The 254,894-nt window shown below is 35.7% G+C and overlaps 9 protein-coding genes across 19 annotated transcripts; 6 read left to right on the top strand and 3 right to left on the bottom strand.

The window, feature by feature from the left end:
• Window positions 1-6,806: 6,806 nt before the first annotated feature.
• Window positions 6,807-9,570, top strand: LOC124639590. The gene has a single exon (XM_047177029.1). It carries the CDS (start codon window positions 6,868-6,870, stop codon window positions 7,399-7,401), a length of 534 nt encoding a protein of 177 aa, XP_047032985.1. The 5' UTR covers window positions 6,807-6,867; the 3' UTR covers window positions 7,402-9,570.
• Window positions 9,571-15,721: 6,151 nt separating this feature from the next.
• On the bottom strand, window positions 15,722-140,484 carry LOC124639818 (rho GTPase-activating protein 15-like). Of its 4 annotated transcripts, none has more exons than XM_047177300.1 (13): window positions 139,238-140,484; window positions 38,171-38,296; window positions 30,393-30,546; window positions 29,867-30,078; window positions 29,359-29,499; window positions 28,711-28,823; window positions 28,197-28,311; window positions 27,676-27,799; window positions 21,006-21,140; window positions 19,646-19,821; window positions 19,131-19,269; window positions 18,092-18,197; window positions 15,722-17,841 (listed from the first exon to the last, which is right to left on the bottom strand). In XM_047177300.1, exons 1-13 carry the CDS (start codon window positions 140,459-140,461, stop codon window positions 17,637-17,639), a joined length of 2,970 nt encoding a protein of 989 aa, XP_047033256.1. In that variant the 5' UTR covers window positions 140,462-140,484; the 3' UTR covers window positions 15,722-17,636. The 4 variants fall into 4 exon arrangements, with proteins under 4 accessions (XP_047033256.1, XP_047033259.1, XP_047033257.1 ...); XM_047177303.1 differs by lacking the exon at window positions 139,238-140,484 and adding an exon at window positions 110,199-110,477; XM_047177301.1 differs by lacking the exon at window positions 139,238-140,484 and adding an exon at window positions 65,827-67,410.
• A 1,131-nt stretch (window positions 140,485-141,615) lies between these two features.
• Window positions 141,616-148,621, top strand: LOC124639821 (troponin I-like). 3 transcript variants are annotated; one of them, XM_047177307.1, is made up of 6 exons: window positions 141,616-141,771; window positions 142,641-142,917; window positions 143,464-143,657; window positions 145,008-145,199; window positions 147,023-147,202; window positions 147,675-148,621. In XM_047177307.1, exons 2-6 carry the CDS (start codon window positions 142,833-142,835, stop codon window positions 147,900-147,902), a joined length of 879 nt encoding a protein of 292 aa, XP_047033263.1. In that variant the 5' UTR covers window positions 141,616-141,771; window positions 142,641-142,832; the 3' UTR covers window positions 147,903-148,621. The 3 variants fall into 3 exon arrangements, with proteins under 3 accessions (XP_047033263.1, XP_047033262.1, XP_047033261.1); XM_047177306.1 differs by having other exon boundaries at window positions 141,616-141,789; window positions 142,649-142,917; XM_047177305.1 differs by having other exon boundaries at window positions 141,616-142,917.
• On the bottom strand, window positions 148,570-154,691 carry LOC124639819 (Meckel syndrome type 1 protein-like). Its single transcript, XM_047177304.1, has 7 exons — window positions 154,551-154,691; window positions 153,977-154,447; window positions 153,425-153,632; window positions 151,993-152,148; window positions 150,248-150,383; window positions 149,601-149,836; window positions 148,570-149,188 (listed from the first exon to the last, which is right to left on the bottom strand). The coding sequence occupies exons 1-7, from the start codon at window positions 154,625-154,627 to the stop codon at window positions 148,955-148,957; spliced, it is 1,518 nt and encodes a 505-aa protein (XP_047033260.1). The 5' UTR covers window positions 154,628-154,691; the 3' UTR covers window positions 148,570-148,954.
• Window positions 154,692-156,103: 1,412 nt separating this feature from the next.
• Window positions 156,104-180,729, top strand: LOC124639364 (rhomboid-related protein 2-like). Of its 3 annotated transcripts, none has more exons than XM_047176695.1 (7): window positions 156,104-156,438; window positions 166,195-166,453; window positions 168,302-168,343; window positions 174,663-174,867; window positions 176,670-176,883; window positions 177,005-177,155; window positions 177,522-180,729. In XM_047176695.1, the coding sequence occupies exons 1-7, from the start codon at window positions 156,355-156,357 to the stop codon at window positions 177,668-177,670; spliced, it is 1,104 nt and encodes a 367-aa protein (XP_047032651.1). In that variant the 5' UTR covers window positions 156,104-156,354; the 3' UTR covers window positions 177,671-180,729. The 3 variants fall into 3 exon arrangements, with proteins under 3 accessions (XP_047032651.1, XP_047032650.1, XP_047032652.1); XM_047176694.1 differs by having other exon boundaries at window positions 174,633-174,867; XM_047176696.1 differs by lacking the exon at window positions 168,302-168,343.
• Window positions 180,730-181,576: 847 nt separating this feature from the next.
• LOC124639344 (carboxypeptidase D-like) lies at window positions 181,577-208,378 on the top strand. Of its 3 annotated transcripts, none has more exons than XM_047176656.1 (22): window positions 181,577-182,209; window positions 185,347-185,588; window positions 186,543-186,712; window positions 187,446-187,642; window positions 188,103-188,215; window positions 188,533-188,636; window positions 192,922-193,083; window positions 193,549-193,743; window positions 194,112-194,197; window positions 196,421-196,621; window positions 197,343-197,428; window positions 197,697-197,853; window positions 198,274-198,440; window positions 198,766-198,876; window positions 200,679-200,835; window positions 201,206-201,869; window positions 202,192-202,364; window positions 203,571-203,709; window positions 204,073-204,275; window positions 204,539-204,638; window positions 205,468-205,611; window positions 206,060-208,378. In XM_047176656.1, exons 1-22 carry the CDS (start codon window positions 181,763-181,765, stop codon window positions 206,176-206,178), a joined length of 4,137 nt encoding a protein of 1,378 aa, XP_047032612.1. In that variant the 5' UTR covers window positions 181,577-181,762; the 3' UTR covers window positions 206,179-208,378. The 3 variants fall into 3 exon arrangements, with proteins under 3 accessions (XP_047032612.1, XP_047032611.1, XP_047032613.1); XM_047176655.1 differs by having other exon boundaries at window positions 192,877-193,083; XM_047176657.1 differs by lacking the exons at window positions 181,577-182,209; window positions 185,347-185,588; window positions 186,543-186,712 and adding an exon at window positions 186,948-187,047 and having other exon boundaries at window positions 192,877-193,083.
• Window positions 208,379-215,947: 7,569 nt separating this feature from the next.
• On the top strand, window positions 215,948-219,218 carry LOC124639846 (uncharacterized protein KIAA2013 homolog). Its single transcript, XM_047177347.1, has one exon. It carries the CDS (start codon window positions 216,130-216,132, stop codon window positions 218,005-218,007), a length of 1,878 nt encoding a protein of 625 aa, XP_047033303.1. The 5' UTR covers window positions 215,948-216,129; the 3' UTR covers window positions 218,008-219,218.
• Window positions 219,219-221,916: 2,698 nt separating this feature from the next.
• LOC124639844 (moesin/ezrin/radixin homolog 2) lies at window positions 221,917-233,123 on the bottom strand. Of its 2 annotated transcripts, none has more exons than XM_047177345.1 (13): window positions 232,801-233,123; window positions 231,345-231,474; window positions 230,141-230,355; window positions 229,468-229,592; window positions 228,961-229,063; window positions 228,548-228,754; window positions 228,072-228,176; window positions 227,580-227,711; window positions 227,054-227,200; window positions 226,266-226,577; window positions 225,680-225,861; window positions 224,327-224,539; window positions 221,917-223,571 (listed from the first exon to the last, which is right to left on the bottom strand). In XM_047177345.1, the coding sequence occupies exons 1-12, from the start codon at window positions 232,885-232,887 to the stop codon at window positions 224,329-224,331; spliced, it is 1,956 nt and encodes a 651-aa protein (XP_047033301.1). In that variant the 5' UTR covers window positions 232,888-233,123; the 3' UTR covers window positions 221,917-223,571; window positions 224,327-224,328. The 2 variants fall into 2 exon arrangements, with proteins under 2 accessions (XP_047033301.1, XP_047033302.1); XM_047177346.1 differs by having other exon boundaries at window positions 230,150-230,355.
• A 353-nt stretch (window positions 233,124-233,476) lies between these two features.
• LOC124639456 (RRP12-like protein) lies at window positions 233,477-250,930 on the top strand. The gene is made up of 19 exons (XM_047176824.1): window positions 233,477-233,698; window positions 233,937-234,189; window positions 234,515-234,641; window positions 235,299-235,598; window positions 235,830-235,913; window positions 236,002-236,154; window positions 236,542-236,777; window positions 237,229-237,343; window positions 238,513-238,677; window positions 239,216-239,866; window positions 240,184-240,653; window positions 241,078-241,250; window positions 241,691-241,902; window positions 242,213-242,469; window positions 242,854-243,083; window positions 244,433-244,609; window positions 245,006-245,171; window positions 245,897-246,037; window positions 250,270-250,930. Exons 1-19 carry the CDS (start codon window positions 233,563-233,565, stop codon window positions 250,346-250,348), a joined length of 4,125 nt encoding a protein of 1,374 aa, XP_047032780.1. The 5' UTR covers window positions 233,477-233,562; the 3' UTR covers window positions 250,349-250,930.
• Window positions 250,931-254,894: the final 3,964 nt, after the last annotated feature.

The raw sequence follows: 254,894 nt of genomic DNA, 5'->3' as shown, positions 1-254,894 counted from the left end.
AAATTAACGAAAAAAATGCCATTATAGTTGCCGTCAACATACTCGCATACCTAGGCATACACACGTACCTAGGTACACTTGTTAGACCGCGCGCAAAAATCGCCACTATAATAAACTTAAGAGAGGCTAATTTTGCATACATTAGGACGAAAATAGTAAGTTTCTCCGAAATTGTTAATTGGATGGTGTCGGCCTCACGTACTTGACTATTTTTGGAGTAACCTCATAAATTATGTATTGCAGTGTACCTCTATAGTTTGGCTGACGTAATTCCTTGTGAACGCATAAAAACGTTCAAACTATTAGGAATTTCATTGAGGTGTTGCGTTTAAAAATAAGAATAGTAAAATGTCTGTGTTGTGAGGCGGTAAAAGATTGTATTGAAGAGATTTGATAATATTCGTCTGTATAGTTTTTGGCTGGTGTAACATCACAAATATTCGCGCGCAACATTACCGTTTGTTACAGCGTGCTACACGCCGGTGGAATCCCGCCTTTACACACAACAAGAGACGACTTTTCTAACAGAATGTATTATAAAATATTTCAGTAACATAACAGAATAACGTCAAGTAAATACTTTAATACTATCCAGGATATTGCGAACGTTCCCGCTTGCTGGCAACTAAGCGATGACTGTTGACCTTTACTGAAGCCTTGTAACGGAAGGCTGCACCTGGGCATATTGTACCTACAGCAAGGTATGGATATAACTAGGTAGAGTGTTATGTAATAACGGGTACTCAGCTATATAGCAGCTATAGGAAACAGATTTTCTCCCGTTGAAAATATGTTAAATTAAAAATTTGTATTAACTGAAAGTAACATCAATATAAGTACATTATGCTTATGTTGTTAACCCACAAACTAAGTACAGCTTGTAGCTTGAGGCTTTTTTTTTTTTTTTTTCCGACGTTAAAAATCATCAAATGACCCCTCCCGCTGTGGGTTAGCAGCCAGCGGTGAGATCCGTTTATTTGTGCTTAGGACGATTCAGTACCTATATAGAGCTTTTGGCGGTGTAACGATAATAGAGCCAGGTGATATTTAATGTTACATGAACTATTGTAAGAATATGTATTGAGTACATTGTTTTAACGTCACTACCTAAGTCTTTTCACTCGGTCATATGATTACTTACTTACCCGACAAATATTTGTAGCAGTAACAGTTGAGTGACATTTGAACAAACAGACATAAACTGAGCAAATATTAAATTGCTCTATTTGACCGCGGTTAAGATATCAAGTATAATCAAACATACTCGTAGCAATGACATTGAAATAATATGTAGGTATGTAACGTGTTCCTTGTTTTCAATGCAAGAGTATTTGACCTAAATATGCATTCTAAAAAAAGTTTTATTATAAATGTATATTGGTTATAAAACTATGCTTGGCTGGATGTGAAAATTGAAAGCGATTTCTGTACGTTGGCTTGGCAACACAATGCTTGAGATAGATGATATCCTCCTAGCCGATTATCGACTACGGCGGCTGTTCTCATGTAAGGAGATTAGCCAACTACGCAGGACATTTTATAGTGCACGAGCATTTGCGCAGACACAGGTGCACTCCCTATTCCTTCACTCTCATAGCCCGATGGGACGGCAATCCGACACGACCGGAAAGAGATCAGGCGCAGGACCGACATTTACGTGCTCTCCGATGCACGGGTGTATCAATCACCACCTTCCAGGCTCCGAGCTGCTATGTGAAAGTCTTCTAAAACCCACAAAGCGATTTCGGCCCGACTCGGGAATCGAACCCGAGACCTCGTGCTCAGCAGCCGCACTTGCGACAGCTAGACCAACGAGGCAGTTAAGAGCTTGAGATAGATATTGGCACCAAAGGTCTATTTTGTAAGTTTGTACAGCTGTGCCCTAGGATTACTTAAGATAAACTGCTTAATTTAAACATGTGCCTAGCCATTTTCCCAATTATGTTAAGGTCGGTTTCCAATCTAACTGGAAGCAGTTGAGACTGCCTATCTGACCTCCTCAACCCTGTTACCCGGGCAACCAAATACCGCTAGGTAAGACTTACCTTAATTTAAACGTAGTAGGTAAGCAAATGAATCCAAAATGCTGTCATTACGATGATATATCCCCTATATTATCGTAATGAAATAAATTAAAACGTTACAGACTTTACGAGAACTTTCCTCCACACTCACAAAGAAAAATAAATGGCGACATCCGAGACTGATCACCTCATTTCAGCCGCGTATGGTTACTTTCATTCATTCGTTCGTTCATTTCATTTCCTTCATTCCTTTGGCAGAATTTTCCCGTAAATTCTGTGTTTCTTTTAATTCCGTGTTCAGTCGTATATAAAATATAAACAACATATTTGCGGTTTCCTGTAGCGATCTTAATTTATCCGCCATGTTTGTCTGTTTATTGAAGCCCGCTATATATTATGTTTACAAAAGATGTCTGTATCCGCACGGATTTCAATTAAGAATATCATGATATTTACTTTACGATTCGGCTGTATATCATAATTAATGGGGCCTTGTAAAAGGAAATTTATGAAAGGTGGAGTATCAACCTTTCTGGAAATAACTCGTACGGTTCAATTATCTTGTTAATTATTTATGAAAGCGACTGATTATGTCAGGTAAAATATCAATGTCGATCCATACGTAAATTATAAGTATATCTTAGTATATATAAGTTAGTCCCTTCCTAAATCTTCTAGAACGGAAAATTCCACTATATGTTAATTCTAAAATGTACCTACGTTATCGAAAACTGTCGCGTCATTTAACAAATCAAGTTTTCCATCAATCCTTTGTGAATCTCGGAAGTTTTCCGAAACAATGTCGACTTATCAATCGGAACAAAAAGAGCCAATTAAGCGAAGTAGGGTAATGGATGCTGGGCGATAAGCCAGCGATCTGTCACTACTAATGTTTTATTAAAAACTAATATGTTTTTGGAACTGCTTAGTCGGTAAAGTCGCAAATACCTATATTGCTGAGTAATATAGCTCTTGTAACTTCTAACTTGGTTGTCGGGCAATATCTTTGCAGCTTTTATGTTAAAGATTAGCGTGGTATTTGTGGCAATTGTTACCAACACAAAGAATAATTAGCTTCAATTCTTTTTAACACTTCACAGAAGCGAACATTTTAGGCAAGAAGCTACAAAGTGATTTACCAGTTCTGTATTGTATCATGTATATTTAAATATTTTCTTTTAAAATGTGGTTTTCATTATACGCTTTCGCATTTTGAGCTATAACAACCAGGTCTTTCGCATAAAGACTTATTTTCAGCAGCAGATTCAGAGGATATTTTGATGCGCAAAAACTCGCGGCTCCAGCGCGCCCGGCCTTGAAAACAATAATAAATAAAAATACCTCGATATGCAGAGGTCAACCGATTCAGTGTCTGCAGCCGTTCAAGATATTACGATGTTAAAACATATACAGTGCCGATAGTAAACATCAGCTTTTTATATCCGACCTGCGTAGTAAAATGATTCATAATTCCTGGATAAACTTTGATATGTTTTCATTTCTTTGTTAGCTAGAGTTACGGCGCTGAAACATTCTTGCGTAGTTTGTCTTCAAGCAGGAAATGCAATAATAACGTCTTAGAAAAATGTTATTTACTAGGAAAAATTCTTTGCTATTTTTTCTTTTTATTATTTCAAAGATATGAAAGAGGATTTCAGGGGTTATTCTGAGTATAATTCTTAGTCTAAAAAGGCTGGGACCGTTTCAACTTACAAATAATCTTGTCTGATTGTTCGGACTTATTACAGACGTCAGCTCATCAGCCTACCTCAATCTGTCAAAATTTTTAATACATTTTCAACCTTATCACAATAGTGGAAGGTTAATGTTCTATTGGTAACATTTGTCAGATTCTAGTAGGTTGACCTGCTAACTTCTGTACATGAATTCGTCTATCTTAGTCACTTCTATAGTGTCTTTGACTCCACGAACTTGTTAGAGGCAGTCGATAGCGAAACTGGAACAGTAAACGTGTCTAGCTTACATCAAATAAACTTGAAGAGGTTGCTTGCCAAGTCTTACGAATCGAACACAGCCCTATACTGATGTGAAACAAATCTTTTTATTGTTATATCTGTACTAAATATTATAAAGTTTATAAGAGTTTGTCCGTTTCTTTGCTTGAACGCGTTAACCTCTTAAATTAGCGGACGGTTTTGAGTTTTCGGTGTTAGATAGACCATTTATAGAAAAAGGCTGTGGGCTACTTATTATCTGGGCGTGGGAAGCTATTAATACAATATTAAAAATAGGATTAACGGTTAATTATAATTTATTTATAGTCCTCAGAGTAAACTAGTCGGTTGATAGATTATATGGGCTCATAAATCGGTATGGAGATGAATGGAAGTTACAGCGCAAATTACAACGATCAGATATTTAGCCGGCATGAGACATACCAAAAACACTGATTGGATTCACGCATTTCTTAAAAAAATACTTTACCAAATATCGAACGACTGTTTAGTCTGCACTGTTCATGTTAAGACAGATAGGTATACTATGTGTAAATGAAAACATATTTTTTGTGTTAGGAAAAACCCCAAATCGTATTCGATACGATAAGGATTAAAATAAAACATGAGTCCTTTATTTTACCAATTTAAAGCGACTAAGATTAAACTTTTTGATGTTATCTTGTAACGGTTTTAAGCGGCATGAAAGGAAAAGTTTTATATCTCGAAAAACTTCATTCAGCATCATACAGTATGTAGGTACCTATTTAAAACTATTGTAAGTTGATATTTCTTTCAAGAAAATTAGTGAAATTACATGACATTATGACATTACCTACAAATTGGTTCGATTTACGCCACCCTACAACACTACAATCTATAATATAAAAATGAATCGCAAAATGTGTTGGTAAGCGCATAACTCAACAACGCCTGGACCAATTTGGCTAATTCTTTTTTTGTTTTGTTTGTTATTGTCAGGAGAAGGTTCTTATGAAAAAAAAATAGGGTAAAGTAGAGAAGTCAGCTAGTTTCTAATATATGCAAAACAAAGCGTCGACAACCCTTTGCGTTACGAACAATTGTTTACCAATATTTAAAATTCAATTCAACAGTTAAATCGCATTCCTACAACAATTTGCATTCAACATCTCTCAATACATAAATGCATGCACATCATAGCACGCGATAGGAACTAGCACGCATGCAAGTACGTGCTCACGCGAACGGAGCCGGGTGGATTCGCAGTCGGAAAGTCACGTCAACTCGGTCGGGACACGAAACAGTCGTAATAAATACGAATCACGTAAGACTCACGAAAGTATTATAAAAACGTCGCTCAGAGGTAATCGTGCATCGTACATTCGCCAAATTTTATGCGCATCTTTATTTAACCGGATTCGGAACAATTGGATCGATTGGTCGGGCACGCCACCGCGATAAATTACTTTTCGCTCGAGTTTTCGAAGAAAGCGGTGCATGGTTTGCAAGCAGTCACTCGTGTGGGCACGCGGCCGCCGCTCGTCTCGCGCCCCTCCGATACCTACTCAATCGAATTACTGATACGACATCGCGCTCGTAAAACTGGCAGGTGTCCCCAGGGAGGCTCGCGATATCCCTCTGCGGGCCAAGAGCGTATGTCTGGCGGAGAGGCCGCGCTCCAAATATGCTCGCGCCGTACGCAGCGCGGACCTCAACCGCGCACGCCTCGCCGATAAACAGTTTGTCCAGCGGCCGGCGTCCACTACCAATGTCAAACGTAGACAAAACAATGTTGTTGTCAAACAACAAAATAGAAAAGTTGTTGAAAAAGTTCCCTTCGCGGTTTCTGTACAAAATTTATCTATACCTATGAAATACGCAGACGAACCGAAAGCTAGGCATTCAACCTCCAAACCTCCTCAGAACGTATACAATCGAGGGATCGATGTTAACAAGACTAAGCGTTGTAATCCTCCTAAACAGGTCGGCGACAACAAGAGGCTGTGTGACACTGCCGGCTGCGGGAAAGGGACGGAGAACAAGCTATTGGTGCAGATCAGTGAAGCCGAACAAGTGACAGACTTTGAAAGGATTCTTAATTCTAATGCAATACTGTGTGAGCGAGTGCGCGGCCACGTGTGGCATGGATGTGTCACACCGCAGAAGCGATCAGCGTCTGTGTTGCCGAGGCCAAAGTCTGCTTACTCCCTCTACACCGTGAGTCAGACCTACCACTATCTGTTCCGTCAGCACGAGGAGTCCCTGGAACCTCTTATCGAACAGTATCGACAATCGGTCACAGAAGATAAAAAACCTACAACCAGCATACTAGAGAGGAACTGGTTCGAAAACCTTCAGGACTTGTCCGAATACTACGAGGACGACCAGGAACTACAAGAAGAAGTTGAAAATATTACTGACCGCATTGTTGCTGAAGAAGTTCGAGTTGTAGAAGAGCATCATCAGAAAAGCAAAAGAAACAAGAACTTCAACGTCAATTTGGCAGATTTGATTAGTTTGAATATAAACGGGGAACGTTTGTCTCCCAGTCGTGAGGACCACGGGCCGTCGCCCGACGTAGAAAAGACAGAAGCAGAAAACGAGGAGGAATGGCTCGCACCGAGCATGAGCGCAAACTCCGATGACCGCGACCCTCAGAACGACACTAACGTGGACTGCCTGGCACAAAACTTGGATTCTGTGAAAATAGACAGTGATGCAAAAGTACCAACGATAACATTCAGCAACTGTTGTGACGGGTACGCGAGGAGCGACCTTCCGAACAATAAGGACGTCGACATTCATCTGGCCGTGCCCGCTATTGACAGCATTGATGAGGCACGCCCGCCGATGATGTGATTAGGTTTTGTACATTCAATAATCACACAAACAAGTAATCAGCCAACATGATTGCTTTGGAAACTGAACAATCCCTCCCGAGCGAGGAGCGGATGCCGAAACCGGAGCCTACGACATCACACCCACAAAGAACATTAACACGGTCGAGTGCTGTTAGCCAAAAATCCGTTGAAATAATGGTACATCCGGAAGGGTCAAACAATCCTCTCCATAGATCCAAACTAGCTCCAACTAGATCTTCCTCAGAGACGCAATCTTCTGGGAAGAAGATGTTAAACTTGAGAAAAACGAAAAACTCATCAATAGAATCGACGATGAGCCTGCCCAACCAGAAGTCATTGGAGAAGAAGCACGGAGGGCTGAGGCATCAGAAGGCGGTGGTGGTGCAGGCGCACTCCGACATAACGTTAAGCACTCAGCCGTCGATGTCGGACGACAGGAAGGCGCTGAGGGAAGCATTGTACCAGGGTATCTTTCACAGGCACAGGAGGACGATCTTCGCGGTAGGCTCCTTCCTCAGGATGCTGAGGAGCAAAACGTCCAACTATGATTCTATAAGGTCGGACTCCGACGAGATATAGCACCCGTCGATCGTCTAAGTGTATTTTTAGTAAAAAATGGTGCCACAGACTGATTGTGCTTTGTAAGGAGAGAAAATATGTTATTAGTGTATAAGGACAATTTGTTTGTATTAAAATGTTCCTAATTAGTTGTGACTGAGTTTTTGTTGACCCCGCTTTGAGAAGCAGTAGTATACGTTACATGGTTGTTATAGCGTGCTCGGGCGCGGTTGATCGACGGAATGACATTGGTCTCATTACAAAACACGTACAGCTTATTATATGAGTCTATCCTCATTGTCGACGCGATTATATTGATTTTATATATCGGCCACATTTCAAACTGTTGCTGTTTATTCACCTGTTATACAAATTAGCCGGAGTGTAGATATAAATGCTATGTATGGTGTTAATTGCACGTTTCATGTTGATATCGATTTTACATCAAACAGTTTAGATTATTATCGCGTAGGTACTTAAGCTGATGACTTTAACCTTTTTAACAATGTTAAAATTTCGAAACAACATTGCAAGTTAATCTGATAAAAGCAAATGTAGAAACGATTATTTCGAACTGCAAAAATTTACATAAACAACCAAATTCGGCAGTTTCATAAAAAAGAAGAAAAACTAATAATAATAAATAGTTGACAAGCTATGGCATCGCGTGTTGCTGATCAAGGGCACTCTCCATGGGATCACCTTGACTTTTTTCAGACGCATAAATAACAACAAAATCATTTTTCGTGTAAAACTTGCCCTGAATAGGCAGTAATGGCTTTTATGACACCATTAAGTTCGTGAAAATACAAAAGTAAGCTGAACTCGAATTAGTGAAAATGTGGATGAAGAATGTTCATTTCCCATTGAAAGTTTTTTTTTTTTTACAAAAAGTATTTAAGTTTCGAAGTTTTGTTTTTTTTTTACGTCAATAAAGCAGAGTATTTTACATTATTTTTATCAATATCTATAATCAAATACAGAGCCAAGACAGAGCGATAAAATACATTAATTTTACGATTCACATGAGGAACAATAAAAACATTTTTAGGCGATTTAACATCAACGACTTTCAATACCAATGTCATTTCACGGCCAACATGTTATAAAATAAGTGTTTTATACTTATTTTAAAGAAATATTTTATGATACCACATATTAGTTTTCGAAGCTCGATTTTAAGTTTATTTTCTTTAAAAACACGTTTAAAAAAGAAAGTATATTTTAATGTTATTATCAATTCATGAATTAAAGATAAAAAAGTTTGAAAAATGGGCTTAATCATCGTGCTAATGGAAGTTTAATTACTAGTCTGCTTTGATTGTCAGACAGATATGGCCTCAGTTCATACCGGCATGATTGCCTTGTCAACGTGTGAAATGTCGGGGCTAATTATGTAGGTTCCAATGGAACTGTTCATCTATTTTTGATTTGAATAGTAATTTTAGTATGGTATTCTCCATATTTCATGTTTTTGAGTAGTTATCTTATAGTGTACATTCAAAACATGAAGTTCTTTCTTGTTCTATGCAAATTGAATTTTAATTTACTATATATTTGTAAGGCCTATATGTTGTTTTCCTTTGTATAATTTAGAATTCATCTGAAATATTTCTTTAAAATAAGTGTTGCTTCAAAATCGAATAGAGAGCTTAGTAGAAAATTCCATACTTATATAAATATGTATTTATATAAGTAGGTTATTAGATTTGTATTTATTTTGCAATGGTTGTTAGTGATATTAATAATAATATATAAAATATATATTATGTAGAAAAAATAGTGGCGAGACAAACGATTGTTGAGACACATTTTTGGAACATTTTATGCACTTTTTTATATATTTGTACATCCGAAATTTTGTACAACTTGTTGTGAAAGTAGGGAATTTATTAAAAGAATACGTGTTTATCGATGGTGAGAAAGTTTAAACATTTAGTACATTAAAGAGCGGCTAACCTAATAACCTAGATCCTTCTTTAGATATTTCTTTAGATAACCTCAGGTGCAACTTCAAATCACACTCCAATATACATTTTTTTATCTTATATTTATTTTTAAATCAGTTTCTTTTGTAAATATTTGAACTTTCGAACTAAACAGTGCCGTTTTGTTTTTCTTTTTCATGGAAACGACTGCAGCAGCATTGTATTTTTCTTTTATACTCGGAAATAAAATGTGTAGATGTTATCCTGAGTTAAATTATTTACCTTTTTGAAACATGTATTGAAAGCGCTATACAAACTTCCTAATGCTACTGCTCCACCTGCGTCTTAACGCGTAAAATTTTGGCCTTACGCAGATGTGGCCAACGTTTTAATGGCATTTAATACAAATGGCATTATTAATAGCATTAAACGTTAAGCGATAACTCGGGTGTCGGTTTTTTGGACACATCAAAGGGTTTTAGTGCGTAGCTTAGCGCGCTTAGTGATGTTGGCTACATTTATGCCATCTCATTGCACGCATGCAAGGACGAGTGTAGATACTTTGTTTAAGTTGTAACTGCATTTTACGAGCACGATAATGGAATGGACAAATGAGAAAGCTTTAGTTTTTAGAATTATTTTGTGTGTCTGAGTTTAACCTCTTTGATGTGTGTTAACGCGTTACTTCATGAGGGATTAACTCTTTGCGGAATTGTACCTAAGTGTAGCCAACACGCATTTTTAATGCAATAAGTAACGTGTAGTTGGCCATTGACATTAACGTTAACGCTAACGCAGGTGGAGCAGGAGCATAAAGGCAACAAAAGGTCTCCATTTCAACCTTTTCAAAAGTTTTGTAAGAACAACTTATTATTGTCTTCCATCATTTATGAACTTACTACTAAGAAAAAAACGTTTTCCGGCCTGAAAAACTTAGAGAAGAAAAACAGTTTTCAGGTCTTTACGAAACGTGTGGGCAATTTTTTCTCCAGTACTTATATTATATATTATTAGTATATGCGGTATATAAACCTTAATAGGCAGAGCTTGAAGCTTTTAATAACAATAATTTCAGGATGTCCCATTCACCCCTAGACACGAACAAATACCTACATTTCCTAAAATCTGTAATAAAGCTTCGGTCTATGCTCAGTCGTTATAATAAAACTATATAAAGTCATTTACTACCATTAATATTAGGCTCAATTGAAAAGACCTAATACATTACAGCAGAGGGCGTTTCCGCGTATAAAAAATCATGGGTGCGGGACTTATTGACGCAGTAATGTTTTTTTACTATTCTACTTTATATACTTACTATATTTATGTACACATAGGTACACATACAACTTTTTTGTACACACAACTGCCTACGCTTTATCTTTCAAAGATACGTCTTCAAAGATTTTGTTTCCCAAAATATCGGGAATGTGGAATATTTCAGTAACATTGTTGTATGACGGTATTTCATAATCCTCCTGAGAATGCCTCTGTGTTCGAACTTCCTCCACCTGAGGGGATTTATCCTTCTATGTCCTCTTTGTCCCTCCTGATCCTATGTGTTCCATTTTATCCGACATTGCCGGCTTAAATCGGCCATCCAGATATTCGGGACGATAGGTTGATCCTATGTCCGCGAACTGATGAAAGCTCCGGGGAAAAGTAGATGTGATTATTCAGAAAATGAAATGGTAATTATTCTAGAGTTTAAATGTTAATTTACAAGGGTTTAAGTTATATATAACCTGTCACGTCATCCAAGATTATTTGAAATATAATTTTTGACTTTATATTCGAGCCATCGATAAAACGTATTCAAAACATGAAAACATGAGCTTTGTAAATTTTATTACGATATAAATAGCTTTTTTACACTAGAGAATTAGTTTTAATTTTAATAAATATATCGTTTTATGTTTGCGCTAATTGTAAATAGGCAGTTATATCGGACTGTGATAGGAGTGGAATGCTATATTATACTATTCTGTTATTTTAGTAATAAATAACAGAAAAATAATCACAGTGGATGTCCGTTAAATAGTAATATACGTGTCATTAATTATATTTTTGTTAAATCCAGCATTTCATTTCTGCATTTTTGTTTTCACTGTCTGTTAATTTTTAAATGTTTGTTGTAGTTTTTACTTTAACTGTTACTTTATGCCTTGTCTATAATTGTAGAGTGTAATATAATGATAGGTGTTCTTGTCTATTAGCATATGACGCATGTGCTAAACGAAATTGGATTACTCCAGCACGTGTTATTTCAATGAAATTCCTCGTGTCAATTTCTATGCACGTGATGTCGAAGCCTTTCATTATAATTACACTTTTCTTCACCACTAAAATAATTTACTAAATAACTGTATTTTTCTGTTAAACACCTACAATATTTGTTAATATATAGATAAGTTAGGTAGGATTAAATAATAATGTTTATAATTTTACTTTATTGTAAATTGTAATAGAAATATATAATTTTAAAATTGAAGAAAAAAATGATTTCGATTTTAATTTTGTAATTATTATTGTAGAGTTACATTCCGTAATGCAATTTTTGTGTAGAGAAGAAAAAAAAACGTAAAATATTCTGTCCGATACGATTACAGTAAATAAATAAGACTGCGTAAAAATTATGTAAAAAAAAAAGAAGAATTGTTAGCCAATAAACGTTTCTGTTGTCTTCTGTAAACATTTTTCATTGCGTGATTACATACTGGTATTATAGTTATTGTTGTTTTTAATATCCCTCACTGCTTCTTGGAGGAAAGGTAAGGTGTATAAAGGTAAGTACCTAACTATACTGAGGGTAAGTTTTACTTATACTTAATCGACTGTTACAAGAAAAATCGGCTAAGAAGGACATGACATTTTGACAGTTACATAAAAGTATTCTCACTGTAAATAAAAGAGTTAGAATTTGAATAACAACCAGGTCGGTTAAACGACGCATAGATGTACGATTAACAGCCAGTTTCTTCATCAAAAGTTAAAGCCAAAGTAAAAGTCAAAGTAATGTCTAAAGTAAAAGTAACGGTCAAATTCAATTTTTTCTATTAGTTTTGCTGTCACTTTAGCCTTGAAAAAACGAATTTGACCGTAACTTTTACTTTAGACATTAATTTAACTTTAACTTTTGATGAAGAAACTGGCCGTTAATGGCCTAAAACAAGGGTCTACTTTACAAAACGTCTATTTCTAGTTGGCTGGAACATACACATTTCTGGCTTCAGCGTCGACCTCAGCAATCTTAGTTATTAGTAAGTCAACTTTATCTTTAAGATTCTTCTACCTGAAGGGCTTCATAGATTGTTTGGCGGTTTTTACAGGCTTCAACAAGTAGGTAAGTATTTAATCTACGTATGAAGGAAAGGTTGCTTTAGGTGACCTATGACCTATTGGTAGAATAGACAGGTCTTTGTCAAAGCGCTCGTCGATGAAAATACCTATGTATAGGTACATATTTCTGCCCGAAAGCGCTGAAGTGTTCACAGATGGAAGACTACGGCTGCCAGGTATTGCAAAGTATCGGTAAAGCTAGGTAAGTATGTGAGTGTAGGTATCATAAAATTGTTAAGAACGATATTTCATGAAATTGTAAGCCGAAATATGAAATTTTAAGCACTTGATACACAATGATACATTTTTCGTAGACTATAAGGTGACTGACTTTTGATTGGCCGAAAAAACTAAAGGGAAACTGCCAGATCACACACATTTATTTATAATAACTTTTCCTACACTGCTTTGTAGAATATTCCAAAAGAAATTGTATAAACATTTTCACATCAAATCAACATAGCAATTGCTCCAACATTTGAATGAAATCAAAACGCGCAGTTACATCACAGGCTTAGCACGTAAACGTATCGTTAATCATTTTCTCGTTAACGTAGACGTAATAGGCAATTATACGTAACATTCTCGTCAGGAATTTCATGACATTTTCCAAGTCAAATCCGATTTAACTCCAATTTATTATTAAGGCTCGAGTAGGAATGCTTGCACGCATACATTTTTTAATTATTGGATGTTTTAATATTTGTGTAGAAACGACATACCTTATTATGTTCTACGTCCAAGCGAAAGTTCTTTTCGTATCCTGACTCCATGTAGCATTATGCTACACGGGGTTAGTTTAGTTTCGCAACAGAGAATGAATTTTTCAAATCGTTTCAGTAGATTTGGAATGGTTTGGGTACAAACAAACACAAATGTTTCCTGTTAATATTTACGTGGCAAAAAGATCAGTAGTTATAAAATAGTATAGAAAATCTCGAATCTGATTTTTTTTTAGTCATTTGTACAACGCGTTCAATAATTGCCTTACGGCCAGTTTCTTCATCAAAAGTTAAAGTTAAAGTAATGTCTAAAGTTAAAGTAACGGTCAAATTCGTTTTTTCAAGGCTAAAGTGACAGCAAAACTAATAGAAAAATTGAATTTGACTGTTACTTTAACTTTAGACATTACTTTGACTTTTACTTTGGCTTTAACTTTTGATGAAGAAACTGGCTGTCATATATTCAACCAATAGGTACTACTTATATGCAGCAACAAGCAAAACATCATCAACAAAAAAAAATATAGCTTTTCTATCAGTGCTATTCTTTTAGTAAACGACCCAGCATTTGTCCTACAAACAAAGAAATCTATAAAGTTATTATAGACCACCTAAATACCTATATAGGTCAACACAAATACTAAGAGTACAAATAAAGGCGCACCCAGACAATGGGTCATGTGCTCGTATTCCGTTTAATATCGGATGGGAATGCCATTATTTCCATTAGGACTGTGGACACAGCCGTGATGAACAGTAAGTGGACGGAAAACGCCTGTATGTAATGTAATTACAAAGCGAGCTATGCTTTCATGTAGGTACGGACTTTGTGTAGGTATATAGGTAGCACTAGGTATAGATGTTCCTATAGAATTGGTACCTATTGTTACATTGAGATTGGCAGGTGATGCCGAATTGCCGACGCTTAAGGTATGAGATCAAGTAATATAATATGTATAAAGCTGGATTGGATGAATTTTGGTTTGTTTGCTTCAACGCGGTAATCTTATGCGTGTTTTTATTCTATCGACAATGTGATCGGGCTCATAAATCGGTATACATATGAATGGTAGTACGCCTTCCCATACGACTGTGGTCAGACCAATGAAAGTACGATTGGTTTCACGATTACTTTCTAAATAAACAGACAAATGTCAGACAACCGAGAGGTCTGTTAGGGTGTGGAGTGAGAGGGCTCTAAAAAACAGTTTTCTACCGGTCACAGTCCAAAATGCAAGTGAATCCACGGACAACGATTAATCCAGAAATAGACTTGAATACTAAACGGTAGTTCCTGATTAGGTTCGACTGCAGACAGTCGACCTCTACAGTATAAATACAGTACATATTAAAACAACATAACGTGAGGAATATGTAAGCATTCGGACTGTAAAAGCACCGTGCGTTTATTTTGGTGAAATGATCCTAAATATAGATTTGGCTTTGAGATTCTTTGTACATAATAATTTCCTGAGTATTCGAGTTTAATTCCAGTAGCGATTGCGGCGTTTGCAGCAGGATAGCTGAAAATATACGGAGTCATAATATTACGCCCACGCACCCGCTATCTTTGAATTTTGTGAGGAGTTTTTAAAAGCTTACATAATTTTATGCAATTTGCCTGTCTTATGAATATGTATGTACTAAATAAAATTGCAAAAGTAACGACGGAAAATGTGTCAATACATATAATCTTCTATGATGGGGTTCCGATCAGATTACAAACTATAAGTACCTACTTCATTCTTTAAGTTGTTTTTGAAATGTCTTGAGACACGACAATGAAGAGGTCAAACATTTTTAGAAATCCTAAATTGGTTGGAATGAGAGTCAATTACTTCTAATGAGATTTCATTTGACCTGTTTCTCGGTCACTAAATAACCTGTCTCGGCTGCTATTTTGATCATCTTTCATAGATGTTCGACGAATGGCCCTAGGGTTGCAATAGGGAGTACCATTATTTTTAGTGACTTACTTATAAAGTACCTGTCCCTAGGTGTTTGTGTTCAGGTTCAACTTGCTTCCAGCCAATATCGCTTTCTAGGATTTTAAGGATCTTGACGAAGTAACTTGGATTGAAGTCGTAATAATACAAACTTGCATCGGTGGCTCGTAAATGTCCTGCTCCAGATCTCTTTCATATCGTGTCGGACTGTCATCCCATCGGGCTTATGATTAAAGGTATAAAGAATGCACCTGTGTTTGTGCAAATGCCTGTGCCTGTCTCCTGTGCAGCTGGCTGATCTTCTTAGGCTCGAGAGTAAGTGTTTTACTAATATGATAACTAAACTAACTCATCGATAACCAGGTGTCGTAGCAAATAAGTGGGTAAGTTAAAATAAAAGATGAAGTTTAAAATAATCTGATTTTATTTCATGTAACTTCATTAACTATGTCCAAGCATTATTGGCGTAACATACATAAGTAATAACTACACAACAATATAATTATTTTCTTTTACTCTATCCGCCGAATACAAAACCTTTGGTTACTAGCTTATTAGAAAATTTACTTTAATATTGGTGTTCTACCTTGAGTATTTATTCTAGCTTTTGTCTGTGTAATCAATTCTAATTAATTTACATAAATATGCAAGCTGAATTTTGATTAAAATAATAGTATAATAATTAATAAAAGAATTGTATCTGAACATACAACGATCATATTTACAGTGCGAAGAAAAACAAATTCGTTTATAAACATCAAATCTTTTACAAATATAGACAAAACTATTGAATCGATCAACATTGATATTAATACACAAATGGATGACTTTAAACATAAGAACAGGTATGTAGACGAAAGCAAAGCTTTTACTGAATAAGTCCAAATAAACTGTATAGGACTAGACTGTCACGTTTGCAAGCATTGTTTACACTTAAAAAGTTAATACAACGAAATTAAACTAAGATACAACAACGTAATGATTATCACATTATAAAGAAAATCATCTATGATGAATATTTACATAGCTTAAGGCACAAATTATAAAATGGCTTTAAGCCGCTATAATGTTCGGAGTAATAGAGTGAGCGACGACAATTTTGAACTAGATAAAGCAAAATCAGCAGATTTTATTAAAAAAAATGTAACAGAAAATAATCAGTTGTTTTTACAGAAAAACTTGTAAATTGATGAGAAATTATTAATCAATAATTGGTTAGTGTAAATTGTCACCGTCACTCCATTCACCTTAGGACTCGTAATATATACAAAATTGGCCCCAAGATAATGCTGTTGATAAAAATTTAAACCTACAATTTCTACATCACACATAATCGTTTCTCTATCATCTACTGTAACGATAGCTTCTATTCCAACATTTAGCTTTCCATCTTAATATCTTAGATCTACCAGAAATACTAGAATAGAATACAAAAATGTCAGAGCTAGAATTCGAAAATAGAAAAATTTGGAGACCAGATCTTAAGTGATCCAGCATTTCCGTGCGATGCGCCACAAATATATACAAATAGAAGAATTTACTCTATACATAATTAATATATGAATATATTATTTATCTCTAGCCTCGGACAGTCTTTCCGTACTATATTGCTTCACAATCACAACTCTCATTCAGTATTGAATTTTGGTTAATTTTAATTTATTATTAAATGTAAATAAGATTTAGTCTGACCACCAATTTTAAAAATGATTCCTGCATTTGGATTAAAATACCAATTAATATGGAAAGAAATTATACACAAACTATGAAAACATATTCAAATTTTATCAGCTTTATAAATAGATCGATCAACTAGTAGTCAGACTTACAATTCACGTTAAATTAAATAAGTTTTGTAAGCAACAGAGATCATTCCGATTATCTCTAGGCTTCTAGTATCCGTAATCACACCAGCACATCATCTATATATACAAAATAGAATGTTTCTACATTACGTAGTATAGCACACTTTTCGTACACGTTACCATCTAGAGCACTTCTATTCACAAAATTCAACCCTTTGGAATGATTGATAAACTCCCATTTATTAGAGTAATTTAGTTTTTGTATTGTCATCTCTACTTGACTAAAGCCCATCAACAAGTCCAGTGACATACAAAAGCGATCGAATATTTTCTCGTTAAAATAAATTAGTTTGCAATGTAACTAAGTATTTACTTTCACTGAAGAAATGTAGATACTAGCTTGTTAGCACTTTTGTACTCACCATGACTTGTGGTTTGGACGCTATTGAATATTTTGGCATCTTGAAACAATCCAATACTGGGGTTCATAATACTACCCGTAGCTACGGTTTAGAGTCACGCTTTTTTCTTGCCTTTGCTTCCATTTTCTATGAATATTTCTTTGAAGTCTGTGAGGAGGATATCGACGACGTTGTTCTGTTGGATGCAGTCGACGGCGATGTTGTGTGCTTGTTCGGGTGGTGCCCACAGGAGAGTGGGACCGAACACTATCGCTAGGTTTGCCGTGTGCATTCTGTTTTGCTCTTTGTGTTCTGTCACTCTGTAAATAGTAATATACAATTTAGGAATTTACTTGTTTTAATCTACCTATATTATTTATCTTGAATCTTTTGAATCTATATGTGTTTGTTGTTGTCTTATACAATTGTAGTTCATAAAACAGTGTTTGTAATAAAGTGGCATATTATAAAATACTGATTCTCATCTGCATGGAATTATCAACATTTACATCTGTTTATTGTTTACTTATCAGTTGAAGTGGTTATGTTTTAGTTAATGCTTGAACTTACTTAAGCAGATGCTCTAATAGGAACTTGAGCGTGTCTCTGTTGCACTGCGGTAAAGCCTTTACGATCTCTTGGAACTCCTTGATTCTTGCTTCTTTAGGTTTTATTGCTGTAATCAAACATGAACCATTAAATATATACTATAAGCTGAATAAATTCCATAAGCTGTAGAGTTTGTTCGTTTGAACGAGCTTATTTCAGTATCTAATAGTTTGGTAGATATATGAAAAAGTCTTTTAATATTAGAAAACCTATTTATCGAGGAAGGCTACTTTTTCTCTGGCCGTCATAAGTATTTTTCAGTAAATGGAACCGGAGATCACTTAGTATAAAATAAATGAACATCTACATCAAGCCTATATTCTTCCCTCAAGGGCTTAGGTAATCAAAGTATTTAATAACGGTTGATTGATTTTAACTAACATTTTGATATTCGTAAAAGCAAGGCTACTAATTGCTTCGGCTCAGTACCAGTTTCAATTTCCGGATACTCGCTTTGACCGGATAAGTCGTTCCCTTCAACCCTTGTCGGTTGCAATATTAAATATTGAAGTGGCTCTGAGAGGAACATTGAAGCGGAAACATGTACGATTCGAAATTCCAATACCTAGGATATGATTTATTCAAGTTTTACTGTAAATAACTTCGTTATTGATATGAGGATTATTTATATTGAGTACAGATTTAAATTGCTTTCTCATTAAGCTACAAAATTTAATTAAAAATGGATTAATCTTCAGTAACCCTAAACGTCCTTAAGAATGCTTAAATATTTAAAAACTACAATTTGAATTAATCATAGTGATTACGGTGACAGAGATAGAAGAAAGTTTGAGTGGAAACTAAAATAAAGTGGTGTTTTAGTGTTTTGCTATTGTATGCAAAAACTACCGAACTATTCTGATGCAACCAAAACAGAATAATGTATAGACTACCCTTTATCTAAGTGAGACAAAGTAGGACTCAGGTTTCCAAGGGACGGTAAGACCGAGCCACGTCCAGTCTCCTAACCATGAAAGCTATAGGTACTTTAGGTACTTACAGCAAGCAGCGAGCACCCGGTCGAACATGGAGCAAGGTATGAGCGGCTCCTTCAGCTCTCTGAAGAACAGCTTCAGCGATCCCGTCAGCACGTGGATATCTGTGTTGTTTTTTATTACTGACATCTTGTTTTGGTCCACCTGAATGAGAAATTGTTAAGTATTCAGATATCAATAAAATGGTAATTATTACTGGTGGGCTCTTTTGAAGGATCTGGAGGTGTGGAGGCAAGATAGGATTAGCTTTGCCTAACAGTGGGACAGTATGGGCTAGTTAAAAAGAAGGTGTTGTTGGTTCTAACCGTGTGCAACTTAGCACCGCTGGAAAAGTAAGTAAATGGGACCTAAGAAACACCAATGCTGAAATTGAAATTAAGGTGCATATGTAGTTCTGAAATATGCAAGAATTCCGTACTTTTTAATGAAAAATGCTGACAAACATATTTTCTTTGTTCTAAAAAAAAACTCTGACTTTAAAGTAATTAGGAAAGGGGCCATTTAATATCAAGACACTTACCTCTAATCGAATTTTCTGGACTTGGCTAAGATTCCCGCTGGCTCGGTACAGGCCGTCTGTGCACATATTCTCTAGACTTCTTTCTATTTCGTTGACGCATGCCACCACAAACTCTGGCACTCTTGGGCTGGTGGTGGGACATACCTCCTCCAGGTTCCGCCCGAATACTGGCTCGTCTGTAGAAAAAAATCGTATTTTATTATAAAACGCCGGTTCTGATTTACAGAGTTGAGTATGTTATGAGGGTGTTTTTGCCTTGATCATTAGTAAAATATACATGTTCTTGTTAGGTAGATCTACCGATGACACGAAGTGAACGATCACCTAATAAGGTTGTAATACCTAAAAGTAAATATCTTTTTCGGCAACTTATAGAAGGACGTTCTTTTAAAGCTCAATTTGACCACAAAAATCATATAGCCAAAAATTTCTATTGGGTCCTACAAGACCGTGGCACCATCTAACGGCTCAGTTTAAGAACCTAGTTTAGCCAGTGGGCGGTGTTTAGTTGCATCGCAAACATAAGCATAAAAGCATTGTACTTCTGATACAGGGATCCTACAAAATAAAATGTGCACGGTAGGTAGGAAATTAAAAACGGTAGGTATATCATTTGGGGTTCATAAAATTTTGCCTTTTTTGCCAATCTACCAAAGAACGCCTATTATATCTACAAGGTGGTTAAAGACCTAATGGATACTTTTTCACCCTTGCTGGGTAAATATGAATTGATCTTACGGTGGATTTTCTGAGGAGCGGGAGCTGCTGGGTGAAAACTGCTCAATTTCATGCCTATATTAAATCCTTAATAAAAACTGGAACACAGTAGACAAACATCATACGCTCTGGGGTTATTAACGCGGTTTCATAAAATAGTTACTTATGTGCAGAATACGTTATTCTTCACCTTTTCGGTGACATTTCCGATGATAATGCGAATACAGGTAAAATAAATAAAACACCAATTAATTTTATACAACTAATTGTTACATAAAACAGATTTACAAACAATATATACATATTAATAATAAAAAAACAAGCACTTACCTTAGATTACAATTTAGGCACAATGATTATATCTATAGATATCTAAAAAGCAGAAAAACTGTGCAAGCAAAATTTTCTACTGGAACTAAACCCAAACATTATTATTATACAAACTTATAAAACACTCCAATTCAATCTCCGTGACACACTTTCCGAAATCTCCAAAAAAATATATCACACTTCAGGATGGATTAATCTCTAAAATATTAAAAATTATTTCACTCCAAAAACTGTTAGGTTGTTCACACCAAACTAAATCTACTGCAAACTATTCTACTGTGCCACACACACCATCAAAGATCAAATTCCGAACCTTTGTAAATCCCCTTCTTGACAAGTTGCTCCATGGCTGGCCTTTTTGCGAAGAATTTTCTTAACCTACTCCTCACATGTGATTTCTGAATAGAGTCTGGTGAGTCGCTCAGATCTTCATTGCTGCTGCCCCCAGCTGGAATGCAGAACATCGGAGATAGTATTGTATTGTTAGTCATTACAGCAAGAAGTTGAAATGGACAGCAGGAGATAGAAAAGTAAACTTGGGTGGTATTCTTTTAAATGATCAAACCAATGACAAACATGTAAACGAAACGATGACTGTTTAAATTACAACAATCGATAGCAAAACTATAAATAAAACATACAAATAAATATGATTGTCGTAATTTACAAAAGAATACCACACAATGCATTTGCGTCAAATCTGGTACGTCAGTGAATAGTTGGTAAATAGTGAATAAACAATATTTTCATAGAGTTATTTATTCGTAGCATAAAACTAGATTTCACACAAGCAGGAGGGTTATGCTGCCATATAATTTAATCTGGCTGCTTGATAAGTTAAAGCATTGGTACCAAAAATAGGCAAAAGATAGATAATTTTATATAGACGATTTTGTAATAACTTTCCTTGGCTCATATTAAGCACCAATGCCTTAATAAATGGAGAGGACATACTTATAGGTACCCCATACCACAGCAAAAGAGTTTGGGTTGAAAGCCATAACCAGGTAGGCGAAATTAATGTAGTATGGATTAATATTTACGCATTTAGGTTATAACACAGAGATTGAGTTAAAAATAAGTTTATAGTAATATACCTACCTACTTAACGACTCACATGAGAAGTGTTTAAAATTCATACGTAGGTATAATAGTTAAGGTATTTTAAGGTGTTAAAGAAGCAGGAATTCTTTTACAATAGTCTGTACATAAACAACGTATCAGAGCTACAACATGAGAAGCTCCGAAATAACAGCTAGTGTAAAAGAACCATGATATAACTCGATATCAAATAAATAAAAATTTACATAATCGTCATCATATCAACGACAGACGACATACTTCAGTAACCAAAAACATGAATTTTGAATCAGAAGTTAATAAAATGACAACGGACGATACAAGTTAGGAACAGGCAACTGAGACAAACACAATTGATATCGAAACATTCGAAAGTATTAATTTTGATTCCAACTATTTACCTTTTGCACCTGTATCCTGAATTCACACCATTGAAAATAAAATTGAAATAGCAACTGGTAACAAAAATTTTGATGTTCAATCTAAAATCACCAACGACGCAAAATTTTTACGTAATTTTGAAACAGTTTAATGTATTAGACGAATCTTTTTGGAGGTAAAATACCAGGTGTATACTGTGGTATCAATTGAAGAAACAGTAAAATTCGTCATGGCAGCTACAGATAAATTGATAGGAGCGTGTTATCGAGCGTGTGTGGACACGATAAGATCATATCTACACATAGTTAATTCACTGTCGATTAAACCGTTTTTACGTCTATACTATTCTATACGTCTTTTTTACTTTGTAATATCCTTCATACCATGTCCTTGAATAATCAACAGATCTAAGATTTAATTATGGGTGTTCATGATTATCTTACTATCTACATCTGTTTGATAAAAGTTATTTCCCCCGATGAGTCATGTTTTACGCTTCAGTATTTTCAACTGTTGATGTCGCTTTATATTATTACTTTAAATACAGCATAAGAAAGTTTAATTCTAGATTCCTAATAATCTTTCGAAACATAATCTTGGGCAATTAGTTTTAGTTTTGTCTTACAACTTTGTAGAAAGCTATTGAAAGCAAAAAAATACGACTTTCTGGCCCTGGAGATTAGACCCCTCTTAATATTGATAAATGATAAACATATTACACACGGCCAGAGATTAGTTGAAAAATGCTAGTATCCAGCAGTCAACAAAACATCAGGAATTGGGTGATGGCCCTTTTTAGAGAACGCAAAACTTCAGCTAAGAGATAAAGGCATTGTAATCAGACAATACGAGTAGTAGTACCTACAAAAGGCACCTACTAATTCTAAACATTATACAGTGTTAATAACAATCAAAAATAGCATGAATTTTTTGCGTTACTTATTAAATAATTTTCCTACTATATCGTGCAGATTTTGATAGGTCCCTAAAAGTATTTGCTGTAGGCTTAAACGAATACATTACGTTTGTTCTGTGATCCAAATATCCTCAAGTCATGATGCGATCCGAACATTTCCTTAAACTTATTAGTTTTCTCCGTTGGGCTTTTCTTAGACTTCGCATTATCGTTAGGCATTGTTCCTTTAACTTTTTTAAGCACTGCGACTATTATTTTATGTTCCATTTCACTGATAACATTAAAAACGTTTAACACTTGAAGATTTTGTAGTTCTTTCACACATTCTTACTGAGCACTGACACTTTTGAGCACTTGAATGACTTTGGGACAATGTCCAAAGGAAGGGAGATTTTATTCGGTCTATTGACACAATAGTATATTTATTATAACCTAGCATTGAAGATGACAATGCCTCATTATAGATTGTTGAAGACTAAGCGATTGGCGCAATTAGTGATTGTACTTATCAATGTGAAGTATTATCTGATAGTGGCGAAGTCAGTGAGAAATTGCGGATGTTTGTTGATTATAAGTTCCATGATAATGTGGGACATTGGAATCAATAAATCATGTAGGTTACCCTAAATATAATTTTGATAATCACTCAAATACATGTGCGTCTAGTGCATCGTGGTGGACGTTGATTAAGGCTTTATCTCCTAATTATGAAACGACTAGCCACAACACGACTCCTATCAATCATAAATCCCCATTAGCATTACTTAATACTTAAACAAATATGGGTTCAATTCCACATTCATAATCTAAAACCGAATTATTTCGTAAAGGCAGAAACTTGATCAAAAGTTGCAATGCAATAGGTACAACGTCTAAGATGACTTTACATAAATGTGGGATTCTATTAATAGTATTTAATCCAGCACAAATAATAGAATCTTCTTGGTAATTTCAGCGTGAGTGTTTTGAACTATATTTAGAATTTTCGTTTACTACTTAGAAATAAGCATGACATCATGAGTTAGAACACTTTGGTTTGAACTCTGACTGATTTATCTTACTGGGCAAAATATTTGAATGGTAAACTAGTCTATGTATATTTGCATATTATTATGACTCATATTTACTGCAAGATTATGATGTCGAATCTTATCAGTATCCACGGTAAGAATTTAAAGATCTTAGTAGTTATCGAAAACGCGAACTTCGATTGGCAAATTTTAACCGGATCAATATATTAACAATTCAAAGTTCAACAGGAAATTGTTAGCTCAAAAAGTAGATAGAAACTATAAATTATGTAGGCAAAATCAAAATCCAATAGATTACAACGATTACGAAACAATTGAATGTGCATGGTAACAACAGGGATGGTGTAACAAATAAAGTGTCAATAGACAATTTTTGCCCCGTATAAACTAGGGGAAGCCTACGTTCAACAGAGAACAGCAATTGGTTGTTATGATGATGATGGGACACAACTAAAGAGACACTCAAGGTCAAAGGAAAAGACACGAAAATGCTCCGGTATGAGGGATACATCTCTCAAGATTTATTTATTGACTCTGATCTATTTTTTTCGGTAGCACCCCATATTTATTTTATCAAAAGATTAATTTAGATACATAATTAATCAAAGAACCTAACAACACACATTATCGATACCTTTATAAAGTTCAAAACTTACTTCTTATTGTAAGAACACTTTCAGTAGAAATTGAACACACACACTAGCACCAATAATCCAAAAGCTTTTAAAATCGTTGAGGACCGAATCAAAAGAGTTTTACTCACAACTGAAGCAATACATATATTTTTTCTGCAATAAAGACTATTTTTATTATTTCGTCATGGCCGTTTTTATTTTCGATAAAGGGACAATTGCAACGGTTTACGTATGTCAACAGATACAGTTGTTTACTAGTTTTAATTAAGCTCATGTTGGTTTTCACGGTGCAATGACATCATTTGTTTTATTGTGCTATTTTATCTAGGCTCTGTCATTTGCACTAGAGGCCTTCGCGAGAAAAAGTATGGTTTTACTGGTAGTGTAGATTTTTTGGAGTTCTGTAAGATGAACGACTTCAAAATTATTTATTTATTTTCGTCTAATATGTAGTTTTTAACTTATTTAGGATCTATATTTATCGGGCGCGTAGGTAAGTGATATAATGTACAAAAAGAAGACAAAATTGCACTAAAATGTATGTAAATTGGTGCCTAAACAAGCCTAAACCCACGCAACCTGGCCTCAATGCTCAAACACGAGCTTAAAAACTTCTATCACTTTTGGTATATATTTACATACTAGGTAGATAGGCAGGTATGCCTACTAAGAATTGAAGTTTTTCATGTAGTTCTCAAAAATAAATAAAACAAATGCTTACACAAACTCATCTGGCTATAACCGTTGCTCAAACACCCACATAATATAGTCATTCTACACAAAACACGTCAAAATACTATTTATAAACACAAAATTATTTAAAACTTTGCTTCAAAATAAAATAATCCACTTCGTTAACACAAAAAAACTAATCCACAGATTAACAAAATTCAATATTTAGAACACCACGTTCTAAATATGAAATATTTTAGAACAGGCAAGTATTGTCTATGAACACCACAACACAACTGAATGTTGCAAACTTTTCCGTTTGTCATGAAAAGAGTTTGTATATATTTTATTTTATATTAATTACACTGGTCAACAAATTAAAATATTTTTTTTTGGTGCAAAGGTGAAATATACAATTTCTTGTAGAATATTTGACACGTAATCAAAGTCCAGAACATAAAGTTGCACTAGCACGTAGGGATTTAGAGATATACCCCTCCTAAAATACCAAAAACGCGTTTTTTTATGAAATTTGATGTAATTTTTTGGGGACAGAAGAATTATATAGGAATTTCTAACTAAAGCATCATACAGTACTACTTTCCCCGCATTAACCCCATTTTAATTTATATTTTTGCGAGTTTTATTTCCTAATATATACCATTTTATAACTAAAGTGGAGTTTTTTCATACTAACAGGCCAAATAAAATGTAGGGAAGATCGAACTATCGTAGCTGTATACATATTTCATGAAAATTTAAACTCTTAGCGTTCGAAATAAAAATGAATTTCAATCGGGAAGAGTAGTACTATATAATGCTATAGATAGAAACTAAAAAACAATTTTGCTGTCCTTCAAAAAAATCGTCAAATATCGTTAAAAAACGCGTTTTTGGTACTTTAGGAGGGTAATATCTCTAAATCCCTACGTGCTAGTGCAACTTTATGTTCTGGACTTCGATTACGTATCAAATAATCTATAAGAAATAATATATTTCACCTTTGCACCAAAAATGCTGTTGACCAGTGTTATTATAGGTATTGTCAAGGAGGGTTCCAAACTGAATGCTTGCTATACAGTAAATGAGGAAAATTGTTGCAGCAGCCACGAGCCGCGATTTACAGGGAAACGATTCGTCATTCTCCTAGAAGTGGGAAAACTAAATAATTCACCATAAATGTGTGGTTGGTTTCCATAATCAATGTTTAATAGTTTATTGTTCTTGGGTTTGGTTTTGTGACGTAGAAAAGTTCAATGTCTGCATCATGACTTTTTGGCACACTCCCGACTTCAACGACTTTCGTTGGTCTTTTTTACGATATCATATTTGTTCTAGATACAATAACGTTTACAGTAATGGGTCCTGTATACATTTTTGTTAACACGGTACGTCCTATTAATTATCATATTCACATAATTTAATATTATGTTTCCCAGAATTGACCACAGTAGGTAAAAGGCGATTGTAATATTTTAGCAGAAAATAAATGAACTACGTTGATTTTATTAGTACAGAAGCTTTTTCTTTTATTTTGTCGTAATATTTAAAATAACTAAATATTAACCATCTGTTTGTAGGTACCTTATTGGATGCAATTTGAAAACTGATGACTAAGATTCTGATTCTGCTCTGGATTTCTAATTTAACATTATGTCCACATGCTTAATTGGATCTCCAGTGGTTAGTCTAAATCAGGTTTTAGCGATGATTATGGATTAACTACTTCACTAGTTGTATATTATAGGTAGGGGTAAGCATAAAATAATACATTATGTAGTTTATTTTGTGGTCCTTTTATCCGCAATGAGTTATTTAAATAAATACAGTTATTTTCTTCTCGTGATGTTATCAGCCACCATAAAAGGGAAGGAAATTTCAGGTTTAATTTCTATTAATAATAATCTGATGTAAACCAGTGCAAAATAATAGATATTATGCTTTTAATGCATCATCATATACGTATATAACTTTGTATAATTAAAATTGTGTTTAAAAATGAATTTGTCAAAATTTCAATTTGACCCCTAGTCATAGACGTAAATCTTTGTAGCTTAACAGTAAAAGCCAAATAAAATTGTCTAGAAACGATGCCACATGGCATGATTCTCTGAAAAGGCATTTAAATGTCTTTTGGTCCATTTACGGAATACAAAATAAGGGTAGGTACTTTTGTGTGACTGTTCGTTTTTTCGATGTTTCTCATCTGAGAAGCATTTTGAGAAGACCTCGTATTTTTATTCCCATGTTTTATATAGTAATGTTTACCTTTCTGTTTGTTCCTGTTAGCGTGTCGGGTGGCTGGAGGTGTTCTGCCCAAGCTCTCCTGGTCAGTGTTGCTGCTTTGTGAAAACGCCGGGGGCGGGGAATCTCCGGGCAGGTTGCATTGATACTGCGGGGAGAATATCATGATGCTTTATAAAAATCGAATTGCTGAATGGCGATGTCTATTTGGCCTATAAAGTAATGGATTAGATACTAGCTAGTCCCTGCGTTTACCAGCGTCCCGAGAGAATTATTTAGTGTACCCGGATAAAAAGTCCTGCGTCCTCCAGGCTCACTCTAGATTGTAAGTGTATCAAATTATACCATTTATTTGCTTTAGACTTAGTTTTGGACCTCCGGTTACATCTAGGTAGTTATTTTCGTATTTACTTGTCCAATTTCGTACAGTATCAGTAAGAATGAGATGATGAAAATGTCCTTCTTGCAGCTAAAATCAATGTAGGAACTATGTGTCTGTTACTTTGAAGAATAGAACTTGTATAAGTAACATTTAAGACACTTACCAAATTATATATAACGCCGCGGATGTGTCCGAGCCACTTCCTGGCTCCCTCCTCAGTTTCATCCTGAATGAGGTACTGGTCGTAGCCCACTATCAACAGGAGTGATCTCGTGTACCTACAACATAAACATTTTATTGTTCAGTTTTAGTTGATTAGTCCAAAAATTGTTTCATTGAATATGGAAACTAGTCTCCAACCCCCGTTTTACCCACGTCCTATTGATCTACTTTCTGCAGTCTTTTTCAGTCTTTTTTGCGTGAAATAGTAACCACTGAGAATGTCATAGAGGTACGTAAAACTTAAACAATTCGAGGTACGTAGTTCTAACCTAGTAACTTTAGCAATATCTTATTATTCTTTATTGTACACATAAATACATTTTGACAGACTGAAAACAGAGGAGTTATGCACAACAGCGAGCTTAACCCAGTGTTGGGTTCTCTTACAGTGAACCTTAGAGTGAAAGAGTGATTTGATGGGACAATATGTCCAAATCTTATGTTAGTAAAGTTACCGTTTAGTATGTTTCTGTATGCACTGCGTGGCGTGCGCGTTCCGCAGCGGCAGCACCAGCTCCGCCAGCGTCGCCGACGGGCTCGGCGGCGTGCCCGGCGGACGGGACACCTTCTGTAAACAGAACACACGTTATAGTCGTGATTTTGTAAATTACTTTTTATTTTGTGTGTTCTTAGGTGGAGGAAAAACTACCAACGATAGCATTCTCAAGGAGGGTTGACGTCAGGCAGGCGGCCGGTCGTAAAAACTAAGCCAAATAATAATAATAAAAAAGAGTACAAGTACTAAAAGTAGTCTCTAAGTATATCTTAGACACCGATGGCAGGAAAACATCTCGAGGAAACAAGTTTGAAATCACCATCCCGCATTGAGCAAGCGTGGTGATTAACTCTCAAGCCTTCTCCGTGTGAGAGGAGGCATGTGCCCAGCAGTGGGACGATAAAAAGGCTGTGACATTTTATGCAACCCAAATGCTGAATATGGTTATAAAATTGAAACAAAAATGTGAACCCTTGGAATGGAATTCCCAAATGATTTAGTCTGTTTATTTCCGAAATCCGCAGTTTTGTTGTGTCTAAGACCGAATCTTTTTGGAAATAGATTTGTATCTGATTTTGAAGGTAGGTAAGGTAAGGTTGATACTTACAGGAGCATAATAGGTCCTTTGGTCCTTGTAAAAGACTAGAGCAGTAGGTGTGAGGACCATGTAGCAGTCTATCCAGTTCTTTTTAGTCTTCTTCGTGCCCTCCAGGAACTTTGTGCGTTTGATTGGACTCTCTAGAATCACCTGTAAAATAGAAATGTGTTATATTACTACTCCTTCTGCATTTACAAATTAAGACTGGAGGTAGGTCATAAAACTACTCAACGATTTTTTTTGTTATAATTAAACCTTTGAGTTAAACTAGCTTCTGTGGTTTCACCAACTTCCTGAGGAACTGTTTACCGCAATCGGATAGTAAATTGTCTATAAGGTAGTCTGAATTCTAGATTAGCTATGTTACTGCCAAGATTTTATCAAAATCAATTCTTTACAAACTTTATCTTATAATATTAGTGGGTTTAGTACGATAGCGTGGACTGCATTCATAAGCACATTAGGCACTACGTGTTTGAATGTATGAAATAGAGTACTTAGACTTTAAAAAACTAACCTCAGAAGGTTGCTGCATAGTAAACCTAGTCGGTGGTATGGGCGACTGCATCCGATTCTTGGGAGCCACCATCGACCTGGACTTCCTATTCCTGACATAAGCTGGTTCCCGTTCCCTGATCTCCACGTCCAGACTGTCCCCGGACGAGGACGCTGGCAGCTGGAGATGGTTCGGTCTTCTGGGATTTATGAGAAGGTTCTCCGTTGAGCCACCTGGAATTTTAAGGGGTCTGATTTAGTACAGATGTTTGAGAAGACATTTCAATGTGTAGTTTCTTGTTACCATTTGCATGTTGTTGTTTAAATATTGTAGTAGTTATGGCATTCTAAGCTACTTTAGTTGGAGCTATCCTGATACATGTTACAGGCTTGAAAACCTCTCGATTTTGATATTTTCTAAGATCTTCAACCTAATCATCATCTACTTCTCCTATTGCATCTAAAGAACCAATCAATTCTTCAATAGGGTCGACGTAAATGAATCTGTTCTATATAAAACTGAATGTAACAGCAGCGGAACCACTTACCCAATCTTTTGTTAATCCTGACAAAAGGGGGGCTATCGGAAGAAGCCTTGTAGCCCATGTCGAGGTCCGGCCGGCACCTCTCCGACGTGGGGCTCCAGTTGTTCAGCTGCTCATATCCTCGCACTCGCAGCGAACCCTGCTCTGGGATATCCTCCTGGAATTGTGGAAAAACCTCATTAGATGACTGACAATTATAAAATGGGGAATTACGAGAGCTCCGAGTTTGGGGCAAGCCTTTCTCCAGTGGTGGACGTTTTTAGGCTATGATGATAAATTACTAGAGGACTAGCTGTTTTCTGTTTTTCTTGCGACCCTTGGAGACTACCTCTCGTATCATGATAAAGTATGTCTACGTCACCCGAGGATAGTGTAGCATGTCAACAGTGAGATGATTTTTCTCATCGGTTAGTAAATTCGGAACCCGAAGTATATCTGTGTTACCCGAGGATGGTGTAGCTTGTCAACAGTGAGAGAATGTTCACTTCGGTTTGGGAGTCCGTAGGGTACAAAAACAATATTTTCCTCTTTATAATATAATTGTAGGGAGAGTAAAGAAAAATAAAGTTTTGAGCTGCTTTACCTATACAAGGTATATTAACCTCAAAAAGGTTTTGTGGCCAGTTTTACGTAGATATAAGTCAAGAGGACATTTAATCCAAAATGCGCATTTAAAATTCGAATATGGTTACTTGTGCTTATTTAGTTACCAATCATACATAATCATAATTAAACTCTATCATTAAGGATACGATAAATAATTTATATTATTCTAACTGAGACTGAAAATAGATTACCCGTTAACACCTCATAATCCAGCGTCAACATAGTTAATTTTAACCGCGTCTATTAATTTTTACCTAATATCAACGACTGGCTACATTTTACAAGCAAATAAGGAAAAATAGGCGATGGCAGTGTCCGCTCGGCAGTCGATTTAGCATTTTATCGCCGGCCGACGAATTAATATCTGACTAATTAGCGACATGACATGGGCACAAACATGAGTTTGTATACTTTTCAATTAAATATCAAACTTTAGGGCTAATGACTTTGGATTTCATTAATCTATCTGTGGATTTGTTCAGAGATAGGAATTCGTCATTACTCTTATGGGGTTCATGTCAAAATTCGATGTCGTGTAAGCAAGTTCTGATTAGATTGTTGATATCCGCAGCAGACCAACTTGATTTATAAAGGTTATAGTTTTCTAACACCATCAAGAAAACATCTACTACTACCCATATTTATATGAGTACCTATATCGTGTTAACTTTGATCGTCAGATTTCAGGATTCCTTTTCAAAAGTTACTCTATTCGATCCTTCGATACGCAATGACCAGATTTTCAAGTTCAATGAAATGAGGCAGAATAAATGTTACTACTATTGAATAGTACAGAAAGCGTCTGATATACGTTTATATAATAATCAGTACTTCCGAGTTGAGTTCAGGAGTCGGAAATACTAACTGATTACGTGGGAATTGAACAAGCAGCTGTTACAAGCGTGATTAGATGCCCTTATACATATAAAAATGAGAACCTTTTTGGTATTTAAAAGATGCAAAAAAAAATTACTGTTAAACAATAGTGGTTCATGACACACGAGATGGATGGACAGTCATCATCATCTCCCGAGCCTTTTCCCAACTATGTTGGGTAATATTATCTTAGTAATAGGGTCCCATCTTTACAGAGTATGGAATTCTAAAAATTGATTTTGGAGCTCATTTTGAAGTCCCTCAATATATCATTAATGCATTTCAAATTACGATTATTATTGGGAATAGAAGCCAGCAGACTTAAACGAGCAGTCGTGCTGTAAAATATAGGTATCAAGGTTCCATTACACGAAGCTGTCAAATCTGAATGTCCAAATTAAACTCATTAGCGATTGAACTTGCTTTTTTACATTATTTCCTTATACATTGTATAATTAATTTTGACGCCCATTTCTGGAATTTGATAATCCTTATAAAACATGCTTATAAACCGAATTCTTCAAACTATTGACGTAAAAAGGAAAGTGTCGGTGTCGATATTAGGTTTGTGCCTCCATCATGAGTTTTATCGACAGAGCAATGACGTCTTATAACGCAATTATTTGAAATATTTTGTTGTTAGTGACACATTATAATAGGATGAATCATGGTCCCATCAATTCCTGACCTCTTTATATGGTGTTGGTATGGCTATTGAACTTACAACATAGGTATATAGATATTGCATCGGAAGGTGGGTAGGTACCAACGTATATTGTTATCACTTTATTACTGAGAATTCTGGTGTAAGCTTCTATTACTGTCGGTCTATATGTTTTCAAGAGGGATTTTGACATACATACCTACTTAATAAGTACCCCTTTTAATTTAACCGAGAAGGAGTACGTGACAGGTGGCAAAGTTTGTCATGATTGCTTATCAGGTAATGAAAGCAGCATAAAGGCTTCTTAGCTTGAATTTTAGACTAAAAACGGCAACCTATGCTACTTTAAACCAAGGCTTCATAACCTAGCCCAGTAAATAACAATTCTGAACAGTAGCCACTCCTATTAAAACTATAAATAACAATCAAATAATATTAAAACATTTACCTCTCTGAACCATGTCTTTCCTCTTTTCAGTTTGAAATTCATAATAGCACTTTAAAACTTCGTTTCTACTAAATATTTCTCAGCACCACTGGCCTACATTATTGTTATATTCATAGTATTAAACTAAATATGTATAAATTTGTTAAATAAGTTAATATTTAAAGGAAAACGAACAATAAATTCGTCTTGTTCGCATAGCGAGTGACACACTGACTGCAGTTGTGTCATTGTAACGATATTATTTTAGTGTTGTGTAGTGGTCGATAGTTTTTGTCGATATTTTACCGCGAGTATGTTGACGACTGCCTGACGCTTATGTGTTTATTGATAAGTGCGGTATTGTTAGAAAGTTAGTAACGTATGTATGTTCAACAGGCTCGTGTAATTAATTAGGTCACTCAGCAGGAAATAAACTTTTGATGTGGTTATATAAACCTAAAAATAAGAGGATATCTAATACATAATTCGTTTTATCAAAAAATCTAGGTAGTTAAGGTCAGGTGAATCTTTACATGAAAGTTTTTAAGCAGCCCTTTAACCTAATATTGTCTCAACCCTTTCCAATCAATTTCTAACAAAAACAAGGAAACCACAAGAATTATTCAATCGTCAGTTTTACGTATAACTATGAGTGTGTAAGTGACAAACACCATTAGTAAATAAACACAAAATCTCCCTCTTTAAGAGAGTCGAGTCACCGTCTAAATATTGAACAACATATTTGGAGCCATTAAGAAGTACTGGTTGTCAGTGAGTCAAGTGCTTTTATAGTAATTAAAGTTAATTACATGATACGGACCTTTAATTCACAAAATAATGCAACAGCCATGATAACAAAGTCAAATCATTCTATTTAATTTAGGCCTTTTCAAGCACTTACGTACGTCAAAAATATAAGTTTGATTCTCGTTGCCCATTCCAAAAGTAGTTTTATATGGAGAAGCACGGCCAAGAAACTCCATGGTTACTCTTTTAAAAAAATGAGGTACCTATTTCAAATTCATAGTATGTATTGATACATACAATAATAGCATGCGAAGATCATGTAGAATAAAGAAACATTGATTCGATATCAGTCTGCGTTAGTGAATAAAGTTCCGGTGGACGGAACAACGCGTGTCCCATCACTAGTGCCCTCTTATCATCGGCCGGTCGTCAATTCGATGTTAGGAAGTGTATTGTTATCTTGCTTTATTACTCTGCACTGATTATAATTATGTTGTCTGTGGAACAAGTGAGTACTATAGTGGGAACACAGACTAGGAGTGCGTAGATAGCCAAGAGTATTCAAATACAAATTCTATACAAGTAAGGAAGAATTCTAGCATAGTTTTGAACGTGAAGTGGACGTTATAAAATAGGCAATTATAGGCGGTAACAAAAAAGCAAACTCAATTTGATAATTTTGTCAACTGGTCGCATTTAATTTGATTCAAATGCGATTATCATTTGTTTAAAATATTACTCGCATCGTGCGATGAGCGTGCCTGACTACACAAACTGATCTACAAAAGTCGATGTTCTACTGTTTACATTACTCTGTGGCAAAACTAGGGAAACCTGAGACTTCAATCATCCCACAGTACCAACGTGTACGTATAAGGAAATAGCCCAGTTAAATCTGTAATTGTATGCTCGGCTTCAACCATATTTACACGTTTTACTGACCGGTGTTGGTAATGGAGTTCTGTTAAATAATGAAGCCCACCCAGGGATGTAATATGACTTCATATGTTGCAGATTTCAAGGATGGGAAGAGTATACCTTATACTTCCCAGTTTTGTGTATTTTTGACTCTCTCTGGATCAATTTCAAAGTGTGATCATGTCCTATTTTGATTTTCTTAAATAGTACCAGCTACATAACGAGGTTTACTTAAACAACTTCATTCATGATGAATGGTTTCAACCTAGCACTAAAGCCGGTAAGAATGTAAGACCACGTTTTAGAATTAGGTGGTTAATGTTTCACATTCTGGCTGCAAAGTCTTGTAGATTGCCCCACTATCTACGTTTGTGTTTTTGTTTTTTATCCAAAAGTGAAAACATTTCGCCTTCATTCGGTATATGTATGTAGTACTAGCTTCCGCCAGCGGCTTCGCCCGCGTGGTGTGTTGATAAAAAGTTGCCTATGTGTTAATCCAGGGTATCACCTATCTACATACCAAATTTCAACCAAATTGGTCCCGCCGTTTTTGCGTGATTGAATAACAAACATACATCCATACATTCTCACAAACTTTCACATTTATAATATAAGTAGGATGTAGTGTAGGTACACAAATTACGTTTTTACAACGTAATGTTTACAAACATCGAAGACTGCGAGTAAACTTGAGTGATGCAGAACACGTGTGTCTCGTATATCATGTTCTAGTTAAAATTTAGGAATAATTAATAAATTAATGAATAAGGAATAAATTTAGGCAAGTATGAGTAATTCATGGTAGAACTGAGAGGGCCAGCCCATGTTACTTTCGATATCATTAACTATTTTATGTCACGGCTTCATAATTTCTCATGACATAATTTAAGGATGAATTTTCTTCGAGTCAAGGATCTAGGCTTTTTCCAACTACGCATCATATTTTACATGGAGTCTGATTATCTTATGTCTGACCTCCAGATAGTTGCTTTATCTTATGATCGACAAATTCCTCACCGTATCAAAGGACCAAAAAATTAAACCATCTTCTATTACCTACGAACAATAGATTGCAGTATTAAGTAATGAATACCCACGCCAGCAATCAGGTGAAGGTTCTAATAGCATTGATTTAATATATCTGCGACTGTTATGTATGCAATATGAAACGTCTTCTCTCGTTAATATGCGAGCTGTGACTGCAAGTGGGTACCGTTCATGAATATTATGCTCTAGGGACTATTAACTTGCAGTTATTATTTTGTTTTCAGTTTGACAGCTTTGTATAACTTTGTTTCTAATTTTTGCTGAAAAATCTGCTGATGTATTAAGTACTGTATTTTTTTGCTTCGGTTCTTGGTTGTATCTGGAGACTTATCTCAGTAACTGCCGGACTGGTTTAAAAGTGGATTTCAGTGTTAGATAGCCCATCCATTTAAGGACAAAAGCTATAACTTAGATCATTTTTTTATTCAGGTAAGCTAAATAGTTCTCAAGGGATACAAGCGAAGCTGCTGACAGTAGCTGGTCATAAAACTGTGCTAATGTTTTAGTATATTGGAGTTTACGTCATATTTGCATTGTGCATTTATTTGCTTTCCATTGAATGCCAGAGCAAATTTTTACCATATGAACTTCAGTTACCCAAAAAACAAACTCCCAGCTTTACAATCAACATAATACCCAGTGTAAATAAATCAGCATTGACGTCTGTTCTCATTGAAAGCTGAATACATTTGGTTTTCGCGAATGAATCGCTTGCATTGAATCGATACTGACGTGAAGGGCGCGCCGGATGCACGCTATTGGACAAGAATATGACGCCATTTTGTATTTGTGTAGTGTATAGATTAATTAAAGAAGGTGAGGTTTGTTTAAGAAAGAAATAATTGATGCAAATTGTCGTCATTTCAGCCGAAAGACATCCACTGATGGACAAAGGCCTCCCCCAAGGTGCGCCAATTTTTTCTATTACCAATTCGCATCCACCGTTTCCTGGCAACCTTAGCCAGATCATCCTTTCGTCTAGTAAGGGGCCTGCTCACGCTTGATCCTCAAGTCGCAAGGCGAGAAGTTAGGACGAGGGAGGAAAAGCCTAAATCGAGCTACCTAGCCCTGTAATGCAATTTTTGGCAAATTCAGGCAGGGTAAATGTCTGAAATGCCAAATTCCGGCTGACTCCAAGTCTGAAATGTCCAGTCCAGTTTAATTCTGTTGGCATATCTTTCTCGGCTTACAAAATTTTTCACTGTTTCACTGTCGTCCTTGCACATAGTGACAAAACTTCCCTGCTATCTTTAGGTTTCCAAAATATATGGAGATGATTACATAACTCATTATAAGTTCATAACAAAATTTGCGTCAAAAATATTGTTTTTGCTCGGTTGAACTTTTGAACACCTTTCTAAAAACTTCAACATATCAAATATGGCCAGTCCTTCAAAGTAAGCCCTGTCCTACTGTTATTCCCCGACACGCAGCCAAGCCGCCATATTAGAACGGGTGAACAACACATTGTGCGCCTGAGCATAAATTAACAGCGACAAGCAGTAATCGGACAAATTAACACAGACCTATGGTCCTGTGGTCTGCGCTGACTCACGATTGGCATTTATTTATTTCATGCGTATATTTATTTGCCTGAGTTTTGTACGAGGAAAATTATGAATTAAACTACCTTGTTGGTACGTTTAGTTGGAAGTTGTTATACCTATTCCAGTGATGATAATGTAACGCCCTCTAGTTTGCATAACAGGAGGTTATAGGTTCAGATAATATAATAATGTGTGTGTAACTTAGCTATGTTATAAGGAGGATGATACATACTACAACTTATACTTTGTAATTGATGACAAAACTGGGCGTTGACGTACAATAACTGTTAAAGAATCCTCTTGCCTTAACGCACTTTTTGTATCTTTGTGTCTATGACATACTCACCCAAACTGGCTCACGTTATATAATTGTTAAAGTGCCCATATTTTAAGCTATTTCATGGTTGGTCCACATTAGTCTAGCTAGGTAGTTGTTTAAGTGCGTTTACTTTACACAATTTCACGGTTATTCAGCTGCGCTTGCACAAGTTACTAAGGAATGCAACGTGCTCGCTTATCAGTGCCCTTATCTCTTCGGTTATTAGCTAAATATACGGGCGTACGCTGGCGTTGTTCATGCAAGTTACAAGTTACGAGAAACTTAAGTACACACATACGACATACATGTAAGACGTATAGGAATACTAGTCTTGCTTTTGATGAAAACGTAACATTCTGTGGTCTACGGCTCGTGTCAAATAATTCTGCTTCTCAGAACTAAGCAAATTGATCTGTGAAGCCACTAAATAACCAATTTCTGAGTAACAAATTATTATTTAAAGCGTGTTGGAGTTACATTAACTTGGGAGCAATGCAATGATTTTAAAGTTGCCTGCAACTCAAGTCCAAATTGCTAGTTTGGTCCTACCAGATATCATTTGTCATAAAATGGATCTGGTCCTGGGGTAGACGGACCTAGAAATTGAATACCTACGGTTGTGGTTCTTACCTCATGGTATCCATGTCCAATGGGCTGTGCTCTTGGCCGAGGGTTCCTGTACTGCGTGATGCGAGGGATGACTAGTGGCGGTCGCTGGTCCGTGCTGTACTCCGCGCATTCTTCTGGCGTTATCCACTGTGGGACAAAGAAAAGTATATTGTTAGAAAGCTAAATAGTAGAGCATTACTAAGGCCTTACATAAAATTCTGGGCATCCAAAGTGCAACTCGATGCTTCTCTACAGTACTTCGTAGATTTAATTCTTAATTTCAAGACTATGCACGTGAACTTTATCAAGGAAACACCGAACCATGGCAGATAACGATCTATGCTTATGGTTTCTATTTCATTTGGACGTCAGGGCGTTAGATGCATCTTGAGGTGACACATTTGTTAAGTTTAACCGATGATGGGTTTAACTTAAACTTCTTTTGATTAATCCTATACATGTAGAAGAGATCGTCAACCAATAAGGAGAACAGGTATAGAGACCAACATTTAATACTTGTAAAGGGCTTAATTAATCCCTAAGGTTAACAGCATCTCCACCATGAACCCTGCTACATTCCCCGCTAATACTGCCAGCTAATTGATGGTGAAACACAATGATTTCCTTTCAGCTCATGTTACACTTCGCACAGTGTTCCTTGTTGCATATCCTGTGTGCGTGGCGCCACGCTGCGTCTGCGCATATGCTGAGTATGTTGCTGCCAGTCTTTAGAAGTACTTATTGGCTTTACAGTGGCGTTAATACTGGGTGGAGAGATGATCTTAGTATATACCTAAGACACCTAAGAAAATGACATAATAGAGATGGTAAAAATCTCATCATCTGAACAGGCTTTTCTCATATATGTTGAGAGTCGGCTTCCAGTCTAACCAAATGCAGTTAAGAACCAAATTTTTCATGGAACAACTGCCGATCTGATGTCCTTAGCCCAGTTACCTGGGCGATTCAGTACCCCTTTTATTTTTATTTTTTTAACGACGTCAAAAATCATCAAATGACCCCTCCCGCTGTGGGTTAGCAGCGGTGAGGGAGTGTCAGACTCTTACTGACTAAAAACCGTCGTGTTCCGTCGTAGGCCTTTTATGTACCAGGGCCGCGGTATCTCTTTCGAACAATCCGCAGCCCCGGGACAACCCGCAGCCCCGGGATTCAGTACCCCTTAGTAAGACAGTTTGTTATACGATCCTGCACTAATCTCTTAAATTGATAGCTGTAATTATGAACAAGTCACTAAAAAGTCGTCTAATTATTACACAGATTTCTTCTTAACAGATTTTTAATTAATACGGTCTCATCTCTAAGATTTCACACACGTATACAGTTGCAAGTCACACTCTGTCGACCATCTATCATTTAAACAATTCTGTCAACGTTTCTTGACACCTCGGCTCGTTAGTTGAGGTTATGCTCGATAGATGGCGTTGCTTTTTCAGTTGATGGGTTTGAATGTAAATAATAATGGATTAAATTATTATCCTTATATTCCTTATGGTGATACAAGACTGGAAAACACCATGTAAAATAAAATAACACTAGATGGATTCATCTTATTCCGCCTACAATTAAAAAGGGTCTTTGGCCTTTTTACAAATTTTAGAGATCTGATTTGATTGACTAGATTTGTAGAAGTGTACCAGTTTGTCTAAAATATTGTAAAAAAAAAATAACAGTAGAAATTACACGAAGTCCAACTTGATAGTTCGGACACTTCATATTTCGAAGGCTCTGTGATTATGAGTAGAAATTTTTTCTTAAGTGCTACTAATGGCTACAAATTACCTCCTAACTTCTTACCTTCTGGCAACTTGACCTCATAAGCGCACAATAACCAGCCTATACGTAATACTTCAAAACTTTCTAAGAGTATTTCACACGCGTACACAATTAGACAATAATCACCATCTTTTAAAACCCAACAATAACTCAGGAACTTTAAAATACATCAGGAAATACCATATAAATATATTGCATAACGAAATAGTTCAACAAACTAACGATATTATAATGCATTTAAATACAATTAAGTTGTAATGTCAGTATCGTTAGCAAATACAAAATCATGTTTCATAAGCCAATGATATTTTAATGACCAACTTAACTTGACCTGCGGCAAAAAACGGAACTAAATTTTGCGTTCTAAGCTTCATTCTTCGTTGCTCGTAACTGGTACAAACGAGTGTCTAGTTACACTGGTCTTAAAATTATCGTAAGTCAGTTTCATTGGTATAGAAATTAGTAGAAAAGTGCTTAGTAATTGCAGCTGTATTATGTAAAAAATTTGATGTTTAAGCTTGACCTATAGTGACTGTACTGGTTTCGACACTCAATACTTTTTTGGACATGATACAGGAAATAGGTGAATCATTATAAGTTACACAAGAGAAGAATGTATTAGTAAGTTCCACAACAGGTTGAGACAAGTTAAAGAAAAAAGGATCAAGAATAAATTTTCCTCAAGAACTGATTTCAACCTTATTCGTCCTCTTATGTTTTGACGGTTCATAGCCGTTGGATACCAAACCACATCACAGGTAGACAGACTACCTTATAAAGGTCGCCGGAAAACGCTGGATGCAGGTCGCCTCCAATAGGTATCTGTAGAGATCAAAGGGGGAGGCCTATGTTCAGCTGTGGACGTCCTATGGCCGAGATGATGATGATGAAACCATATCTAATCTAGGATCTTGAAAACTCAACAATTTGAAAGTAAATTAAGTTATTATAACCAACGAAGTAACAATACAGCAATAGCTATATCTCATTAAATATCTACTAAATCATAATCTAGATTACCACTAATAAAACTCTAGTCTCCAATCGCAACGACCTTGGTACTGCCAATTGCAGCACCCGGATATTAACATTCAGAAGTGACCCATTGATTCAAGTAACTAAATGAGTCACCAAAGCTGAATGGGACAACTTGCCACTTCTAGCCATGACGTCAAGAGAAACCGATCTTTGGTCACTGGCAGTCTCTCAGGCGATGAGTAAGGAATACCAAATGATGCTTTATCGGATGATTATTTACGACTAGCAACTTACTCGGAAATGGGAGGATAAAGTCACAAGGACGGGTTTGATTTTTGATGAAGAAAGAGAAATAGCAAAAATGAATATATGCAGTAATGCAACATATGCATCCAAACTCTTAACATTATAAAAAACAAAACAAAACCAGCAGTACCTATAATTATGAAAAAGTTTAAACAATAAAAATCTGATCAGAGACAGAACAGATGAAAACGGTGGTACCTAGGTACTTTTTGAATTGTTTTATCTTTAGGACCACTCATGCTTAGACTTGACGGACATAGTATTATGTTAAAAAATTTTAGACCACAAAATAAACATTTACTTAAAGATAACTTAATCTTCGATGAAGAATACTTGATCAAAGATTCATTAATCTTTCAACACAGTCATAAGCATCCGACCTTTATGACGTAGCTGCAAGGTTTTTCCATCTTTCAATAAATCCTTACGAGTGAAGCTACACCTACAACCATGAATCACTCTCTTAGATATGAATGAGATGATGCGATTTGGAAACCGGTTTTGTCTCCTTGACCCCAAACTTGCGAATGGAGGCGTTTGTTGACTATCTCATCTGCATTTTCATCTATAGAGGTTATTTGCTTGAATGCACTAACCTCACGAAGTACTTGATTGATTGGTAAGATATTTCAAGGGTAGCAGGAAGGCTATTTTTTCCGGGTGCACGGACTAGATTTAACGGGACGCAGGTGGTGAGGAAACTAGACAAGGATATGAATAAAGTACTAAAGATTTCTATGATGTATAACAAAAATAAAACAACGTATAAAGGAGCGGAGTTCCTCTCTATTGAGATTGCGAGCGTGTAACGGAATTAGTTCCGGAAAATGAGACACTAAATCGAGAACTAAGGATGTCATAAAACTGAGACGCATTTCACATAGAGACATTACACACGTTTCACAAAGACAATCTATATTTAATAAGGTTGCAATGAACTGCAACTAACCTAAGTCACAAGAGATAATCCAGCAAATAGGTAGGCAAAAGCAAGCGTATAGGTTAATTGTCTAATCTATTACTCCCACAAACCAAGATGAGGAACAATTAACCCATTCATCAATTGTACACCAAAGCCACTTTAGCTGCTTAGAACTAAGAAAAGTGCTTCCTGTGTAACGCTGTCACTTGTAAATAAATATACATACAAGTAAGAAAACATACAACAAGTAAATAACGTTAGTACATAAAGCATACTTCCGTCCACGAACAGACCGTGACTCCAATAGATAATAGCATTAAACAAATACATACAAAGTATTGTATCACAGGAGCACAATGTCAGACGGGAAATATTTAACATATCAAGGAAAACATTAATTACAATCGCGACAATAAATCATCTTTATCATAAGTCGTATCGTTAGTAATAAACTCCAAAGATACAAACGTCTTGACGAGATCTTAGGAACTACTAAACTGGTTTGAATTCTATTTAAGATCGGAGACACATTTTAAGTTTAATTGTTTGTTTTGGTTAGGATTACAGCTATTTTGGAGCAGACGGCATTGAAGTCTGAATCTTGATAAATAAACCATTACACGTGTTGTATGTTGTGTTAATCCACTTCAAATTCATTCATGTTGAAGCCAAAATCTTAATTACAAACTGAAACATAAAGAAACCGGACAATAATGTTTTGTGTAAAAGTCTGCAAGAATTTTTAAGACAAGAAGATACAATAGAATAAAGTTAAAGTAATCGTTGTCTAATTAGACCAATTTGTTTTTGAAACACAGTATCAAGTCTTCCACAGCATTGACCTGACAGCTATTCCCATACATAAAGAACCCATTAACAGTACCACAGACTAAGGACGACGGAGTACAGCATTTGAATTCCGCCTCAAAGTCTGATCCGTTGCTTATGCAAAACAGGCCACGTTGCAGAATAAATCTGACTAATATACTACACGTCCTGATTCTGTTGAATTCAAGCAGTCTAGCGTTATTACTAGGAAACCGTACATTATTTGCTATCTCAGTATCATAAAGTAAATCATTATAAGGTTGTTATCGGTGCTCATAATTGACATTTGTTGTCTTTGTCGCACTAAATTAGAGTATGAATGAATTGATGATGCGGGCGTCAAATTAGGTGTTAAGGAGAAGATTGGTAATATTTAATAACTTCTTTTAATCATCAAGAAATAAGCAGCATATTTATCTCCTATTTTTCTCGAAGTATCTACTTGGTTATGCGAAATCACACAAATATAAACGACTCATCACTTAAAACACTGTTAAGGAGTTCAATCTAGGACGAATGCGGAAGTTACAGTTGCCATATTTTTTAAATTAACTGCTGTATTTTTTCAGGAATCAGTGACTGGTCAAAGTTCTATTTTTATTTTTTTTCACAACACAAAGAAATCTCGAAAATCAGCATTATTATATCTGTTATGTACAAAAACTTTCAGACGAGAGAACAGACGCTTTCATTCTTTTAATACCCCTTAATAACATGCTATCAAGAGTTGAACCACCTTATTGACCTTACAAGTCAACGCGAATGGAGCTCCCATTCATGAGTTCGATCCTCTGTCCCTTTCTAACACGGGGTACAACAGCTTGCAAAACGAGACAGGAAATAGAGTCAATGAGAGTCAATTAACCATGATACTTAATTGGAATCGCTGTAGGACACCATTTTGGTCCACTGTAAATGGCGATTCAAGGAATTAATGAATTGGATATGAGTGACGTGACTACCGTTGACAAAGCTGATGTGTTTACCGTAGTGAGAGCCTGTCTGGATCTCGATTCAATTGTGGCAAAAAACGTACCGTTTATAACTCGTTTTGTGGGATAAGATCAAGGTTTGCTCTCGCATCTGTTGATCGAAATGTGTGTGATGTTGCAATTTCAGCACAGTTGAATTGCAACGGTAAAATTTCCAAATCAAATCTAAATTAAGAATCTGATATCCTTAACAAAAACCATAATTTAGTTAGTGTATAAGGTAATGATCGAATATGTGTATAAATAAGACAAAAAGCCCGATTGTCATAAGACCCAGAGAGCCATCAGGCGAAGCTGCAGTTTTCCTTCAAAACAATGGCTATAAAAATACAATTTAATAGAATTTGAGTAATGCCACAAGAGAGCACTTGGCTCCGATCAAACAAACAATAGCGTGTCAAAATATTGTTACAAACGGACGGATATTGGAGGCATGTAATGTACGACTGATGACAACCTTGTGAGTGGTGTTAGTACCGAAGCTGGTTTTGAAAATCTAATTTTATGAGATGTTTTTGCTCTTCATGTGCAGATGAAACTTTTTTTAGAAACTGCGTGGTAAGGACAAGCTTAGAGGAAGATACTTGACGAAATTAGATACCTGGGTCTGTAGTTGAATGCTCTTTTATTTTTAAGTTACAATATCCAGGACTTTACTGTGACGCTGCTCGCAGATAAATTGATACCTATTGTACTATTAATTAATGAATTTGTATTTACTGAAAGAGCAATTCTAAATTTATATTTACCTAATTAATTCTAGCCCATAACAGAAGACATTTGTCAATTATTTGATTTATCCTTGTATTGTTTGTAAAACTGAATAAATTCTCCCGTACATATGGGTTATTCCCTGTGAGATAAACTACTGTAAAGAGCTTCATTAATTGTTTCTGGCCAATTAGCAGGAGTTAGAAGCGGATAATGTATCGAAATTATTTGATTTTTGATTCCTTTTAGACCTTCATGCCTATATTTCATCAAACCATTAATTGTGCCTAAAAGGCACAGAATTAATTAAATAAAGGTACACCATACATCAATTTTCTACATAAAATCTGCACGCAGTCAAAAATAATATAAATAAGGTAATTTAAAAGTTGCCACAACAGACAAGTTAAACTTAATACAGATGACTTCGTGCAAGTAGCTAAAGATGAAGATAATTTAGATAAACAGGAAAGAAAATTGAAAACAAATAAAACAGACTTTGATTCAGAGAAACCACAACAAAAGCTTTAAGTTTCAATACAATGCAATATATAAACAACATCAAAACATAGAATTTATTGGAATGGGTGATAGAATTCTAAGAACTTAAATCACTACTCGTAAATCAATATTAGTTTCGTAATTTTATCTCATACAAGCTTCTGCCAGCGGTTTCAGCCGAATCCCATAGGACCTTTGCACGAATCCGTATAAAAAGTAGCCTATAGCCCTCCTCGAATTGGGCTATCTAACACCGAAAGAATTTTTCAAATCGGGTATGTATTCGGATAGTTCCTGAGATTGTTGTTGTTCGTTCAAACAAACTCTTCAGCTGTGTAATATTAGTATAGATTCAGGTTTAGTTAGACACGAAATAATTGCCTTTGTTCAGTGGTGAGGCAATCATTATCATCATCATCCTACCCTTATTCCAATTTTATTTGGGGTCGTCGCAGCCTTCCATTCTCTTCTATTTGCCGTCATCTCACAAGTAACATTCTCTCTAGCCATATTGACTTTCATTCATCATTACAGTACTAGTTAGACAATAGGTACAAGCTAGAAATAATAATTCGTAGGATCATGTAATTTTTATTATTGTCCAATCAATTGAAGCATCACATGACTCAAAGAGAGTATTTATGTATTTCTTAAGAACGTGAATTATCTATTTTAATGCTTATAATGATGTCACCTACAATTAGATCATTTTGCGGCGCCCGCCGTCTGTATTAATTCCGGTGAGATTACGATTATTTTTATATTAGCCTTCCTTATATCATCCTTCGTAACTGTATGTTGATCCGTTTATGTATGCCTGTCTTAATCGGTTATTTCTGCAAGGCTTGCACCTTTGAGGTTTGTCGTAGTTTTCTAATTTGGCGAAAACTTCTACAGTATTACTTATTACGTTTTTAACCGACTTCTTTTTAAATATTGTAATGGTATGATGGATTCAATATAAATGAGGACTGAATGATGATGATAAACCAACTGAAAGTCTAGGTCTCACAAAACTTTTTGTCGCAACGCAAAATAAAAAAGCAAATTTAGCCATCAGCGAGCGGTTGGAGAAGGTGGTTATGCGAGAACTGTATCAAATGGACTCTATTGTGTATAATGAGGTGTTGTAATAGAAAAAGCAGCACGAACATAAGAAAAGATACCTACAAAGGCACCTGTTAATGTCCACACACAGCTTACTTTTATCAAGATAAATTATTTTCCAAATCTGGAAGCCGTCTCTCACACTCTGAGTAATACATACCAGTTTATAGTTCATTATAATAATATTCTTATAAAGTGTTGACAGATATTAACATTACAATAGATCTAATATAAACAAGGGCTTTCCTGATATTTTACGGATATTCCCTTTCTGATTATGTTATACGAAATTCTCCGGTGGGTATTTTGTGGTCTCATTAGGATCGTTCCTAATGAAATACCAACATTTAAATTGAGAGACGCTACCTACTTTAATAGAAGCATTATTTGAAATTCCTAATTCTGTATTAACCCTTAACAACCCACAAGTGTCTTGCGGACACATTTTTGCGTTTATGTTTTCATAAAAACGAAAATATTTCTTTTTATGAATCGGCCTTTTATCTAATTTATCACCAATGTTTTACGAATCTAAATGTGCAATGAAAATATTTGTAATATGAATAGTTTATTATTTTTGGTTAATAAACGAAAATAGCACTTCATCAACCCATAAGTGTCCAACAGACACAGTAACATTTTGTTTGATTCGAGTGTGAAGGTAGATTGTTTTTTTATTTACATTTACTTATGTAATCTTATGGTGTCGGGCGCCATGCAAAATGTGGCGGGGTCAAATCGGGAAACTACTCAATCATCTGAACCTGCAGCGCAAAGGAAGAAGTGTTGTTATATTTGCCCTACGAAATTATCAAGGGCTTCTAAACAGTGTTGTGATAAATGCAATCGCAATGTCAGCTCTGAAAATTCTGAAAAAAATAATTATTTGTAATATCTGTAAATGAAAAGTGTAAAAAAATATTACTGAAATACATTATACTGTCTTTTTGATTCAAAATAACTTTTTTTGCTTTGTCATACCTTACCTACATTTAGAATGTGTCTGTTGGACACTACTGGTCAGTTACGTCACAAAAGCATTCTGGATAGTTAAGGGTTAAAAGGTACTTTGGATGAGTTTTAGTTTTCTTTCAAATGTTCATCTAAAATATCAATAACGTTTACTTGGACTCTATGTTCATCTGTTAAAACTTCATCGTACTTCAATTTATCAATACCCACATTACAAATATGAAATTCTAAATAACACACAACATTACTATCATAATTTACCTAGAATTCTTCAGTGCTGTTATCAGCACATAACTGTACTGTTTAACATGGCGCTAACTGCGCGTTTGATTCAGTGCCTGCGCACGAGTTGAATGTAGTTGTTTACTTTGCTTTGCTTCCCAAAAGAGCAATAACCTACATATGTGTATAACTGACCTTTGCCACTACTATGGGTAAGACATCGTCAGGTAGATAAGTATTTCTGAGGACATGCGGCATCTTGCAAATGTTTTTGATGATGGTACCTATAGAAGTATGTTAATTGTTACTATTTTCTTTAACTATATTTAATTAAATCACCATAATACTATATTAGTCCGACAATGCACATAAAGTATAAATAAATAATACAGAAAATACTATGTTTTCTGCTTCGTGAAAATAGTAGTGTGGCATAGTGTTGTTTATTATATTTCTTTCTTCTTTTTATTCTATCTAATAAGAATTATTGATTGCTAGAGATAATTAAAATACGCAAGATTTTGTTATCTACATTCAGATCAATCATTGGACCACAACGGTGCTCCCATACAGACTAAAATTATTTACCTGATAACAAAAAACAATCTTCCTAAAACGGAATGTTATCGAGTTCCACAAGTAAACCAGTAACTCCCAAGTTTGTTTGTTCGCCCAACACAGGAAGTTACGGGCATTACGCGCGGAAGGAGTCACCATGCGCGCGCGCACCTCTGTTGTGACTTGTTACCGTGTACTTTATAATACTAACTTATTGATGTATATGTTCATAGAATATGACGTCTTTACGAGTAAATCAATTGCTGTATTGTTGTCTGGGCGTTTGCTGTAGTAAATAATTCTAGTGGTAAGGTTGTGTCTTTGTAGTTGACTTTTAAACTCGGAAATTCTCAGCTGTCTGTATGTATTTGTATGTATGTTTGTCCGCGGTCAAACCAAATTTTAATATGTTGGGTATGCTACACAATATGATTTATAGTCTATTATGCTCGTGATTTCATCTATCATCAAGTTATCTAATAATTAATTGGTAAGATATATAAAAGAAGTCAATTAAAAATAATTTCATTACTCCAATGTAAATGTGTAGAATGAAATGCTTTTTAATTGATCGTAAAACCAATATTATTAAAATAAATGATTGCTACACGAAAACGTAAAGTATCCATAGCCAACGACTTATAAAAAGATAGGCTGTCAACAATACCAATTAATTTCAAGAAAAACTTCAGAAATAGAAATTCATTTGTTTTTTCTCAATACTTAAGATTCTTCAGTCATTGTTCTGCAGTTAAATACAGACGTATATCTGGCATATGGCTATTATTATGATAATCGTGGGAATATATAGAGGTTATATACCAACCAAGGAGTATATTGTTGTTACGTTATACGAAAGTGGGGCTATGGTATCTGTTAAAACACGTAATTCGTTGTTTGGTAAATTCTAGGTTAATTGGAGGATGTAAATGTGAAATGCGTAATTATATTATGTTTCTATTATGGTGTTTGACTGCTGAAGTTCTAAAATTACTCTCACTATTTAAAATAAAACTTATGCCATTCAGAGTATATATTAAGCTTGTACCAACAAAAAACTACAACATGTCAATTTCTACATAATTCAATTATGCAAATCGAATCAACAAACCAATCCATTAATTATTGATCAATTCTAATTTCAAAACGAAACTGCCAGTAACAGCACTTACAAAAAGAAAAAAAAAAGAACAACAAGCAAGCAGGTTGCATACATATTCATTTCCATACTTTACACATTAGCATTAAGTGTGGACGCACGAAGCTACTAATATATCTCATTAAAGAAACGCGAAAATCCATATCAGACAAGGAAGTGACATTAACACTGTAATATTATAATACACAAAGGACACATTTGCATATCACTTAAGACCTGGACTTAGTATTCAAATGCTATTGTGGGGTCTAGGCGTGGCCCTACCTATGTTGAAGACAGGTGCCTTAGTTAGCGGATAGCGAAAGTTTAAGTACTAAAGGGTTTGTACTCACATACTTATCAATTATTATTTACAAGTTTCATGAGGTTCCTTTAGTTTGAAGTTTAGATTACTTTACGTACATGTCTAGAAAAACTTTTCTCAATCACTGCTATGAAAATTACACCATCGGTTATCCACAACAATGAGCCAACGTACACACTAGCTTCATTAATTCACATAGAGTACTTTTGTACACTTTTCCTTTCAGCACTTTCCTAATATCTTTGACAGAACCACAGAACACTTTTATACACTTTTTTACCAGGTACTAATTACATTGAAGAACTGTCAGCTTTCACACCTCAGTTTCACGCCATGCTTTTATCATCCAACCATTCTCGCTGACACTCGCACCAAACCCTTACTTATACAAATTCAACCCATGAATCGCACTTCAGTGTCCATATTAGAAACATATATGTAACCTCCTTGCTGGGCGTCCGTATGTCTGTGTGTCAGGCTACGTGACTGTCGGCATGCTTTTACGTCGGACATTGTGATTTAAACAACTTTTGATTTGATTTATTATTATTTTTGTAATGCAGAATTGGTTGGTTGTACAGTGCAGGAATATATGCATGTGAGAGTGCATTAAAGTCTACACAAATGGAGGTTGATATGTAGAGGCTTTCAATTCTGGATTGGAAATCACGTTATTATTTTTTCGGGTACTTTTTGTTTTTGTAACAGCTTCGGCAATATTGTACAAGAATATCTTTACATGAGTAAATACATAACGTAAAGGTTCAACGTCTGAGTACTCCGAATCTTTGTCAAAACACTTCAAAGTAAACACAAAACATTAAATTCAGTATCTATGAGTAAAAAGTTTAACCCCATTTGTTTTTTTTTTTAATCCGGCATCACCAAACATTTAAATCTCATTGAATTCTACCGACCACTTGAATACAATTTCACAATCACAGCCTTCTCAGCAATAACTAAACACAAACAGCTATAAGTATTCAGGTTAAAACAAACAATAAACAAAAACAAATCGTATTCTCAGAAAGGAAGACCCTTAACGTTGACGAAACTAAAGCAAAAGAATTGATTTCTAGAAATCGGTAATCAGTTGGAGCGATCTCAATGCATGTGCTTTGCAAATGTCAAGATGTGCAAGACAACGATTAATTATTGCTGTCATTAACAGTAACTACTGAGTAATATTAAAAGCGGATTTTTTCGTTATTTTTCTGTCCGTAAACCAATTTTATATTATAAGTGCATATATTTTCTCTTCATCCACACTAAGCAGTTTTTTTAACGATTCTTTTCAGCAGTAAAAACTGCATCTCGAATATACTTACTCCCTATGCCCCAGCCAGTTCCTTACTTTTTAAGTATATATGTTATGGACCATGTGATTAATTCGGGCATTATAAATAATGCCCGAGCATTATGAATAATGTCTAGCTTTATCGGGCCAAATGATTAATAACTATCTTAACTTCATTATTTATGACATTGCACGGGCATTATTATATTGCTACATGACAGTTGGGCAATTTGATAAAAAAGCTATATTTTACGCGGTGATATTTTCATTTGACTTTTATTAAGAGAAGATGTTAATTATGCCAAATAATAAGTCTAACCTCCCCACTCAGAGACATTTAATGATTACTTTACAAATCCTTCACTAAAGAATGGCTTAAGTAACCATTAAATGTCTCTGAGTGGGGAGGTAATTGCTTAAACTTTAGTTTATTTTGTTTTGTAATAATAAGTAATTTATATATATTTTATTTCTATAACAAATAAAATGTCTTGACTTAGCGCACGAGGTTGTCGCCATGTGGGATGTCGACACGGCTGTTATTGTGCCGATTGTCATTACGACCAATGGTCTAAAAGCCAAGAGCCTCGACCAACACCTCAGGAGGCTTTCGTTGGGCGGCTGGATCAAGGGATTGATTCAGAAGGCAGTACTCCTTGATACGGCGCGTATTGTGAGGAGGTTTCTGTCTCTGGGACCCTAACCACCGGTACCTTGGACCCTGTGCCCGATATCGGTGGCCATCATATAAGATTTGTTGTAAATTTTTTGTTTTTTTAATAATATTTTTTGTTATATTTTTAATGACTTTCCTTAACTTTAAAATGCAAAAACTAGTAATTTTTTAAGGCCGAAGTCCTTTATAATTAATCCAAATCATGAGGCTGATTATTTAAGTGGTTTGATATTTCATCATCTCAGGCATAGGACGTCCACTGTTGAACATAGGCCTCCCCCTTAGATCTCCACAGATACCTGTTGGAGGCGACCTGCATCCAGCGTCTTCCGGCGACCTTTATAAGGTCGTCTGTCCACCTTGTTAGTGGACGTCCTATGCTGCGCTTGCTAGTCCGTGGTCTCCACTCCAGCACTTTACGACCCCAACGGCCATCCGCTCTGCGAGCAATATGGCCAGCCCATTGCCACTTCAACTTGCTAATCCGGTGGGCTATATCGGTGACTTTAGTTCGTCTACGGATCTCCTCATTTCGGATTCGATCACGTAGAGAAACACCGAGCATAGCCCTCTCCATAGCTCGTTGAGCGACTTTGAGCTTTGAGATGAGACCGATAGTGAGAGACCACGTTTCGGTGCCGTAAGTCATCACTGGTAGCACACATTGGTTGAAGACTTTCGTCTTGAGGCACATACCTCATGTCGGACGAAAAGACATTGCGTAGTTTCCCGAACTCTGTCCAGCCGAGTTGGATTCGGCGGTTGACCTCTTTCTCGAAGTTGGACCTGCCTAATTGGGCTCTTGTCCTAGCATAGCGCTTGATACTTAGTTTATTTTAAATTAAATGGCAATAACCATAAAAAAAAATTGAAATTAAATATGTTTGTATTACTTTGCCCAAAAGGTCACGGGCAATATGTATAGTGCCCGGTCAATTTGATTATTTAAATAATTATTATCAAATAGCACTCTCATATTGGGCATTTTTCATAATGACCGGGCATTATGTATACTGCCCAATTTATCACTTGGTCCATAACATATACAATAGATAGAATGAAGAATGACTTCTAAAAATGTTACGCATAATAAAAATCCCTATATAATCACACATCTATTGTTTTCAAATTATTCATATCTGAGCGAAAAATTCATGAAACATTCATTCTAGAACTAAATTCAACGGAGTTTAAAATTCCATGATTTGGACCAAAGAAAAACATTAAATCGTAGAAAAATAACAAACATGTTTGCTTACTTAGAAAGTATAACGCAAAACATAAACGTCCAATGTTCTATCGTAAATTACTACGATTATCATCTACATTTCTGTGATTTATTATGGTTTAAAATATATGCGAATTCATAGAAAAAATATTGAACAACTACGAGTATTTAAGTGTGTTGAAATATTCTTGAAACCAAACCAATACACTATAATAGTTTCTGAGGATAATAATAATTTATAAGAATCCCGGATTTACCAAAATAGATAACAGATTTAATATTTTTCAGCAATATCAGTTTACTTTACCTAAGTTTAGTAAGACAAGAGAACAGCCTCATGCATGTGTTTTATGAATGAGACTTAAAATACATATCTTGTTGTATACTTGATAAATTGGACTTGATACGCCAAGATAAACTGGCAAGTTATAATTAAGCAAACGTACTTTATTTAAATCATAAGAATATAAACCACAAACTTTATAAATACGTTTATTAATTACCTGCATATTCGATAACTCTATGACCCAATTAATGCATACGCCCTCCTTTAAAAGGTCATTGACTTATACGGGATAATAAAGTCAAACCTACTTTACAACTAATGACATGAAAACAATAGGAACTGTATCCATGAGTCAGCTGTGACGGAGTTCCTCATAACCAGACCTTCAACGCTATCAGGCTCTCATTTGTAAGTACAAGTCATAACCACAAAACCTCACAAATAGGCACTGGACCAAGCTGAGTAATCATTGTTACTTTTAATTAAAATGTCAGGCTATATCGTCTCCTCAGTTACTTATGGAGGAACCATACCCAGCAAGAAAGGAACAAACTTGTATCTCATTCTTATATTATACTAGCCGTTTTCCCGTGGTTTCACCCGCGTCCCGTGGGATCTACTACCCGCACCGGGATAAAATATAGCATATGTTACTCGCAGATAATATAGCTTTGTAATGGTGAAATAATATTTAAAATCGGTCCAGTAGTTTTTGAGTTTATCCATTACAACCAAACAAACAAACAAACAAAGTTTTCCTCTTTATAATATTTGTATAGATAAGTTTCATCAAAATCTAACCAGTGGTTTTATCGGGAAATAGGAACATACAAAGTTTTAAGTTCATAACATTACTAAAAAGTAGGATTGATTAATTCATCTTCATGCAACAATAATCATTTTCAGTACAAAATACTTATTTTGCTGATTGCAACCGCGTATTGCATTACCTAAGTAGATGAACATATAGATTTACCGTCTTACCACAAAAAACTTTTTAACGTCAGTTTAAGACTTGTCTAAAAAAATGTCAAATTATGACGTTGACATATGGTTCATTTTGGAGCCACATTTTTTTTAGACAAGTGTAAAATAGTGGTTAAAGTTTTTGTAGTAAGGCCATTAAAGTCTTTGTATTGTGTATGTATTGCCACTTAATCATTCAGCATGTACACTAGAAGCAGGATTGATTCATAATAGAAATAATAATTGAACAAAATAAATGAACTATGACAATAAACTGTTTGCCTGTGTCATCGAATGACGTGTACCATTGGATAAGTGGACAAACAACTCTTGATATTGATAACTGTATAAAAATTAGAATAACTTTTATTATATTTACGTCAAAGCAAAAATTAACCTTTGATTCTTATATTGTTACTTATTAAACAGCAAAAATTTTATCATCTTTTACTTAATCAAGCAAAATTGCTTAGAGGATTTTGATGATATGATAACTACTACTACTACTAGCATGTGGCTAGATGTAACTACGTTCTGGATTAAAACATAGGATTTGCCAATTAGCAACTGTTTTAGGATTAGTGTAATTCATCATCCTGTGTTGAGGAAGTCAGATCAGTCAGTCCGTTGCTAAAAACACAGGTACTCAGCTGCATCCGCTAAGACTGGAAGCGGACCCCAAAATACTTAGTTGGGGAAAACTAGGCAGATGATGAAGACGTACGTAAGGCAGCAATTCAAAAAGGGGAAATTGCATAAGAAAAGCCAAACCTAACACATTTCGTTTTAAAATATCAAAACTATCACTGTTCAAAGGGACTCCTGTTTACATTCACGTTAGGAAGCGAATATACAGATGTTATGAGTTTCTGCGTCTCAAAACTTGACGAATTTTAAATTTATCATCGCGTCTCAAAAACGTTAAAGAGTTGTCTTGAAATTCAGACGAAGAGCGCATAATTTACACGAAAACTTTTCGTGAGAGAATAAGTAATTAGGCTTATTATATTTAATTAATGAACCTCGTTCTTAGAGCTTCTAGAAATTAATGGTATTTTAGAATTTTGGGTCGTAATTGCGACACTTTTGGTTTCACTTCGAGACTTTGTGTTCTTATTAATTAATTACTTTTTAGTTATGTCTTAAAGTAATTTATATATCAAAATTAAACTGTATTGTACACTTCAGTACGTAAAAACACCAAATATGTAAAAGATGACCTTATTTACAACCAAAAAATCCGAATTCATTCAAATTTTGACCCATCGTGTTGATAAAAGTAATATTTTAGATTCTAAAACAAATAAATTAAAGTACCTAACACTCGCTATCAATGACAGAATCCCTTCATTGGCCAGCTCATCGGATTGGCACTCAAAACAAATGCCCGCTAGATATGAAACGAATAAACAGTCACGCATCAGAGCTCGCCAGATGCCATGCCGACCTCATTGTAAGATAACTGCTGAGTTCACTATTAGCTAGCGAAGGGCCTGGTAACTGAAGTGGACTGTTTTAGTGAGAATAGTTATTAAATAAGTCAGTAATAATATAACTGAGGGGTAAATATATTAGGACTTCAACGAGTCTTGAACGTCGGTGTCAAAAATGTGCTAAAAATACATCAGAAAATTTTACTTCTGTGGCCTTCAAACTCAAATTATTTTTTTCAATTTTAAATAGGCATTTAAAAGCCCTTTCTAAACGTCAACGTAGGCTTCCTTATGTAAGTTTAAGTAATATAAATAAATAATCAAGGGCTCGTTAACATATCAATACATTACCTACTAGGAATTAATAAAATGTAATGAACAAAATAATCTACTGATCTGCTCTCATATTTCTCAGATTTCTAAGGATATGAGGGATGAGCTTTAAAGCTCAGAATAATCAGAGAAGCGTAAACTGTAAACTAAACGTTTGACCTTTAGATACGCACCGTCTCTCCGTTGCTTAGCAACGATGCCCTAGTTACACGCTTGATTTAACTACTGCATAATAAAGGTAAGATATCTTAAGAACCAGGTTTAAAAACATATATGTATATTCTTCTTATTAGACACGGATCAAAGTTACACCAGGGGAAGGAATAACTCTACATTTTCATTGGTTTATAATATCATTGTCTGTCACTCGTACTTATCACTAGCACGGTAAAGATATATTTAAACTGTGACACTAGTTAGGTTTTTCAAACCTAAATTCAAAGTACCATAATGTTTTGTAGGTACACGAACTTTTAACTCTATAGTGTTTACGATGCAATAGGAAAACACATTATTGACAAGTATTGCCTATTGTCTCCTCTAAGGCCTGTAATTCCACAGAAATGTTTGTCCATTGATTTTCAAACGACTACCAAAACGGCAGACTTTAATTACCCATCCTTATTCAAGAATAGAAAACGGCGATTAACTTAGCAAAGACTTAAACTCACCAATAAATAAACTGTCGTTTGCTTAATCATATGCTAAGTGTACTGACGTGTTCTTAGACGTCATACATACTAATATTTTGCAATAATTAAACCATGCATGTAGGTGGTAGTTAGTAGTCTATGGCCGTACAAAATGAGCTTCCTGTCCTTCAACACACATGACCAATCAGACGGAACTGGTTGCCGTAACTCGGAATATGGCCACCAATTACTACTTGATAGATTTATGATACTGCAAGCAAACTGTTGCAGTATATATTGTTTCATTTCGATATGTAAATGAATAGACAATTGCACGTGATTTAAATTGATATATGATTTTTATTGCTCAACATAGCCGATAAAAAATGCTGTTCTTTTTTGTGTCACACCATAGACTTTTTCAACTGACAGTATGTGTTTTTTTGTTGGCATCATTCTTTCAGGGTTGCCACTCTATAAATCAACAATTAAACCATAAAGCAAATACCACATCGATACTAAGTAATAATTTATGTTAATACTTGTATACAAGGAATTGCAACAAAGTGCTCATTTATCGAACAACGACTCGTGTATATGTTTTTTTTTATTTTGTTTTTTTTTCTTGCTTTCTTGCAAACAGTTGTTCATTGGGTTGTGAACGGTTTCTAGCTAATCAGCAATGTAAATGAGTTCAAATCGCCGAGGCCAGTTAAGTTATGTGTTGAGTCGTAATGACAGGGATGGTAACTTACTCTTTGTTTTTTTACTAGAATGATAACATACAGAAACTTTGTAAGTATTGAGCCACAATACATGGTCATATGAATTATACAAAACAGACTCTATTTTTTCGGGCTTCCACGATTTTTGATAACTTTAAATTACACGTACCACTCTTCATTGTAAAGCAACATTGTTCATAGAATCAATTTTTACTGCGCTTTTGACATAGATATATACGAGTATCATAACATATCTACATATTACGAAAGAACATAAAGAAAACAAAAGAAAACATTTTATTAAAAAAAACTGTAGAACATACAAGTCGAAATAGCCGCTTTATATTTAGTGTTTGACTTTTAAACCGGCTGACATAAATTCCTAGCCGTCTGGATGTGTGATTGACATTTAGTGACCTCTCTAATTAGTCTATTACGGACTTTGAGCTTTGTAACATGCGTAGGGAATTTCACTTTTGGAAAACCATTATGGTCGCACTAGTTTTACAGAACTAAAAAAAATTCGATAGGGACGTAACGCAAAAGAATTGGAGATTATGCCAATAAGTTTACGTATAATAATTTGCATAATTTACGCTCAGAAATAGACAGTCGAATTGAGAACCTACAATTTTTGGGAAGTCGGTTTAAAAGACGGACATGTCTACCTACTAAGTATATACAATCTTTTTCAGATTCGTACGTGTCTTGCCTTGCTCTGACACTTTTTAACACACCAGTTTATAATTTATTTTTCGATCTAATCAACATAGCACCAAAAAAGTCTAACCGCAAGTTTTTCAGTCCAATCTAGGTTGCCTAATTTAAAAATTAACATAGCGTTATCGCTTTTATTGGTAACTTTGAATGTACTTAAGTTTTTGTCGACTTAGGCAAGTTCGCGTGTAACATCGCGTACATGGTCTAGTAGTCAATTAGGCTCTATGATAATTGAATTATAGATATGTATTTGTTACGAAATTAGTACAAAATAGGATACTTGTTTTGTTTATTTATTCCTAAGCTTTGACAATGTTGTTACACTATATAGAATCAAGATAATGATTACAGGGAATATTGATGGGTCATTAGTTAGAGCTAATTATGACTAAATAATAAGATAATGAATGGTCATTTAATTTACTATGACAATATGGGAATGTCACATGACTAATAGAAAAGCATGAATTTTTACAGATTTAAAAAATATATATTTTACTAAAATATCAGCAGCTATTGTACTTTCTAATACTTCAATAGCTCTGAAAATATTTGAGCAATTTTGACAAAAGAAAGTATCAATGTCAGCTTGACACTTGATTTGACGTTTTACGCTTCAATAAATCAAATATCCGACAAAGATTTAAGAAGACTTTAACAAGATGATTAGGAATTTCTATCATTTAAAACAAAAATGAGTTATAATCCAGTTGACAGCAATCATAACAGACATCTTGATTGCTTTGTCAAAATTAACACAATCGCACTTTTTTTACTCTATTCAATGATTATTAAATTTATTCGATTCCGAATCAGAAAACTGACACATAAGTAGATCCAACCGTCAATTGTTAACAGTCTATACATTCATAAGTCTGTATCATTCGGGTAAATAAAATGTCACTTTATCCACTTTCAAATAAATTAACCGTAAAAATGGCACGGAACCTTTAGTCTACTATTTCAACTGTAACTTACCCTAATTTTTTATATAAGAGATTACGCTTAATCTCGTAATTACAACAACCAATAACAGATTAGCGATACACAGAGCCATTTAACCGTGACTACCTGAACTAACTACTTATAGGAAATCACCTAACGTCGAATCTTACGTCTACATAGACGTAAGATTCTAGGAATCTGCAGGTAATACCGCTCCTATTATTAAGGATAATCCCTTTTTTTTTAAGGTAAGTGATGATTTTATGGCTTCTTAGAATTTTCTAGAAGAAGCGTGAAATAAGACAGATTAGTGTTAGTTAAATATTTTGTTGCTGGGTTGTAATTGGATCAGCAATTTTTGAGAAACAGGAAATATGTACTTAGTTTTTGAGAATGCAAACAAACAAGTGCAATTGAAAATCATTGTCTATAATAAACTGGGTGTATTAAGTAAAATAGTTTGAGTCTATAACGAGATCTTCGAAAGGATTATGAAATTCACAGAAACGCATCTGCGAAACTATAGTTCTATGAAAAAAATCTTCAAAAATGCACTTTACCACCATTGAACATCACTAAAAAAACACTTAAACAAAATCCAGCGTGTAATAAATCAACGTGACATTTCTTCGAAAAAATAAGTTAGTAGGTACCTACTTAAAACATTTCAGGTAACCCAGTAAAACCAGTTAAATGCACTCTAAATTAGCCTTGAGATTTTAGATAGGTGCGTTACCCTAACGACGGAACCCTAATTAACATAATTAAGTGTTCAAAAGAGCTTTTAAGTGGTTCACTTTGTGCCACTTTCGGGTTTTAGCATAATCATATTCAATAGTCGTACCTTTAAGGCCGTTCTAAATAATCTATCTTTTGTCTTTCTGGCTTATCCGAGATAGGAGTTTGACAGTACCTACTTGTATGGGGCTGTATGTCAAAAATCGATCTCGAGTTAGCAAGACAATAGATAGATAGAATATTGGGAACGGCCATTAGTTTACTTATATCAAAGGAAAAAATATCTCCTACTCCCAAATTGTCATTTCGCCTACTACTTACAAACAATGACCAAAACGACCCATTCATTGGTCCACAATCTGAAACATCCCACCAGTTCATTATCAACACAAACGAACCTACCTATACCTACATAACATATGTGAGAGGTAAACAAACTCGGAGCCGATATTAACGCCACGTGCAACAGACTTGCTTCAGATAGTATAACTACCATGGAGAACAAAATGACTAGCGGAGATGCCATATCGCAAAATCCCGAAAGAAAGTCGTACGCAAATATCCGGGTATAAATCCCTTTTACGCCTTCTTTGGACCCTACCAAAAATCGTTGACAGATGTCTCAAAGTACTAAAGCCTCGTTCGTTCTATCATAAATGATCGTTTTGGTCATGCCCACCATAAGTATTTGACCTAGAAGAAAGCGCGTGACCCACCTGCATTATGTCCTCTCCGCTCATGTTTCCTTACTCTGTAGGGACCTACTATGGACTTAACAGATATTTGTTGCATACACCATATGCTTTGTAACCCATTTTGCTCATAAAAGCGGAAGAGAACAGCTGGCTTTGGTGCTGACTGTGCAGCTGGTATTGGCATATTGAATTGCGAAGAAAAAGTTTCACTTTTAGTAAGTACTTTTTGTTGAATAGGATTAAAATTCGAATATCAAGATCAAAAGAAACGTTTAACAGTATGTAATGGGACAATAATATAAAAATACTGAGAATAGAATAAGAAATGTTGAAGGCAACATAACAACATCCAATTTACTCTAGCCTCAAAATCATTAATGAATACGCACTTTGTCATTCTTATCAACAAAAGAAAACAAGATAAGAATCCTAGTGCTAAGTATCATTTAGCACCTTACAAACAAAACCTAATGAATGAACAAAAAACAAACGATGACGAAGAAACAAAACACAGATAAATAGAACAAAATATTACTTTAGATTCAAATGAAGAAACGAATAACAATGAAGATACAACATAACAAATTAATATAAAGAGTACACCTTGGTACGAGCTTGGTTAACAATAGCTCCGTAAAAGCCAACAATGACTGTCTCCTGACACGCCCAAGGATATGACATCATGATGCTCATGTTGGTTTAATTATAACAGCAGACAAACATGACAAAACTCCACAGGAACTTCGAGTAAATAAAATTGAGGACGACAAACTAATTGTTGAAGAAGAATCTTAAGTAAGAATTTGAATTGACGCTGCTTTAAATGGCAATATTACAGATGAAAACGATGATCAAACATAATTGCGTCTAAATAAAACTGAGTAATGATGTCATTAAAAGAATATTACTGTAACAATCAAATATATTATTTCCAGTAATTTTAAAAACGAAGTGTTTCGTGTTAAGTCTTTTATTGATCGTAATTACCCAGGTTAACTGTCCGTTTAATTACAAATGACTGCAAAATTGCTAGGAACTTAAATTGGATTTGTTTAATCACCATAAAGTTACCAACATTATGTGTTTAAATAAAATTACCTTATCGGTCTCAATGCTAAATTCGAAGAGTTCAAAATGGCAATGTTATCTGAAAGTAAATAAACTATTTTGCAAAATATTTAAAGACGTTGTTTTCAATTACCTCCCAGCCTTATCGTTATTTTCAGAAGTCTTAATTTATTTAACAAAATAAACATGATATGTAGTTCTTTACATGAAGTTTACATGAAGTCCTTCTGTATCAAAGGCTTCTGTTAAATCATCAACAAAGTTTTATAAAAACAATACCTCACAGAACACTTAGCTCCAATCTTTAGCTGTAAGAGTCACATCCTCTAGTTTGTAGTGAACCGACCTTGCTACACGTTCACGTTCATTAATCTATTCAAGAGCACTTGGATCAAGATGAATGGGGTCCACGCCATTCGTCATACTGCAACTGAGCATAGGCGTCTCGCATTAGCATGGAGGTGCTTACGTCAGTATTACGATCCTTACGCTTAGTTTCAATGATAATCTATCTATTATGTGTCTCGTGACTATTATGTCATCAATATAGAAAAATTGACGTGTAATATTCAAGGGATCACTATAATTTTGTTCTTTTCCAAAATCGATGTTTTCCATTACTGATGTCCAATCGACGTTAACATGTGCAATATGTGCATGTCTTAATCTTAAATACTTTTCTGTTGCTAAGAATGTTACTTTAAACCTTATAAAACTACATATTTCTAGTTCTTGACAGTAAATTGCTTAGATGTCGACTAGATACTTTTCTCCATGAATGTAAATGCCCAAATATGCAGAGTTAATTCATTGCATAGCATCTTATGACAAACTTGGTTGAGTTTCCATCTTTGCAGTTTAAGTAAACGCGTTTAAATATTTGAAATACTTGTATAGACCATGTAAGGAGACTTAAGTTAGAATAAAATTATATACGTATTTATACCTATCTAAACCTGATGGATGGATTAATACAGTTGGAAATACGGTTATGGGTTCGATAATGCTGACCTTTAAATGAATAGTGAAGAAAATTTTGTCCTGTCCAAGAAATTGAATTATTATTTTTACATAATTATGACCAAAATGTCTCCTGTTTCCTTATTTACGACCAATATTTCCGCAATTTCCATAATTTGTGTTACAGTTCTTGTAGTAATTATCGCAATTAATTATTATTAAACAACGCTGTGTCTTAGTCATTATAATTAAATAGAAATTTCGAAGCAATTAGTGTAGGTGACACATTGTTTACATAATTTTATCCTACTTGTGGTATCAACTTAATTATGACTGTCGTTATTTTGTTACGCTGGCGTATATTTTTTATTGCACTGAGTCAAGCTTCTGTATTTTATTATTTATCAAAATTGTTATTGCTTGAATTACTCACTTTATTATAGAATATATAAGTCTCAAAATCATTAACTTCATTGTATGTAGCATTTATTATACTTAGTTTAATGGTTCTCACAATAGGTCCTTCCTTAATTTGATAGCACCTTCCTCGAATTTTGGTTCCTCATTAATAAATTAGCCCGTTATCCGAAGGTTTCCCAACACTCAGGGACTTCCCATGATCTTTCTTCCATATCCTGTCTTAAATCGGTTGTTTAAGACAGTTACATAAATAAACCGTTTTTCTTCGATGCGGAAGCACATCGATAGCGAACATAAAAACTGACAAACAAATAAAAAGAGTTCATTGGCGTTTTTACGGATCATTTCGACTTTATCGTTACGACTTGCGGGTTTACATTGTCGACCTCTTAATGAAGATCGATACCATTTCGTACATCGAAATAATCATTAACTTTCATAGTATTAAGCACTTCGCTAATGTTCCCAATTAGATTATCAGCTTTTATTGTTGCTTCTCAAATATCCTTTGTATTTTTTATGAGTCGCTTCGCTTTTCTGTCCGTCTTATTCTTTGAAGTGATTTAGTAAAAATCTTAACAGGCTTTCAAGTTTATGTATCGGTTAGTATCTGATTTCAGGAAACGTCAAAACTATGTTAACTGCAATTTTATATGTATTTTATGTTTATTCTAAGACGTTCAACTATTTCTGTTTATTTTTTCTTTTCTAAAGCAAACGAGTTCGTTCGGGAGAAATGCGTTTTTATGTATATATTTTGCTGTCAGTTTGCATCATAATATCTACTCGTAACGTGATATGATATGATTTACGATTCAATAGAAAGAGTTGTTGTTTTAGTTAAACCGTGCGTTAGATAGGCTTGAGACAATGATGCGTAAACTATGATATCATTACATTCCACGCATAGCTTAATATTCTAAATGCAGATAACGGAATCTGTATTATTGTTAGATATTATCGCTCTATTTATTCCAAGTCATGTTTATATTGTTATGATAATATTCTGCGCTAAAAATAGTCTACCCTACCCCTAGAGATGTAGCGTAAACAGAGAAAAAGGGATTATTTCCGGCAGGATGACTACCATATACATTAAGGTTAAACTAGTCGCGGGCTCGAACTCACTCAGGGGCGTGGCCAAAAAGCGCGCTGTCTCATCTGACATCGTGTGCGACAGAGATAGCCCCAGTGATGAGCAGTTAGACGCTAGTCTATTTGCACAATGCGTTTCGTGCAAACAAGCACGCATACAAACACCGTTACGAATCAAAACGACATTAGACACACATACGTACATGCTGCTGTGTACTGCTCGCTACCGAAAAGTCAGCAAGCGCTTACTAACTCGTACTAAAATAATAGATACTGTTATCATTTTATACTAGCCGTTTTCCCGCAGTTTCACCCGCGTCCCGTGGGAGCTACTGCCCGCACCGGGATAAAATATAGCCTATGTTACTCGCAGATAATATAGCTTTCTAATGGTGAAAGAATATTTAAAATTGTTCCAGTAGTTTTTGAGTTTATCCATTACAACCAAACAAACAAAGTTTTCCTCTTTATAATATTAGTATAGATTTCATAGAAGTTGCTTATTTTATGAGGTACCGACTAGTGATGCTCGCATGGATTTCAGTAATTGTCCCAAGGCGTAGGTACCTAATAACATTTTTTATGATAACACAATGTAAAATCAGTTTGACTGGCCTGTTGGTCTAGTACTTAGTGATCTTGACTGCTATGCCGTAGGTCGTGGGTTCGATTCCCACCCAGGACAAATGTTGTATGGGTGTTATTTATCTATAACATGTATTTAGAAATCAATTCTATTGATTTTATTGAACATTTTGATTTTTTAAAGCAGTAACACAGTTATTTTCGTGTCGAAAAGCGTTTCTCATTTTTTTTTAGTTGACATTATACATACGAAGAACGAAGAGAGCAGTAGAGACGTGTAACTCGATCACAATTTTTGTAACGAATATGAAAGATAAAACAATAAAATAGGCAAAGCGGCTTTTACCAAAGAACGGAACAGAAACATATAAAAATAATACTTTATTCCTTTAGAAATAAGGTTGCTTTCTTCTGTTTGTTTACATTCTCAAAAACGCCGACCGCGGTGTTTGCGGCAAATGCGACAAAGGCGGCTTAGATCAAAGTGATATCAAATACTAAGTCCAAAGTTCAGTGCCAAGTCAAACAGATAAAGAAGGTAGTATCGAAATCCAGAGTTTTAGCCGGGGGTCAGTGTAATGTTTACGTACGATAAGCGCTAGGAGAATAGTCTACACACATACGATACGAAAGACGTGGGCCGCAGCAGCAGACTGAGCCCAAAACAATACAAACAAATAGTTGCACTAAAATTTGCACAGTTGCACGACAAAATATCGTGCAAAACGTAAAAATTGTGGAAATAAGCATGTGTGTATAAGCGTCTTTCTCCGCTCCGCCCCGCGCTTCTGCCGGGGGGAATGCTATTGAGTGAAATGCACGACAATTCATCGCAAAACGAGTACGTAAAAAAAGACGAAGAGTGCTTCAGAAAAAAGCGTTTTCTGAAAAAACTACTGTATAAATCAATTTGAAATAAATTTTATAGAACTCTTTAGTAATTGAGCTATGTCGGAGCGGACTTCGTTTTGGAGATTTTACATTTTTTATGGGACTTTTTAACACTCAAAGTTGCGTTAAAATTGTCTAGAAAAACGGAACTTTGTTGGCTCATAACTTTTTACTGGGATTTTTTTATTTTTTTTTAAATCCGTACAGACAAACTTAATAACAATATAAAACGATATCAAGTTTAATTTTGAATGTATTATGTCACAATGTAGAGTAAAAGCACCCCGAACTTTGTATGGGAAAAATATCGACTAGTGTAGATAAAATCACAGAACGCTAACTTGATTTTCCCAAGAGTTGAAATAGTAACACGCACTATGTGCCTATTAAAATAGAACTGGTCTTGCAATTTATTAACTGCACAGACAATTCCTTTATCGAAATTCGATCTAAAACTTATTTATCAGACCCAAACACGGAATGAAAACAACACAGGCTTTAATTTACATTCCAATTTAAGTTTAAACGGAACATTCGTGCGAGTCCTATTCATTCATGCTCAAGGATAGCCTTTCTACACCTAACAATCTTATTCTAACGTTCATTAACATACTATGAATAAACACTTACTTCGTCCTCCTCGTCGTCGTTAAAATACGGATCCAGTAGCAAGTTCTTCCAATAAATAACATCCGGAGGTATCGCGTATGCATCGTGGTCCCTCAAATTAGCGTACAAGGGACTGTCTCTCCCGACACCCTCGGAACTGGCACTGATCGAACAACTTTCCACTTCAACACTACCACCGCAGGAACAGCCCTCATCGGTATAACTGTATCCGTACTCGATCTCCTCGTATATATTCTCGTCGGTGATCGCGTCCCGTACCGGCTCGTAGCCGTCGTCCGTCGGCTTGTCCGGCGTCATTGCTACTGAGCTACTGTCAACACACCTGTCCTTACATTCTCCCACCTCGTGCAGCGAGTACACTGAATACCGAGCAGGTATAAAATCGCTCGCCGTGTCGAACGAAAGACGCGATACTGTAGCGTGGTGCTGCGATAAAACGCGACGTAATATTTCGTCGGAATTGTGAAAGCCCGACGAGTGCGACCATACGGCGGCGTACGGGTTCACTTCGTTGTCGTCAGTACTGCACTCTTTGTAGCTCCAGCATGTGCTCTCTGAATCACTCGAAGAGTCACTCTCGTTGTTATTCGATTCCATGTCTGAAATCGAATTGTCGCACATTGATTTTAAACGAGCCCGCCTCGGCGGTATCGGTGTGCCGTTGCCCTTGTCAAATATTGTGTTTATGTTATTATGCACTTTGACACTAGACGGAGTACTTGTTACGAATGAGACATCCGATAGGGTCGATTCACATTCACTCTCACTGTTTTTTGTTTGTTTTTCCTCGGCCATGCGTTCCAAACATTCGTCGAATATGTTTAGAATGCTGAGGGACACTTCTTTCTCGGAGGGCGCGAGGTGGCGCTGGTACTCATCCAGCTTGTAGATCTCCTTGCCGAGCTGCGAGAGTATCTCGTCGAACTTGCTGTCAGGAGTATCGGGCTCGGGTTCGGGCGGGATGACAGTGATCAGGGGGTCGTACTCCTCGATCGCCAAGCGTATTGTCGTGAGCCATTCGATAATCGGTTGCGCCGTGTCGGAGCGCAGTGTGGCCGCGACTGCGTTCGGAATCCAACTTGCTATTTCACACATTCTGCCCGCCGCTGCACGATAACCGGTGTATGAATCAACACGCGGGATTCCGCGAAACTAAGCTTTGACGTCTCCATAGCAGTACGGAGCGCGCGTATGATATCGACGACATTTGCACTCGACCGCGATCGCTTATCATTATTTTCCTAATTATACACGAACGCATATTTGACCTTTGTTTGATAGCTGCTTATTTTCGCTCCTCATATTTTTGTGAGACGTTAGACATCACTGTATTTTACAAAATTAATTTTCTATCACAGCACCATGAATTTCTTAATTTAAAAAATATACTTTAGGCGGTAATTTTGACACTGACAGTTGTGGAAGTTCGCGCGCTTTTTATTTATTTTTTAATGTGTAGTGTGGTAGCGGAAGCGTCCGCGCGCGGCACGTCCACCACGATAGTGGTGCGCCGTCCGGCAATTAATTGGATGCGTTCATTCTGCGCCCGAGTCTGTGTGACCGATATTCTACGTTATTTCTGTGGCAGCCGGAGCATGCGTGGCGCAACCACACTAAAACTAAATGCAATGTGCATTAGATAAGACAGATCAGGCGCCGAGACATATACATCTTTATTGCTATATTTAATTGTATCGATACGGGCTGTGAACTAGTGTGCATCTCGCAATAAAACTTAGAACTAAGATTGTATGACGGTTGGAGGGCATCACAATTTAAATTCATTACCATGAACGTTCGAGCAATATTTGTTTAAATTTATGTTATATGTAACTGTTTTGCTCGATATTTTCCTGTTCTTGAGAACGCCAAATGCGTTAAATTGTTTGCTAAGGCATTGTCGATATTCCTGCTATTGGTATAAGGGTAACAATTGGATATTGTTGTCGTATTAACAGGATAATCGTGAAGTGCGATTGAACAAGAATTCCATGTAAACTGAAAAACATGTGCTCTATATTTTGTTAGCGTTTCTCAATTCGTCTAATTGGACCGGAACTCGTTGATTTTCTCCAGTACGTAGTGATGTGTGTTTGTGCTGATGCAATTCTTCATAACGCAGCATTGTTTTGCCGACATCAAAAAAATGGAGTGATTAGGTACCATTGCTACCTGCGAACTGCGAAGAGCTCTATATTTTTGAGACGTACTTAATTATCACTGATTCTTTTGTTTTGTATTATTTTTTTGTTGAAAAGTGGAGGCACATAGGTATTGCTGGAGTAGAGAATGTATATGAATAAAACCAAAGGAGTATGTCTAATTTTCACAGCTACGTACTATCCTACTTGCCTATATTATGTAGGTTTTGAGTCAAAATCGATTTTCAAAAATGTATTCGTTGAGGTATAGGAAGGTAGAGAGAATAATAATTCGCAATAATAAACTGCATCAAACGTCTTCAACTGTAGGCAGTAGTTTTCAGAAGGTAGTGTGACAATATTTCGGCGAAAACAAAGGACTTCTGAAGTGGCACAAATACTGTGGAAGACCACAAAATATTTTCAAGAATTAAAAAGTGGTTTAACTTGCGTTCTTTAAAGTCTTCGTAAATATATTGAAGCCAAATGAAACGTCGTATACTTTTAGAATATAGAAACCGTATTAATATGAAGATGTGAAAAGGTTTAGAATCATTACAGTTTTTCTTTTTCTACGCCACTTGTTAGTTCATTTATGTGTGTATTAGTAAGTATATTAAATATGTATATTAGTTGTAGTTTATCCTCTGTTTATTTTTTGTTCTAACATATTTTTTAAGATAATAGAACAAAGAGCTTTAATCATTGTACCTACATACCTGCAATTATATTATATAAAAATATTTATTTCTGTTTTACCTGCTATCCAGACCCTATGACGAAGGTATTATTTTTATTTTATGTTAACAGGTAAAATATAAAAGAATATGATGTTTTTGAGTTTTCCTTCAGCTAATTATGTTTTTGTTTTTCTTATAAGTAATGTTTACTCCTTGTCAAAAAGCAATAACAACATGATAGTGTAGTGTATATTCTGACAGTTTGTATATAGTTCCCTTTATATTGTTTCAGAGTTCCTGTATTTTCTTTGTGCACAAAAAGTAAATAAAACTTTCACTCTTACGAGAGTAGACAAAGAACAAAAAACTTAAGTATATCACAAAATTGCGTGTCACAATACATAAACGACATTTTCGTCCAAAATAACAATAAAAACGTTTTATCTTCACTCTCTACACTCCGAAAAAAGTCTTTAATGCACAAATAAAAAACATTTTCGCACAAATTGTCTATGATGCACGCGATCTCGGTGCCATATTGGGACGCGGACCGCCTAATGTGGCTAGATTTTAAGAAATACTAAACCGAATAAGCCACATCTGGTTAGACTGGAAGCTTAACCCTGACACACTTGGTAAAGGTTAGGCTAATGTTCCTCCTTGACTCGAGCCGTGGGATAACGAACGCGAAACTTTATGGTTTTTAAGTCCGCCATTTGTTGTTTTGGCGAAAATTAAACTTGTGAATAGTTCTGCATTCTTGGGTTTCATCATCTTTGATTGCATTTATCATAATGCCCCCATTCTAACTTAGGGTACATAGCACTAAATAGTTACTACGCAAAATGGTCTAGTCCAGTACTTCCTTTCGCTATGCGTTGTCTTGAAGATGTATTTTGAAATAAGTAATTGACGTAATGATTTATTGAATTTTAAATGAATAACTTTACAAATGGATAAACTGAAACATTGACTACAAACCCAAAATTGGTAATAGAAATGAAAGCTACATACATTTTTTAATGCTTATACTTTTAAAACTAAAACCTTCACTAATGTGTCGATAGAGATTTATAGCTGTGAATATTATTACAGGCTGAAAACACGCGGAAGTGTGGCATTTTGAAATTCGAATAACGCCATTCTAAATTGGAAAACAATTCAGCTATTGGTTATATCATCACATGCCAATAGACCATATAAAGTAAAAATTGTAACTAGCTTTCTATTAAAATGATGCGTTTCAATGAAAGTTTCTTGGTTGAATTGGCTTAAACATAACGTACACCTACCTGATTTTGTATGCACCTATGTATTTTGCACCTAAATAAGTAAATATAGTATTTTAGAGAAAAGGTATGTTTTGATATGAATAGGGCTTTTGTCATGCATAATTTAATCTCGTAATTTCAATTTCAAAAGGATAAGATGGAAAATAAATAAGAATTTGTTAAAACTATAATTTAACATCGAAATCGTGATACCTAACTTTACAGAAATACTTATTTGTTATTTTTTCAGGACTAAATCCCTTCAACGTCCGGCCCCATCCGCCCCGGGGGGTGATCAGCGGGCGACAGGCGCGGGGTTGCCACCGCCTGCATTACAAGGATCGCCCCTTGTGCTCCGGCCATCATAGGGACCCCTCCCCACTGGGGGGAGGCATGAGGGGCCTGCCGTGAGGCGGGCAATCGCCGGTGGGGGACTGAATGCACTTGACTCCCAGACCCCCTCCACTCAGGCGAGGTCGGAGTGCCGCTGGGCCTTTTTAGTGGTTATACCGGGAACGCCGTTACCGGGGAGTCCCACATACCCCTCTCCCGTCCCCCGACGGGAAGGGCATGCGTAATAGCATTTTTTACCCAGCGACAACAAAAAAAAAAAAGGACTAAATCCCTTAAGAACTTATTCTAAATTATCCGAAATCTTATCCTGAAACTTTCATCGAGATGGTTATTCTAAATCTGAATGAAACAAAGTTATAACATCACAAGGCCCATTCATGCGGAATACCAATCACATATCTGCTATTGGATTTTCAACTTTAGTGCCATAAGTTTAACGTAGCTTATCATTCAGCAAGACTTATGGGATTAAATTTCTCTCTAGGCAATATTAATCTCAAAATGTTAGATGTTAAGGTGTAAAGTGGATTGGCAAATGTTTTAGATAGGATTATGTGAATGCTCTCTGTTTAAAATTCGCAGATGCATGTCGAGAAAATAATTATGTATAAGGCATCGTTCAGACCAAACGTATTGTAGGCCGCTGACTGTGAGCGCGCGTTACGCAGTTTATTGCTTTTCCATATATGTATATTGAAATTGTCGTTCACACCGAACCGACTATACGCTATTACGTCGTCTGTTGTCGCTGACTCTCAGTGGCCGATTATTTTACTACGCGACTATGCACGGCGGACGCGGATTGGCTACGCGGAGTTGCCGAATAGCGCCGCTCCGCCGCGCCCGCACCGCCGCGCGCCTCGGCCGCAATACACTCGAGAAACAAACTTCAATGAGGACAGACGTGACACGTGACACCTCGCGATGTTCGACACCGAAAAGTTTATTGCAGAAGTACATTCTAGAGAATGTATTTGGAATGCGAATTCAGAAGAATTTAGTGATAGAAACTTACGAAGATGCGCTTGGGAAGACATAGCATCTGTTATGTATGAAGATTGGGGGGTTCAAATACTGAGCTCTTTTATGTGTAGAATAGTCAGCCGCTCAGCGTACGCATCTAGTGTGAACCTACACGAGCCTATTCTTTTGTTCACACATGTAGCGCATCGTACGCTATAGCTTATTGTCGGCTTGGTGAGTACGCGTACTGCAGATTGAGTCGACGTTCACACTGGGGCAGACAGTGAGTATACTCACAGTCAGCGGCGGACAATACGTTTGGTGTGAACAATCCCTAAGTATCATTTATTTTATTTCCTTGAACATTTAAGTTAGTAAATGTAAGTGCTTGAACTCTAGACATGGTTTATATTCTTTCCCCATAATATTTTTGCCGACGAATACAAATCTAATGAAATTGTCATTAGACTGTCAAATTATTTAAAGATCTCACTAGCCGAGTTCAGACATTTAAACGTTTGTTTGCCGAAATAAGGCTTTAAGTGGTAACTATGCTCGTGTCTATAGTCAACACTTGAATTTTCGAGCAATGAACCTTTTTAATGAAGTTTCTTCAAAAACAATAACTTGTATTGTTACAATTAACTAATTTTAAAATCTTTGGTTCATTTAGCATAACACGAAACAGCCTAATTTAAAGCCATTTAAAAAACTGTATGCTCATTAACAGTGTTAGTTCCATCGCACCTTTCTTCTTAACTACAATGTTTTTTTGTTTCATTTAAACCAATTGCTATCTTCAGATCGTAATTCTGCTGTATTTTGAGGTACCCATTAGTAGGTAACTCTTTTTTTTTAATTTACGAAAAATAATATAATTTCTGCCTGACCATCGTTATCTAGGTAATTTGGTTCTTCTAATAAATAACAGCACTCGCTACAAAATTATCACCTTATGATAGTAAAAATATTTCAGGAATTTTCTTTCAGCAGAACTGCAAGAATTTTCTTTTAAGATCCGTAAAAAAAATTGTTTTAACACACTAAACTATTTTAAAACAAATGAAACATCGTAAAACTCTATCTGCTGATACGTCCAAAAATAAATTGTCTAATTGAGCTATATTGGCTACAATTAGGATCAGGCGATTCTAAATTGTCTGAATTAAAACCTCTGCCGCGGGTGACTGGACCAACAGCTGTTTGTCAAGAGCACACATACAAACGTAACAATATGTATGTATGCAGTTACCATGCTATAACCAAATACATGGAAGAACGAGCCATGTTCTTTTTTTTTATGGGAAGTCATCAAATGACCCCTCCCGCTGTGGGTGCAGCATGGGGGCGATGGGGGATGTCAGATTCTTACACAGAACATGGTGTATTAAAACCCACTAATTTCCTTCTTAAGCCCTTTATGTACCAGGGCTGCGATAACTCTTTCGAACCTACACTACGTTTTCACGGAGACATCAATCAAATCAATTTCGAAGCCAGATTGGATTTTTCGACACGTTTCAGGATGCATTTTAAACTAAAAACTAGAAATTGTACAAGAGCATTATTTCTCAATTTACAATGTGAAAAGACATACAGAACATAGTTTAGTTAAAGAGGCTTATTATAACGACGTTTTCCGGTAGAACTTCAGACAAATATTCTATCCAATAGACCAAAATGTTAAGACCCTTACCGATTTCTAACAAGCACAGAAAAAATAATATCGTCTCAGTACCTAAAAGATATTTATGAGACAGTCGAAACTAACTATGTACTGGTTTTCCCCGATCCGATATTTCAATTGGGTCAACGGATATGACAACACACGGACTGTTCCAGTTTTTAAAAACATGTCTTGTAAGAATAGACAGCATCCATGAGCTAACAATGATAACTAAAAAACTATTTATGGTAAGTCATAGAAGCTCACGTCTATTTTTTCGGATCAAAGGTTTGAGATAAAGTCGCTGGCAGTGGCTACGGGTAGTCAGAAGCTAGTAAACCTGACAACCAGTCTTACTAAGGGGTACCGGTTTGCTCGAGAGAGGTCAGAGAGGCAGTCGCTCCTTAAAAAAACACTGGTACTCAGCTGCATCCGATAAGACTGTAAAGTCGACCCCTACATAGTTGGGAGAAGGCTAGGCAGATGATGATAAAGTTTCAAGCAAAGATTGATGAAGTAGGATGAAATAACCAAAGTGACCGATACAGGCGATAGTTTTTACGGGCACCTCTACGTATCTATCAATTCGATGGCTCGTAAACATTTTTATTACTTATAGGATACTCAGATACACAGAGGCTTCATAAAACGTTCGAACTACTAATTATCATAAAATTCTGAGTGTTTTTTTATTGGTATGGATGCTGGGCGATGATTTTTCGAAGTCAGGGAGAAAGAGATTGCAGGGAAATGAAAGTACCAGTAAGCGCATTCTGGCCCATTCCCTTAGTGCATCTCTCTACGCTACTCGCTGAAACCGAAAATTGGTTTTTGCGCATTAAGTAAACGCCATAAAACTCGGCGAGAACTACATCTGTATGTAGGTTCTAGATTGACAAAGCGTGATCCTAAATGTGTTCCCTATTGCTGGTGAATCTTATTGACTATGGGTAGGTATATTTCCCCAAGTACAATCTTTTACAATATTTAACCACGCTCCTTTGAGCAAGAATGTTAGGAAAATTATCAGATTAAGAAAAATTCCCTCCTAGTTTCTAGACCACAATAATTTTCTTCGCATACTTTAAAAAAAAAATATCTTTGCTTTCCATACCAAGCAGGCTCAATTGCATATAAAAAAGCTAATTACCGATATGCAAGTGCAGAAAGCAATATATAATTTGCTTTTTGCAAAACAGCGTACATCTGCGATGCGTATCACGTAATGACGGTGCGGGTTCGATTCCCGGGTGCATAAATATTGATTCCGTACGCGTGGCTTGCTGTCGTGTTCTGTTTCACAGACATGCATCATCTGAATTTCATATTATTTCTATGTTCGATGCTTAAGTAATTGTTTTTATGGTAGACATTTTTGTTCTTCTCTATATCAATATTTTTATTCCATGTGAGAAGGAACTGTCCTATAAACTTCCCATTTGTATGTCATCCTTTTCGGTCTAGGGAAACAAAAATGAAATAAACAAGTAGGTACATATATAATTATATTGTATTTGTCTGACGCGTTAGCTAAGTAACTAATACAAGTAAGCCTAAGTCTACACACGTATAGGACTAAGCCTAAGTCTATTTATAGGATTTGTAGAGTCTGATCTATATTTAATACCAAGATTAAGCTAAGCTTCCTTTAAGTAAATGATACTTCCAAAATTAACGTAAACCAACAATTTTTTCATTACATTTGCCAACCTATTTAAACTTTAGGATATATTTTTTTTCTCTTTGAAATGGATGGGATGCGGCAGACAAATGCAGTTTTTTAAAATTTAATAAACGGTATCAAACATTTAATAAAGGGTTACCTACATAGGGGATAGCCCATTAGTTTTTTTAATTGGTCCAAAATGATGTCGATTCGCCCGCATAATAAGTGATAAAACATGATAAAGTTATTATTCCTGTTTATATTATACGGGTGTGAATAAAAAATATTTTATTAGGGGCTTATTTAGAGTGGAAACTATTTGATAGCTTATGTTATAAAAAGTACCTAAATTGATTTTAAACCGACTTAAAAGAAGAAGGTTGTCCGCAAAGGACGGTTTTATACGACTTAACTCAATCTAAAGGCCATATAAATATTTTCAGCATTAAAAAACTGGCAAAAGTTTGTCGGAATTAATTAGTAGATATACGACTCGCTTCTCCGACCTGCTCTCCAACCCTCTTCACACGAGTGCAATTCACTCTTTTTATACATATTTTCATGCAAAAACTACTAAGTACTAATAAAGTGTTCTCTGAAAATAACTTTGCCACTCCAAAATCGTCTCCTAATTAGAAGACTTGTAAGTATAGTTAAAATGTACGAAAACAAGGCGAAATAATATCGAAGTAGAGTTTATTGACAGCTGTTTCCTGAGATTTCACTTGTGACTAACTACTACTTTTACCCGGATAAAGTATAACCTACGTCACCTAGGAAGAGTGCAGCTTCTCAACAGAGAACGAATTTTCCAAATCGATTCGGTATGGTTAATGCCTTTAGGGTACCATTTTTTTTTTTACTTTAGTCAATCTCTTACCCATTCAGTGCGATGCATAGATGCTTCTACGGCAAACATAGGACTGTTGACTTACCTGAAAAAAACAAAAGAACAACTTATTAGAATCGAATATTATGGAACAGACTTTGGTAAGTAGGTATTACACATATGAAACCACATCTTATGAATATTTGCATTAATATTGCGACGTACAGATAAACTAAAGACCTGTTGAAATCTTTGAACAGAAATAAAAGATATGTCCTGAATGATATTCCAAGGACTTTTTTTGCTAAATATCAACTGCAGTGAATTAATTAGTCTGCGAACCTACATTTTATTATGTTTGTATGGCGATATTAATTTGATGCTGTCTTGTTTTATTTTTTAAGATAATATTTTTTTTAATAAGAATTTGCATATCCACTGGCTGTACACGGGTACATTGCCGTTTACATTGCAATTTATACCTATAACAAAAGACAGAAGCTTACCTATATCGTTAAATCGCAAAATTTTGCGAACTAAGAAATTAATCGCTTATTATTTATAAGATATAAGCAGCACCATTTTATTACAAAAATAAATTCATTTTAAAATCAGACAAACTGTTTCCTAATTTTGACAACAGATTCCAAAAAGGTCCAATGCGACAATTTCAAATTTCGAATCCCCCAAATTGTCTATTGACTCTGTGAGACGCTCGGTCTCCGATAAGACGCCAGCGGCCATATGTTAGAAAACATGAATAAACATTAAACATTCAACCAAGTTACCATAACAGCAATGAATGGAACAGATGAATCTATCAGAAGCTCTATTTGTGTTTAAAAATATATCTATTATTAGGCCACGTCCGCTGTGGGCACGTGTTAATATAATTTATGAGTTTTATCCCCCATTGAATATGGGAATCGATAGGTGAGCTGTAAGGATGTGGCTTGTGCTACTCAACTACTGGGTGGCCGAGGAAATTATTTGAAATGAGTTATGTTTCCTTGTAACATTATAATTATTAGTTATAATTATTAATTATATGTGGTTATTGCCATTTCTGCATGAGTGTAACCATTGTAACCCTGCCTTGATATTTTTTTCAGGGAAACTGCTTCATACAAATACACCGTAAAACATTATTTCTCTCAATTTTATATTCTTTCAATAGGAATACATATTTTGTTAACTGTTTTTAATAAAATCAAAAACAATTTTAAATACAAAAGCTTCGAGACTTCCATTCAATATAAATAAAATAAGTACAACTACTGCCATCTAGTAGCCGCACGACGAACTACTTGGTGGCGCAAGCATGGAACGTCTCACTATTATGTAAATGGCTCTTTCAGTTGACATTACGTTGTACAGCGCTAGATGGCGTTAGTAGTTCTCTTCTTGGATATAAATAAAATTGCAGTGATTTGTGTTTCGTGAAGTGAAGAAACTTTTATGAGAAATCTTGTTTAACTGGCTCTATGCATAAATTCATGGTTTTTTTGTGTCCACAACTTAAAATTACTTAATTAGGTACTTATATGAATTAATACAATCGGATAGTGAGTTTAGTAATTGAAACTAACTACTTAATCGACCTTCACCACTACATTTCCTGCAAAACAACGTCAATACTAATTTTGACAACACACACACAACTCACACCATACAGACGCCATTGATATCTAGATCTCACTCCTGATAAATGACATCCCATTCATCACCTTTTAGACTCATTTAGTAGGTACTTTCTCTGGCCTCAAATCGTATCCTTTCTAAGAAATAAATCATCGACCTTGCTAGGTCAAAGCCTGTACAATAAACGATCTACAGCGTTCCGGTGCGCAGGCGCAAACTAACCGTGATTTATGAAATGATGGTTGCGCAAGAGTCGATTGTAATTGGATCTTTACGATGATTAGTTTGCTTGATGATAGTGTGGAGTAAATAAACATGTGTGCTTGCTTTCTGTGTAGATTTTTATGATAAATTGGCAAATTGATACGCAATATTTTTAGTAAATGAATACTAACAGAATTTTAAGTTTAATTAAGTTGCAAGCAATAGCTTAATTAGTGGTTTATATTGTGCCTCGATTAGTCTGGTTGAACATGTAGGTATCACTTTTTCCCAATAATCAAAGATTTAGCTAAGTTTAGCTACTTAATTATTCTCAAAAAGTTCAGTTCACCTTAAGCCTTACACACTTCACCATTATGTAAGTACCTAATTAAACCGATCACGTGCTTTCTCCATTACATTACAATTAATAAAAATACAAAACAAAGACATTAAACATTATTCCTCTTTGGTACAAAAACATTCAATACTTTCAATATCAGTCATGGAAACATACTACAAATCCGTCAGCTGGTCTATGATACCTACTAATTAAATAAATTAATGATGTTTTTATCGTTCCTAGATTAGTAGGATTTGCGTAGGTCGCTTGTGGGCAGACAGTCAGACTGGTAGCTGATATCTACTCTACATACCATATTAGAAGACTATAAAAAAACAGTTAAACCCACTTACAAAATAACGCCGAAAATAGAAGAAAAAAAAAAACTTGAATAAAAAAATATTGAACTAGGAACTAAGGCCATGGCCTGAGCATCGATTTATCTAGTTTACCTAACTCAGGCAAATCATAATTCAGAATTATTTCGAATTTAAAAAATAAAAATAAAAATTATGTACAAAATGTATTAATAAACTTTTTTTTTTAAGACAAGGTAGTCTTGGCCATAAGAAAATAAGATATGACTTAATTACTTGCCTATGTAGTATAGAATTTAAACAAAAATCGTCTAAAACACTCTCAAGATTTGAGTACCGGCCTACGGTGAATGGTAAACTAACAAAGTGTCGTGTTTCAAGAATATTTCAAACCAAGTCTATCGATACATCGCTAAGCAACTTCAGGCCAATTCTTCATCCAACTCTAATTACAAGAACTCTTCACAGCGACCTCCAAAGTCATCAGATTAAGAAGCTCGTTCCACCGGCCTTGAGCATCGGCCTTGACAGCTACTTTCCACTTTACAAGGATGTCAGAGGGTCACAGACACGACAAGCAAAACCGGTAGTTTAACATGTTTGAATTGATTAGTCACTGTTGTTTTGGTTATTTTGTAAACTACATAGGTATACAGTCAAAAACTATCTCCTTTCAAAATGCTTTTATCAGGACGATCTATACGTAACTACGGGCCGTTTTCCCCCGTTGGAACTACTGCCTTTACCGGGATAGGTAAAATATATGCCTATTTTCAGTTCCTTTAGGGTACAAACAAACAAACAAAAAAATGTTTCATCTTATGTATTATTTATTATGTTAGTTTAGATCAGTACATATGTAATGAAATCTAACCGGTAACTACTTTAACTACCTTCGCAACGATATGAAAATTGATAGCTGTGTGTAGGTCCGATGAACTGATCTGAACTGATGATATCGAACCGATCTGATGATGGAGCCGGTAGATACGAACTGAAACTTCACGATGGATTTTGCTTGTAACGTGTATTTTTAAAAGCATCATTTTCTAGCGTTTTTAAACTAGGTATCTCCTTTTTGTATGATTATTAATGATGAGGCTATCGATACTTTCTCCGAGTGACAAGTGGATGTCTATGACAGATGCATTGACCCTGAACTTTCTACTGGTAACTCTAGTGACTGCATTGATCTTTCATCCTGAATTAACTATTCGGTTTTTGACAACTAATGCTACTGCCTAAAAAGAAAAGGGAGAAAACAGACTAAAGATTGTATAGGAAGAAAACGACGGATATTGACTGCCACACAAAAAATAGATTTTTTCGCACTAAGTTGTAAGGTCTATATTTCATGTAGGTAGGTACAGTAATACTAAAGTACCTAGAGGTAGTATCACAGATTACCTAATAGTTACTTCGGTAGTATTAACTTTGTTGCCACTAGTGATACGCTACCATTGGCATTTAATAGGCGTATTACCTAATCACATAGCTATCTTTTAGATATACCTAACTATTACCAATTGTTCATACTCAATGGGTCTACCTTTACTAGGTATTCTAGGAAATAAGGATATGAGTTACGAAACCATCATTTCAATCAGTGCCGATAAAATCTCAGCTGCAATCGAATAGTATAAAGTTTAAGCCCGCATTAAACTTAATGGTGATTGTTTAATTATGGCTTCATAAAAAATGGCGTAAATGAAACCTTTATTAAAAGAACTAGCTTCAGAAGCGGGTTCACCCGTATTCTTTGGGAACTCCCAGATCCAGACAAAATAAGTTCACTGCCTTCTTCGATAAATTGGGGTGATAAATTTCTAACACTGACAAATCAAATCGGTCCAGTGGCTTCAGAGCATTAGCGCGTTCAAGCAAACTATCAAACTGTTCAGCTTCTACTTAGTATTATACTTATTAGTACCAAACCTGCCACTATGAAGTATAAACTTTATTAATACAAAACTATACCTCATCAAGCTTTCTTAAAGAAACTATTTAAGGGAAAAAATCTAAAGAAACAGATGCCCTAATAAAAGCTTTCTCAAATTAACCTGAACAGACAGATTACCTAACAATTGTCGCAAAAAGCTTTACCTACTTAAATTACAGACTTACTACTACCAGGAATACCTAATAGAATTCCTAGAAATAAAATTTCGTGAAAGCCGCCATTGATTTCGTTTCTAATTCGGCTACCAGTGGCTGTGTATTTGGTAAGGCGCCAAACAGTCTGTCCCAAATACTTGCCGGGTTATTTCTACCCTAACAGCTTTATCCAACACAAAACTAACCTAAACCACAAAACAATAGAGTCCAAAATAGCATAGCAGTACAACAATCAGCATAACCTTATTGAAACAAAGGAATAAATGCTTTACAGGCTACACAAAAGGATCAAAATCGTTTCACATACGATTTCAACAAGTTAAACTTATGTGACATGGAAAAATGGACTCTATGCGACATTAAATATGGCTTTATATTGACGGCACGTAGAAACTCAGAAATAGTTCTGACATTTCAAAATTAGTGTTGTAACGGTTACCTACCGAGATATTTCGGGAAATGCCAAAAGTTTATGATTATTTCGATAAACCGCTAAATTGTACGTTTATTTTATAAGCTTCCGCAGAGATGATCTAATGGAAACATTTGAAAACCACACTAGTAGAGAACATAAAATATTATTACATTTCAGAATTAGCTTTGATGCAACTCACAAAATTATATGATCGAGCGATCGGTAAGTATTTTAGCTTCAGTTGTAATTTTTGCTTCTCGTCGTGGTGGTCTAGTGGGCAAAGAACCAACCTCTCGAGTATGAGGGCGCGGGTTCGATTCCAGGTCAGGCAAGTACCAATGCAACTTTTCTAAGTTTGTATGTACTTTCTAAGTATATCTTAGACACCAATGACTGTGTTTCGGATGGCACGTTAAACTGTAGGTCCCGGCTGTCATTGAACATCCTTGGCAGTCGTTACGATAGTCAGAAGCCAGTAAGTCTGCCACCAGTCTAACCAAGGGGTATCGGGTTGCCCGGGTAACTGGGTTGAGGAGGTCAGATAGGCAGTCGCTTCTTGTAAAGCACTGGTACTCAGCTGAATCCGATTAGACTGGAAGCCGACCCCAACATAGTTTGGGAAAAGGCTCGGAGGATGATGTAATTTTTGCTTCTCTTTTGATTATTTATACTTTATATATTATGAATCCAGTCACAACATTATTATTTAGCCAAGTTTGAAAACTCTTTGAACATTTTTTATTCGAGAGTTTGTATCCTATAATGGAATATCGATACTTTTTTTTAAATTAGGGACCTGTCTCAGACCTTATTGTGGTGTCGAATATAATCAATATCTTTAACATCTCATGACATTTTATTTCCTCATACGTATGTATGTATCCAGCAGTGGACTGCGATAGGCTGATGATGATGATGATTATGATGATGTATGTATCCAAATACATAAAATGGATTAGCAATAAATAAACAAATAACAAAGCATTGTTTATCAAAGCGCCGTTATATTCGTGTATGCGCCCACGCATACAGACACCAGACAACCAGACTTTGGGAAGTGGGACAGAGATAACTTTGCATTGATTTGTGCCGCCATCAATCAATTGAGGATTTAGAAAAATCGTCATACATAATTGTATTATTCTTATAATATTTTAAACGCGAATTATAGATATTTTTTGGGTTATTTGGTAGGTATTTGTAACTCTCTCGCGCAGAAATTATGGAACCATATTATATTCTACCATTGTATATACCATGTTCTAGATTATGTAACTCTTTTACCAAATAAAGTCTTCCTGGGTATACTAAGTAATTACAAGGTCCTGTGTTTTTGGAAAGTAGTAGTAGTAGTAAGTCCAAGCCGTATTTCTCCCTGTAGGGTCTTTACACACAAGGTAAGATGGTGATCAGTGGTTCCATTTCAAGATAGGTTAAGGTGTCCAATTTACAGTTTCAGTAAAAAGTCAAGAAAGGAAGACAAAAAAAGTTAAAAAAACTGACGGAAAACGTAATAATAGTGTAATTACAATCACGTCGGCTGAAGCACGCGATGCAATCATTTGCCGACTGCATTTAATATTTTATCATGCAGGTGAACTGCAAAATGGCAAAGTATTGATTCTTCTTAATCAGTTTCAATTTGCAAAAAGTTCAAATTCAAATTAATTTATTTTGCGAATATGGGTATAGTACGGTAGACTGCACATCAGTAGTAACTGTCATGCACCTTAACTCAATAGTAATAAGTACGATTTTCCTATAAAACTGTTACCACTGACTTGAAGTTGACTGTACATACATGTAGATCTTGTTTTATTTTACTAAAGGAGTGTTGACCATATCCTACCAATATAAGGCTTGCAAAATTAAACTATTAAGTCCTAAGGTTATTCTGATTTGTTTCAGAACGATGCTCGAAATGATTTAATACATCTATCACTCATTTAGCTGCTAACACCGGAATAATATCATCATTAATAGGTGTCTTGTCATTCTCTTTGTTGTTCTGTCATAACCTGAAAGAAGAAAATGTACCACCTACGTCCTTCTCCAATTCACTTAATAAACCGACGATTCTAGGAATGTACGGATCTAGTTGGAATTGCCGACATTTTTGGGATGGCACCCAACGAGCCAAACGCCCTACTGACCTTTACTATCAATTGTATTGTACATTTCTATTTCAGTGCTATTTCCTCCTTTATACGTTTCTCTTGTAGCTCGAAATTCGGTTAGGTTAGGTTGGGTTAAAAAGGCTGGCTGGCTGGCTTTCTGGCTTAAAAAGGAATGCTTATTGAATTTAACAGTGAATATACGTAGGATCACTGAGGCATTAACATAGATTCCACTATAAATGAAATAAGCTGCGAAGGAAAATACATGTGGATTTGATATCACAAGGAAATAGGAAAATCAGAGAAAGATAGGCCAAAGAAAAGAAAAAAGCATAGCAAAATATCAAGACGCGTAGTTGTGGAAAAGGTTCATGAACAAAACTGATAAACCAATGCAATGTCATAGCAAATACTACTTGATTACAATCCTGCAAACAAACCAAAATACCAAACTAAAATCAATCAAACAGAACCCAATACAAGAGACCTAATCAAAGGCACACAAGCAAAGAGAAAGCAGACCACGTGGCCACGATAGAGGCTATCAATTATAACCAGTATTATTCACTATACAACACGATACATATAGAACCTACATGTATTTTGTTACTTGGCTAACGGGATGCATACGACCAACCTGTTTGGAGCAAGGTGCAGTGTTAGAATGTGGCTGGGATGAAGGTTTTATAGGCCTTGGGCCTTGGCTAATGAAATTCTTGGTTAGAGTATTTTCCTTCTTCTACGGGATGTAATTGATTGAAATTTTAGGTTGTTAAAAGTAGGTATATAATGGGATAATCCTATATTTCGACAAATATTGTTTGTCTGTTGTATGTTGGTATAGAAAACTTCGCACCTATGGCTACCTACCTATTTTCCTTTATTGCCTTCATTTATAGATCATTATGTCATAGTTGAGTGAGTATTATTTTAGTAAGAGTCTCACGCGTTACTTTTACTCTCACGCTGTAAGACTAAAATCATTCACCAAAATTGAGTAAAACAAATTGATAACAACGGATCATCTTCTACTAATTGCACTAATCCAGCATTACCTACGTTTCATTTACCTACATTATCATGCAAACGCATCGCTAAACAGTTTAAAAGCATCACTTGAACGTCTAATTGATCTTCCATGACCCAATTATATAATTACGCCGGCGACGTACAATTGAAGTTAACAAACAATAGTTTAGCAACAAGACTCGTTGCTAAGAAGCCTTTCATGTCAACCGGCAGTTAGAGTAATAGTTGTCGTGACGTTTAGTGAACATTATGCAGTTCTAGCTGCAGTTATCTAAGAAAGAATATCATGATATCGAAATGCAAGCAGAAAGTGCAAGAAGTGATGATAATGATGAAATGGGTCATGAGGAAGAGAATGTTGATAAAGAAGGTAAATGAAAAGTAGGTGATACATCTACATAGTAAATTAATTTTGATTTTGATGTAGATAAATAGATTACGAGTTCTAGATACCAAATTAACAAAGATTTTAATGTAGATAATAGATTATGAGTGCTAAATACCAAATTAACCAACAATAATTGCCAATTTAGCCAATTTATTTATTAACCAATCTTCAAAAAAGTAGATGTATATTAGGTACATCAGTTATATTATTATATTACAATTATGTAATCGCAATATTGCATTTTAGTTGCACCACTAACTTTAGATCTCGTAAATTTAGTCCGAAAATGATCTTTTTGTGATCAAATACTATCCAAATTTTGATAACGCATTCAAAATGCACTTGTTGTAAAAAAACATTGCAGTTATTTCGATTACTTTTGTTTATTTTCACTTATAATACCACAAGAGCTTCAAAATTATCGGGTATTTTCCGATAGGTTCGTTGCAAACAAATGAAGGAGTCAAGTTTTTCAGGTTAAAAAATAACGAGCGCGAAGCGCGAGTGATTTTTCCTGAAAAACTTGACGACTTTATTTGTTTGCAGGGAACCTTGAGGGAAATGCCAGATAATTATGAAGCTCGTGTGGTATTCGGGAGATTATTTTTCCGTCCCAAATGTCGGCCACAACCTGTCAGTTTGACGTAGCAACGACCAGAGAAAATATTCAAAAAATTTTCAGTATAATACCATGTAGGTTGTACCACGTGACGTCGAATGGTGCAATTCTATTGGTCGATATTTGGGTCGGAAAAATAATCCCAGTTATTTTAGCAACACCACCTAAGAAGAGTTTCTTAATGAGTTCACTTCAATCTTCAGTGTTTGACCGAAACACACAAGACTTGATAACTTCGTCATTTTTATATGAATGTGGTTCATTACACACAAAAACCATCTCACGTTCTCTTTCAAGAATTTCTTTCTATTCTATTTTTTGCAGACTTTCTGTAATCACGTCTTCTTTGAAACTTTATAAGTCTTAGATATTATTATATTCTATATCTGTCTGGACTAGAGTTGCTATTGCTTAAGCAGTACATATTTAGATTTGTAATATTACATGCAACAGTTTCATTATGAAACATTAATTTTACACCTGATATTTCAGTTCTTTATTTTAGAAAGTGTTAATGTATAAATATTGATAAGATCTTTCAATTTTATTTTGTTCAATTAAATCTGAAAGTTTTTTGACTGTTCAAACATTGGTATTAGAATCCCACTGCGGGTGCAGCGTGAGAGAGTGTCACTCTTACTCACTAAAACCCACCATGTTCCTTCTGGAGTCTGGAGTACTTACTAAAAATAAAATACTATATACAAAACATAAAAACGTATATAAAATAAATAAAATAAAACCTACAAATAGTATAATAAGATACGAAACCTCATTTTTTTCAATAACTAGAGCTTTGACTTCTAATACCAAATCTTAATACAGAGCTACTATTATTAGTACTAAAACGTATCCGTTCACTAATGATTCTCCATTTATTCACCAGCTTCATAAAAACAAGGTCGATCAGCGATCACCGTTATTATTGCTTTCGCGCCAATGCAATGTAATTGTGGAACAAAGGTCGTTCGTAACTGGCTACTGGAGAAAATAGACACGCAGTAATCTGGTACCCAGATTTTAAATACTTATAGAGGTAGACACAAGAGAACAAGAAGTTATATTTAAAGACTTGGTAAACGAAAATTGCTAATCAACAATAGTAGGTAATAGGCATTGATACACAATAATTAATATCAATGGTAATAGGACGTCCATTTATCCACATGGTTTAGAAAGAAAGTCTGTTAAGTCTACACTTAATTTTCGCTAGGTATTAGTTTCTTCCCCATTACATCCCTTTGACATTCAATCCGTATACCGGGATCACGTTTCCAAAACCTAAGTATTCAGCCACAAATAGATCTAACTCCAACTAAGATTTTCCATTAAGAATAAAGTAAATACTACACTACAAGATAGGAAACCTAAAACCACAAAGCGAAGCTAGTATCTGTACTGATCCCACAAAATAAAATATCAAGTCCAGTCAATTCGTCAAAGCTGATATACCTTTATGAAGAAGAAATTGAAAAGATATTTCGCAAGCTAAGACCCACAATAACTGAATCTGCAAATAGCAAATACTCAGAAGTATGAATAGATAATACGAAAAGAGAATATAATATGGACCCAAGGACATTGACATAAGAGCTTAGGAGGTCGACGACCGCTATCAAATATGTAAGCATTTCTACAATTTGTGTAGGAGACTAGTGTAGTCTGCGACTTTACTCCCGAGCTTCTGCTGAAAGTATATACCTGCTGAAAATATATATTGAGACTAATATTCAGGGAAATAAAGAAGAGATCCTATGTAATTTTGAGCTGTATTTAAGTACCTAAAGTATACGAATATCAGATTTTCAGGAAAATAATAAATGATTTTAAGCACTTAATATCGACTCCATCCAGAAAAATGGGTATAATGGGTTTTTAAAAAGTAATCAACAAATAATAGTCCAAATTGGTTGGTACGCAACGGATTTACGCGCAAACAAACAAAAAATATAAACATCTGAATTGAGAACCTCCTCCTTTTTGGAAAGTCGGTTTAAAATAGGTTGATTATTCAACAGCAAAAACTACGAAGTCATCTAAAACGCAAAAACAAACAAAATAATAACAATTATGACTACGTCTATGAAGTCCATAGAGGTCCCGAAATAGCGGTCGGAAGCTAGAGTAGGGGTGGCATCCATCATGCCCCCACCACTTACAAAGGGGGACAATGTTGCCAACTGCAGATATAGAGTGTAACGAAGCGTAAGCATGTGTGTTGCTATACTAACAGAATTTTTGTAAGGTTTTATTATTAGTAGTATTACTTGTAAGTATATGTATAAAGGGAGAATGGAATGGTACGGAGTTCCAACTGGTTTGGATAACAATATAGTTTTCATTGGAACTTGAAGCTTGTCCCTCAGATAAAATACAACCCAAAATATGTGCGTCTTACGTATGGAGAATATAAAACCACAAGTAAATATTTAAGTGAAAAATGATACCTAGATTACCAATTAGGTCAAGGTCTCTTTTACCCAGACAGTATGTATAAAACTATCCTTTGTTAGAACAAGATACCTTTTTGGTAGCCAAAATTATTCACACAATGGTCCTTTCTCCTCAAGTCAGCCAATGATTAATGTCTTCAATTTTCCAAGTGCCAAGGACCATGGTACCTATTATTTCATTAACGAAAAGAATGGGACTTTACATTTTGTTACTGCTATCTAGCTCATAGTAAAACTTTTGTTACACATCATATTACTGGCCACTACTGTTATACAATTATCTCGATACAGTCACCATTGCTATATCAATAATCTTAGAATAGTTTAAGTGAACCGGTAATAGATATCATCTCCACAAGAATGGAAGCAAATCTAATAAGACTCGATATTATAGTGCTTTATTGAACATCTGTCTGTATGAAACGCTTTTACAAAACTATATCCCTGGAAATAATGTCTCTTGTGAGACCGCGTCCAACAAAGAAGTATGGAAGAAGACATGATTAGAGACCCTAAATAAAACTGGTATGATGGCAGTTGAATGAGGATGATGAAAATCTAATTATGAATGAACCCAGTGGATAAATCGTTATAATCAATGAAGTTGATTCTATCAAAGTCGTCTTTTAAGTAAAAAAAATCATTCTTTGTGACATCAACATCCGCGCATTGACCTTACAATCACATTTTCCTTAATACTCTTTATATTTTTGACGACAAACATCTGCAATTCGTCGTGTTTCGTCAATGAACTTCCTCGGTTCGGAGTGGGTTACTAATTTAATTAAACTTTGGCACTAGAATGAGGAAGTCGAATTAGTACAAATTAATTGTTCTCTAAGAAGTAATTTGCTGTTTGTTTTGACTTTTAGGTATTATAGATTTCCTGATTAATGAAGTCAAGATTGTAGTTTTATTTACTTAGTACAATTCTTCACACACAAAAACACTTATATTTATATTCAAATGAATTCCTTCTTTAATCCAACGTCTTCTAAATTCTAAGTCTGTTTAGCGTTATGTAATCTTATAATCATTGAAAAGAACAAATTGCAAATAGCCATTCCCATAATAAATGAATCTACTTTTAATTAAGCAACTGTCCAACAGAATAACTAGACAAGTTCACTTCTTGAAGAAAGTTCCTAACATTTAACAACATCTTCAACTTTCCGTTCATTAAAACTCAATGCTGACACGGCTCCAATTTTGGCAACACTGGGCTGGTCTGTGGGTGAAAGGGGGTGGGGGTGGGTGGATGCTGCAGCGCGCCAAGGTCACCCTGACCTTGACATTTAGCGGGTCGCCGAGGAAATCCCTCTACACATTGTGTATGAACACAAACATGTCTGTATAGGTTGTATGTGTGATGTAACAAGGGTTAAAAATGTTTAAAGGGTTTTTGGGAACCAGAAAAGGATGTTGTAATATGTAGCAATTTGCTTTCGTCAGGGGTTTTACCCGTTTCCCGAAGAAAAAGAAGTAGTACAGGCTATATGTAGGTATTACTGCCGAGTACCATCAAAATCTAATCGGTAGTTTTTTCATGAAAGAAGAACAAACATCCATAAACATTTCTGTTATTTCTTGAAAGAGTCTAATTTGAAGATTGAGTAACAGCTACAATATATTCAATGTATTCTGAAAATCTGCACTTTCTAAACTACAGAATAAGCTAGCTTTCAAAACGCTCGCATATTCAGTTATTCGTGCCGGTTAGCACTGTAAGAATTTTGTTTTTGGCTTCTAAGAGTACGAAGTGCACAAGTCTGAGAAATGCCAAAAGATATAGAAACATTTATGTACCTCTAGACATGTACTAAAACCTGCGTAACCTCCGTAAATACTGTTTAAAAATAAATCTCAAATTCTTAACTTATACAACTTATCTATCAATTGTTTTGCGAGAGATTTAAATACAATGCATATGGCGGAACTGTCAATTATTAATTGCAAAGCCACGGAGAGATAGGTTATATGAATCAACAGTAAGACGGGAATTATGTAAGTATTATTTCTACAGATCTAAGGTGCCGTAAAACTTGGTTCTACCACAATGTATTATTGATTTATTGTTCAACAGTGCACTGAAAAACAATTTGTGCAACATAAACTTTTACTCGCTTTTACAATCCCCGAAGAAATCTGCAAACTTCAAAGATTTTAGATAGAATAGAATTTCGTATTTTATTCCTAAGAGACTGGAAGTAAAAAGTTTTACTGGAAGTAAAGTTTTACTGCCTAGCAACCGTTAGATATCTTATACATAATGCAAGCTTTGGATGCAGTTTCTAATAAATTCTGAAACGATTATCGTATGTTGGAAGATGGAAGTGAATTTATGTTTGTTAAAATGTTCAGTGCTGAAGTAGAAAATGGTTGAAACTAATAATTGGAAGGGAAACTTATTCCTTCATTTGTATAGATTATTTGGTAAGATTTTTACTTGAGACTGGCATGTTTGTGTACACTAAAAGACAACATCTTCTAAACTCAAATAACGTACCCCAGCTATTAATTCCTTAGTAGCATCCTAGCAATCAAACTCAATAAAAACTGCTTATTATGCAATCACTATCAGATACTTTGTAACTCACAAAAAATCAACCATAATTCACAATTCATCTTTGCAATTATCCAAAAAAATCTCTCATGCACGTATGCCATTTGTAGCAGAAGGCCAGCGATTCAAAATCGCAAACTTTTTCTACCATCGCTCATGCGCGTTAGGAAGCGCCCGCGCATAAGGTCATCACACTCATTTAGTCGGTAATCGACACGTTAGTCATTGTAACAATACAGTGGAATTTATTAACTGGGATGCCCCTGATGTAAGCCTGTTTTTGGTAACAATCAATATTAGAATTTGAATATAATAACCGTGTCTGTCTTTGATTGGGTCTATCGTAGTCGAGTGGAAAATTGGTTTGTTGTTCTATTGAGGTTAGACAGGAAAATCCTCGTCAAATAAGTCAACTGAAAAAATTGTGACATGCTCCCGAGTAAAGATCTGTAAGGGACTTACCTCCCCACTCAGAGACATTTAATGATTACTTAAGTCACTCCTTAGAGCCTTATTGAAAAGTGATGATAAAGGGCCCTGCCAAGTTTCTATTCAACTATATCAGGTAAAGTTTCCTTGAAGCAATGGCTATCTAGTGCTTCAAATAGCGGCTGTCTATCTGTCTTCCATAATCCGATTACCAGGGTGGCTCTACCCTCTAGCCAAAACTACTTTGCCAATTTATATTTCTTCTTACTACCTGTAAAAGGCGAATCAAAGCTACAAATCCTAAAAAAATATAGCTACCTACTCGAATCTGTGAAATTACACGAACAAAGATAGACTTAGCGAAAGGTCACCGGGTTAATCGTTATTTTTAGCTTACTGTGCTAACTTACATGGTTACTGAACTGCATCCAATCGGAAAATAGTCAATAGATTATCCCAGTTGAGCTGGTCTGTTTATAGCTTTAGATCTGGTTCAAAAGGGGTTAGAATTCATATTCATGAAAGGGAGATTATAAAACAAAGTCCTCCGATATGTCTATTCCTTTCTCTGGTCGCGATAAACTCAAGAAGTTCCAAACAAACGATGCGGTTTTTACCAAAAGATTCCATGGTAAGATAGAATACATTTATCCATGTGAAGCCGAGTTGGGTTGCTAGTATTATTAAATACAGGCATAAAACACTGCACATTTATAAATGCATAAAAAGATAAGTCTGCATAAAATAAAGACAAAAGATTTCAAGAACTTAACAAAAAGCCATAAAAATCTAATCGCTTCAGATGGCGTAAAAGTGAAATTAAAACAAAGCAATAATTAAGAAAATTCCCATGGAAAGTTTAAACAAAGGCCTTGTGCATTTAAATATATTAATACCTAACTGTTGTTAAAACCATCAAGATCAAGTTGAACGGGTTATATAACCAACCGGTTGGTTCAACTCTAGTTATCGCGAGGGTTTCAATATTCAATAACCTGCCTTTAACTGTAGTTAGCTTTAAGTGGTTGGTGACAGTTATCATCGTGTAATCGTGTCTCCTTTTTATGGGGAATTTACTTTTTACGTACATATTTGGATTTCAAAGGATCGACCGATCTGGCCAGCCGCAGTTAGAGCAGAACATTGCAAAGTTTTAGTCGGCCGATAGTTTGTTTTGGCTCATAAATCAGTATGAAGATGAATGGTAGAAGGTACACACGTGACAAAGATTAGATATTTAGTATTTAGCCGGTATCAGATCGACTGAAAACTTTGATTGGAATCAAGATTTACATAGGTAGACGTATATATACGAGATTCCTGGCTTCAGAAAGCCCAATACAGAAAAAAAAACCATCTGTCAATTTCAAAAGCAACATCTTGCGAGAATGACACGAAAATTTTGGTGAAATTCAAGACCGCAAATCGCTGGCCATTGTCGTAACTACACAATAGATCTTTTTGGAACAAAATAACTACCATAAAAACGGGTAAACTACTGTTTTATTTCAACCTTAACTAACATTCGAATATAGCCCTTATACTGATTGGGAGAAAACTTAAAATCGCGTGTGATTCGGTGTAAAAAAAATAGCACGTCTCATACATATTTGTGGCATAAAACAATTTAATGAGAAATAGCTGTTTTGTAATGATGTAAACTGTAATTAATGGGTCGATTACGAAAATTCTTGTACATTACGCGTGGAAAGCAATAGTTTCGTTGTTACGCACATTTATTATATGTTCTCAGCTGTGTTTACTAAGAATTTGTATCGTGTTTTTAAAATTAGCTGTATAGTTAAGTTAGCCTGGACAAATACCTTTCAATAATGTCTGAAAACATAAAAAAATATGATCTTAAATGTCGATCTACAATAGTTTTTATAACCTGTCTAATGTCAACTGCATAAAATTATGTTAATTCATTCTTAAATGCAGTCTTTAGGATAAAAGAAAATCTGCGCTTATATGTCATTCAAAATAAGATTCCGACGTATTGAGAACCTCCTCCCTTTTTGGAAGTCAATTAAAATTATGTATGTGTCTATTCAAAGTCAAAGGGATAGGCAGTAGATGATGTGCTCAAATTAACCACCATATTAAAAAAGGCAATCCCATTTCACTGGAATGTGCACAAAAAGTTTTCATGTTCAGCTGTAATTTGTACTTAAACAGCGCTTCCATGTTGGAAATTATCCTACCAATGTCATGACCTTAGATAATGTTATGGTCAAGGTTAACATTAGTTATAACCCTTTAGATTCTAATATTAGTCATGTTTCTTTATAAGTTAATAATGATAAACATATTAATCTAGACATTCTAGACAATGACAGAAGAACTAGTGATTTCTTTGTTAAAACAAAAGAAAAGGAAGCTACTTTACATAAAGATAATAATAGTAATGTATTCAGTTCTTCAATACTAATAAAGTCGATTGCTTTAGATGATGTTACTTACGTGAATACATCGTATTTTACTTTTACTATTGCTTAGATTGGAAGAACAAGATTGGCCAACGAAGCGTCCTTATCTCATTACGTTTGCTCTCAAACACGTGCTGGAGAAATGATTTATAAGATATTGTTTTCTTTGGAAATAAATATTGTATCTTACGTATTCTTTCTGCCTTCCTTTTACGTGTTTCTTTCTTTTTGTGAGCAAGAATCTGAAATTGATGTTTCTCAAATACCCTTTCAGTTGAAGCTGCGCATGATTGCCGATTTACAATGTTAACGATTGTATGTTCATCTTCATGATTTCAATGTCCATCATCATTTTAATATTCCTTTTCAATGTCTTTAAGAACAATTATGTTTTTAACCAGGCGTTATTTATCTTCGCAACTTTGATTGGCCAATAATACATTAATTGGCCAATATTTTTTAAATTGCAATATAATAAAAATAATACCTGTATTATGCATATTGTTAGCTGCAGTGGTGCAATATGGAGCGCGGGATTCAAAGAGCGAGTGAACGGACGGCCTCGAGTAGAGCGTATTGAAACTACACACATTTTGCTTTATATATCGTTCATTTTTAAACTGGCTTCAGAAAGGAGTTTCTTAATTGATATGTTTAATAATTAAATACACTGTCGGATCATGGATGGTGTGTCTTTATTATGTGGTAATTATAATAGCGCAGTACTGTAAGGCTTTGCAACAATCTTGAATTTAGAAAATACTACAGTCAAGATTGTGTAAATATTAGTGCAGAGAAGAATAGAATTAACATTCTAAGAAAAAATAAAACAGAAATTTATTAAATAAGACATCAATTTTCAGCTATTCTGTACAATAAAATCATTAAAGAATACAATGTTGAAATAATAACTGAACGAAACGAATAATATGAGAACAATACAACATCTACTTAACATTGTGATCATTGTACACGTAACTTACTTTTCTTGATATACCTAATGATTAAATTGAAACATATAACAGTCATAGAAAGACTTAATAAACTGTTGTATGTACATATGTAAGTGTATGCAAACATTATAAAGCTGAAGAGATTATTTGTGTAATAATCTGATTTAAAATATCTTTTTTTATGAATTAGCTCTTTAATCGAAAATACAAGGTACTACATATTTATCTGGGAAATGGGAATACGTAGTAGTTCCTACGGGACGTGGGCATCACCGCGGGCGTAAGCTAGATGATTCAAATGCCTTGCTTGTGAATCCTACCGTTTAGTCGTTACGAAATTCCTCATCGACAGTGCTCAGTAGGGCACCAACATTGTGTTCAGATAAAATCTCGCAGCTATTACCAATCCGTCCGCCATTCTGTGACTAGGAACCTTATCTCCAGTCATTAGCTTCTTCGTGATCTACATCTGAGGATCTACCTTTATTACGAAATCTGGTACTTATACCTGTATTTGTTCCACGGTCAAACCTTCTTGTAATATGGTCTGACACATGTTATGTTATGCAGCAGTTTTTGAATTACTTGTGAAAATATCGTAATTGTCAGTGTATAAAAATAACAAAAACTGGATATACTTGCAATGAGTCCAATTGACCTGGAGATTTCTATGCGTTTATTTCTAAACTTGCATTTTCATCAAACAGAGAAAGAGCAGATGAAAGTTGTTGAAACGTAGAATAAGTCAAGTTTGTTTTCTATTCTATCAATTAAATAAAGTCTCCGTCGAAAGCCTCCTTTCAAATAGCATTGATAGGAAATTGTCTATTTTCATTTTAGTCATGAAAGTCCAGTCCAAGTTTGCAATAGGCTTAGGCGTTTTATAGACATTTGGTTTTATTAGTATTCCATTTTATCATCATTTGCTTTGTCGTTCCCACGATTATCTGAATCGAAATTGCCTTCGTAATTCTGAAAATATTTTGCAGCATTTTCTGCGTAGGAACGTGTAGCTAAATAACAAATTCTACGTGTAGGTATCATGTCCGTCGAAGGAAGTTGTTAAAACAGTTTTTAAGTAGAGGTGGCCATTTATCAATACACCTAATTAAATACTTTGAACGTGATGTATTTGTACTCATATAAAGTTAACATAAATTAATTCTAATTTTACTTCCTCATGTGGAAAAATGTTGATCTCCATCTATTCAGTTTTAATATTAATTTAAAGAAACAGTTAATCAGATTAAACAACTAACAACTAAAAATTAGAAACAAAGAGTAAGTAAAGCACCTAACAATATTTCAAGATTTCAGTCTTTTGTTCTTCACTGTAGCAACCAAAATATTTTCACACAACCATACATTTCTGTTTACGGAAATGCAGAAGAAGACATTCCTTTTTTATTTTAAACTGTCATAAAATACTCTATCCGTCCCTTTCGTTCTCTTTAAAGAGGAATAGTTGGAGAGAGATAGATATACATTTGTGGCAGCTGAACAAACTGTGGAAGTCGTTTGCGCTCGCGACGTGAAAGTAAACAGTCGGTTAGTTTTTATACCTGCGCCGGCGCAGTCTGGGTTTATTGTTTTGACGCAAATTAGCTCCACGTCACTAAATATATATTTACGTTAAAACAGCACATGTTTTCGAGAGACTGTTTGTTATTATTTTTTATGTTTATTATTTTTTACTACCAAACTGATGTTATATCATAGACCTGTTTATCGTCTTTCAACAAAGAAAAACGTAGTTACTAAGACAAGGCACCGGTAGGTCTGACGGTACAATCTTCTTCCTCATTCTTAAGGTCCATTTAACGGGTAGTTTTACTAACCAATCGTAATCAGACATTCCTAACTGGTCTTTTATTGCCGAGGTCTGATTTCTGAGTAGATAAATACACTCTTTGCTAAGAAATACATTATTATCAAGGATTGACAAAGGAAGGTGCTTGCAATTGATTGGGTATCTAATTTACATATGGTGTACCTACAATGTTTAATTTTGGCACGGTGCCAAAACAGTAGTCTGGTTTTGGTGCTTCCTAACCACATCCTTGAATGTACTAAAATTGTAATCAATGATACATTTGAATTAGAATGACACAAATTGGTATCCGGGTACGGAGGTTTATTTTCTAATTTTCCTTCCACCTTTTCTTCCCTGTATTATATACCTTTCACCAAACCGTGATTTATTGTAGATTTATATTTGGTGTTATAAACCACAATTTCCTACTACTCACCAAATAACTTTAGCACAGTTCCGAGCAATGTTTGTTCACACATTCAAACTATCGAGAAGACACTACGATAACTGCGGAACTGCAAAGCTATCCAAAGAGAAATGTCGTACATTCTTCTTCCTCCTGCCCTGTTCCCAATTTTAATTGGAGTCGGCGCAATATGTCATCCTCTTCCATTTTCCCCTGTCACTCGTCATACTGACACTCACTCCCTTCCTATTCATGTTATCTTTCAGGTAATTCATCCATTTTTTTTTAAGTCTTCCTCTTCCTCTCCATCCATCTTTTTACATTCATACTTAGCACACACAAATGTCGTACATAATATTCTTCTTAATCTTATTTCTTTGACTTCCCATAAGTAGTTACATTGGCTTCTACATACTCATGTATGCAGGTACATAGAACATGCATTGTCCATTGTTCAGCGTTGATCACCCTTCGATTTATTCCGTCCTGATCGACATGCGATATTACTAATTCATTACACTCAAAGCTATTGTTACTTAGTGGTTATTTGGCATCGATTCTACGATTCTTTTGTTCGGTTTTGCATTATTTTTTATGCGATCATTTACTGTGTGTGGTCTTGAGGAAGTCACCTCTTCTTTCAACAATATTGGGTACTAAAGTTTCAAGTCGATAAGGCAATCTATCCTGTCTGTGTTTAGGTGTCTTATGGTCAGTTTTTGACTACATTAATTAGTAATTTATCTATTTGTTTTAAGGGCCAATTAGGTCCTCAGAAACCGGTAATTAAAGGTCATGTTATAGTGTTATTTGCACACCGTCAATTGTCTAATTAGTTACGTTCCACTTTTAGATGTCTTTGTTGTATTTTTGGTACTCATCGCTTGTTAAAACAATAAGGAAATATTACGGAAGATTCTCATCATCATCATCATCAGCCTATCGCAGTCCACTGCTGGACATAGGCCTCTCCAAGTGCACGCCATTGAGATCTATTTTCGGCTTCTCGCATCCAGCTCCTGCCAGCCGTCTTGCGCAAGTCATCACTCCACCTTGCCTGAGGACGTCCTACACTACGTTTGCCGAGGCGTGGTCTCCACTCTAGAACTCGTTTACCCCAACGGTTATCGGTTCTTCGGCTAATATGGCCAACCCACTGCCACTTCAGCTTGCTGATTCGGTAGGCTATGTCGATGACCTTGGTTCTCTGACGGATTACCTCATTTCTGATGCGATCCCTCAGAGAAACGCCGAGCATAGCTCTTTCCATAGCCCGCTGAGCGACTTTGAACTTGTGGACCAGCCGTACCGTCAGTGTCCACGTTTCGGCTCCGTAAGTCATGACAGGTAGGACGCACTGATTGAAGACTTTTGTCTTTAGGCACTGTGGGATCGACGATGTTAGGACTCGACGTAGCTTCCCAAATGCAGCCCAACCCCACTGAATTGCGTATTTACAGTATATACATGGCTAGTACGCAAGTGTGTGAAACTAGTCGCGAATAGATTGGAATTCACTTTTTATACAAAGTCTTCCGATGTATACAGCAGCAGTACGCAAATACTCGCATATATTTTGTAGTGGCCAAAGTATCTTGCTTTGTTCCATAATATACAGTGCTAGTCCGCATGCAAACTAATCGTGTATACATTGGAATAGGCGCGAAAAACTTTACGATTCCAATCTATTCGCGAGCAGTTGCATGCTCGCCATTTTGATTAAAACACGACCTAGCATTTAATGTTAATTTAAATATTAATAATGCTCGTTTAATTAAAAAACATTGTATTAAAAATTGAAGTTAGTGACGAAAACGAATCGCTGCAAAACCGACTCCACGTAGTCTTGTCTGCCCTACCCCTAGAGTGCAATTCAAAACCGCGTAGGCGCGGAGGGGCGAGGCGGCCTGCGAGCTGAAGCGCAGGTAGTTTTAGCCGGCTCTGCCGGCCAGCCTCAGCCGCAAGCCGAAGCTGCGGTGGTGAGCGTGAAAACCATCTGCGACGATAAGCTCGCATGGGACCGCCGGAGCCCCGCAGCACCGGAGCCGTGACAGAAGCTATGCTTGCTGCATGTTGCTTGCTTACATTTTAAACGTACTGAGTTAAAAAATTAGAAGCTAATGTGTGTGTGCTAATTATTAATGACAATAATTATACAAATTCAATACATGATAATGATTTACAAAATGATCTTATTATAGGGAAACTAAGTATCAAAATATTCATCCGCATCGCTGTCAGCTGGGATCGTGCCCAAAAGGCTGGCTGCATTGCCACGCTGGATGGCAATGCATATCCTTGCTAATTAAATATATTTTATGATGTCATTTAGTAGTATTTTAGAAGTTTACTGTTGGAATGCCTGCTACAAAAGATGCTAAAAAATAACCATCATGCTGAGTTGTATTTAGAGTGGTTTACTTAGAAGATAACTATAGTGGCTAAGATAGTATTATTTAGATGCTCGTTAATTGTGGCTGACTTAATAATTTAGAAGGCAACATACATTTTTGTTTAATTAGCATTTTTTAATAAACAAACTCAGATTCAAAGCCATTTTTATTTAATGCTTTACCTAATATAAATTTTGTATAGTTAAATTTGACCGTGTATAAATTGGAATGATGCATGTGCACGTCTAAGCTACGAATTATACGCGAGCAGTACGCAAAATTCGTGTATACTTTGAAATCACAAATTAAAAAACAGCATTACAAAATATCAGCGAGCAGTTTCCTATGGATGCGTTTTGGCTATGTACACTCTGTAAATACGCCACTGAATTCTCCTATTCACCTCGTCCTCAAAGTTGTTTCTACCTAACTGCAATGTCTGCCCGAGGTATACATATTTCCGAACAACTTCGAGAACGGCGCCGTGTATCGCAATCGGTTCCGGTAGAACATGTTCATTGAACATGACCTTGGTTTTGTCCAAGTTCATCCGTAGGCCGATGCGTAGAGAAGATTCAGCCAGGTCGTTCAGCATCTGTTGTAGGTCCTGCAGCGTTTCCGCCATGATGACGATATCGTCAGCAAATCTCAAGTGAGAGATGTGTTCGCCATTGATGTTGATGCCGCGTCCTTTCCAGTTCAGCGTCTTGAACATATCCTCCATTGCATTAGTGAACAGTTTCGGGGAAATAACATCCCCTTGTCTCACTCCTCGATGCAACGGTATGGGCCTTGTTTGCTGATTCTGTACTTGGACGGACATTGTAGCGGCTTCGTAAAGACATCTCATCACTTGGATGTATCGCCAATCTACTTGACAACGCTGCAGGGACTCCAGAACAGACCAGATTTCAACCGAGTCAAAGGCCTTCTCATAGTCCACAAATGCTAGACACAGGGGCTGATTATACTCTTCGGTCTTCTCTATAATCTGCCGCACTGTGTGGATGTGGTCTATGGTCCGTATCCGCTCCGAAACCCAGCCTGCTCCGGTGGTTGGAATTCGTCGAGTCTTCGCGCAAGTCGGTTCGTTCGGAAGATTCTATCTTAATATTATCCTGTCTTATTGCCAGATGTACCTCTCGGTCCTCAATTACTTGATAATGGAATTCCCGTGTAAGAGGTCCATTCACTTCAGCCTGCCGTAATCTTATTTATTACCGTTAATATGGGCATTTAACGAAGTTCTGCGTTTTAAGGTGGATAGGCCAATTGCGGATTGAGCGACCCAGTAAATATTTTCGCTTTCTTCTTAAGGCAAGACAATATTTTTCTCAAAATGTACGTATTTTTACCATCGTTGCTTTTGGCTGATAATTTTCCAATTTTAAAGAAAACTATGATTGATGAAACTACATAATATATGATCTTCAAACATAGCCAACAATTTTAAATTGAACGTGCTGTCTTTACAAATTCAGTTCATAACCTTGCAAAGTGTCATTCAGGACACCTTGGCATTATAATTCACGTAACTGTAACAGTCCGTAATTCAATTCCCGTTTTGCGCAGTGTACAAAAATAACAATAGTCGGCGCGAAACATGGAGCAGTGAATCAATGGAATGCCATAAGTTTTCATACTTATTCAAGCCATTGGCAATGGCCGATCAAAGCAGGGTACGACACGTTGAGTTGAGTATGGAAGTTAAACAGAAATAATCGACACGGTGAACCAATTAGACACGTAAGACATGGTAATATGACTTTGACAGTTATAAATAGTCTGGTCGATAAATCATAACCTTGTTGTGTCTTCAATACTGTAATTATTTCTAAATCATAGGCTCCGCTTTTCCATTCCTTTAAATAGCTAAAACATACCTAAATATACCACCGAAATGTTATCAGGCTGTCATTGTAACCTTTCAGAAAGGCTCAAACTCTTGGTTCGTTCATTGTTACTCCATTCGCTGCTTCTCTGTGATTGTTGAGCAAACAAGTCATGCATTATCTTACCGTTTGCGGCGAGTTGCATTGTGTCAGGTTCTCAGCTAACTGTGATACCAGACGTATCATTTTGTAATTAGTTAGCCGTGCCGGGAGAAAGGTCTTCGTTTTAGTCGGTTTAAATGACAGTACTTAACAATTTACAGCTGTTTGTGGAGGATATGGTAAATTAAGAGTGTATTATGAGACAAACGATGTTTTTGTAAGTTCTCTTTAAAATCAGATTTGAATTGCAGTACATTTTTTTTATAAAAACAGTGTTTCCAGCTTTAAGCACATAATCTACCAAATTGTAAATTAAAATGAAAATTGTTAGTTAAAAATATACTGATTAGAATCAAACTACTGCTATGTAAATAAAACTGAATAGTTATTATATTAATAGTTGCTGAATAAATTCAGATTAGCCAACATCGCTGATAGAACGTAAGACGTTGCATCTAATAATATCTACATGCAAGGACGTATACACTGAAACTTGTAATTGAGAAACATATAAAAACAAATAGAAATAAAAAACTTTAAGAAACATGATCATAAAACTTCTCAACTACACATTCGTAAGGTCGCTTTAGAAGATCAAGCTACTAGACGAATTTTAGTAGTCATTAATTCGTTTATGACAGTCGGCGTTTCTATGTAAATAAATCTGAATTTATGATGACCATAACCCAAGATTATGTGGAGCAAATATAAGATTACGATGCTGACGAATATAAAGTCCGCATTGAAGATGAAGGTCACACTAATGCTAAATCAGTTGTATATCAATCTGATGGACAGCATATGGCAAAATTGATCGGGCAAACAAAGAGTAATAAAGTTGTGGATTGTATTGACTGTAATAGAACTGAAATATAAGGCATCGTTAGTGGAATACCAAGGGTATAATATTAGCAAGAGACATCTTCATCATAATTTTACAGCACAATTTACTCCGGTATGACTGACCTCCATAATTAGCAATTGCTTTAAAGAAAAAATCATTACTGTAACTTCAAGAAAGAAAGGTCTTTTGAGCAAATGATTGTGTTTCTCACATCAAGTCAATTTATTATTTAAATATTAAGAAAGATTCACCGTTGGCCCCAGAATAGGCGTTGGACAGCAATTTACACACAACTGGGCACATGACAAACCATTATTTTTTCTAATTTTTGCAAATAATATTCTAAGCATTCAAAAAATGGGGACGAATTTTTTGACGCTTTTCAGTTGTTTGTTTTACTAGGATAGTTTTTGATTTTTATTGTAAATATGTATTGTAAATATCTATGTAAATAAACCCTCATAAGAAAGCTTCAAAAAAAAAGAAATCAAAAAATAAATTGTAAATATTTTACAATAGTTTGCGTGTCTAAGCAAGAGCTGCAAAATAAACTCAATGCATTTAACTTTTGCATTGCAAATACGAGCTGACCTAATTACGAAGTTCAATGATAGAACTATGACACTACAGAATGCTAATACTATTGAAGACAAGAGAATTACACTTGAGTGCTAGTTTACAAAGTCGGAGGGAACGTAAGTAAGGTAAGCTAATCGACTGGAAATTCTGACGTCAGAACGTCGATAGATGCTTGTACAGTTGTAGGCGTGTTGTTTTGGTATTGATTGAAAATAATATTTATTTTTTTCAGTCATGATTTCTGTAGCGTTTAGGGTAAAGGCTCCGAAACTACTGATCCAATTTTAAAAATTATTTCACCGTCGGAAAGCTCGACTATCTCTGAGTAACATAGGCTATATTTTGTGCTGGGAAGGAAAAAGATTTCCCCGGGACGCGGGTGAAACTTTGACAGCTAGTTCTTCAAAAAATCAATGGACCTATTTCTTCATAAGTTCATGTTAAAGAAATTACATATAAGACCTGTTTGGTATAGAATTGCATTCAGAACTTTAATTCAAACATAGCTTCCATTATGCGCAGGATTTATTTGAATGACGGATAAATTAGTTATCTAACGCAACACTCGTGGTTTGAACTAATGGACTTTGATAGCGTTAATGATATTTAATTATGTGGTCTACAAACATGCATACAAATTAGTGAGAGTTTTAACAGGAAATGTGAATGAGCACTGGTTTTGTCACTATAAACAAGGCCTAATTAACTTTCCAGGCTTTTAAAGCAATTTTAAAAAATGGGGTTCTCTGTTTGACCTGTCTATCTATAGTGTGCATGTTTGTGACGGATTATCTCACGTTTGGCTAAACCGAATTTTAATCAGGTCTGCAGCATAGTATTTAGGAGACTTAGGAAAGTTTTTAGGTGTACTTATTATTGAAGTCGGTTTTATTTATAAGTAACAAGCTTTCAAAAATATGTACCCACATAATTACTTATTTTTTTAGACAGTAAAACATAGTTTCCGTTTCTATGGTTTTAGTCTATCAACAAATACGACAGCAAAAAACATTTCTACGTATCACACGACCAATAATAAAGAAAACAAACGACTAACGCAAGACTTCCATCGCAACAAGCGTTTTGAAAGTGCTCATAATTGTATTTATGCAGATATTCTGCCACTGTCCACAAGTGAAATGTAAAGAGAATTGGATTCTTTCACGTCCATTAATTACGGATAATATTCTCTCTCTCATTTTTTAATTGGTGTAAAACAAAACCAGAAATCAATCAAGCAATGGATAAAAAATATAATGATAAAATAAATTGGAATTTCAATCCAAACGCACATAAAATTATTGATTCCTTTCAGAAATCCATTTTGGAATTGTTGCACTTATATAATTTTCTTCCTTTTTTAAATGTTATCGTGTCACAATGAAGTAAAAAGGATTTCAATTTTAACAGACTTGATTACTAATCTGGCTTGTACTAATAAATTAAATTATAACAGTCGACTAAAAAATAGACACCGTCGATACTATTGCATAACTCCTGTTTCAAGAGACAAGGTCGGCTAAATATGATATCAATGATACAAACACATATAATATGTCGCTGCTTGTGAATATTCGTCTATAACGTTAATATTACCTACATATGGTTCTTATGTTACAAAAACATATAAATGTTATAGCTGCTCATAGTATCTACAGTATCTACATATAGATTTACTTTCTTAGTTGAGAAGAGACCGTCAAGATTTTGTGACAAGCCAGCAACACCTATGTTGCCGAAATAGTACAAAAATTGTGTTTTGCTGAAGAGTTTGTTGCGCCACTTCTTCCCAGTAATACACATAGGAAATGGTAAAGGGTGGGCGTATTGGGGACTGTTTCATGTAAATCGAACAGTGTTTATTTTCAGCCTACTTTGAATAAACGCTTTCTGATTTTGATTTTGAATTATCACTTTCCAACATTATTGTAGCTTCTATATTCTAGAAGAAGACGGAAGACATTCAAGACTGTTTGAAAACAGAGCAAAACTCTTACCTACAAGTTTCATAAAACTGTAAACCACAGATAACATATTCATAGTTTTTACCGCAAAAAGTCGAGGTCTACTGCCCAATAGCCCAATGTTGCGTGAAGCATACGAACTAAGATTTCTTCTACAGATGAACAGAATTTATTACATAACTGGACATAACGGTGGTAACATGCGCAGATGCCATTAAGTCATACAAAAATCTGCTTTTGCATGCGAAAAGACTGTGGTTCACAACTTCCTTATTTACCGTACGTAATTAAAAAATGAAATTGATTGAAATTGGCTAGAAATGTATTTTAATTGAGTTTGGAAATGTCTAGTCCATAATTACGGATGTGATTAGTTTAATACACAGTTTGGCGCCTAATTAATGTGTTTTTCAGATATAAGTTTTTTTTATTTTTTATTGCGGCTTGAGTTGAGTTGATCGGTGCAAATTGTGACTAGAAGAAATTTTCTCGCAGAATGGAGAAAATATATAGAGGTAGGTATCTGAATTTATCTCTTTTATTTTCTTTTTCAGCATTTTCTAGTAACGTAAAAAAAATAATGACAAAGCCGTAGAAATCTGTAGCTTAGCCACAAAACTGTGGGTATTGGTTTAATCTGCTCATTGAAAGCATTGTATGGTTTCTGTATTTATTGTGATCGATAAAACTGGTATATTTTTAACCGATTTCAAAAAAGGATGTTCGGTGTCATTGCTCCGAACACCTTGCTCAGCATTACAGAGGGTCAGCGCGCATCGGGTAACCGCGATATTCGGGTGCATTCATTGCAACATTTCTAACATTCCATTTAACATAGTTTTTACTAACATTTTAATATTTAAGAAGTTATTGTGGATCAGTACAATAAACTTTATTTTAGTGAAATAACATTTATCATTCAACAAATTCTGCAACCCCCACCGCATTACACCGTACAAAGGATGTACTCATTTTTACCTGCATGTATGTTTGTGTGCGATGCGCGATTATCTCACGCTCGACTGAATCGATTTTGATGCAATTTTCAGCGTTTGTCAGATTTAGGAAAAGGTTTTTTTGTGACTTTAATCTAATGGACATGTCTTAAGACCTACAGTTTTATGCCATTTCCTCATAAAATCCTACCTAACTTGCTTCAGCATTTACGTGGAAGCGAAACAGACTGATTTATATTACCCACATATTAGTGAAGTTTTCATGCGTGACATAATAATGTTTGGCTGAAGTTTCAGGCTGTTAACAATTTCCCTAAATAATGTGGGCAGAGGCCGTTGACCTTGTGTCCTTAAATAATTTAGTAGGTACATGAGTTCAGTCTACCGTAAAATTTTCTCTAATAAGGATATAGTATATTCGTGTTTATGTATGTAGGTACGACATGGTTTACAACATTTAGCAATTAATCTTAGATTTTATATTTTCTCATTTATACTAAAAAATAGGACTATGTAATAGACGTACCAATCCTGAATCCTTTACTTAAAATTGACCAGTTTTCAAGCCCAAACTACTGAACCGATTGGAATGAAATTGGATACACAATAGACTAGGCATAGCCTGAAAAAAGATATGGGCTGCTCTCGCAAAAAAGTATAGTTTTAATATTTTTTTTTTTAGTTTAATGCCTGTGTATTTTATATTGGGGAAAAGTATGTAGTACTTACCTAAGCATGCGTGGCAGGGACTATTATAAGCGACTACTACTACTGCTCGTGATTAATGTTACCACAAAAGATGTATAGCTGTACCTTGTTTCTTATCATGGTGTTGCAAAAGAAAGACATAAGTATATGTAGTTTCTAATAAATTCTTCTACATATGCCATATGACATCTCCTACGTCAGTCACGGCCAGCACACAATGGCGAGACGCATTCAAATGACAGGATGATCTGCTAGCAAGGGCACTCATTCAATTGCAGCCATCCTGTAGTTCCCCTCAGCTTCCTGCTATCATCTGACAAACAAACCAATTCACCAACCTTATAGCTACAGCAATAAGGTCCAATTTTCAACAGCAGAAAGTGTTGCTGCGTAAATCTCTACGCGGATGCTGTTGTATAAAGTTTGACAGTTCGCTTGTTTATGGTAAGCTGTGTTTTATGTATTAAAATTTTGTTGTTGTTCAGTTTTAAGTGTGTAATTGAATTTGCTTTTAATTTACTCGTGAAATGAGGAGAGGTAAGTTAGTAATTTATGTAATTTTAGTTAAGAGCAGGCAAATATTATACTAATACAGAAGAATCGGTTTATTTTGTCTATGGTTACCGAAAAATATAGCGGGAATCACTTCTTGATTCCCACTATATTTTTCATTTATCATTTATCACATTTAAAAAAAATTCAAACGTCGAATGCAATAACTTCTATCTTGCCTTTTTATTGAACCTCATTTCATGGTAAGAAAGAACGAAATAATATAACAGTACAGAAGTCCTAGTTTTATATTGAAAGCAATATCACGCACAACTAAGGCGATGGCGACATTAATTTGAGATAAAGAAAACCATATTTACGCATTCTTACGTGGCTTATCATCTTTCAATTTGTTAAGAACTGGGTGTCAATTTATAACTAACTTAACCCACTAATCGAGTATTTCACAATATTCGGAAACATGTTTGATTAATTAACGTTCCAACGAAGAATCTATTTCCGAAGCATACCACATTAATTAATCAAATACCGTTTATAAATTACCACCTACATACTTTTGCAAACCTATTTATTATAGGCCATTGTGTGAAAATCAAGCAGTCATTCGATCAATCATAATTTAATTAAAATAAATAAAATCGAGATAAGAGCAGGATGATGCAGAAGTCAAATTAGGAGATTCGATTGGAATAGTTTAAAAGCTATTCTCAGCATACTATATAAGGTTCATTTTAATTCGGTTTCAGTGAAATAAAATATCAACTTCACCATTTTCAAATCCAATCCCATTCTCAACAAAAGCACTTTTAAACATGACTTGTGACGTCACAGGGTACGTTAAGGTCAAAAACCACAAGTAGGTACGTAGGTACCTATAATGTGCCAAGTCAGGAAGTTAGGCCTACAGCCGGACATCCAATTAAAGTAGCCTATCATAAATTCTATATGCTCAATATTCTCTTAATTAATTTAGAAATTAAATATTTCCTAACGCATAAAACATTAAAGTTCATTGGCTTCTACATAGACCAGTAGCCAAGTTTAACCAAATTGCGAAAGGCATTCATAATATGAGGAAATTATATAGAAATAACATCAAATATTATGAAACAAAGTAGCACAGATATACATACAAACTTACCTACATGAAAAAATATAAATATACCTACTGTAACCACAAAGTACAAAGCGAAACGGTACAAAGTTAAGTAGGTTTCCACTTAAAATTATAATATTTATATATAATATAAATAAGCCATTAAATTGAACTAGTATTTGCGTGCACTGATTGCATCGCTATTTTCCGTAATTGCTAATGTTTTTCTATTGTATGATGATAACGTTGTAAATAGCACATATTTTTTGTGTAATTATAATAATAGGTATACATACATACATGACATACAGACGTTGGTTTAAATTCTCTTTGAATTGGGTAGTTTCGAACGCTGAATAGTACTGTTCCGACTGTCGTAATGAGTGAACTGATAAACTGACACAAAGTAACCTGAACTGAATTTTCTTTTCATATTTTGTTGTATAAAATTATTCTTCATGGATTTGGACAGAAGATAAAATAACAAATAGGTAATTTAATTTAGAATCAGAGAGTTGCATTTCGTGGTATCTTCCGGTAATCGACCATCAGCATATACTTATTATTTTGCGACAAAACTATCGCTATCAAAAGAGAAAAATAATGTCTTCATTATGTATGTAGATCCGGGAAAGCTAGGAAATCCTAATAGATGGTCTAATCATAATTCTGAGCAGCGCCCAAGCTGCCAAACGTTATAAGGCAAGCCACGTGAGGACATTAGTGTTGTGACAGGCCACGCCAAAAAGGATTTATACCCACGAGACCATGCAGGTTGAGTTAATTTCACCTGTAATATCAAAGAAAGAGGTACTGTGGAGGTTTATCTGTCAGGAAAACACTTTTTGGAACATAGAATTTAGTTATTGTTGATGTTTCATATTGAACTCTTCAAATAGTCTGAATAAAATAAATAAACCTCAAATTTTTAGGAAGAGACTTACAATAACAATCACTGCTTTGATCTGATTGATCTAATAATTAACTAGGTAATCAACGCAAAAGGCTTAATTATTGAGAAAGGTTTTATAGTCGACATAATTATTTACCTATAAATAGGTAAACTGGTTTTAAATTAATAACACCAAGTTATTCTTCATTAAAATTAAGTAGTTCCTCAATCCATGTGGTTAGAATTACAACATCATTGAAATTCCACTGTTTGTTTGAGAACTGAACACAAATGGTCTGACCGCACCAGTTGTTCCGCAAATGTTGCTACATCAATTTATTCTGTGGGTAAATTGTTCACATCAGGAGTTGCTGGTTGGAAAATATCGTCTGAAACATTTCTGGAAAAGTGATATGTGGGCTCAGAAGAATCTTCAATGGTGTTCAGATCAGTTAAGTTTGTAAGGTAATCTCTGAATCTGGGTGAATGATGGGTGAATTTTTTACCAGTAGAAAGCCACGTTACTTTTGTATATATACCTACTTCATTTATTTTTGTATGGTCACCGTCTTACCTCCCTTCTTGGTCATACCTTCCCCTATCATACGCTATAGGTATTTTATCCAGGTACGGATTGTAGTTCAGGACGCGTGTGAAACGGCGCAGAACTAGTAAATACTAGACAAAAATAACATTAATAACTTCAGCAACTTGGACTCACTCACTATAAAGTCATATTTCAATCTTGTAAACTGTTCAACATTAAAAAATAAGCGAAAACGTTCCGACTCGCAATAGCAGTCATCAATCCATTCTCTCTAGACACGACAAGATTCACTTAAAAATCCCGTCTTAGCAAAATGCACTGTAAAATTACACATTTAAGTCTAAATTTGATTAAGTCATGTTTCGTATGGCAGTATTGTTATATTTTCACACAGTATGATTAACCGTTGCCAAATCGACACATTGAAATCACTTGATTTTCGACAGTATTTTTGAAGAAATACAATTTTGTAACACTCATTGTCGTAGGTGCCTATTGACTTCAACGGAATTCAGGAAAAACATAACACCTGCATAAAATACGTAGAATAAGAAAAAAGAACTTCAGAATCGATCAAAGTCTAGTATAGTATCAAAAAAAACACAGTAGCTTTAAAGTATTTTGAACTTCAAACTAAACTTCCTCTAGGAATAAATAGCTACCTTCAGCATTTTATTGATGTTTTAAAGATACAATTAAAGATATAAAACTACGCTGTAAAAGCATTCAATTTATTTAAATAACTCCAAGCTAAATTAATACCGTTCAGCAGCAAAAAGCGAGGAAGTCTACGATTTCATATCATTAACATTGCATCGGAAGTTAATAATAATCCTGTATTATTCAATGTTATCTGTGTTACTGGTGTTACTCGTACCTACGCGGTTCGGTATAAAAATTATGAATAAACACAACGGTCATAGACGATTCTCATGAATGGTCACCGAAGCACTGAACCACAGCGCGACCGGTTCTCATTGTATCCGATATCTGACGCCAATGTAACCTTTCTATGCAATAATACTCTTTTTGCAACCAAGTAGGTTTCTATCAAACCACAAACTCTCTGGTCTATAAAGGGGGAGTTCCGAAATTCCGATTTTAAATCCACAGTCGCACGTTGCGTGTTTACTTTAAATATTTTCATACTTAGTCTATCTCATGAGCATAAGATGTGTTTACAATAATCGGCGTGGGATTATTAACCACAACGGTGATTGGCATGCTTTTGATAAACACCATTATGACTGCACAAGATTTTACACGTTTGTCTTCAATCATTACTTTCACTGATAACTGTTATATTATCTAATTACTTCTTAATGCAGCTATTTGACATTTGACGATCTCCGCCAATTTTGTTTCGATCTTAATGTCATGGCTTTAATCAAATCCTCTAAATAATAATAATGATGTAGCATTTCATTAGTCACAAAACCGTATTAATTTATTTATTGGATTGCATCTAAAAGGTTGAATGCCGATGCGTTGCGACCTCATTTCGCTTTTAGCTTCTCGTTTTCCTTTCACGAATCAAGTTTTTTTTGTAAATCTAACAGAACCAGTGTTAAATCTAGCTTTCGGTGACCGATCAATATTATTCTTAAAGCTATTGACATTTTGATTATCATTTGCAAGGTGCTGCAAAATGACGATGATTTATCTTATTTATGTTAAATGCAATATTATTATGTTTTATTTATATTCCAAAAAGGATTATTAATATGTTTATTTGCAGTAAATGCAGTAATCATTTGATTACTTTCCTCACAGCCACAGTTTTACCTGTATCTAATTATCGATTATGCGGTGCAAACTAATCACTGCATTATTAATCTGACCTTCAATCTATGCGACAAGTCGCAACCAAATGATTAAAATCTTTTTCTCCAATCGCTGACATTCAAATCTCACCTTAACAACGTTCAACTGCAAACGAAATTGGTGTCATAAAAAAAACAGTTCTTATTTTTGGTGAAACGAATCTCAAACGTCAGCATTGTCAGTTTTGCTGTTTGGATCTCTCAGATAAAAATTCTCAGTTACTTGTAATTGAAATCTTAGTGCGATAGTGTCATAACATACCGGTGTGAACCGTTCCTCCTCGGCGTTGAGCAAATCCCCGACAGAAGATGCTTTCGCCTGATTCGCCAAATGCCTACGGCTATTCAAGACATAGGACAACTCATCCAGGTACCGCAGCGTCAAGTTAGCCATTTTTCACACAACACAAGCACACTACAAACTGATCATTTACCACTCGCGTCAACAGTAGTCCGTAGTAACAATGAAATAGGAAACTGCGTATTCACGTAAACAATTCAATGGGAGTCGCGCAGTGGGAGCTACATGCGTACTGCGCCATAGCCGAGTCGCAACTGAGCGGACCGCGACGGCTGCGCTCTTCGGCGCTCATAGAGTAAACATTCGTAGAAAGCTAATCGGCTACGACCTTATTATGGTTTTAGGTAAACACTCCTAATATCTAGATTAGAGCAGACGTTGACTCACTGTTTTAAGCTACAGTTATGTCATTGTGTGTCTGGCCAAGGCCAAAAGGTTTATGAATGGTCGAACGAGCACTAGAGAGATCGAAATTATCCTCAAGGGTTTGATTTAATGAGAGAAGATATTAAAGAGTAATTAACTTTTATAGCTTGGCCACATGAAACTGGCGTAGTAATTAACACCGACGAAATGGTTTGTCTAATTACGCAACAGACCGTTGATGGAACAGATGGTTTTAGGCCATCTTCTAATTACAATGTGGTTCAAATTGGGGTCTTAGGAGATCTTACGCATACTTAAGGAGTAGAAACTTCGAATTTCCTTACAAGGAGTTACTGCTTCTACAACTTATTTTACGCTTCCTATTTGTATCGTGCAAAAAAGGACTCTAGGGCAAAGGACTACTTTGAAGATCAGGTTTGTCATTCATCATAACCTTCCTTCTGCAAAAAATCACACAGACAAATAAAATTGCATTGGTACTTCTAATATTAGTTAGGATTATCGTCTCTGCATTATTCTTTGCCCCAGCTGCACTTACGATCCATTTCTTGCTCACATTCCACGTGACGCTGACGAGAGCCTCGGAGCCATTTCCTAAGTATTACGTAAAACTGAAGACGTCGTTACATATTATGTGAGAGCTAATTATAAACAATTTACACTTATCGGTTCAATTCGATTCATAAGAGCGAAAAGAGAAGGTTAGGTGGCGTAAATATCGGGCAGACGAATTAAAGCTACGCTTGAAGCAGGTGGTGCAGATGCGGTACGAACTTATAAATTATTGAAAAATCTCTTAATCTTTCGCTTTAATTTAAACTGTACGTCCTTCCTTAAAATTGAACTTATTGCATAAGAGTTCGATAAGTTGGAACAAATTCAATAAAGAAACTTACTGAACTAGTCATAGAAAAACCAGCATTGTTCACCCCAGAGGGGATTGACCAGGAAACAAGTTTATAAGAAACGAAACACCTTTAGAAACGCTTAGTTTTTGCGCTAAAGTTAACGACAATGGCATAACACAGGGTAACAGGTTGCGGGCCTATTGTTCACGAGCACCTGAACGACCTGTTATCCTTTGTTTACTTCCAGAAAACCAGGGAAAAAGCCACTGACCTGTGGTAACTTTGACAAAAGGAATTTTATACAACTTACTATTCCCTGCGGATTCGCCCGCAATACGAGGGAACTACTCTCGGGGTCTTGACTAACTAAACTTAACAAATTGTATTTTAGTCGATTCAGAAGTTCTAGCAAGAAAGCTGGACATCCGCATTTATGATATTAGTAAGTAAGGTAAGAAACTGCAGATAAACTTTATGTTACAAATGGTATTAAAATACTTACGTCCATTTTCAAGATCAACATGCTTTAATTGGCTCCTAGATTTCATGTTCCCAAAAACTTGATTCTGCGTTCAATCTTATTTTTATATCAAAGTATACTTTGAACCCCTAATAAAAATAACCTGCCCTTTTTAGCGACCAAGCTTGATGATACAAAAACGTATATTTTAATCAACATGGGCTGCAGAGCTCCAACTTCATCCATATTTTTATTTACAGTATAAGAATCTCCAATTATCGTCGTAGCAAATATGAAGTATTTTCCAATAACATTGATAGAGTGTACCTCTTATCCTAGATAACTGTCAGTCACACAATTTGAGATTTGATTGATCTGGAGCGATTCCCAATTTCCAATTCGTCAAGCAAACAGAATCCTAATAAACCTCTTCTAATAGGGTTAAAGTAGTTAAGTAAAACCTTTTTAAATCGTTAAGTTTATTTTCTAAGGCTTCTAATCTTGCATTGTCAGTATGTCTTGCTTTTTCAGTGTTTCGACTGGATACTTTCTGTTAAATGACTTAATATTGGATTATCTTCCATCGTTAATTTATCTGGAAAAAGTTTTCAATTCCGTTTTCAGCTATTATATCTCACTTTATTAATTTTGTCGTAATTCTTGAGTTTAATCAAGTTGCGTTTAATTTACCAGATGCTGCTAATTTCTGTTAACTATGCTTTACTTTACGAACTAATTATATTCTTTATTTAATTTCCACCGCTCGGAAAGGCTTATTGTTTGGAACATTGAGTAAATAATAGCCGTCATCAGACCTCACATTGACTGGTCAATCATCATCAGCCCTTACAATTCCCATTGCCTCCCAATTTTCCTACACACTAGAATAGCTAAATAGGTTAATTGCAATATACCATTTAGTAGCTTCAAACTCCGTGAGTGCACGATGGACGCGATCGTGGTAGGTCAGTATTGTACCGGCCCTTCGCTTCCTTTCACTTTCGAACGAATTGTTACTGGACCTCTGCTATAATTGTAACTTCATTCTTTAGAAATTACACTTCTTTTTTTTTACTTTTTTGCTGTTTTTGTGATGTTGCTCAAATTGATTGGTTTGTCTTCTAAGTTTTCTGTTGTTTTCCTAATTTATTTATTGAGCTGTGTGGTAAGGTTAGCTGTTCAAATTATTTTTACACTATTTCAAAGGTAGACTAAACAATTCTTGATTTGCTCTATATTTTGGGATTTATCCTGCTTTAGACTTCTCAAAAAAAAATTGGAATTATTAATTGAATGACAAAACTTCAGTCATATTTTAAAATGCAAAAATAACATTTCGTCAAAGTCCATAACATTATTCATGTTAATATCGAAATAAATTCTTCGTATTAACATTAAAACGCTTGTCAATGTTGAAATATAACCTTCGTTGGAAAAAAGTTGCATTTTTTTTAATGCGATATTTTCTTCAATGCCAACAACGATCGATTGTGAACAGCTGTTCTCCTTTAAGTTTTTTGTGCAAGTCCTTTCTAAAATGAGTTCTGCAAAAAACACAGGTAGCATGACATAACGATTATTTTGCTCTGAGGATCAGGTAGAGATATATCTATACCAGTACTTTACATAGGTGTGAGTAGTTCAAGTTAAAGGTATTATACCGTTGCGTAAAGGTAAACCTATTATTATTATTATTACTAGCCTATAATGTCCCACTGCTGGGCAAAGGCCTCCCCATCTCGCTTCCACACTTCCCGATCCTTCGACCGAGTCCACCAGTCTCGACAGTAGGCGTCTAGTTCGTCACGCCATCTCTTCCGGGGCCGCAGGCGGGGAAGGTAAACCTATACAAATTAAAATTTGATCCTACTGAAGAATCTAAATGAAAAATGTCAGCGATACTGAAAATCTCTGAGTTTCAAGACACTGGCACCACATGCCTACCTAAGTGTCGTCACGGTTCTTGGTTCAAATATCTATGGTTCCCATATGTACTTAGCTGTATTAATTTAACATTTTAGACAATAAACAGATCCGCGACAATAACAAGACGAAGCAAACTTGGATCTCCTTGCCTGGCAGTATTACAATCAATAGACGAGTAACAAAATTAGGATCAGTAGGTAACTAGTTCCAACCAACAAAGCAGTTTTTTTTTTATTTATTTATTAATTAGGTTCACCAACAATTGTTTATACTTATAACAATTATATATAACACAACAGTTTAATATTAAGGTAACAGCATAACAATTACTTATAGGTAAACTCAGCATATGTGATTAAAAAGTACAAAAAATATATCTATATCATGGGCTAACTAACAGTAAAAGCTATTTGACAACACTAAAAAATAGAAATGGTACAAAGGTTGCAACTAAGAAGCAGTTAATTAGAGGATGAGCAGTTTTGAGCCTTAAGCAGCAGGCAATTGAGCTCTATAGCTCAATTATCATACAGTTATCTTATGACTAAAATCTTAATAATTACTTTCGAGTTGAATGATACTAGATAGGATAGATTTCTATTTGCTGAATGTATCCGAGTGTAGGTCCAACTTGTCACTATAGCTGTTTATCTCTTTACAAAGCCTTGAGCATGGAGAGTTAGCACCTGAGGCTGTCCTCCTGAAAGGTGGGCAGAGTGGTGTGATTGGAATACGTGGTACTCTGTGGGGGACCCGGAGTTTAAAAAGGGCAAGCAGCTTGGATGATTCGACCTTGTGGGTAAAGATTTTACAAGCAAAAATGGCGTCATTAATCTGTCTTCTATTTGCTAGGGATTTCATCCCAAAGTGCTTTAGTCTGCTATTATAGGAGTGCAATTTTTTAGCGAGTCTGTTTGAAAAAGCTAGGTGCCAGGCAAAACGCTTTTGAATCCGCTCTAGACGCAAAGAATGCGCAGCGTAGTGGGGTCGCCACACTACACTGCAATATTCCAAAATAGTACGGACTAGGCAATTATAAAGTAGAATTTTTGTTTTGTTGTTCTTAAAGGATCTACAAGTTCGTAGAACAAAACCAAGCATTCTGGAGGCGCTTTTTACAATGTTATCTACATGCGGCACGAAAGTTAGTTTTTTGTCAAATGTCACACCGAGATCCCGGATGGTGTCTACTTCATTTATTAATTCTTGGCCAATGAAATACTCAGCAATAATTAAGTTTTTCTGACTTTTTCTGGAAAAGGTCACGTGGTAGCATTTTTTGGGATTAAGATGCATCTGGTTATGTTGACACCATTGGACGAGTCTATTAAGATCGCTTTGTAGGAGTTCAACATCATCCCTGCTTCCAATTAATTTAACGGCTTTTAAATCGTCAGCGTACATGAAGATATCTGCATGATGAAAGCAGTACGATATATCATTTATGAAATAGTTAAACAAAATAGGGCCTAAATGGGAGCCCTGGGGCACGCCAGATGTTACAATTTGTGTGGCTGATTGATAGCCATTGACTACCACAAAGAAGGATCTATTCACCAGGTATGAACTCAACCAATCGAGCAACAAGCCGGAGATACCGTAAGACCGCAGCTTAGCTATGAGAATATTATGGGAGACTTTGTCGAAGGCTTTGCTGAAGTCTGTGTAAATTACATCAGATTGTAGACCCAGATCAATTGCATTAGATAATATTTCGGTGTAAGGTATTAAATTTGTGCTCGTCGATCGGCGTGCGACAAATCCATGCTGATCATCACTTAGGTAAAGCTTAAGATGATTTTGTATATATGGACAGACCAACGATTCAAATATTTTTGCAAATGATGATAAAATCGAAATCGGTCTGTAATTAGAAACAGATCCTTTATCGTCAGATTTATGTATGGGGACTATCTTGGCTGTCTTCCACTTTGAAGGAAAGACACCAGTGGATAATGACTTCCGATAAATGAGTAAAAGTGGATGAGCTAATGCAGATGAAGTTTTTGTGATAAAGATAGGTGGTATACCGTCTGGCCCTGCACTTTTATTGGAGTCAATACTTTTTAACTTATTGAGTAGACCGACCGGATCAATAACAATATTATTTAAGTTAAGACTATAATTTTCTAAATTTTGTAACTGGTCGTACTTGTGATTACCAATTTCATCATTGATCGGACTATAGACGGAAGAGAAGTAAGAAGCGAACAATTCACATATAACTTGACCTTCTGATGACGTGGTAGCACCATCTGACATGGATGTAGGAAATTGGCTAGATCCACCACGTTTATTCTTTACGTGCGTCCAGAATACTTTAGGATTCCTTCCAAGTTCGTATTCTAAAGTTCAGCTAACTACAGTAAATTAAATCCTAAATTACGCGAACAATTATAACATTTTACGTGGTCACCTACTTCTGTTCGCAAGTGTTACGTACGCCGATGACAACTGAGATTGACGCCATATTGTTTCGTAAGAGAAGCCACGAAAACCGCGGGAACTCATTAAATGGAATAATGTTTACTATGTTCGTGGTCAAGTGTATTGTGGGGTGGTTGCGATGAAATGTGTTGTTGCTGGTTTTCTGTATGAAGTTTGTGATTGTTTATGTAATATTTAATTATGTAAAATTGTCAATTACGGAGCATTTTTCATGGGATAATTTTCCTACATAACTTCTAAAGATACCTAGTGATAGGAAGATACCTAGTGAACAACAAAATTGTCTTTGGCTTTTGTTAACCGACCTCCCAAAAACGGAGATTCTCAGTTTGATCGCGTATACATTTACGCTAAAACGTTGATATAATAGCATTCCTAATCACGCTGCCTTTATAGCCGCACCCTACAAACAATAATGAACTATCACTGTTTCTCGATTGTTATCTCAAAGTAATTGTAGTGCATCTCATAATTATGGCAAAACTTACCTACTAATTAGTGTAGCGTTATTTACAAATGTTATAATTACTAAAAATATGTTATTACTCGAGGTCGCCCGAGTTTTCATGGCATGAAACGGAAAATTATGTACTTGCGATCCATTGACTTGATTTCCTTGTAAACCGTATGAAATGTGTAAAGTAATATGTTTTTGCTTGTGACTTACTGACTAATTATTATCATTGCACACTCTTTTGTGTGATATAAAAAATTAAACATCATTAAAATAATGAATCATAGACGTTTTCGTTTCGATTGGAGACCGTCTTTATCTAAACGCATTAAAGTGCTTATTTGTTGTTATCTAAATAAAATGTATTTACTTATTGGTATTCAAAGTATTTTAGAATGGAACTAAATAAAGAATCTTCGAGACGATTAGTAACATGTTTGTTATCACAAGTTCAATAAGTATAGTAACTACTTTTCCCGCGGCGACAGCCGCTTCCCGGAAGAACTTCTTCCCGTACCCGGATAAAATATACCCTAGTGACCCAGACTACAGTATTTTGTCCGGGTACGGGAAGACTATAGCTTTGTTACAGTGAAAGACTTTTTCAAATCGATTCAGTAGTTTTGGAGCCTTTGGTGTACAAACAAAAACCTTTATTAAATTAGTGCAGAAGTATTTCCAACATTGTCTTCCGAGTTTCTTTTTAACTGAAATGAAATAGGTACCTAACTAAAATAATACAAGACTCAAATATTCAGTGAACTCAAAACATTGCACACAAAACTGTGTCAAACTAAAATAACTACTAGTTTCGTCTGGCTAGGAGCCATTTTTGATAACCCACATGCATGTCTCACATTTCAGTAACGAACACATCAAATTCGCATTACAATATATGCTAACTTTTGTTATTGCAGTAAATAAAAGTCTAATTACTGGTGAAATTCGTAAACTTCAGAAACATTACTTGATTTCTCAAACGTTTAACAGACTTTTGTTTAAATCCAGCTGTGGTACATTCTAGTTCCAGTCTAGCCTATATGTAGGGAATAAGTCTCTTCTGTATACATCCTAAAGACAGGAATATTTCTGTAGTATGTAAAGCCATGATTATACGTATTCTATGATGATAAACTTGACACATTAAAACAAAAGCAATAAAAAAAATGTCATATCACATTTCCTCAATTTTCATCTCATCCCACCACCTTCCTTCGCACCATCAAAACAAACGAACTGTCACCACCTAAAAAGACAAAAGATAAACGATTTTGTAACGACCATTAAATTTCGACAAATTAATCTTTCATAATCATCCTCGCAAGATATTAATACGCCATTGTTATTCGGGCACCATCTTGAGTGCGTTTCCGCTCGCTTTCACTGCGCGAGCGCAAGCTAATTAAACGTGAACGTGACGAGGTGTACCGCAGATATGTTGCTGTTATATCATACATAAGAATAGTTTTGTCGTACATAGAGGAACGCTTCGGAATTTGCCAGGACATTGCGGTGTAAAAGGTTATGATGTCGACCTACTTTATGACTGAAAATGCAGATCTGAATTTCTTACGGTGAGTTGCACAATTTACCTACCTATAACGATAACCGAAACATTTTCAGTTGTCAAATGACCAATTTGACCAACGGGCATCCACATGCGGCTGGTCATGGTTTGGCTATCTTTATGTTCGTTATAGTTAAACGGTGCAACTATGTAAGGCTTAGAAAACTTAAAAAGTGCAAAAAAACTCTAAAATGTTCTAACGCAATCATACCTCGATGACGAACATTTTAATAGTACATATTTCAGAACAGGCTCTTGTTAGAGTGATTCAATGCCCTTAAAATCACTGGCTGCTATTTTGACAAGGTTCTCACACCAATCCATTACCAAAAAATCGTTCATAACACCAACACTCAGCTATAAATGTACCCCAAACTATATTTAGTTCCCGCGTCACTACTCTCGCGATTCCACAAAAACAGGTTAAGGTCGGTAGCCTCTGACGTCTTCGCTCCCCCTCTGCGTCAATTGGGGGTCGTTACGGCAGTCACAATAGAAACGTCATAGTGACGTCAATAGTGTGAATTTACAGGAGTAGGCATGGGTTTTGTGAGATGGATCATCTTATGGCAAACTTGATATGAAGAGCTGTCCATTTTTGCAATGCTGTCTAAGGGGAATGTATGCTTAAAGGACTTCTGAAATCTGCTGTATATGTAAGATGTACTATACTCTACAGTAGGATTCAGAAATTACATGAATGTCAAATCATGTGTTGATAATGTTTTTTTGTCATCATACAGCACCAAAAAATCTGTTGAGTTTTCATAACCTTCAACTACTGACCGTACCGGCCATTACATTGTCACCGTGATACCTCAAAATTAAAACCATGACACACGTTATTCAATTGTCAACAACATAGTAGTTTGAATTATCTTTTGAACCCAAAAATATAGTTTTGTAGTCCAAATCCACAACTGTCCTTTCCGTCATCTGCGTACATTGGAACGCTTCAAAAAAAAATCCATTTCACGCTACATTTGTCACAAAAACCATCGTATTGGGAACGTTTTATTGTTGAAAAACTGGATTAACTTTTGTGTGGTCCCAAGTTCAATGTTCGGTGCACTTGTCGATAAAAACTAGATCTAAATTAAACTGGTTTCCACAAAAGTGTAATATTGTCGTGTTTCCTGAAATTGAAAAATAATGATAAATTCCTCAGAATTTGAGTGGTACAGTTCAATCTATAAATAGTGGCTTTTTATGCACACAAAAACAGTTCGAAGCCTCTAAAAAAATAAGTTAAACCTCATATCAGATATACCAGAAATGGAATAACATTTTAGGAAAGGCAAAAGCCCATTATCTTATTCTTGCAAAACGACACGAAGAATAGACTTGCGATAGTCAGAACCTGTAAGAATCAAAGACCATTCATCTTAGAATACTATTACTGCATAGCCGACAAAGGCTTTAATGCATTTGAACATAAGTCGAACAATCACATTCAAAGAAACATTTATTACACAAATTCTTGATGTATATTTATGGAGTAATCCTTAATACCCTCATCATAAGTAATATTGTGAATGGTATGCTCGTAACTCAATCAAATTCAAACAGCTAAATGGGTTTCAAAACAGACAAAGTCGCAGGCCACAGAAAACTTGTGATTACACCAAGTAATTTTAAGCAATAATGTAATGAAAAGAATATCGGTCATCTATAAAACGTATAAGAATAGAAGAAGTTCCTCGTAATAGATCTGTCTATTGATACAGCACTGTTGATGTACTAGTTACGAAATGTTATGTGCAAATCGAGATCAAGTGAGCGATTTGGATGGTTCATTTAAATCGATAAATGTAATTTATGATACATCTCTGGAATTAATTCGGCAGCCAATTATCATTAGCGCATTATTGATGTTTGCAATTGCATGATCCGTTCATATCAGTTTCTGAACTATGTAGATACAAATTACTGATTGCATCCTCAGAACGAGCGTATGAAACTACAAATTGTAAAGCAATTACCCACCGTTAACCCACCAACAGAAATATATTCCTACGCAATGCCAGAATCACCCCAGATACAGTTCCCCACAAAAATAAGAAAGTGAAATATGCTAGCAGCATTTACATGCTCGTTGAATTGTCACTAGCGACAACCTCAGGAGACAACGAAAGTACATCTTAATCAAATTATCCTTTCTAAATAGAGGGATGTATTCTATTAACACGATCGTGGGACCATCGGCACAATGAGACCACAATTCACGGTGTACGAGCTACCGTGCGCAAGCAAGACCCGCATGGCAGGTAACCCGACAACCGCTCTGCTGCCCACATCCGGCACTTTGTTACTTTATACCACTTTTAAATATTTTTCAGGACCCTTATTAGAAGGGGATAGAGTTTATATTCCTTTAGCAGCTTTTATATTTGTACTTTCTGCAGTAACTGATGGGGCTTTAATAAAAGGTTCAGCGGAAGTATCGAATGACGCGATGAGTCGAACATTTTGTGCTATTGTGATTTCATAAAAGATTAATACCGTGTTTGTTGGATTTTGTACAGTTAGGCGATCGTGACTCATGTGTTTATGTGAACTTTTATCTATATGGGAAGCCTTTTGTGGAAGATACATCGAATTTATTATTCAGAACATGGACCGGTGATGGATCGGGAGAAACAAGATGACACGATAAAGTGAATTGACTCGCGTGGGTAGCCAATAAATAGATCTATGTTTATGAGATTGAGGTCGGGCAGGACGTTGGCACTTTAGCAAGTTTGACAGGTCTGGTAGAAAAGTAGGCTTAAAGACGAAACCTAGTACTCAATAGGGACTTCAGCCTATAATAATTATTCTAACTACTAATTGCTGGCACTCATTTCAGTCAAGGACAACTCAAATTCATCCATACACCCGGTTGTTACGGTACCCTAGATTTAACTTCATTCATCATTGACTTACTAACAATGAAACTACAAAATCTGTCGCATGTCCAACACTTTTATCTTAAACGTGTGGTGTGTAATCTAGAAACACGGTCATCGGTCCAAATGTGTTTGTTCGGAAGCAACAGTTCAAGTATAACGGTAACTAAATTAGGTTTTTGCCTTAATTTGTGCGACGAACTAACAAACACATTACATAGACGGTCGAATTGAGAACCTCTTTCTTTTTGGGAAGTACATTTAAAATTACATTAAAGGCAAAGAAGTAAATGAGAAAGCTAAGATATTTCTTTAAATCACTTCGTCAGTAATTGGACTAAAATCATTTTAAGATTTTGTAACCATGAGGGCTTTCGCTCTTTGAGAAAAGAGCTATTTGACTTATAAACTGTCTATTTCCGATAAACAAACAAACGTAATTGAACATCCTGTGGTAATTAGTATGTTTCTTCCGGCTTACTTTCCTACTTACGACTAATGACTGTATTTACGCCACAATCCCTAGAAGATAATGCATTATGGACGTACGGACGTCTGTAGTCGATTACGTGTGTTTTATATAATTTACAGGTAGAACACTGATCGGCCGCAGATGATATGAAATATGTAGTTACTTGTAATCTATCTTTACTTCCTAGATCTGAGACGTAATGTGTTTATTGAGTCTATTTCTGCAGGTCGTCTGTGTGTTCTTGTAATGAGAGTCGTAACTGTGTGTATGACTAAACTAACTTCCGCGAACAGTTTCAGCCGCGTCCCACCCGTGAGAATGCACCTAAAAAGTAGCCTGCCTCGGTAAATGGGTTAATATTTCACATTGAAAGGATTTTTCAATTCGATTCAGTATGCCCTGAGATTGGCGCGTTCTTTTTTTCTAAATTATCAATATAATTTCATATGTATAATAAGATATTTCTAATTATCTATATCAATATAATTTCATATCTGTAGATATTTCTAGTCGCAACTTTCAATCTGGATTTGGTTGAATTTCACAAAACCCTGCAGTGGGCCTATAAAAAGGCTGATGATGATGCTTTTCGTTTTTGAATCTCATCCAAAATATACAAAGCAGTTTCTCCAAAACAAAGCATACTTGACGCATTTTACTTGCAGATTTGTCTCGGTCAGTGTCATTGCCAGTCACCCACACAATCTAAACTATGGCGAATGTCCCGCCCTCTTAATCTGAAGTCATCGCTTTATTCCTACCGCCTTCCTTAGGTCATCACTCCTTGCTGCTGTTTAAGTCATGAGATAATTTTCAGCCTGAGTAATATGGCAGTGGGATTGTTCGACAGGGTTTCTTCAGCCCTCTGAAACCAATACTCCAGAAAGATCTTTATCATTTGTCTAGCCTTTTCTCAACTGTCTTGACGTTGATCCAGGGGAGCATGTACTTGTCTGTTCATTATTTGAATAAATCGAAGATATGATTTCAAAATTTTAGTAGTACGTAGGTACCTACTAATGCTGATCAGATAAAACTAGTCAGAGGCTTAGTAAAAACTTAAATATTTTCTAATTTCATTAATTATATTTGGCTAGAACGTAAGATCGTCTATCTAGGCCGTCCAAACTGTTCTAGGCCGTTATGACGCTATAACATAGAAAAGTAAAACTTAATTATTTGCATGAGCAATTTGAAAGCTACAAAAATTATCAAAATGCTAGCAATAATATGGGTGTAGTTTTCTAAGAAATTATGCATTTCTCTTTGCATATGTTTAATGTGAACATGTATAATCGAAGTATTAAAAAATAACTTTCATTTTATAGCTAAGCTAAAAAGTATAATAGATTCAACCTACTCGGTACGATTACAATGTCATTAGGTATGTAGGTTAACGTTATAGTATGAAACCATTAGAAAAATACTTGCATCACTAATAGTTAATGTAGCTATACATGTAGCATGTAGGTAAGAACGTAGGTGCAGTGAAACTACCAATAGTTAAAGCATAAAAAATAATAAAACCGGAGTAGATGAAATAACTTCAAAAGACGTAAACAGCTTTGAAAAACTCATCTGCGAACTTACACACGATTTACCAGTCAAATAAAATCAAACATGTCTGTAAAATAAATCTTAAAACAAATATTAAAGACTAGTTTCCGCAATCATTCTCCGAGGACACGTGTAAAATAGAAAATAGTAGCCTTAAGCCTAATAGCCTTCCCTGATACATTTATACAATCGGTCCAGTAGCTCTTAACATTTAAATAAAGGAAACAAGCTCTTCAGCTTCATAATACTTTTTTGTGTAGATACGCTCACCAAAATCTACTAACATTTTAGTACCAATGACTCCAAATTGATCCTGTCTAGACGGCAGGCTCAAAGAATACCAACTTTTTATACTCAAATGACGTCAGATTGCCAAACTGAGTAAATTTTCTTTGACGTAAACATAAGCAATCAGTATAATATAGGAAGCCTTAGAAGATTGACCTTCACCTCTGAATTGAAACCGTATAGCGTTCAAATTGATTAGTTGACCTGCATAGCGGATACTATCAGATGGATATAGATATTCTTAGTTTACGTAGACGATTTCATATTACGTTTTGGTTAAACCAAAGAAAATTAGGGGCTTATGAACCGGAGATAATAATAATGGCAGGTTTGAAGTTGTAGAATAATTTGAACAACACTATACAGCTAAAATTATTTAATGTTTCTTAAGATCAAACAGTCTGAACATAAAAATATTGGTATCAACATCAAATCACGAAAAGCAAAGGTCAACTCGCTTATTTAGGAAGAAAAAAGTTTATAGTTATAAAAAAATACATGAAACAAACACGAAACACGCACATAATCATTTCGTTTTTAAATAACTTGAACCTATTAGGCACGCTTCTATTATGAACGGTAATAAATTAAGCACAACATTTAAAGTTCATTTACTCTGAAGATAATTAAGTTGCCTTTGTATAGAGGGTTTGTAAAAAGCCTGTCATTTATATAAAAGTGTATAAAAGACTTAATAAATGGGGTTTCTTATTCGTATGCATGTCACGCATGGCGGGGCTCATACAAATTGGACTACTGGTGGTGGCTGGGACCATAGTAACTAGCGTAGCGATTTTAGTTTCTCCTAAATCACAATAGTGTTTTAAATGCTGCGCCAAAGCTGCTACTATAACTGTTCAGCAATTTTCGCAGCTTTTATTGACGGCGAGTACACTCAATGTGATATACAGGAATGAAATAAAACTTGGCCGAAAAAACGCAGGATCAACTAGAAATTATCACGTACATAATTTGAGCTACTTGGGCCACTGGGTTGCAAAGACCAATAAAAAAAAACGAGTTATTTTACTATAAGGGAATGACTATTATAACGAGAGTTAATATGCCCTAAATTACTTTCTTCTCCCAGTTTAATGTAAATATTATGCGAAATCTCCCAACCAGCTATAAGAACAATTGATTTATGCACACGAGCTAACCTTTATCAACGTTTATCTGCAATGTAAGTTACATGTCGTAAGACACAACACAAGATTAGATTCTGTATCTGTTCTTACATACATGTTAGTATTATGAATTGCTCATATCTTAGTAAATCGTAGTGTGGAGATGACAATAGTTCTGCTATCTGTTTGTGTTTGATTGATTCTCTTTCATGGAGTGTTCGTGTCTGGTGTGTGGGGGTGTGAGGCTCTTCGTTTTTTCATCACTATTAGCAGCTCTTGGCTCTATAAGACATAATAGAAACTGTCAGAAAAATATCCTTTATCATCCCTAAAAAATCTTCATACATATATTTTAACCTTTTTTTTCGATTGAAAAATCATTAAATGAATCCTGCTGTGGGTTAGCAGCGTGAGGGAGTGTCAGACTCTTTCTGAGTAAAACCCATCAAATTGCTTCGTAGGCCTTTATGTACCAGGGCCGCGGTAACTCTTTCGAACAATCCTGCAGCCCCGGTCTGCATTTTGACTTCAAATGCAAATATCGCTACGTCACTCGCTCCGCTTAACACTCAGTCATCATCACTATGCTCGGTGCACGGTGATGCACGTGCGCTATTCCATCCCGGACGCACGTGCACAGGCATCAGACTGAACATCAACTCGTCGTGTGCGCCGGTAATAGTAAATACACATACAATTGGAAGGCAAACACGACACATATTGTGTGTATTTGTCGATTATTTTTATCGAGCACGATCGTTATATACAATCGATGTACCATTAGGGTGACCAATTTCTTCTATCTCGTTTCAAACTAGGACATAGTCAATGGCCATTGTGGCCTAATTTAAAAACAAAAAGCATATATTGAGATGAGCCCGTTGCTTCTGTTCTTTTTTTGTAATTTATATTATGATGTGTTAAACCTATGTGTGTGTGGCTAAATAAATGGTTTAAATTATTTTTTATAAGCCATAGAAGAACTTAATTTGTCATATCGCCATCAAGCTTTCAACAGACTGAGTATTACAATGCATGCAAAGTCGGCTTAAAGCCATAGCTCAGTACCTACGCATAAAAGTTTACGCGTGTAGCTTGCGGGTCACTCAAAATGTATGTAGGTACGCGTACATTAGAACGCCTAGTCTATACCCAACTTTATGCCAATGGTTGCGGGCTTGCCTGTTCGTGATATCATATCGTGTCGCCGTGACTAGATCACACGACTTACCGGCTTTTACTTTCACGTTATTGTTGCAAGATACTCAGTGTTGCCAGCGTGAAAAACTTGCGATTTTGTCGGCATTTTTTTTTTGTTATATCTGTGAGACTTTTTTGAGAAGTGAGGCAGGCATCATGCGCTTCTGTTGTACTGAGGCCACTGAATTATAATATTGGTGGTGGCAGCTAGGGTGCTCAATATACATAGTAGAGGTCAGCTAAACGCCTGTTTGGTTAATGTTTGTCTGCAATTCTATTTTATATCTAACACATTATTTGGGATATTGAACTCGCAAATATACAGCACCTTTTAACTTGTCTAAATGTTCTTCCTAACGTTAATCCCATCTCATGACTGGGTCCGCTTCCCATATCCTCTCCCTCCACGTCGTTCTGTCCGGGATACCTTTTTCTTAAAGTTCGCAGCTTTCTATATATCTTTCTTTACATAAATTGTGTCAACTCAAATATATTCTTCCGGCTCTCAGGTCTGGCAACACAGTCTTCGCACTTAGACTATAGATTACGTTGCATTGCATACATTATGTGATTTTAATGATGGCATAGTTTTTTATACGTGTTGGAAATGTGAGAAAAGTAGAACTCACGCGTCTGGTATTACGAATGACATTAGTAAGGTGATTACTGATGATTACGCCATTATGTCCGCACTGCAGGACGATGCATTTACTTTCTTTGACTCTTATAATATGTATGTATAAAAAGATCTGTCCCTACACAGGAATTTTATACGAGTTTATAAAGGAGATTATTGTAGTCGGAGTCGGGGCGTATATTTTCTTTCACCCGATTGCCAAGCTGGGTTGTTTTTGCAACGATAAAATTAAACTAGATCTTGTTAAACTATAGACGAAATTTTCATGAATACAATAGAATTTAAGTTGCGAATGAACAATTCTTTCATTTGACTTGTATTTCACATCCTCTGAGCCTTTTTCCCTACTATGTTGGGGTCGGCTTCCAGTCTAACCAATTTTCTTTCAAAAATATTCCATTTGCTTGTGTACTTAATATTAATAAACAGGTGTAATCTTTTACCCCGGAATGTTCGCTTTCCCGTGGGACTAATGGCGTTATGTTGCACGTAACTTACACTAGATAACATAGCACTAATCTATTGCAATACAATATCTAAATAGTTCAAATAGTTCTCTCATAGTAAAGCGATATTTGCGTAATAGTAAACAACAGTTGCAATAACGCGCGCATACACTTAGAATCGCATCTTTGTTAGCACCGGAGTGTTAAAAGTCTCACCTATCGTATATAGAACAGTCAATATTGATTATACATGTAGTTCTGTAGGTATATGTTATAGAATAACTTTTCATGTCTATGAAAAAACAGTTCATTAATTAGGCTAAAAATCTTTATTAAAAGGCTCTACATAATTGCCTGAATTAAGGCCTCTATTAATGAGAAAGCTAATTTGAGTATTGAATCATACCTAGATATAATTTTTGGCAGTCGCATTTCCTTCTAAGACATAGGGTAAAATATTGAGTAAATATACAAGAAGTAATATTTTACACTGTTTTACAATGCATTATTTATAAAAAACGTAACAACAGAGCATAAAATAAATAATATTTTTTCCCGCCTATCGATCCATGTTAGTTTCAGAGTAAAACTTGCAAATGCATTTATTATGCGTGCGGTGTGCGGTCACATTTGCATATAACCGCTTCCACTCTGCATGCATTCATAAATGAAATTAATTTACACTATAGAGTGTTGATTGAATATCTTAGAAAATAATTACTGGTTGTCGATTAGAAAACGGGAAACGGGAATTATAATAATTATCAGGTATTGTATAGTAGCAGTATTTAATTTATTTAAGTATAATTATTTTTCATTTCTCATTATTTTCAAATAAGCGACTCCTACACTTGACCCGTCCTATATCGCAGTTTAAAAATAGCCCAAACCTTACATAGCATATCCGAACGCAACCAAATGTGACACATGTCATCATCAGCTGTTTGTCAAAGTCACTGTCGCTATCAGAATGCTTTCAGAACATGTAACGTTTCCCGCCTTTCTACGCGCGCTAGTATTGTCTTCCATTTATGAATATCCGTAGTGACGCGAATGACTGGCCAGTGTTTAATCGATGTTTTGTAATCGAGAGCATAGAGAATAAATCGATTGTTGCCATTTTTATCTGATATATTGTGTAATCATCGTTACGTTTTGTTATTGGAAAGATGATAAATGATAGAAGGAGATAAAACATTATGACCTCGTCAACATAGGTATGGAGTCGCATCATTCGACAGTCTCGAACTATTTTATGACTTTAACAAAATTCTAAATTGCAATCAAAAAATGTTTTGGGAAAACACCCCAGAAACTAGAAATACACATATATAAAGGAATCTTGCTTCCTTTTATGCACTGCAGAGTATTTTTTTCGAATTGTGACATAGTAAGTACTACAAACAAACATGATTTGAATAAATGCTAATGTTTTATTATTAAATTCAAAATAACAATGTCCCTCCCTCAGACACAACTGTGCGAAATACCCACAAGCGTCCTCTGCATCACGATCCCTCCTCATCCGTCATCCGCTAAGATTCAGACTTTCACCTTCACATCAACTTGTAAATACGTAAATAATACATTGACACTAAATTGTTATTCTCATAAGTACCCACTAACATAATTGGCTTGAATTAACTTGATAGGGGCCGACCGACGAACTATGTAAGACCAGTTAAGGTACGAGGATTATCAAAAAATCAGGAAGGGGCGCGGTAAACAATTTTTTTACATTCCTTCAGCTCTGATTGGTCCTTCTGCCGGTTTCTTTTGTCGGCGGCGTATTTATTGATTATATCATTTAATAATAAACATGTAGCTAACCAGGTATACTCAGAAACTGGCCACTAGTTTGCCTTTTTAAACACCTTATCGCCTCCTTATCAAGAGGATGAGGACCAAATGAGATACAGACATGGGCCGACTATTGTCATTTTAAAACTACTATTATTTATAGCCCACTTTTATAGTCATTTGTAAATTATCATATCTATCACACATATTTAAACATTCTATCATATCACTATAGATATATTCTTTATTATGCACACCAATTTAAAAAAAAAAAAAAAAAACAACAAGAATAAACAAAAATTTTGAAGTTGGTGACACAATGGGCGGTCTTATCGCTAAAAGCGATCTCTTACAGACAACCTTTGGATGGATTGTGACAAAAAGGAAATAACCATATCGCAGGTAGTTTTATTTATATTCACTATACATATTTACTTTAGATAGGAACTCGTTATATTTATAATGCATCTTTTGTCATGAACATATTATTAACCAAACCAAGGAAATAATACAATAATTGGAATAATTTTACTATTTGTCTGTCATCCAATTTTGAGAAATTCTGGTTTCAAGTTTCTTGATTCAAGCGCTGTTCAAGTTCTACTTGACATTTCGAATTTAGTGCCAGTACTTAGGTGCTAAAGTGCAAAGCAGGTACTTAGATGCAATTCAGATACTTAGGTGCAAATTGGGACGCCTGTTGGTGAAGGTTTCTCACGTTCCAATTTCGAATTTATATATGGTAGCTGTATGTATAGTGTACAGGGCAGATTACGCTAGGAAAGTTTGGCTAGTAATAAAATACTTCGTATATTGTCTAGGTATAGTTATTTATATGTATATGTACTCAATTAAAGAACAATAGAAATGAGTCATGGTACACAATCGAAAGTAATTCGGAACAGTTAAGCAATAAGTTTCTATGCTACGCATCAAGAGTTCGATTCTGGCGCTGTGCATTTTTTTTTTAATTCTTTTATTTTTAATTGACCGAATTTAGTAAAAATCATTGGAATGGACACTTGACAGTTCTGTCAACTGCATGTAAGACGATTCTTATAATAATTATTGAAATAGAAATATTGATTAATTAAACAAATGAGCTAAAGAAAATCAATGAACAATATCTGCCACCGCGTCACAAAATGACGACTGCAGTTCAGAATGAACATAAAAAGTTGTACAGAGACTGTGACTGTGTGTGATCTATTAATCAACAGTTAATCAAAAAGATAACACGAGCAGCCACGCGTGATACATGGCAAAACATTGTCATATTGTTAATTAAGATTAATAGTTGAACAACATGACTAGGCTTCTAAATAGTTCTAACATTAGACTGAGGGCCAGACGGTTGCATATTGACAGAAAAATCCTCACTGTAACTTACCTACTTGACTTGATGAAAAGCTAAAATGGAGTCCTCATTAAATATAGGCGTCCATATAAAAAAATATTTTGCAACTATAAATCCTGGGTTCCTCACTAAAGTTATTTGCAGAAGTAACTCTGTAATCTGAACTTATGTTGTTTCTTTGTCGAAGTTTAACGGAACCGCTGAATTAGTTTCAGAACTCCTATTTAGATGGAAGTACAGATTTGTGTCAATCCTTCACCGTGTGAGAGGAGGCCTGTGCCCAGCAGTGGGACGATAAAAAGGCTGTAACAGTAAAGATTTGAGTTTGTGACTTTATACGTGGTAATCTCAGAATCCACTGAACCGATTTTGACAATTCTTTCACCAATAAAAAGCTACAATCCTCGTCAATGTCATAGCCTATATTCAATCCCTAGTCCAGGAAGTAATTCCCTCATGACGCGAGTGAAGCCGCAGACAAAAGCCAGTGATAAACTTAATCTAGTTAATGTACGTCAGGTTATATACACTAGATTCTACAATAGCTTTCTAGCCTAGATATTTGAGCACTGATGACTCCAACACTTAGTTACGCGTGTAGACCCCGTGAGGGTCTGTTACTCACTTAATTGGTACTTTTCTACTAAATTAACCGCATGGTACCACTATTGTGTTATTAGTGGTGACAATGCGACGGTTGTGAATCAAATTGTCTGTTTGATGGTATAATAAACTTTCTGATTTACACTGTAATGTTAATCTATGTGGGTATCTGTAATTGACGGAAGATTTAAAATATAGAATCAGTTGTTCTAATTGCTCATTATTCCTGTACAGTCTAGATTACCAGCTTATGAGGTTAAAGTATTATTGTACACCATCACCTTAAAATGAACGCTGATTGAAATTGAACTACTTTCTATCTACCTAGTCCTTACTTTTCCTCACAAAAGTCTAGTGACAGTTCAATCGTACTGTCCATCAATACGAAAACTTCATGTCACAGGTCACAAATTAAGAATAGAACTTAAGAATTGCGTAAAATGGTTCTTTGTTGTCTAAAAAAAATCTCCGTTGTCAACGCCCCGATAAGTATGAGTATCAATGATCTCTAAGACAAAAATACCTAAGAACCAGGTACTATCATACATACCCAGGTACTCCAGTACCAAAAGCCTACTAGTAAAAGCGAAACCGCCCGCCGGGGCACCATTCAGGGCGTAACGCTGTCGCCTTTCACCGTCCGCTGCGTTTGCGCAGACATCAACGCATTGTTTGTTATGCATGTGCCGATGGCGGATGATCATAATAATGTTTTATAGTCTATAGTTATAGGGTAATTTGTTTAATGGTAGTTTTGCTTTCGTTTTAAGCTGGTACCTCTGATATTTTACCACCCACTAGTTCTACTGCTTAGTTCTACCGTAGAACTAATGGGAACTTTTTTTTCCACTAGTTCTACTATTTGAGGTGTAACAAAATAGTAGAACTAGTGGGAATTATGGTTTTTATTGGTATTCCCACTAGTTCCACTGAACATTGGCAGTAGAACTAATGGGACATAATTTTGTTCTACTAGACAGAAGAAATACAGTCGACGGCCGATAGTTGTGATTTTTTTTGGAGCTCAAAATCGATAGCAGGCAGAATAACTTAGATTTTTTTCATTACTTTCAACAAAAATCTAATGTTTTTCTTTATAAAAGTACTAGGATAGCAGAAATGAAGAGGAGCTAGTTAATCTTTTTGTTCTTCTGATTTTAAACAGGTGGAGGTGTTATAAAATTTTATAACTACTGCAAATGTTCAGTGGAACTAGTGGGAATACCAATAAAAACCATAATTCCCACTAGTTCTACTATTTTGTTACACCTCAAATAGTTGTTCCCATCAGTTCTACGGTAGAACTAAGCAGTAGAACTAGTGGGAACAAACCATATTTTAATGTGTTTGTGTATAAGTACTGGATAACAAAAATCATTTCTCAAGAGAAATATTTTTTTTTAATTAGCACAGTACAAAAACAAATCTATATATGTAAAAATGAAACCCGCTTTCCGTTGTCACGACGTAACATGAAAACGGCTTGACCGATTTGGCTGAAAATTAGAGGGGAGGTAAAGGTAACTTAGACCCGGGAGAAGGTTTTAGGATTGAGTTTTTGTCACCATCCGGCTACGGGACGCAGGTGAAACCGCGGGCGAAAGCTAGTTAAAAATAAAACAAGAAACAACACGGATAATAAAATAAAATAGCAACAAAATGTGTAATAACTAAAAGTATAGGTAGGTACAACGTTTTGTGCCAAAAAGTGGCAGCTCAGCATAAATAAATGAGGTACATTTTTTTTTGCTTATTCTGAGGAATTTCAGCTGAGGTATCTACGAGAACTCTTCAGTACCTAACAACAGCATTGAAAAAGATAGCAACCATATATTTCAGCCTATTCTAAGCATTTATCGTTAAAGAGAATCTTCAATCAATCACAAATTAACGCCCCAAACTAATTGGCCTGAATCTTTTATCCTGATTTATTTAGAAGCGAGATCCGATCCAAATTAATTAGACAATGTGTTGATCCCGACTGCAGAGTAAGGAAAGACGAGCGGAGATGCAATAAGTATAGTAAGTCATGCGCCTTCTTCTAGGACAAATATGTACGGTGAGTGTGATCAAAATGATCAGCAAGCCTAGTGAACGAAGCGTTCGGGTTCCTTGACACATTTGTCGATCAATTTTGATTTTAAAAGAAAATGAGCGGGTTCCAGTGATAGCGGGTATTCTTCGTCCCCTGAACACCCGCATTTTGGCGACGCTCCTTTCTTCGATTTTCCATTATGACATCTCCACTCGTATTTTTTTTCTCCGTGGTCCCAGCTGTCTAATACACTACTTCAAGCCAATCGCTTACAGGAACGTCGCATACATAAATTCTATCTTTAGTTTAGATTAAAATATCCGACCATTTAAAGCCCCTATTATGAAACGTCGGTAAATTAAGTTAATTATCTTGTTACAACTGTCATTTTAACTTAAATTAAAGAGACAGAAAGACTTAATTACGTCTTGGCCAATTGGACTTTGCAGAATAAGCATGTCAATTAAACATTTGTAATAAGACAAGATAGTTTAAAAACCAAGTTTTTAAACTGCATTTGTGTATAGTTTTATATGTTTTATTCATAGTTTCGTGAAGTAATTTTGCCATGTATTGGGAACTATTGCAACTGTCACACATTACAGCATGCCCTTTGCTAACGATCACAGATTGTTACAACATAGGGCGTGGCGTTCCTGGCACCATAGAGAAATAATAAATGGAGTATTATTAAATGTGCAGATATTTCAGCGATTTTATAATGTATACTACTGAAGTGCCTTGATAGCTTTTGTTAGAACTTTGTGTGTTCCTCGACATTTCACCCAGTTTTTCAAGATAGCTAGAAATATTTTGAACACCAAGGGTTCCTTATTGTCTCCAGATTTTTTAGTACTAGGCTGTCGTTGGTAGGTCGCGTCATCACTTATTATTTAAAGTAACCATGGGCCATCAAATCACCTTATTCTCTTAACCTTTTGAATGCCGCTAATTAGAGAACAATAGAAAATCCATTGTGTCTCGCGTAGATCTGCGCACAGACAGGGGCTTAAAATACATTATAGATTTATAGGCTTCACTGAGTCCTACATCATTTAGTGTACTAAACTACTTCACAAGTTAGCTACACATTTGGTCAATTGTCATAAATCTATTGACTCGTTCTCCATGTCCAACTGGACATAGCTAGCACAGACAAGCGGAGCGGAGTCAAATGGCACCGTTTGATCCCACGACCCCAACGTGCTGGCACTTGTATGCCGATACTAGTAAATGTCAGCAGTAAGTGACCATTATAGATCCCAGATTTAGTTCGGAATTTTGTTATTGTGAAAGTTTGCTCTTTACACTTTTATGTAACTTTACGTGTGTAAAAAGATGTTTCATTTCATGAAAGTGGGGGAGCCATACTCATATTATCTTTGTATGTCTCGGCGACTCAACTACCAAGAGCACTCCCAAGTTTAAGCATATAAAGACAATGTGCCGTGCATGTGTGCTTCACACACCAGTATGGCTCAACCACTTTCGAGCAACAGACCATCCGCACGATGTAATACGGTAGAGGACAGATCAATTATCTGGGCTGTTACAGAGAAGTTCCATTTGGATAACACTACCCACACGACGCAGACCTAATTGATCCTGGATCTTAATCCTTCACTCACTCACAGTACAACTCAGTAACAATACCAGTAGCTCCGTGTAAACACTGGTAGTAAGCTGCTGCATCTGGTTAGACTGAAAGCTCCACCATACTAAGTTAGAAAAATCTAGACATTTAAAAGAACTCAATCTATTGACTGTTTGACAAAATTTTGTCGTTTTTGAGGCTTTCATGAACACAGAAAGATTGACAGTCACATACAGGATATTTCATCTCATACAGACGTAAGTAGTGAAATGCTTTCAAGGTTTAACATGAGTACCACCTTCTTTACACAACTTTGTTATATTATGTAATTGAATTAAATGTTTATAAAACTTGTTTTTAATTTGATTACGATCTGTTTCCGTTGTCGTTTTGAATGAAGAGCACTTGCTTTCACACTGGTGTCCTTTCCGGTGCTCGTTAACGCACTTCCAGGTGTAATAACATTCATATTTTTGTTTATGTAACTTTGTGTTATGTAATTACTTGTGTCCTGACTGTAAAAGAGTGTTTAATTAAATTCTTTAAGGTAGACTTTAAGCTATCGTAATAAAAAAATACATTTGGGAAAAACCTAGCTAGGCTAGCCTAGTAAATAAACGGAAAGAGAATACCTTAGCTAGATGTTTATTGTTTAAAATACTTAACAACAATAATAAAATCACTAACTTATTATAGTGCAACTGGGTCGTGATTATTGTGTCGTTCCAAATAAGTGTAATGGAGTCTCTTGTCTTTATTAGTTACTGTCAAAAGGTTAAATTGATTCATCAAATCGTGTAACTGATTGCCCTGTTTTTGATACGAGTGATTGCTAAATCAAAGAATTTCTTTTCATTGTTGTATGTTTATGCATCGGTTTTAATTTTTTTTTTTACTGTAACCTTATGAAAATTGTCTTTGACTATTGTCTAATAATCATATTTTACCTTGTTTCAAACCAGAATGTAAAATTTACTTACCTATCATAAAATGGATTATTTAAATGAAATAAAAAAAAATGGCAGATTTTCTTTAAAAAATTCACCTTCAGCCAACAAAAAAGTAATAAATTACAAATTATTAAAACTTCATTTGTTTCTCGTTCTTAATTTAAATTGCTCTGGCGTTGCACAATGACATTATTTGCTGCCAGTGCGCAGTTTCCATAGCTATTCGTTTTGTGTTGAAAACGTGCAATCAGCTGACGCGTCGTATCGTGAATCTCTTTCGATAGATAATTGCTGATAGCCGATAGCTCACATACTATTGATATCAACTTCTAGGTATCTTGCATCTATATTTCTGAGAAAATCTTTATTATAAAATGAATAAAACTAGCTGTTTATCCCGATTTTATCCGAGGGAATTGAGGTCCCCTGCCAGAGATGCCGGATTGTTTGACACAGTTACCGTGGCCCCGGCACCTACACAAAGGATTCCAGAAGGAACATGGTGGGTTTTAGTCAGTATGAGTCTAACACTCCCTCAAGCTGCACGCTGCAGCGGAAGGGTCATTTGATAATTTCCCACTATAAAAAAAGGGAGCTGAAGTCCTCTACACTTTACCATAACTTAGAGAATAGATAGTAGAGTTAGTATTACCTAATGCTCGATCTATGGTACGAAGAAACCAATTTTCCTATAATAGTGTTAGTGGTAAGGATGTTGTTTACAAATATGTCAATGATCTATGCTCGTTATGGTAATTTACTCACCTGTTATTATTGCACAGGTGGTCATTTATATGCTATCAGATGTTGTAAAATAATCTTACAAAGTTACATCAATAAAAGAAGAAAAACAATAATAAAAGAAAATAAAAGATAGATAGGTTTTATAAATGTGAATTCTTCTCAAGTTAAATTGCATCCTATATCAAAGCAATAAGGTTTTAATATTTTCTTATTAATCAAGATGTGCAAAAATAATGACGACAATAATAATGATGTGCACAGGTGCACTCCCTTTTCCTTCACTCTCATAGCCGGATAGGTCGAAAATCCGTCACGACCGGAGAGAGATCAGGCGCAGGACCGCGATGAAAGTGCGTTCCGAAGCACGGGTGTATCGATCACCAATTTCATGACTGACCAGACTTTGTGAAAGTTTCTAAATCCTACAAAGCGATTGTGGAACCGGATAAAGGATGCAACTTCGCGAACATCTCAGAAATTATACATGCATTATTTGTTACTGTTTGCTAGATGGAGAAGACTAGCAGAAACATTAGTGTGAGTCACAATACCGCAGACCGGTGGAATCTCGCCCTGTAACCTTTAGGTACCCAATCCGCAGAAACGAAATCAATTTGATAAGCACTATAAACTAAACTATACTATCATACCGTGACGTCACTAGACAAAGCCTAATATTCGTTATACACCACAAAGCCTAGATTTGACCTTGGGCTTTAGTCTATTGACTGATGACCTTGGTAACTTTGACAATAGTAGCGTCATAGTTTGGGTTCAAAGGTTCGTCATAGTCATACATAAGTATCTATGAAAAACTGTGTATGAAGCATACCTACCTACCTCGATTTTCTTTCAATATTTTAGAAAAAAGTTATATTATCATACCAATCAGGTAAATAAAATCTTTATTTAGTTACTGTCTTCCAATTCAAAAGAGATATTACCTAATTAAATTTTTGTACTACAATTTGCTGAATTATCTGTTCAAAACCATTGTTATGTACATACTCGTACATACTTATGTTTCTTTACATGATGCGCAAAAAGTCGAACAACTATAAAATCAGCCAAAAACATCTACCAATCAAAAATATACTAATATGTAATTAATTATATCACAAAATCAGTGAAACCTAGAACTAAAACATGTAAGTAAACAGTTCTGACAAATTCAGACCTGATAAAAGAAAACCAACATAGGTATCTAAACTGCATCGACATTGGCCTTATTTAGGCGCCACTGAAATATCGCGATTTTTACGTTTTAATCCATTTGTACGTTATCAGCGCTGAAGTTTTTATCAGTTTGAAGGCTGGTACATTTCAATGTGTAAGGAAAACATTGCCAAATATCATCAAATATCAATGACAAATTGGAGAGGAACGCGTTCCGATTTCATCATCAGATAATAAAATTGAACCCGACCAATCGTAGTCTTGATGTTTTATGAAAATATGGACTTTGTACCTCTTAAATACATTAAATAAATTGTACCTCTTAAATATATTTTTAAATGTTTTTTTTTATTATTTTTTTTATAATCTAATATTTAAAAATATAAATAATATGTTGAAAGATAAATAAATAAAGTTAATCTTTCATTTTAGCACTTTATGACCTTCTTCATTCATGGTACCAACTGAGATTAGAGATTATAGTATTAGGCCGCGAACGCACAGACAGGTGGCTTGCTTGGCGCCTAGTGCCTAGCGGCTTTCATTCTTTCTATTCGACTAGCTAGGCGCTAAGCGCGCAGTGTAGCCGGTCGCGTTCATTTTAGAACGTTCGTTTTACTGGGCTACTCGCTAGGTGACGCGCTAGACACTAGGCCACAGATTACTGAATAGTTACTTACTAGGCGCTAAGCAAGCCACCTGCCTGTGCGTTCGCGGCCTTAGGTCTCTTACACCGAAGGAGCTGCCTCCTTAATTATAATTAACTAAATAACAAAGTCGTCTATGTAAAAAATATATAAAAAATAATGAATATAAAGGAGAAAATGCTTTGAAACTTTCTTCCAGTTTTTCAATAAGGGCTATTCAACCTCTCCTCTATAAAAAAAACTGAAAACTTTGCTGTGTCTATCAGAGTCCACAGTTAGTGGAAAATAAGTTAGAATTTAAACATAAAGACACTTTGTAACAAAATCTCGAAAGCGTGTCCAGCTCAGTTCCCTATTGTCCGGTTTCAGATTCCCCTTTGCAAAAACCAGTCATGCTCTCTTAAGCAAGCACATTGCATTGCATGCTTGTATCTTTAACTTGCAGAGAAAAGCTTGGATACAGGAAAATATGTCGGTGCATGTAGCATAGAGCGTTTCTTCTGTTTTATATAGAAACTGGTCTTTAAAGTAGTAGCTACGATAGAAAATTTCATGATCGTGGGCCAATATGATGCGGGCTGCGGGATTATTCGAAAGAGTTACCGCGGCCCTGGTACAAAAAGGGCTCTAGAAGGAAAATGATGGCTTTTAGTCAGTAAGAGCCTGACACTCGCTCTCGCTGCACCCACAGTGGGATTGTTGGATAATTTTCCACAAAAAGGCCAGTTTGTTGCTTGCTATGATATATAGGTGATTTTTATTTTCCTCCTTTTTACCCTTTCTGGGTTAATTTATCTTTATTTTTAAAGGCGTTCGTCGCATTCATTTATTAGTCACACATGTCTACAAACTCAATAGTCATTGATATAGAAACGGAATTTACTGCCTACAACTAACAGTACATAGTCATAATCATTAGCTATCGATCGACTCACTTGTTTGGCGCGCTATCGAGGAAACGCCGATAAGAGCACTAATCTAATTGGTAAAATAGGCCAACGGGTGCTCTGATTATGTTCGTAAACACACAACTAGTGAAACTCCTTAAGTTAAGTTTATAGGTATATAATTATGTATATGATGGAAACCGCAATGCATTTTTTTTATTGTTGGAAATAATCAAGTTCAAAACTACAACGTTTTTGCGAGTACATACTAGGTACCTACGCGCTACGCGATTTCTGTTTCAATAATAATAGTTGTTTAAAAAATCCTTGAGGACTGTCACATTCCCTATCTCAAAAATGTTAAACTTCCTTTCTCCTCGAAAAACACACAAAACAATGTCAAAAAACACCTAACAAAGATAATAATTGCTAATCAGCGTTCAAACGAGCTTATCATAGTGCAGAACGTGTCTACTTGTATCAGATAAAGAGTTGCACTTACATATTTCGTGGAGCTGATTCTGCGAACTCGGTTGACATCCTTCTTCTTGCCGCGCCTGTACCTGTTGGCCTCCTGCGTCTGCCGGGCCGCCTGGTCTTCCAACACAAACCAGTCCGTCACTGAACCACGTCGGGCCGTCCGCACTTCACGTTTCACACTCAACACTCTAGATAACTCTTTCTTGAAATCCTCACTCGGCCCACTAACTTTACTCACTTGAACCACTTTAGGAGACGGCAATGTGGAGAAAGACGAACTCTTTCTCTTCTGCTTGATGGTCAAATCCTTTGATTTTGTATAAGGCTCGCAGTCACTGAGATATGTCTCGCTAAACAGTTCCACAGCTTTCTTGAATTCGTTGAAGACATTCTCAACTGATTCCGACTTCAAAATGTCTTTTTTATTAACACTTGATCCAGAAGTTTGCATTGATGTACTAGAATTGTCGTAGGAAAGGTCGGAAGATATTTCTTTAATACTTTTAAGGCACACTCCGTCATCACTGTCGTGGTAAACATTTGCTATATATTCGAGGCTTTCGTTGGACGTCCACGCGTCGCCCATAGTGTCACTGCTCCCGCCGAACATGTACGACTGGTTCTTCTTTAATTTCCTTGGTGACAAATCTTCATCTTGTTCTTCAATAGATCTGGGAAGGAATTCGAAACTTTTGCTTCGAGTATAAACAGGTCTATGACCTTTTTCTCTTTTTTCCAATTCCTTGCTTCTGAAAAACCAAAATCGTTTGTTCATTTTGTAATCTTGTTCAGCCTTCGTGTCGGATCGCTTCGGTGTAGCCTTCGGTGATCCCTGAATAACTGGAGGTTCTTCGTTTTTCTCGTCTTCCACTATGGTTTTCCATTTCGGTTTTTCTTTTTCCTTTTCTTTGTCTTTGTTGAAGAAACTTATTCTAGATAGCCTGTCACGGAAGCTGAAAGATTTTTTCAGTGGTGAAGTGCCTTCCTCGTCGGAAGACGTGACTCGTTCCGACACGGGTGACTCCGGCATGGGCAGACATGACGACAGAAGTCCTGATGGTTTGGCTACAGCGAGCTCGTTGACTTGTGCTCGAGACGGTACGAGAGGGGGCGGTTTGAGTTTGTCCGGCAGGTCTCCGAGTAGACCCCTCTCTATCATGTACAGACTGTCGGCGTTGAGTTTCTTCAGGACATCAGGTCGTCTGATGGCAGGTTTCGGCTTATCTTTGTCCATATCGGACGTCATCACCGTCCCGCGGTGTGTTTTCAACTGGCGGTTATCACTTGCGATATCTTCTAAACAGATAAGCGTTGATAATGTTCTCTTATGTTGTGTGTCTACCAATGTTTCTGTTTGATGTGCGCGAAATAATCCAAATACAATGCCTTGGAAATGTTTAATAAGGTTTATGTCTACAAATAATAGGTAGGTAGATTCAGTGGCTACTTTATATTTCGTCTTACATTACTTTTGCAGCGCTTCCATCAAGTGGACATACATTTTATTAAAATTGTTTACATACAACCATATATTTACAACCATAATTTCAAAATAATTTATATTTAAAACTAACCATACTTATATAGTACAGTAGCACTTAATAAAACCGTGACGCGTGCCCGTGGTGTCGTAAAGAGCATAATTAAGGAAATTGCCAGGAAGTCACTAGCCATTCGAAGTAATAAAATGTTAGTAAAAATTGTAATTCTCTAACATCCGCCAACAGACGTGAAAAATGTTTATTGTTTTATATAATGAGCTACTTAAGTGCAATTCAAGGTGATAACGTGCTATATTCTTCTACTAAATCCTTAACTATGTATGCGTGTACTGTGTACGTAAATACTTATAATATATCTTTATTAGTACATACCTCCTAGTGCAGTTCTTTTTTCCGATGATTTATGTTATCATCAGCTTTATACTAATTTCAGTATTGAATCTTTAGATCCAATTAGATGTTATAAAGTTTTGCTTTATAATTACAGATTGATATTTTTTGCGAGGATCAATGTTTCCAGCATTAGTCAGCGGTAGTTGTCATTGATAAATGGTATTTGTAACATGGTACATTTTTAAATAGGAGCAGTTAAGGTTCAAGGTTGTCTTTTTAGAGGAAATACAATGCTTTACAAAACTGGTAAATAATGATACTTTTCATTAAATAAAGCAGTGATCGTAGCCTCAACTTTGATAGAAAGTTACATAGGTACTTACTTAATCTTGAATGTCTCATGACTTTATCATTTTCATGCCATATTTTTCATCCTATATGTATTTCAGACTGCAACTACACATACCTAGGTACACAAACATTATTATCTATGCCCATTTTAACCTTGGGGTTAACATTAAATCAATATAACATAGCAACGAAACACCAGTCTGTCGTCTGTAGTCGACAACTATAAAGCATTATGTGAAAGTTTCAGTGAAAAAAGTGCTTTTAAAGTGCAAGAAGCCGTCTGAATAGTTGATTTGTTTCTGTAGTTTGTTTTTGTTGGTATACCCTTGACTTGACGCCAAGGGCAAGGTTTAAAAAGATCTATAAGCTAGTACGTGGGTTCTATGCAGTAAGGGCGCGTTCCCACTTTTTAATGATCTCCTTCATTTAGTAAATGAACACACACATTAATTTTCTACATTCTTGCCAGTTCTTTTCCATAGATCAAACTTTTTTAACCCAATGCCTAAGTTGTATGTGTAAACTAAAATCTTTAGTTTTCAGCCTAGGCTATGTGTTTACAGTTGGTTACCGAGCAGCTTTATCTCAGAAATTAAAGAAGCTGTTTAACAAAATATAGTTTAATTTTTTGGTATTACTCGATTTATGTATCACGATACGCACTTAAGACTGCAAAAGCCTCAAACTCGTCTAACAATAAAATAATTGGCATGCAACTTTACCAGACAAGTGTACATAAACATAGTCCATACAAGCCGTTACAGTGTATAGTCCGGGGCTAATGGCTTCATCACGGTTGACGGCAGATGACCGCGCCTGATTATATCTGCACCAGAGGATGTTCACACCTATTCCCGTTAACATCCCACGCTTAGATGCCCTAGGAAATACATAGATCCTACGTATCAAAGATTTTGTAAATCAGTTTTATGTAGATTTTACATGATAGAGTAAACGATTCAAAGAAACTTTAATAAAAAATAAGTCCTCTTTGAGAAAATTATTTACAACTAATTAAAACTAACTATAACAGACCTAGTTATTTACCTACGATCGCTCGATCCGGTACTGGGAGCGTGCTAAAGTGGGTTGGCAGTTTTGCCACACTTAATTTTTCTTAATCTGTCTTTGATTTCTTCTTGATTCACGGTATCTGCTGCTCTAAGGTTTATGCTGTTTATTTCTTCGGGTACTCAATTGCATTTCACTTTTATATTCGTACCTATTGCCCCCTTTCAGTCAAACAGAACTTAGTGTTTGATATAGAAAGCAACTCATCAAAATTTACTACGTACGATTCGGGCGTATTTCTTCCTGAAATCGGCAACACCATCAAAATACTCTCCAAAACATTTGACTACCACAATTATTACAATAAGAAATTGTCAATAACTTTTCTCACATTGGAAACAAACCGAGGAAGTTGATATAATGGTGTTTTGTTATAAAGTAATAACAGAGAGCCCTCGCCGAGGCCTGTCTCCGAGGAAGAGGTCGCCAACAGCCTGCAGTAATGGTAAGATTTCATTGTCAATGTATGAATGGACCGTTTCCTTCCGTGGTGAGGAAATTATGGAATAGGAAGTTATGATTAACTGTAGGAGAAATTATTACAGGTATAAATGATGGAACTTATGCAGGTGTGATTGTGTAGTCAGTGTAGTGAATGAGTTTCTTTAAGTTTTAACGTGGTTCGAAAGCAAGTACTTATGTCAAAAAATAAGCAGGTAGCATTAACAACTAATTAGGGTCCAATGTGTCAATAACATACCTACATTATACAAATCACATACCTAAATACTTACGTATACTATCAAGTAAGTCTGAGGCCAGTCTAACCAAGGGGTATTGGGTTGCCCGGGTAAGTGGGTTGAGGAGGTCAGATAGGCAGTCGCTTCTTGTAAAGCACTGGTACTCGGCTGAATCCGATTAGACTGGAAGCCGTCCCCAACATGGTTGGGAAAAAGGCTCGGAGGATGATGATGACTTACGTACCTACACTATCAAACACCTCACTCCGTAAGGCAAGACTATTCCTAAAATTCAATACTCTTTGTTACAGTACCAAGTTCCATATCGCAGTTGATTCGCGCATACGACTATGAGACGGACACGGAACTTCTGGACGCCATCCCAGAGAGGGAATGGCGTCTGCTGGCAGCTTTGGCGAAGAAGAGGGAGGAACATGAGGAACGAGAAAAACTGGCCGTCCAGTTCCGCAAGCTGTGGCAGCGGGAGCAAGAAGAGAGGAAAATGGTGAGGACTTGCAGTTCCCCCTAAATTATCCGAAGTTAGCCACTATAGTTCGGCCATTCAGAGAATGCGTTCCTGACACGTCGCGATTGAACTGACGACGTAATAACATTCATTGATTATTGATATAATAATGTTGTTTTAATGCTCCTCAATTGTTAAAACGGTAAACAACCAGCAAAAATATTTTTATCGTAACTGCAACGCCATTGCAAAGTTACGTCGTCAGTTCAATCGCGACGTGTCAGGAACGCATTCTCTGAATGGCCGAACTATAAATGCATCGAGCATTTGCAGTGGTAGGTACTATCGTGAAGACACTTAGCCTACTTCAGATACCCAAAACTACTTGATGAGAATTGCTATCCTCTTTGCGTTACATATTTGGGGTCCTACAATTTGTTTTAGTTATCAACTTTTCGTAGCGCCTACAAAATTAAAATTCCAGTGTCAAGAAACACGGTGCTTGAGCGCTATCGTAAGGCGTAAAATCGCGTGTTGTTTCAAGCGTGATAATAACTCAATTAATGCCACATGCTATAGATCTCTAATATTTACTATCAGTTCACTTCAATTACCGTAACTATCTAGATTTTAAACTAAAACAATTGCTACTTGGACTTCACCAGTGTTTTACTGGTCAGAAGTTTCAGCCGAGGCGGCTGTTGTTTCTATATTATAGAACAAATAACATAAGACATAGTTACAATCTTATAGAATCTATAAGATTGTAACTATGTCTTATGTTATTTACGTCTTGTGTCGTGTGTCTTATGTTAGTTAACATAATAGTCCTTATATACAGGATGGCCCATCCATAGGCGTCCAAAAGAAAAATTTAGAAGCTCTAGGCTATGGGGTATCCGAATCACCCCCATGTATTATCAGCGATTTTTGTACTTTAGGAGCCAGATTTTTTTTTTCCGTAATTTTCATTTCAACATTGTTTTTTCTATTTTATCTTTTTTTTCCTAACGTTTACAGATTTTTTTTAATGTAATTAATTATCATGATAGTATCTAACACACCTGAAAAAAAAGCAGTTTGACTAAACATTCTAGAACTTACATAAAATTTTATCTGAAGTTCAAAATTACTGTTCGAGTTCAGTAGCCAAAAATGTTAACGGCTTAAAAAAAAATACAAAGAGTGCCAAAGGTTTCTAAGCCTACATCATATTCTGAACCATTATATTAAACTAATATCATAAAACTGAAAATTCGTTTGTTTGATCTCGTTAACCTCAGAAGAAGTTTTTTTTATTCTTCCCATTTATCATTACTTTTTATCCGAGCGCTCGAAGTATTTCCCCCAGGACGCCGAGGTAATGTTACCCTATGTCAAACTTGCCAGGTGGAAGCGGAAACCTCAGAGCAATACAAGCGCTACATCGTAGGAAAGCGACGGGAGGAGCAGAACCGGCTGGAGTTCAAGCAGCACCTCAAGTCTGTGGAGCAGCAGCTCAGGAGGCGAGAGCTCATGGACACCATCAGGAACAAAGAACAGCGCAGCGCCAACCTGTTAGCAATGATCGATGACCAGAAGGTAAATGTGTAACCTTCTTGCTACTGGAGACAAATGAAAACCAATAGTACATACATAGAAGGATATATATTTTTTAAATCACGTTAGGGTCAATTTATACTTCCTACTATATAATAATAATAATAATAAAGCCCCGCAGGGCATCTGAGGCGGATGACGGGGAGTAGCGACCCCGCGGGGCTATATATCCGAGTGCTCCAGGGAGAGTATACTGTCCCCCACCTCCGGCTTGCCGGAGTGAAGCATGACGGGGGATAGGTCTCCCGCCTCTTGGCTTGCCTTCATCGGCCGGTCAGAGTGGAGTCGCTAGAGCAAGGTTAGTCCTGCTCGGAGGGTAGGTGCCTCGTGGTAAGTGGCGAGTGGGCCGGTGATGCTGGACCCACAGGGAGCGCGTGATCTGCGTTTAAAGTCCGCCGAGGTATCCTCACCCTTCTTAGCCGCTCATGTCCCTGTTGCCCTCTTGTTGCTTTTCAGTGACTGATTCCCGGGGGCCCAGTAAGTGAGTTGGCGAGTCTCCACCTGCCATTTTAACATGTATTTAATACATTGTCATCGGCAGGTGCCATAGTTCCCGTAGTTTCCCCATTCCTAGTCCATTAGCATCCCATCACAATAGCCTAAGTAGTTTTCATCCATAGTTAGCAATAGTTTAGCACAGAACCGGGGATTGTCCTTGGGTACATTTCTATAGTGTATACAGGGATAATCGTCGGTTTTGTGTCACCATTTCATTAAAGTTGTCTCAAAAGGGCTTCAGCGTGTTGGCTTCGGCCCCACGTTCGCCTCCCAAAAATCCGGGACTCTATAGTCCCGAGGTCTGGAAGAGACATACATTTATAATAATAATAATAATAAGACGATGACGATGAGGCGGATGACGGGGAGTAGCGACCCCGCGGGGCTATATATCCGAGTGCTCCAGGGAGAGTATACTGTCCCCCATCTCCGGCCTGCCGGAGTGAAGCATGACGGGGGATAGGTCTCCCGCCTCTTGGCTTGCCTTCATCGGCCGGTCAGAGTGGAGTTGCTAGAGCAGGGTTAACAGCCCACTCGGAGGGTAGGTGCCTCGTGGTAAGTGGCGAGTGGGCCGGTGATGCTGGACCCACAGGGAGCGCGTGATCTGCGTTTAAAGTCCACCGAGGTATCCTCACCCTTCAGCCGCTCATGTACCTGTTGCCCCCTTGTTGCGCTTTAGCGACTGATTCCCGGGGGCTCAGTAAGTGAGTTGGCGAGTCTCCACCTGCCATTTTTACGTGTATTTATTACATTGTTATCGGCAGGTGCCATAGTTCCCGTAGTTTCCCCATTCCTAGTCCACTAGCATCCCATCACAATAGCCCAAGTAGTTTTCATCCATAGTTAGCAATAGTTTAGCACAGAACCGGGGATTGTCCTTGGGTACATTTCTATAGTGTATACAGGGATAATCGTCGGTTTTGTGCCACCATTTCATTAAAGTTGTCTCAAAAGGGCTTCAGCGTGTTGGCTTCGGCCCCACGTTCGCCTCCCAAAAATCCGGGACTCTGTAGTCCCGAGGTCTAGAAGAGACATACATATAATAATAATAATATTTTTTTTTATAGCGTTAATGTGTGCGTTGCGCTGTGGTGTTAAGGTTGAAATTGTTATTTTCACTTTTGGAAAGTCGCTTCAACTCTGCTCTAGTATAAATTGAGAATTAGGAATTGTTTGCATTTCAGAATTCACGGATAATAAAATCCCAACCATTGACGAGCCTTAACGATAGACACTTTTGTCAGATGAAGATGACGTCTAGGCGTTTTTCAAGACTATAGCTAAACTTAAACTTTGTGGTTCCACAGACAAGCTTCATAATAGACAAGGCTTTAGAGGACGAGGCGCGCGCGCAGCTGGCCGCCGACCGACGCACACGCAACAGCGAGGTGAAAGAGTTCAAGAAGCATATAGAACTGATTGGCACGCAGAAACGCAGTGACGAGGCTATGAGGAGACGAAATGCTATGTTGAAGGATGCTTCTCAGGTATAACTGCTAGCTAATAAAGTAGATGCAGATAAGTACTTCCATTCTGCTCTAAGTTTGAAGCCCATTAGGTAATCCTGAAGTTGTTTGTAAATTCGCTCGTTAGGATGATGGCATAGATTAGATACTAACTAGTACTCTGACGTTTAGGTACTTATTGTATCAATCGAGCTTTATGTGAAAGTCCAAAATACCAAAAAATGTTTGACATTCACCAACTGCTAGGCTCTCTCAGAATCAGAAATATTCTTATTCTACCAATACAGGTAACGAGCTAGGACATCTCGTTCGGTCTTCAGCTTGACAAAGCAAAAATACCACAATAATTTGGCGTCAGCCACCCGAAATACGTCCTCTGCTGGACAACGGCCTCCCCAACAGATCTTCACCAATCCACATCTTCTGGTTCCCGCAATTTGTTGTATAACACCGTAATTTCCATATTCATTAACAGCTCATTTTCAATTTCCAGCGAGTAGCAATAAGCAACGCTCTCAACCACTGGGAGTCAGCATTACTTCGTCAAGAGGTAATAGCAATGGATGCCGCCAAGCGAGCGCACCACGCCGCTCACGCCGCGCTCACTGACGCACGAAGCGTCCGACTCCTGCGAGCCAAGGACGCCAGGCGACGCCGCGCGAGGAAACTAGCTTATGTAACCGAGCAACTAAGAGATGCTATACGATGTAGGGCCTACTGAGATAGGCCCCCTATTCTAAAGATAAGTCTATGTGAAAAGAAAAAGTTGATAGGACCCACGTATAGTGGATTAAAAAGAAAACTTTAGGGAGTAGAACAAAAATAAGTAGGTACCTAGGTGCCTATAGTGGTTGCAAGATTTTTTGGCACTTAGCAAAGCTGACCTTGGCTGGCGTAACCCTACAAAAAATTAAAAATTTTCGTAATAATACTGTAAATTGTGAGTGCCAAAAGGTCTTGTACCATTGTAGGTATGTCTCTTTATTTTTTTAATTTATCGCAAAGATATCTTAAGCTCCTCCTAAGAAGATAGGTACAACTTTCAGTAAGTTTACCAACCTCTTTAGTAAGTACAAAAAATAACATCGTTGATCACCGGTATGTCTATGGCACTAACAACAGCATAAGATTTCGCACGTTTGGTAGTTGAGATTTCAACACATATTCACACAGCTTCCTTTAAAATTATATACAAGTAATTTAATAAAAAAAAAATACAAACAAATTTTGAAAAAATCTTGATAAATATGACGATTTGGAAATCAGTTCCTTAAACATAGGATACGATTTTGGTTGTCAATTCATCATGTTAAATACTTGTTTGTGAACTACCTCGTTATAATGTGACTGTATCTAATAAGTATTTGTAGGTAATAAAGTGAACGTAATTTGTGCAGCGTATTTTAATCAATAATCACAAATAAATTATTTACATTTAAATATATTTGTTTCACTTCATATATGAGATCCTTCTAACTAAAGCCCAATCTCAATGGCAGTTCAATATTTACCTTGACATTTTCGCAAATACAAATTATATTTGCCTAGTTGAAGCTTTCACTATAAAATCTCGATGCGCTCTTTACAGATCTATCAAAACCCTATATTATCTATCAGGTCCTGCTGATCTCCGGTCGTGTCGGATTGCCGTCCCATCGGGCTATGAGAGTTTGAGTGCACCTGTGTCCAAGCAAATGCTTGTGCACTATAATATATCCTGCGCAGTTGGCTAATCTCCTTACATGAGAACAGCTGCCGTACATCATCATCATATTATCTATCACCAGCCCCATATTGCACTTCACTAAGATCCTTCGTCGCCGCTGCAAGTCTTGCCCTAGCCTTCTTGTACTTCTTCAATGCCGCTTCAGCGCCCAGGAGTAGTGCTGATGCTGTGCTGGTTCCTGGTTGAGCTGGTGGCGCTACTAGACCTCCGATTTGTGCTTGAGATATGATGTTCCACCGAAGGTTGATAGAGCCAGTTGTAGTGAAGGTGTAGTTTGTGTCCTGTAATGTCGAGGAAAGCGCCATCTGGTTATGTAGTATTTGAACTAATGAGGTTTTATTGAAAAATGTGATCAACTTTGATATTGCATACTGATTTATAAAACAGACTTTCTCAAGATACAAAATACCCGAAATAAACACATTAGAATCCAGCGGAACATTAAATACTATAAGGCGATCGATGTCGATGTATAGCTTATTAAAAGGTGAAACTTTCACAAATCGAACTTTAGCAAACGCTTCTTATTTGGCCTCAGGTCCATTGCAAAATTGTAGGGCTGCGGGATGGTCCGAAAGAGTTACCGCGGCCCTTTTACCTACATAAAGGGTTCAAGAAGGAACATGGTGGGTAGGTCCAAAACGGCAGTTTCACTAAAAGGCAAATTCCACATAATTAGCAACAACCAATCACCTGCAACAGCGGCTCAGCAAGCACATTCAAATCCTTGATCAAATGACAACCTCCTAGAAAGAACCTCCGGCTCTCAGCTTCCACTACATCGGTCTCCTCAGGTCTGCTGCATACCAGCTCCTTGGCGTAGCAGCCAGGGTTCAGGTGAAGGGGTAAGAAGCAGTACCCTTCGGTACGGTGGCGGTCCCACCAGTCTGATGATATCACTTCTAGGAATAGTTTGATTGGAGGGGGTTCTGTAATCAATTTTTTATGGCTTAGAATAAATAAAATCTTCATAAATGTCTATATTACAAGAGCTGTAGAGTTCATTTATTTGTTTTTGAACGCGCTAATCTGAGGACTACTAGGCTAGGCAGATTTGAAAAAATATTTCATAGTTGTTTGATAGTCCATTAAATGAGGAAGGCTTTTTATCCTGGTGCGGAAGCGAAGTTTCGAAATAACTGGCAGTAGCTAGTAGGCCATTATACTCTTAAATAGACAGAATTCATTTACATAATACCTATTAATTATATAATAGGTAACATAGGATGTAGTTCGAAACTTTGTAAGATTCAGAAATCATTTTTTTAGCACATTACATGATATTCAGCCTTCTCTTATTTTTCATTGACAAAGTAAATAAAAAAATATATAGTTTTTACCTATGCCAGTGTTAACTTCTAAACAAAGTTCTATGATATGACTATAACTCCATATTTTTTCTCCTTCTACCATCACAGATTCACTGGTATGCGTTTTTCCTTGAAGAGTATCAGTGCATTGGATGTCTTCAGGCACCTGAAAGAGACATTTTACAAGAGTTAAGTCTTTATGACTATTTTTCGACTAATACGAGTTTTTTAAGGGAACAAATATAATGACCACCCTAAAATGCTTTGATACCCTTAGTTTTGTAACCAGAAATATCTACTGAACACCAGAAAAATAAAGTCTAAAAATGTATTGTACCAGCTATTTTTGTCACGACTTCACTTTAAATTGTATTCGACCACCAAATTTAGTAAATGATCACCAACTGTTGACGACCAAATTAATGTATTATGTTTGCCTAAATAAGTCACTGTGATTGCCATAAAATGTAGGCTTATTACCAAATAAAGTATTATTATGCCATATTAAGTTATGTGTCCGGCTTGCAATGCATGCGTGAGTGTCAGTATGACGAGTGACAGGGGAAAATGGAAGAAAATGACATATTGCGCCGACCTCAAGTAAAATTGGGAACAGGGCAGGAGAAAGAAGAAGAAGAATGTGTTTCTCAATACACTCCCTCGAAAACACACTCTTATCGCACTGTTTATAGGCATGCAATAGACAATTTTACACCCTTGTGCAGGAAAAGGGTCCCCATAATGTTATTACATTTATTGTATCAGACCGAACTTATTTTTTTGGAGTCAGTTTACTTAAACAGGATAGCAAGATGTAAAAACTTTGATTATCATTTTATATTAAAACGCTGATATAATTTTGATGATCATTTACTACTTTTGGTGATCATTTACTACTTTTGGGATAACAATGATTTATTTGGACTCATTTTGCTTAAATAGGATAGCAGAATTTAAAAACTTTGGTTATAATCTTACTTTAAAATGGTGGTTTAATTTTGGTGATCATTTACTATTTTTGGCTTACGCATGATTTATTTTGGAATATAAAAGTCGTGGTGGCCTAGTGGGCAAAGAACCAACCTCTCAAGTATGAGGGCGCGGGTTCGATTCCAGGTCAGGCAAGTACCAATGCAACATTTCGAAGTTTGTATGTACTTTCTAAGTATATCTTAGACACCAATGACTGTGTTTCGGATGGCACGTTAAACAGTAGGTCCCGGCTGTCATTGAACACCCTTGGCAGTCGTTACGGTTCGTCAGAAGCCAGTAACTCTGACACCAGTCTAACCAAGGGTTGCCCGGGTAACTGGGTTGAGGAGGTCAGATAGGCAGTCGCTTCTTGTAAAGCACTGGTACTCAGCTGAATCCGGTTAGACTGGAAGCCGACCCCAACATAGTTGGGAAAAGGCTCGGAGGAGGATGAGGATGATGCATGATTTATTTTGGAGTAATTTCACTTAAATAGGATAGCAAAGTGTTAAAACTTTGGTTATAGTTTTACATTAAAATGCGAGTTTCATTTTGGTGATCATTTACTATTTTTGTCTGCTATTTGTTACTATATCTGGTGATCAGTTAAACATAAGCCTTTTTTTAATTATAAGATAAGGGTAAAAAGTCGTTTAATCAAAGCAGACTGAAAACAGCCCTGAAAAACGCCCGCCCTTCACCACTTCCTATGTGTTTTTTTTTAGTGGGAAAAATTTAGTGGTGATGGGAGTAAAGTATTTTTTTTGTTATTTTATGTGAACTATGAATCAATAAAATAATACCTTTATATCAAACTGTATGTACAAGTTGTCCATATCAAAATCTACAGCAGATAATATTTCTATTGCAACACAGTACTGTTTCTTGCCGACAGGGGGCATCACGAAGTTCAGCAAATGTTTCTGTTTCTTCTCCCATCTTTTGTGTAGTTTCTTCAGCTGAAATTTCAATTAAATGAATGTATAAATAAGAAAATACTATAAGAAAAACCTACAGATATTTAAATAATTACTAATAAATGGTTCTCTCAACAGCAGAAGTAAGGTACTAACGAACAGTCTTTGAATATGTTTAAGTAATAAATAAATATGTGAAATGTAAGAATCCTTTCATATCATGTATCCTCTGTGACGTCTGTGATAATATTAAATAGCATCATTTCAGTCTATTACTGCTGAGCACAGGCATACCCGGTTAATTTCCAAAAGGCCTGCTTAAGAGTGACCTGGGGCCCGATTCTCCTAATTTTACTTAAGCGACATACGATTCACATTCGACTGCGATCCAATCACGACTCGATTACGATTGAAGCGTATGTGGCATTCCGCTATTTTTTCTTTGAAATGAACGTTTTTATCCTTTTCTGTCATTCAATAATGAATCATTTTGTCTGCAAATTATTTACGATTGAAATATGATTGTAGAGCAAACTACCGTATAGACCAGTGGTTCTTAACCGGTGGTCCGCGGACCACTGGTGGTCCCTGGAGGCATTCCAAGTGGTCCGCGAAGCTTAGCTTCGCGACGTTGCTATACGTTGGGTTTTCGCATGGACGTATATCGGGTGTGTCGTACCTAGTCCCCCCATTCATGAAAATGTATGTTTGGGCTACATTTTACGTAATTTTGGTTTTGAGTCTTAAATAAAAAATAATTAAAATTTCGCGCTCGCTTCGGTAAACGCTTAATTTTGCATTTGTCAACAAACAAAACGTTAAGTACGTTTGGCTAATTTTTACGTAATATTTGGTTTAAATCCGATAAAAATTTCGCACTCGCTTCGCTCGCGCATTTGGAAACTACATAGGCAAATTTTTCTTTATTTGCATTTGCTTACCTACACAACTGCCCCGACATGCGTTTAGCAGAGTGCTAATTTAGGTAAACCGATGAGGTGGTCCCCGGCAAGACAAACTTTAGTTAAAGTTAAAGTGGTCCCTCATGGCTAAAAGGTTAAGAACTACTGGTATAGACCAAAATCACCAAAATAGCAGACCAATCGCAAACCAATCGAATGTCGTTGGAATACGATTGGTCTTATATTAGTAGCAGAATGCCCGATATGGTTAAAACTGCTATTGCGATCATATTGCGATTCGATTTCTATTCAATTTTGACATTATTAACTTAGTACCCCTGCACATCTAACTGTAATCTTAAGCACCTTATTGCTGATTTTAATTATTTAAAATAATATTAACAACTGGAAATTACCAACAATACTAACTCTTCACCACTTTCACAATCGAAATCCATCTCAATACCATACTGATAACCCCATGGTACACCCGCTGTAGTCTCCAGAGTATACGGGTTGAGTTCCAAGTTGTTCACATCGGGCATCATGATGATATAGTTATGTGCTGTGTTGTGGTAGATGGAGAGGAGCGTTAGTTCCTGCTTGTATATTAGCTGCGAGTCCCTGGAGAGTTGATTTATTATGTTAAGGCAAGGTATGCAGCTGTATCTGGTTAGAATAGTAATGCTGATGTCGAAGTTGGGAAAAGGATAGACAAATACCTAACAACAGCCGCAGGTTGTGTCTGCACCTAGTTCTGGCTGCTATGATGAAGGCTAAACCTAGTTATAAGTGAATAAAACAGGATACAACTAAGTTTAACCACATATGGCCGTCTACAACCAGCTTTATCTGGCTAGAACTAGATTCTGCCGCACTTCGTTTTATACGTTGTAACATATAAATTGCTTAGTTCTATAAAAAATCAGATTAAAAAAAAACATGATATTCTTAGGAGTTAAACTTACTCATTATAATCAGAATTATCAAAGACAACATGCATCGCAGTCCATTGTTCTTGTCCCGAGACATTTTCTTCACTCTTGAACAATACAGTTGTTGATACTGTGTCACCCACAAAAGCCTTATCAAGAGAATCATTTAATTTCAACTTCTCCATTAACAAAGTAAGAAGGCCATCTTCTTTTTTATTACAGTCTATTGGCAAAGGCAAGTAATAGTCCTCATGCACATAAGTAAATACTTTACCCGGCTTATATTCTATATTGTCTATACCCTCATGATAAATTAATTCTGCTTCTGTGATGCAATTGTGGACGTCTGAATAGCGTTGCACCTCCCAAATGCTGAATATTTTTTCTTGCCATTTAAAAGAGTATTCCTCTGTATTGTTTTCTAATTTTAAAACGTTAGAGCCGTTTGTACAATCTTCGAATTTTGGCAGAGATATTATGCTCTCTTGACGCTTTAGTTTTATCCTGACAAAATTAAACATCATATTACTAACAACATTTATCAAAAGTACAATTATGATTGAATTTTCTGTTGCTTGAAAACAACTTTTTATCCAAAAATACTCACCTTATTTGTAAATCTCTGACATCTTTCTTAAGCCAATATACCCCTGGAACTTTGTTGCAACGATTGAAATCATTCATATTCCTGGAAAAAATCAGTGAAATACAATATTTTTCACTTTTGCTAACCAAAATCTTTTGACGTTTATTTGTTTATAAAACGCCGCTGCCTTCATTCATTTCATCACCATAGCAACCGCTGACAAATAAAGTTTCGTTCTGTAATACTTTTTAGGTTTGTTATTTATTAGAGTCACTATTTCAAATACAGTTATATAATTTTAATAAATTATTAGTCCTTATTAACCTATTTTCTGATACTTTATCAGGCTTCTCGTAAAGAAGTCGTGAATATCAAAATAACTATTAATATTTTCATAACGTCATGGTTAATTTCTTATGTGATACGGAACGTTATTCTCAGACCGTACATGTAATAGTTCATGTTCATTCATTCTATTCATGTTTGATTTATTTTCAGTTCTTGCTTCTCATTTCACTTGTCATTGGCAGAATCGTCGAAGTTGACATCATAGATATAATATTACTAAACAAGATTGCGCACGCTCAAAATATATATTTACGAAAATGAACTCTATTCTAACGCAATAAGGTACCAAATTGGTTGCATAATACACAGAGGCAAATCCGAGCCGAGAGGGATAGTTCGAACGGAGGCTGTTTGTCTCTTTCTAACACCTTGCCAGCATAAAAAAATGTTGTGATCAAAAGTTTTGTCTTCCCAAAAACAATTGAATCACTTATATTTTTATCTTATTTTAACAATTGTAAGTCAACAAATTAATAACAATCGCATTAATTTATTCGTATTTATTATTAAAACATAAACAACATAAATTTTTATTTTGCTTTTTTTTATTTTCTAGCGGTAACCCTGAACATTCTTGGCGCGTAATCAGCATTTAAAATGTTGTTTATATTTTTTTTGTATTAAATCAATTTAAACTATTAAAATGGTGAAAAAGTGTTGCGTTTCTACTTGCAAAAGTGAATCCTATGGTGGTTGCAATATATCGTTCCACAGGTTAGCTAATAATAACATTTTCGTAAACCAAACAACTAGGGTGCCCATGAATTCTTGTAACGAGTCAAAATATGGGTGATGGATTTTAAAACTGTTGTACTATTGTTATAGCTTCCCAAAAAATGAAGAAAGGCGACATAAATGGCTCAGCAGTCTATATATGAAGTAGAAATACAAAAAAACAGTCTTCACTTCGAATATTCCTGCTTTTATACTGCTAATTTCCGCTAATTATTAAAAGCCTTTATTAGTATCTTAAGGTCACAAACTGCGTAAGTTAAAACTTCAATACTAATCTGTGTTTAATAATCTTAGCAAATTCGGATTTGTCTCACATAGCCTAATCTCATAGTCACCCTATTAGAAAGGGACAGACAGCCTCCGTACTAACTGTTTCACTCGGCTCGTTTTTTGGGTTTATATGCGCAGTCCTGTTTACTAATATTATGTCTATGGTTGACATCGACACGGATTGCCATATACAAAAATAGAATAGAATATTTTCAGTTCATTCATCAGTCAGTCGCTAACGGTACCGTAAAAGTGTTTGTCGTCTTTATTTGCGCAAAATAAACACGAATATACTAAAGATAATCGCGAAATATCAGCTACTTGTACAATAGTTATCTTATCACACATTTTGGTGGATAAATCGATCATGTTCAATCATCACTGTGCCTTGTTTACGGCTGTGTTATGATGTGCTACTTAGCTTAATTATTTTAACATTTTATAATATTTACTGTTGACTTTTTGAGTGAAAATGCCTGGACAGAGAGAAACTGCCGTTTCGATGCCGCTGACACCGTCGCGGTCCGATTTGTATTGGCGAAGAATTTTTGAAAAGGTACGTCCACATAAATTGTTGTCTAATAATACTGAGACAAGACAGGTGCAAAACCAGTTGTTTTTTGTACGTACTGTTTACATTTATGTGTTTATATTTCATCGTTATCTTGTCCGGATTTTGCATAACTATAAATCGGCTACAATGTGTAGGATAGGAAGTAAAATATATTTTTTTATCTTGTAGGGTAATGTTAACATAATATTTTATGTTGTAGGAAACTTGTGTAACTTTACGCAATATAGTGTTGATATTTCTCGTCTTTATTTGCATTGTATTTTTTGTGAACAAGAGGTGCAACACTGTATTTCATATGAAATGCCATTACCTGACCTTGCCACTGTTTAAAACGATTCCTATTTTTTTAATTAAATACCTACCTATCAAATCAAACATAAATATCTCGCATAATTAATAATGAATGACCACATTTTTTATTTAATAACAGGAAAAAAAAACAATTCAAGTCATCCACTTTTATGTCAAAAAAGTGCTGTTTTTCCATAAACGTTTTTTGGTTTTCACAATTCACGAATTTTTGTGTGGAAGTCGGCATAAATATTTCCAATTAATTTTAAGACCAAATAAAAGGGATTATACCTACCTAATAAACTTGTACAAGTAAAACTTGTAAGTATGCTGTAATATTGCATTCACAAGTGCATGTGAACTTATTGAACAATATAATTTAACAGTCATGAGTAATTTTAACCAAGTACGATGCATCATATGTAACACAATTAGAACTGATTACCATCTAATTATGATATGCATTAGTATGCATGATCTGAGATTGACTAGGCAATTAGTATGGGAAAAATATCTTTCAAAACAAAGTATTTTCACACTTATACACATTGCAATATAAAGGTAGAACTAAATTAAATTAAAAGTTTGTGTGTATATATGTATAATTAATTCAAATATTGAGTTAGTAATTATTTCATTGGCCTAATAAGAGCTTTTTAGGTAAATGACTTCTAGAACTTTCAGGGAAATCATAGTATTGGAAAGAGTGTAAATTTTCTTAATACTAACTAACCTTATAGTTTTTTACATAAATGGCTGGGTTACATTGAGTGAGATTGAGGCCTATGTACAACAGTGGACTACTAAATACTAAAAATACTTATGAACTTATCATAAAGTATGTATTATTCTTCAAAAGTAGGTAGGTGACAGACCTGCCTACTTTGTAACCCAAATTGTAATGTTGAGCAACCGTAATGATATGGAATAATGAGTCATTACAGAAATTGACTTTTCACCTACTATGCAATAAATTAATTTAATATTATTCAATATGTATTTTTAATAATTACTCATAGTCCCACTGAAAAATTACAGCACATTGAATTTTGCTGCACAATTTTTTATAGTAAAAATAATCTTCCGTACTCTATTTTTGAACTGTACTAGCATTACTATTGGCAAAGATTCAAACCGTGACGTATTTATTAGCCTATCTATTTGACATACGTTTTACGATATGGGAGCACTCACCCTCAATTACTTTAATTCATGATAACATGCAGAAGAAATATTGCAAGGTTAACTATTTAGCTATCAAAGATAGTCTGGACAACCTGACCAATACCTACCTACATAATTTATTTGCATGTTTCTGAGAGTTATTTATACTTTGTAACCATTACATAGCATCCTAAACAAAAACAAAGTTCTGCATCTGACCTATTGTTTGCTATAAACTCAAAAACTATTGAATGGCTTTTCATGTTACGTACCTAATTAAAGACGAAGCAATAGACCAAGAATTAGGGAGGTATATAATTAAAATAAACGAATAACAGTCCACTAGAGCTGAAACTGAACAAAGGCGTCGACTGATTGCACAATACAGGACTTATTAAGGCATTATCATACCTACCACTGTGCGTGACGACGACAAAACGGGGAATACCCAAGAATTTAAAAGTCAGAAGGTTTTTCTGTGACTGGAAATCAAAAATCCGTTTCTGTGTTCGGTAATGTTTCTATTATAATGTCAAGGTAATTTGGAACATACTTTTATATTCCAATATTACCAAACTAAAGTCATAGATACCTAGTTCTTCATTATCAATAAAGAAAATCCCAGCAGTGTGTGATAAATAATAACTAGGTATTCATTTATCTCGTTTTCCTTTGAATTAGCATATTCATACTATTTTGTAACTTACGTTGTTATTCTAAGATTATCCTGACTTATGAATTATGTAACTGCATATAAGTACGATTGTGTGAATATTCATATTTGCATAAAACCACCATGTTGATATTTCCTTGTTGCTAGAAGAAGTACCTTACCAAAGTACCTGCACATACTTGCCACACATCGTCCATTTTAAAGAGTCAATACATCATATTTTATCAATAAACGTACCACCCAAATTGGTGGAGAGAATCTTTAGAAATAAAATATTGTAACATCAAGTATAGTTTCTGTAATATGTAGACGATCTTCCAATATCCTTTGACATTCAACATAACATTCCTACGAGTCCACAGACACGACATTTTCTTAGACAGAAAAAACAATGACCTATCTGATATTACGTAGCATAGCATACAAACAAAATTCTTACGAGTACTTTTTATACAGTTCCCCCAATTTTACGAGCAATAAATATCCGCATCGTAACGTAACTTTATGCAAGCACATGATTGTATTCATTCATAGAGTTCGTTACGTAATCATAATGCATAATTCAATTCAATATTGTTTTCATACTATGGTCGACCTATAAAGGTCGGATGTGACTGCCGGACAAAGAGTCTTAGATGAAATGTTGATATCATATGCTTAGGTTTGCTTTACACGAGCAGTTTCTAAAGATTGCATCAAGTTACCTTGATCCGGCACTGAGTTTTCCGCGGTCTTAGGAATTTCCAAAAAAGTAATTACCTAGGTACGTAGTATAAAGGATGTTTTTGTGGTCTTCTAGCTCTAGCCAAATGTATGCAGATCCATGAATTTCAGCTAAGAACAGTTAACGTCTCAGGTTCTTACTTTCTTTTAATACAGGTACTAATTTATATCTTTCTTTTTGTCTAGCCAGAAACTAGGGTAAATATTTTTTTATCACTGACACAATTCGATCCGTAGACAGAATCTTAACCGAGTTGGAATTAATCCAATATTCCTACAATCCTACTCGCGGAATCAGTATAATGCTAGGTACGCACAGTTTGAATGAACGACTGAGCACTGCGAGCTTTCTTTGGCCTTATTTCAGTTCGTCAAGCGAGTGCTTACCAGACGAAAAACTCGGACACATCATCATATAATATCACAAGTATTCGTTTGTACACCACATTAAACCATAGAATATTTAATAAAGACACTGAGTTAGTTAGGTATAGCATTGGTATAGTATGAATCATTAAATTGGCGTACCTAATTGCAATAATTCAATCTTGTATACTATACACAATTTTATTATTGCCAGGTGCGGAGGCCACGGATTTGCTGAACTTTTACTGAATTAATTTCTGGAATCGCCTCTATTTCCAGCATAATTATCCAGTTAAGATTACCCATTCGAAACAAATAAGATGTTCGTTAAATTACGTAAGAAACAAAAACCTTTTTTTACTAAATGGAATTTCGCGTTTACTTGTTTTATCCTCCACGTGATATTACATAAATAATCCTTATGAAGCACAAAGTAATAGGCATGATGACAAATTTTTAAATTCCTTTGTATGATGTAGGTATACGTCTATTTTATATGAAAAATTATTAATTTTAAGAAAATGCGAAGTTTTTTTATCAAATAATTGCATTTTTCTCTGTCCACTTTGAATCCGGCGCGAAAACGCTTGTCAGTGTCATGTCGTCACTTGTGACGTCACGACTGAAATTACAAGACGCAAGTAAACAACGCTCGTGCAATAATTAAGTTTTTTGTGTTATTAAATATGAATTCGAAAGGGCATAGGTGTTGTGGGGTCCCCCAGTGTAAGAACACATCCAAAACAACTCCGGATAAGTTATTTGTGTACGTTCCTCACAATAAAAAAATACGAAACAAGTGGCTTAAACTTGCAAGGCGAGGTTCAAAAGCAATATTGCCCAGGGTACAACTTTATTTTTGTGAAGATCACCTTGATGTAAGTTACTACATAGTTCTCTAGATTCTAGCATAGTTTATAATGTAAATAACTATTTCGAGGTTAGGTTTCATCTCTCATTGTTTTTTAATTAAACTAGTATACTTACATGGAAGTTTTAACATTTCTAAATTCAGCTGAACAAAAATCTTCATTTGATGCCAAAAACTTTCCCAGCATTATGATATCAATTCTAGGCAAATTAGCGCTGTTTGCCTTGATAAATCCGGGCTCTATAACTCGTGTTATAAACAATTAATTAATTAAAAACAAAGATCGCAGTGGAAGTTCACAATAACGAAATGTGACGTTCGCGCGCTTTCGCGCGAGTTGTTTTGAGAAATGACGTCACGAGCTCTGATTGGTGTTCAAGATATCATGGCGGATTGCCTTATTTCGTAATTTTATTTTATAAAAATACATATTAATCACATTATTAATAAAGAAAACAATGCGCGTTTTATATTCCAAGCTTCAAGTTTAATTTAATAAATATATTATTTTAATGATTTTTGATTACTGTCATCATGCCTATTAAACTTAATTATTAAATATTTAATTACTATACCGACTTCTTGGCCCGGAATTTCCGTATCGAGATGTTTAGCGGTTACTAACAACGTGTTTGTCTGCATATCCCCAATATTTAGGTACCTCCTATTTTTATCATAAATACTCTCAGTTCTTCTTCAACATAGATTTCTCATTATCATTACCACAGTTTCATTAATTAAAAGTCACCTTTAGTGTAATGATTAGTATGAAATGAGCTATTGTTTCGTAGTTTATACCGATACGAAATAATTCTATACTTTTAGACAAAAACCTGGTTCTTGAGAAATCTACCATCATATAATGTCATGTTTGTGTTAGTATTTCGTTATAACCTGGGAATGCAAAGCATATTATCTGTTCAACATCATTGAAATGATTAGACTTGCGTCACGGGTGCTGAATTCTGTTAACAATAACGTATGTTTATGAGCTTCTCCTGTATAAAACATTGTAAATTATGCTATGGCAGTTCATAACGTTACATACATTCATTTACTTAACAATATGTAACTACATTCATACATACTACTATGTGTTTACACTACTTTAACACAGTCCTAGGTGCATTTTATTATACGAAAGGCAATTATATTTTAAGCCTTTGAAATTACGTATTGTGCATTTGTTACAGGCTTATTTTATTGCTATTTATTAACTGTAATTAGCTCTATCATAATAGCACACACTGCATACTGGTTCAACAAGAATTATATAACATGAAAAATAAACTAGTTGTATGCGAAAAGGAGTCATTATACCACTCTTTAATAACACCAGTAACTCTTTAGTAATCTTATCACAGCGAAGAAACAGCCTGAAGTCGATGGAATATCGAATCATTTTCTTATAATTGACATAATGATATCTTTTCTCCGATCCATCTCGAATCACTGATCGGTCGTTTGCTTTTCCTCTCAAAAACTGGTTTTGTCTTGAACGTGTCATAATAAACTTACGAACTAATGATAGTGACCTCGAGACTAATCGAGTTTTTCACCTAGATCGATAACTTAAAGTTCAGTGAACTTTGAGGTGACATCTTTAGGTGTATCCTACAATGATATTGGTTGTAAGCCAAGCCACGCTCATGACAAATTTGATTGGTATCCGGTTGTATGCACCTACGTATGTACACAGATACGTATTACCTTTTCCCCGGCTGACTCATTGGAAATGACGCCGTATCGTAAATAACTTAACTGTGTCTTTACCTTTCGTATAATTTTAATGTCAGTCTTTTTTGTATGTTATAGTCAACCTAATATTTATTGTTCACATAATCACCATCTTTAAGAGTCCCAAGGTTTTCCTATGCGGTTTCTTGCTAATCAAAAATGAAAAACTGATGATTTTTTTTTTGGTCGTGATTAATCTACTTATCCGGTAGAGCATGTATGTGCCTAATTACTGCGGAATGCGTGATGTCACAAATCAAACACGATGACTTAAAGCAAACTTGTTCAGCGGCGAATATTTACACAATGAACTAGCCAAACAACTGTTTTGGGTCAAACTAAATTGCTTTCGTACTGAAAGTGTAAAATTTTAATTATAACTGCTTAATCTACTTCGCATTGCATAATCTTAAAGCATTAATTGGACTCGTTTGTTTTCAGATCTCAACAGTAGGAATATTATTTACTTGTCGTCCAAAAAATAGCATTGTTTCAAATAACATTTATATAGTAGGTAACTAAGATGATTTCAGTGGTACCTTTAGTAGAAATGACATCAAAACCATAACCAACCACCAAAGCATTGGAAAGCGTAAAGAGTTGCATAAAAATGTCTGAGTGGTTTCAATGTAGATCAGCAACATCTTAAACTGTAATTAGTGACATAACGACAGAAATTATGTCATTACGTGTTGACAATGTATGGATAGATTAAGATCTAAATAGTTCCATTACCTTACATTTTGAGTTACACGCAATTTAACCCAATATGACGTTAAAACTTATTACTTTCTCTCGTAACGTCCAAAAAGTTAATTGATCTTACAAAGGCCTTTCAGTGCCTTAATCACTACGATGTATTTACTTACCTCATAAAAATAATACTAACAGAATATGCTGTTGGTTCTGCAGCTTATTTTAGTTGAAATTAAAATTACTTTGTTATACTGGGATTCCATTGTAATTGTTAGTGATGTCACTTTAAAAAAATTTGGGAGTCCCCCATGTATCAATCTTAGGACCACTTCGGTTTATACACAATGGTGTCTTTATTCTTGCGGTCGTTTCGTACTTATTTTTATAATTAGCTCATTGTAATTATGGAGATACACCTAATATTGTTTCCGGAATATTAACGTTCTTGCTTCAATGACGTTGGAGCAATGACAAAAACGCGCAATAAGTAGTAATTACTGCATGTCATCTTCTATGAAACCTGAAACTATGTTTTGTTACGAGAGTTAACAGGGTCCATTATTTTGTTTTAGGCAACCATTTTAATTACGAAGCTAGACTCAATATCGTAAAATTAATTCTGATTTACGTGCAGCATACTGCATCTACATTTATCAGTAAAATACTGCGCCGACTGATTATAAATTACATTGTTTGTGTTTTTTTTTTTATTCTAACTTTAAAATTCATTAATTCTGCATATGCAACACCATCGGATTCATTAGTAGGGCATTCGTCTCTGAAGCAAATAGATTAGATGAAGGATAACTGTAGAGACTGAGAATTGCTCAACCGTTTAAGTACTAATTAATACTTAACCGCGGCGTTGTAAGCAATGAAAACATCTGCCCATCACCATGAGCGTGTTCAATCCTATTACAAAAAAATCTTGCGGCTTTACAAAATGTGCTTAAAATTAGTCTAGACTGTGTTAGTCATGTTCCATTTGTGTTGTCACCAATTGTTTCCATTCGTATCATTACATCTAGGAATCAGTCCCGGTTGATGACTCACTTATTCCATTTGCTTGACAAACCTTGTACATGATTTTGACCCATTTGTCTGATTTGTGACTAACGGAAAATAGGTATTGGTTCTTCTTTGTTATAATACGGATACAAAAAGGCTTGAGACGTCAATAAAAGGGTTATTGACGTCTCAAGCCTTTTTGTATCACCATCAAGAAGGAGTAACAAATATATTGTTTTCTACACTCTGATCTCATTGATTCGATGCTTCAATTGGAGATAACGTGTATCGATCAAGGATGTGATAAACTATACCTTTGTCCTTTGTCGTAGTCTGTATTTAACCACTATATTATGCAAACAACTTGTATTATTATTTACATTCACATCTTCAATTGTTCACGTGCTGCAAATGATGTCGGCAGGAATTATGAATCACCTTTCTCTATCGTCAACGATTACGCCTTCGTTGAATTTATTTACATTTGATAATTTTGTGTTCCTAATTCATAATGTTTCGATTACAATTCCAAGGTTTAACGCATGCTTATAAATCACATTCTTCATTGCTGATAGGCCAAATATAGAATCAGCGATGAAGCTGAAGTAGAATATTCTAAAATAGTTTTGTACTCAATAGCTGGTACTCAGCTGCGTCCGGTTAGACTGGGAGCCCACCAACATAGTTGGGAAAAGGCTAGGCTGATGATGATGAGAAAGACAGATCAAAAGGACATACAAGTACATGATTTTCAAAAAGCCATTGCACCTTAGCAAACACAAAAATCTCAAAAATTAAATATCAGATACGTAAAAGCCTTATTAGCTTTGCTTCCTAAGAAAGTAGTGGCCATATCTCTAAGATAACTAACTGATCAGTACATTATTACATTTCCACAAGCCAATCCATTTTTGCCCTGCACGACCATAGCCCTAAACTTTCATGTCACGCAACTTTCTCTCTTATTATGGCAAAAACCACTGTCGCGAATAATATTGATAAAGAAGGAATGCTTTGATTGAAACTATCCATCTACAAATAAATCGTCAACATAGAATTTTGCGGTATACAATGTAACGTACTAACGGACTTTCCAAAAGCGACTGTCATCGCTAACCACTTTTGTTCTAAAATGAGGTCGTGGTTCAAAATTCTGAATCTCGATCGACGCGTGCTGAAAACAAATGTTTGAACAACAGCTTAGCAACTGATGACCTTGTGTTTTTAACCTTCGGGAGAACAAGGTCGCATAATCTGGGTCTTCAAACTGTTCACGAAAATATCCATAATAAAGGAATCTCGGCGGTCTGTAGTAAAATATGAGCTAGCAAGGATTTCGGATGCGAAGATATTCAACTAAATACGAAATTATTTTTCATAGACCAATCAAAATTGGGTCATTATCGTTGCTGTAGGTATTTGATTATTAAATTATTCCGTTGCACAGCATTTGATAACAATGAGAATGGGGATATTTAAAAAGTACCTATACATATTATTTCCTTAATTTTAAGTGTCATTAAAACTCTTTTTTCTATTTTCAATGACTATTTTACTCAATGTTTTTGTATTCTATTGTAATTTTTTACTATTGTTTCCCTTTTAATTATTAATTTGCTCTCCTTAGAACGTCATGCTTCTTTCTAGTTGTAGAGATTATGTATACAATATTGGTGCTACATTGTGATTTAATGTAGTGTTCTGCTTCCCTTCCAAATATTAGTATGCAGTAACTATAACAGCATTCCAGGATTAGGTTCTAAATCTATAAATGAACTCATGAATCAGTAACATCCATTTGGTAACAATGCAATATTTCCGTCACAAACGCTTTGGGAGTTAGTAATAAAGTCCAAAATAGTTTATTTTAGTCAATCAAATTCCGATCACGTAATATTTGCCATACCATAAGATGCGCAAAGGTACCGATCAGTGCAGGTATAATATTTCAATACAATCCTACCTATATAAACAGGTAAGTTACAACCTGTTTCTTTATAAGTGAGTGAATAGGATTGTATTGAAATATTATACCTGCACTGATCGGTACCTACCCGTACAGGTTTGTCTGTACCGGCAACCTGTTTCTTTATGTAAGCACCCTATGGTTTGGTTATTGCTATTGTATTTAAATGGTGCAACTCACCCTTGCTCTGTCTTTGATACTCCATTTTTCTCTAAGAATGCTAAACCAATCCTCTCTTTTCAGTACGACAAAGACAAAGATGGGCGAATCTCCTACGTGGAGCTCAAAGAGATCATCAATTCGAGAGAATACGAACACGATTTACCAGATAACGTGGTGGACAAGATCATGAGCCTCGCAGACAGAGATAACTCCGGGTACCTGGACTTCAATGAGTTTGTCGCTATGATGCATAACCCTGACTTGAAGGCGGTGTTTGGGCACTTTGTAGCAAGATATGTGCATTCCATCATACCGCAGCGGGGACCTGTGGATACGACAGGTAAATAGATTGAAAATGTTCCTCCTAGTACAAGTTTTTGCGATTTTTGATTGAAAATATTATGGTGTAGGGGAGAATAGGGAAAATGGCACCGAAAGTTTACAAACTAAAGAATCATACCGTTGTCAATTTTCATTGATTATGCTAAAAAAACTTGTGCTAGAGACAAACGTGTGTAAAATATGTAGGTAATAAATTCTGGCCACTACATCTTAGCAGTGTTACAAAAACTTTATTTGTATGTAAACAGTGCAACTGTTCCATAGTAGCATGAGCTGCCAAAATATACTGGTCACCTTGATTATGAGTTGCGAATTTCAAGTGTTTCTAGTTTGTTTATAAACGTAGATGTAATTTGTTATTTGTGCTGCAGTTTTGTTACGTAAACTTTCTATAAGAATATGCAGTTTTTGTAATGAATCATTCTGCTATTGATTAATTATTGCAAAGTAAATATCTTCATGAACCTCGATTTAACGTTATATGGAGACAAAATTATGGTTAGTAACAATTCTTGCAAAATTTTGGATTTCATTATGAATTTCTAAGTTTATAGTATATCTTATCTTCCATATTGATAAATATCGTATATGTTCTAAATTCTATTCCTGAAGTGTTAATTTGTACTAGTGTTTTGTTTAAGCGGTTTCAATGTAGTAACTAAAATAACAAACATACGCGTGTTTTATCACTTTTCACGTATGCTCAGTAAATTCACGTCTCGAGCATTTTGAAGTACCTACAAGGTTTTCACTGTTTTTAACGGCACTTTTCAAATTACACTTACGTTATGCACAGCAAGCATGTAAATATCAAGTAGAATTATACAAATACCATTTTGATTAGTGCAACTGGTGAATGATTTACACCGATTTCATTAAGACCTTACGTGTGATGCACTTTGCAAACAAGGATAATACAAAACTGTTGTCTATGAAAATTAAATCCTTAGAATATCTATGTGCATGTTTGATAGAAATATGTTTTTGGTGATATCTTATTAACAACTTATTTGTATGTATAATAAATAATCTATATTATTAAAATTACTTATAAATAGGCCTAGAAAATGTCGAAATAAATCCACCTGCAAAGCACGTGCTTATTCACTACAATTGACTTTATCAGTTGCACCAATTAAATAGAGAGCAGGTGTTATTAAGAACCCTGTTTTGATTAATGAATGCTTTCGTAGGTATTTTTTATTATGTTTTTTAAGGTCATGATAATTGTACAAATGTAAATAATTAAGAATAATTGCCAGTTATTTAAAGTCTAAATGCATCGACAACTTAAACGCCCGTTTTTTTCTTAACAACTGTTTACTTTGAAAATTGTAGGTGGAAATTCATCGTTGATATTTGTTGGTGTTTAAGTTGTCGGTCTACTTGAGCCTACATGTACATATAATCGTTTGCTTTGCTATAGTATGAGTAGATGATGAAGATATAGCTTTATCAAGATCTAGATGGCTAGTGTAACTATAGCTTTATCAAGATCTAGATCGCAAAGCCTAGAGTAACTCACAGTAACAAGCAATTTATTATAGTGTTAATACTTAACAGAACTTAATGAGTCAGACAACAGTCTTTATCTATTAAACGATGTAGAATATCAGTTTTAATTACAAGACTTATTTTAATTAGAAATATAATAGGTTACAGTCTTCATACTATTGTTTTTGAGACTCAAAATAGGGATAACATTTTTTCCTTTTGAATGTATGGTCCATTGGTATTTTTGTATTGTTCGTGATAAATGAACGTGCTAATGAGTTTCTAGGTTTAGGTAAATAATTCTAACAATAGCATGTAACTGATATAAATAACCACTAACTTTGTTCGCTAGGACCCTGGACAGGTTTCCGGGCTGTATCGACAAGTGATCACGGTATTTTTTTTTTTCACAATTTTTCAATGTTTTTTCGATGTTGTCCATTTTTGTTTCATGTACCATTCGGCTTAATATCTACTATATTTAATTATTATTGCTAATAAAAACAACAGTGGTGTTGTTTTATTGCAAAATTGGCATCAAAATTCATTCCAAATTCATAGTTGTCCATACAGTGAGTGTTGTCGATCATTTGTTGTAAATCATATCTCTACAGGGCGAGGGAAATCTGTCAAACAATGCAACATCAAGCCTTTTAACTGCCATCTTATTAACTAAATTCATCAACATAAATTATGGCCATGGAAACTCATAATTCATCGGCAGCTATTGATAATTATAAAAATATAATTTAAAAAATAACTGGATATTATTAGGTTAACTATTCAAAATATATATGCTTAAATTGAATAATAAAAAATGAAAAGTTTTTGTTTGAGAGTGAAATCGGGACAAACGGCAACGATAAAAAATAAACAAAAAGTTTTTCTGAAACTCAAGTACCTACCTATTTAGTTTACTAAACTATTAGTGTTCTTGTGCAACCGGCACGAGCGAAGGAAAATAGTTTCTAGTTGTTTAAAGAAAACAATATAAGTAGCTTCATTATTATTTATTGGCGCTATCTTACAATACGTGACCACCCGATGTCATACACATGTATTAAAAAACCTTGACATAAATGCACCTAAAACTTATGAGAAAACATACATGTTTTCCTCTGCTCTTGAAAATAAATTGGTAGGAGCCACTTAGTCAATGGAATTCTGAAATATAGTTATGTCATGCTAACTCGAGAAATGAATGAGTATGAAATAAATTGTATAATCAAAATGAAAAATACAATGACAGAAAAAAGTATCACTCGCTCATGGCTATTTTAATGACAATCGATTTTCAAATTCAAGAAATATCGGAAATTCCTGAAATTCCTGAAAGGCTATACTTATTCACTGAATTTTCTCAGATATGGGTGTCCTTGGCTAAATCATAGATAGGTATCGGTATTTACATTGCATATCACGTATCAATGTATACATATCGCGTCGATAGCTATAATATCCTCAATAAAAATGTATACAGGATGAACCTACAAGTTTTCTGTAAGAAAGAAAGAAAGTAGGCTGGAAGACTCAGGTTTTTTAGATGTCAGTAAAACCAAAATATGGTAGCGAGTAAATAGTTGTCATTACAAATATGTATCAATCATCGAGATTGTTATTCAGGATCAGCTTACTGTAAATATGTACATTTTCAGTTACTTCCCTATCTACAATAATTGGGATTTCCGATTTACGGATCCCCTGTATAAATTAAATATTATGACTTATACGACAATTTTCTAGTATCAACATTGAATCATATTACAAGATATGATAAGTTAAACTGGGTTTAGTCAAATCAGTCGAAACCAACTAGTTTCTTATCAGTCTGATAATTCTCACTATTTTAATCTATTAGGGAGTCGAAAAGTCTAGCCAAAACGATTATGCATATTGAAATCCTTCTGTGCTTTTTCGACCATCCAAGAGCGTTAATTTCTATCACATAGGTAACAAAATAAAATATCAGTATTTCTGATGAACGAGATATCATGATTAAACTGCACTTCGATCCGTATCTTATCCCGCTACACGTAATCCTTATCTGTGACCTTGCTAGCTATAAGTCACCACACCCTTGACTGCAAATAATTCCAATAGGTAATGATTTTACTCGGATAAAAATACCTAGCAGTCTTCAAAGATTTTTTTATTCAAAGTCTGCGAATCTGATGAGTGAAATCGGGTCTTATGGACTCATTAAAAAATTAAAGTCCTTTTAGGCGACTGATAATAAATCCCTACATTGAGGAAACAAAAATATGAAAATTCAGTGCTTTGAACACAAGAAGCAACTGTCGCACTCGCGTGTCACATTAATTGACACTGCGTTCCACTTTGGCGCCTCTAAGTGACGAGCCAATTGAATTACGTCGATAAGTCTGGCGCCAAAAATAAAATCGATTCTATCACCCGTAGGGATCAAGAAACGTCGCCGGCCTCCGATACGTTCACAGATATTCACTTTAGAGAGAAGCCAGGAACTGCCACCGTTCCGTGCTGATGTAGCGACCAATACAGAACCTCCTACGTATTCAAGAGGTGTACAAACTAGCCCACAAAGGTGTAGGTAAATAAGCTCTTGTTGTAAAATAACAATGTTACAGTATTAGATTGTAGTCATGGGTGAAGTATGTTGGGTATTTGTTGTTGTAGTTAGCTGAGAAACGAATACACATATACAATATAGCGTTGTAATGGTAATATCGCAAGAGAAACATGCGAGGCTAAGAAAAGTTATGATGTAAATTAATCAATCAAACATACCGTGGCGAGTACTTGATATATTAATTGATATGAAACAAAATATTGCCTACAGCCTAAAGCTATTAAAACAACGTGATTGGAATAAACGGTTGACATAAGCAAACGAAATTGGCGCAAGAAATTGGCTTTATTACAGGATAGAGGAATGAATAGCACATTCAGGATGGTTCTTCACATTGTTACAAGATGAATTCATAGCAGGATGAAAACGTACTTTTAGCCTACAAGTCAAATTCGCGAAATCCTACTTTTACGTAAATGGAGTTTTATGTCGGTGGAAAATTGTTTAGATTTCAAATGCCAGAATACAATGAATGAAAATTATTAAGCAATTATAAAAGTAATAAGTCACTACAATTCATAAAGTTGGATATCCATTTTTTTTTTTCAATATCGTCCTAACTCGTTATAATTGTTTATTAAAAACTATAAAAAACTAACTTAGCGTTACGCCTGTCAAAGTTATCTAGCAAAGAGTTGTCAATCTGTGTTACAGTTTCAATTATATGAAGGAAGCGAACTGAGTTAAAAAACTTTACTGACTGATATAAGTAGATAGAATCGTCGTAATATACTAAAATATTTTTTACTTTTAGAGTCGAATCGGCATAAGTGGACATGTGCAATATTTGGGTCGGATATGAGTCAGATTATTATCGATGTCAAGAAGTATTGCTTATCGATGCTATCGAAAACTTTAAGTGTCTCCATCATTATAACTCAAAATTCAATTTTCTTTACAATCAAAATATTTTAGAGGTATGTTTTTATCAATTCTTGAATAACGCGTTATTTTGACGTCAAAACCTTTCAACAATTCTGTGGTTTCAAATATTGTGACGCCAGAAATTATGAATCAAATATTGATTTAAGTCAATAGGAAAACTACATAATACACTTCGTGATTCATGAAATAAATATACTTGGACTTATTTATTGGAAACCGCAGACAAACCTATCGATTCACCCTGAATGAAAACGTCAAAAGTATCGAAAACACTTAGAAGGATAATAACACAGAAATTAAATTACATATTCTTGGTAAAATAACTAAAATTTCATGAAAACTATGAGAAATAAACCAACTTGTTACAAATTAAAGTCCACTACACACTAAAATTAATTATTGCACACAATTATATTTTTATTATAACTGCATTGCATAAAGGCTGCCCCGATACAAAGCTTTGAGGAAAAGTTGGTTATCCGTCACGAATTTAGAAGAAGAACAAGTTAGAATAACCCTTAAGATAGAAATACACAAGCACCCTCTAGTTACGTGTCACACAGACGTCATCCGTCTTACCACAAAAACTTTTAAACGTCAGTTTAAGTCTTGTCTAAAAAAATGTCAAATTATGACGTTGACATATGGTTCATTTTGCAACCACATTTTTTTTAGACAAGTGTAAAACAAGCGTTTAAGTTTTTGTAGTAAGGCCACATATAGTTAAAATAGGAAAGCTATTAAATGACACTGAGCTGGGTCGTCAAACCGAAAGCACTTGACAGTAAAGATGACATTGCCACAGCTATGACCATTCGTTTTATTGTTAACAGGAAAATTGTATGACTATAGTTCGGCCATTCAGAGAATGCGTTCCTGACACGTCGCGATTGAACTGACGACGTAACTTTGCAATGGCGTTGCAGTTACGATAAAAATATTTTTGCTGGTTGTTTACCGTTTTAACAATTGAGGAGCATTAAAACAACATTATTATATCAATAATCAATGAATGTAGTTACGTCGTCAGTTCAATCGCGACGTGTCAGGAACGCATTCTCTGAATGGCCGAACTATAACAAATTGAAGAGATTATCATATCTTGTAGGGTATAAAAATGCCAATTTGTCTTGTTAAAGAGGGTCATTGATGTCAAAGGGATTTTCCTTGTGATGCTATCAAATCTCATGCATGTGAATTGAGTGCGGAGCTTTTGTTTTCTCACAAAGACAATAATATCCAAATATATAAAGATGTCTCGGTTAACACAGTTCGTTAAAATAAATCTTATCAAATGCTTCCATTCTTTCTGAAGTCGGCCTTCAGTTATATCAACAACAATAAACAGAGCTTAATTAGCTCCATTCATAGCAGACTTTAGGGAAATGCCTCAAATAATGTAATTGTACCCATTGTCCACTTGGTAGGTACAAGTTTGTGGTCCATTCGAATGTTACGAATGTTACGTCGCACAGACTCACAGTTCAGCCGTGCATAACGTGGACCAAACGCATTTGGCTCGGAAGGTTTTCCATAGTATCTCATACACATCGCTATCAGGTGCACGCCTGTACTGCGATCTTGCGTTTGACAATTTGATAGTTGTCAAGGGATTCCCAGAAGGATTTCATCTCCAAACCACACAAAAATAGTAAAAATATGAAGGAAAAAACTGACAAACCAAGGTGAAGTGTAGAATGTGTGTTTCCGTGTGTATAACACAGTAGAGGCCTTGTTAGAAGTAAAAAAAGTTGTTTAATTATTTGTTTAATGAAGTCTTAATGATGTAGTATGGACGTTTGAACTATCAGTCGAAGTAGGACAGTGCTAGTGGGGTGCTCAATAATGTGGCACAGAATGTGTAAACAGACCAATAGGTGCAATTACAAAGTTTTGAGTGAAACGAAAAACCAAGGGTTCTCCTCGTCCAAATATTTATGGAACAGAACGTTGAAGTACATAAAACAAGTTATTGATTACTTCGGTATGTTACTAACCAATGTAATAACTGAAATTATTTATTAGTCTATGTAGAAGCTAGACAGATATTATGTTTAGTTTCTTAAATGATTTCCTCGCGTAAGTCAGCTGTATTTTCGTCTTGTACTAATGTACTTTAATATAAACATAATTCTAAATATGAATGTCTATATAATCTATCACTTATCACTCATATTGGGTTCAGTGGCTTGTATATCTTTCTAATACATAAGTGGTTGTACATACAAAGATTCTGTCCGCTCATCTTGCGCCCTTGGTCCTAATCGGCCGGATCGTATTACGCTCTATAGAATGCACCATCACCATTGCATGCTTGTGTTTACCAAGGTCAAGGGATTATGCTTGTTGGCTTTAGCGCGTAAATGCTCTCCATTAACCGTCATAGATTAATTGCTTTGCATGTACTGAATGAAGCCAAAATTCCGGGAAGTAATGTGCTTATATGACTTATGATTTGCAAAAAGCACGGTGAATTAGCTTTTATTGTAAAGTTAATTTTGTACATTATATACTTCTCGATATTATGGCCCGAACTTTTTGTTATGATACAGATTTAAATATGCAATTTGACTGTTTTGAATGCTGAATAAATTCTGTATCATATTATTCTAGTTCGTTCTGCTTTATGCACAGTAAATAACTTTAGTTTAGATTGGAATGCAATTTACTAACATAACCTTTTTTGTATTTTTTTTCCTTTCCCTCGTGTTTTTGTTTGTCTTTCCTATCCAAAATACTTTGACCTGTAACTTAATGTTTTATAAATAATTTGTAATAATCTGCGGTCTATATTTGCCAATATAAAACAAAATGCGAATACTGTTGACCGTTTAATTAAAAACAATTTGCTCTTTAACGCAACGCTTTGCCTTAATTGGTTAATACGTTCCGTTGCTGTCGCAACATCTAATGGCTGTCACTCGGCCGTTGCGTGTCCTATTTTTCGTCTATTGTCACCACATCATTGACAAAAACTATAAATAACAACGGAAAACTGAATTCATTTTGCATTCATCCGTTAAACAATGTCATATGGATGAATCACAATTTTAACTCGAAAAAAAATATGTGAATCATTATTAAATGACACATTTGGTATGAAATTAATTCCAACAAAAAAATGATCCTTTCGAAAATCCTTACTGTACCACTTTCCCCGTTCCGCCCCTATGTTTGTTGCGTTATCCAGCCCGTAGCAAATCTTACTTCACATACACAGACGGGACTTATGAAGAGGAGTACAGCTGTTGGCCGCCGGCTGTCTGCATGATCCTCATCTCCTTGGTGGAGATCGTTCTGTTCTGTTACGACGCTGCTGAGGGGAACACTCAGGCCAACGGGACTATTGCCAAGCTGTTCATTTACAACCCACACAAGAGGCAGGAAGCATGGAGGTTTATTACCTATATGCTGGTGCATGTCGGGTGAGTAAGCTATATTTGTATTAAGTCATTTTAATTTAAAATTAGTAATTTCTTTAATTTAAAAAATCTTGCTTGTTGTAAGACATTATAAATGATCTATTCAGTTTCGATACGATTGATACGTTTTCGATCTTGAGTTGAAGGCAAAAATGATATAGAAAAGTCTGTTAAACGTTTATCACCACTTACTAGAATCAATTTTCCCCATAGTACATTATGTATTTATTCATGATGTCAATTCAGTAACCAACTCGTATCACCTGTGTAAAATCTATGAATGAATGATGTTTTCCTCTCGACATACATACTTGAAGTCTGGGAAAAATTTACAAAAATATACATATAATGCTGCGTTAGATCTTTCACACGCATTTTAACTGTACGACCTCCCGTTCGCAAAAGTTCGCAAACGGTAACAATTTTGCAACTATTTACATAATCCTTGACATCAAAGATCTTTGCAGTTTTACATGCGAAATGCACTGCATTTGTATTGCTTCTTTATCATACTACAAAAGAAGTTATTTTTAAGTCAGATTATTTCTTTGTAAGTCAACAAAGTATGATAGGTATAGTTCGGCCATTCAGAGAATGCGTTCCTGACACGTCGCGATTGAACTGACGACGTAACTTTGCAATGGCGTTGCAGTTACGATAAAAATATTTTTGCTGGTTGTTTACCGTTTTAACAATTGAGGAGCATTAAAACAACATTATTATATCAATAATCAATGAATGTTATAATTTTGTGCCAAACTGAGTGTCAAATAACTTGGTAAACAATATTTTTCTAAATCTATACTGCGCTATTACAAGGTTATGTCAGCGGTTTATATTTTGTAGTGCTGTGCTAAAAATAACAGGCAAGTATCGTAATCTGTTCTTATACAGTTATAATATAAAATAATACGTTTTGATTTTCTTTTTAAGAATTGGAAAATAATGGACTATAAGACTTAATTATAACGTTTATGAAATATAAAAATAAAACTATGACCAAACCGCATTTTTATACTTAGATTAAAAATGGTAACCCCAAATGGCGTTATGGGCCGCCATTTTGTGACGCTAAAACAGTCGTCCGTTGTCGTTTCGTGCGCATAGACCACGTTTTTCAAGTGTTTTCGATCTGTTTTTATTTGATTACCCGGCTTTTGTTAGACCGAGATATCAGGATTGATTCTGTTATTGATAATAATATAATTATACATGTAGGCGAAGATGATGATGAAGACACCACCTCCTCAAGCAAATCGGAGTCTGATTAATATTCTGTTCGCACATTCAATTCAATGTACTTGTAACAAAGAATAAATAAAACAATTTTATTATATGAATATTACCTTTTTTTGGTTTCCACTTAAATAACTAAAATATAAAACAAATGATTCCGCCAATTTAAAACGAAAATAATCTTAAAATAATGCGGCGGTTCATTTTGAAGGAACGGTAACGAACTCAGTGTTATGTTGTGCCCATCACTAGTCGTGACTAACTGATAGGTGTCAGGAACGCATTCTCTGAACGGCCGAAGTATAGTAACTTACTCTAGGTTAAACCTACCTGTCTACTCTCAAATGGCAAACAAATTTAGCATCACAAATCACCCGCAGCCAGGTTACGAACGAACCTACATATACGAATCTATTATAATGAGGTTATTTGGTTCTTATAAGGCTTTAGTCCCTCACTGATTCAAATTCTCATCAGCATTTTATCCTAAGAATTCTGACTTCTAAGACTTCAATTAACATTACTTTCAAAAAAACTTCCATCTCAAAACACACTTCAATCTATTCCAGCGTGGTACACCTCCTAGTCAATCTCCTAGTGCAGCTGTTCCTAGGAGTTCCTCTAGAAATGGTGCATCGCTGGTGGCGAGTCACCCTGGTCTACCTGGCCGGAGTGGCTGCAGGGTCACTGGCTACCAGCCTGACAGATCCGAAGGTGTATTTAGCGGGCGCTTCGGGAGGCGTGTATGCGTTAATCGCTGCTCATGTGGCCACTATTATTATGGTGAGTTTTGGAAGTTTTTTTGTTGATTTATTCAGACACTATACATATGTTTCTAGCGGTTCAGGCCAACCAGGCTATATAATATACAAAAAACCTCAACTCCCTACTTCCCTTTTTTCAGAACTGGTCAGAAATGGAGTTCGCGATAATCCAGCTACTAGTGTTCCTATTACTGGCAGCTGTGGACATCGGCACCGCGGTGTATGACCGGTACTGGAGTCATTTGAACCAGAACATTGGATATGTTGCACATTTGGCTGGCGCTCTTGCTGGTATGTAACTATTTAGGTATTTTTTATAGAACTAAAAAAATATCAATTATCGAATCCTCTATCAGTCTTGCCGAGGGGTATCAGGTTGTTCAAGTAACTGGGTTGCGGAGGTAAGACAGGCAGCCGCTTCATATAAAAGACTAGTACCCAGCTGCATCCAGTTAAACTATAAGCCGACCCCAACAAAGTTGGGAAAAGGCTAGACAGATGATGGTCAGAATGACTAAAAAGTCGATTTCGTAACTATTTTGCAGACATCATATATGATGAAGTTTGTCCGACCTACCGCTTTTATCAATCCAAAGAGACTTATTACTGAAACGATTCAGTACTTGTATCTTAAGAAATTTTACTCTCTTTTTCCAGGCCTCCTAGTCGGTATCGGGGTTCTCCGTAACCTAGAGAAGAGGAAATGGGAGAAGCGGTTATGGTGGGCGGCAGTCCTTCTCTACTGTTCTCTTATGCTCGCCGGTATTCTAGCCAACATCTTCTGGACTGCCAGATTCCAGCATTAGCTATATGACGTCACTAAGGCTGAACTGTTGGTAGCTGAAGACAGGCTTCTAGGGTATGAGAAGAGCTTTTTTAAAAGGGTCGTTAGTGGACAGGTGCAAGGTTTTTTTGAAAGGTTCGTAAAGGAAAATAGAGGCTGATTTCTTCAGTATGTGCCTATTTGATGGACACGAAAATGTATAACAATGTGAACGGAGCTCTCTTAGCTTAATCGAAAGAGTTATTAATGTATGTGGCCTGCATAATGTGGTTTTAAAGTATTAGCTTATACACAATTTAATTACTTTACAGCGAATTTTACAAAATAAAATGTAACCTATTTTCTGAACTGACCATCGTGGCCTAATTTCCTTAGTAATATTGCTATTTTTGGAGCTTTCTATTTATAAATTTTATTGAATAAGTATTATAACTGCCCCACGTATTTAACATAATATTGTGAACAATTTAGTTTTTAAATAAATATGTAGTTATATTTTTGTGGGAGTGACTATTTTCCTACATGAAGATTCAATTAATTTTACTACAAACTTAAATTAATTAAGATGAGACCAGATTCAATTATATTTATCAATTATTTAAAGTTAGTGTGAAACAGCAGATTTTTATAGTATTTTCAATTCAGAACATTTTTGATACCCATCTACAGAACTATAAATAAGCACAAAGCTTTGGCACAATTACATAGTAATATGATAAAGGTGCCTTTGGGGACTAGTAAAGATTTTAAATGCTTATTCCAATGTATAATTATAAGACACACGTGTATTTTTGTATGAAACCTCTCTCTCTTGGCTTGTTCACGAGTACAATAATATAAGTGGATATATTGAATGTTTGTTTGTGATAAACTATAATGTGTCGTCTAAAGTATTTTCAAATGCAGTATTGTTCTGTGCCGTCCTTTAGCGTTGCCATAGACACGATACTATTAGCTTAGATTAGGCCGGCTTTACACTTGTAAATTTTGCTCATCTAATCATCGGCACCAATCTTGAGCGCTGACCTTCACCTGCGCAGTAGTAATTTATTTGATCCCTTTTGTGGTATGAAGTGAGGAGCGGAGGCGCGCTAAAGCGGAGATTGGCCCGCAGCGCATCGCGTCATAGCCGTCGCTCGGGATTGGTTCTTTGCTAATAAATCACTTCTGCGCAGATGAAGGTCAGCGCTCAAGATTCGTGCCGATGATTCTAATTGATAAGTCCGTAAGTCGCCTATAGTAGTTTCCTACAACCTCTTACGACTTATAGAAGTTACGTATTTACTAAAGCTACTAACTTACAGGTGTAAAGTCACGGTTTCTTGAATGTAAATATTTGTAAGAATGTGAATGGTTACGGACTTGTATTGCGCACTATTTTTGTATGTCAATTTTAAATGGTTAACATGAGTATACATTTCCAACTTGTATTGATGTTTGGTGCTAATATTAGAAGATATTATTTCTTTACTTAAAATAGACTTTTCTTGCTGCAGTTGAATGGAATCGTTTATTTATGTAAACGTAACGCACAATAAACGTTTGAAATGGAATTTCACTCTTTTACCAAATATTGAAGAATACAGAATCTATAGAATAGTCATACGTTTTTTTATGAATACCCAAACCAAATAGTTATTAACTACAATTAGTTATCAAATGATTTAAATACACTTGCACAAAAACTTTTTGATGTTGATATTCGACTATTTAATAATACAATTTCTTGTATGTGATCTCTGTCTACTATAATTTCAGACCAATTAACATTTAGACGCGTATTTCGCACAATACCATTCATTAAATATAAACTGTACCTTATTATTTGAAAAATGTTGGTAAATTATAATTTTACAAAGGCTTTAGGCGACTCCTGTAGGCCTCCGATGTAGGTCTACATCAACTAGGTGCAATATTGTGCAATAAAAATTTCATTACGCAATCTTCAATCTTAACACATAGGCAAAAAATTGCACAATACGTAGGTAATGTTGCGCAATGTGCAGGTAATGTTGCTCAATTTAATTGACCGCCTAAGGAGCGCCTTAGCCAAGTAATTTTTCCGTCTCTATCTTGGTATTGTGACAAACACAGCTTGAAGTAAATATTAAGAGCAGCCTAAGACTTTTGTCTAATTCCTACTTCGTATGTATTTAAATGTAAAGTTGTTTTAAGCGTGAATAAAACACATCACGTGCCTTATTTTGTAAACAAATGTACATACAACTAGTTTCTATGCATTTACTGTCGATGTTTTTAATAAATGAAAACTTTTTACAATTGTATAGTTCTTGTGTTGAGTGTTGTTATGTATTGTTATTGTTTTAGAATGTTCATTGATATAGTTCTCGCCAAAGTTTATGGTGGCTTAAAACGAATTTCCTTACAAAATTGAAGATATTCACACCTTCATCGCTTGCTGACACTGATTAATGGTCCCTTCGCAGCGATTCACGTGATATTCTGAGCCGACACGAAGTTTGGCAGGAACTATACATAATACTTTAGCTATTAGAATTCTTATAGTTTTGCCATTATGTATTATTTATGTTTGTTATGTATAAAAGGGTGTCTATGTTGTAAGGAAGATGTGTATAGAACTTTCTGGATGTTATAAGGCAATATACACAATGGTTGATGTAAGTCAGGTTTAAATTTTTAAAAATATTGTTTCCCTCGAACTAAAATACTGCTAAAAAAAGGAATAAATAAAATTATAGTTATTGAATTGGGAGTTTTTAAATTATGACAACAGCCCATGTAAAGTAAGATTAAAATATTGTGTTCATGTTTTATATTTATTTTCGAAACGAAGATGATTGAAATTGGTGAAAAACTATTCTATTTCTTCCTGAATTTATTCCTAATGCCTGGGAAAAGATGTAAATGGAGTACAGCTTGAGATTATAGTAGGTATTGCATTTTGAAAATGTATATTTTAAGTGAATTCGTTAGAATAAGTTCCTGTGTTATTTATCCTACGTGTACCTACTGTTTTATTTGCACAAATACTTTGTTGTATGATTTAAGATTGATATGGGAGATATGAAAGATTTATAATAATAAACCGCATTATTTTTATTTCTGTTTTATTTATATTTCTTCCCTACTATTACTTCCTCCCATCATTTTGGATACGAAGTCATATAGAAGTTTGACGCGATCTAAGAAAGCAGAACTTATTTCCAGCAAGACACGCTCCTATTGGATAGGTAGCAAATCAAAGCAGCATACCTATGTGTACCCAGAAGGCCTCATGTTCTACTGTGTCGTGCCTGAGGCTACTGGACCAGCGAGTGAAAGTTGTCACGAATTGAGCCCGTAAATGTAATTCAAGTGCATTAAATAATTAGAAAATTTTGCAATCAGTACAGGGTTACAGTGGAACTTAGATTGAGATGAATATTTATGTAGTGTAGGAGTACCGATGTAGGCCTACTTGAGTTAGAGCAATTTCCGTTTAAGAACATGGAAATTACAAGAACGTCTTTATTGCGTGAATCGAAACGTGTCGCAAACTGACACGTCAAATAACAAACCTGCAAAAAATGATGCCAGCTTAGAACCAATATCCTATAATACGGGTAATGCCTTCATTTTGAAAGTTCTAATCCTAAGCACCATGGGTGCCTGTCAAATAAATATCTTATAAACCCTTTTTCAATTTCTGATTCTGATTTCAAATTCTGATAATTTATATAAGGTCTGTTTTCGGCTCTATTTACAAAAAAAAGCATTAGATTTTTTTATCAATAGTATGATTTTATTTCAATTTAATTTAGATTAACTTAAAAATTTTCGTCGATCAATAAGTAGTAAACCCCACGTATACAGTGTATAGGTACTTTAGATAGAAAACCAAATTGGGTAAAAAATCTATTTTGATCTGGCAGCCCAATCCGCCTCGTCCGTCATCGTTTCACGAACAATGCGTCCGCTGTCAAAGCCTACAAATACCTATTGTTGCCCTTCTTATCATTTTTGTAATTAATTTACATTAAACGTCGTGCCGCATACCATGTTTACGGCGATAAAGTAGTGTTTACGTTTTTGTATCGGCTGCAAACGGTAAATACCCTCAGGCACATGACTAGCTCTTTATAGAGGAGCAAACATGTTGCTAGTCCACACGTGTTTATTTGTGTTATTTGCTCTATTTATTGATAACTGTGCGCCACGATCTATAGAGGAGAATGAGGAGCAATTCTTAGTGTCCCCAAAATATACCAGTTACAAAGATTTAGTGAAGTTAACCAGTGAATTTCAGAAGACGTATCCGGACCTGATTAAGTCGTACTCAATTGGGAAGTCGGTGCAAGGGCGAGAGCTGTTGGTTCTTCAGTTAAGTGAGGATGTGCAAACACCTCATTATGAGCGACCTTCGGTGAAGTATGTGGCGAACATGCATGGTGATGAGTCGGTGGGGCGGCAGCTGACGATATACCTGGCGGAGTACTTGTTGGACAATTATGGCAAAGACGACAGAGTGACTAGGATGCTGAATACAACAGATATACACCTAATGCCGTCATTAAATCCTGATGGATTTGAGAGCAGTGAGGTAAGTTGCTATTGTTATTTTATTCAAAATTAACATTGTATGAGAAACCTGTTTTCTCACTGTTGAATAGTGAGTGTTCAACCAGTTTTAACTGTTGAATTACATAAGATTTGTCACTCATAAAATTTCTAATTCACTACTGAGTTCAAATTAAGTAATTAGCAATTTCATCTATACGCTATAAAATTTAAATTATCCTTAATATGTATAGGTAAAGGATAATTTTAACAAGTTTCCTTTTTTACACTGTCATATTTAATAATAATATTCCTGACTTGTTCTTTTAAAATAATCCACTTTTTCCTTGTGGTTTTATAACTAGTATAATGTAACAAGTACTTAATAATTTTTACAAGCATTTACATTTTTATTAATACATCAGACAATTTTACTGATGAAAAGGTAAACAAACTTATTATCAACAAAAAATCAAATAAGATTCTAAGTAGTAGAAATATACCATCACATTCTAAAAATATGAGGTAGAAGTATTACTAGTAATTTTCCTCATACATATAGTATATTATGAATCATAAATCATTTGTCAAATGTTAAATCCTGAATCATTTGTAATAATACTTAATAGTTCTACAAACTAATGATTTTCTGAAGAATTCGCTCCTCATAAAACACCGGTACTCAGCTGCAAGCGGCTAGACTGGAAGCCGACCCCAACATAGTTGAGAAAAGGCTAGGCAGATGATGATTTCTGACTTGGAAATAAAACATTCATAAACATTCTGCCTATTGAAAATACTTTATTATGTCTCTGTAATCTTAATTGAGGGGATTTTTCCAAACCCCCAATATTCAGCTGACATACCTTATTTATCTTAAATACTGTGAATAAAGATTGGTGTGTTGATGTTTTACAAAGTATATAAAACAATGTTTTTATACAGTGATTGATTAATTGCTGTTCCAATTTAATAAAGCCTTGGACGAGATTATCTGCTCTTGTATCTGAATTCTATTTGTTTTGTAACTAACTCCTACTACGGGTCTGCTGGAAGAAATTTCGATTTAGAAATAAGCAGTACCTTTGTACAATTTTATATGCTATGTCTACTTCTTTTATATTTTCACTGTGTACATAAATTGTTAAATAAATAAATAAATAAATAAACTAAACAATATTAATGCCTATTTACTCTGCTCTTGATGGTTTATTAAATACTTATTTTATTATAGCCATTTTTTCTGGGACCATGTAGTACAGCTTTCATCAAATATCTTTTGCACTCTGAAATGGGACTTTTGAACCATTGCTTATACGCAGTCGGGTTTTGTACTTCTTCCTACTTCAGAGCGGAAAAATTACTTTGTTTAGAAATTAGAAGTATAGTGCCTAACCTGCCATGCACTAAATAATTAGTATTAACTGGTACCTGGCAGGTGGAAAGTGCAAATGCAAAGCCATTAAACCAGATATATAAATAAAATTAACATGACAAACATAGAGCTGATGTGAATCTGTTCATTAGTGTGCCATTTGTTTAAAAATAAATATCCATTGTTTATCTTACAATCTGCATGGTCCAGTGAGAACTCTGTGTAGCTATGGTGGCTTATTAAATACTTTTTTGGACGATATTCAAGGCTAATTTTCGACCATGAATTGCTGCTATTTATTAAATAAGGCTGTATGTTTTTCATGGTTTCACCTACATCTAGGGCTGCCATCTCGAATTTCGCCAAACCCGGACAAACACTAAAAAAACCCGGACATTTGGCGTAAATCGCATTTTTTTCCCGAATGAGTACAATTTTTTTAAACAAAATAATACCTAATTTGTAATCCATTTACTATTAACATATTTTCAAATTCAATGAGGTGCTTCCTTATATGAAAAGTGTCCGGGGAAAACCCGGACACTTTTTGAAACGCCGCCCTGACGGCCTCCAAACGAGGACAAATCCAGGGAAACCCAGACGGATGGCAGCCCTACCTGCATCCACTTCACGCATCTGGTCAATTAATAATTAAAATACCAATTTTCAGCTTTTTTATTACATCCATTTTACTTTTGAAATCAAACATTTTTTTTTAATTATAACTTGAACAAGGTTTGGCTTTAAGTTATTTTATATTTCATAGTATGTACAAGGAAATTATTATTAACAATGGCTGTTTCGCCGATCAATGACATTTCAAAAGATAATAGAAAGCTAATTGAACTGCACTTCTATAATAAACAGTGAAACTTTCCACCTACTTATTTATCTTTATTGTTATAGGAATCTCAACTTCACACTAGTGTAAATAAAGGATATAATCATCTAACATTGACTAATTAATTGTGCACACTTAGTGTTCAATTAATGGTCATAATTATCAGGTTCAATATAATGTTACGTTCAACACATGCGTCACATCACAACATAATATTTTATTGATTATTGCAAGTTTTATTCACATCCGTTGCAACTTGTCAACAGGGTCCAAAGGGGAATTGTTAAACTTATACAATAATTATAATGGAACTTTACTGGTTTCGTTTATCTTCTCTTAAACTAATGATTAAGTTTCGTTCAATCCAAAGAATAACTTTGGAAACAAAATAAAAAATAATATATCTCCATTGAAAATCAATTCATGTTTTTCTTTTGTTAAACAAGCTAAGGTAAATTAATCGTGACCGTCTTATTATGAACTTGCTATATTTCACATAGTAGGTATGTTAACGGGACGCTCAGGTTTTAGAAGCAGAAACTTGTCAAACTTCTTAAGTAAAGTGTGATATTTACTTTTGATTCTAAAAAAAGTTTTTAATCTATTCAAAATAGTTATGCATACATTCAGACAATAGCTGCAGAGAATTTACTATTATGTGGCTTATGTTACCATTCCTCTCCTACCATACCATAGCACTCCTGCCCCTCTTTTTTGTGACCCAAAAGACCCTCTCGCTGTGGGTTAGCAGCGTGAGGAAGTGTCAGACTCTTACTGACTTACTCTTACAAACCCATCATGTTCCTTCGTAGGCCTTTTATGTACCAGGGCCGAGGTATCTCTTTCGAACAATCCCGCAATCCGCAATTATGAACTCCTGCACCAGCAATAGATATCAGCGCATCTGGAGAAGCTCCTAATTAATTAAGTTTAGCACCACCTACATAAAAACTTCCTTTTCCAGGAAAGCAACTGCGAGTCCCTCAAAGAGTACCTAGGCCGAAACAACGCTAAAGGCGTGGACTTAAACAGGGACTTCCCTGACCAGTTCGACAAAGACAAGTCTAATGATGACGAGTATTTGTACGGAGGCCGGCAGCCTGAGACTGTGGCGCTCATGCGATGGGTGACCGGCAAACAGTTTGTGCTGTCGGGGAATTTGCATGGTGGAGCGGTCGTGGCGAGCTATCCGTATGACGATTCTATGTAAGTGGTATAAAATATATTATTTTAATACTTAGGTACCGTCGTACCACAAAAACTTTTAGACGTCTGTTGAAAACTTGTCTAAAAAAATTCAGATATGACGTTGAAATAAGGTCCGTTTTGACAAGTGTTCAACAGGAGTTTAAGTTTTGGTAGTAAAACTGTTAGAGTTTTGTGTGATGTCAAATTAATTTTCCGCGCTTAATTAGCTTTTATGGTCCTCGCATCAATTAACTGATTCCATCAACCGCATCCATTTCATAGAGTTTTTGCAATGTATGTAGTATTAATAGAAATAGCAAAAAAAGTCGTGGTGGTAAAAGACCAACCTCTCAAGTATGAGGGCGCGGGTTCGATCCCAGGTCAGGCAAGTACCAATGCAACTTTTCTAAGTTTGTATGTACTTCTAAGTATATCTTAGACACCAATGACTGTGTTTCGGATGGCACGTTAAACTGTAGGTCCCGGTTGTCGTTGAACATCCTTGACAGTCGTTACGGGTAGTCAGAAGCCAGTAAGTCTGACACCAGTCTAACCAAGGGGTATCGGGTTGCCTGGGTAACTGGGTTGAGGAGATCAGATAGGCAGTCGCTTCTTGTAAAGCACTGGTACTCAGCTGAATCCGGTTAGACTGGAAGCCGACCCCAACATAGTTGGGAAAAGGCTCGGAGGATGATGATGTAGTATTAACAGCGGTGATAAAATATTTACTACAGCTAGTTAAGCTTTTACAGCTAGCTATTTTTTTCGCTCCATCTAAGACACTGATTCTCAGCTGCATCCGGTTAAACTAGAAGCCAACCCCATCCTTATTGGGAAAAGGATAGGGAGATTATTATTTTTCATACTGAATTCGCATAAATTCTATGCCATTCCACTCGTGCAGTCCTTTCACAAACGAGCGTTTTCATCAGACGTTTACAATAAGTGCTCAAAGCCAGTTCCCCATTTCAGTACTGGCAAGGAGTGCTGCGAAGAGAGCCGATCACCCGATGACTCACTGTTCAAGCACTTGGCAAATGTATACGCTTCTCGTAACGAGGAGATGCGCGCCGGTGACACGTGCCCGCCTGAGAACTTCGAGGGAGGACTCACTAACGGAGCTCACTGGTATTCTGTACAAGGTTGGTACATTTCTATTTCGCACGGGTGCACTGCTGATATACACCCATGACTGGTTATTCAAGCATTTGGCGAATGTATACGCTTCTCGTAACGAGGAGATACGTGCCGGCGACACGTGCCCGCCTGAGAACTTCGAGAGAGGACTCACTAACGGAGCACACTGGTATTCTGTACAAGATTAGTCAGTTCAAATTAATATAATAAAACTAGCAAACCAGCCCCGGCTTCGCATGGGTACACTGCTGAATTGCACCCATGACTCGTTGCGACATGTGCCCGCCTGAGAACTTCGAGAGAGGACTCACTAACGGAGCGCACTGGTATTCTGTACAAGGTCTGTCCCAGTCAATATTGAACCTTATATTTTAGAGATAAAATCAACATATAACACTAACGGAGCGCACTGGTATTCTGTACAAGGTCTGTCCCAGTCAATATTGAACCTTATATTTTAGAGATAAAATCAACATATTATGTTTAATAAAAATGACGGATTGTAGTTGGTGTGCTAGCGTTTGTACCTTATCATCTTTTGTGTTCAGATAGCTGTAATAGCTGGGCTGGTATTACATTGCGTTTGCGTTTTTAAAGAATCTTCTACATTCAAATTCCTTCCGCACCAAACTTAAACTAATTTGCAAGACCAACACCGCTATCAGCACCAAAATACAATTAATCAAGTTTCCAAAATTGTTGTCCTAGGTATATTCAATATTTTCTTCTCATTTGCAGGAGGCATGCAAGACTTCAACTACGTCCACTCCAACTGTTTCGAGGTGACCTTCGAGCTATCCTGCTGCAAGTACCCACCTGCCGAGGAGTTGCCGAAGTACTGGCAGCTTAACAAGGAGTCACTCCTGTCTTTTATTGAGCAATCCCATATTGGAGTCACTGGGGTCGTGCTTGATGAGGCTGGGGAGCCTGTGAAGGTGAGACCTTTGGATCATTGCTTACTGTTTTAGATTGAAGAGTTGTGAAGGTGATGTGGTAATAGGTAGGTCACATAGCTCGCAGAACGGATGGGCAATTAAAAGTTCTCGAGTGGTGACCACGACTCGGAAGACGCAGGAAGGACATGATTGCTGAAGATCGAGCAAAATGTCGAACCTTGGGGAAGGCCTTCCGGCCTTCTTGGGGAAGGCTTTCAAAAACTTTTATTCAAATTAGGATGATGAATCAGGGTTTTCTTACGTCAAAAACAAAAGACAGCCTCCAAAACGCCCACCCTTCACCACTTCCTATGTGTTTTTGCTGGGAAGAAGAAGTGGCGCAACAAACTCCCCAACAACTTATCCAGCAGTGGAAGTCTTTTGGCTGAAACAAGAATCTTTGCTCTACACATTATTATTTCTAGAATGCAATGAATAAACCTATTTGCTTTTGTTTCAGAATGCTCAAATCAAAGTGGAGGGTAACGACCACGTGGTTCGCACTACAGACCACGGATATTACTGGCGCATGCTGCTGCCGGGGCAGTACAACATCACAGCCGTCGCTTCTGGGTAAGCTGAATTGATTACATAAAGCCCTGAAAAAAGGTTACATATTTGCATGTTTGCTATCCTATCCTAGGTGTAGTATCGATAGGTGTGGTATCGACTTTACATAGTTTACATCTGCCAAGGATTTCGATACGGTCCTTAATTTTTATTCCTAAATACCTTCCGCCAGCGGTTTCAGACGCTTCTTGAGGGAAGTACTTCCCGCACCTGGATAAAAAGTAGCCTATTTGTTATTCTAATGAATGCTCAACCAAATCCGTTCTACCTATTGTTATTAATAATGTGATGTGATTTCTAATTATCTACTCCTTTTCCAGCTACTCAATCCCCCCCTACACGTTAATCACGGTACCCGAAAACCAGACGTCCCCAGTCACGTTCAACATGACAGTCCACCGACACCCTCGCTCCCTGACCGCGGGTAAGTCTCAGATGCGTTACCATGACAACTCGGCCGTTACTGTACTAACACATTTCTCGGTGGTAGCTGTCAATTTACTGCTTGTGGCTCTTGTTGAAGCTTGATTTCGAAGTTTCTTACAAAAAAGTATCAAGATTTGTTGGTCGTTCTTTACTGTGACAAAAAGTGTAGGTTGAAAGAATTTTATTGGGTGCGATTGAATCAATAAATAAGTAGTAAAGAATACCTATTATTATAAAAAATTCAATGAATTTCTAGTCAAATTATTTTCATTGGTATATTGCAATATTGTCTTTCTGCAGCTACTAATATCAAATCTAGTCAATTTCTTTTCTTTAAATACCAGTTGTAAATGTCAGAAAGAACGACCTGTATTAACAATTTTCTTTCGTCGTCATTATTACTAACAATTGCTATATAACAGCCACAAAGTAGTTGACTAATTTTAAAGCAATTGTAACCTTAATTTCAGCGGATTACATTTCTACTCAATATATTCACATAACATTTTCTGTACTTTCTAACAAATCTTAAATAACATTTCAAGGTACATACACATTCAGAATTACATACACATTAAAATAATTTTTGGGTATTAAGAAACTACAGATCATCATAATATTGTTAGATCACGTGACATTTTTTCATGTATCCTTTGTGTCTAATTATTAATACCGTGTCATTGGTATGTGGTAATTATCGTTAGAAACTAAACGTAGAAATTAACTTGTCACCTATTTTATTTTGTCAAATCTATATTTTGATGACATGATGGAAAATGGTGGGGGTAAACGATAGTAGTGACATTAAGTTAATTTCTACGCGTTCATTTCTATAAAAATTAAAAACATTTTGAGGTGCAAATGGGAAAGTCATGACTCTTTTCTTGCAATTTTTTTATGATCATCCAACTATAGACCCTATTGAGTAAGGTCAATTTTCGCTTGCGAGATTCCCATAGCATCTCAAGTGTTGCTTTACATAAGGGTTGTGTATGAATACGCTTTTATTCTGTCATTCGAATAAGGAATTAACAATGCACAATAAGTAACTTAAGCAATTTAAGCGATTTTATACCTTAAGTACATGTGAATAAAGCTTAATTTTCAATGCCATTTTTCAATATTATGTAATGTCTTGCCGTAGTAAGTAAATCAATGGTTCCAATTTTGAAAGTACAATATATTACACTATGCTAATAGAAGTATCTAGACTCTGTATATATGCAGAATAACTCATTCAGGCCTTTAAAAGCACATATGAATGTCGAAAACATAAATAAATTTGATTCTAGTTGCCAATTTCAAAAGTATGGAGAAGACCGGGCAAGAAACTCCATGGTTACTCTTTTTAAAAAAAAGAAGGTACTACAGTTTTATAGCATATTGGTACACACAATAATAGCATGCGAAGATCACGTATGATCGCCAAAAAAAAGATCTGAGAATAAAAGATATATTGAATGAGTATAGAGTATATTATACAAAACAAACGCCTGTCATTGGACGACTGTTAATTTGGCGTCATTTATCTTGTTTCTGATTGGTCGGCACTGTTGCAATAGTGTGTAGTGTTATATTCCTTTCATTACTCTGTGTGGTTAAAAATAGTTGCTTTATTAGTGCGAATAGAAGTATGGAGTCATGGTATATAATGTACTATTTTGATGTTTCAACTAAATGCAAAAATAAAAATATTAATTCAGTTTGAGGGCAAATTATTGCACTAAAAGTCAATTGTATGGGTTTTCGTGACTAAAGATAGATGATTCCATGAAGATAATATTTTTGTGTGTAGTTGAAACATCAAGCATAATTGTAACTAATGATTGTGTAAATTTAAAACTGCCATCTCATTTCTATTGGGCTTCCTTATCTAATAAAACTAACCTTAATACTAAATACTATAAAATATAAAATGTAGCTTTTGTGACGCAATACTAATATAAAATTAATCTTAAGACCAAAGCAATAACGTCGAAATTACAATAACATAGGACTAGGTGTAAGCAAAACGGCCCAACTTAACATAATTTGAATTTAGAATAAGTATAATATTGGTCTATTGACCAGCCAGTGAGTAGAACTACTTAAAACTTTTTAATTCATTATATTATTTTATTATCTATTGCTAGATAAATTTGACCTTTATTGTGTATAGAATACGTTTTAAATTATATTGCTCAAGACTTTCAGTTTAAGCTGAATCAAAAAATATTATTAGGTTTTAAGCATTTGAAAGGTATTAAATTGGTTTAAAATATTTGGTCTCATTTAGATTTTAGAAACAGAAATTTTAAATTATTTTTTTTTTAATAAAAACTTTAAAATGTGTAGTTTGTTTCTTACAAAACAGTTTTTTCCTAGCTTTATCTAATAGATTACTTTTTAATTTAAAAAAAATAATAAGGCTGCTTGTTTAGTATTACTGTGCCAATTAAGCAAATTATTTAAAACTTTAAAATTCAAAAATAATGATCTCAGTGAATGTGATTGATCTGTTTAAAACTAATTAGAATATTCTTCTAATTTTGAATTACGAGTTGGTTGTGTGTATTTCGGTAACTGTTAGTGTGCCATTTTATTTATAACTTAATGCATTTTTAGGTATTTGAAGAGTTATAAAATTCGAAGTAGGTTCTTTTTAAACAGTAAAGCACAAATCTGTTTGCCTTTTTTTATCTATGAAATGTATCTTTAAACAATAGTGGAACAAGTAGACTCAATTTTCATACCCTGTAAAACTTTATTAGGATTTAAGTGACAGATAGGTATATCTAATTGGAATTATAATAAGGACATCAACATCTGAAGATGTCCTTTAGTCCAACATTAAGAGCTTTAAAAATATTTTGTTAAAAGAGCACTTAAAAACTTAAAATGAACTTAATAGCCAGCACATTAAGGTTGATAATTGTATACCAACATACATATACTAGTTTTGCAGCTACACAAATGGTGATGATATAATAATAATAATTGGATTTATAGTAATCAATATAGACTGTAGGACATCAACATCTGAGTTGTCCAATATTAAGAGTTTTAAAAATATGTTAAAAGAGCACTTATCAATCTAAAATGAACTTAATAGCCACTACATTAAGGTCGATAATTGTACATCAGTTTTGCAGCTACACAAATTATGATGTTTAAAATAAGTTGTCTGTACATAGATGGCCAGTACGATGTATATGAGCAATAAACGTCACAGGTACACAGTAATCTAATGCTTTGTTTTAATTAACACCTTTTCTTGTTGTTTAGATTCATTTAACGAACGTATTTGAATTTACTTTTTTTTTGTATGTTTACGTTATTAGGTCATCGTAGCTTGTCTATGTCAAAAGAGTTTGTGTTGTATTTGAGCAGAGAGTACACCGATTTTTTTTTATTGATTTCTTAATTATTATTGTTTATTTTTTCTTTAGAGATGTAGTTATAAAGTTACAGCTAGGGTCTTAAAGTAAATGTTCGTTAATGAATCTAACTACACTCTGGGATATTCTGGTTTCCTTTTTTTTCCAAATTTTCTTTTACTTAGGCTTTATTTTTTTCCTGTTTTTCTTTTTTTTTTCAATTATTTTTTTTATTGGTGGTGGTTTTGTGTTTATACTTTACTTTTTGTGCGCTGTTGATTTGCCCGGAACTTTCTAGAATAGCTTTTTGTAGAGCGTATGTAGAGCCTCCTTTCCATCCTTACATCCTAGTAGCCATCACACATTTTGTAATTTCAACACTGTGTTAAACAGAATGCATGAAGTTCTTTTGTCTTTAAAAGAAAACACTTTTTTGTTTGGTGTGAGTTTTCAATTGAGATACGAAAGTTTTTTCCAAAACACTTAAAGAAAGAATTTAAAAAATAACGCTTTTAGAAGTTACACTCTGAAATCATAAATCTCATACTTGTATCAATACACCATTCTAGATCTGATCCTACGCACGACACACCATGCATTAATCATTTTATCTTAAATTCCAAATCACATGTAGTTCCAACATTTTCAATCTCTTAAAACCCGGGTACAAAATGTCTGCAGCATAAAACACATAAATACCTACACACGAAAGGAACCATCCATTCATCATAATCATTCATATTCCGAACAAAAGAAAACTGTACAAAAAAAAAACAAAACAGAAGAAACACACCAACCCAACCACACAAATAAACATCAACCACATACTTATACCAACATGACAACGAAAAACATTTAAATTTTGAACGGGCAAATCTCCAGTGTATAAAAGGCGCGCTCGTCACGACATCGACGGTATTTCCGCAGTCGACTTCAGCCACCACGACTATGCTAAGATGGAGAGCTTCCTCAAGACTTTGAATGAGCAGTATCCGGAGATCACCAAGTTGACCAGCATCGGGAAGTCGGTGGAAGGGAGGGAGTTGTATGTACTTGAAGTGACGAAGGACCCTGGAGTACATAAGCCTGGTGAGTTGTTCTTTTCTTTGTTTATTTATACTTTATGCACAATGTACAATGAAAGACTTCACGAGGCGTTCTCTGCGTTCTAAAGTTCTAAGCACTGTCTTGACCAAAAGTATACAAAAGGTAATGATGTTTAAGGAAAACTATTATGTCTAGTATATGTGTGAGAGGAGGCCTGTGCCCAACAGTGGGACTGGACGATAAAAAGTTGATGATGATGCCGTCCACTGTAGTATCACACTTGTAACATTTTCAATGGAGAACTTTTTGGAACTCATTCCAACACTAGTCAAGTATCCAATTTATAGAATACCTACACCCATTCATTTTCTTTCGATTGAGTCGACCAATTGAAGTGGACACACACCTTATATGTACGCATAGTGTCAGAGAATCAAAGCTTAATTTCTAATTTAAAACTTATGCTATTTATTCAATATTTTCTGACTTAAACATCCCCTTTACCAGGCAAGCCGGAATTCAAGTACGTAGCCAACATGCACGGCAACGAAGTAATAGGTCGGGAACTGCTCCTTCTTCTCGCCAAGTATCTGTGCCAGGAGTACATCAGCGGCAACGGGCGCATTCAGACCATGTTGAATACTACCAGGATACATCTGCTGCCCAGCATGAACCCTGATGGGTATGAGAAGGCTCAGATTGGTAAGTTTGATATAAATCTACAGGTACTTATATTATGAAGGTGAAGAATTTGTATGTTTGAACGCGGTAATCTGAGGAACTGCTGGTCCGATTTCAGAAACTTTTTCAGTATTACATGGCCCATTTAGCGTGGAAGCCTATGGGCTAATTTTAGCGGGGTTTGCCAAGTAATTTCTTTGTGACGCGTTGTCAGAAGCTTAGCTGATAAGTTTAAAATAAATTAAGCTAATAAGTTCCCAATACGTTTCGTAACTAATGGTTATTGTAAATTTTATCAGCGTCATAAAGAAAGTAATACTCCTAATAATTATAGAATTTAACGTTTTATGTATGTATTTTGTTATATAGTAATATAATTTTCGTTACAGGTGACTACAGCAGTCTAACAGGCAGAAGTAACGCTCATGACGTTGATCTCAATAGGAACTTCCCCGATCAGTTTGGCGAGACTAGGGTAAGTTCATTATTGTAATTTGTTTTATTGGAGTTTCTGATTTATCTTATTTCATTATATGGCTTAAATTAAATAAACAATAGAGTGTACTTTAATTGATATTTACGTATTTACTACGTAATATCTCAAGGAAATTCAACGGCGGATCCAGGGGGTAGGTCACAAGGACATGACCCCCCCCTGGGCCAGGTTCAGGACCTAAGAGGACCAATAATTGAAATGGTTAAACACGATGTTTTCAGTTTTTGTTATAAGTATAAGATAATTTTTATTCCGAGTGAATAGGTAGATACCTACATAGTTACAGGTAGAGTAGTTTTGCTGAAGAATTCGTGCTCGCAACGCTCGCTCTCTGTTCTTTATTTACTCTTTATCCGTACCCAAAAGGAGGAAACGGGACCCTGTTACTAAGAATCCGCTGTCCGGGTTGTCTACATTATATGCTGTATCTCATGCAGGGCCGTCTTAACCTATGGTGCAGGGTGTGCGAATAACCCGGGCGCCTCGATATCAGGGGCGCCGCGGGACGCCCCACCACCAGGAAATTTCGAAGAAATTACACCCGTTCGATAAGGAAGTTCCACATTGTATCATGATACTGACAAAAAAGTCACCTTCGCTTTGTTGGATCGATCATTTTGATTATTTTTAACTTTTAACATCCTCCAACTAAGTGAAAAAATTCTAGCTCGCTACGCTCGCGAGTAAATGACTGTGTCTGTACTGTATTTCTGATTATTTATTATTTTTAATGACGCACCGAATCAACGAACACAAATGGCACTCGCTCTAATCACGGTTCCTTTTTATTTGTACGTAATTCCCAGTCCGATTTGTGAGTCTTCAAACAAATAATTTAAAAAGTTCGCGCTCGCTGCGCTCGCGGCTACTTGTTGGTTTACAATGTATTTAATCAGGTGCTTTTGTGTCGTAGGCTCAAAAAATTTCGCGCTCGCTTCGCTCGCGCAATATTATATATACCTTGCCTTGATAACTTCATAAGTCAAATATAACGAAAAAAAAATTATAATGGAGTCTTCAAAAACAAAACAGTTTGCGCTTCCGACTGCTTGTTACTTTACAGCGCTTTTTAAAACTTATGAACTTTTTGTGTCCCAAAATTAAAAAATTTGCGCGCTCGCTTCGCTCGCGCTAATTTTTACGATAACGTAGTCCTGTCTCGGCTTTTATAACTTAAATCTGGCCAACAGTTTGAGCCTACAATGATTCGGAAACATTTTTATAAGTCCTCTACCTACCAAAAAAGTGACTTTCGTTCGAACGTTCTTATTTATATTCCTTTTGAAAAATCTCAAATTCAAAATCTTTCAAGATACATAGGTGGCGCTTGGGTGATGATTGCACCGAGGCGCTACATGAGCTAGAGACGGCCCTGATCTCATGAACCCTTTCCAATAGTAAGACAATTGAAGTTTTCACAGAAAATGTTTTACTGTTGCTGCAATAAAAAAAACGTACGCGCCCTTTTCTACGTACACAATACTTTTCAAACGTTTAGTCTTCAACCTGAAAAAATTCTCGCGCTTGCTATGATCGCACTTTCTTGTATTTGTGCTGTCTATTTGTTATACAGCAAGAAAGCGTTTTCATCTACTTTTAGTCCTCGAACTGAAAAAAAATTTGCGCGCTCGCTTCGCTCGCGCTTTTTTCAATTTCACGTCTGTGATTCTGTCCAAGAAATCGCGTTCGCTCAGCTCGGGCCATTTTCTACACAAAAACACTTTTTTAACCTTAGTCCTCGACCTGAACAAAAATTTTCGCGCTCGCTTCGCCCGCGCTTTTTTTTTTGCACGTGTGTGTAGTATAAATACGAGAAATTGCGCTCACTCTGCTCGGGCCATTTTCTACATGAAAACACTTTTCTTCACATTCGTAAAAATTTCGAGCTCGCTACGATCGCGCTTATTGTATTTATACTACTACTTTTAATATTAACAGATCTATACGCTACAATATAATATTTTTTGTGACTTGACCACGACTGTGTGACCCTGGTGCCGAAGCTGGATCCGACTTGAGGAAATTTCACCTGGTTCTAAACATCCGCCTTGATCAAGTGTGTTAATCGACTTCTTTGTAACAAATAGACTTATGATCAGTCATTTAAACAAAGTTATATAAATTCTTGTTATGGCATTTCTGCCGTCGAATGACATAAAAAATTGTTTATCTTGCAAGTAAATTACTTTCTATTTCTCCTAGGACAACAAAATCCCCGAACCAGAAACGCGAGCAGTCATGAACTGGTCTCTCTCCGAGCCTTTCGTTCTCTCAGCCAACCTTCACGGAGGAGCACTAGTCGCCAACTATCCCTATGATGGCAACCCTGCCATGGTCAGCGGCCACGAGTATCTCACGCCTGACAACCCTGTGTTCTTGCATCTCGCGCATACTTATTCCGACGTGAGTATAATAACTATCCGCTATGAGCCAACCTTCACGGAGGCGCCCTGGTAGCCAACTATCCCTACGATGGCAACCCTGCCATGGTCAGCGGCCACGAGTATCTCACGCCTGACAACCCTGTGTTCTTGCATCTCGCGCATACTTATTCCGACGTGAGTATAATAACTATCCGCTATGAGCCAACCTTCACGGAGGCGCCCTGGTAGCCAACTATCCCTACGATGGCAACCCTGCCATGGTCAGCGGCCACGAGTATCTCACGCCTGACAACCCTGTGTTCTTGCATCTCGCGCATACTTATTCCGACGTGAGTATAATAACTATCCGCTATGAGCCAACCTTCACGGAGGCGCCCTGGTAGCCAACTATCCCTACGATGGCAACCCTGCCATGGTCAGCGGCCACGAGTATCTCACGCCTGACAACCCTGTGTTCTTGCATCTCGCGCATGCTTATTCTGATGTGAGTACTTTTAACTAAGTATCTTATCCATGTCCAGGACGCAGGTGAAACAGCGGGTGAAAGCTGTTTAACTAATAGAGGTCTTATTTCGGTTACAGTAAAAGTCCTAACGATTGTCTTTTTTGTGAGAAGTCTGTGCAGCAGGGATACCATTTTGCAGTTTGCTCGAAAATTTCAGGAAGGATACAAATAGTTCTGAATAAACTCATCTGTCTAACATTTTACCGTATTGAGGTTATTTTTGTGTTCATTCCAGGCTCATCACAAAATGCACTTAGGACAACCATGCAAGAACTTGCCGAGCGAGAGGTTCCCTGAGGGCATCACTAATGGCGCTAAATGGTAAGTTAAAACTTCTCTAAAATATCTTCTAATGACCCATTAGATCTGATTTATTGATTCTCAACTCATAGTCATCTCAACTCATTCTTAGTCTTTGGAACATAAACTGCTTTTTGATTTTGCTGACACAATTTTGGATAACTTTTATTATTATTATCAATGCCAAAATGACTTTCTGCGCCGCCATTTTGCGTAATGTTCAGGGATTTTATCGTCACTATACCTAATACCCATAGCATGAAATTAAAGTAAACCTCGTCACTTCAAGGTACGTGCTAGCCGGCGGCATGCAAGACTGGAACTACTTATACACCAACGACATGGAGATCACTCTGGAGCTTGGCTGCTATAAATTCCCTCCCGCTAGTGACCTGCCTTCGTATTGGGAGGATAACAAGGAAGCTTTGCTCAAGTTTATTGAACAGGTAATAATAATAATATTGGAAGACGTTTTAGATGAACAGGCGGGGGATGAACTTCAGTAAAAAAATGGCTTAAAGCAACCTTCACTATCTTGCTGCACTTTTGAAGATTGTTCGTAATAAAAAATAGATGATGATTAGATTAAGATCCTGTTCTGTCGCCCATGTAGACATTAATTCGCTCACGTAAATGTGCACATTTACGTGGGTACAATCTCATCACTGACGATTATGGGTAATGCATTCGTTCTGAGGACGGCAGTGTACGGACTTATCCAGAATGTCTGATTCGGTTTGAATGCCGAAGAAGTCAGGATCTGCATGACCCAAAAGTCGAACTTTTTCGCCGCCCGGAAAAGGCCGTGCCGAACTTTCGAATGTCAGTCATGTTGATTAGTTACACTAGGTATTATTACTTCCCAGGTCCACACAGGAGTGAACGGGTTCGTGCACAGCCACATCGGACACCCGCTAGTGAACGCCAGCATCAAGGTGCACGGCGTGATGCACGGCGTCCGCACCGCGCAGTACGGCGACTACTGGAGGCTGCTGGAGCCTGGCACTTACAATATCACTGCTATGAAGCACGGGTGAGTGTACTGCCACATGAACGCATCAGTATACCACCAGCACCGATGTAGCTAATGTTAGTCGACTTTCTCCGCCTTCCTCCGGCCTCTCACATAAAAAGGTTTCGTAACTGTCTAAGACCTTCCTGGAATCTTTAACAACTTCACCGAATGACAACTATTTCGGGATGTAGACTTCGTCCACCACAACAAAGGGATATTGTATCTCCAAAACACATCGATATCGAAAGGTTCCGTAAAGTCCAAAAAAATCCAATTCTGCAAGCCCAAGATAATTAATGCAAATTCTAAAGCATTCATAAAAATAATTATTTTATATTTCCAGCTACGAGAGCATAACGGAACAAGTGACAGTGCCCGAGAAAGGTTCAGTGAGCATGAACTTCACTTTAATGGCCGACGATCCCCAACACTGGTCTTCAGCCTACGACTTCCGGTGAGTCACACGAATACCGACCTTACGCGGTGGCTATACGGCACAGTTTGCTTTGTCACGCTTGTCACGACGCTTGCCTGTTTCATGTATTGTGTTTTATTTTTCTATAATTTTCTTTTTAAGCACGCAATTGTGAATGTTTTGAGGGGTTGGTTAAACAAGGAATGTTATTTAAACTCATTATTTTGATGAACAAAGTTCAATGACATCGAACTGATATGGTATTACCACACATGTAAAAAATAATATCAACAGTCGATATTCAATAATCGATACCTTCAGTGAAATAAAAATATCGATATATTTTTAACTTCATTCCTTGGACAATCAACCCTTATGTATTTTTATTTCTAAGCATCGTGTTATTATTACTATGCACTTCGCTTATTTTTAGTACCTATACTTTTACGTTTTTTTTATCCTTAATAATAATATTTTTGCTACAAACCGTTGTACGAAATTTTGAAGGAAATCGCAGTTAGTTTTTTATCATATTTACGTCGTTTATAAAATTATTTTTGTTTTGGAAATTGAAATTGCTCTCTATTTTTTATCGATACTGAATCACAAAGTATTATTTTATTTTTTGTCCAATATAATATAATTGATTTATGAATGAATTTTTGGTGCTTTTTAAGATTTATTTTGATAGTATTAGTACTATTTTGCTCTCTATTTCTATTACAAAATGTTAAGGTGCCTTTACTATTGTAACAAATAATCTACTAATGGCCATATAATTTTACTAACCCACCGTGTTACGATGGCAACACTATGTCCTATAAAAAGGCACCATAACTGTTCTAAAACTCGATTGTATTTTCTACGAACAATTTTCTATTGATCTCTCAAACAATATTGAAATGAAAAGTTTTTTTGAGATAAAGCTGTCATGACAGCTCTTACTATAGTTTTAGACTATATCTTTTATATTTTCTATGTTTATTTTTACTCTTAATTTCTTATGGCTTCGTACTTAACTGTAGTTTTTAATATTAGTTTATTTTACGTCCCAGTGTATTAATATCGCTATAATCTTTTATCAATAAACTGTTTATGCACGCATTTGTGTTGTTTTTTGCACTAACTGTAAGTGATTACTATAGTTCGGCCATTCAGAGAATGCGTTCCTGACACGTCGCGATTGAACTGACGACGTAATAACATTCATTGATTATTGATATAATAATGTTGTTTTAATGCTCCTCAATTGTTAAAACGGTAAACAACCAGCAAAAATATTTTTATCGTAACTGCAACGCCATTGCAAAGTTACGTCGTCAGTTCAATCGCGACGTGTCAGGAACGCATTCTCTGAATGGCCGAACTATAATATCTCTTTGGCATACTAATTCTAATGCACAAATCCATATCAATTTCTTCCAAAATCATCGTCATATCGAAATGGACTATTGAGATAGAGTTTCCTCTGATCAGAGACAGCTGTCCTTAAACACCTCCTTTTAAGATACACAATACTAAATGAAAGGTTTTCATCAGTTTTCCTTAACATAGTTACGAAGTAGTTAAGAAAAAAAGCACCATAATGACAGGCTCCCTTAGAAAGATACACTGAGGACACCATAGCTGATTTCACATTCGCAAAACCTCCACAGCTACACATTCTGAATATAAAACCTACTCACAAATTAATGCAATAGGTTTATAGGCATTGAAATATATTTCTGGATCGCATGGCATGTAACCTTAAGGCACACAATGCTATATATAAAACTGTAATTCGTGTACAGTATAAAATCAGTAACAAATTCTGACTCAACATTGATTGCACACATTTCCAGCGTGCTAGACAACATAATAAACACCCGGTACCACACCCGGCTGGAGATGTACTCGGCGCTGTCGGAGCTCGAGAACCGGTTCCCCAACATCGCCGAGTTCCGCGCCGGAGACAGCATGCTCACCTCCACCTTCCATCAGCTCAAGATGACGGACGAGGTAATGTATAATATAACATTAACTATCTGGCCTGGAAAAATCGGCATTAAAATCGGTCTAATCAATAGACTTAATAGGCGATTTTCTTGTGACTCTTTGCAAAGGAACCACTTCATCATCATTGTCATATGTGGTTGGGGTTAGTGCAGCATGTTTTCTTATAGTAAAGAGCAACTCAGTGATCTCAAAAACTTATTAAGCTTGCGAACGAGAATATAAGTTATCTTCTATCTTCTTCGAAAAAAGCAATGGATAGACCTAGAATTGAACAATACTCAATTTTTTATTATTTATATTTTTTATATACAATTTTGAAAAAAATATTCTGGCTCTGTGCCGTCTCACTTAATAATCACATTTTCTCTTCTAGGTCGGGTCCCCAGAAGAAACCAAATTCCACATCGCCATCTGCAGCAGTTTCTACGGTTCCCAACCTCTAGGCCAGGAGATGTTACTGAACTTCGCTCGTCACATCGGCACGGCTTACACTATCGGAGAGCCCGTACACAAACGCCTTTTGCAAAACGCTGTGTTACACTTCATACCTAACATAGACCCTCTATCAGATAAAATAGTTAAACAATACGATGGCAATGACAAATGTGATGTTGCGCCCCTTGAAGAAGAATTCGGAGACAGCTTATACAGTTACTTAACTAAAAAAGATTTAAATCCACTCTCAAATTACACGCGAGAGAAATCTTTTATCAACATGTTAGAAGCAGAAAAATATGATTTAATTCTAGAACTTTCTTCCGGGTCTGAGGATATTTCCTATCCGGAGTTATCGAAGAATTTGTATGAGAAGTTTGCTCAAGTGTACCAGGACAGCAGAAATCCGAATGATAAGTACCAATGTAAGGGCAATGGTGTGAAGCATGGTGATTTAATAGATGTGTTATGTGAGAGGTATAATACTCCTGTGATCTCTGCGGGGCTCAGTTGCTGTAAAATGCCGGTGGAAAGTGAAATAGCTTGGGTTTGGAGAAACAATCTGAGAGGAATTATGAAGTTTATTGAATTGGCTAATACTGGTAAGTGCAATTGTTTGCAACCGATTGCTTCTTGGTATTAAGATTTTACCAAAACCCAATACGGGTTTCAATTATGTTCTTATTTTCTCATTAGCATTCAAACACAATTCTCATCAAATGCAGCTCTGAAGTTAGCTATTTGTCACCTCGCACATGCGCAGTGATATGTATATTTTTCAAACATTATGGACTAGCGTAGCCAACTTCGGAGCGAGAAGCTTATTTGGCAAGAACTATAGCAGGATTCATTCCTTTACAAAATTGTATTGTTGTTTTACTTATAATTGGATCTACTTACATCTTTTTCATTCCATCTTCTCAGGTGTGGTGGGCTTCATAAAGAACGAAGAAGGCATGCCGATGCGGGAAGCCATAGTGGCCGTCACGGGAATCGAACGCCAGTACCGAGTGACTCGCAACCTCGCTCATTACCGACTTATGTTACCTCCCGGCGTCTACCGTGTTATCGTGCGCTGTCATAATTATCATGATCAGGTAATGTGGAAAGCTGGTAAGATACTGTTTATTTATTTATTGGTGCACCATCAGCATTATAAATGAAAAAAAAACATCGTAAACAGAACAGTTCTCCTTTCATTGGCAGTGGAACTGTTCGAAGGAGTTACTCTGAAATATAGAGCCCTTACACCATACACACATACCCCATTCCCAAATACAAAAAGGAGATGTCATAGTATATTATAGTAAGTTCAACTCAGTCTTGCGCGCGGCCTTATGTGTGGGTAACCCTTGTACATATACAGTGACTTTGTGTGCGTGACAAGAGGTACAGTCGGGTACAAATACAGTTATTTAGGGGTTGTATACGGCTGTTTAAAGAAAAACAGTTATTACTTAATTTAATGTTTATTTATTTATAATGATTCTAAATCGCTACTTGAAAAATCAAATGATGATATTACCCAACATCCCTTCATCAATTTGACTCAAACGTTAACATTAATGAGTTTCATTATTTCCATCTTATTTTGGTTGACATTATGCGAAGCAATATAATTTTAAAATTCTAAAATTTTTAAATTCCCTACACATTTTGTTTACATTGTTATACTAGATTATGCGTCTTTTTACATTCTTAGTCCACACTTTTATTTATTGCGTACCCCGACCTAGAAAATATGTAAGGAGTATTTAATCCATCTTAGAAATTTCATCTCATTTATTTCTTAGATACTAGTCAATGTCAATTTGAAAAAAACATATGAGAAAATAATGAAAAACTGTAAATGTAATAATAAAAAGCTCCGAATGTTGTTTCATTTTTTGAAACGCTACCTGACTCCTTATACATTTTCTCCGTGAAGAACTAGACATTTTCGTAAACGACTGTACCCATAACAAAAAGCGATAAGAACATGTCATGCTCGGACGACGTCACTGTCACACGAATGAAAGTTGTATATTTACAAGCCGACGAACACATAGGGCCGCGCGCAAATCTGAGATGAACTATCTATAATTGTTTATTGCACAGTTTTTAATACACTGCTCACAATATCCCGTTAATAAATTAAAAATAGTAATGCATTAAACATAATTGATCCGCCATCTTGGATATACCGCATTTTGGATGTAAATGAACTCAATCCGCTTCAAAATCGAGTTGCAAGATTATACTTTACATACAGATTACATACATAGCAATTTAAATAAAAGCTTATAATAACATTTGATTTACAGTCACTCGTATGGACAGTAGTAGAAGGTGTTCTGAAGAGCAAGGACATTATAATGCGCCGTATCAACTCCGACACGATTCCTGGAGGACAGTTCACTGAAGTCAAAGTGGATGACAACCCTAATGTTGTTTATGTCACTGGTAAGTTCATGTGAAAATGTGGAATTTTCTACTCTATTCTGTTAGTGATAAGCTAGCAACTAGGTTAATGTTTCGAAGGAACTGTTATAGGCGTATTTGAATTAAAAAACATGAGTTCAATATTGTCTGTATTTTTTAGCCTGTCAGATTTTTGTATTTGGCAGTATAGTATGCCCTTCATGTTTAATTTTTAATTGTTTGTTAGCGTCATCTATTCACGCAATTAAACCTTCCTTTCATATAGTTTTTGATCTTCCTACATTTGGTCTAGTTTTTGTAAATTGACGACCAAAATTCACAACCTTTTTCTGTCCTAACATACACATTTATAACACCTAACCACAAAATATACCTGCATTTCAGGTTTAACCCTAGACCGCAACAGCAACCCGCTACCCTCAGCATCAGTAAGCATTCGTCCTCTAGATGGCAAAACGCCTATAGTTACAAACGCGAGCGACGCCACGGGCCGCTACATACTCACGCTACCGTTAGAGTATAAAGCTAAGGAGGTCGTAGCCAGCGCCTCTGTGGACGGATATATTACTAAACAGAAGCATATTGTGGTAAGAACCTTACGTTTATTGTGGTTTTAAATCCAGAATATAAAAAATCGTAGTTCTCGCCAAACTTTATGACGTTTAGATACATTGCGCCAGACGCTGCGGGCGTGAGAGGTATGGAACACACGTGCATTTATTTGAGAAAAAAGCAGAAATTATTTGAGAACCGCTATCAAGTTTGACGAAAGCTCTACCAAGAAAAACCACTTTACCAAGGAGCAACTTGTAAACCAACATAAAAAATAACATTATGTACTTTTTTACAGATTAACGGCAAAGAGAACTTGACTCCAAACGTGTTATTCAAACTGGAGAGCGATGACTACGTATTGGGAATGCCGCGTCTAGTCTTTGTCATGTTGGCAGGTACGTAGTTTAAAAATAATGATAATCTCATGTACATCGTCATGCGCAATTAGAATCTCAATACCAAAGAAAAATAAACCTTAAACTGTACGAAATAAATCTACAATGATAAATAAACTTTTATATAAAAAACCGGCCAAGTGCGAGTCGGACTCGTGCACGAAGGGTTCCGTAAATTACAGTTAAATCAACCTATCTCAAAAACTATAAGAGATACTTTGATCAAACCAAAAATCGTTGAAAGAGTTAATTAGCATGCATCACCTCTATTTTTTTTAGAATTTTATACCCCGTAGTTATAAAAATAGAGGGGGGGGGACATACTTTTTACGACTTTGAGAGCTGATATCTCAAAAACCGTTCACTTTAAGAAAAATGTTTTTTAGAAAACTTTATATCATTTTAAAAGACCTTTCCATTGATACCCCACACGGGTATGTACATCGAAAAAAAAAATTTCATCCCTCAGTTACATGTATGGGGGGCCCCACCCCCAATTCTTTTTTTTACTATTTAGTGTCATATTTTTGTAGCGGTTCATACAACACATATTCCCATCAAATTTCATCACTGTAGTACTTATAGTTTCCGAGTAAATCGGCTGTGACAGACGGACAGACGGACAGACGGACAGACGGACATGACGAAACTATAAGGGTTCCGTTTTTGCCATTTTGGCTACGGAACCCTAAAAATAAAGACCAAAAAGTTACTTCTTTTACAGCTACATACACGTATGTACAACCGTAAATCTCAAAGGCACATAATCTCATAAACTTTCATACCGAAATAAACCTTTATCCCTTCTAAATAAAGTCCTAATTTCCAGGAGTGATCGGCGTAGCAGTGGTGACGATATCGGCGTGGTGCTTCAGCTGCCGCGAGCGAGCGAAGGACTCGCGAAGACAGTACTTGTTCACGCAAATACCTAGTGATGATAAACGACCGCTGTGTGATGAAGTTAGCTCTTATGGTAAGACAGATATACTCGTAACTAAAAAAGTTAAAATGTTCCGATCTGTTGACTAATGATCCCTCTATCCTCACCTATCCCAAATGCTGAGATCTGTTCTAACTGGTCTAAACTGGTTTATTCTTATTGTTCCAATCTGTTCTATCTAACCATCATCTTCATTTCATCGTCATCTTTTTTATCGTCCTACTGCTGGGCCACAGACCTCTCACACAGAGAAAGTCAGTCCTTCTCAACAACCACGTTTTCTAATTGCGAGTTGGTATATTTCAACAAATCCAATATTTTATTGATTTATATTTTCAAAATATTACCTTCTGTTGCAAATGTTCCGATCTTTACCAACTGTTTCGAATTGTTCCGACTGTCATCATCATATTAGTTGATATTATGATATATCAACTAATCCGATATGCCTTAAACTGTTCTAATTTACCTAAAATTTCAGACATAGTACGCAAACCCTACTTCGATGAAGAAGACCTTCCCCCCTCAGAAACTGACTCTGAAGAAGAAATAGTTCTCCTCAGGAACGATAGAGAGTGGAAACAGGTAGACCAGGAATAACTTAAATAAATTAACATATACGCCGATGATACTTTTGTCCAGTGGTAGAACGAAATACTGTTATATAGGGTGACTGGTAATGAGTGACCACTTATAATGCAAAAAACGAGCACAAAGTTAAAAAAAAATTATGTCAATGTCATAAAATTAATGAGAATATAAATAAGTTCCTTTGGGAAAGTTATTTTTAAACATGGGTAATCTAGTGTTCAAGTATCGGTAAGTAATAACCAGTCACTCTATATAACAGCTGTGTATTAGAGAGAGAAAGTGAATAAAGGTATCATCGCAGAATATGTCAGCCTAGTGCAAACTGCGGTGAATAGAATTAAGTCTACATTCATTTATTTGTCTTCATTTTCATTTGTTTTTTCTTTACATGAAAAAATTACCAAGTTACGATGGTTCAAACATGCCGAAGCGCTTCGTAAAAAAGAAGGTTTGCTTGGTTCATCTTGACGGGGCACTACCGTGCTCCCCGATAAAAAATATGGTTCTCCTTGAATCTATCTACCACAGTGATATATTATCGAATAAATGTTTCTTTTTTCAGTAGATTTTGTCCGGACAGTGTAAACTGTAAACTAACCAATGTCAAACGAATATTTTGCCTAACTGACTAATTTATTTCAGGATTTCAGTAATCGATTTAAATAAATGTAATATATAAGTAGCTTTACATACAATCTTAATGATAAAAGAAATATTTACAGTAGAAAATGATATTTTTTACTTATCACTAACTTAGATGGTTGTTATTTTAAATGTTGTTATTAATCGAAAATCTATTTTAATAATATTTATATGAATTTAATTAATTGGAAAGATCTCTAGATTACATCATTTTTCTACTATCAGTATTAAAATTTACAACATAAATCCTTCCAGATATTGGCTCACATACATTCCTATGCAAGATTAATCCTTAACTCTTATTGAATAAGGATCATTTTTGTACAAAAGTTATTTAAATATATATCTTCAGAAATGTGCTAGATAATTATTGAAATAAAAAAACAACAGCAATAACTAAATATATAAGGAATGAAACAAAGTATATCTTATACTATAGAAACATTAGAATATAAGCTTATTTATTCCTTCTCATATCTGTACATTCCTTTCTTATTCCTAATACATAATATTTATACTGTATACTACTGAGTGCCTTGAATTTTATACTTATATACAGGGTTTTTATACATATATATAAAAAATATACTTTCTTACTACTATTTTTATATGTTTTTAAATAGTTCATAAAACCTGGCAATTAAGTATGTGTAATGCAAAATATTATTTATATATTTTTTCACAATACAATGTAAAATATTTTGTAAGTGTTTACAATTCATGAGTGAAATTCCTATTTATTTTTGTGCTAATATTTTCGCGCTTTAAACGTCCAATTAGATGTAAGAATAAAGTTTTAACATATGAATTACTTTGTAAAAAAGAAAGTAAGAAAACTAGCTAATTAACGAACCTATTTCGAAATATTTTTCACAACTTACTAATTTTGTAGTGATGCGCTTTACTATCAGAAAATAAATTATATGTGAAATAATTTTCTATGAAAATAACTTCTCAAAAACTCGAACATATACCTACAGTAAGCTTTCATTTAAAAATAATAATTTGACAATAATTTATCACAATTTCACTAAATTACAACACTAACAATTAATAACGTAGTTGTAACCTTGTAACATACGTTGACTTTTTTGCCCATAGAAAATACACCTATCTACACATACATAGTCATAAATACTTATACAACGTTAAAGATATTTAGAGAATCTCCTAAAGATAAGATCGGCAATAAAAATGATATCGAATTTATTTACTATGACAATTTTGAAATGAAGAATATTTATGTAACTGCAATATGCGTGTAAAAAGCTGATTTGCAGCGAATGTGTGGTAACTTTATAAATGCAATGTGCAATTTTATTCATACTTTGACGATAGCATTTATTTATTATTGTAAAAGCGTTTTATTTATCTATTTTATTTTCTTGTCGTCTTTAATCCTTTTTAACAGCATTTTGTAGCCACACTTGTAGTTAAGTGAAATATGAATATTAACTTGTAAAAGGTGCTCCTAATACAATTTGTAAATTATATATTTTTTATGTATTTCGTAATGTGATAGTTCCGTATTGATATTGTAGCGAATAATAAAATATTTTACCAGTAACTAGCGTGTTGTTTTATTTAACTTTTTTTTGTTATGCATTAATTCAGAGAACTACTTTTTTTTTTAATAATATGCATTTTTTATGTACCTGCCAAAATTTGTATCTCCTACTAGCTGATCCCGCGAACTTCGTATCGTTCAAACCTTCCCTGGACCTCTACAAACATTTTAAAACCAAAATCAGCTCAATCGGCCCAGCCGTTCTCGAGTTTTTATCAGACTAACGAACAACAATTCATTTTTATAAATAGATAGATAGATGAAAGCAGAAATACCATACCGGTATTGGAATATTCATCACGCATGTATGTACTTTCGCAACTGATATATTTATAGACTCGTTATATCTACGATACAATTAATTGTTTTCTACATACATAATATTTATTTTCTATTCATTTTGTATATAGCGCGTTTGACTATCCCTTAAGCTGACTGACTGCAGAAAAAAAATGGCTAATAACAATTTTCATTCGTTCATTCGACTTCTCTATGGTCACTTGTCATCTTTTGTCTTTCTTCCTGTCTAGGTCTATATTTTATCTACACCCATTTACTGTATTAAACTTGATTAAACTCATAGAGTATAGTAAATAGATTGGGAATAGAGAACCCACTTCGATTTTTTTCTGCAACCTTCAAACGATTTTTGAAGCGCCATCTGGTATCGTCTGCCGAAACAAATTGTTTATGTGTGCGTACATCCCATTTCACACACATGTATACATCAGTATTGTCTACAGGTTATTCGTCATCTCGACAGACTAAACTCACCATTAAAGTGTCGAGTTGGTGAAACTCGAAATTTGTACATTTATCATGTCGTCAACTCGCCACTCAAGATTTTCATTCGTGTCCAGTTAGTGAAACTTAGATTTTATCACTTTTATGTTTTCGCCAACTGGATACATTGTGTCACAAACATCATCGGCCACTGAACGTCCATTTTGCAAACGTTTGAAACGCGAAAAGTTGATTCCCAAACTTGGCGAAAACATAAAAGTGATAAAATCTAAGTTTCACTAACTGGACACGAATTAAAATCTTGACGTGGCGAGTTGACGACATGATAAATGTACAAATTTTGAGTTTCACCAACTCGACACATTCGTGGTGAGTTTAGTGTGTCGAGATGACGAATAACCGTCTATAGATGTTCTAGGGGAATTTGTTCATACGTACGTACTTACAAAATATAGCCACAGAATGTAGAAAATAGTTATTTATTGAAATATGGAAATACAACACAGATTACTACAACTCAACAGAACAACGTTATGTAGGAACATTTAGAAAGTACTTAGTAGGCGACCTGGAATTAAATAAAAATCATATTTACTTATGTTTATGTTTATTGTAATAAATTTGTGCTGAAAGTTTAGTTTCATCATCCTCATCACGATATTGGATTTTACCTGATAAAATTCGATTAATTGAGCGGCACCAACTATATACCAAAATATTTATTGTAATGTTTTCAAAAACATTTCTTAATTCTATCTTGTGGATATCGCAGGTGAAAGGATAATCCACAAATATGTCTAAAAACATTTTTATCTTTTCTTTTAATTTAGTTTTTGGCACATTCTTTTTCAAAATTTCTACTACAATATTTTGTATGTCTTTAAAAACTTTTTCCGCCACTATATTGGGATACAACAGACAATGTTTTCCTTTTGTATATTCTTTTGCCCTTATATAACTATTTGATTTTAATTGACTGTCGCCAGTTAGTTCAGTTTTGCAGTGCCTGCATGATTTAGCAACTTTTTTAAAACATTTAGCCAGCACCCACCCACATACATAATTGGCCTGACCAGCATCAGCAGGCTCAGAATTTAAATTTATAAAAGGCACCTCAATTTCGTCATTTTCTTCTTGCTGAAATGGTAGAACCTCATTACTGGGAACATTAGAAGTGTTTTCTAAAAGTTTGTCTTCCAAAAAGAAACTCAATGTCTGAAGACAATCATTGTCATCATTTTCACAGTTAGCGTTAAGTGAATGGGGTGAGTTATAATTATTTAAAAGAAGTGATTTATAGGCACCTTCAAAGCTAATTGTGTTGGGTGCCGTATTCCTCACCCCAAAACTTCTAATGTTCCCAAAAAAATTTTCCAGTGGGTCCTGGTTAAAGTTTCTGGTCATCATTGTATCAAATAAATATTTTTGGGATAATATTTTCCACAACTGTTGCATGCCCTCAATAGTACGTATAAAATTTTTTATTGAAGGTACCGAACTTGTTTCAATTAATCTTATTTTATTTTCCTTTTCTTTTTTAAGCCTTTTTAATGATTTTATAGAGGGCAATGTAAAGTATTTATATAAAAGAGTATAACTCTTGGGACTCTTTTTGTACATGGAGAGAGACAAAACTTTTTCCTTTAAAGTAAACCTCCGCCCACGAGCTCTCTTGTGAGTTTGGGTGTACTGCATGTTTGTGAATATTTTTGCTGCAGTTGTCATATTTCTCGTTATTTTTTTTAAACAATTTGTATTGCTAATTTTATCAACGCTGGCTAATCTTTCTTTCAAACTACTACTCCGTTTACGTAACCGAATAATTTCGGTTTTTAAATTCTTCATTTGGAATCTTGAAATCTTTAATTCATTCTCCAGCGATGAAGTTGATTTCAGTTTTTCTGCAAAAAAAAAAAAACTTTTACTTTACTACTTTCCACACCCAGATAAAAAGTAGCCTATGTATAAACATTTTTTTTGGATATCTTATGGTATAAACTACATTGGCACTTACTTTTGTCTCCTTTAAGTTTCCGTCTTTGTTGTATACCATGTTTACTGCAATAATTATGTTCTGCTGCTATAACACACGCATTGGGAGGTGCAGCTGAAAATAAAATAATAATAATTCACCATTGTCATTGTAAACATCAAAATTACTAGTGTGAGTTACATGAGGATTATTAACCTAAATTGTCATTACAATAAATCAAGTTGAAGTGTGTTTGTAATGACTACACAACAGTTACATATTACTTAATGCAGTAATTAATTATGGTAGCTAGTTAAACATAATTTGAGAATGTAGGTAGCCAAGCGTTTACATACCAGTGATTATTTGCTTTGATGTAGAAGGCAGATCCCATATATTATGTTCAGGCATAGGAAGTTCAGTTGGTATATGTGGAGTTGCAGGAGGCATATGAGCATCTTGTGATGGAGCACCTGGAAATAGTAAAAACAAGTCTAAGATCCCACTAAACAACAACCTTCACCGAGTTGGTTAAGGGGTGAATGAACAGTATTTTATATCCAATTAAATATTACTATACTGCAAACAGGTGGCCTTAAAGGTATCTATGAAAAAAATGAAATTTAAAAAGCGTCGCCCCCACCCAGAATACAAAGGGGGCGGGATTCTCCATCGCGATTAGCTCCGGTACCCGCCTGGGGTATTATTACTCTATTTCGTAGTCGCATTAAATTATATTAGGAGCAATGTTTTAAAACTTAAGAAAAAGAAAAGTTAAGAGGTGAAAGAGAGAAGGTGACTGCAGAGTACATATTTTAAAGTAATAAGATATATATTTTATCAGACACTGAAGAGAAGGTAAAGGGAAAGGGAAGGTTAGTTGGGAAGTTGGGACCGTTAGTTGGAAAGGGTTAGCCGAGGTGTTATGACTATATTTTCTGATGGTACCTCATGTTTACCAATTGGCACAGGGTCGTCTAGTTCTTACTGACTTCTTTAAGCGTTCATGCCTTCCCCCATCACGTCAAGGTGGCCCCATGGGGGGGGGGATTATTATTATAAAAAAAATGCAGTATTTAATTATGGCAGCTAGTTAAACATAATTTGAGAATGTAGGTAGCCAAGCATTTACGTACCAGTGACTATTTGCTTTGATGTAGAAGGCAGATTCCATATATTATGTTCAGGCATAGGAAGTTCAGTTGGTATATGTGGAGTTGCAGGAGGCATATGAGCATCTTGTGATGGAGCACCTGGAAATAGTAAAAACAAGTCTAAGATCCCACTAAACAACAACCTTCACCGAGTTGGTTAAGGGGTGAATGAACTGCATTTTATATCCAATTAAATATTAATATACTGCAAACAGGTGGCCTAAAAGATTTCAGTTCAGTTTAATTGTGAATAATTAAGAATTTTGTTTTCTTAATGGCAATTTTAACTCAGTAGGTGGCATTGCGATCTAGTTCAAGAATAAAGATCTAAATCTTACCCTGAAGATGGAGAGTAGGAACAGCTATGTTATTTAAACGGTTGTTGCGATTCTTAAACTTGTCTGCAAAATGTATGTCACAGATGACTCGCTTTCTGTAAAATTTGATATCATCTGCAGTCTCCAGTTTTCCACCAACTATATTAACCCAGGCTTTGAATAACTCAGGATTCTTTTCTGGGTGTGGAAATTGATGTTGTGTCACACCTGAAAAATAAATTACAAAAATATGAAGTTTGTATGCTGATATTGTATAGTGTATGTATGAATGAATACCTATTACCTATGTATGTGTGCGCGTGTCTATCTATGTATGTCTATCTTATTAAATCATGTATCATTTCATATGGGATTCAGTAATAAATGGTTACTCGTAAGGAACTGTGTTTCTCTAAACGCCCAACCTTATAATTGACTGAGTTGGTATCTCCCGTGATGACAAGTTTATCCGGATGACTAGGAGCTTTCAGGAGCACGATTCTGGGGCCCGATTCTGTTAAGTTAATAATGTCAAAATTGAATAGAAATTGCATCGCAACAGCTTTTTTAACCATATCGGGCATTCTGTTACTAATATAAGACCAATCGTATTCCAACGACATTCGATTGGTTTGCGATTGGTCTGCCATTTTGGTCTATATTACCATAATATTCTTAGTCTATATTGCCATATTGCAATCGTAAATCATTTGCAGACAAAATGATTCATTATTGAATGACAGAAAAGGATAAAAACGTTTATTTCAAAGAAAAAATTGCGCAGAATCCTGCCCCTGCTAATTTTACTTTAGCGACATGCGATTCACATCCGACTGAGATCCAATCACGACTCAATTACGATTGAAGCGTATGTGGCATTCCACTATTTTTTCTTTTAAATAAACGTGTTTATCCTTTTCTGTGATTCAATAATGAATCATATTGTCTGCAAACGATTTACGATTGCAATATGGCAATATCATCATCCTCCGAGCCTTTTCCCAACTATGTTGGGGTCGGCTTCCAGTCTAACCGGATTCGAATTATTCCCAACTAGCGACCCGCCCCGGCTTCGCACGGGTAACAGTATTTCTCCATTATTTAATAGATGTTATTATACATAAAAACCTTCTCATGAGTTACTCTATCTATTAAAAAAAACCGCATCAAAATCCGTTGCGTAGTTTTAAAGATTTGAGCGTTCATAGGGACATACAACATGACACATGACAGAAAAAGCGACTTTGTTTTATACTATGTAGTAATAGTCCCCTCTAGCGCTGTCCTCCGGGGTGATAGCCGGGAATTGTCTTCCCAGTTATCACCGGGGTGACAATTTGTGCCGACTGTTCCCTTTGAAAACTGACTAGAGGGGACAAATGGGAAGTCTATTTCTCAGTTGTCACCGGGGGGGTGACATTTGCTACGGTTCCTTCTTCCTTCCAAAGAAAAAAAAATGTAATTACCATAGATTTCAGGTTTTTTATTTATTATGCTACATAGAATCTTCCAAAGAAAAAAAAATGTAATTATCATAGATTTCAGGTTTTTATTTCTTATAACAAACAACATTGTGTTTCCTTTAATAGGTACATCACATATTATTAATTTCTATTAACACCAATCGTTTTCTTAATTTTATTTAATTTAACAAGATTACAAACTGTGTTACAAATAAGCATGCGACTAATAAGCACTTTTAACTTAACCATTAGTGATTATCTGTGATTAGTATTAATTAAAGTTATCTGTGATTGTGCCTATTATAGGAAACATAATGTTGTTTTTGTTTTTTATAGTAGTATTAACTACTATAAAAAAATCGATTTTTGTAAGCCTGTTGACATTGTGTTAGTTAAAATAATAATATATATATTTTTTTATGTGATTCTATGTAACATAATAAATAAAAAACCTGAAATCTATGGTAATTACATTTTTTTTTCTTAGGAAGGAAGAAGGAACCGTAGCAAATGTCACCCCCCCGGTGACAACTGAGAAATAGACTTCCCATTTGTCCCCTCTAGTCAGTTTTCAAAGGGAACAGTCGGCACAAATTGTCACCCCGGTGATAACTGGGAAGACAATTCCCGGCTGTCACCCCGGAGGACAGCGCTAGAGGGGACTATTGGGAATAATTCCCGGATTCAGCTGAGTACCAGTGCTGTACAAGGAGCGACTGCCTATCTGACCTCCTCAACCCAGCTACCCGGGCAACCCGATACCCCTTGGTTAGACTGGTGTCAGACTTACTGGCTTCTGACTACCCGTAACGACTGCCAAGGATGTTAAATGATAGCCGGGACCTACAGTTTAACGTGCCATCCGAAACACAGTCATTGGTTTCTAAGATATACTTAGAAAGTACATACAAACTTAGAAAAGTTGCATGGGTACTTGCCTGACCTGGAATCGAACCCACGCCCTCATACTTGTGAGGTTGGCTCTTTACCCACTAGGCCACCACGACTTTGAGGCAATATGGCAATATAGACTAAGAATAATATGGTAATATGTACCTATAAACCAAAACGGCAGACCAATAGCAACCAATCGAATGTCGTTGGAATACGATTGGTCTTATAAATATTAGTAGCAGAATGCCCGAAATGGTTAAAACTGATATTGCGATTTAATTTCTATTCAATTTTGATATTAATAACTTAATGATACTATTAACAGAATCGGGCCCTAGGTACTATGAACTTGATAAAGAAAGCACTTACCCGGGTTGTGTGAACATCCCAATTCGCACCGCCTCGGCATGATTATATGCACTCAAACAAGCGTCTCTAATCGCTAATAACACAATAACAGTGTCTATTTCACAAATATCACAAAAAAGGCGTCTTTATCGCAAATAATACTAAACACTAATGGCGTCTTTTCGCAAGTTATGTGAAACAATGAAACAGAGGAGCACAGCTCAACTCACTCACTAATTCACCGAAAACACAGCGGATGAGTAAAACTCAAATCAACGCAAGTCAACAGCAGAAAACACTTAAATGGACGAAAACTTAACACACAAATTGTATGTACTGTACTCGCCATTAAAATTCAAATTCTAACTTCAGCATTGGCAGTTGGCACGGTTTATTGCCAACCAAAAAAATAATTATAGAAAAATAATTTATGTATATAAAATAGTGTACAGATTTAATAAAAATAATTGATAGATTTCCTACGTAATACTAATATATAAAATAATTTTTAGATTTCAATAATTTTAGTGAAATTTTATGGAAGTTAATTTTTGATTAAAGAGCCATCTATTATCACTTGAAGATATTAAATACTTTAGGAAGAGGATTGCAGATGGCGCTTTTCTAAATTTTTTACCGAAATCTAGTCAAGTACGGCAGTGACCAGCCCCTGATTAAACTGTTAAACTGTATTTTCTTTAATCTGTGCAAGTCAAGTGATAATAATTATTGTTCCGTGCAAGAATAAAAATCAGAAATTGTTTTCAGTAAATGTACTGTTTAACAATGTCAATAAACGATCTTACTTGAACGTGTACATAAGCAAGGATATACTTTACATAGCTTCAGAAGATTTGTAATGGAAAGGCTGCGTTCTGACGTCGCAGACATGAGTCGCCGTGCCGGGGATGTTTTGAGGCGTATCAACAGACTAGTCGACGGACCCCTTACTAGAAAGAAACTGGTAATAATATGTCTGGTTATTATATTCCTAGTTCTATACGTGGGACCTACTTTTATGAATTGGATGTTCGGTCCTGAGAGCGGGACCACTCGCCAGAATGTTTGTGTACAGAATTTCATGAAGCCTTTCGAATCTTCTCTAAAAGATTACGACGTGTACCTGAGACAGGAATCCTCAGCGGCACTGAACTCGCTCAATCACAACTATGTGCCTTATGTTGGAAATGGTTTCGTGGGCTTAGCACTGGAGCACGTTCCGCATTTGAACATCAAACACGGAAGAACTCTCTCGTTACCGCTGTACTATCACCCTCTGTACGTCATAGATGATTATGAAATGAAGGAATTTACAGTAGCCGAATACAAAAAGGGCATAGTGCACAGATTTCAGTGTTCAGATTCAGGTTTACAAGTTTCATATCAGTATTATGCCCACAGAACAATACCATCATTGTTTGTGCAAGAGATTTGGGTGAATAATCCTACTAATGTAAACAAGAAATTGCGAATATCAACACCAAGAGTGTCTGATTGGCCAACATCAGTCAAGCAGACAGTAAATCTGCACCAAGGAGTTGATATGAAGGAATACGAGGTAGTGACTGGTATGATCACAATACCCGACAGTGATAATGTAATAGCCGCTGCTGTAGTGTGCAGGAAAATGAGCAACTCAATCTTAGTTGAAGCTAGGGATGGACTGGACATCTTAATATTGACTACAGTTCAATACAGTAAACCAATCAAGAAAATAGACTATGCAAAGCAAAAAGACATTGTTGAAAAGAAAGCTGTTGAGGAAATGGAAAAGGTTATAGCATTAACTGGTGATAGAACAGCAATAAGGAATTTGAGAGAGAACCATGCTAGAGTGTGGCAAGGACTGTGGTACACAGGGTTCTACATCTCAGACTCAAAAGCTCAAGGAATCATCAATGGTGATAGAATTAATGCTACAATATATGCCATCCTCTCTCAAGTAAGGAGTTATGAACATGAAGACAGTATGAAAGCAAACACAAAGGCAGACATTATGAGAAGTTTGACTTATTCTGAAGGTTGTTACGAAGGGCACTCAACTCTTGATGCTTTCAATTTATGGAAACCCTTGAATTCTTTAACAAACTTAAATTCAGTTGCAAGTGTGTGGTTACTCACTCTAGAAAAACAAGGATGTCACAATTTATTAAAAGCTGGAGCGAGTGGAGTCAATCAAGCAATGATACTAAGCTTTGGGAGTTTGCGTTTTAGTAATCAGCACTTAGAATACAATATTCACCCTTCAAAATTACACAGAGATTTCCTGTTTAGACGACTCAATTATGGCAATATGACTCATGTAAATATAAGTGTTATATTACAGGAAGACAATAAGGCAGCTATATTTGTGGCTCTAGACCGCTCGGACAAGACGTACTATGCATGTGATGCAGGATGCTTAGACTCCCCTGTGCAACTCGGCCCTTACAGGAAGTACTTCCCTGTCAAATTAACAGAGCCTCTGACAGCTATACTGTATATCACTGCTGATAAGCAGCACATGGAGGACTTGAGACATGCCATCCATGTCAAAGAGGTTGTAGAAGCTCCCGCACATGATAACCATGTGATAGCGTTACACAAACATGGACACAGTTTAGGAGGCCTAAATCCCCTATTCTGGATATCAATTATAGTTCTTATTGTTGTCTTCCATCTATTCTTGTGCAGAATAATCATGAATGAATTCTGCGACAGTGGAGTGAGTTATAGACGGCTTTACAACAAGCCTTGAAGTATGGATGCCTTAGTGAGATGGGTGCTCCATCATTGTCCATTGCTTGACTGAATTGTACGCTTTTTATGCACAACCGACCAAAAATATACTTCAATACATGCTTGTATTGTTTCAGACATCACTGCCTATTAGCGTATCAGAAGTTTAATTGTAGCTTTCATAGTTTGCGGACTTCATTAGTTGTCTAATTGTGTGCATTGTTTTTGTTTGTCACGGGCGTTGTTTTATTTTTATCTCACATCCTTCACTCACGGATGCTAGAGCTGCTATCAATATCATATTGGTGGAAGAAAACAGTTGTTAAAATCATTGAATCGTATTATTTATTTTCATTGATAAGGAGGCTATAAAATGGTTTGATTACCTAGGTAGATACTTAAATATTGTTTTCTCATACCACATAGCTATCCTTCAATATATTCTCTCCCCTCGATATACGTATTTTTTTTTTCGATTTTCCACATTTTTCGTTAATGTAAATTTTGTATTTGAATTGTTATAAAATCGCGTATCAAAATGGGAAACTGCATAAAATAAGCGAAAAATTTAATTAGTTTCCAATTTCTTTTGTAATGGTAATCTTGATATGCATAAATTATTATTAACCTTTTACATGATTTTGAGCACAACTAATTGCGATCTCTGATTACATAATCTTGGATATATTATCTACTTAAATAAAACTGTGCTAAAGTGATGTATAGCTTAACGAACTATGTTTTAATGATGATGTGATTGTTTATAGTATTAGTTAGTTTAATCGTTTTCAATCTAATAAGTCGCAAACAGCTATCACAATATATACACTTGAGACTTCAGTACGTTTTAAATGGATATCTATGTTGAATGGTAATATTGGAAACTATAATATTGTTATCTCAAGTGCCTGATATAGCCTTTCTACTTCACTGGCCATGCGACATATTTTGCTCACTGCTGCTAAGTAATTATCGTGCAAATAATTTTAAAACTATTGTTTTGTAATCTCTAGTTATTTTGTGTCGAAACACAAATAATAAAAACTAAATAAATTCTTAGTCATTAATGGTATTTGCAATAATTTGCAATTATATTATAATATTTATTTAAATAAAAGAACCTTAACAATGTTAGACTGTACATAATACATTGTGTATGTTTATACATAATTATATTGTTATAAGATTGTGGTGTATATTTTTGAAATTAAATGCCAAGTTGTATGTTGATTGATACGTTTCTTTTCTACCAGTAAGTAAGTACCTATAATCTACATATATAACCCAACAAAATATAAGCTTCCTCAATACGGATTTCCTTCCTTATCCCCAAAAATGTTATATAAAAAATGAGTGCAATGAGCTCCCATAATACATACTCAATACTCATTTTAAGAGCTGGTCATATCATTAATCCGTAATAGAAGTTTCACCAACAATAAAAGGGTTTCAAATAAAAACAGTACATAAATTGACTATAAATATATTTACAAAATATAAAATTTTGATTACAAGGCACATTTAATGAAGACTTACAAATATTTATTTCACTTGATTATAATCACAACATTTATTCAGAGAGGCACTTATGTGAACATACGTTTTTCATATAAAAGAAAAGACAGTAAACAATACATCGTTGTGTAGTTAATCATTGTTACAATTTACGCATACGTGTTATGTTTCCAATACTCAATTATGCGTGGATTTCTTTATACTTATGAAAAGTCTTATCAGTAAGAGGTTTAAAATTTAATTAGGCCGACGCGTTTCAAGGCACTACGTGAACTAAAACATTCTAATCTATAACACACTTGGATGAAACGAACTAACAATGGCCTTAACGGAACTTTTTTTTAAAACTTCTACTTTTATTCTGCTAGATGATGATGAATTAATATTTTTCGTTCTCTCGGTTTCAAAAGACTGCTGTATTCTACAAAATATTACATACAGCTCAGAATAATTATCTATACTACATAATTATGCATAATTCCTTTTTTTTGAGAAACGTTCAATGTGTGGGATTTTGGGTGTGTACTTTCACATAACATGGCTTATTGTCTAGTTTACTGAACTTATGACTATACAGATAACACGGAACGACTTAAACTACAGTATCGAGTTTGAATGTGGATTAGGCCCAAACTACCAAAATGGAGTGGAGAAGTTTTTAAATAACCAAAAAATGATCCCGACGGTTTGAGAACCTCCTCCTTTTTGGGAAGTCGGTTAAAAAAGGCTTGTGAATAAATCCTATTGGTAGTTTAAAAAATTATCCACTGCGCTTTGGTGGAGTCAAGACCTTATGTTATATCTACACTAAAACAGTTTTGAAGTAATTGTAAGTAAGATACATAGTGAAAATTATTAATATTGGAAAAAAAAAATGTGAAAAAATATTTACTTAATTTACAATTTGGCACATAGTTATACTGCAATTTTTACGCAATAATTTAAGTATAGACAAGGCAAATGTTTTAAATAGATGTACATATTTATTACATACATTTCAATTTTATCAGTAGATATCTTACATAAATACCGATATTTCAAAACAATACAACTTGTGTATAAACAGGGGCGTAATGATTATTGATTCAGTATAACAAGTAACCGTTAGCATACATATAAATTAGACTAAAACAAAGGTACATTATAGAATGGTCTGGTATTATTTTTGAACTGAGTTAAATTATAAACTACACCTCTAGACACATTTGTTTTGAAGCAGTAATATATGTAATTTCATCATTTATTTGTGAATAAATTACTATTTCTCTATGACAGGAGATAGTTTATTGCCTAAACACCTAAAAACTGATTGAATATATTGCTTAATATTCAAAGACACCACTGGTAAATCACCAACCTGCATTGAGCAAGCGTGGTGATCAACGCTCAATCCTTCTCCGTGTGAGAGGAGGCCTGTGCCCAGCAGTGGGACGATAAAAAGGCTGTAACCATTGACATATATTCTAGCGATAGACAAGAACATCCATACAAATAATTTACCCGCTATGTCGTCTGTTGACATTTCGTTGACGTATTGTGACATGTAGTCATCCTCATTGATGTTAATTGCAGAAGTGTCGCTCGTATTTTGCCTACATTTTTCATAACTCAAAAAGTTTATATCTAAGTGAATTCAAAATCATGTAATATATCAAAAAGTTTATTTATATCTAATTGAATGCAAAATCATGTAATATATTAAAACCAGGAACTTATTTTTAGGGTTTTTAATATTAATTACGATGTTTTTTTTCTTAAGAGGGCTATCACAAATTTTCGCGAATTTAATTATTTTTTCTTGAAAGTAAGAACATACCATGACAAAGTGAAGTCTGTTTTCATTGATATTTTACCTACTGCTAGTTTTATGGCACATCTGTTTCTGCACGATTTTCTTAATCCATAATTCAAGATGGCGGGCGGGAACAAATTAATGCATATTTGTAAAATTGAATTGTAAATGAAAAGTATGATATACAAGCGTTGTAATAGCATGAACAGCGTGTAATTTTACTAACTTGACTCTCGAATAGTTTATATGTGTAAGTTTATACCTTGATATGTATTTTCTATTTTATAATTGTAGTTTCATAGACATCCATCTGACGCAGGTGTCAAAATCGCTCTGATTTGCCATTTTGGGCACTGCATAGTCTGCAGTGCAGTTCAGTGTGGTAAGCTTTTTGTTCGGAACGTTCTATCTAGTACGTAGTACATATATATCGATGGCTGTAACTGTATTCAAAGACTACGAGGAATGAATGATGTGTTCGTGTTAGACCACAAGTAACATATAACAATGAAATTAGTCACGAGTTTCTAATATTATAGCGAATTAATTTTGTGCATTATTATGTTCAAGACAAAAACATAAACAGAAATTATAAAATATGGAAAAATATCTACACAGATCTTAAAATAACAATAAGCTTAATTATTTTTCATTGTATACAAGGAGTTATATAAAAATACATATTAGTTATTTTTGACTGTCATTTTTTATACAACAGATCAAGATTTTTGGTTTTATATGAAGATCATAATGTAACTTCAGACCAATGTAGTATAAAAAAGCCAATTTGGCGAATAAAATTTTATAAAAAAAGTTACACGAACTTAAGAGATCAATCATATAGAACACGATTTAAAAAGATTGTTAAATATAATTTGATGATTTATCAACCAATAAATATTTAATAAATCCATTTTTTGTTGAAAGTATAAAAAATCTAAGATAAATTAGTTTAGACGTTATTGAATCCATAATACCAAAGCGAACATATATTTATCGCAATGCATTATCTATATTTTTATGTGTCGCATTTTTCATCAATAATTTTATACTATAGTAATATGTTTTTGGGCCAATTTTTCACTCTGCAGTTAACTTATCTAAAGAAATATAAAATCGTCATATTTATTCCTCAGATAGACGGTAACTGATTATTGAAAAATCGGACCATAAAAATACCAAAGACAATGCTATCTATCTAGATCTATAAAATGGACTGCTATTTAATGAAATGATAGCCATAAAAAACCTTTCTAACTAATCAACAAGATCTTATTCAATAATTTTCAAAATAAGGCACTTTTACAAATCTATGTACATGTGTCCTAGGAACTGTGTGATTAGACATTACATTACGAATCTTACGTTGATAATATCATATGCCTACAAAACCGTACATAATTACAGTACAGTCGTAATCGCTCGATTTCCAACCTTAACGCCTAGGATACAAGGTTTATTTTCTCCCAGCATGAAAATCTGGATCATATCAACTTGGTCATTATTTATAAGACCTACCATTCATCGTTAACCATAATTTTATTGATTTACAGCCGGTAAAAAAAAATATAAAATATAAACACTACTCATTGTAGTGTAAAAATGATAGTTTTGATTACATATCTGATTTTCTTATTACCTACTGATTTCCTGCCTCATTTTATTATTATTATGCATACAGTCACATTCACGATTAAATACAGGGTGTTAATTTCAATCTAGACTACTAATTAAAAGCAGAAGCCTCCTCAAAATATAAAGATATTGAATTTTGCGCAAGTTCATATTTTAAACACCCTATACATATTATTTATGCAGGTTGCTGTCAATTAAATATTAAATTGACTTACCTGTTTACTGTTTTATTACAGATATTTAAAAATGTATTACCTTATAAAATGTGAAGAGTACATAAATATCTCAGTTTTTACAGCCAGCAATCTGGCTTTTCATAAAGCCTATTTGAAATACAGAAAAACTAAGACATTTGTTTCTAATATCAGTATGCCTTTTGCAAATATAATTTAGTTCATTATTTATGGCAATTTTGAACCTCTTAACTCCTAGATATAAATAATCTAGGAGCTATTTAAAACTGTATTGCTACCCTCGGTAAACAAATAATTTTTAGTATAATTTTCCATATAATTTTTCTAGTCCATCATCTGAGGGAAAAACCCTTCAACATTTTAGGACTCAATATATTTACCAACTAATTTGTATTGTCATTCGATCACCTAATTGTGCATCCTTGAAAATAATCTAGTGATGGGTACCTGGAAAAGAAATTAAGTTAATTAAAAAAATGTAATTCAGACTTGGCATATTATAAAATTGTAGATCATGTATTGGGCTTGGCTTAAAATGTTATGATATGATTACCACTGATTTACATTGAGTGACTGAATATATGACCTCAACGCAGTTATCCGGGAAACCCGATACCTTTTGGTAAGATTGGTTGTCAGACTTCCTAACTTCTGACCACCCATAATGACTGCTAAAGATGTTATAACAAACATCGGAAACGCCAACCTAGCCTTAATTGAGTTCTGGTTATATGGCACCTAGATACCGTATGGTCACTTTTTTCTTAAGATACATTCCTAAAAATTTTCACATACCATATTCACAGTTCCTCATAGAAAGCCACCCTGGTCTTGGTGGAGCCTTGCTTGAGCTTCCTGAGCGTGGAGTACTTGTTGTCACCAGCTCGGGCCTGCTCCTCGCGCAGTCGGTTAAGGTAGCTAGACATTACTTACATTCACAGTTCCTCATAGAAAGCCACCCTGGTCTTGGTGGAGCCTTGCTTGAGCTTCCTGAGCGTGGAGTACTTGTTGTCACCAGCTCGTCCTGCTCCTCGAGCAGTCGGTTAAGGTAGCTAGACATTACTTACATTCACAGTTCCTCATAGAAAGCCACCCTGGTCTTGGTGGAGCCTTGCTTGAGCTTCCTGAGCGTGGAGTACTTGTTGTCACCAGCTCGGGCCTGCTCCTCGCGCAGTCGGTTAAGGTAGCTAGACATTACTTACATTCACAGTTCCTCATAGAAAGCCACCCTGGTCTTGGTGGAGCCCTGCTTGAGCTTCCTCAGCGTGGAGTACTTGTTGTCACCAGCTCGAGCCTGCTCCTCGTGCAGTCGGTCAAGGGTGGCGGTGGACTGGTCTACGCGGAGAACTGAGAACTCGCATCGAAGTTCGTCTAGTTGCTGTTGTAGGTGCTTCGATTTTGCTAGGTATTCCACCCTGGAATTATGGGGAATTGAGGTGAGTTGTGTTGGTTGAAATTAAGCTCTGAATTAAGCTGCCTTGTAATGGGGTTGTCGAAAAAGTTATACGTAATTATTTGTAAACTTATACATTACTAGCTTCCGCCAGCGGCTTCGCCCGCGTGGTGTGTTGATAAAAAGTTGCCTATGTGTTAATCCAGGGTATCACCTACCTACATACCAAATTTCAACCAAATCAGTTCAGCCGTTTTTGCGTGATTGAATAACAAACATACATCCATACATTCTCACAAACTTTCACATTTATAATAATATATATAAGTAGGAAATAGGAAATATAATTAGGATTTGTATCTTATACCTCTTTGTATAAGAATTTATAAGGTATCAAATTAAAACACACCCCTTAATTTTCTAAAGAGGCGAAGCAATATCTATACATATAATAAAATGATAGGAAAGTCAAATCTGTACATTGAATATTTTTTTTAAAGAATGCTTGGGGGGTGATCCATAATCGATTCTGAACCCAAATATGTAGTTTTTAGAATTTTTGTCTGAATGTCTGTTTGTCTGTATGTTTGTCCCAGATAAACTCAAAAAGTACTGCATGGATTTGAATCAAATTTTGCATGACTATTACCTGCGGGCCGGTTCAATACGTAGGCTATATATTATCATGCTATCACCTACGGGGGTTGAGCAATGAACGATTAAATAAACGAAATGCAGACGAAGTCGCGGGCAACAGCTAGTGTATAATAAAACAGAAGTTATAAATGCGAAAGTTTGTAAGTATTTACTTTGATAAAACTAGGCAGTTAAATAGCATACACAAGCATAACACATTGGCTTATAATCAGGTACAGGAAGTGAATCCCTCGGGACGCGGATAAAGTGGGGATAGAAGCCAGTTATTATAACAATATTTTTCAGAGTGAACTTACCTCATAGTCATACTTACTTACTTACCTTACTCCTCGTAGGTCCAGTTGAAAACCAGCGTCAGGCATTAGCTGTCTGGCATAATGCTGAACTGGATGCTATTTGGCGCAACATACTATTGTTGTTTTTTTTGTACTTTTTATTATTATATGTATGTCTTGTGTTGTGTCAATAAATGTATTTTCTTTCTTTCTTTCTTCTTATTTCTTACCTCTCTTTCTCAATCTCCAACGACAGGCGATGTATATGAGGATCGGAGTCATCAGGCACCAGCTGATAGGAATTGAGCTCGGGCTCCGTGACGGACGCCGTGCCATTCTGTAGGCCTTCGCCCCCCAGCTCCGCCGGTAACGAGCACGTCGATGGAAACAGACTAGATGGCACTGTTGATGACTGAAATAATAACAAAGGTGACGAGTAAGTGTTCGGTTGTAATTATGTACTTAGAAAGGGAAAACTGACCTAAACTAGTGTTATGCCCAGAGTTATAAAGCGGCGCGGATTTTTTTAACAATAGAATTTCGCTATTCAAAATTCTCGGCCCCGCCCACTCAAAAAGCGCTTTAGCGGAGTTGTTTAAAATCTTCTCCGCTCTAGAACCTTTCGTTTAACGCGAGGTTTTCTTACTTATCCTACAAGGTTTTCTACATCAAAAATGGCGAAATAAAATACCTACCTAGTTTATCCTGCGAAATAAGTTTAAAAAGTACTCAAAAGTTATTTAAAAGATCTCATTTTTTCGCGTCTTAAAACCCAGTCTTAATCGAAAATTCTATAAAATCTATAAACCAACTCACCGGCGGTCCAAGATCCCACGATCCATTATACGTATCACTCAAGAAATTAATCAGTTTCTCATTGGCTTGCTTCTCCGTCATCTTGGCGTCCGACTCTTCGAACTTTCTGGAAGGTTTACTAACGGGCGGGAGGGACCCAGTGGAAGTTCTGCTGAGGAAGTTGAGAAGTTTCTCCTTGGCTTGCTTTTCAGCCATTCTTGCGGACACCAGCTCGGCTTTCAGTCTTTCGGCTTCGGCTGCACGTTTCTCTGATTCTTCTACTAAACGGGCGGTTAGGTATTCGGCTTCGCGCGTTTTACGCTCTAGGTGTACCTGTGGAGAATTTTAATTTCATTTTTTTGTTCTAGCAGCACTGGCTTTTTGTTGCCTGCTATAGGAATTTCTACAGAATGCAACAATGTTGTAAAACGAGTTGATGTTTGAATACTATAAGATAATTTTTACTTGATGAGTGACTTGTGTACAGATATCTTTGTTGTAATTTTTTTCACTACCGCCAACTATTGAAAAGTTATGGTGATTACATCATTTAACTATAACGATACCAAATTATACCGATATTTTCAATTGTCAAATGGGCTATTTACACAAGCGGGAATTACCTTTACGGCTGGCTATCGTTAATTATACAGTTAATAGTGCAACTCAATTTTAATTTATCCCTAAATTATCATTAGCTATAATGTGGTGGAGTCAAGACATGCTTTTATTATTTACACTCCGAACTAGTTAATATTAACAGCGTAGTACAGCACATACACTAATACTATAATTTTTGGTTCTCTCACCTTTTCCTCCTCAGTCTTGATAGCAGACAGCCTGAGCCTGGCGTTCTCTCTCTCCGCGTCGGCCGCCTTCTGCGCCAATAGAGAAGCTTCCTCTTCTGCCACGCGACCCTTCTCCGCTAGCAGTTCCGCTGTCTCTTCTGAACGACGCTGCAAATATTGTTCATGGTTAGAAACTCAAAATCACTCAGAATAGGCGAATTTTGAAGGTCAAAAGTGTCTACACTTCCTATACGTTTTTGTTGTGAACTTGCTTACGAGTTATGTTATGGTCGCTTTCCATTTTAACCACACACAGCTGGCTGAGTACCAGTTATTGTGGTTTTTGGCGTCAGTAATATAATATAAAATATAGGTATAGATTGCACTAAAGTTTATGGCGGCTAGTAAATTTGCGCGTGTACCATTTTTAGGCATAAGCTTTATGCGAAGTTGAAAAAATGGTCCGTATTGTGTTCGTAAGTTAGTTGCTAACCGCCATTAAGCTAGGCGATAACCACCCGTTGTTTTAAAATGTATATAATATTACCAGTGCATCATTGGCGAGTCGTATTTCCTCCTGGTACTGGCGGAGGCGCTGCTCCATGGCTTGTCGCTCGCGCTCGGCGGCCTCGCGGAGCTGCTTCTCTCTCGCTAACTTGTTGCGCTCTATTTGACGACGCTGGAAGTTATAAATTTAAGATTAATTATATTATCAAAGAAAAATTAAAATTCAAGTTATATTTAGCCCTTAAAGGAACTACTAGACGACCAGTTCTTTCAGTGTTAGATAACCCATTCCTCGAATAGTTCGCACGGGTACAAGCTCACGAAAGCTAGTTTTAAATATAAATTGTTTGGTGCAATTTGAGGAGTAAGGTATCGAATTGGTTTTTTTACAAATTCAATATTTAAGTATGTATGTACATTCTTGAGGAAACTGAAATGTGTTTTTGGTGTAATTTCATAATTTAGGTATATCCCTCTCCGTCGACACCCCGTGTGAATCATGGCAGTATCAAGAATGCAATGCTTTAGTTACCTGCTTCTCCTCTTTAGCCTGCGCCTTCATCTGCTGCACTTCCATGGTGTCTGGCTTCCGTCTCCTCATGTATAGGTCGTGGTTACCAATACATAGGTCCAGTATCTGAAACAAGTAACTAATTATTTAAGAAATATTATAAAAGAAAATAGCATTGAAAACTATAAACTTATCAAAGGAAGTTTTTTTTTTTCTGGACTGTAGGTACGGAGCAGAATTTCCCTGCGGTTTTACACGCGTCTCTAGGGAACTACTTCCCGTACCTGGATAGGCTTAAACATCCAACGTCCTTCTCCCGGTTCTAAGCTACATCCAATCCAATTTTCCGCCAAATCGATTCAGCCGAGGTCAGATAGGCAGTCGCTCCTTCTAAAACAGTGGTACCCAGCTACATCCAGTTAGACTGGAGACCGACCCCAACATAGTTGGGACAAAGGCTCGGAGGATGATAGATATAAATTAAACCAATAACTCACCAACTTATTCATGCCCTTAGGCGAGAAGAATATAAAGTTATTGGTAGTTTTCTCCACAAACTTGATAACAAACTTCTTATCATCGAAGGAGATGTGCTTGATCTCCGACCACGGGAACGTTGTCTTGGGCGTTAACTTGTTATCCTTCTCGTAAATGTTCAGACCTAATGCTGTCACTCCTAGGTATAATTCTGTTTCTTTTTTATTCTGAAAAAACAAATAATTACTTTTAGTGTTGTTCACACTTATGTTCTAAAGAGTTTTCTTATACATAATAGATTTACTATTTAGATAGGTTCTAATTGTGTTTAAGGAGCTTGCCAGTTATTCAAGATACGTGGTTCGTGCAAGGTTTTGTGAGGACAAAAAGTTAACTATACAAATATTGTAAATATGGCTGAGTTAGATCTTACCTTAATTGCAAAGTAATTAACGCCATACATATCCAGATCTTGCGCTATTTTCAGATATTCCATTTCAGCCTCATCCCGTGACATACCTTTGTGATCAGCATACCTGGAACAAACATCTTGCAAGTTAGACTACTAAACATTTGTGGTAAGTTGATGCAAGTTTTTTCTGTGGTTTTTCTTAAACAAATAATTAACGAAAGCCTTAAAAAATGTCTTTGACATTGCCTGTTCAGCTACAACTGAGTCAATCAATCATTGACAACTGAATGCCCAAATTTTCATTTTGTTTTAGCTGTGTGTGTGTGTGTGTAAATGTGGTATGGAGCGTCATTTCAGCTTAGACGAGATCTACCATATTTAAGCCCATTTTCATCGACAACATAAATGTCCGTTTTTCCTAAAACTTCTGTTAACTTTGAAAAATGAACGTAAAAATTTATAATAAACAGTTGTTTTAAGAAACCGACGTTTTTTTAGTGGGTAAACTTAGGCTTCACTAATACATACCATATCTTAATCCGATCCTCCCACATCTCGGGCGTCATCTGGTACTGGTCTATGACGCGCTGCGGCAGCAGGTCCTCGCTCGCCAGCATGCCCGGCTTGTACGCGCTCTCGTCGTAGTCACCATACTGGGTAAACAATAGAAATTATAAATATTCTATTAAATAAATAAATAATAATGGTGTTCAGGCTGAATATCGGACATGACGGCTGTTCTTGAACGACGTAAGGACATTTTATAATGCGCAAGCATAAACGTGACGTTTGCGTGAATTACTTATTTCGTCACACTCATAATCCGCTGGGATGGATATCCGACATAACCGCGTCCAAATGGGTAAGTAATAATGATAGAAAATAATATGTATACCTAAGGCTGATGTGCATTGCAATAAAAAAGAAAATATAGGAAAGAAAAGAATAAAAAATTTGCACACATAATTATAACAAACTAGATTTCAAGAGCGGGTACGCTGTCCCGTGGGAACTCACGAAGCTGGATAAAAAGTTGCCTGGTTCGTTCCTTGATAAATTATCTATTTAACACTGAAATATTCTTACAGTATTCTGTAATAAGTAAGTGTCCAAGCAAACAAACATACAAAGCTTACGATTTCTACAAATTTTTCAAATGAGTTTAATTTAAATAAATAAAAAAAACATCCATCTAGCTTACATAACCAACCTTAGCCTGGACCGCATAACTGGCAAGCAAGACCGACGCCTCGGGCGGACAGTATATATCCATGCTCAGTATTGCTTGCTTCACTTGCAAGAACAGAAGGTGTTGGGTCACTTCCTGGATTAGTTCCTCGGCCACATCTTCAGGGTATAACTTGCAGAGTAGCATGAAGGGGGTGCCTGGCATCTGGGAGACGCATTGGTCTTGCACTGGAATGAGAAAGTAAGAAGGTTTCTTATATTATTCGTGTATACGGGATAGTTTTTAGATGAGCTTCTATAGTACATAAGAATATTTATAAGAAGCGTTTATGTGATAGATTTTGGCAAAACGGCTGATGGATGCTCGTATAAGTGAAAGCTAACATGCCTTATACACAAGGAAAAAGGTGGCTCGACATTTATTATAAAAAAAAAATGTTCGGGAGATGAAAATACAAATCGCAGCATTAAATATGTATTTGATTTTCGTATTACAGAAATCATAGTTTTAGAGCACTGTACATTTTTTGTTTGACTGATGTGATATATAATGAAAACATTATTCTTAACATGGATTTTCCCATGGGAAAAAATGTAAAGAAGAATACATCAGTATAGAATAGACAGACTACTTAAATTATTGTATCAATTTGTCATAAGTGGATCACTTCAGCAAATAACTAAAATAGTGTACCAAAGACTTAGAAACTGAAAATTCAAGTACTAGATAATTAAATATGTCACTATAGTATCCTTATCATGTACTTAAATTATTGTAATTTAAAACACTGCACTTTATCAAAATACATTGTGTAATCAACAACAATTACATAATGATAGATAATCTACTGATTAGATAACTTTCTAAAACAATTAGTTCTGTAGTAAAGAGCAATATTGTTCAATCTCATTCACAAATAGGTGTGGTCTACGATAACAATAGATATAATCAGTTTGTGAGTTATCAGAATAACATAATATCATGCTCGCTTTTTCTGAAAGATTAGGTATACAGCAGGTAAAAATGTATGTATACTGTACATACTTTTTCTTAAGCAGTTTCTTCAGAGTAGGGTATTAATGTAAACCCCGTAGCTATCAATCGATAGTACAAATTATCATTATTTAGAAAAGCATACATAGAAACTGTATGAAGTAGCAGAGTCAAATCCGAGTTACTGAATATTAGTTAGTCTTTTTTTATTTCATAAACATACCTCTTTTATCCAACTTCAGCCAACTTATAAAGTGTTTTGTGTCTTCGAACTGCAGCCCAAAGAACCATGTTTCTCTGAGCCCTATCGTCCTGCATACTAAGTCAAACAGATCTCTTCCGGTAGCTCGCCACTGAAAATTATATGAAAAAATGTATATGTAATGTAATGTAATGTATAAGTGACAATCTCAGGATGACCACAATGTAAGCTGTGTTTAAAAAATGTTCTATTTTCTAAATAGCTTTTATTGCTTTAACAGGACTTAAAAGTAATAAAGCCTACACTGAAACATGCCTTTCAAAATAAGTTATTTTTAAAACGAAATCTACCTTAAAATGTCATTTATTTACTGGAATTTTAACATCAACAATTTCCCAATGACTATTGTCACATCTCATGATGTTATAGTAATTAACAGCTCAACTGTCAAATCATCAACAGTATTTACAAACTGATTTAACAAAACAACGTACTACATTCTAGACTGCGTCAATACAATATGTTTATGTTTATCAAACAATAATATTGGCACATTACAGTGTTATCAATGCAGAGTTCACTTGTTATCAAATGTTGGACGTCTGGTAACTCACTGGTCATCCTGTGACTAATGTTAGTACGTTCCACAATGTTTACAATATCTTCATATGTACGTACACTCCTTAAATAGATAGTATTTTTCTGTGGCAGATGTTTTTAAAAGGTGTGAATGTCATGGTTTTACATTCCTAAGATTTACTGATTAATTAAATATACAGTCATATGTTAGCACATTGTTAAGCTTATGAGTTCATTTCTCAAAAAGTTAAGGTATGTGATAATAGAAAATATCTCATACAATTCTAAAGTTATAACTCTGAGTATCAAGTAGATATAACAACAAATGTTATACTGTAAATCACATTAGCAATGATTAAACAGTCTTGCTTTTCATTAGCATAAGTAGTTACAAATTAAGTCTGCATTTTTAACCTTTGAGTTTTGTAATAGCTTTCATACATTCCACAGAATTACTCTTGTCAATTAATTAGTGACTACTCTATTAATATTTCTTAAAATGCAGTTTTTTTTATACTGACTACTTATCTGCAGAAAACATCAATCTTTTATCTCTCTATAGTGGATTAGGTGAACTATAATTCATGTTTTAACATAGATACAATATCTATAACAATCAATGACGAAAATAACATGCAGGTCAAAACCAGGAATGGTAATTACAGCACAATACGCGCGTCCTATCGACCATACTACTGAAAACGAAAATAATGACTAAACAAGGCCTCAATAATCACCAGTGTGTATTATTAAGGTAATTTACGAGTTCGCCGAGCTACGGTGACTCACAACTTAGTCATTGTAGCCCAAGGATCGCTGTTACACACCAATTTCGTCAATAAACAATAACAATGTAATCTTTCTTCCACACGTAATTTACATTTGTCAAAATTCTCACCTCAAGGTTAAATTCCAATTCAGCGTCTAGCGTACATACTTTTACAGGGAACGACTTGGACGCCTTTTTTCTTCTAAATTGAGGCATTATCTTCTATCATAGCTTAAACGCCTCACCAGAACAAGACGCACATTAGGTTAGGATATTTCTCGCACTATCAATCCACCTTTACAACGATGTTTAACGTTTACGTAATGTGCAATGGAACGAGGAATGCGTACAATTTCACATTGCGTACTATTTCCAGCAATTATTATTTACAAACAAGAAAAACGTCAATGAAACAAGTAAAGCGAAGGTGAATGAAGAAAAATTTATTAGAACTACGTTCCGTTACGCCTGGTGCTAAATGTCTGTTTACGGTTTTTGTTTTTGTTGTACTATAATTAAACGCCACGCATGATTGGGAACGTAGCTAATTGTTATTGCAAAAAAATAGGTTATTGAAGGAATAATTTTGAATAAGAATCGTTGAAAATAAATAGTGATTTTCAGTGCTATATATTCACTATTTATTATTGTGTATAGCGAAAGAAATAAACAATGAAGTTTTCATTCCTTTATTAGGTCTTTCGTAATACTCCTACCTAAACAGTGCAACACTGGAACATTTTTATAATGTTGGCCAGCCTGGATCTATATGTCAATGTCATCTTTGACTTTGATAGCAATGACAACCATTTGCAACCAACTTCATTTCAAATAGACCCGCAACCACGTGCGGTGTTTTTATATTGAAACTCGTGCTATGAAATAAGCAAAATGGGAAAATTCAGATCCAAACTAAAGGGAAAATCGAAGGGGAAGCGATGGCAGAAGGGCCAGTCCTCGAACTCCAACCCGAAAATACAGAAATACCGGGAGATGGCGAAATCCCGGTTCTTTCAGGAAAATCTAGGTAATGTGGGTTATATTCTCTTGTATTTAGTGCACATTCTGTTGTTCTTTGACTAAACAAGTTAAGTATTCTGTAAAGAAACGAATTGTTTACAAAGCATTTAATTATTTTCTGCTCCCTAACTTATAACCAATATCAAAACAAAAAAAAAACATCTGCATGACTCTAAACCTTTTTTTCCTGACTTTTCATCAACTTTTCCCCTTAACACTTAATATAACTCCCCAAAATTTTTCAGGAAGCACTGGATTAACCCAGCAAGCTGTTTCAAAACACGATGCTATGATGACTTACGGACATGCATCACTTAAGAAGAAATCTGACGCTGAATCAGAACTGCTCATAGCTAAGGAACTGGAGAACATGTCTATGAAGAGTACTGATGAGCTCTCAGACACTGAATACTCGGGCTCCTTTAAAGCTGGCACTTATAAGACTTTCCAGACGTTTGCGTCTGATTGGAGTCAGTGTTCTAATGTTAGCTTTAGCAAGTAAGTATGGGAATTGATTATTTATTTTTAGTTTTATTTATTTGACTAGATATGATAATGAGGAAAGAATTCTTGATGTTGAAAATATAGTATTGTTTAGCAGTTAAAACATAAACACAATTTAATCAGGTTAACTCAAGCCCTTTTATTTTAGAGTGCTAATAGTAAATATTTGAATTAATGTCTCAAATAAAAATTTTGGTGGAAACAAGAGGACCAAATAAAATTTTCAAAGAAGGAAAATAAGAATAAGAAGGAAGACAAATAATAAACAAATCATAAATATTTCAATGTGTACTTCTGACCAAAAAATATATTGTTCCAGGTTACTGACAAGGTTTGACTCAAACAATGGCCTGCATAAGGAGATGTTGGCAGTGCTGGCTGCAGTCACAGAGGTCATCAAGGAGCAAGGCGGCAAGGAGTCTACTACCGAGTACTTTGCTGCACTTGTGAGTTTCAGTTTATTAAATAAATTACAAAATTATATTTACATAATATAGTATAACAGTTAACACGTTCGTTCATGACACAACCAAGCGCGGTATGCGCGGGACGTTTATACACGTTGCATGTTGTGCGTGTGTGAGTACCGTTACCGCCCACTGTCATCGGAACTTATTTGAAATAGTTTAAAACTTACTCTATGCGATAGTACAGCTTCGGGTATTTTACATGTTGTGATACAAGATACATTCAATAGGATTTTAACTTGAACGTTCATTTCCGATGAAATTTCTGTTGTAAAGTCAAAAAGTTATTTGGACGTCATTGTACGTTGTGCTATATAACAAAATTTAGAATGATGACGTTTAATCTCGTTCTGTCCGCGAAAGTGTTAAGATTGAGTCATTGCAAACAGTTTGTATGTGGCTTGAAAACCAATGGCATGTAAAAGTAAATAATCACAGTCAACTCCCTGAGTTTTTTTCTAGAAAGGTGCCAGGATTTATATACCTATATATATACAATGATGTACATAGAGCTTATCAATTTAAAGCTAATTCAATTTTCATATTTTGTAGCCTTTTTGTGCTGGTTACTATAATAACAAAACTATGTTCTATAACATATGAGGCTAAATATTAAAAAAAAAACTTTATTCACAGATGGAAACCCTAAAATCTTCAGAACTGGAAGAGAGCTTAGTAGCAACACTGACACTATTGTCTATGGGTATAAAGGCTGTCCCACAAGCAGTTTTAAGAAAGCAATTTTCAGACTCAGCAACTATCTTCACTGATATTCTTGTGAAGAATGAACAGAGTGAAAATGGGGCTTTACTGAGGAGTGCTATTGGATGCCTGTCTGTGTTATTGAGGGCCCAGGAGTATGCCCTTTGGGGTGATTCGTCTACTATGAGGGTTTTTGAGTCAGTCCTGGCTTTTGCACTGCATTCTAAACCTAAGGTCAGTTAAAAAACATTTTTAAACATATTTTTTTGTTGTATCTAAAGCTCTTTCAACTTCTTATTTCCTGAACCTACTAATAATTGCGCATTGCCTAATTTGCACTTATCTTACCTGTATCCCCAATTGGCGCCCAACAGGGCCATTCTTGAGGATGTAAAAAATATTTCCTGTATACCTACCAAAGCCTTCTAGTTTATTTCCTCTATTTTCTATGATAAATGTTTGTAGGTCCGCAAAGCAGCTCAACACGCCGTCACTTCTGTTCTTCGTGGCAGCTGCTTTATGATACCTTCTGAAGATCAGAAGGTTAAGGTAACATATATTTTTCTTTACATTAATTCATTCAATCACACATATCATTCAATATTCATTCATTCTCTACAATAAATATACATTCCAGGTACCAAAACTCCATCCTGGTTCAAACCGTGTGGCAGAGTACTGCTTATCTCAGATTAAGGCTGAAGCGTTGTTGTCTGGTCACAGGACTGTACTGCACACTCTGACCATGTTGAGAGATGTACTGCCTGTGTTCAGCAAGGATTATATTAAGGTACGATTTGTTTTATTTATTACAACACTGTTTTAAGAATGCTAAAATTGTCTGTAAATATTGCCAAACCAATTTTACTGGGTGCAACCTCTTAAAAGACGGAAGATTCATTGAAGAAAAATAGAATCAAAAATTTAAAAAAAGCACAGTGTATTGTCATCAGAAAACAGAGCGTGTGCAAAATTTCATCCTAATCGAAGGCCGGGAAGTGGGTCAAATTAAGATTTTCTTACATACATAGTTAGTTACAAGTGAATCTAATATAAGCGTGTTAAAATAACAATTTTTATTTTTCTCTATTTTCCAATTCTTCTTATTCAGAAAACAAGCTTTCGCAAAAAATGTTTAAAATGTACCATTAAAATTAGTTATTAATATGTTCCCCAGTCGATCTGCGAAGCGATCCTGTCCCTAATGACACACAACAACGTGTACATCAAGACGTGCTGTCTACACACATTACACGCGCTCTTCTCAAGCAGTCGGGAATCTAGCAATATGACTGCCAATCTGGCTGTGCAACTGACTAGGGCACTGATGGCTGCCCGACCCCCGGCCAATGATACCGGACAAGTGTTAGCTTGGGCTGCTGTGCTGCAGCAGGGATATGGATGTCTAGCCAAGTAAGTGATATTAAAGTAAAGCAATATGATTGCCAATCCGGGTTTGCAAATGACTCTGCACTGATGGCTTCTCGACCCCCGGCTAACGACACCAAACAACAAAACATAGAAATACTGTTTAATTAAAACTTAGAAAATATTTTGATAAATTACTAGCAACTTCCCGTGGTTGCACCCGAGCCGTGAATACTACTTCCAGTATCCGTAAAATAGCCTGGTTCACCCAGGAGTACGTACCATTAGTAAAAGAATTTTTCAATTCAAATTTAAATTCAAGTTTCAATTTGGTTTCTCATTTTCGAAGCTTTTATACAAAAAATGAAGTCCCGTTTATAATATTAGTATAGATTACCATGAATTAAAATTGTATCTAAGTTTTTTCTACATATTCCCCATAATTTAGAAGAAGGAATTTTTTTGTTGTGCGGAGTTAAACTTATTTTCTTTCCAGTTTGGATCTGAACCTGTGCATGCCGAACTTGCCTGCGTTCGTGAACATCTGCGTGACGGAGCTGTGGCAGTCTGACGTCGCAGATATCAACTCCGCCTCCACCAATGCACTTAAGGTGAAAAATAGAGAATTTTATATCAAAGATTAATTTAGTAAATTGAAAAAATAAACGAACTAGTTTTAGAGGTCTTATCCCACTAGACCAGTGGTTCTTAACCTTTTAGTCATGAGGGACCACTTTAACTAAAGTTTGTCATGCCGGGGACCACCTCATCGGTTTACCTAAATTAGCACTCTGCTAAACGCATGTCGGCAGTTGTGTAGGTGTGCAAATGCAAATAAAGAAAAACTTGCCTATATAGTTTCCAAATGCGCGAGCGAAGCGCGAAACTTTTTTCGGACTTAAACCAAATATTACGTAAAATTTAGCCCAAACGTACTTAACTTTTTGTTTGTTGACAGATGCAAAAATAAGGGCATATCGGTTTTGAATACGCGAGCGAAGCGAGCGCGAAATTTTTATCGGACTTAAACCAAATATTACGTAAAATTTAGCCCAAACGTACTTAACTTTTTGTTTGTTGACAAATGCAAAATTAGGCGCATACAGTTTCTAAATACGCGAGCGAAGCGAGCGCGAAATTTTAATTATTTTTTATTTAAGACTCAAAACCAAAATTACGTAAAATGTAGCCCAAACATACATTTTCATGAATGGGGGGACTAGGTACGACTCACGCGATATACGTCCATGCGAAAACCCCCGCTCGCAATTATAAGTCAATAAAAATAAAGTTAGATAACGTATAGCAACGTCGCGCAGCTAAGCTTCGCGGACCACTTAGAATGCCTCCAGGGACCACCAGTGGTCCGCGGACCACCGGTTAAGAACCACTGCACTAGACGTACACGTACTTGTGCGTATAAAGGTACATGCACATTATCGTTTTGTATTTATTTGGATGTATGTATCAGCTCGGGAGCTCTCTGTGGCCGAGTCGCCTAAACGCCGTATCAAACAAAGAAAACGTAAATAATATAACTAAAAATATAAGTTGGCTGTCGCGAGATAAAACTGCATATGTACGTTACGTCATGTGGTTCTAGAAAAGTGGAGAATGAAGCAAATCCGATCATAAGCTAGGTTTTAACCATTTTCGAGCTTCGTTAACTATTTTCATTTTTAAGATGCTCTCCACGTCCAAATAGTGCATTCTTTCTTTCATAAGAAAAGAAGCTAATATTATTTTATTCTCAAACTTAGCCCACTTCTTCCTCCCACAGGCAGTGTTACTCGACTGCGTAAAGTTGGCCCTGGAATCGGATGAGACGTACATAAAGCACAAAGTTCACATTGACGCGGTATTCAAGAGCATCGGCACTGGACTCGACAACCCTTTCAATCAAGCTATTAGACATGTTATACTTACTATTGCTGTGTGTTTTGAGGTAAGTCTGGTACATAATTTATTTTAGTAAATAAGTTACTCCTACGAGCTTATATGGGTAGAACATTTTATTAAAATCTTTTTATGTCTTTGTGTGATATTAACAAGTTCATCATCTGCCTAGCTTTTTCTTACTATGTTGGTATCGGTTTGTAGTCCATCCGGATGCAGCTTAGAATCAGACTTTCACATGGAGTGACTGCCTATCTAGTATCTGACCTCCTCAACCCAGCTACCCGGGCACTCTGATACCCAAGATAATTGGAAATTTAATATACCCAAACGGAAACTAAATTTTGATTGATGGGATCTTAAGTTAAAACTTTTATCTTCATGATTTTACATATTTAAAATGGAATTTTTACTTCACATAGATTTTGCTTTCCAAAAACAAGATCCATATATTTGTGCATTTTTCATTCACCTAGCCTTTTTATATGTTGGAGTCAGCTTCCAGTCTAACCAGATGTCGCTGAGTACCAGTGCTTATTATTATATTTGTGCATATCACATTCAAATATTTTTATTATATTGAACAGATCGGCAACGACAAAGTAGCAAACTCCTTGGGACCTCTTCTAAAGAAATTGAACGATCGTCGCGAAAGTCACAACTTTGATAATGACAAAGAGGTCGAATACGCCACAGGATGCGCCATTAAAGCACTCGGACCAGAATTCGTTCTACGCATCATACCCCTAAGAGATGGCCCAGAATCTATAAATCTAGAACGCAGCTGGCTCCTCCCAGTGCTCAAAGAAAAAATAACAAACTCCAACCTCAAATTCTTCGCGACAGAAATTTTGGAGATGGCAACATTTTGTCGGAAAAAGTCAAGAGAACTTACCCAAATGAAAGATGTTCCCGGATCGCATACTTATGAGTTACTGTGCAATCAGTTTTGGGCTCTACTGCCTTCTTTTTGTAATAGCCCTAAGGATATTAAGGATAATTTTAAGTCCGTTGCTAGGGTTCTAGGTAGTGTTTTGAAAGATAATCCGGAATTTCGTTTATCAGTGATGCAGGCTTTAAGGAAATTGATCAGTTGTTCTTCGGACAATGAGGCAGATTTGCAAGAGTTGGGCAGGTTCGCTAAGAACTATTTGCCGATTTTGTTGAATATTTATATGTCACCCGCGAAGGGTAGTAGCGCGGAGGGACAGAGGTTAGCGGCTTTGGAAACTATACAGGTAAGAATGGAGATTTTTTTTATTTTTATTGTCAGCTCTTTCAAGCTTTTACTGTCTTCGATTTTGACAAATACATATTTTTTACCGACTTCCAAAAAGGAAGAGGTTCTTAAATTCGGGTGATGGAAGTGTCTTTATATGAAAAAAAAATATTCATGCCTGCAGTGTATTAATAAAGTGTACTGCAGCAATTTAAGATCTGATAAAGCCGATATTCATTCTTTATTTTTTTCCATTGTAATTATTTGCTATAATGATAAAAACATTTTCAAATAATAACTACATACGTTAACAAAATCTTACTTCATCTTAACCAGGTATATCTAACAATCAGCGAACAATCCCTACGCGAGGAATTATTCACGAACGCACTACAGCAGCTAGAAACATCTAAAGACAACCAATTTCAACGGGAATCTATCCTAGACATCATACGAGCCTTAGTTTTATACCAATCAAGCGACCGAATAGCCAAGTTATTCGACGACTGGGTCTATCCACTCTGCGAAACAGTTTTAGAAGACCCGAAAAAACATAAAAAGGCTAAAAAAGATATCTCAGAACAAGAGACGGAGGGCGATAATAAGAAAACAGAGTTAAAATACAGAGAAAAGGCGAAAATATTAGAAATGGAACATAAGAAGGCTTATAGGATATTAGAAGAGATTTTCAAGAGTGATAAGGAATGTTGTAAGCAATTTTTGAAAGATAATTATAAGAAGATTAAGAAGCTTTTGATGAGTTCCTTGAATAAGGTTGCTGATAGCAGTAAGGCAGCTAGGTTAAGGTGAGTTTGCTATAGGTTAATTTATTTTTTTATTTACTCGCAATTTATATAAGCGTATTTATTCTGATATCTCAGGTATTGGCTTGAACAAGATACGAAATATATTTAAAATAAAGTGCACCCAATGCATGTATTGCACCTATGGATATAATGAATCTCAATAATGTCTTGAAGTTCTAGATCTAAATGCAAAATTAATTTTAATGGCAGAATAGTCATGTCTAAACTTTGAAAACATGTTAACATTTACAATTGATCGATGTAAAATGCGATGCCTAAGATTACTTATTTAGTTAGGACACATAATCGTAAATCAACACCCCAAAATATTAAAAAATCCCACTTTTACTTTTACATTTCTTACAAAACCACATTTTTTTTTTAAATGTGCATGTTAAATGAATATAACCACTTTCCCCCGCAGATGTATAGAACACCTAATAAACTCGACGCCGTTCTTGAACGCGGAGAGCAAGTTACTGAAAAGCGCGATCGCCGAGTCCGTCATATGCACTAAAGACATCAACAGCAAATGTCGCCAGTGTGCGTTCAACCTTATCAACAGTGTTGGTAACGTGCTCAAGTCGCAGGAAGGAGGTATGTGGATTTTATTTGTATGGGAATAAGATTGAATTTAGATTGACATTTATTTGAAGTGTTGTAGACATATGTAAGAATCGAAAACAGAGCTTATGTTATTGGTATTTAGGTTTAAAATCTAAAAGTTATGTTTCCAGTATAAATCATAATGATTAGCTTGCTACTATGGGCTTAAAAACAGTTTCAGTTTAAGTTAGAACTAAAGTACCCAATATGCCGCAAAAATAGCTTATGTTCGAATATCACTATCGCTTATTTATTGCATGGAGTTGCCGGGGTTTTTTAGCGCCACTTCTTCCCAGGAAAAACACAGGAAGGGGTGACGTTTTTTTTAAATAAAAGCATTGATTTTGAACTAAAAACCCAAAGTTAGTAAAGACGAATTACATACGAATCTCCCCTATTCTTACCACATTCAATCAATCTATTGTTCCCAGGCATGCAAGCCTTCGTAGATATGCTAACATCGGGCCTCACAGCGCCTCTCCCGCGAATCATAAGCGCTACCCTCCGCGCCATAGCATCAGCTCTCTTCAACTTCTCGGAAGACATGGGGCTGAACACCGTGCAGACTCTACTGGAGACCGTGGTGGAACACATGACTAACTCCAACAGAGAGGTCGTGGCTGCTTGCATGAGCTTCTTGAAGGTAGCAAAAAACTTCATCATCTGCCAAAGACTTTGCCCAATTTGGCTAACATATCCCTTATGTACTACCCCTATATCCCTTTTGAACTCTCCTTATAGACTCTCTTATATACATCCCTATGTACCCATATAGTTCCTTATTTAATGCCCTTATATTCCCATTTATGTACTCTTCCATATGCTAGACTCCTTTGTACACTTCCTTAATTACTCGATCTATATGCTATCTTACTTACTCCCTCTATGTGCTCTCGTATGTACCGGAGTTTTTTAAAGCTCGGACAATACTTAATTCACCATCCTATTTGCAGGTGTACACAAAAGTCCTACCCACAGACGTTCTCGCTGGTAGTCTGCCCCTAATCTTCAAAACTCTCTCCGCAATGCCAGAAGACTGTAAGAGGCACTCCCGTCTAGAAATAGGCTACTTCCTCACCAAGATGTTGAGGAAGTTCGGAGCTGACACCGTGGAGAAACTGATACCGCAGACTGATGACGTCATGCTGAGAAGACTGAGGAATATCAGGAAGATGGATAATAGGAAGAAGAGACAGAAGGATGGACAGAGGTTAGTGGTTTGATTTTTTTTAGGTATTGGATTGCATTTAAGTTGGTGGGACGATTTTATGTCACCACTGAACTAAATGCGGTCAATTGCTATATAATAAGTCTTCAGAGTTCTTGAGATTCTCTGGTGGTGTTTAAAAGTTGTTCTATTTATATATAAGCTTTGTATTCCATCTAATTCTGGTTTGCTTTTTACATAATTGCTGCTGTTCTGAAATGTAAAAAGCAAAGTAATAATATAAATAATATAATGCGCAATAAGGTGATAATTAGATCATTGGATAAATATTGCCCCAAAGCTTGTTTCTCGCAAAGTCACGCAAAGTAAACAGTGGATAAATAGAAAACAACTACCTAAGTCTTCTAACCAATCTCCCCTTTTCAGAGACCAATCAGACGGCGATTCAGACACGGATATGCCAATTAAGGGCACATCAAAGACTCTAGAAGACATTCTGAAGGACTCTGACTCCGAGATGGAATTCCTTGATGATGAAGAGGAAAGGTCCAAGCCTAAGGCCAAGAAGGCCAAGGGCAAGAACCAGGCATGGATCGAAGATGACCCGGAGAATATTGTGGATCTCGCTGATGTGTCCGCTTCGAGGAAGATTACAGGTAATCTTGTTTTCTTGTATTTAAGTTGAAGAATTGTAGATGTGTACCGAAGATATATTTGTGAAGATTTAATACTTGCAATTATTAAAAATCTTGGGCTTTTACGCGGTGTCCTGCGTGAGCGACGAACGCGACGCGACGCGACGCAAAGCGACGCGACGTAATGCGACGCGATGCTATACGCGACAAATGTCCTACGTGATTTTGGTAATTACTTCTCAAATCATGGAGAAGTACAGTACAATTTTGCTTGAAAGTTCATAAATTTAAAGTACAGACAGCAACATTCTTTCAAGTTCTTTGTACTAATAAACTATTTCTATATGTTTATGTCTTTTGTCCCACGACAATTTTTATTCACGCACTGCGGCGATCAACGCTTCTGAATAGTTCGTGGTGTCGCATCTGGTCGCCCTCAAAACAAGTTCGCGTTATGTCGCGTCTCGCCGCAGACTGTCACATGTAGGGAATGCCGTTGAGTTGATCGCGTTCGTCGCGTTCACAGCGTCGCGTCGCGTCGCGTTCGTCGCTCACGCAGGACACCGCGTTAGTTGGGAGTGCTTCAATCTTCGTTTGTTTGTTTTTTTATACAGTCGACTCTCGTTAATTCGAAACTCGAGGGACTCTTAAAATATTACGAATTATCGAGTTTTTGAAATATTAAATGGTTCGAAATTTGTGAGAGAAAATAAATAAAACTTCGAATTGTTAAGTGTTGATCAATTATTATTTGTTAACTGCTATTTTATAACAATGACAAAAGTTTAAAGACACATTTGTGTGCATACATGTATTCATAATGTGAATAAATTAATCTTTCGAAACAGCTCCGTCACACTGCTTCAAAACAGATTGCTGCTACTGACTGCTCAGACTGGTCCCTGACTCTGACTTACAATCTTTCCGCCTCTTTCTCTCTGCAACTTTGAATTCTCGAGTGTTGGACGACGAAGAATTCGAATTAACGCGTCGGTTTGTTATATAGCAATGCTTTTTTCGTTCGAATTACCAAGTGCATAAAAATGTATTGATTTAGTTCGAAATATAAAGAGATTTTGTAGGGAACTCGTGATAACTTTGAATTAACGAGAGGTTCGAAATATCGCAGGTTTGAATTAACAAGAGTCGACTGTAATACATATTGTTCATTTGATGGCAGGGTCTAAAAGGCCTGAAGACAGTTACGTAATCAGTTTCTTTTTTTTTACTTTGCTACTCGTGCTCTTTATCTGCATAGATCAAGGCAGCATTCCGTAATCCAACCACGTAGTATTCTTTACACATATTCACTTCACTTCACGTAATTTCCAACACCATAAATTATATTTTTCTTTCTTCTTTCCAAACAGCAACGGACCCCTCCCGCAAACAGAAGGCAACAGAAGTGAAAGCGCTGAAGAAGAAGGACGGTGGCTTCAAGACCGCGCCCGATGGCAGGCTGATCATCACTGATGACGCGTTCGGTGATGATGGGGACGATGAGCCCCGGCCCAGCGGTGATATTGATACGGACACTGATGACACTGGTAAGTTACAAAAGCCACTAATTTAAACAGCAACGGACCCAAACAGAAGGCAACAGAAGTGAAAGCGCAGATACTGGTGAGTAAAATGTTGAGAAAAATTCGTCTTCTAGAAAGAACAAAAAAAAAACAAAAGTTTCATATTGTGTTATAAGTTTTGTCAGCTATATTCCGTAGCTCTTAAACGAATGAACCAATTTGCATGTTTTTTTTTTTAGTTGAAAAAAGGTTTTTGGTAATGTTTTATTTCAAACTTGTAGAGAAGTTATAAGATTACTCTTTCAAGAGGTATTTCATTCATAATCACATTCATGTCTATGTTGTTTCGTTAACAACAAAAGACAAACAATTCAATTTAGTGTCAACATAATCTACAAATTCTAATCCCATTTTCTATAGACGCAGAAGATGAAGAAGACAAGAAACCTTCGAAACTCCTAAAGCCTGGAGCGAAACGTCGTTACGATGACATCCTCAGCGTGAAGAGTGGCAAGTCAGGCCGCAGCCGCGCCTCCACCGTCACCGTGGGCTCCAAGTACCGCGCCGGAGGGAAGGGTATCCATAGGTAAGTTATCATCATCATCATCATCAGCCTTTAGTGTAGGGTACAGGCCTCCTGCCATTATTATGATGGTGTCCTGGCTGATTGTCGGCGGTTGTACTCTCTAAGGAGATCCAGCCTAGCCTGGATCGAATAGTTGTTGCTATGGTAACGTAAGCGTGAAGAGTGGCAAGTCAGGCCGCAGCTGCGCCTCCACCGTCACCGTGGGCTCCAAGTACCGCGCCGGAGGGAAGGGCATCCATAGGTCAGTCATAAATAGGCACCTACTTTTTAAACGTTTTAGATTGTACAGGTTTATTAGCACTACAAATAACATAACGCATAATTTTCCGACTTACACGCCGCCATATTGGACTGTCGTCATGACATCCGTCTGCCCCGTTGGTGTAGTTGTCGTGTAGCGACTGCTGTTTACGAGGTCTTGGGTTCGATTCCCGGGTCAGCCTGAAATCACTTTGTTTGGTTAATAGTCTCTCACAAAGCAGCCCGGAGTCTGGGAGTTCATAATTGATACACCAGTGCATTGAACGGCATGGTCCAGCGCTTGATCTCTCTCCGGTGTTGTCAGGATTGCCGTCCCATCAAGCTATGAGAGTGAAGAAATAGAGAGTGCACCTGTGTCTTATGCATTATAATTTATCCTACGCAGCTGGCTGGTCTCCTCAGAGAGAACAGTGGCCATGGCCGACAATCGGCCTTTTTCTCATATAATATTATTTGCTTCCTAGGCCACTCGGATCAGCCGCATCCGTGGCATCGGGAGCAGGCACAGAGTACAGGTCTAAGAAAGCGAAGGGTGATATCAAGAAGCAAGGCAAACATGATCCCTACGCGTATCTACCGCTGTCTAGGAAGAATCTGAATAAGAGGTGAGTTATATAAACACATGTTAACTAGATAAGTTATTAGTGCGTCTTACAGATATGTAATAATACAGTCGACTCTCGTTAATTCAAACCTGCGATAATTCGAACTTCTCTTTAATTAAAATTTATCACGGATGTATTATATTTAAGTATTTTTTGACACAAGCTAATAACAACGGAAATAGGTATAGCAACCGCGCTGTGACGTCACTATTTCGCACTTTTGACAAGTCTGATGTCAAAAGCCTTTAAACTTTATCAAAATCACAATTCGGTCATTCAAAGTAGGCGGTAAAACAGCACTTTTCAAACGTCAGAATTGCATGAGATAGCCCCAAAAACGCCCACCTTTCACTCTCATCCTCACTCCCTTTTAATCAGGCGCTTTTATGTATATTTTAAAAATTTCTGGCCTTGCTACAAAAACTTAAACATCTGTTTTACACTTGTCTAAAAAAATTGTGGCTGCAAAATGAACCATATGTCAACGTTATAATCTGACATTTTTTAGACAACTCTTAAACTGACGTTTAAAAGTTTTTGTGGTAAGACGGTTCGTGTGTTAAAGCTTCTCTACCAACCGCAGACAATAATATAAATATATCGGGTGTGTCGTTTATAATCACATTAAATCGTATCGCATATACTTTATAATATTCTATGGCGAATTGTAAAAAAAATAACCTAATCCATTCAGTGGTTTAGCCACAGGAGACATTTTTCGTTTTTATAATTTACAACATCATGTGTAAAGCAGAGATAAAGTTAGGAATATCGAATGTTTTGATTAGTTGACAGCTGTCAGTTTTCAAGGGAGAATTACAGTTGTTTGTAATGACCATAGATGTAATATACTACACTTCTGGACACATCTATTGGCCCACCTTGTATTTTCAATTTCGTTTGGTCCTAGCTAAATTTTTATATTAGGTCGAGCAAAAGGTTTTTATGCAGTTTTGAACCTTGCACATTCACAATTTCATTCAATAGTCTTTTTTTGAATTTCGAATACGGAATTTAAAGAAACAAGAGACAATTTGGAGCCTGCTTGTTGATATCAAACAATCGATTACTAAGAAAACTTGGTTTTATTGGTTTACTTGGATTTAATTCTTGAAAAAGTGATTGATATCTTTGGTTTTGCAACAAACATTACTTATTCTTAACATTAAGGTGAGGTTCTCTCAATAATTTATGGATACTTCACCTGAAGTCGCCGCCCAAGCTGTGGCACTTATTCAGGGCGGACACAGCCAAAGAAACGTGAGTGCTCAACTTAATTTAAGGCGATCTGCGGTCCGAAATGTTTATCGGAGGTACCTAGAGACCGGCGGCCTTGTTCGTCGCCAAGGAAGGCCACGATCTCGGGTCACAACTGAAAGGCAGGATCGATTCATCGTGACGACCAGCTTGAGAAATCGTCACCTTACCTCTATTGAGATACAAAAACAACTTCGCGACTTCCACGGAGTATCTGTGAGCGCTCGAACTGTTCGGAGAAGGTTAAAAGAACGCGATATGGTACCACACAAGCCAGCTAATGGGCCCAAACTAACGCGAGCCCACCGAACAGCGCGCCTACATTTCGCATGCAGTCACTTAAATTGGACACAGCAAGATTGGAGCCGTGTACTCTTTTCTGATGAGTCTAAAATTGTGTTACATGGCAATGATGGAAGGAAGAAGGTCTACCGATGTAACGGAGAGCGTTTCGCACAATGCTGCTTTGAAGAGAGGGTTGCTTATGGCGGTGGCTCAAGGATTGTCTGGGGCGGTATATCGGCGAGCGGTAAAACTCAACTTGAGGTTGTTACAGGACCACGGCTGCCAACATTAAATGCTGAAAGGTACATTCGTAAGTGCTTAGGACCTCACGTGATACCATACACGGACTATTTGGGCCCAAATTTCCTTTTTATTGATAATGCAAGAGCCCATGCGGCCGGCATCGACAGGGAATATCTTCGGGATGTGAATATCACAGTTATGGACTGACCAGCCAGAAGCCCAGATATGAACCCCATTGAGCACATGTGGGACGAGCTAAAAAGACGTGTTATGGCTCGTCAGCCAGTTGCCCAGACGATGCAGGAGTTGAAAACTGCCATAGAAGAGGAATGGGAGATGATCCCTCAAATCTTCATACAGCGGTTGATAAACTCTATGCCTAATCGTATGAGAGCTGTGGTAGACGCCCATGGAGGCAACACACGTTATTAAATTAAACCTTTATTTGATAAAACATGTTTTTTATTCAAAAATCAATTGCCATTAACGAGGCACATATCCGACTTGTTAGGCGTAGCTCCATGTCGTATGGTATTCTGAATTCAAATTTAAAACAATACGATCCAAAAAGAAGGTAAAATGTATCAGGTTTAAAACTGCATCATCAGTTTTTGTTCAATCTAGCTAGCATATTTCGGTAGAGGCCATCAAAACCTAAACTCTAAGGTGGGCCAATAGATGTGTCCAGAAGTGTATAAACAAGATTGCGCACTCTCAAAATATATATTTACGAAAATGAACTCTATTCCAACGCAATAAGGTACTAAGTTGGTTGCATAATACACAGAGGCAAATCCGAGCCGAGCGGGATAGTTAGAACGGAGGCCGTTTGTCTCTTTCTAACACCTTGTCAGCATAAAAAAATGTTGTGATCAAGTTTTTTTGCCTAAAAAAACAATTGAATCACTTATATTTTTATCTTATTTAAACAATTATTGTAAGTCAATAAATTAATAACAATCGCATTAATTTATTCGTATTTATTCTTAAAACATAAACAACATAAATTTTTATTTCGCTTTTTTTTATTTTCTAGCAGTAACCCTGAACATTCTTGGCGCGTAATCAGCATTTAAAATTTTGTTTATATTTTTTTGTATTAAATCAATTCAAACTATTAAAATGGTGAAAAAGTGTTGCTTTTATACTTGTGAAAGTGAATCCTATGGTGGTTGCAATATATCGTTCCACCGGTAAGCTAATAATATCATTTTCGTAAATCAAACAACTAGGGTGCCCATGAATTCTTGTTATGAGTCAAAATATGGGTGATGGATTTTAAAACTGTTGTACTATTGTTATAGTTTCCCAAAAAAATGTAGAAAGGCGATATAAATGGCTCAGCATATGTGAAGACATATGTGAAGCAAAAATACAAAAAAATCAGTCTGCACTTCGAATCTTCCCGTTTTTATTACTGCTAATTCCTGCTAATTATTAAAAGCCTATATTAGTAGTTTAAGGTCACAAACTGCGTAAGTTAAAACTTCAATACCAATCTGTGTTTAATAATCTTAGCAAACTCGGATTGGTCTCACATAGCTTAATCTCATAGTCACCCTATTAGAAAGGGACAGACGGCCTCCGTACTAACTGTTTCACTCGGCTCGTTTTTTGGTTAAAAATGCGCAGTTCTGTTTACTAATATTATGTCTATGGTAATGACTGACTTTTATATGGTGTTCTAATTTTCGCACATTTTTATTCTATTTACTTTGTTTGAAAAATTCATTTTTTTATTTTTACGTATTTTTCTTTTTTCTTTGTGTTAATCGACATATATTAACCAGTATATTAACGCATTTCATTTAATGTGATTGTGAACGACACACCCGATATATCTGCTAACAATCGTAAATATAGGTCGAGGCTAAGGTACTAATCTCAACATAAACACAACAATAACAACGTCTAAGTTGCATTCCACTATCTCCGGAAATACTGGACCGAATTTCATGAACTTCATCTAGTTTATGTTGGCACGGTTCCAAGTTGAGCAAAAAACATCGTTCCGCTGAAGTAAAATGATATAAATCATTGGAATAACTTGTTATTGTACCACTATGAAGATTCCAAACTTTGTTTTTTTTTTACATAATTCGTTATTATATATATTTAAACATAAAAATAGGCTCTAAAAATTTAAGAAACTTATTTCGGGTATTCGGGGGACGAGAAACGTTACTGGGTCCACCCTTACACGCCTTCTATAGAACCCGCCCATTATTTTCAAATCACCATTCAATCAAGACCAATATTTGGGAGATTGGTTTTGATTTGACAAGGAACACAAACGCCACGTTAGTTCTAGTAACTGATCACGCCTACCATACATTACTTGACCTACAAGATGGCGCCTGACCTACTATCCTTATGGCATCTCCGCTATCTTTCTTTCCTCCGTGACTATTTTTAACTAAATTATAAAATGCATTCTTTTTTCACAGGAAAAAGGCCGTCACGTCAAAACAGTTCAAAGGCATCGTTAAATCAAAAACAAAAGGAGGACGGATAAAGAAGAAATAGTCTTGCTTTTAGCTTAATAAATTGTAACTGCTATATTTAATTATATTGTTTGATGCTAATCTTTACTTCGTTTTTATCGTCGAAGAAGAATTTAGAAATTTTATGTGAGAACTTTGTGATTTGACGTTTTAGTATCAAAGTTAAATTAAGGCGCCAAAAAAAAAACAAGGCGATAAGTTCAACACCTACTGATAAAATTACGCAGAATTTGAACTTAGCATATGATTATTCTCGTAGAAATTGTTTGCTATCATGACAAAATTTACGTCAAAATGTATTAGAAATCTAAATAATTTCTGCATCTTTGAGCCAGTGGGAAAAAAAAAATTGAGTTCAATATTCATAAACCTGGGATCATGAATTTCAAATATTAACATTTTTTACCATCAAAACGAACGGTGACTATCATCAATGACACTAATATCATGTGTTACAAGACGTTTTAATGCTTGCATAAGAAATAACGTAAATATTTATACTCTGCGGTTGGACTGCTTCACAAACGTTGGCCAATCGGCAATCGTTATTGATTTGTGAAATGTTGAAACTTAAAAGTATATATTAATAAATCAATATGAAATATTGCATTGTTTTATTGCTGATCTTGTGTTTTTTTTGTTTGCTTGAAATTGAGTGTTTGAAATTGGTTTATTTATACCACCTAATTAAAGTGGACCTCGTGGCTAAGCAACAGTTGCTCGAGTCGTATGGATGATAAAGTAAAACAACGATATTACACCGTGGCTGGGTGACCATTACCTATGTCATGACAAATTCCTCCACATTTCGGAAGGCACGTTCAATTTGTGGATTCCGGCTGTCATTTGAACACCTTTGGCAGGTATTATGGGATATTCAGGCTGAAGCCAAAAAGTCTTACCGAGAAGGGATACCTATATGGTTATTATGTTTATTAGGTTACTGGATTGAGGTCAAAAAGGCAGCCTCTCCACGTATCATATGCATCGGTTAGACTGGAAGCCGAAAACTGGAAAATACCTGGGATAAGGTCTATTCAGGTTGTATTTTAATTGCCAGTATGACGAGCGACAGAAGAAGAGATATTGCGCCGACCCCAAAAAAAATTGGGAACAGGGCAGGAAGAAAAAGAGATATTTTGATTGCCTAATTGATATCTGCCGGGGAGTCCGCCAAGGTTGCATTCTGTCACCGTTATTATTCAATCTGTACTCTGAAGCAATTATAACAGAAGCTCTGGAAGGTCTCGAAGTCGGAATCACGATAAATGGCAAGATAGTCAATAACTTGAGATACGCCGATGATACAGTACTTCTGGCCTCAACGCAACAAGACCTGCAGTATATATTGAACAGAGTTCACGAGTGCAGTCTAAGAGCAGGTTTGAATATGAATGTTACCAAAACTAAGTACCTGGTTGCATCTGGTACCCACATCTCGGCCCCTCAATTAAGTATTGCAGGCTCAGATCTCGAACAGGTTCAGCATTACAAGTATCTCGGTGCTTGGGTGAATGAAAAATGGGAAAGTGACGAAGAAATTTGTACCCGTATCGAAATTGCCCGAGCAACATTCCAAAAAATGCGGAACGTTCTGTGCAATCGCAATCTTGGAATTAAACTGAGAGTCAGAATGCTTCACTGTTATATCTGGCCAGTAGTATTATACGGAAGCGAGGCATGGACGCTTAAAGTGAACACCCAAAAGCGGCTTGAAGCCTTCGAGATGTGGTGTTACCGCAGGATGCTACGCATAAGCTGGATGCAGAAAATTTCCAACGAGAAGGTACTTCAACGCGTCGGTGAAACCAGGGCATTGTTGCAGACCATCAAACGCAAAAAAGTTGCCTATCTTGGTCATGTACTGAGAAACGATAAATACCAACTGTTGCAACTAATAATGATGGGCAAAATAAAGGGTAAAAGGCGCGTTGGAAGGCGCAAGAAATCTTGGCTGCGGAACATCCGAGAGTGGACGAGTATTGCCAGCGTTGAAGACCTGTTTCGCTTGGCACAAGATAGGAAAGAATTTGCTGAGCTGACGGCTAACCTCCAGTAGTGGAGAGTCACCCGAAGAAGAAGAAGATTGCCTAATGGGCAATTTCACATAATAAACTTTCTGAAAGCATCCCAGTATACTTAGTTCGATTCAAAATCGTGGGCGTATTTGAGAAAATTGACGCTAGTTAGGACTTGATATCTATTAGATGCACCTACACAAACTGCAGCCCACACGACAAGAAGTTAGAAAAACATAAAATATCAATTCTCAACTAAGCTATTTTAAGAACTTCAGAAATTAATTGAGAGAGAAGCCTGCCCGACAAACGCCCACGTGGTATTTACCGTCTATCAATATTTTAGTCTAGTACCTAGTGCGATCTAGTTAAATTAATAAAACGTAGGTATTTAGTATGAACTGTTAAGTACCTAAGAGGTGGGTTAGGTGTTTTTATATTGCGTGAAAATTATATTCCTACAGGATCGCTTCCTAAGGATGTGACCACTCTTAATAAATGTAAGAGCACCTTTTAGGTACGCAACGCTGCATCCTGCGTGCCTGCATCGTGGGCATTCCCACAGATTTCATATTTATTTATTTTTTGTTCGTAGGTACTTTCCCTCTGTTGTACGCTTCTTATAAACTCCCTTATGTACCTACTACCCCTTCTACGTAACACCGTATTGCAAGTCCGACCCTTACCTATGTACTCCTCTCCTGTGCACTCCGTTATATAGGTAGGTACTCCCTCTATAAACTCAACTCCCGTTAGTTATTTTTTCAATACATATCATCTATACATATACTCTCCAAAGTAATCCGCCTATGTACGCCCTGACTATGATTACCTCGTACTGAGGTCTCGGGTTCGCAGTGGCGTAGCGTGGGTATCTGCCGCCCGGGGCAGTTGTCGATTTTGCCGCCCCTTCCCGTGTATTTTTTTTAACAAGTGTTACTGGCCGTTTGTCATTTTTAACCGACTTCAAAAAAAGGTTTTTTTTTTGTATCGACGTTAAAAATTATCAAATGACCCTTCCCGCTGTGGGTTAGCAGCGGTGTCAGACTCTTACTGACTAAAAACCGTCGTGTTCCGTCGTAGGCCTTTTATGTTCCAGAGCCGCGGTAACTCTTTCGAACAACCCGCAGCCCCGGCAGAAGGGGGAGGTTCTCAAGAGTCTTTTATATCTTTGTTACTTGATTTCTTGAAGGTTTTAAAATTCTTTTAGGTACGCAGGCTAGCGAAGTAGGTACCTACAAGTATATATGAAATTGAAATAATTTAAAAAGCGGGGCTACTTTAAACTGTTTAACAAATTAATTTAATTTACGGGACTAACACTTAAACTAGTTTCCTTGGAACTACACCTAAGCGTGAAATTTGGCTTGTATCTAGGTAGGTAGGTATTGCTTATAGCAGCGGTACCCAAATGGGGTTCCGCGGAACCCTGTGGTTCCGTGACAGGCCCTCAGGGGTTCCGTGGAAAATTCAAGATTTCCATATGGTAAATCGTTTCACTTTTGACAATATTAAATTATTATTCATTTTCAATTAAATTGTTTTAAATATTGCATTCTAAAATTCCATTTAGGCACCATGTAGGTGGGTACCACTCGGGAGTGTAAGTATGATTTCGCGAAAAGTGGCGGGGGAAGGCCACGGCAGCAGATAATTAAATTTAATCCCGTTTTTTACAAATTGTAGATTAACTTAATACCTCCGCATTTTTTGAGCTTATTTCATAGTAAGGATTATACGTTTTCATATATTTGATAGAATGTGAAATGACACGGCATACGAGTATTTCCGGGGCCCGATTCTCCTAAGTTAATAATGTCAAAATCGAATAGAAATCGGATCGCAATATGATCGCAATAGCAGTTTTAACCATATCGGGCATTCTGCTACTAATAAAAGACCAATCGTATTCGATTGACATTTGATTGGTGTGCGATTGGTCTGCTATTTTGGTAATTTTGGTCTATATGGTAGTTTGCGGTACAATCATTTTGCAATCGTAAATCATTTGCAGACAAAATGACTCATTATTGAATGACAGAAAAGGATAAAAACGTTTATTTCAAAGAAAAAATAGCGGAATGCCACATATGCTTCAATCGTAATCGAGTCGGGATCGGATCTCAGTCGAATCGAGTCGAACGTCAATCGTATGTCGCTTAAGTAAAATTAGGAGAATCGGGCCCCCAGTGGCTATTTTTACCATGAATCAAAGTGTAACATTATTTCAAATTTTTGCACTTCCGCGAATCCGAAAATTTCGCGCTCGCTTCGCTCGCGTCTCCATGTTACGTGTGATGCTTTTATGTTCGTTTAATTGCTCAGGTATACAACATCGAAAAAAATTCGCGCTCTTCCGTCGAGGTTTCCTTTGATGTTTATTTTTTATCCCTCTGGTTCAGAAAAAGCAATAGCGCTTTCTTCGCTAGCTGCTTCTTATTCATTTGCATTTGCTTTTTGTGTGGATATTGTACTTTTTGAGACCTTATTAATTTACAGTGGTTTTGTTTATTTTGTGTAGGTACTTAAACTAAAAAAAATCCGCGCTCG

This window comes from Helicoverpa zea, chromosome 19, assembly GCF_022581195.2.
Source record: "Helicoverpa zea isolate HzStark_Cry1AcR chromosome 19, ilHelZeax1.1, whole genome shotgun sequence".
Classification (NCBI taxonomy): Eukaryota; Metazoa; Arthropoda; class Insecta; order Lepidoptera; family Noctuidae; genus Helicoverpa; species Helicoverpa zea.
Note: the sequence above shows the minus strand (reverse complement) of the source record. Positions and strands in the feature narration are given on the sequence as shown.

What these genes read in the sequence shown, in the direction of transcription:
- LOC124639590 (XM_047177029.1), top strand. Translation starts at nt 6,868, where the DNA reads ATGATTGCTTTGGAAACTGAACAATCCCTCCCGAGCGAGGAGCGGATG.
- LOC124639818 (XM_047177300.1), bottom strand. Translation starts at nt 140,461, where the DNA reads ATGACGTCCGATATGGACAAAGATAAGCCGAAACCTGCCATCAGACGA. An exon ending in GAATCAGCTCCACGAAATAT is followed by an intron (nt 38,297 to 139,237) that starts GTAAGTGCAACT and finishes TTTGTCCCACAG; the next exon opens with TGGATAACGCCAGAAGAATG. An exon ending in CAGGATTAACAAAAGATTGG is followed by an intron (nt 30,079 to 30,392) that starts GTAAGTGGTTCC and finishes TTAAAATTCCAG; the next exon opens with GTGGCTCAACGGAGAACCTT.
- LOC124639821 (XM_047177307.1), top strand. Translation starts at nt 142,833, where the DNA reads ATGGTGTTTTGTTATAAAGTAATAACAGAGAGCCCTCGCCGAGGCCTG. An exon ending in GCCAACAGCCTGCAGTAATG is followed by an intron (nt 142,918 to 143,463) that starts GTAAGATTTCAT and finishes TCTTTGTTACAG; the next exon opens with TACCAAGTTCCATATCGCAG. An exon ending in AGCAAGAAGAGAGGAAAATG is followed by an intron (nt 143,658 to 145,007) that starts GTGAGGACTTGC and finishes CAAACTTGCCAG; the next exon opens with GTGGAAGCGGAAACCTCAGA.
- LOC124639819 (XM_047177304.1), bottom strand. Translation starts at nt 154,627, where the DNA reads ATGAATGATTTCAATCGTTGCAACAAAGTTCCAGGGGTATATTGGCTT. An exon ending in GTCAGAGATTTACAAATAAG is followed by an intron (nt 154,448 to 154,550) that starts GTGAGTATTTTT and finishes TAATTTTGTCAG; the next exon opens with GATAAAACTAAAGCGTCAAG. An exon ending in AGAAGTTAACACTGGCATAG is followed by an intron (nt 149,837 to 150,247) that starts GTAAAAACTATA and finishes AATTGATTACAG; the next exon opens with AACCCCCTCCAATCAAACTA.
- LOC124639364 (XM_047176694.1), top strand. Translation starts at nt 156,355, where the DNA reads ATGCCTGGACAGAGAGAAACTGCCGTTTCGATGCCGCTGACACCGTCG. An exon ending in ATGTGGCCACTATTATTATG is followed by an intron (nt 176,884 to 177,004) that starts GTGAGTTTTGGA and finishes CCCTTTTTTCAG; the next exon opens with AACTGGTCAGAAATGGAGTT. An exon ending in TTTGGCTGGCGCTCTTGCTG is followed by an intron (nt 177,156 to 177,521) that starts GTATGTAACTAT and finishes CTCTTTTTCCAG; the next exon opens with GCCTCCTAGTCGGTATCGGG.
- LOC124639344 (XM_047176655.1), top strand. Translation starts at nt 181,763, where the DNA reads ATGTTGCTAGTCCACACGTGTTTATTTGTGTTATTTGCTCTATTTATT. An exon ending in TCGCGCATACTTATTCCGAC is followed by an intron (nt 196,622 to 197,342) that starts GTGAGTATAATA and finishes TGTTCATTCCAG; the next exon opens with GCTCATCACAAAATGCACTT. An exon ending in TCTTCAGCCTACGACTTCCG is followed by an intron (nt 198,877 to 200,678) that starts GTGAGTCACACG and finishes ACACATTTCCAG; the next exon opens with CGTGCTAGACAACATAATAA.
- LOC124639846 (XM_047177347.1), top strand. Translation starts at nt 216,130, where the DNA reads ATGGAAAGGCTGCGTTCTGACGTCGCAGACATGAGTCGCCGTGCCGGG.
- LOC124639844 (XM_047177345.1), bottom strand. Translation starts at nt 232,887, where the DNA reads ATGCCTCAATTTAGAAGAAAAAAGGCGTCCAAGTCGTTCCCTGTAAAA. An exon ending in CTAAGGGCATGAATAAGTTG is followed by an intron (nt 228,177 to 228,547) that starts GTGAGTTATTGG and finishes TACTTGTTTCAG; the next exon opens with ATACTGGACCTATGTATTGG. An exon ending in TTGGAGATTGAGAAAGAGAG is followed by an intron (nt 224,540 to 225,679) that starts GTAAGAAATAAG and finishes CCATAATTCCAG; the next exon opens with GGTGGAATACCTAGCAAAAT.
- LOC124639456 (XM_047176824.1), top strand. Translation starts at nt 233,563, where the DNA reads ATGGGAAAATTCAGATCCAAACTAAAGGGAAAATCGAAGGGGAAGCGA. An exon ending in CTGAAGATCAGAAGGTTAAG is followed by an intron (nt 235,914 to 236,001) that starts GTAACATATATT and finishes TATACATTCCAG; the next exon opens with GTACCAAAACTCCATCCTGG. An exon ending in TCAGCAAGGATTATATTAAG is followed by an intron (nt 236,155 to 236,541) that starts GTACGATTTGTT and finishes TATGTTCCCCAG; the next exon opens with TCGATCTGCGAAGCGATCCT.